This window comes from Ursus arctos, unplaced genomic scaffold, assembly GCF_023065955.2.
Source record: "Ursus arctos isolate Adak ecotype North America unplaced genomic scaffold, UrsArc2.0 scaffold_21, whole genome shotgun sequence".
NCBI lineage: Eukaryota > Metazoa > Chordata > Mammalia > Carnivora > Ursidae > Ursus > Ursus arctos.
The window spans coordinates 35,001,037-35,289,394 of NW_026622886.1; the positions used below are offsets into that span (position 1 = coordinate 35,001,037).

Below are 288,358 nucleotides of genomic sequence, written 5' to 3' on the forward strand. Positions count from 1 at the left end.
GAAGCATGTTGCAGAGATGGGAGGGAGTGAGGAGCAGCAGATTGGCCGGATCCATTCCATGACGTCCTCTGACATGGTAACAATCTCTATATCCACATTTTATGTCAGTTATTTCCTTTATTGCTCACAAAAACACTACAGGCAGGTACTAACACTAATATTTAACTCACTTAACAGATGGAGAGATTAATAGAGCGGTCAACTGACTTTCCCAAGGCTATACAAATAATGAAAGAGATGAGATTGAAACAAGTATATATGAATCGAAACATGTTTGAATCACAAGGCTACATTTTCTTTAATATTTTAATTTAATTTAAATAAAATTGCTTTTATTTTTCCACCTGTGGTTTGTTTCTTTATTTTTATCCCTGGCTTCATTAATCAAGTATTTAAATTTTTTCCCCTATTTTTCCTTTTATTAACTTTCAGCTAAAAATCACTTTACTGTTAAATGTAGTGGTTACCTAGGAGATTACAATATACATCTCTGATGTATTTTAGTATAAATTAGTAACTTTTTAAAAGATCTTATCTATTTGGGAGAGAGAGCACAAGCAGGGGGAGGGGCAGGAGGAGAGCAGGGGCTCGATCCCAGTCCCCTGAGATCATGACCTGAGCCAAAGACAGCCACCTAACCAACTGAGCCACCCAGGTGCCCCATAAATTAGTAACTTTTTAACCATATACCAAACAACCAAAAGACATTAAAACATGTAAATTCTATATATTTCTATGTTTTATAGTATTTTTATTTTGTTTTTAATTTTATATACATTTTAGACAGCACATGATATTATTATTAGTTTATAAAGTCAACATTCATTTGGATTTAATTACATATTTATCTTTCTCTTTGCTCTATAGTTACTTCTTTCTTTCCATTTTTCCATCTGGGATCCATTTACTTATGCCCAAATAACTTCCTTTATTATTTCTTTTAGGTGGATCTGCGATTGACAAATTCTCTCAGTTGTGTATGTACCTATGTGTGAAAACATATTTGTTTCATCTTCATTTTTGAAGAATATTTTCGCTGTATATAGAATTCTAGGTTGGCAGTTATTTTCTTTCAGTACTTTGAAGTTGCTATATTTTATTTTTATAACATTCATTGCTTCTGTTTATAACTCAGATTTTGGTCTTATAATGACTCATTCAAAGAGATTTGTGTCTCTTTTTGGCTACATTTAAATATTTTCTTTGTCTCTACTCTTTAGCAGTTTTACTTTGATGTGCCGAGGTGTGTGTGTGTGTATAGTGAACAAGTAGATGTATAAATGAAATTAAAAATATATATTTAATTAGTGAGTTAAATTTACCAATAATCAAATGAGTATAAAGTAAAACAGCAATCATAGAGTATTTTCCTTCTATCTTAACAGAGAGGAGAAATTATGCTTCTTACACACCACTTTCTAAGGCAGAAAATGTGAGATACCTTCTACATAGCTTTTCATAAAATATTGAAAAGTAAATATTTGAAATAAAAGAATGACTGGTACATATCTTGAAAATGTGAGCAACCAGAACATAAGCCAGCTAGTCTACATATTAGAAAAAAATCTTAATGCTTTTATATGCTAAATAAGAGCTGCTACTTTTTTCTGGAAGTTAAATGTCCAGCCCTGTGGGGTCCTCTTATCTCTTCCAGGGGAGCATATGTGTAGTGGACATGTTGTGGTATCATTCAGCAAATTTTGTTTCCAGCTGTCTTTTATGGCCAGAGTTTCTTCATTCCATTTTCATTGCAAGTATTTTTGCTCCAATATAGTAATTTTATCTTCACAGGAAGAGATTCAAGACTTTTATTTTGTTAGCCTGAGAATGGGGCTTCTGGGTACTCTTCCTTAATGAGTTGTGCAAGTTACCAGCCTTGCCTATGCTTTTTTAGTCCAGCAGTGGCACAAAGATATTTCTGTATTGCTTTTTTTCACTGCATAATAGATTCTAGTAAGATTCCCATGAGTTAGATTCCGTGGAAACATTTTCCTTACTAAGAAAAAATGCATGTGAAATTAACTTGCTTCTAAATCCTACTGGAAGTGATGAAACTTGATGTTCCCTTGCGATTTGGCCTGCACATTTCTAAGACTGGGACAAGACTACAATTGAATTTCTAGTTTCCCTTATTGCCTAGAGGGAGAGTTCATCCAAGCCAACCCAGGCATTGCTTTCTAATAATTTCTTTTGCATCTGCTATGACAGCACAACACATTTTGCTCTCTTATAACCATTGAAGTCAGAACTTCCTCCCTTTGTCTGACAAAAATTCTTAAGCTTTTGGTATTTGGTATTCTACTGTTCAGATGAGAAAAGAGAGTTTGAGATACATTTTGAATGAATAAAAAATGAAGAAGCATTTGTTTTATACTGGACATTTTCTCTGTCCTCCATTTAGTGCTGCGGTTACTCAGGGCATAGAAGTAAAACATGGGATGATGGGTTGGGGATGATTGACACAGGTAATGGGAGAAGGGGTGAGGGATTCTAAGGCTCGTGATTCTGCTCTCTGGCCTTAAGTTTTAAAGCCTGGATCCTAACGTATTTCTTCTGTTTAAAATTATACATTCTTCAGACCTATAGGTGAAAAACAAGAAAAAAGATAGAAATGAATTAGACCATGAATAACTTTGCTTTTCATAAAATCACAAAGATTCAAGAGAGAAAAAAATGTCAGGAAAAAAAATTGAGCCGTAAGTAGTTGCAAGTTCTCAGCATATGCCAAGGAGGGTTCTCTGTTTCCTTTTGATCTCTCCACTGCACATCCTCCATTTCATTAAGAAAAGTGGCATGCCTCCCTGGATTCGGGGTGACTGATGCAGGAGATAACTGTCAGGACAGTCATTATGCAATGATGAGTCTGAGCAGAGGCTTGAATGACATAAAGAGTGATCCAGGTAAAGATCCAGAAGAACAGCAAGTCAGGCAAAAGTAAGAGTAAATGAAATGGTCCCAAAGCAGAAGCTAGTTTAATACATTAGGGACTAGAAATAAAACCACTGGTTGGAGCTTAAGGTTATATTTGCAACATCATAGGAATCCTTGTAGTTTCTACCATGATCTATAGGATCTATCGCTTTTGAAGCCCGGAGCTTCAGTAGAAGGTGATTTCCCTGGCCTGCCCTACTGGGGAAACTATGTGGAAACATCATATGGAAAAACCGTGAAACTGTGCAGATGGCGCATTATCAATCAGCCTCAGCTGATCTAGCCTACAGCCATCTCAGTCTTTCCATCTAAGGCCACAGAGATCATGGAGTTGTGGATGAGCCATCTTTGGCATGTTCTGCCTAAGTACCCGAACAACAGAACTGTTAGAGATAATCATAATATGGTTCTGGTTTTAAGCCATAAAGTTTTGGAGTAGTTTGTGAGACTGCTATACTCAGAGCAGAATGTGGTTCTAGGAGTAGAGTGCCGCCATAATGAAAACGCAGGGCATTTGCCATTGGCTTTGGAACCCAGTGCTGAAAGAATCTCAAGTAGACTGTTAGTAAGAAGCTGGAAATACCTTGGGGAAAACTGTTTGCAAATGCTTGGAGGAAAGTGAGGAAAATATTCCTGGAAGATAAATAGAGAATATTGTTATGTAGTGGCAGAAAGTTTAACAATACTATTGTCTACAGCCATGTGAAAAATACAAAGGGAACCCAACAAACTCATGAATCTGGCAGAGGAGCTTTTCAGGCGGAATGTACAAAGAACAACTAGCTTCTTTTTGCTGCCTGTAATAAAATATGAGAAGAGATTCTCCGAAGAAGAAATCTCTTTTAAGTTTTTGAACAGAGTTTAGAGAAATTTTATAAGCCAGAATTTGCTGGATTTGAAAATAAAACTCTTTCTCAATCTCTTCTAGCAGAAGAATATCAAAGTATGAAGAAATCAAATTCAGATGGAGCTATAAAATTCTTTGTTAAAATCCCCCAAAAAGGTGTAGTTGGTGTGTTTCACAGACACTTTCAGTTAGACAAAAGGCATCTAAAAAATGTAAAGGCATGCCTCATCGACATTCCCTGTTAAAACAGTGGATCTCCTCAGTCCACTAAGGGTTCAGTATCACAGCAGCCTCACAGAAGACCCGAGGTCTAGAGGGACTTTGAGAAAAGATTTGGGAATGTATCTTTTGTTTAATGGAGTATATTATTTGATACACGAAGATATAAAAGGAATTATATTAGCTTGGACTGAAAGAGGCAGAGAAAGTACAAAATGAAACGAGGCTTTTGGACTCTACCTACTTCAGATAAGAAGCAGACTGAGAAGCTTCCTTATATTTAGGAAGACGTTTCTTATTTTTAAAATATAGATGACTAATATTAGAACAGGGTATTAACTGAAAAATAGTGTCACTAAATTAATTTAAAAATTAGGAGGACATTCATCTATAACCCCCGAATACCCCTTAAAAACCTTTTAGCTTTTCAAACTTATTGTATATTATGGGTTTTGTAATTATCCAAGGAAATACCACATTTAGAATTCTTAAGAAAAGGAAGCAGAGATGAAAGCATTAGAATTACACTGTGAATGAATAAGATTGAAACCTCAGAAATCCAATAAAATAAGAATTCAATAGCTAAAATTCTAGTTATAGGAACTCAGACTCATAAAGAACAATTTCTTCCACCTTGCCTGCGATATTCAGCAAAATTCAGTACAAATATTATTGAAAAAGACAACCTTTGCAAGCAAAACACCTGGATTCAAGTCTTATTTACTCCAATTACTAGGGTCTTGATTTCAGGCAATTTCAGTAACTTCTCTATATGTACAGGCCCCTATCTATAAAATGTGAGTGCTCATAGTACATATACTAAAGCATAGTCGTGAGAATGAAATGGAAGAATACATGGAAATCATTTAGCACAGAACCTGGAAGATAGTAGGTACAAATAATGATAGCTAGGATCGTCATTTTCAATATAATCACCACTGCAATTATTTTATCATCGTCATCATCTTCTTTATTATCATCATCACTGATCATTGGAAACTAGACACTAAACTGGACATTGAGGGATATACTTGTGGCCAAATAAACTTGATTCTAGTTCTTGCAGTCTAGATGGGAGACAATTAAACAAGTGATTGTGATTCTGGTTTCCCAGTGTCCTGACGGTGGAGATAAGGGACGCTATGTGCATACACACCATACTGAATGCATGGAGTACAATGTATTTTAGGGCATGAAGGAAGCTTTTGAGGAGGTAATCATGTTTAGATTGAAATTTTTTTTAAATTTTAATTTTAATTTATTTTTTTATAATAATTTTTATTTTGTTATATTAGTCACCATACAGATTTGAAGTTGACTAGCAGTTTACATGTGACGAATGGTCAGAGGGTTCCAGAAAAGAGAACAGCATGTGGGAATGTCCCCAGGTGGTTTAAGGAAGAAGAAAGCATCAGGAAGAAATGACCCAGGTGAGATGAACAGGGACATTTCAAAGAATTTAGATTTCCTATGAGTGCAAGAGATAGCCATTGATAGGTAATCAATCAAAACAGCAAGGACACCTTAAATATCTTTATTCTCTGAAAGACCATTTTGACCGTGGCTTGCAGAATAGATTTTGTGGTATCATATTGAAGGCAGAGAGCTCTGTTATGGATCTGTGGATAGATACCTTGCAGGTGAGAGATGTTGACTGCCTGGACAATTAAGAATGGAAAAAAAAGTGACAAGACTTGAAAGATGCTCAGGAGAATGAACTTTCTGAACTTAGTAACAGAGTTGACTTCGGATGGGAAGTAGAAAAAGGATTGAGTTATGAAAGTTTCCCAAATTTTTAGCTTGAGCATTTTGTTGCCACTCAACAGATTTCAGGAAGAGTTGGAGAAGGCTGAACTGGAGATTGAGCGATGGATGATGAGCTTAGTTCTAGGCATTCTGTTTGCTCTGCCTTTGAAACAATTTAGTTACAGTGCTCAATTATGCTTTTTAACTTGCCTCTACTACCTAATACATATGTTTGGTCATTGCCTAAAAGGGGACAAAACAATCTATTGAAATGATTACTAGTAAAAGAAGGAAGTATTATGTTTAGGATTAGGGAGGAATGTGTATTGTGAGTATTCTTTTGACTTGTATTTCATTAATAGATTGTATCGCCCATCATGGTAATGAAATGAAATCTACCAATGCTGCTCATAAAGCAGTTTAACTAAATGTTCAATTTTAATTATGGCAATAAAAAGATTCAAGACATTCAGAGAATACTGGATTCTTTTTAAGATTATGTATCTAAAGATGGCATTGAAATGGATATTTTTCCCCTAACAGAAATTCAAATAATGTTTTATCTCTTGAAAACAATGACTTGTGTGTCTTGGTGTGTGGTATAATATTTTCTTTGAGAGGCTGGTTTTGTCATGTTAATCTGTGCTATAGTTTTATATTGTTTTTCACTTCCATCCCCCAAATTGCATGATATTCTGTGCTATCTCATAGTTCTAGTTCTTTAAAAAATAAATAAAAATAAAATTGAGAAGTAGGTTTCCATGGTCTGGTTAAAGGAGAAGAAATTCAATGTTTTCCTCTGTCTGTATCCTCTTTAGAACTGCTCCTTTGCCCTGACTGTTATTTTTACTTGCCTCAATTCCGTTTGAAACCTGCATACGGTAGCTTTTCAGAAGCCTGCTTTTCCACCCATCTAGATGTTTTTCTAATAATGAAGCTAAACTGGTGTGCCTATATCTGCTTTAGTTTTATTGCAAGTCTCTTTCAGCTTCCTTATTCCTTGAGCTCTTACTTTTATTTCCTGGAGAAACCAACCTGATTATTTCCAACCTTTTACAGAAAAATATTTGTGACTCATGGTTTCCATTCTTCTCCTTTTGTATCAAACAAACATAAACAGAGTCATTTGAAAATATCTGCTTTACTTACCTATTTCGAGTGTACTTTTATCATATGCTGTTTATTTAACAGAAGGAGGAGATATAGTTCTGAGATATTTTGATAATGGGGTTTCAATTCACTAAACAATTGGTATCTTTCAAGTTTGTTTATTTTTTTGTCATGTCTGTAATCTATTTCCTATTCAAATCATGGTTCTACATATATTCAAATCATGGCTCTACCATTTACTCTCTGGGACAGAGGCACTGGAATTAAACACCTGTGGGTTTGAATGTTACCAGCTGTCTCTTATTAGCTGTGTGATATTGGGCGAGTTATTGTAACATTTCAGAGTCTCAGTCTCCTCATTAGTATAATGCTGGTAAAACCATAGGCTGAGAATCAATTGAGTTATATCTAAAGCTCCTGGCATTTTATTTTGTGCCTAAGTACTTAAGAAAATTTTGACTACTGCAATTACTAATAATTCTTTTCCTTAATCACTCTAACAATGTCTTGCCTAATATGAAGAAAATGAGTATTTCAACAGTTGCGTGTTAGACTTATTGTAATGAATAATGAAATTATATATAAGTATACTTATCGTTTATCTTTAATAAATGTTAATTCTCTTCCTGCCCCATCCCTCCTTGAAATATTCTGCAGATGCAATGTTCAGCTTATTTCTTGTTATATTTTTATAAAAAGTCACTTTAATATAGCTTCCGATGGACATTTCATAAGGCGTAAGATGTTTCTTAAAAACACTGATTTCCAATTGCAGAAACTGGTGCAGAACAAACCAATTGAATCAGAATCTCTGGATGGAGACTTTTGCATTTTAAAATGCTTCTCAAGGGAGTCTGATGCACTTCAAAGCCTAGAACTCTCCCAAGGCTGGGAAGTTACAAAGAAAATATAAAGAGAGGAAATCTATGAATGTATATAATGTGATAGAGTAAGTCATACAAGTATGAAATAATTAGAAACAGAAGGCAGGAAAGTACTAAAAATACAGATTATGAAATTTTAATGAAATGTCTTATCTAGCATCCATGACCTATTGAGGAACAAGAACATTAGAAAGTAAAGTGCACTTTATTGATATCTGCCAATAATTTAACCCTGAGTGGTAGAGCAGTTATGTAAGTTACAATGACTTCGAGTAGTATGGTGGATAATGGACTGCTCCATTTACAGAGGTTATCTATCTATTCATCTATCTATCTAATCTATCATTATCATCCATCTATCATCATCATCTATTGAAATGAATGGCTGGTGCAGAGGACTATGACCCAGAGTTTTTCATAACAAGAAGGCTATTTTCAACTCTTGCTTTTAATGCTCATCAGTCAACATCATCCTATATTCTTGGAAAAATTTCCTCTTCCTTCAATCTAAGATGCCTTTTCTCAGGACTCTTGCACATTAATTTTCTAAGTATACAGTAAGCTCAAATTGGCTATGTTGTCATGCTGGGTATTTATGCAGAGACTCTGGCTCTCAACAAGCAATGCAAGTATATATTTCTGGCAAATCAAATGACCAAGTTGTAAAATTAGTAATCCATGAATTCGTCATGTGTACATCTATTATCATAATTGTCATAAGTAACTACACTGGGTAGTTAAAAAAAGTGTATTGACTAAAGTAGGTCATTAAAAGTTGGTTAATACATACATTTTCAAGTTAAAATACTTTGAGAAGGATGCAGACTTATTGCAAGGATTCCACAGTTTGGGCTTCATTACATCTCTATGGAATATCCAGTATTTGACCTAGTTTTGAGCTCTGTATGAAGCAGGATGGTACAATAGATAGGACTCAGGATTGCTATCAGAGGATATGGTTATGGCCCTGCTTCTGTCAATTATTAACTATGTTATTTTGGTGTGAGACTTCTTCATTTGGCAATAAAAGTACCTATTAGTAGATGCCTAAAATGTTCCAGAAATTTTCTTATGTGTTTATTGGCCTTATGTCATTTAATCCTCATATTTAGTGTCATCCTCCCCATTCTAGAGAAGAACAAATTGAGGTTCAAGGAGTTGTGCAGTTTTCTTGAGGTCAGACATCTAGTGGGTAACACTCAGAAGATGAACTCCAGTTTACCTGTCTCCGTGGCCCGTGGAATTCACCACCGTAAAATACTGCCTCTCAAAAATGTATGGAATGAGGAAAATATGTATCATATATTTTCTTTTAGAATTTGCAGTACCTGATATGTTATTGTTAAGAGGGTAGGTAAGTAAAATAAATTTTAAAAAAAACTTTCAGATGAAGGAAACTTAGAGGATGAATCAGATTGGTAACAAACAACTCCCAAACTTAATAACCTAGGTATAGTCTTTTCTTAGCTCATAACTTTGTGGGTCAGTGCAGTTGGGCTAGGCTCAGCTGGCCAGTTCTTCTGGACACATGTGTAAGAGCAAGACAGTTCTGCTTCTGGGTATCATCTAGGGGCAGGGATAAGAAGTTTTAGCTGTCTGGTGCACTCTGTTTCTTTTAGGTATTTATTTCTTTTAAATCCTTGCTCTATTATATCCTCTGACTTTTTTCCTAATACTGGTTATCTTTGTATCAAAGGTGTGTGTGCACCTGTGTGTGTGTGTGTGTGTGTGTGTGTGTGTGTGTGTGTGTGAGAGAGAGAGAGAGAGAGAGAGAGGGAGAGAGAGGGAGAGACTGAGAGAGACTGGCTGGCATATACGTCTCTCATCATCAAGCAGGCCAGCTAAGGCTTAGTCTCATAGCACCAGGGTGGGTTCCAAAAAAGAGAGAGGGCAGAAGGATGCAAGACCTTTTGAAGCCAAGGCTTTAAGCTGCTACAACATCACTTCCACCTCATTCTGTTGTCCAAGGCAAGTTGCAAAGCCAGTGCAGAGTGAGAAGCTGCAGAAACAGACTTGATGGGAGAAGATGCGAAGTCACATTATAAAGGGGGCATATCTACAGGGTGGGATGGGAAATTGTGGCCATTTTTTAATCTGCAAAGGAATTTTGTCCATGAATATATTGCTCTTTGAAGGTGCATAATATTGAAAAAATCCTTATACTTAACTTTAAAAGAGTTAATTTGTTCAACTGTTAAACTTTCACAAGTATGTCATTCTGACAGTCACAATGGGGCTTAATGAGATCAATGCACATTTCTGGTGGTGATGTAGCGCTCTGTGTCTGTAGCCCTTCTGTGATGCCGACTGGAGGATATAAAGGAAGCAGCATTTCAGTTGCTTCTCTGCCAGGGGTAATGTCCATACGGTCTTTCAAATCCTTGCTCCACACAGACCAACAAAGGAAACCACAACTGTTTTTTCCACCTCAGTTTTCCATTGCCATCTTTCAAAGATTTGCTTTCTTTTCACTTTTATCTGTCTTTTACAGAAGCATCAGGGACTTAGTTAGCTGGAGGGGTTTTCCGTTCTCTCTGGTCTTATATAATGAAGCCTGGATATTCGTCTTAGGATTTTCCTCTCTTATACTGACCAGGGAAAAAAAAAAGAGAGAGAGAGAGACAGAGACTGTATTTCGTTCAATGCTTTATCAGTTCTCCACTGGTATGCATATCTCTTCCTTTTATCTTTCCATCTTCTTATTTTCAAACTTATCTGAAATGTTCTCTAGTTTCACATCTAATCCTTTATGAATCACAAGAAAAGTCTGAATTCTTCTAAAAGATGATCCTCTTGTAGATTTGATGATTTCTAGTAGCTTATATAACCTTAGACTCAAATTGATTCATTAGGCCTTTGTTTTCTCATTTCCCCTCCATGGGTCCTTTGCAGCATTTCCCCTCTTCCTTTGGTTTCTCTGTAGATCCCTCATAATACAGATTTAATATTATCAGGCTAAAGGCTTCCATTATTGATTTCTGCCATCTGTATGAGTTATCTTTCTGGAAGTCTTGTAATTTAATGTGAATATTTCCTCCATTTAAATTAAAAAGGGTAATTTATGTAAAACATTTTGCACATAGTAAGATCTCAGTAAATGTTATCTATTATTATAAATGCTTCTGCTACTACATTTACTATTGCTAATTTATTTTAAAACAAACCATATGCCTTTTTCTCCCTATTGAATTTACATTAAGCTATATAAGGAACCATCTAGATAATATGAGAATGCATGTTATAATTTGAATGTAATTTTTCTTTGGAAATTTTCTGGCAGTTGAAATTTACTATCACTTATTTTAAGAAATGCCTCAGTGATTGATAATAGTGCTAAACTAGAATCACTCCCTCAGCAGTTAAGCTTTACACTTGTGTGTGTGTGTGTGTGTGTGTGTGTGTGTGTGTTAGTAAAAGCAAATTTCTGTTGTCACAGGCTGGGCCCATATAGCAGTTCCTGAGGTTACTACTGCACATGTACTGACATACTATTAGTAAATTTCTTATGAATGGGTGCATATCATATTTTCTTACATTAGTTTCCTAGATATCAATAACCTTCCAGACATTTTTAGTTCTTTATTTTGTTTCATTATCTACTGTCATAACAGATAGGGGTTCTCTTAAGGAACTATTTGTATTTAACTGCCCACCCTGCAGTCCTGTATATTTCAAAAACTTTCTTATATAGTAATTCATAACTCTCGTACTTTCTAAATCGCAGTGTCAATATCGGTATCTGTTTTTCAAAGAGACTTCCTCCCACATTCAACCTGGGGTTTTACTTGCTCCATGGATTTCAATCCTTTCAAGTTATACCTGTGGAATGGAGTCCCTCTCCATCTGTCTCTCTCTCTCAATATACACACAGACACAGAAACACACACTCTGTTTGGTGGCATGAACTGATACAGGTTGAATTGTGTTCCAACAGCCCTGCCCCTCCCCCCACCAAAAGAGAAAGGTGTTGGAGTCCTAGCCTCCAGTGCCTCAGGAGGTGACCTTATTTTGGAGATAGGGTCTTTACAGAGGTGATCCAGTCAAAATGAAGTCATTAAGGTGGGCCCTAATCTGTTATGACAAGTGTTCTTATATAAAAAGGGATACTTGGACAGACGCAGACATAAAAGGAAAATGATGTGAAGAGACACAGGGATAAGAGAGCCATCTGCAAGCCCAGGAGAGAGGCCTGGAATAGGTCCAATTCTCGCAGCCCTCAGAAGGAACCAACCCAGACTGCACCTTAATTTCTACCTTCTACCTCCAGAACCGTGAGATCATACATTTCTGCTGTTTAAACAGACCAGCGTGTGGTACTTTGTTATGACAGCCCTAGCAAACTAATACGAGGCCCAACAAAAATTGGAAAGGGAGAGATTGGCTAATCAGATAATTGCTTTGGTACTTGGGTATCTGTAGCCTGCCTCTGTCGCTTCTGATAAAGAAACCTGAATTTTCACTTGCTAGAGCATTATGTTCCTGGAATAAACTTTTTAAACTTGTTTTGTTTTATATAACCATGATGTGGTGACTGGAGACCTACATTTGACTGGAAAGAGCAAGCCAGAGCCATGTGTAAGACGCGAGAAACAAGACTCACTTGTCACCTGTAAGTACACTTCTCTCTCCCATCCGCTGTCATTAAGAAAGGGGAAAAAAAAATGGAATTGGTCTTAGGGATGCTCTCTCACTTGTTGGGAGGGGTGGGGCAGTGGGAAGAGAAAGGGTATGGAGAGTCGGGTGTAAATAAGGCAGGCAGAAGCTCCAGAGAGGGTGGGGATAGAGCTTCACGGAAGAAAAATATATGAACCTGGTTGGTACAAGAGAGCTTCCCCAGACCCACCCACCCACCCACCCTTTCCTGAGCTCTGTGCTCCGGCGCTGGTGGTTGACGGCGAGTGGTGCGGAAGGGACAGCTCTAGCAGCGACCGCTTTCGGGGGAGAAACAAAACCTGCAGGTCCAGGTCGGAGCCCGGTGACTTCCCCTTCAAGTGCGTGAGCTCTCCTGACCTCGGGTCAGCTCCGCCGTGGTCGCGGCCCGCCGCTGTGCCCGCTCCCGGCGGGGTCGCGGAGCGCCGGCTGGACCCGCCCCGAGCTCCATGGTTTGCCCAGCCCTGCGCGATGGTGACTCTGGGCGCGGAGGTGGGCGCGGGGCGAGCCCGCAGCTCGCAGAATGAAGGCGGGGAGCGCGGCCGGCGGCCAGCGGGGGCTGGCTCCGCGACCCCAGCGCCGGGAGAAGCGGCCCAACCACCTGAACCCGGAAAACGCCAACAAGTAGTTTCTCGTTGGAGAAGGGCGGCTCGGCTGGGTGTCAGGACTCAGTCCGGCTGCCCGGAGAACCTCGTCCACTCGGAAACCAAAGCAGAACCACTTTTCTGTCGGTCTCGTTAAGGTATCTGGGGGCGGGAGGGAAAGGGGTGATTTGCCGGGAAGGGCGTGCTGACCCTGCAGGCAGGCATCCCCCCCACCGTTCCGCAATAGGAATGTGGAGGTGAAGCCCTGGGGAGAGGTGGCTGGGAGACTGGAAACGGGGACACTGTCAGCTCAGGGATCCAGGGGGTGTGCCTCCAGCGGCTTTTCCCAGGGCCTCGCCCCTCCTAGAAAGCAGCCCCCCCCTACTCTGCATCCCCCAGGCGTTTGTTTTTCTTGGGAAGGGGGATGGGGTGGGATGCGTTGATCATTCGTATTCTCAAAAATGGAACCTAGTTAGTGGTTTCCTTTCCCAAGTAATAATAATATTAACAACAACAACAACAACAACAACAACAACAGTAATAATGTGAAAAGGAAATTGGATCAGGAAATTAGTCACAGGTCTCCTTGGTGAAAGGCAACAGCAGGGAGATTTTTTTTTGCTTTGACTTCGGCGTTCAGTCTTTTTGCCTGGTCCGTGAGGGAGAGTGGAAGTGAACCGAGAACAGGGCACTCAGAGGGCACTCCCTGAGTGCCGGGGCGCCGCGAGCCTCCCAGAGTACCGAGGGTACGCGTGGAATGGGGTCTCTCCGCCGCGTCTGGGGGCTCTCACCCAACACTGCCAAGTTCCTTCAGTGGAGAAACTCCTTGCCTAAGGGAACTGCCTCCAGGCCAGGGAAGGGGGAAGAGATGGTTTAGGGGAGGGGAGGAGAGGGGCCAGGGCAGGGGGAGGGTAAGGAGCAAGAGAGGGGGAGAGAGGGTTTAGGAGGGAGATAAAGGGTTTGGAGAGAGGAGAGGAGTGGGGGTTCGGGCCTAGAAGCAGGTTTTCTGTGAGAGGGGAGAGAGGGGAGGGAGGGTGAAGGGTGAAAAGATGAAGTAGGAGAGACCAGAGCAAGGGGAGAAAGGTGTGAGGCAGGAAAGAAGGTGTCCTGAAAGGTCAGGGAGGCTGAGACCACCTCCTTGGTTTTCTGGAAGCCTGGGGAAGGTGTGCTGTTTGAGGCGGGGACAGGGCTGGCGCGCAAATCCTCCTGGGAGGGTCAGTTGCCCCTCGCCTGTCTCCAACTCTACATCCTGGGACTCGGGATCGGCGTGGGGGTGGGGGTCATGGTGCGGCTCTGACGGCCGAGATCTTTAACTTGGCGCTGTGTTCGCCTTCCCCCCAGTCATGTCTGAGCCACAGAGATGGGCAAGATCGAGAACAACGAGAGGGTGATCCTCAATGTCGGGGGCACCCGGCACGAAACCTACCGCAGCACCCTCAAGACCCTGCCTGGGACGCGCCTGGCCCTTCTCGCCGCCTCCGAGCCCCAGGGCGACTGCCTGACGGCGGCGGGCGACAAGCTGCAGCCATCGCCCCCTTCGCTCTCGCCGCCGCCACGACCGCCCCCACTGTCCCCCGGGCCGGGCGGCTGCTTTGAGGGCGGCGCGGGCAACTGCAGTCCCCGAGGCGGCGGCGGCGGCGGCGGCGACCACCCCGGGGGCGGCCGCGAGTTCTTCTTCGACCGGCACCCGGGCGTCTTCGCCTATGTGCTCAACTACTACCGCACGGGCAAGCTGCACTGCCCCGCCGACGTGTGCGGGCCGCTCTTCGAGGAGGAGCTGGCCTTCTGGGGCATCGACGAGACGGACGTGGAGCCCTGCTGCTGGATGACCTACCGGCAGCACCGCGACGCCGAGGAGGCGCTCGACATCTTCGAGACCCCCGACCTCATCGGTGGCGACCCTGGCGACGACGAGGACCTGGCGGCCAAAAGGTTGGGCATCGAGGACGCCGCGGGCCTGGGGGGCCCCGACGGCAAGTCTGGCCGCTGGAGGAAGCTGCAGCCCCGCATGTGGGCCCTCTTCGAGGACCCCTACTCGTCCAGAGCCGCCAGGGTAAGGCCAGAACCGCCCCCTTCCCTGCTGCTCCAGCTCCTCCAACTCCTTCCCCAACTTTCTGTTCTTTTCCACCAAGGGCCTCTGGGACGCAGGGGGGTGGGAGGGAGAAGAGAACAGGGCCTTAAGGATGAGATTAGAAACCCATCTGGTGCCAGGTTAGCTCAGGGACCCTGGCCGCCATCCGCCCTGTCCTCCCCTTCATCCTCCACTTCTCCTCCTCAACTCAAACTGAGATTTACTTTAGCAGATGGGAGCTAGAGGGCAAATGTCCACCTCTCTGTGCAAGTCTGTCTGGAACCTTGTCCTGAGACTGGTATCGTGCTTGTCTTGATTCTTTTTTTTCCTGACTCTTTTGTTCCAACTTTTCCTTTAGTATGGATGTTTCTTCAGGCCTCTGGTCATCACGATTTGACATTTTCAGTGAGGCCTGACACTCCTTCACATCTGACTCAAAGCAGTGGCTTCAATTAGGGATCTAATCTGAAGAAAGAGATGGAGAAATAGAATCTAGTAGGTGGCTGGCTGGGGACAGGGTGTGGGGGGGGCGCGGGGGGGTTCATTTTGTGAAGAGAATCTCCTGAATGCTGTTTGGGCCTGTCTCCTTCCTAAGGAGGAGAATGCTGAATTGCTTGTCCCAGGGAGTTGACCAGAGAGCCCACCTGCACATTGACTTGTGGAGTCTGGTCCTTTTCCCCTTGGGCTGTATCCATGTTTCTTACAGGTTGAATGTGAATTGGTCACTTTGGTGATGCTAGTTTAGTCTGATTATCTAAATCTGGGTAATTTAGATTGTTGCAAACTTCATTTTACTCTTTAGATTGTGACTCCATCCTCAATTTTTCTTTTCAGGTTCTAGCTTGAACGACCGTTTAAATTTAGTCCTTGGCACTCCCAATTAATTCTTTAGGATCCCATGAAGGGACTGTAAAAGTTACCAATAATAGTTTCTCCAGTTTAAAGGAAATAAAAGAAATATAAATAACCAAAAATTATACAGTATGTGAATGGTTTTTAATTATAGACGAGAAGGGAGTAGTGTATTTAGTTAAATCTTTGCAACTGCATGTGTCTGGTGAGCTTTTGACACCCAGAAAAAATACCCCCTAAGCAGCCTCCCTTTGGCTCCATCCTCATTACTGTCTTCTTCTGTATGTCAGAAGTCTCTGCATCCGAGATACTGTGCAGCTGTCAGTCTAATAACCTGTCAGAAGATGTGTTTCTGATGCCACTTTCAAAGTCTGAGGATATGTTTTGTTTTCAGTTTGAAATAGAATATGAAAGAGACAATTTCAAGCATTGCTCCTCTATTGGACCCGGCATTTAAATGCATACATAAATTTCGGTAGGTCCACAGTATCATATTTGAATATAGAATCAATAACTTCAACTTTGGTATCTTCCTTTTAAGACCATTCTATAAATTCAACAGCAGTTGGATTTAAAACAAAAACAAGTGCGTATTTACTTAAGTTAAATCACAGACTCATGACCATTACATCTGTGTTTTTTTCAATTCCAGCTGGGTGCCACAGTGTTCTTTCCACTTGGTGGCTAAAAAGATAATCGGAATTTGTTTTCAGGCTCATCATCTGATTTTTTTTTTTTCCAGATCGCGTGCTATAAAAGAGACAGAATGTGTTATTCTCTTTTCTCATGACAATATAATGTCTTTTATTGTAGGCTAGATTGCATAGCAAAAACTTGAAGATGGTATTCAATTTTTATTATTGCTATGGAAATTGATTTCATTGATTATTGGTCAAAGGGTAGACTATCGACTTGAAAATAGTTTAAAAAAAATCTTACTAGGATTACATTGTGACAATATTAAGGGTTTGATGTGCATCCATTTCAGGTGAGGAAAGAGCACAGATGTATTAGAGATTAACACAAGGTCAAAGAGCCATTAGAAGCAGAATCAGCGGAGAATCACAGACCTGGAAAATTTCCTTGAGGTCACTTCATGAAGACCCTTTATTTTATAGATGAGGAAAATGAGGACTGCAAATGCTAAGTGATGGCCAAGGTCATACAGCAAGTTAATAGCAGATCCAAAATTATGCTGGAGGTCTCATGACATCCTCCCCAGGCCCTTTTGTACCACAACCATGCATTATAACTGACTGGCTTATGAAATCTCCGCAGATCATGTTGCTCTTGAGATTTAATGCAGCATAAGATGCTTTCTAGAATCTACCTTTGAAAGGTCATCAACGACTTTTTAAAACATATATGAGTTCCAGGACTTTGACTTATAGAATTTTTACCCTGCACCACCCAACATTAGAGTGAAAATATGAAATTCAAATTGACTTCTTTTTTTTTTTTTTAAGATTTTATTTATTTATTTGACAGAGAGAGAGACAGCCAGCGAGAGAGGGAACACAAGCAGGGGGAGTGGGAGAGGAAGAAGCAGGCTCCCAGTGGTGGAGCCTGATGTGGGGCTCGATCCCACAACGTCGGGATCACGCCCTGAGCCGAAGGCAGATGCTGAACGACTGAGCCACCCAGGCGCCCCTCAGATTGACTTCTTGAACCCTGTTTGAACTTCGCATTTTTATTGCCCAGTCTGTATGTAGTGATTTTCTTTCATTCAGACTGGCCAACATCTGTGGGACTTGTCTTCAGGGAAAACCCTTTTCAAATTAATAGGGGTTGCCTAAAAAAGAGTAATTAGAAGTTGCCATTCTACTTAAATGTGATTTAATATTTTTATATGAACCTTTTAGTTCAGATGATGGCTTGACTTAATGTTATCTGACTAGTTTGATAAATAGAAGTACATTGGGAGGTCACAGGATGAAATTATATTTTGCATGGACATGATTCTAGAAGACATAAATCAATTATCAAGTGGTTTGCTTCAGCTGTGGTCTTACTGCCACAAGTCTCATTCTTTTTTTTTTCTTTACAAGTCTCATTCTTAATAGAAGTCAAGTATTTAACTTTTATAAACCCTCTTTACTCCTTTTTTACATTAGTTCATCTTTTATTGATCTACATGAGATGAACATTTTTAACTGTCTGAATTCCTCTTTCAATTTGTTAAACCTGTCATCATCATCTTTATCTTTTCCCAATATTGAGGAGATTGACTCAATTATACAGTAGAAGTGTTTTATTTCTAACTTTTATGATCTTAAGTGCCACACTGAAACAACCGTGATAAGAACTGGATGATTAATTTAATTTTATAACATTGTATTTTTGCTTTCTGTTTTGGTTGGCATATCCCTCTTCTAGTGCTTTAAATTTATGATATAAATATGTATTTTAAAGGTCAAAATTGTTCAGGTTAACTTGGTAAGTAAGTTTATATTTATATTTAAATGAATTCTTATCCTTAAGAATAGTATTCCAAAATAGAAATTTATAAAAAATCAAATATAAGTTGTCATGGAAACCTGTTCTGGAGAAAATGAGATCAGGAAAGAAAAGGAGAAATTATACTGTTGATGCCATTGAGTGATATTTACAAATAGCAAAAATCAAGGATGCATAGATGTATTTGTGAAAGTGTTATGCATTGGATCTTTCCAATTTAATATCTAAGTTTAAGAGGGAAATGAAGCTTGTGTGTGCTTTCTTCTGAAAACATTAGATCATAGGTAGGCAGACAGGTGCCAGGCAGAAATTCTTTGATAGAACTTCTAGATTATTTAGAAGTTAAAAAACTGGAATAAAAGCAAAACACTTGAACCAAAATATTTTAAATAATTTGTTCCCAGTATTAAAGAGCTGAGAGCTGTCGTAAGTTTCTCCTTATCTCTGTTCTTTTCACTTATTTTTTGGGGGGAATAAAGGTGATTGAATTAGGTTCCACTTTACAGGGTGGCTCTTCCTTGGTAACTCGTATATCTTTGGTTAGCTGATAAGACTTTTTTTTTTTAATTTAAAAGAGCATTTTATTTTATTATTTATTTATTTATTACAGATTTTATTTATTTGAGAGAGAGGGAGAGAATGAGTGGGAGGGCGGGAGAGAGAATCTGAGGTACACTCCCTGTTGAGCACAGAGCCCTGCACTGGGGCTTGATCAGATCATGACCTCAGCTGAAACCAAGAGTCAAATCCTCAATCGACGGAGCCACTCAGGTACACCAAAACAGTAAAAAGAATAACTGCTATGGAACCACATGTAAGATGTTGGCTTTTCGGTCTTTGGGTCTAGATCATTTTATATACGTTCTCTGGATCTTTATCTAATATATCGTTATGTGCAGATCATCCTAAATCAGACATGGGTTGTCGTAGTGAATCCATCATTTTTTGAATCTTGAAAATATTCACTTTATTAGCATTTTAAATTGGTTTACTTCCACAGTATTATTAAAATATACTCCTCAAAACTATTAAAATTCAAATTTCAACATATAGAATTGGATTCAGAATTGCACATACTTAATTTACTTTTTATGGACCATTTTTTCCTCTTCCTCGAGCCTCAAAACGAAATAGTAAAAGAATGATCTAAATGACTGTTTGCTAGCTTTCAGTGTAACATTTAATTTTAAAAAAATTATTATAAAGTAGGACAATTGAGTCATATTTTAAGATTAAAGAAAAAATTTTTAATTTTTCTTTTGTAAGTATTGCTCCAATTCAAAGAATTATTGTCTAAATACAGCTTGCTCATATAATATTACTATCAATTATTAGAATTTTTGGAATATTTACTTAGCTAGGAAATATTGGTTATGCAGTCATTCAACTATGGAAGTTACTGGAAGTGCATGGACAAGATACAGTCCTTTGCCCTCAATAAACTCACCATCCTATTTAAAATAAAACATTTCCTAAAAATACTATTAAATTAAGAAATGCAAAAAAATTCCAGAGATGTTAAAGATAAATTTTCCTCAAAAAACAAACAAACAAAACAACTCAAATGGAAATATTGCCTGACACATTCAGGAAAACATTCTATTTAGAAATGATGCTGTTAAGATATTGTTAATCTTTGTTTTATTATGAAAGTGTTAGGCCGTTTTAATCTTGATTTTTCTGTTTTTAAGGTGATTTATAGGCTCTGTCTTTTCGATATTATTGGAGAATGTGATGAAGGCTGTACTTAGACAAAACAACCAAATTATTTAGGGTGTGGTCAAGTGTCTTAGTATCTTCCATTTTAATTAAAAGTCATGGCCAATTATGTGGCAGTGCACATCCAAACTTTGGACCCCTGAAAAAAGTTTGCTATAAATAGTCTGGTGTTTTTGCATTTGCCCTTATAAACATCTAAGTATCTTTTGACCCTTTCCAGACCCCTAATTGTACAGATCACAGATTAATTTAATTTAATGCTTATATTCTGAGTGTTGGATAGGTTCAGAGAGTACCTAATTCAATAATATATCATCAAAAGAATCAAGGAAGTTCATTAGAAGATTGTATTTTCAGTTGTGTAATTGATCCCAAAGTAGGTGATTTGATCCATTGCTGGGCATTAGGTATGCCAAAGGTGAATGTGGTTGGACAGATCAGGTATGACTTTTCTCTGTGATATTTTGTTAAGTGCTCATTTGTAGACTTGAGTCGACAAAACTAATGAGAGCCAAGGAAATTCTCTGTCAAGAAGCTTATTTTCAAAGCAACTGAAAACAAGGAACGTGTAGGCTTATATACAAATGCAGGTCAACCCTCCCCATTTGAAAACGTAGATCATTATCATTTATTTTTACTACTACTACTACAAAAAAAAGTAAATGCAGTTCTCAGGTCTCATATTTTTTGAACTTCTGAGTCATATTCTTTTATTATGGAAACCTTTAAAAATATGTCTAAATGAAATGGTAAGGGCACTAAAGGACTAATAAAAGATAGACACAGATCTCCAGAAGGAAATATATAGTGGCAACATAGTCTAAACAATAACCGCCAATATATTATACAAACTTAATTCAATTCTTTTTGAAATATGAAGGGTTTTTTTTTAGAAAAGCAGGCTCTCCTCCAATTATATATACATACGTATATATATATATATATATATACATATATATACATATATATATATACGTATATATATATATATATGCAGTGCTATCTATTCTGTTGTGTGTATATATGTATATATAGCACTGCTTTTTATTTTTCTTATAGGTTGAAGGGTGGTGATTAATTTTAATATTATGTAGTCAATAGTTTCACAGAAAGTGACTAGAATATGGGTGTTTGGGAGGAGGAGAGAGCAGGAGTTGAGATTATATGGAAGTAGCATTGGAAAACTGACTGGGGTGGGATATATGAGACCTGTGCACTAACCCAGATTTCACAGCCAGCTGTGTGATCTTGGAGAATTTACTTCATTTCCTTGAGTCTTGGTTTCCTTTGAATTTTCTGAAAAAAAGAAAATGAGGATGACACATTGGACTAGCTAGTATCCAAACTTCTTTCCAGCTCTTAGATTTTGAGGTTTGGAGGAAAAATAAGGATACTAACTGCTAAAACCCCCTGGGAGTGGGTTGGGGGTGGAACAAAATGTCTGCCCTCATTGTGATTGTACTCTAAGGACCATTACACTAATGAGGTAAACCAGTATTGATTTTTTTTGTGTTTGGTTTTTTTTTGTTTTTTTTTTTTTTTACATTTATAACTTTCTGCCCTTTTATCCCTACAGCTGTTGGGTAGCTGCTGCTCTGGTTACCATAGAAACAGGTTAGCTCCTAGCTTCCTGTTTCCATTGAAAACAGCTTTCCCTCAACCACATATTGATCTCAGGAAATCATTTTGCTGTGGCTCTGTCATGAAACCCATAAAGATGATTGGCTCTGTCATTTCCTAAATCTAAGTTTCGGTGCAGGTGTATATCCATCCACCACAAAGATAACTGATTAGATAATCTCAGTTTTATTTCCAAATGAAAAGTGCCTTGTCAAAGACACCATCCTTTTCCCTTTCCTGTATCTTCTACAGAAGGGAAAGTCTTATTCACTTGAGGATTTACAGATATGCCTAACACATCTAAATGTTTACAAAATAATGTCAAATTATTTAGTTCTAACCTCTTTCATAACTCATTCTATCAGAATGAGCATAGAGAATAGTATGCTGTCTAGCACACTTCAAATAAATTTATATTTTAATGTACTCATTAATGAAGAATATTTCAAGGTAAATGTATATATATATTATAGTGTTCCATATTTTTCTTTTGGGAAGATAGTTTGTCTATTTCAAGAAATACATATTTACATAAAAGAGGATATATTCACTGTCATTAGCATAGATACATTCTCAAACAATATGTAAAATTTTTATATGATTAAGCAATGGAAGAGATTTGTAGGAATATGGCTTAAAATTTTGATTTGAGAATATTAGTGTGTTTGTGCATGTGTGTGTGTATTAGTCATACCCATCCAAAATATATGCTCTTTGAATGAGATTGATTACTGGCATATATGACACACTTCCGGTATTCACGAGGCATAGAATTGGGAGGAAACTGGTGATTACCTGGCACAACTGCATCAATTCACTGATGAGGCAGCTGACTTATTCGTAGCTATGGCTAGCTGGTGACGGTAGCAGGGCTAGAATTTAGACCTTCTATTCTTTCCATTCAATCTCAGTTGCTTTGTCTGGACTGTGTTTAACATCAGATGCACGAGTTTTAGGTCTTAGGAAGCAGCAGGCATGTTAGCAATAGTATGGGGTGCTCTACCCTCTTCCCTGTCCTATTGTTCAGTAATAGCAGGGAAATCGTTACTGTTTTATGTATTCACTTTATTTCCAGATCCCCCGCCAGATGCAGCCTTCTCTACCAGGTCTACATCTCACTGTTCTACTATCTTTAAAGCCTCATAACTAACCTGCTTATGCATTTACCTCCTATTATTTCTCTTTATCCCTTTGTGTGTCTGTTTGTGTGTGTCTTTTATAATATGTCTTTTATAATATGCTTCCTACTCTCATTTGATTTATCACCTTTGGAATTTGTCAGTGCAAACCTAGTTCAGTCTATTGGTAGTGGTTAATGTATTTTATAGAGCATTGTCTTCTCACATGTAATTAACCAGGTTATAATGGTTTCAACGCAGGGTAACTGGTGAATCAGTGGAGTGAAAGATATTTGGAGCTGTTAAGATCTGCAAATGGAATTGAATGTTGTTATGAGGTCAGTAAATACAGAGCAGAAGAACTTTTCCTGTAGCCTTTCTTCAGTGGATACTTAGTCATTGGTGGTGCTTACTGGACTGTGATGAAATGTAAAGCAACAGTAAAATTTTGGGAGTGTTCGAGAGGGAATGAATTTTACAGGAATCATAATGAAGGACTTGGGCCCAAATGCCACTGGTAGTATGGGGAAAAAGACACTCCATAATTTCTTAGTCACTTGACTGACCTTTTCTTTTGAAAGTTCATAATAAAAGGACATCTTTGTAATCTGACATTTCCTTTGTATTCCACGTATTAAGAAAATTCTATGCAGACACCTCGTAATGTCTTCCTTGCTGTTTGTTTGAAGACCCTGGTGATTTGCTATCAGATCGTAGAGCTTTGCCATTCATTATGTATCTTACAACATTGCTGTCATCTTTGAAAATTGAAGCAAAGGTCAGTTTAGCCTTTCTTGGCTGTTGTTCTGTGATTTCATCTGATCAATGGAAGGTGTTCTCTCCTTTTAGGTGTCTCTGTGGGGAGAGTCCCAGAGATGAAAATATGCCACCTTTTGGCCACAGACATTCTTTTACTTTACACCAATACTTTGTCCAGAATTTTTAAGTCGTTCACTAAATGATAAAATACAGGCACATTTTAAAATAAAATAAAGTGATTCTAAGTAGTTTTGTCAATATAGCCAAATAATATTATTAACTCTAAATTTAAGACAACATGTTTAAACAAAAACTATTTAGACCAATAGAAAAAAAATTTTTTTGAGTAGTTTGTCAGATTGGGTTCAATGAAAACACAGAAACTATTCAGAATTTATGTAAAAGTTGTGTCTGTGTTTGCAAATTATACAACAGCAAATCAGATATAGGGTTGCTTAATTTGGTACTTTTATGTTTATTGATAAAAAGCTATTTGCTTAAAGTGAATATTGCGTAATAATTGTATTGGAAACAATAGCAGAGAAATCATAGCAAGAGTAAACTTCGGTACTGTTTTGATGTGTTAATGTGGATAAAATTAATAAAATTTATATTTAGGAAAACAGAACAATACAGTTATTATAGTTTGATTTATCATTTAAATTATCACGCTTCTCTCTTGAGATAAGCATTGAGAGGGCCATTATGAAGTTATTAAAATATCTTTAATGAGACCTGGTTTCATATAAATTGAGTAGCAAGTGGACAGAGTAGAACCTTAGCTGGCCCTTTGTGTGTGTGTGTGTGTGTGTGTGTGTGTGTGTGTGTGTGTGTGTAAACAGAATGTAAAGTAGTAAGCACCCTTTTTTTTTTTTTTTAAGCTATTGGAACTTTGTTATCAGACCTGAGCAAACCTATCACAGTCATATAAAATGATTAGTGGATGCATGAAAGTTGGAAAACTATTATAGTTGTATCATGATTGGTAAACATTTGTGAGCTTATGCTTAGTTTCCAGGTTGGTAATGGTGTTGATTGTGCTTTGATATTTAGAGTACAATGCTAGAGGTATAAAATTCAAGAAAATTAATGAAATCAAGCATATTTTAATGCACTAGAAGGCTTCCATGACATTCAAAATTGATTGGTCTCAATGCAAAACAGGGTTCTTTAACTGAGTGCCTCAATTTCTTCTGTGAGTGTGCTGTTCAATTTTTAGTCATGATGTGTCTAGTCTCAGTTCCTTAGTTTTTTTTTAACTTAGTGGTTGTTTTCAAAATCTGTTGATTCTTCTATTTATATATCAATCATTGATTTAACTCATCTCTGATTTCTCTGTCTTAGGTGGTTTCTTGGTAGCATTAGTTTTGAGTAGTTGACTTCAGGCTTCAGTGCTGGGTTGTTACCTTTTGTGTTTCCTCTACTTTGTATTATATTGATTGGTGGATGAAACAGCATGTTGTTACCAGGTGTTATTACATTTCTCTTTTAGCTAAACAGACTGGAAGAGAACCAAGCACCAAAGATGAAAGCTTTAAAATGCTTTTGAATTTCTCAGCTGACAATTATTGAGCTTCAGCTGTTGGCCAGGACTAACTGATATTGAAAAATTTGACATTTATCTTTAAGACGGTTGCATTCTGTTGAAAAAGAAGACCATACATCCATAGTTATAATATAATATATTAAGCACTATAATAGAGATACTAGTATAGTGTGAACACACAGACTGGGGAGAGATTCGCTTTCTTATGCGGAGGAGATGACATTTTAGTTAACTTCCAAAAGATTAGTGTTTTCCAGCAATCAGGGGGAAGGTCAACAGAGCAGTTTGCAAACATGGAGGAATACCATGCCATGTGATACGAGGTAATAGAAAGACCACAGGGTAGGAGAAGAGGCTTGAGAGGGAGGGAAGGCTGAGACTGGGAGTGACAGGACCTCTGGGCTTACAAAGGAGATTTCCTTGATGAGCTGTAAGATGCTCAGTCCGGGGCAAGACTGAACACTTTTATTTCAGTTCATTCCAAAACAGTGGTTCTAAGACTTAGATGTGCCTAGAAATAATAGAAGTTGACGGTTACAGTTTTGCTTCTTGGGTCTCACTCTAGAGCTTCGAATTTAGTAGGACTTGGAAAAGATTCGGATCAGGTGAATATCTTCGGGACTGTAAATGGCTCCTGGCGAACTTTGATGTGACTGCTGCAAAAGCAAATATAATTTAACGGTGAATTAGGAGAATCATCATGCTTAGACCGGTATTTCCCAAAGTGCATTTTATAAATCTGTAGTTCTTCAGAATGTTAATGGGGGTTGCTCCTCAAGAGAGTTCCATGGACAGATGAATTTGGGAACCCGTTTGTTTGTTGTTTGTCTATTAAAAGATTTTATTTTTAAGTAATCTCTTCACCCAACGTGGGGCTTGAATTTACAGCCCTGAGATCGATCAAGAATCTCATGCTCTACTGACTGAGCCAGGCAGGTGCCCCTGGAAACCAGTTTAAAACAAAGTTAACTAGACTTTTATTTTTGAATCTAATCTATTACTATATTATTATTATTGTTATTATTATTATTATTATTTTACTACAGATCTTTTTAGGGTCAGAGCATTGAGAGACTGCCTGAGTGCCTGACATTTGGTTTTGAGGTGGGAATGAATGCTAAGGGCTAGACTCAGTTGGCTGAGTTTGAGTCTTGACTCCATCACTTGCCTGCTGTATAACTTTCACCAAGTTTCTTCTCTAAGCCTTCTTCTTTTCATCTGGACTGGGAAATAATCATAGCATCTGACTCAAAGAATTGTTATGAGAGTGAACTGAGTATATTCACATTAAGAATCCAGCGTAGTGCCTGGTTCTATAAATGTCAGTTCTATCATCATCATCATCATCTATTATCATAGGGCAAGCATTAGTTCTTTTTTTGGGGGGTATGGTGTGGTTGCATAGCACAATTTAAGGAAGCTTTCTGGCATTTAGAAAGTCCATGAAAATATAAGTTATCTGTTCCTGAGATTTTTCTCTTCTTTTTTTAAGATTTTATTTATTTATTTGGGAGAGAGAGCGAGCCAGAGAGAGATTGAGAAAGTAGGTGGGGGGATGAGCAGAGGGAGAAGCAGACTCCCTGCTGAGCAGGGAGCCTGACTTGGGACTTGATCCCAGGACCCCAGGATCATGACCTGAGCCAAAGGCAGATGCTTAACCAACTGAGCCACCCAGCTGTCCAGTTCCTGAGATTTTTTTCATGTGGATACTGGATTACTATCTGGGAAATTGTAGGTACTTAGTTTTATCCCTCATAAGTAGGTAGTGATTAATTAGAACAATATCTAAAACATATCTATTATATACTAGGCATTTTGTGACTGGTAAGGTGAAGTATATTTCCTGCCTTTAAGAAGTTTGTAGTCTCTTGGAAGAGAACAACAAAAGGGAAGGGACAGTGCAAGTCATGAGATCTCCAGGAGAAGCATGCATGGGGTACTTTGGAGATTAACAGTCTTGCTAAGGTTGGAAAAAACTTCCTGGGGGAAATATGTCTCTCTTGGTTCCAGAGGGTGAAGAGGAGATAGCCAGAATTTTCAGATAGAGAGAAAGCCTTCATGAAGTTCATAAAGTTGCACATGGTCTGTGCAAGATACTATGACTAACTCCGTACAGCTGCAGCACTGTGTAAGGGATGGGGAGATGTGGCAGGAGAAACTGAGATCAGATGAAAGGTTCGGTAAGCTCTGTGGAGAAGGTCTGGTCTTCCTCAGGTGGTAATGGGGGAGCTTTTGAAGGATTTTTAGCAAAGCAATGGCATGCAGATTTGTAACTGGGAATATCATTCTGATACCTCTTTTCCTAAAAGGGGGATTGGACTGGCAAAGACGAGTGCAAGTTTGTCAGGAGGGCTATAGTTTAGCATGTTATTGTAATAACCCAGGTAAGAGATAATGGTGACCTGAGTTAAGACAGTGGCCAGGTGGATGAAGGAAAAGCAACATAGTGAAGTGACATTGTTGATTGATTAGGTGCAGTGAATGAGGCAGAGAGAGAAATCAAGAATGTCTTCCTAGTTTCTGTCTGCACAATGAGATAAGAAAACCTTTATGACTTTTGTCTAATTCAAGCTTCTGTGGTTATATGATTTCAGAATCTGGTTTATCAGTAGTTATTCTTTCATGAGATTTAACAGTATAATATTTTGTATCATGTTTTGTGAGTTCCCTTTTATATTTCAGTACCAATTACCCAATTACAGACAGCCATTTCATGGATTTTATGGTTGTGAGGGTATGTCCCTTAAAATTTCTGGTTACAGTAATTCATCATCATAAAAAGGAGGTGAGGAATAAAAAGTCCTCCACAAGATATGTTAGCTTTGCATTGTTATTATTTTGTTTGAAGCCCAAGAAAATATTAATTTTTGCATAATTTCTATGAAATAGAACAAGACTATCCAATGTAGACTCCAAAGCTAGAAGCTTAAATTGAACTGGGGATTAAAAAAATACTAAGGAAATTCTGTGGCTCTAAATACTCCTTGGAAAATTGCTTCAGATAACTATTTCCTTTAGAAAAAAAGTCCAAGAAGGAGCAAATGCAGTGAGGAAACAAAACAAAAATGAAAGCAGGGAAGAAGGAAGATGCCTTCAGACCCAAGGCAGAGTAATTCCTTCTAAAGCATAATACACCATGCCACTTTCTTGCTTAAAATCCTTTTATTTCTTTGACTACCATATTATGATATCCTTTGTTTTGCCTGGCTCTTCAGAATCTGTCCACCACCTATGCTTCTGATAATACCTCTTACAACCACGGTAAAATGCCACTTAAGTGAGGCCACATGCTTTGCCGTTCCTGGATATAAGAGATGTGTTCTGAATATAAGAGTTGTGTTGTGAGTTTGCATACACTCTTCTCACCACCTAGAATGCTTTCTCCTCCTGGCTTTAATAGGTTGATTCAATTATCTTTCAATATCCTATATGATTACCAAGTCTTACTTGACCCCTTCTAAGCTCTCTCAAAAGCAGTTCGTTTCTTCTTCCAAGTTTCCATATCACTTTGCAGACGCAATAGTATAGCACTTAACTGACTGGATTAATTTCCCAGAGTTACTATAGCAAATTACCACAAGCTTGATGTCTTGAAACAACGGGAAAATTATTCTCTTACAGTTCTGGAGGCCAGAAATCTGAAATTCAGGTGTCAGCAGGATTGATTTCTTCTGGAGTTTCTGGGGGGAAATTCTGTTCCTTGGCTCTCTCCTAGCTTCTGGTGGTTGCTGGCAATTTGGGGGGTCCCTTGGCTTGTAGACACATCAATCTGTTTCTGTTTTCACATGCCCATCTTCCCTTTGTGTTGCTCTTCCTCATTTTTCTCTTCTTATAGAGACACCAGTCATTGGATTATAGCTCATAATAATCCAACATGACCGCATCTTAACTTAGCTAATTACCTCTGCAAAGATGTTATTTCAAAATAAAGGCATGTTTTGAGGTTTGGGGCCGACATGAATTTTGGGGAGGTACTATTCAAACTGGCACATGGCCTTCAACATTTTGGCAACTCATTGGTAATGCCCAATTATTTTTTTATTTTCTGATTTCTCCTTTTCCATATCAGTGTGCTCTCATTTAATGAATATAATATATACAACGTCTTTCTGAATCTTTCTGAAGATACTAGTTAGACAATTTTTAAAGTTCTATTACATTTTTAGTGTTAACTCTGGTCCCCAATGGATTTTTTTTTCTATTCTTTCATCTTTGATCTTTTTTATACTATTGATTTTCTTCACATATATTTTTCTTTGAAAGAGGGTGGGGGTACTATAGTGTTATGTGGGTATATAGGCAGGATCATGTAGAAACATAGGATTCCCTTCAGAAGTGTGGGTAGGAGCTGGTAGGCAAACTAGGAACCGTCTCAAGGTCTGAGGAAGGAAGCTCTATTTGGAGACAGGGCTTTACTGTATTTCAGTTAATGGGAAGTGATCTTTCCCTCTCTTTTTCTCCATGCACTTTGCAGAAATCTGAGGTACTTTGAAGTTTGCTTTTCTCTATCACATCAACACATCAACACACCTAATTAGGAACATCTTCTTTGTTGATTCTCTGCTTAATTTAGAGAGCTGCTCTTGCTGGCTATATTCTGTGGGCAATTCTGTAGCCAGTCAATGAAAGGAAGTGGGAGACCTCCAGGTTGCTCCACAGTCAGCTCCTTGTTCGAGTGCCTGTTGCCTCTGACTTTGAAGTTCTTCTGGATTCTGGATTTCCTTGTGAAGAATTGGACCAACCCCAAGAAATGCTCTCTCTTGCATTTATTTGAATTCCGTTCTCCTCCTCTCCTCAACCTGCATTTCCATTATTCCAACGTTGTTTGCTTTATATTGTAGTATTTCTGGTTCAAGAATAGCAAGGCTTCCTGTTTTCCATTCCTGTGATTTTTTTCCATCATTTTAAAAAAGACTTGGCTAAGGAGGTGAGGTGTACTGTCTTCTACTAGAATTTGATTATATGTGTGTAGGCTTCTTTTCCATACTAGTAATGAACTTATGCCATTTCTTCTTGTTGTTGTCCAGAGTTATGAACAGTGTCTGGTAGTTTTCTCAGTGAATTTTTATCACCATCTAAATAATTCATAAGTTTCCTTGTCTACAAGGATGCATTTCTGTATGATTCTTCCCTACAAAGTCAATGTTTCTTCTTATCTTCTTTGAGCCCACCTTCTTTATCTACTTTTTATCTATTATGGTGCCTGAATATTTAACTTAGTAAAGAAATTCAAAGCCTAAATGCAGTGTATGGCTTTTACCATTGCTCTAAGAAGCTTATTACACTAACATTAATACAAAATCCTAGAAAATTATCACTTGGAGAACAGTGATACTTTAATTTGTCATCTGCCCACTGAGAATACATTTGTAAGAAAGTGAACATTGATGGTTTAACAGATGTTTGTGGTATGTAAAGTCCCCAAATAAAGTAACAGCATTTAGCTGAAATAATGTTTACATATTAGGGTGCTTTAATTTTTTACACAGAGCCTTTGCCAGTGGGACCAAATGCCTGGCCCCTATTATGTAGAGAAGCATCTGACTGATGATAATAGATGGCACTGATTGTCCCACTAATTACATGGAAATGGGGCCTTCACTGAAGGATGCTGTGTCCTAAGAAAAGATACTGAAGAATGGATGTTGTGGCAGCAAGGAAATTAGCCAAGAAGAGGAGGGAAAAAAAAAAAGATTCCTGTTCATCGCAGTATTGTTATCTCATTTCATTTAATAAAATAGAAATGTCCAAAGGTGAAATTTCCCATATCGTATCTAGAATACACTTTATCAAACTAAGTGAGGACCATTATATCTAAACCTAATTTTGTCCAGATATTTCCTCTGAGTTGTGGCAAATAGAAGGACTGAGAAAGACATTTCAAGAAACATATATACACTCTAATGATCATGCAAATAGAAGGAACAGAAAAGCCTTCATTTATACAAATATACTCTATATATTATAGAGATCAGGTAAAACTGTATTGTTTTTTAGGAAAAGCCATTGTGAGATAATATAGTAAAAATTATAAAATACGTTAATAATATTCAAAACACAGCAATATTAGAACAAGTTTATATTTTTAAGATGAGGGGTCATTGTAGTTTATTTATTATTATTTTTCCCTTTTTTTTCTTTCAAGTTCATTTAAATTCCACTTAGTTAACATACAATGTAGTATTGGTCTCAGGTGTAGCATTTGGTGATTCATCACTTAGATACAACACCCAGGGCTCATCCCAACAAGTGCCCTCCTTAATGCCCATCACCTATTTAACCCATCCCCATACACACCTCCCCTCTCATAACCAAGGGTTTGTTTTCTATAGGTAAGAGTCTGTTTCTTGGTTTGCCTCTCTCTACTTCCCCCTATGTTCATTTGTTTTGTTTCTTAAGTTTCACATATTAGTGAAATCATATGGTATTTATCTTTCTCTGACTGACTTATTTCACTTAGTGTAATACCCTCTAGTTCCATCCATGTTGTTGCCAATGGCAAGATTTCAATCTTCTTAATGGTTGAGTAATATTCCTATTCATAAAATGGGTATATGAGGATTAAATGATATGAGAACTAAATAAAATAATGCATTTAATCTGTGTAGCCAAATGCGTAACATAAAGTAAGCCTCCTATAAATGGTAGTTACTATTATATGAAGCTTAAAGGACAGGCTGATGTGCAAAATCTTTAGTCTAATGATTGGTGGCATCTATCAAATGCTTATTGTATGTCTAGGTCAGGGGACAGGAGAGCCTCTTTCCATTGGATCATAGGTAGAAAATCCAGGAGGCTGTGGTAGAGAGCTTTAAAGATGATTTGCATTTTTGTCAATAGATTGTGGAAAGCCCAGCTGACAACTTTCTATCATCGCCTTGACCATAATGCACTAGGTCTGGGCTGTGTTTGAAATGAAATAAGATAGCTTTCCTCATACCATTGCCTGCTTCTCTGAATGAGGTGAAGGAAGTGAATGATCAAGAGGCACAGGGGAGACTGAGACCACTTTTGTTTAATGAATTACCAATGCTCAGGACAGACTGGCACCTGGTAGGTGCTCAAAAAAGTGTTCCCTGACAGACTGGCTGACTAATGATTTCGTAAGTGGAGAGATATCCATCCCAGCATGCAGCACTCCAAAAGCAGCCTACATGTGTCTCTGAGGGAAACAATTGTAAGCCTCTTTCTTCCTTCAGCTTCGTCGCTCCCTGGAATGGTTGTTAGATGATAAAGAACAAGGAGCAGGAGTACCCCTGGCTCGTTGGCACACTGCTGGTACTGGAGAGCATGACCACACCCGCAACTCTGTCCGCTTCCCGAGCTACAACTAAGGACAAGTATTGTTGCAGAAGGAGTGTTCTCCCCTCTTATTAAGTAGTTCCCATTCTTTGAAAGATTATTGGTGGGATGATTCCTGTATAATGTGGTTTTCCTAGTCAGAAGTAAGAACTGCACCAACTATAACTTCTAAGCTCAAGAGAGTTTTCAGATTTCCCTAATCCTGGTCAACATTCACCCCCTCTCAACAACCATTTCAAAAGTTGGACCACATGTTGCTCTGAACATCAGTTCTTAACTATTCTCATCAATAGGTATTTTAATTAGTATAAACTCTTACTGGCTTCTGGCATGTGGTTCATTTTTGTTCTCAATCTCCTGGGCTATAGTAATGTGGTATCATTATTATATGTTTTTATGGCTATAGTGTTGCTAGATAAAATACGACACCTAGCTAACTTTGAATTCCAGATAAACAACAAATAGGTGTTTTTAGTGTAAATACGTCTACCAAAACATGGGTCATTATACTAAGAAATGTGTTTTTTACCTGACATTATTAAAGCTAGGTAGGTATCCTGTTTTGATTTGCTAAATTTAGAAAATTTACATTGTGTTTTAAAGAGAATGCAGAAAGAAATCTTTGGTTTCCTCATTTTGTAGTCTTTCTCACTGTTTTAGCATAGTCTCTACCCACATTTTCTGACTCAACATATTCATGGTGCTGTACAGTGTCTACTATAGCTCTTGTTCTAATTTTTTTTAGAGATTTTATTTATTTATTTGACACAGAGAGACAGCCAGCAAGAGAGGGAACACAAGCAGGGGGAGTGGGAGAAGAAGAAGCAGGCTCCTAGTGGAGGAGCCTGATGTGGGGCTCGATCCCAGGACTCTGGGATCACGCCCTGAGCAGAAGGCAGACACTTAACGACTGAGCCACCCAGGCGCCCCTCTCGTTCTAATTTTTGAAGCAGTTAGTGCTCAAACAGAGATAAATAACTTCTCAAGCCATCCCGTGACCCCACTGCCAGAACAATAGCAAAGATAGTTGAGTCCTTGGTAGAGGCGATTTCTTTGGTCCCCGACCTGGAGGAAGGGTAAAATTTAATATCATTTTCATTCAGATGTTATTGAACCAAAATACTTTAAATGACTCTGTATTTTTTTTTCTCTTCTTGTTGGCTTTTATATGACTTCTGTTTGACTTCTGTTTGCCTGTTGATGGCCTCTTCCTAATATATTTTACTCAAAAGAGGCATGACTTGCAAAAAAGAGGGCTTTTCTTATTATTAAATAATTGCACACAAAGGCTATGTTCTTTGAGGAAAATTCAGGAACTGTTAATGTGCTAGATAGAGACCCATTTTGTTATTACAGGTGTGTTTTTAAATATATGGGTATATGAATTCGTAACTTGTGACAATTTTATTTCTCATAATTTTCATTTATATTCCTTTGGCTATTATATTTATGTTATTGCTTGTGGTGTTTTCAGACAGACAATAGTCAGTGGGCAATTAAATTAAGCAGTCTGCTCCGTGATATACTCCGAGCAAGACTGCTTCTTGCCTCTGCCTTCAATTTGGTTCCACAGTCATTCCCTTTGGCCTTCACCGTGTCTCTTCCGCAAATAGCTGTCTTCATAAGCACGGCCAGCGTGCCCCACTGTGAGCTCCCCATGATTCAGTAGCTGAGGAACAAGCAGGTGAAGGAAGGCCGCTGAGAAAATAAGGACAAAGAAGGAGGTTGGAACAAAAGAGTATATCCTATAACTATTATTCAGTAAGACTGATTTTCTAGTGTTTGGTAAATTGTCTCTTGAGTCACTTCCAACAGAGGACTTCTAAAAAATGTTTAAAACAGTGTCAATGTCATACTAAGGGCATAATCTTTCCAAACAGAAGTGTGTTCTTCAGTACACAAGTCCTTTGAGATGCTGCATCATAAAAAACAAATTCTGTTTGAGAAATGAGTCACACCCTACCTTCACTTGTTGATTCAACATGCACATTGTGTATTAAACCTCTGAGAAATCCCAGTTAAAATAAAAAGGGAAATGGCCTATTTTTTAATATCTCCCCCCAGAAATATCCAGTCTTATGAAATATGATTTGTAAAGTACTGTCTGTCTGTCAGGTACTTTTTAAAAGGAGGTGATTGTATCATTATTTATCTCAGTTTCGATTTGTGTTTTTAAAGCCATTGCCGTAGAGTCAAGTATTGGAGTAAAAGCGTTAAAATGGCAAATGAAAAGAAGATGACACCTGTGACTCATGTATTTAAGTAAAACTGCAGGCCTGGGAAAGGAAGACACCAATTTTGTGAAATGAGGATTTAGCTCTAATCTGTGAGCCTTTGAGTTTGGCTGCCATTCAAGACATTTGAAGGTTTTGATCACATGATTCCATAATAGAGGAAGGAATCAAGAACTAAAAAAGAAATAGGCAAAATTTGTTTCTCAATCTGATACTCTTACTTTTATGAATTAATTATAAAAAAGTGTACTAGATATGAGGAAACTAATTTTTCCATGAAAGTATTTCATGAATAATATTTTATTGTTATAAAAACTTTAAAATAACTTTAATTCCCAGCAAAGGGAGATAAGAGATATATGTAAGTTAGGACGATCCATATGATGGAATACTTTTCTACTGTGAAAAATAATAATTATAAAAAATCTTAGTGTATTGGAAAATATGTATCTTAAAATATTTTCATTGCAGGTTTAAATTTTACTTATTTGGTATATTATTAATAATTTAAAGGAGTATTTAGTAAATAAATATTCTAAGAATTAGTAAAAAGTTATAATTTATATAACTGAATTATATAGATTTAAAACCCATATGTTTTTTCATCCTAAAATATTATATATTTCTAAATTTTGTCCAGGGGTCACTTATTAATTTTATTAAAAATATGAATGTAACAGCTTTAAAAAGCATCCTTCTAAGGTGCAGCAGGATGTGCTAATGAAGCTCCTAACACTGAAAACGTATCAGGTTGGTTTTTCTGTTTTAAAGAATTTGTGAAGGGGTGCATGGGTGGCTCAGTCATTAAGTGTCTGCCTTCGGCTCAGGGCATGATCCCAGTGTTCTGGGATCGAGCCCCGCATCGGCTCCTCCGCTGGGAGCCTGCTTCTTCCTCTCCCACTCCCCCTGCTTGTGTTCCCTCTCTCACTGGCTGTCTCTCTCTCTCTGTCAAATAAATAAATAAAATCTTAAAAAAAAAATAAAGGATTTGTGAAATTACAAAAAAATATCATCTTTAATATCAGCTCTAATGCACACCACAGAGAGAAATTATCAGTGAGACAGATTAAGTACCCCAATCAATTTTCATTATTCATTTCTTAGATGTTTATTGAGCTTTGTGCCTACTAAGTGCTATTGGTGCTGGAAACTATCTGCAGCCTGAAGAATCATACAGTGTAACTGGAGCCTGGGGGTGCAGCAGAGAGGTAAGCAGACAATTAGATAGTTTGATAAATTCATGAGAGAGATACACAGAATGTCTTAAGAACCCTCGGGATGAGCATCTAACCCAGACCTAGGAAACAGAATAGATTTCCTTGAGGAGGCAACACCCAAACTGAGCCTTAAATGACAGGTTCAATATAGGCAGAAGTGTAAGAAGAAAGATGTTCTAGTAAGGGGAGCAACACTGGGAATGTTTGAAGTTTGAGAGCACCCCACAAGTTAATCATTTTGGCTTAAGTAGTGTGCAGAGGCACAGAAGTGGTGAGGGAGAGTGCAATGTTTTTTTTCAAAGTGCACTAGATAGTTCTAGAACCCTAAGAAACCTAAAGAAAATTTCTGAAAATTAAGGATTTGTACTTTGGTACTGAGATTCCATGGAAGGTATACCTCTATTTTCTTTACTGGTGTTACAATGAAATTGGAATCAATAACCAAGGTAATGTTTATAGGACACTATGCATTTAATAGACTGCAGATTTTACAGTATTCTGTTTTTAGAAATACATAAAATTGAATAAGTGTGAAAACTAATAAATAGCATAAATGTAGTTGCACGTGTTACCATTGTGCCAGTCCAAAGATGTCTTTCATAATTTTATCCCTCAGTATCTGATTAAGTATGATATCTATTACCATTTGTATAAAGAGTTATGTATTAAGTCCTTCTTGTAACTCTCAATTCTGTTTCTTCTATGAGAAAATCTAACAGATCTTAAATCATTTCAGATGTAGAATCTACTCATATGTTTCCATATTTGTTCTTTGCATCTTTCCAGCTTTACATCTCTGCTCCCTTCAGGTAGAGTCTGCATTCATGTGTCCATTAATGTATACCTACATAGTAAAAATTTCCCATGAGCCATTGCTCATCCTTCATCCTGAAGAGGGAGAACTGGGCATATAACCACCACAAGCATTTAAACTCTGTTCTATCTCTGTGGATTCACAGATCATTTCACAAGCAGGCACTTAGGTACACGAATGGCTCTTTAATCAATGGCATCATACAGTACTGGATGAATATTTTGAATATAATCTTTCCCATACGCTGTGAGATAATTAAAAAAGATCACTGTGCTTGGTGGCCCTTATCTTTCTTTAATTCAAGAAAGAAATACTGCGTGGCAACTCATACTATCAGGCAATGCAAGGTAGCAAAAAGAAGTGCCTCATGGAATTTGGGGTTCACATACCAGCTGTGCCAATTAAGTTATTGACTTCCAGGAAATTACTTCCCTTTCTTTGCTGAATATGGAGATGTAGTAAGGGTTAAGTGAGAAAAATGTATAAATTGCCTTCACATAGAAGGTACTCATCCAATGGTTGATATTAATGATTAAATCCAGTGCTGTTAATCCAGGTTTCCTTAGCTTAGCCAATCAGCACCTATATGGAGATTCTCAACGAGATGATTAAGTTAGTATAATTGGTATCTGTTCTTGAATAATACAAAAAACGTCCAGATCCTACAAGACATATACCATTTTTAGAATTATTCATTCTTTGTGTTTCTACAAAAATGGAATACTCTGTGTTAGTTAATAAGGCTATGCAAGATAATACACACATCTTTATAAAATTTATATCTAGAAAACCTGAACCAGTCATAGGATCAAATATGGTAAGTGTTTTAATGGGGGATATCCAGGGAACATATAGAAAGTGGATCTAACCAACACAAGGTGATCAGAGAAAACCTATAGGAATGGACATTTATATAGTATCTTGAAGGAAAGTGTGGGTTAGAAGTGGGTATGAAGAAGGATGTGTCTGAGCTATGACATGAAGGGTTTCAGGTGCTCCAGTGATGAGAAAGAGAATGAAGTTGAGTACGGCTGGAACTCTGAGCATCTGAGGGGGAGATGGGCAGAGAGGGTGGTGATTTTGCAAAGGCAGGTGGGGATTTTGGAGAGCCTGGTAAGCCATCTCAAGAAATTTGGACTTTATCCTAAGAGTGATGAGAATTTAGTGAAGGATTTGCAGGAAGTTGAGTGACAACATCCATTTTAAATTAAAAAAATATCATTCCTACCATTTGGAGATTGATGGATAGGAGAAGAGCAAGAATGGAAGGAGAGCAACCAAAGAGGCATTGCACTAACCTAGGCGATTTTTCTATTTTAGTATTTTATTGTCACCTGATTGTTATACAGTTTTTGCCTGTATAGAAGTGCACACAAACTTGAACAATTGCAGGTTCCTTGAAAACAAAACAACTATTTATGGTTTTACTGGATGATCTAGCCTTTTTTTTTTTAACTGGGAAAAATAGTAGCACCTTCACTTTTCTTTGATCAATAAAATATTTTAAGACAAAAATGTTGCTCAATTTACTTTCTAATTCCAGGGTAAAACAGACTTCTGTTATTAAAGTTGTGAGGCCATCCCAAGGGGAACTGACATTCCATATTTTTACATCCCCATTATGCTGAAAAGACAGAGATATTCAGTTGGACTTGAAAAGTAACATAGTGATTAATGTTAAAATTCCTAACACATGTAGATAATATTTCAAAGACACATCAAACCCTTACAGAAATTTCAAATGTAGTTTGCTTTTATCTCTGGGACCTTGTCATTTCCAGGTCTTTCCAGTAACTGATTATTTCCTTCCTGAATATGGCTGATAATTTTGATGGGTTAGGCACAGTGGTTTTTATATTTTTGGATTGGACACTGAAAAGAAAGCTTAATATTTTTATTATGGTGAGTATCTCTTATAATAGACTAGAATTTGTTTTACAAATGATCATAGTTATGGAAGCTCCTACTTGTTTAGCATAAAGGATTTATCAAATTGAGGTTTGAGGTCCCTGTGTAGATAGTCCATTGTGGAGAATATTTGAGTTGAGGGACACCAAACTCTCCGTACCTTGTTACTTTGCTACAGTGTTTAAAAACTTCCAGTGGTAGGGTCACTTCTTTCAATTAATGCAGTGTGATTTTTTTCAGTGACTCTGTTAACATGAAGTATGTTTACTGAGAGTGTAACCCATGGGGCTCTTCTCAGCCACAAACACTACCGTGAATTAACAATCTGATTGCTAACTGTGCCATTAATGGTCTGGAAAAAGTAAGGAGCAGAGAACAATCTGTTTTGAGATAGAAGGTTGGGATGATAATATATTTATTCTTTCTCTCCTGCTCTGCTATTAGATATCTTGAGTCCCTAGCACCCAGGAGAGTGCCTGGCATAAAATAGCTGACAATCTCTGGTCCTCAATTCTCAGATCCCCGAATCTCTGGAAACAACATTTTTTAGTAACTGATTTGCAGTAAAGCTTGTCCTGAAGTGAGGTGAGGCTATTTATAGTCTTCTTTATTTATCTCACTTAGTGTGCATGTTCTGATTGCTGTAGAAATATTAATGCGCTTGATTATGGGGTGCTGCCCCAGACCCTGCTGGCGGTTTCACATAACATGTGTTCAAGGTACCATATTGCCTTTCTAAAATCTGAATTGAATTCTGAAATACATCTAACCCTCAGGGTTTTGAGTAAGAGACTGAAGATCTTAGAAAATACTACATATTCAGTACTTCCCATGAGTCAGGCAAGCATTGTGAATTTATACACATCACCTTGTTAAAGCATGCAGGAGAGGCGCTGTTGCACACTGGAGAGAGCGGGAGTTTGGAAGTCAGACTGCCCTGGTTGAAATTCTAACTCTACAAGTTAACTACCCGTAATGCCTTTGGGTATGGTCCTTTTCCTCCTTTTACCTCTATTTTCTAAAACCGATATAATAACATTTCTTTCATAGACTTGTAATTGGGATTAAATGATGTAGGAGATTTAGAACTACGTTTTCACAGAATTATTATTGTTAATCATTTTGATAAAACTGTGGTATTGGCACAATGATACCCATTTTATAGACGAAGAAATTGAGATCTGATGAGGTTAAATAACTTGTTCATGTTCACATAGTGGGAAAATCATTGAGGAGGGTTTGAATCCATATCTATGAGGTCACCAAATCTGCACTTTTTGCCATTGTACTTCTATTGCTTCTCTGTAAAAGGAGTTTTAGTGAGTGGGTTGGAACGTAAAGGTTGAGAGAATGAGAGGCTGCTTGGGGACGTTCAGGTGGCAGGCATCCTGGTGGGGAGCTCTCAGCAGCTGTGAAAGGGATCATGCACAGACTTGGTGAGAGGAAGGAGAAATCAAAGGCTCAGATGAAAGTATTAAATATAATTCTGCTACTCTACAGTGCTGTTTGGGATTGGTCATATCTGCATTGCTATAGATATGCAGATGTGTTCTGTATAGTCAGAAAAGTGACCTAAAAAAGGATAATTTAAATATTGAAAAAAATGAAAAAATAATTTTGTTAGACGTCAGGAAGCAGTTTACTTTGTGATCAGCATTAAGTATTCTTAAAATAAGAATGAGGAATTATTGGTATTTTCTTCTTCTTATTATTTTTTAAGATTTCAATGAAATTCTCAATTCTTATATCTGGGATCATAACTCAGTTGCTTTAACAGAAAATAACTCATTTGTTTTTTAATCGAATTGACCTTTGAGCTTTGCCTTCCGTTTCCATGGGGATCCTAGAAACTAAATTGTCAAGTTCCTCACTTTACCTGGGCATCATTATCTTTAGTTTGATGGTTGTCCACTAAGGCTGTCTTCTAAATTATATTTTGAAGTATTGTACTCAACATGTTAGAAGAATAAAAGGTATGAGAACAGTTCTACTTACAAATATGTGTGAGTTAATCAGGAAATTGCGAAGAATTTGATGGTTTTGGAAAGGCATGAGTTATCAAAAACCATTAACTATGGAAGACATTAAAAATTACGAAAGTTATATCAAGAAGACTTTGAACCTGTCTAGGCTTGTGGCGAGTAAATTGCACATACTGAACTCATTAGTTTTCTGTATACCAGGAATAATTTGTGATGAAACAGAACTAGTCTATACAGAGGCCTAATATGTAATAAAAGAGGCTTCACATGGTTAGAAATTAATAGCACCCATTCAACAAACATTTTGAGGTCCCAGTATGTGATAAGGATTTTATTTATACGGTAATTAACAGAAGAGATGTGGTCTTCTCATGGAACTTGTAATGTTAGAAGCAGAAAAGGAGTGTGATAGTAACTATATCATGTAATTATTGTTAAAAATAGTACAGATATGTGCCAAAAATATTAATATAGAAAACTTTGAGTATTTAACATTTTATATGTCTATATTTAAACTTACTATATTGAGCATGTATTCCTTTGATAATGAAGAAAAAAGTAAGAAAGAAAAACAGTAAAATTTTGGAGTTTTTAATTTAATGCCTTAATACCATTTTCTATTCTTGGTGGTTAGCACAAAGTCTAGAAATAGATAACTTTTTGTTGATGATGATTAAGATACAATGCAATTTAGAGTTTGTATGGAATGCTAAATTATAGAGACTGTGTGTTAGTGAAATAGTAGCAGAAATATCCTTTGAAAAATCAAGTTCGCATATTTTTCGATGACAGTAGTAAAAACTATCATTTATAAAATACATATAGACATATTTACTCTCTACATTTGTTTTTATTAAAACACGGAGACTTACACATGCTTAAATTAGTGAAAATATATCAGTAAGTCTAGAGGAAAAAACATGCTTACTTTAAAACCTTTTTCTTATATAATTGGAGTTGATATCCAGTCATGTGGGACTTTTTTTTGAGGTTTTGGAAGCTCCTTCTTTTTACTTGATTTAAGGAACATTTCTTTAGATGTCTCTCAGATTCACTCCTTATATATTTTAACCAAAGTGAAAAAAATTGAAAGAAATAATAAACAGTCTTTTTCAAAGTGTAAGTGATTTGCACTTTTTAAAAAGTATTTGTCCTCTTCATGTTTATAGACAAGTAAAATACCGTATCATTTCCAACAAAAGCCCTAGGTTTTAATTGTACTCTGATTCAACCTCAGAATCAAACTGTTTAATTATGTAGTAGTATGTATGTCAAATACTGTTGGAACATGTGGATGAAATTTTTAGACTGATGAAATTTACTTCGTATTCTTTCATTGCCTTCTTTTCTTTAGTATATTTCTGTTTTTCGTACTTAATCTTTTTTTTTTTTTAAGATTTATTTAACCCATTTTAGAAAGAGAGAGAGAGAGACTAGTGGGAGCGGCAGAGGGAGAAGGAGAGAGAATCCCAAGCAGACTGCACGCTGAGTGTGGAGCCTGACATTGGGCTCAATCCCAAGACCCCGAGGTCATGGCCCTGAGATCACAACTCTGAGATCAGGACCTGAGCCTAAACCAAGAGGTGGCTGCCCGACCGACTGGGCCACCCAGGTGCCGCTCATACTTAATCTTGAAGTGAGAGTTCTATAGGGATGATTTCTATAGGGATGAAACATTCACGCCCAAAGATAGAATAGCAATGCACTGGGTAGCCATTGCCTGATCTACTAGCTCATTGGTCATAGAAATTTTCTATGCGTGATTTGTTTTTTCTCTTATCTGAGGAAGGAGGGCTGAAATGCTTGCACCATTACTAAATGGCAGTCTTAATTTGTGTTACTTGCTTCATGCTGGCAGTTTGGATCCTTCTGTATCAAAGGCTAAAGTGTCTCCTTTGTGCAATTCTGTATTTTAAATGCTTTCATAGATATATTATCTCCTTTCACTGCAGTTCTGTGACTGTTTTTGAGGGTGTATTTTTGTTATTGCTATTGTTTTGTTTGATTAAATTCCCATTTGAGGGTTACCAGGGTCTGAAAGTTTCCGTGTTTGCAAAATGGTAAGCTGCAAAGCTAACTTCTGAACTTGGGATTTTTTTTACTCCAAATCTAGAGTACTTTTCACTCCGCAATAAGGTCTTTGAAAAGATTTTTAGCAGTCAACAAACATACTTTCAAGAAAGAAACTTTTCACACTGCCTTCACCAACAGTGACTCTGCAGAAAAACTTGACATGCATTCCATTAAGAGCTTCAAGAATCATTTTGCCATCTCTTTAGATATATTTTCCAGTTTAATTCTTACCTACCGTCTGATTTCTTTTTGAAAAGGCCTGGTTTCTACTGACTATGCATCTATGCTAATCTGTGTGATTCATAGAACTGCGTCATTAAGCATAGATATACATAGTGATGAAAGTAGAAGAGTCAATTTAATATTTCATGTTTGATCCATGCCTTCATTGTGTTTTTGCAGTTAAGTTATATCACGAAAGTGAGAGGATTACCAGTGTTCTCACTGGTTACTGCACATTCAAAAAGACATAAGCATCAGTGGTAGGCCTCATCACTCAATTCTTGGACAAGGTATTTATTTATTTGTTTGTTTGTTTGTTTATTTATTTTTATTCTTTAAAATTTTTATTTGTTTATTTTTGTGAGAGAGTGGGGGAGAGAGAGTGAGAGAAAGCAGTCGCAAGGTGGGAGGGGCATAGGGAGAGAATCTTCAAGCAGACTCCCCACTGAGCATGGAGCCTGACTTGGGGCTCAATCTCATGACCCATGAGATCATGACTGGAGCCAAAATCGAGAGTTGGACACTTAACTGACTGAGCCACCCAGGTACCCCAATTCTTGGACAAGGTATTTAATCTGTCTGGATTTTACCTTTAGTGTGTTAATATATAAGATAAAGACATTATTGTTTACCTCTGTTTCCCACTTTCCTTCTTCATAAGAGAATCCCAACTTTGTTGGGCTAGCCACAATTCTCTGTAGATAGCTATACGTCTCAGATGACACTGACCCCAACCCAGATACAGTGGTGGGACTGACTGGTCCAAGGACAATCCTACTCATTTATCGGTAAGTCATTCAATAAAACAATGAAATTTTAGGCCACATTCCCAAGAAAAGTTATGGAGAGAGCATCCTCTTTCCAAACAATATTCAGGAAGAGAACTTAGTTTTCCTTTTTTGTATGACATTGTATCTGGATGGGATGACTAAAACTTTTGTTTGATGATGAAATGAACACAAAGGATGTTAGAGCAGACTATTTGAATGAACCTGACCACTTGATGACCTAGCTGAGCTGATGAGACAACCAACCTTGAAGCCTCTCCTTTCTCTAGTTTTCGTAAAATTTAAAATCAAAGTTCCCTATATTTTAAGCTAGCTTGATTCCTTGATGATTGCAGCTGAAAGCATCTTAGTTTATATAATTCCCATATTTCCTTTCAACTCAACAATTCTTTAAAAATATTTTACATGTAATAATTATATATAAATATAATAAGTAAATATATAATATACAAACATAGAAAATAATCATTGAGATTCCACAGTAAGTTTATAAGGTTGTAGGCACATTTCCTGAACCCTGTGTCTATTCATGGAATAACATTACCTCTTCCTGATATTCCTTCATTGTTCTTTTTGCCAGGAAGTGGGGGAATAGATCAGATTCTATTCAATTTCCTAGTGTAAGTTTATTAAATCTTCCCTTTAATTTTTACTTCATTTCATAAAAACTTTTCTTGGGAATTAGCTCTTAGTTTTTACGTTTTCATGTTAAAACTTGATTATAATTTTAACAGGATTTGATGATAAAATGATAAAAACATTTCACTTATAATTCTATTACCCTATGTAATAGGCTGAATTGTATCATCCCCAAATTAATATATTGAAGCCCTAAGCCCAGTACCTTAGAATATGATTATACTGGAGATAGGACCAGTAAAGAGTTAATTAAGTTAAAATGGGGTCATAAAGGGGGGGTCTTCACCCACCAATATGACTGGTGTCCTTACAAGAAGATTAGGACACAGACAACATGGAATGAGGGATGACCATGTGAAGACAGGGAGAAGATAGCCATCTGCAAACCAAGATGATAGGCTTTAGGAGAAACTAAATCTGCTGACAACTTGACCTTGGGGTTTTATCCTTCAGAACTGTGAGATAATAAATTTCTGTTTAAATCACCCAGTCTTTGGCATTTTGTTATGGCAGCCCTAGCAAACTAATACACTCTAAAACAATTGCTTTCATTTCTTCCTGTTTTCCAAAGTACAAAGCTGAAGCATGGTGCATAATAATTTGGAGCATTGTCGTAACTGTCTCAACACATTCATGTTGGTACAGTCTCCTTCTTCACACTTTTTAATGGGACACAATATTCAATTAATATATTTCTTTTTTCACTATTATAAATTATTATTGAGGCCTTAGTGGTAAGAACATATTTGAAAATATACATTTTCTTTTCTGTATATTTTTTTCTTGGACACATTCTTGGGACTTGGATTCCTGTAAGAGGTCACAAATGTTACAATGGCCTTTAATAAGAATTGCTAAATTTATCTTCAAAGAAATTGTAAAAATCTACAATATCATTTGAAATGAATCATTCTGTTTCAAAGTTGAGGTGGTAGTATTCATTGTTAACTAAAGCAGGGGAAAGACACAGTTCAATCGGATCAATAGATCACTCTTAATGTAGTAAGGAAATGGGTTTATATAAATTAAGGCAAGAATGGTGGTACGGAGTTAGGAAGCTCCATCAGTGATTTACAGAGCTATGATGATTTCAATCACGGCAATGCTAGTAAATAGGGAAAAGGGATTTGTATTTGAAATGTGTTTAAGATGTACTCTTAACACAATGTTGAAGTGATTATATGTAGAAAATGAGGGAGTCAAATGACTCCTCGCTTTTGGTCTGAGTGAAGATTGCCCTTAGCTGAGTTTAGCATTATAAGAGAAAGATGATAAATGCAATTTAGGCATGTTGAATTTGGGGTGTTTGTGGGACATGCAGATACATGCATTTATCAGGCATATAACTATAGAAGCTCAGATGAGAGAAAAGGCTAGAGTAGATTAGAGGAACTAACACAAACATGTAGAGTAATGAGAATAGTACCCAGGTATAGAAGTCTCTGACATAGCAAAATGCAAAGAGTGGGCAGGAGTCCAAAATAGCTTGAGAAATAATGGCTATGGAGGTAAGATATGGTCATACAAGATATGGTCAACCATCAAACTCTGTGAATAAAATATTTATAAAGGATCCAAACAAAGGCCAACATGCCGTGGATAGTCTGGAAGTCCAATAATATAAGGTCTAAAAAGTACCTACCCAATTTATCAACATGGTGATCAATAACTTTTGGGATGAGCAGTTTCTACATAGGAAGATTCCATATTTCAGTAAGCTGAAGTGTCAGTGGGATGAGAGAAAAATAGAAAAGTATAGTATAAAATACTCTTTCAAGAAAATTGACTAAGAAGGGAAAGTGAAAGTGTTTTAATAAGAAATACTTGCAGATTCAGAGAATTGTGCATTTAGATTCAAGGGAGGCTATTGTTTGAGTTTGGATATGATTTGAATGTACTCAGCCAGCAGAGAGCAAGGCATTGAAAAAAAAGGAAAATAAATAGTTTTTGAAATGAGTCATAGAAAAGGCAGAAAATGAAATAATTCACAGTAGACACTCATTTAATATTTCCTAAATGAATGAATAAATGGATATAGACAAAAGGATTAATGAATGGCATAAGAATCACATATCCTCTGAGAATAAAAATAATTAGATGGTATTAAGATTAAATGTAGATAAGATTCTAAATGGACCGGTAGATGAGCTGGTTCATGTGTGAGGCCTTGATTTTTACAAAGAAATAGGAGGTGAGAAGATGCACAGGACATTTGAGAGGGATTAAAAGCTTGTTATATATATATATATGAATATATATATACATATATATATTCATATATATATGTATATATATATTCATATATATGTGTATATATATATATAATAATTACTTAGAAAAAGAGAACTTATCAGAAAGAAAGATTGCTACACAATTCTTATAATATTGTCTGGGCTTGGTGAGTTTTCTCAGTGAACAGACGTGTGGACAGGGGTGGGGAGGGAGAGTAGGGCCCATCTCCTGATTCTCATCTTTCTCACCAGGATGGGAACTAATGGGTATTACCATGGAATATGATATGTTGTGTTCTTTTTCTTCAATGTATAGAGTTGCTACCAATTTTTTTATGAGGGGATTTTAGTTGGAATCTGCAAAGAATGTGAATCAGTTTGTCTTTTTTATAGTGGTAAGATATACATACTATACAAATTTAACATTTTAATAATTTTTAAACTTACAGTTTATGGCATTAAATACATTCACATTGTTGTGCAACCATCACCACCATTCATCTCCAGAACATTTTCATCTTTCCCAACTGGAAATTTGTACCCATTAAACACTAACCCCCATTCCCCTCTTCCTCCAGCCCCTGGACACTGCCATTCTACTTTCTCTATTTTTGGCTACTCTAAAAATCTCAATATGTGTCCTTTTATGACTGGCTTATTTCATTTAACATAATACTCTGAAATCTCCTTCATGTTATGCATATGTCAACGTTTTCTTCCCTTTTTAGAAAAGGCAGAATAATATTCCGTTGCTTGTATGCAGCACATTTTGTTTTTCCATTCATCTGTTGTTGGGCACTTGAATTGCTTCTGTATTTGGCTGTTGTGATTAATCCTGCTATGAACATGGCTATACAAATATCTGTTCAAGTCCTTGCTTTCTGTTTTTTTGGATCTATACCTGGAAGCAGAATTTTTGGATCATATAAGAATTCTGTGTTTAATTTTTTGAGGAATCACCTTACCATTTTCTGCAGTGGCTGCATCATTTTACATTCCCACCAGCAATGCATAAGATTTCCAGTTTCTCCACATTCTTGCCAAAATTTGTTAATTTTATTTTTTTTTCATAATAGCCATTTAAATGGGTGTGAAGTGGTATCTCATTGTGGTTCTAATTTGCATTTTTCTAATGACTAGTGATATTGAACATCTTTTTTATGTGCTTCCTGGCCGTTGTATATCTTCTGTGGAGAAATGTCTGTGCAAGTCCTTTGCTAATTTTTTGATCAGGTTATTTGTGTTTTTGTTGTTGGCATGTAGAAGTTGTTTATATATTCTGGATCTCCTGTTCATATCAGATATAAGATTTCAAAATATTTTCTTTCATTCTATATGTTGCCTTTTTTTATTCTGTAAATGATGTACTTTGACACACAGAAGTTTTCAAATTTGATGAAGTCCAACTTACCTATTTTTTCTTTTGTTTCCTGTGCTTTTAGTGTTATATCTAAGAAATGATTACCATATCCAACATCATGAAAGCTTTCTCCTATATTTTCTTCTCAGACTTTTTATAGTATTTTTATCTGTTTTAATGTCAGTGATCACATGGATTACTTTTTAATAGTATGAATAAGAAAATGTAGTGCTTAAAATGAATCTATAATAACTAGCTGGTGAAAAACTAAACTATAAAATTGAAAGTAGCATATTTTATGAATGAACGTTTCTAGTTATTAAAAATTAAGATATAATAAAACTGCTCTTATGTTCTTGAGATAATGCAAAGAGTTTGCTAAACATTGAGGCGTGATAGGGATGAGCAAAACTGATGGAAACATGTAACAGATAGTAGATAAAGGAGTTTAAAAGGTGATTAAAATAATGTAGAAACAACCCATAAGGATTAAAAATTCCAACTCCATAAAATGTTTTGTTGATTTTGCATCACAATCATATGCGTCTCAAACCCTAGTTATCTTGAAAAATTTTCTACATTTTTCTCCTTATCCAATTGATTGCTTAATTCTAAAATTTTTGTCTTATTATATTATCTCTCACATACATATTCTGTGTGTGTGAGTGTTTTGCATTTGTTTTTCTTGAGAGAAAGAGAGAGAGAGAGAGCATGAATGGGGCTCAGCATGGAGCTCAACTCAGGGCTCCCTCACATGACCCAGAAATCATGAGCTGAGCTGAAATCCGCCACTTAACCAACTGAACCATCAGGCCCCCCTCTCATATACATTTTCTTCCCATTCTCACAACTGCCACCCTTTTATTGTTATAGAAATAACTTCCACAATGAACTTATCTCCCCACATTATTTATGGGTTTACTCATGGGAAGATTATGGCACTGGGAAAGTAGGAGCACATATTTTTCTTAAAAAGTTTGGTATTAGATGTTTAAAAATACATTGAAAGAGACATTTTAGGAAAAAAATCATAACTTTATTGGACTTACCTACACTTGTGTAATGGTTTAGTTTAGTTTTTTTTTTTTTTGAATTAGGGGTATCGCAATTCCTCTCACGTTGTTGTTAAAGTAATCTTGCTAAAGCAGAACTCAGATGATATGCTTACTAACTTCAAACCATCAAAGGCTGTTCTTGTCTTCTGCAATATTTATGCAGTTATTCATTTAAAAATATTCATTGAGCATCTTCTGTGTGCAGGTTGCTGTTTTAGGCACTAGCGATGCAACAATGAACAAAACAAAAGCGTTTTACCTTGTAGAGTTTACATTTTGTTGGAGGAGTAGACAGTAAATAAATAATTAAATATATCATATATTATGTGGTGATACAAGAATGGAGAAAATATTTGATTAAAGATGAGGGCTGCAATGTCATAGCCTCCAGGAAAGGCTTCATTGGAAAGGTAATATTGAGCAGAAGCCTGAAAGAAGTAAGGCAGCAAGCTATGCAAAGAATAGGGGAAAAGTGTTTTCAGGGAGAGTCAAGAGCAAGTACAAAGGTTCCATGCTGCGAGTGTGCCTGGTGCTTTTGAGGAATATCGAGGAGGCCATTTGGCTGGTGCAGGGTGAGAAGAGAGCTTAGTAATTGAAATCAGAGAGTTTGCAGAGCACAAGATCTTGTAGGGCCTGTAGGCAATTGTAAGGACTTCAACTTTTACTCTGAGTCAGATAGAAGCCATTGAAACATTTTGAACAGAAGACTGACATGACCTGGCTTCTGTTTTAAAATGATTACTGTGGTCACTGTTGAAACACGTCTTGGGGTAGGAGCAAGGGCTGCATCAGGGTTAGGTGGCTATTGTAAGAACATCAGCAAGCGATGGTGGCTGTCACTGGGGAGGAGGTTACAGAAGTGAGTTATTACCCAGTCTACCTTTCTAGTCACATTCCAGTTCAGATGAGAGGAAGGGCTCGAGTGGATGATAGTACTTAGGGCAAAAATAGAAAAATGAGAGTAGGATCACAGATGAAACCCTAGGAAATAAAATGTAGGGGTGCCTGCCATTCCAGGTACATGGTGTTTCAGCTAAGTTAGACTTCCTGATCTTTGAATATTCTGTATTTTTGGCCTTTGGCCCTTTGCCTGAGCTTTTGCTTATCTTTTTTACATGCCAAAAGTCTATTAATTATTTAGAATCCGTCTTGGATACTACTGCCTTCATAAATAGGGTCGCCAGATTGAGCAAGTAAAAATATAGAAGGCCCAATTAAATTTGAATTTCAAATAAACGATGAATAATTTTTTTAGTATAAGTATCTCCCAAATACCGCATGGAACATAGTTATACTAATTTTTTTCATTGCTTATTGAAATTCAAATTCAATTGGGCATCCTGAATTTTATATGGCAAACCTACTCATAAACTATTCTTGGACACTGAAATTAGATGTCATTTTGGTCAGGATAGATTATGTTATTCCACAGTAAAAGAGAACCCCAAAGTCTTAGAGGCTTTAGACAACAAAGTTTTATTTCCTGATCATACTACATGTACTTAATGGGGCAGCAGAGAAGTCCTATTAATTGTAGTTCTTCAGAGACTATCATTTCAAAGTGGTACTATGCCAGAGGGGGAAAAAAAAGAGTTTTGCAGAGTCTCACATTAGCAATTAAATGCTCTGGGCTGGAAGTCACAAACACCACTGCCACTCGCAACTCATTGGCCAGAAATAATCCCTTGGGCCTGTCAACCAAAGAGGAACCAGATGTTCAGTCCTACTGTGTTCTGGGAAAGGAGGGGAGGTGGGAATGGAGCTATGCAGAGAATAGCACCCATGATGTAATTCCTAGATATCACCATAGGTGTAATCTCCCTTTTCTTGAGCCTGATGGGAATTTATTTATAATTCTCTAATGATATTTATCTTATTTTAACTTATAGCTTAACCATCTTTCACTTATTTAATTCTTTTGGGCTAAGAAATTGTTTGAAAGGTAGATCCCAGAATTATACTGACAAAGAGTAGAACTTCAATACATGTATGTTAAGTACTGACATTTTGTGCTGAAGGTCAGTGCCTTGCTCACTTTACTATTGTCCCAACTCTTTATGAAGATATGATTTCATCTTAAGCTGAGATGTCCGTTGTTGTATCTGTCATTGGTCCTTCAGGTACACAGGCTCTTCTCTTCTTCTTTGCCTGATGGTCTCCTCTTGCTGTTATTTCCTTGAGGTTTTATATGGCAGGCAGAAAGCAGATTCCTTTGCCCCTGAACACTATAACTTCTCTGCTCTTTGCACCTCTTTATTACTGCTGGGTGGGAAGAATTTACATGGTATTACTTTCTTTTTCTTAACCTTTTTGTTCTCTGCTATCCTTTCAACCAGACCAAATAAATAAATGTTCATACAGATAAATGTACAAAACTACAGATAATTAATACATAGGGAAATATATTGACTACTCAAATGAGAGACTTCTTTTTGAATCTATTTGGAATAAATAACCAAATTTTGGTGGGTTTCTGCCAGGAATAGACTTCATTTTCCAACAAACAAGAAGACACATTCCAGTAACTGCCAAGAAGTGGGAAAAGGAAGGAATTTGACGGATTCAAACTCCAAGTGAAGGCTGAATTTAAATGACCACATTTGTATCTGAAAAAGGAATGGATTAGAGCCACTGATCTTTACTATGTCAAGAAAAATCTATTTGTGTCACTTTCAGACTATACAACAGTGCTGCAAAGTTTCCATCTCTCTTGTGGTGAGGGTGAGGCAAGATAAGATAGGATTTTGCTGCTATTTTATCTTCACTGGGGGAATCCATCCATCATTGAGAGCATCAAGAGTGATTAAGATGGTCATCCAATTATTATATTCTGTAACATTTGAAAAATTAGTTTTCATATCAGCACCCATTTTATGACACTTTAGCCATGCATTTAATAATATTTAAGAATTCTGATCAAGTTTAATTAATGATCTAGAATATTCAAGTTTGCCATTGTTTCAATAACTTGATTAAATTAAAGAACCAGGTTGGAAAAATGTTACAGCTATGAGGAAGAAGAGTATTTAATCCAAACTCAATCAAAACCTGTATTAAAAAAATTACCGTCTTTTGGGGCGCCTGGGTGGCACAGCAGTTAAGCGTCTGCCTTCGGCTCAGGGCGTGATCCCGACGTTATGGGATCGAGCCCCACATCAGGCTCCTCTGCTATGAGCCTGCTTCTTCCTCTCCCACTCCCCCTACTTGTGTTCCCTCTCTCACTGGCTGTCTCTATCTCTGTCAAATAAATAAAATCTTTAAAAAAAAAATTATCGTCTTTAAAACGACTTTGTTGTTGTGAAGGATTAAGTATATACTAAAGATTAAAGAAATGGATTCAGGGGCGCCTGGGTGGCTCAGTCGTTAAGCATCTGCCTTTGGCTCAGGGTGTGATCCTGGCGTTCTGGGATTGAGCCCCATATCGAGCCCCACATCAGGCTTCTCCACTATGAGCCTGCTTCTTCCTCTCCCACTCCCCCTGCTTGTGTTCCCTCTCTCGCTGGCTGTGTCTCTCTCTCTCTGTCAAATAAATAAATAAAATCTTAAAAAAAAAAGAAATGGATTCAGAAAAGAAATGAAATTACCCTGAAATGCATTATACTTCAAAACTTTTTTTTTTTAAAGATTTTTTATTTATTTATTTGACAGAGAGACAACCAGCGAGAGAGGGAACACAAATGGGGGGAGTGGGAGAGGAAGAAGCAGGTTCCCAGTGGAGGAGCCTGATGTGGGGCTAGATCCCAGAACACCGGGATCACGCCCTGAGCCGAAGGCAGACACTTAACAACTGTGCTACCCAGGTGCCCCTCCAAACTGTTTTTTTACCTTGATGCTCAGTGAAGAGAAAGTACAAATGAAGTTTGGTTGATTAAGAAAATTATATATCTATTTCTGTATCTTTTGATTTTATGAATTTCAAGAGTATTTTTATTTTGCACTCTAAATGAAATTATCTTTATCACTAGAAATGGAACATCATTGAAATTCTTTTTATAAATCTTGAATAATTTATACCAGTTCATTGATTATTATTTTTTTTTTAAGATTTTATTTATTTATTTGACAGAGAGAGAGAGACAGCCAGCAAGAGAGGGAACACAAGCAGGGGGAGTGGGAGAGGAAGAAGCAGGCTCATAGCAGAAGAGCCTGATGTGGGGCTCGATCCCATAACGCCGGGATCACGCCCTGAGCCGAAGGCAGACGCTTAACTGCTGTGCCACCCAGGCGCCCCTCATTGATTATTATTAATTCAACTAATTTTTCAGAGTTTAGTTTTATATCTATTTTTTGCTAGTCAATGATTCATCTATTTATTCAAATAATATTTTTGATCAGTGCTCACTACATGCCAGGCACTGTGCTGGGTGCTGGAATAGAAATTTACCTGGCAAACACTCAGGGCTTCAGACAAATGCAATCCCAACTAGCTTTATGCTTGAAAGAAATTAATTACTATGATTTATTTATGATTGCATTGCATTCTGGGTTTCAGGAAGGGAGGCTACATGTTAAATTAATCCTGGTAGAAAGATGACTTTGACGAAAAGTGTTTGCTCTTTTTTTTTGGCACCTTTCTCAACGGAATATTGATAATTAAAAACAACATCAACCTGACTTCTACAAAGGGAAGTCTTTCTGTTAGTCATTATTTATATTATATTTTGAAGCAAATCTTTACAAATAGTTATAGGTATAGCTATGGCCTAAATCAAGTAAGAGAACCTTTAAATAAAAATTGTATAAACTTTGCTTCCAAAAGTACTGAAACAGATTTTTAATATTTATTTTGGCTGATTAATTACCTTTGAACAGATTTTAGCCAATCATAGACTGATACATTATTTACAACTCCTACTGATTACAACATTATTCAGGGATTAGTTGGCTGAAGGAGTGTATATATACACACACCTATATTTGAGCAATTCCCCTTCTTTTTCCAATATGGTTTTAGTCAGAAACAAAATGCAGTTATCAAAATAAAAGAAAAACAAAAGATTATGTTTTTCATTTGTGAGTCTCAAAACAATTGTGTTTCGTTTGATTTTTAGTTAATTATATTTTTCCTAGTAAATTTATGTGAAACTTATTGGTGTATGGAAACCATGTAATTGATAATTATTGTAGCACAGTAATTAGACAAACACTCTGGGTCTGCAGCTTGGCACCCACACTTTTCAGCTCCTTTATGACAGTGGGCAATCAGCTTTTCTGACTCAGTTCTCTATTTTGCAAAACAGGGCTGACGATACATGTTTGCTCTTATTCTGCGTTTAGTAAAGGACTAAACACAATACCTGGCAATAGATAAGTGCTTAATAAATAATCCATTATTGTTATAATCTATAGTATTTATTTGCTATGTTCACCTACTAGTTGACACATTAAATACTCAGAAAAGAGATTTTAAAGTCATTATAAAATTTTGTTTTCAGTGATTGATTGATTTTTCCCAACATAGTCATGGTTTTCATTTTTTCTTAAATCACTCATTAAAAAAAAAGCAGCGCTCATTTTGGCAGTTATGGGAGGGTGAATGATGAATAGCAAGGAGAGATTAGATTTTTAGAGAGAGGAATTCCAAATTACTTGGCTATGGAGCTCATTTTGGTCTTTGGCAATCTCATATTATACCTTTTTAACAAAGAGTTGTCATTCGAATATGGAAGATAAAATGCAGAGATTAAAGCAAAATTGGAAATGATGATTGAGGATTTAAGATAACTTTTTTATGCATTATAGATTTAAGGCCATCAGGGTGTCAGAAAATCTTAAGATACTGTCACATATGCAACTATGATTAACTTCTATTATAAAATAGGAGTTATGTGAAAAGTGAGAGGATTTTAAAAATGAAAATAATAAAACAATTTATCCAATAGGATGTATGATTTAATAACTCAATCTTTCTCAGTGGTACTTTTGAGAAAACAGTAGAGCTGAAAGCATAGAGCTATAAACACAATTCATCAATTACAACTCAAATTGGTGAAAGAGCTCTCTGCTAAGACAACTCTAGTTATCAACCTTTATTTATTTATTTTTAATTTCATGCATCTTTACATATGTTAACCTCAAGGTTATTTTCTTTGTGCAATTTCCTCATTATGTCATTCCGCTATTGACCTATGATTCCCCCCTTTTTTTGACCTATGATTTTCTTCTCATGTGTTATATTTGTGAATGATTTTTAGCTTATAATTATCACTACTTCTAAAGAGAAAAATGTGACCTATAAAGAGCTTGTACTTTATATTTTTGGGAAAAATTCTCAATTTTTTTAAAGGTTTTATTTTTAAGTAAACTCTACACCCAATGTGGGGGCTTGAATTTATAACCCCGAGATCAAGAGTCACGTGCTTTACCAACTGAGCCAGCCAGGTACCTCTAGATTATTTTTAATCCTTCAAGTTACTTTTTGCAGGATTTATTAAATGAATTTTATCTTACAAATGAAAACATTAAATAAGTATTCCATGCTTGTTAAATGGAAACAAAAGGAGAAAATAAAAATACAGATAATAGAGTAAAAATTCACTCAGAACCCCTATGCCTGCTGATAACCACCATTACTATATGGATGGATATTGTTCTATATTTTTCACATGTTCACACATCTTTACCATATGTGTACGGAAATACCTACATGTTATATTTTACAAAAATTAAATCATAATAAATCTTTGTTCTCTTTTTTACTTAACAATATGCGTATGTTGTCATTTCGTATGCCTGAATATATGTAGATCTATATAGTAATTTTAGTGGTTACATAATATTCCATAGAAAGCTGCATCAACTGATTCCCATTTTGAACATTTAGAATATCTATGAAAGGCAGTAATGAATGTATAATGGTTTAGAGCATGGTTCCTGGCTCTAGACTTCCTTGGTTCAAATGTCAGCTGTGACTAATTAATAAATGATCTTGGGAGAGTTTCTTAATCAGTCTATTGCTCAGTTTCCTCACAGGTAAAACAGAAATTGTAATAGTAGTGATCTCAGGGTTGTTGTGAGAATTTAATGAATTGATGATGAAAATTGTAACATTTGTGAAGTTAAGATTAATCTTGGGTTGCAGAAGCAGAGTGAAATCTCATATGCTCTCTCATTGCTGATGTAGCAAAATCCGGCTAATGGGAGAAGCCCAAAACAAGCATTCTGCAGGTCTTACCCTTAGACGCTGAAAACTGGAGATGCACTGAATCGTATAGAAAATGCAGAGTATTCCAGATCTACCTTATGTCCTTATTGGATTAAGTATTTAGCCCCTCAAACTATCTAACTAACAATGGAAAGGATGAATCTGTTCTGGGGAAGATTTTCAACTTCAGCAATTATGTTGTTGTTGTTGTTGTTTTAAATACGCAATGTTTGGTATATAAATGGAAACTTAAAATGCAAGGGAAGAGATAAAAAAATGAAGGGAAAATAGACAATAGGAGCAGGCACTCAGATATTCCAGATGGTAGTGTTAGCAGACAAGAACTTTAACTACAAATGCTGTATTAAAGATAATGAAGAAAAGATGAATTCAATAAATAGAAAACATGGAGAATTTCTTATAGACTTTCAAAGTATAAGAGAGATTTAAATGGATACTCTACTAATACTGAAGTTAAGAACTTGTTAGGTTGGATTGACAATAGACTACAGGCATCAGAACACAGGTTTAATAAAATCAATTGAGAGATGAATAGAAAACACAAACTAAAACACATGGGGAAAAAAAGAACAGGAAAAATCTTGAGATATTTAGGGCGTAATCAAATGGTGTAATCATTGGAAAACTATAGTACTAGAAAGAGGACAATAAATGAAGGAAACAGTATAGTGATAGTGATAAATAGTGATATAGTAAAGTGATAGTGGCTGAGGATTTTCTAAAGCTGATAAAATTCAGGTTCAAAAAGTTTAGAGAACCCTAGATGGGAAAATGAAACACATGTAGGCACATAAATTCAAATTACGGAAAATTACAGATACAGAGAAACTCTTAAAAGCATCCAGAGAAAAGAGACATTGCCTTGAAGGAGTAACAGGAATTGCTCACATTTTAACAGATTACAGAAGATAGAAGACAATAAAATGACATCTTCAGAGAATGGTGGAAGACAAAAACCCACTGACTTAGAATTCTATTTTCAGTGAAACTATTCTTCAAAAGTTCAAGGAAATAAATACATTTCTAGATAAAAAAAGCTGAACATATTCATTATTAGCATACTAAAGGAGTTCTTTACGATGAAGGAAAATATTCCAGAAAGTAAGCATTGAACTGCGAGAAGGAATGAGAACTAGAAGTGGGTAAATATAAAGGAATATTGACTGGAGCCACAATGATAAATATGTATTATAGGGCTCTACCCTATGTAAAAGTAAAATATAGGACAATAATACCACAAAGGACAGGAGGAGGGAAATGGTACTATTCAGTTTTTGAATTTCTTGAATTATTTGGAAAGAGGTAAAAGTAATGCATTTAAGATAACTTTAAAAAGTAAATGAGGCATATTGCAATTCCAAAGGTTACCATTAATACATACAAAAATGCCTAACTAAAACATTAATAACTACATCCAGAACAATTTAAAAAATCTTGATTAATTCAAAAAGTGAGCAGAAAAGAAGAACTAAGGGACAAAGAGGGAATAAGAAAAAGAGAAAGAAAATAGTGAGATGGTAGACCTAAAAGAAATTATATCAATAGACACATTATTCATATAATATACTGCAATTAATATATTATTTAATTAGATTTAAAAAATACAGAAACAAGACCTAACTATATGCTAGACACTGTTACTTGTATAGCATCTAAGAAGCCATTACTTAACCCAAGATCACAAAGATTTACTCCTGTTTTAAGAATTTTACAGTTTAACTCTTCCACTTAGGACTGTTTTCTGTTTGGAGTTAATTATGGTGTACAGTCCGAGTTAATTATGGTATACAGTCCAAGTTAAAGGACCAACTTCCTTCTTTCAAATGTGGATATCCCAGCACCACATGCTGAAAAGACAATTATTTCCCCCCATTGCATTATCTTAGCACCCTTGTTAGAATCAACTGACCATAAATTTAAGGGTTTGTTTCTAGAATTACAGTCCTATTCCATTGATCTATACATCTATTCTTATGCTACTACTATACTGTCTTGATTACTATACTTTTGTCATTGAGAAATGTGAATCCTCCAACTTTGTTTTTTCTCAGAATTATTTTGGCTATCCTAAACTCCTTGAATTTCCAAATGAATTTGAGTATCAGCTTGTCAATGTCTGCAAAAAAAGCAGCTGGCATTTTGATAGAGATTTTGTTGAGTGTAAATCGACTGGGAAGTATTGTCATCTTAACAGTGTTAAGTCTTCTAATTCATGAACATGGATTTATTTATTACATTTGGTTAGAGATCTTTTGCTTAAAAATATTTGTAATTATTAATGTACAAATCTTGCACTTCTCTTATTAAATTTATTCTTAAATATTTTAGATGCTATTTTAAATGGAATTGTTTCTTTACTTCATTTTCTGAATTGTGCATTGCTAGTGTATAGCAATACAGTCGATTGCTGCATATTTATCTCGCATCCTGCAAACTTGCTAAACTTGTTTATGAGTTATAATTTTTTGAAGTGGATTCCTTACCATCATAATCATATCATATGCAAATAGATACTTCTTCCTTTCTGATGCTTTTTATTTCTTTTTCTTGCATAATTTTCCTAGTTAGAACTTCCAGTGCAGAGTTGAATGAAAGTGACAAGAGTGGACATCCTTATCTTGCTCTTGGTATTAGATTTTGTTACTGATCTTAGGCTTCTGCCATTAAGTATGATGTTAGCTGTGGGGTTTTTATACTTTTCCCTTTAAGAGAAGGAGGAAGTTTCCTTCTATTCTTAGATTATTTCAGTGTTTTTATTATGAAGGAGTGTTCAGTTTTGTCAAATGCCTTTTCTGCATTAGTTAAAATGATAATGTGGTTTTTGTCCTATATTTTATTAATAGAATATATTACAGTGATTAATTTTCAGATTTAATTTAGCCTTCTGTTGCTGAGCTAAATCCAGTTGGTTATGATATATAATCCTTTTTATATTCTGTTTAATTTAGTTTACTAGTATTTTGTTGATGATTTTTTTCTGTATTCATAAGGAATATTTTGTAGATTTTTTTAATACTGTCTTTTTCTTGTTTTGTTATCAGTGTAATAATGGTCTCACAGAATAAATTGGAAAGTGTTCCTTCCTCTTCTGTTTTTTTTGGGAATATTTTGTGAAGAATTGGTATTCTTTAAATGTTTGGTGGAATTCACTAGTGAAACTGTGTAGATTGTTTTTGGGGGGATAGTTTTAAAAATTACTAGTTCAATCTCTTCACTTATTATAGGTCTATTGAGTTTTTTTATTTAGGCCATTGATAACATACAGGAACAGAATCATTAAAGGGTAGATATTCTAAATACTTCTAGTCAGACTCAGAGATAACAATACAGACCTCCTTTTATCAGTTTTCCTTAGAATTTTTCATGAATGAGTTCCATGGTTTTGTGAAATTGGTCTCAACGAGTTGGAATCACTGAGAAATGAAATAGAAATGGAAACATGTAGCAGCCATGACTTGGCCTAAGCACAATGGTTATAACTGCAGTAGGTTGATAGATCATTTGGTGGTAAATTTTGGGAAGGACAAACTTGAAAAACTGACAGATTTTGTTAAATGAGCTTTTGAGGTATTAATAAATATCCAAAAAATATTCTATTTTGAATAGTTCATGCAAATGAACTTTTATTTCAACCATTTTTGACCTATGAACGATACGTAGAAAACTCCAGGCACTGTTCCATTGGCAATTTTCATAGATCAAGAATAGATTTTGGAGGGGAAATAAAACTGCCATGTTACAGGTTAGTGTTTAAAGGACTGTAATCTGCTTACCCAGAGAACATTCATGTCTTTCTTGCGGATACCTAGTGAGCCTGTTACCAAATCCTACCTGGCAGCAGTTTAATCCAGAGGAATGTATTCCGGTTAAGGATCAATAGTTTTGCCCAAACACAGTTAGAGAGAGCCTGCATGGACAGTGGCTACCGACAAAGGATCAGAAATCTGAATGGTTTCTATGAACTGGTATTTTCTAGTTAGTGCACACTGTGAAATGTATTCAAATATGTGTGGGGCTAAGGGTAAAATTTGACCTGTGATCCCTCAGATATTTATATGATAATATAACCTCCAAATATCATCCTCAAAACGGATGCTGATTTATTGTGAACAAAACGAAGTGAGTCAAATTCAGTTTTAGATGGTGTGTTGGACTGGGCTGAATGCACATAGGTGGGACCAGCACATACATGTGTTGAGAATCACATAAAGTTCAGATCAATTTCCCCACAGAAAATATATAGGAAAAAAAAACAAAACAAAAAATATCAGGCTAATAATGTTCTGATGCTGGGCCTGTATTCTCCTCAAATGACCAAAGAGAAGCTGGTCATATAACAGGGAACTTAAGTCATGTATTAAAGGTAACTCTTCAAAGAGGTATTTTTGAGAATTCCTGAATCCAGGTACCATTCTGTTGTTCTTGTTTCATACTGTTCTTTAAAATTCTAATGAAGAGGAAATACCTTTTCCCAGGGTAGTTTGGGAACAACACCTGGGGTCTGTCTCACAGTAGCAGCAACAATCTTTGCAGCAGGGGTGCCTGGGTGGCTCAGTTGGTTAAGTGCCTGCCTTCTGCTCAGGTCATGATCTCAGGATCCTGGGATCGGGCCCCAAGTTGGGCTCCCAGCTCAGCGGGAACCTGCTTCTCCCTCTGCTCCTCCCCCTGCTTGTGATCTCTCTCTCTCTCAAATAAGAAAAATCTTAAAAAACAAAAAACAAAACCCCCTCAATCTTTGCAGCAAATCTCATGGCAGTTTTGAAATGGGGTCATAGGAAAAGCTTAGTTAACAGAAGGTCTAGCAAAACTATGAGTGTTTTTAACATAAACACTTAGCATTTCAAATTTTTAGGTTTCAGCAAACGAACTCCTCTTTTGCTTTACATAATTTAATCTATATTTTTTTTAAGTCATTGAAGTTATAGTCTCCAAGTATGGTGGTGAGATTTTCTAAATTGCACTCAAGATTGTGTCACCAGCTTCTTTAAAAACAAATGGAACAAAAATGGTTGGAATGAGTAAGTAGCAATAGATATTTTCTACATGGGTTATGTATCTCATATTTTTGAAGTTTAACAATCCATAGAAATATGTGCATGCTTGATGCTATATTTACTGCTCATTATTCTCCAACTGTAAGTGGCTGGTATTAAAACAAATTATTAATTTGCAGAAACTTAAATGCATTTGTTCCAAATGAGAAGTGTTCTTTTTCACCATCTGGTTGACTTTAAGCTTAGGAATCCCATTTGAAAAATAGGTTTCTTTCAAGAACTCTTTGTTTATTCCTCATAATAATTTTACAATAATATCTCTCTTACCCGGATGACCTATCAATCCTTTTCCCTTTGGGGGTTTTGGTCAAGGGAGATGGAACAACAGACAAAAAGGAAATAAGACATCAGCTTTATTAATTAATGGGAAAGCACATGAAAACATCAACACCTGCTTTTCTTCTTCCATCTCTTCCCCTCTTTATCATCCCTCTCTCCCCCCGATGGGCTTCTCCAAGAAGCTGTCGTACTAGCCTGAGGCTTTGGGGCTAATGGAGCATACCATCCTCCTCTAGCTGAACATTAACTACATGCTCAGGCTTGCCTGCATGAAGAAAGAAAGACAAATCTGGATCTGTAGATCCACTTTTACAACTAGTCAAATAAGTCTGCTCTGTGAGGACAAATTAAAGGAGGAAAGATCCTCCCACTCTTCAGCACAGGAAATAAAGAGGAAGTAAGTCATGCCCTTAGCCTTTTCAATCTCTAGTAAAATACATCTCCCATGTGAATGTCCCTGAGGGGGACTGCTCAAAGGAGCTGAAAATATTCCCTTCCACTAATCTGCAAAGAGGGAGAAGGGGTGAAGTTACCTCTTCGAAAAAATGAAGCCAAAACAAAAGGAGAAAGAGAGGTTTCTGATGATGAGTAGGCAACACAGATGTCATTAAGTCTGTTCTCTCTAATCCAACTCCAACATTTCACAGGCAAGCCTCTTTCTTTTTTTTTTATAGGGTTTTAGCAGGCTTGATTGTCTGATTTTAAGTCTGCATGCAACTTAAGGTGGGAAATCAGTCAGAACAAAGGGATGTAATGATGTTCAGCATAGCAAGACATAGCCTCTGACAGTGTGAGCGCAAGAGAAGAGAGAACGAAAGTATGTGAGTAATCAAAAATTCCAAAGGCATAGCCATTAGGCGCCATTTTGTGTGCTTAAAGGAGTTCCATAAACCTCAGCAGACCCTTTGCTGATGGTCTCAGTATGTTGCGAAAAAAAGTAATCATTTAGGTTGAAAGCAACAACTTTGATTATTTGGCAAAACTCAGTAAGCAGATCTTGGAGTCCATATAGTCAAATCTTTTATAAATGATGAAACTCAGATCAACTATTCTGTCAAAGAAGATGAGAAGGGTATTTAATATATTTTAGAATGATGTTTATACGACATGTTTTTTTTAACGAAAAGCTTATTTTTGAGACAAGGTAAACTGGCTCAATGGAAAACTTAGCCATACTGAAAGAAAATGAGAGAGATAGATGGACAGAGAGAGAATGTTTTAGTCTGTTCAGGCTGCTATAACAAAACTATCATATACTTGGTGGCTTACAGATGACAGCAATTTATTTCTCACAGCTCTGGAGGCTGGGAAGTCCAAGATTACTGTGTTGGCAGATAGAGGTGTCTGGTGAGAGCCTGTTTTCCAGCTCATGGATGGCCGTCTTCTCACTGTGTCATCACATGGCAGAAGGAGTGAGAGAGCTCTCTGGGGTTTCTTTTATAAGGGCACTAATCCCAGTCATGAGCGCTCCACCTTCATGACCTAAGCACTTCCCAAGGGCCTTACCTCTAGATACCATTGCGTTGGGGATTAGGTTTCACTGTATGAATTTGGCAGGAACACAGACATTCAGGTCTGCAGTTGAGAATGAGAACATGACTATAATGTCTTCGTGTGTTTTTTATAATACCAAATAGTACCTCACATAGCATTCTGCCCATGGTGGGTCCAATTACTGTTCGCTGATTGAATGAATGGCATACATGGTGGGATATTATAAGCACAGAATTCAAAACTTTGAAGGAATTTACGTTACTGTAAGTTTTCAGTGCTATCAATGGTATCATCTCACTCTTTAGCATGTTTTCATACTTCTACCTCCCTACTGCTTCTTAATCGCCACTGCCTTCCCCGGCCCCATGGGAATACACCATGGAGAGGGGAATAAGGCTGTTTTTTCCTAGTAAGAAAATTTAGGGCAAAAATGTATTCCCTAGTCAGAAACAGTATTGCATGACTCCAGGGGGATTCAAGTCACATTCAAGTCCATGTGAATGACACTCTAGAATTGGGTAGTGGCCAATCTGTGTGACTTTACGTGGCAGCTCTAAATTGTAAAACTTGCCAGACCATAAATTTTACCAAGGTGATCAGAGTAATTTTTCTTCCTTTATAATGCTGGAGGAGAAGATGGCAATAAAGGTCTCTACTAATCAGAAATTGAGACGCCTCAACTTCATGCTGTGAACTTTGCAGAACTTCATTCTTTAAAAGACCCTGATTCTGGATAAAGTGAATTTTTCATGTAAAACTGTCAGAGTGCTCCATTTGACAGACTGTTTTCAAGTCTTTGAACTCTTCATTTCTGCACTAGTATTTGAAAATAGTTTCCCATATGGTTTTGGGTAAAATTAATTTGTACTCGCGTAGGTGTCATTTGTGTTTTGAAAGTGTGTTTGTAGGAATAAAGCCATAGATGTTTACAAAAATATTTTAGATTTAATACACTGGTATAATTTGGAAAATATAAAGTTTTATATAATATTTATTATTGTTGCCATCATGGCTCTTTTTGAAAGCAAAAGCAAACCTGAGTTTAAATGAACACTGTCCAATGCTGTGGTATAGTGCATAAATCGGTTGATATAATTACATAACCTGCTATACCTGTACTCAAACCCTGGCCTTGGAACTTACTTGGATCCCCAGGCATGTGAACTTAAGCAAGGTAGTAAATTCTTCAGCTTGTGCCGAAATGATTAATGTAATTAATAAATGTAAAATATCCTTTGTCAGTTTATAGCAAATTCGGATGCTGCTTTAATTTTGTCTGTGTGTAATAAATGTATTAGTTTTCTAGGATTCCCATAACAGAATACCACAGACTGGGTGGTTTAAACAACAGAAATTTATTTTTTTACAGTTCTGGAAGCTAGAAATCTAAGATCAAAATACCAGCACTTCTGGTTTCTTCTGAGGCCTCTCTCTTTGCCTTGCAGAGACCACTTTTGTGATGAGTCCTCACACATCTCTCTTGTGTGCCGGTGCCTTGCGGTATCTCTCTGTGTGTCCAAACTTTCACTTCTTTTAAGGACATCAGTAACATTGGACTAGATCCCACTCTACAATTCCATTTACATTTAAATGATAGATTACCTTTTAAAAGGGCTCTATCTGCAAATAGAGTCACTTTCTGAAGTACTGTGGGGTTAGGACCTCAGCATATGAATTTATGTGTATGAGGGGAAACAATTCATCCCATACAGTAACTAAGGATGTTTTTTTATCATCTCTTCATTCATTTATATATTTTTCATTTAGCTGTCACTTAGAAAGAACTTATTTTGGGTCAGACCCCTGTGGTAGGTGCAGGGGATTAAAGGTCATCAAACACTTTCCCTGCCCTCAGTTAACTCATAGTATAGTTACAGTGAGTTGCAAACTTGACTGTGTAATAGAATAACCCAAAGGACTTTAAATATGCAGGTTCCTGTGTATGTGGGCATCTCCAGAAGTGGGCTTTGAATATGTAGTTCTAAAAAAGCTCTGGGAGATGTAGGGGTTTGGTTACCTTGGATCAAATGGAAAATGGTAAATATAAATATAAATATAAATATAAATATAAATATATATATATATATATAGCTTTGTAGTTGATTGAGCCCTTTTATGATCATTATGCCTTCTAGTTCTAATAATAGTCCATGAGGTTAGAAATTGAGCCTAAGAGAGTCTCAAGTGCTTTGCCTAAGATTACATATCTGGTTGGAGTAGGGTGTTGGACTGGTCCTTCCCACTGCATTTTCCCCAACACAAATCTTTAATGATTTCAGGAGATAACCTTAAACCTCTTGACTTAAGTCCACTAGGGTTCTGTATACAACTACCAGTCATGCTAGTATTCCCAAAGCCACCAGTGGACTATTTCTTAAGATTTACTGGAACTTAAGGAATTTTTTATTGGGAGAAAAACAAAAACCAAAGCAACACCCACACTGTTTTGCAACTTAGAGTTCAGTTATACAAATGACATTTCCAGCCCATACTGCCAGGCCTTTTAAAAGGGAAGTTTTGTCATTCCTCTTGCATCTCTTGGGTCTGATGAGGACAAGACCAGATTAAATTTTGCTCAGTATTGACTCTATACCTTGATTATATTCAAAGTCTCAGGGGACTAAAATTAAACCGGTAGAAGAAGATAACCCTGCTGTTAATAAAAAGCCTCTTAGATGGCCTTTGCCTTTGAAGTGTTACTAGATCCATTTTCAGATAAAGCTTCTCAGAAGGTTTTTGGGCAAAAAAAAAAAAAAAAAAAAAATCAAAGTAACTTTTTTGGCTGACGCCTTGTTATGGTTTCCTTGTTTCACAAGACTCTGTTTCTAGTGCTTGAAAAGCCAGATTGATTTTTTGAGTAAATGCCATGGGAAATGTCATAACCATGAAGAAACCTTGTTTTAGATTTCAAAGCACCAGGCCCTCTTGGTAGGGAAAAACCAAGGTTACCCAATGTAAAGTTAAGGGATATAGGTTGTTACTTTGTTTTTGCTATTAATTAAAACTGTGTGGCCCCTTTATCTTTCCCTTTGAGGCCTATCTAAAAATACCATCTTCAGTGATTTAATGAATGATTTCCCAATATATGTATGGTTTCATTCTTTTTAAAAGTAGTCAGTAAAACTGTGCAGATAACTTCTCCCCACTTTCAATTAAGATGAAGTTAGATTCCATTAGTTAAGAAAATGAGAATGGCATTTTTTGGTTTACAAAGCAACGTTACTGATTTTTATTACTGTTTCATTTCACAGCTTGAGTTTTGGTGGATGACAGCCTTATTCAGAGAACGAATTAATAAACTAAAAGATTGGTAAAGTTTATGAATCCATTACTGAACACTGAGAAATGTAAATAAGTCTCCTACTGACTTCTATTGACTTCAAATATAAATAGTGTAAATAAGGTCCATAGGATTCAGTTAATGACAGAGATAGGGCCAAATACACACGCAACTTAAATAAGTGACCTGTCTGAGCAAGTTATGACTTAAATGGTCTTGACATTAATAAAGACTCCCTGCCACTTAATCTAATCTTTGTAAGAGAAAAAGTTTCCAGAGGGAGTGGGTGAACCACAGGTTTATGAAGTTTGAAGTTTCTACTTAATGTCTTTAAGTGATCATGTAATTGCATTGCTGATTTGCACCACAGAGTTCAAGCTCTGAAATCAGAGATGCTGTCAGTTAAGATCACCACTGTCAGTAGTCAACGGGCAGGATGTCTCACTCAAAGTTCAGCAGCTCAAATTCCTTTTCCCCAAGGAGTGACACACCTTATTTCTCTTTTTCTAGCGTTTTTGGCGATTGGTGCCAGCTGAGTACATAATGTTACTCAGGCACAAATGATAAGCTGAGTAAGATGGGTAAACTGTAGTCTTGATGCATGGGTACCTGAGCCCAGAGAAGTACTCTACATGGATCAAAGAACTCCTCGAGGGTGGATATATTGGTTAAGATTGGATTTGGCTACAAGAAACAGAAACCAAAAGAGAAATTAAAGACTTAATTTTCAATTCATAAAGAAGTCTTGAAGTAGACAGCTGCCAGTTTAGCTGTTCGTGGATGTCAAAATCTAGGTTTCTGCAATTTTTTAAGAAGATTTTATTTATTTATTTGACAGAGAGCACAAGCAGAGGGAGCAGCAGGCAGAGGGAGAGGGAGAAGCAGGCTTCTCGCTGAGCAGGGAGCCCAATGGGGCTCCATCCCAGACCCTGGGATCATGACCTGAGCTGAAGGCAGACGCTTAACTGACTGAGCTACCCAGGTGCCCTGGTTTCTGCAATTTTTTGCTTTTCCCTTATAACCAGAGCTCTAGCCATTATGTACATAGTAATGGAATGGCATGGACTAAGGACAAAAAGTAGAAAAGGCAATCCAGCCAAAATGGAAGACTCTCACCCAGTGACTCCCACTTACTTCTCATTACCGCTATCATCCCTACCTTTAAGGTAAGTAAGAAAATGTAGCATTTTATTTTAGCTGGGCACATTGCTACTTCTCACAATACGGAGCTTCTGTTAGTGAGGAAGAGGGAGGATACAACCATCATATTCTGTCCAGGGAGGAACCAGGGCAGCACTTACCATTGTCCCTAGACCATGGTGGACTCTCAATAAAAATTCCTTGAACTAAATTGATTTCTATGGCATAGTTGATACCTTACAGAGCTTTAGTTTTGGCTAATCTACTCACTGGTTCATAAACACATTAGCCACTTTACTGGAAAACGAAAAGATAAGGGACTTATTTGGGTATGATAATGATATTGAAAAATTCTAAACGGGCCTATGGAGCCCATGATATATAAAATCGTAAGCTGTAAAAGAGTTATCTGGGCAGCGTATCTGTAGCTATAATTTCTTTTGACTTTCTATATGTGCAAGACACTAGGTTAAATGCTATAGATAGTTTATCATTTTGTTTCACAATAAACTTTCAAGGTAGGTATCATTTAAAGATGAGGACATTGAGGTTTAAAGAAATTAAATGACTTTCTTAACATCACATAGCTAGACAAAAAAATCAGGATTCGAATCAAGACTCACTGACTTTATTTTATTTATTTATTTTTTAAAAAGATTTTATTTATCTATTTGAGAGAGAGAGAGAGAGAGAGGAGAGCCCACCTGAGTGGGGGGAGGAGGAGTAGACGGAGAGGGAGAAGTAGACTCCCCACTGAGCAGGGAGCCCGAGGACGTGGGGCTTGATCTCAGGACCCTGGGATCACGACCTGAGCCTAAAGCAGACTCTTAACCAACTGAGCCACCCAGGTGACCCAAGACCCACTGACTTTAGAGCAGGGTTGGCAAAAATTTTTGCAAAGGGTGAGATAATATTTTAGTTTGTGGCGACCATAATTCAACTCAGTCATTTAGCATGTTAGCAGCCATGGACATTATGTAAAAGAATAAGTGTGGATGTGTTCTAATAAAAATTTATTTATGGGCATTGAAACTTGAACTTCCTATAATTTTTGTGTAGATGAAATATTATCTTTCTTTTTATATTTTTCAACCATTTAAAAATGTGTAAATCGTTCTTAGCCTGTGGATTGTACAATAATGGGCATGGAGTCAGATTTGGCCCATGGATCATAGTTTACCAACTACCACTCTAAATCTTGTGCATTTGACTTCAGTGCATCATCTAACTACTATAGATACATCCAACCAGCATTTCCTACATGTCTGTACTCTCTGTGACTTCTCCACCCTCACAAACTACAAGGAAGAGATACACAACCATCTCCTTTGATGACTTGAGATTAGACAATTAGAACATCCTTTCTAAACACTGAAGCTCAACTCCAACTCCTTTAAGGAAATAGTGCTGTGACGTAAGTACTTGTTTATGTTCTCTGCTGACAACATCTTCACCTCTTTTAGATGTAAGTGGTCCTATTTCTTTGGGATTTCCCATTGTCCTCACTGGTAAATGATTCCTGCCTCAAAGCTTTATTGTGAGAGAAAATGATAAACTGTATCAAAAGCCCTTGGCCCAGTGACTCGAGCCTCCCTAACCCCATCATTATGGAACCATGCTTGGCTTTTCTTCAACTGCTCAGGCAATGTCTAACACCAGTTCTTCTCTTGTCCTCTCCCTGGCCAAGTACCCTCTCAAGTTAGGTCACTGGAAGACTTAACAAGCCTTCCCATTTTCTATCATCCTTGGCTAAACACAGCACATGAACTCATACATCATACTATATAAATCCTTGCCAACATAAAGACAATTTATAGTCATTTCCCCCTATCCCAGCCACAAACTCTGACGTTGAAGGAAATCTACAGTAATTGATCGGTACTGCATCTTTGTGCAATCATGATGGTACTGCCTTCATTCTCTTGAACGATTGTGAGTCTACTCTTCTTGGTCTTACTTTTCCCTGACATTTGATTAAAGCCTGGATTTGAGTCCAGCTTTTGGAGGGAAAATACTGCTATTCTTAGTGCTCTGTTTCCACTTTGTTCTACTGCCTCCAAATCAACTGTTAAATAGGAGAGTACGTGAGATAAACTGACGTAATTATAGGCACCGTAGAACATAATTTCCTCAGTTTATATAATTAGGCTCTAATTCAATTTGTACACTGATAGTTGTTGCTGCAGTATTTGAGCCAGAGACTTTTGCAGACATGACAACAAGCGGCAGTTTTCTTGGGACAGAGGGTTAGAAGACAGGATTGAATCTAGCATCTTTCAATTTTCCTGAACCTGTGTGGGCTTCAAACTGTTTAATGGTGGTTATGGAACTCTCTTTATACTTAGCATACCGCACAGTGTATCAGTAAAAAAGTGTGTTGAAACTTGAAAGGTACTTCTTGATAGAGTCAATAAAGACAGGAAAGCTGACAGAAACAAATTTTAGTTTTCCAAATGCTTAAAATGTGAAAGAAATTTCACAGAACAGTTGCCATGTTGCAACTATTGTAGAAAGCCACAGGCTTTTCTATTATCTATTTATATACTATGTATTTAGTTTTATAGCACCAGTACCATATGATTTATGAAATGACATCAAATGAAAATAGCTCAGAATTATAGAAGCTTTAAGTGATTTTTCCTCTCCTGCTTATTTGGGTGACCAGCTCACACATTTCATGACTCAAGACACACCATTGCCAGTCAGAGTTCTTTTTAAAAACATGATGGCATCTATCTAGGCAGCAGCAGCACCAGATGGGCTTGGGAAATTTAGTCAGTCTGATTTATTGTAGCTTATCTTCCACACGCCATAAATGCCAGAGATGAAGAGTCCTACATGCCTCACATTTGCCAGGCGTAAAGGCTGCATAAAATGAGAGCCCCTGACCCTCCATGAGAGCATCAGGCTGGGAGTCTGGAAATAGACAATGACAAGGACAGGTGTGATAATCCCTGGAAGGGAGATCCTGACTAAGACATCCCAATCTCAGCTGCTCCTGCTGGAACAGCCAGTTTTGTCTAAAGAGTATGGCTTGAGACACCAGTCTTTCAGATGCTGCCATCTAAATCTTCCACAAGTATTTCTCCTGATACAACAAATGTAGATATTTCTCCTGATACAACAAACGTAGTAGTTGTATGTTTGCTAAATAATTAAATATCAGGGACAGGAGGGGCCCTGGGACCCATCTGCTTCAATGTGCTCCAGCCAGTTCTATCATGAAAACTACTCAATGGAATTAAAGTAAGTTTCCTTTATAAAGAGTCCTGATAGTAAAATTAAACTTTTTTGTGAGATACACCACAGTATACATACATACATATATATATATATATATATATATACACCGTGCGTGTGTGTGTGTGTGTGTGTGTGTGTGTATAATATTGCAAGCATACTTTAAGAAATATGATAAAATAAACATCATTGCTACATCACTGAGACTGAGAAATGAACATTACTTAACTTTTGGGAACCGTCCACATCCCCCTAGCTGATCACACGTCACCATCTCTCCCTCCCAACAGCTATTATTCCAAATAATTGTTCTTTTAGATACATCCCTATGGTTGAGAGTTGACCTTTTGTGGACTTTAAACATATAAAATCATACCATATTTATTTTTTTCCTTTACTTCAGTATATTATTTTGAAACTCATTCGTGTTTTTAAAAAAGATTTATTTATTTACTTGAGAGAGATTGAGCATGGGGGGAGAAGTAGGGGGAGGAGAGAAAATCTCAAGCAGACTCCCTGCTGAGTGTGGAGCCCCAAAGTGCACTCGATCTCACAGCCCTGAGATCATTACTCGAGCCGAAATCAAGAGTTGGATGTTTAACCGACTGAGCTACCCAGGCACCTTTCATTTGTATGTATTGTTGCTATTTTTTCCACTGTCCTCTCTCCCCAATCTTTTGGGATAAATTGAGTTTTCAAATGTTTCCTTCTTATCATATCTTTCTCCTATAATTTTTGGAAGTTATGTGCCTTATGACCAGTTTCCTAGTGGTTCCCTCAGCACACATAACGTGCATACTTTACTTGAGGCCTCTATTATTAGTCCATGTCTTTACTCTTCTCCGCAACAAATCAGATACCTTAGAATTCCTTAACTTGTACATCAACTTACATATTATGTATTATGTAATAATACTTATGTATTATTGTATTATTATGCAGTATTTTAACTCTAGCTTATTCACTCCCTCGTCTCACACAAATACACAGTCAAGGTTTTTGTTGCTAATTTATACAATCAATATTTGCTTAGATTTGCTCACACATTTATCAGTACGTTATCTTGCCATTCTTTTTTACATCTCAAATCTTACATCTGGAATAATTTTCCTTTGGCCTGAAGGATATAAATGAAAATTTGCTTTAGTGAGATTCTTTTGGCAATAAACTTTCTCAATTATTGCTTGTTTGAAAATGACTTGAAATCTACAATACTGGAAATAGAATTGTGTTGACAGCTATTTGCTCTCAGTAACCCAGGGGAACCATTCTTTTCTGGCTTCTGTTGTTGTCCAGAAACCAGCAATTATTTTAATAACCATTCTTTTGAAGATTATCTGTATTTTTTCTCCCTGGAAGATATTACGATCTTCCCATTCATTTTGGTAATTTTTATTTTACTGTGATGTGTTCAAGAGTATATTTGTTTTTGTGCTTAGGATTCATATAGCTTCCTGGATCTGAGGATTGAGTCTTTCAACCGTTGTCTTAAAATTGTCTTCAGCATTGTCTCTACAATGAATACTTGCTCCATTTTCTCTTTATTGGCTGTTTTTTTTTTTAAACCTACAATTGTACATGCATTAGACTTTCTTCCACTACCTCCATGTCTCGTATCCTCTTTTTTCATTTACCTTCTCTTTGACCATTTGCACCATTTTGAGTAACAACTCAGACATGTATTACAGCTCACTAATTTCCTCTTAAACTAATGCTTTTAGTTGGTCTGTCAGAAAAGTTTTATTTCATTATTATATTTTGCCTTTCTGTATGTCCTGTTTGCTCTTTTTCCCAAATCTGCTTGATTTCTGGTCATATTATCAAACCTCGCTTTCTTAGGGATTGAATTGCTTTCAATGTGTTTTACAAGTCTATGATAATTCCAGAATCAGTTGTCTGTTTTAAGTTTTGTTCTGTCTGTCTATCTATCTATCATCTATCATCATCATCTATTTATCTATCTCTATTCATTCCTTTTTCTACTCCCTCTCTCCCTTCCTCCCTCTCCTATTTGCTTACCTATATGTATTACACTCTAATGGTTCTTATTGATTGTGGTTTAGTTTCTGTGCAGGTTGTGAATTTTGATTGTGAGCTATTCATTTCTCTTGGAATTTTATCTGTGGGAATTCTTTGAGGTGTGGTTTGAAGTTGAGCTCTTCCAGAGAGGGTTTACATTTGTTTCTGCCAGTTGTCTGGCATTTCACCAACCCAGAACACCTTTAAATTCTCCACCTGAGGACTTTGGGCTGAACAGGTGGTATGAATTCTAACTGCAAACTTGTGTGAAAGCTATTCTGTGGTTATAGATTTTCAAGGGAAATTGTATTTTTCTCTTCACCCACATTCAGGGTCTAGACAGTTATGTTTGTCTGATGTCTTCAAATAGAAGGGTTTATTCCTCCTATATTTAGTTTTCTGTGCAAGGTTTTCCTATTAGTGTCCCTGCATTGTGAGGACCTTGGGCTTTACCAATCTTGTCTTTTTATCCAGTTACCAAAATGGACACTCAAAGTCTTTTGGCTTCAGGGAACACTGAGTAAAATTATCTTTGGTATTTACTCACCTCCCAGAGTTCTTGCTTCCTTTTTCAAATGAGCTCAGTGATGTGTTCAAAATAATATATATATGCATGTTGTAATTTTAATTCTTCAGCAAAAAGGCACATGCAGGGTATATAATCCACTGTGCTGAAGGAAATAGATATCCTGAGTGTTAATTTAAGAACTGCAAGTGCATAAAAGACTGAATCTACCTCTACATTTTACTGTAGGGATTTGAAGATTATCCTTTACATAGCTCAGTTTTCATTATAACATGCATTTTATTCTTGTAACCATACAAAGACAAATTTAGTGAATGAAGCATTGTTGATATTCAGGAGGGCATTATTTATTAAAAGTGAATGTGTTAAATGTTGATGTATTATTTACATTAAGCATAACCACAAAATCCTGATTAGAATAATATGCTGATATAATATTTTCTTCCTGAAAACTGTATTTCATATGTATATGCAAAGATACACGTGGCCAGTAACTCTTTCCAAGATTTAAAATAAATCTTAAAATGCAAAAGGTTGTGACGATTACACAGTCTCTTTTGTTTTCCTTTATGGACATATGTTTGTGGTGCCCATTAAAAGACATTATTTCTATGGTTACATTCAGTAATAAAAATAGCTAACGTTTTTTAGCACTTTTATGTGCTAGGGTTATTGTAAGTTTTTATTTTTATTTTTTTTTTAAAGATTTTATTTATTTATTCAACAGGGATAGAGACAGCCAGTGAGAGAGGGAACACAAGCAGGGGGAGTGGGAGAGGAAGAAGCAGGCTCATAGCAGAGGAGCCTGATGTGGGGCTCGATCCCATAACGCTGGGATCACGCCCTGAGCCGAAGGCAGACGCTTAACCGCTGTGCCACCCAGGTGCCCCTATTGTAAGTTTTTAAAATGTATTTACTAAGTTAGTTCTCATCATGATCCTTTAAGGAGTTACTTTTTTATACCTGTTTTACAGATAAGAGAACTGAAGTCAGAGTCTAAGTAATTCACCCATGTTTACACAGCTAGTTGTAGCCAAGTCCACATTAGCACACAGGCAATTTGGTTTCAGAATCCAATTTTCTTAAATGTGTTATTACACTGATTCTCAAAGTGACTTGGAAAATTGATGATGTTATTTATGCAACAATTTTTTTCCTTTGAAAAATATTTATTGAATACTTACTATGTCTCAAGTATTTCCCAAGGCACTTGGGATATTCTTGCTTTGATGGAGCTCATAGTTTAATAAATGGATGGTCATGCATTTAAATAGCTACAATATAACCACAAAAAGTTATGTGTATATTAATGGTGCTTAGAGGAAGGATCAGCTCAGTCTTCCTATGAGTTAAAGCATTCCTAAAAGTGGCCTTGACATATGTGTATTAATAGGCATCTAGCAGATGAATAAATTGGAGATGGTGGTGGTGATGGTTCTAGTCTAGAGACTAGACATGGTAAAGACATGGCAATAAGATATATTTCATGGAACGATAAGCTCACTATTACTAGGGAGTATAACATGGATCAGTGTGGATGATGAGGGTGTAGTAAAAAATGAAGTAAACTTTCAAGCAGAGGAAATTGACGTTATTTTATTTTTCTGAATCATCCAAATGAGTGAGGCTGAGGGGTTTTCTGAAATTTTAGAAGTAATATAGTGAATAACGTAAAACCTAAATATAGCAATATATATTTAGCAGAAGCTATCCCTAGTAGACTCTGGATAGAGGTGCAGAATATTGCTTTAGATTTGAGGTTGTGCAATCATATGCCTTCAGGGGTTGGGCAGGTAACAGATAGTGGTTTAGAGTAAGATACCAGGAAGTATTGGGCACTGTGGCAAATTCTAATGTTTATGCCCAACCTGAAGGTGTCCAAAGTTAGTGTTTTAAGAGCACTGAGACACCCGGTTGAATAAAACAGGGATTCTTACTGAATTTGTTGCTATAATCCTTGGTAGCAGCTCTTAATTAAGATACCCAAAATTTGAATAAGAAGTGTTGAGCTTTTTTCTGTCCAAATTTAATAACCATATATATGTATTTTGATGTATTAGTCTCCTTTTAATATTATTAGATAATTATACTAGACTTCTTGTTTCTAGGCAGATAATTAAAATGCCTTACAATGAGTAATTTAAATTCTGGGACACGGGTCAAAACCTAAATGAAAACAAACACTAGCTATTTAATTTATAAATATGAAGCCCTAATGAAGATTAAAGATGCCTAATATGAGATTTGAACTAGAATGTGGGTGGAAATACATGTCACATCTAGTGATTGTTGTTTTGTTTAAAGATTTTATTTATTTATTTGACAGAGAGAGAGCACAAGTAGGGGGAGCAGCAGAGGAAGAGGGAGAAGCAGGATCTCTGCTGAGCAGGGATCCCAATATGGGTCTCTATCCCAGGACCCTGAGATTATCACCTGAGCTGAAGGCAGATGCTTAACCGACTGAGCCACCCAGGTGCCCCTAGTGATTGTTTTTTTCATTAGTATAGTTTCTTAGAAGACCAGCAAAGAAAACCATCTTCCACAAATGAAGGTTCCAGCTGAACTGGAAACTTTGTTCTCATTTACAATAATATGCATTTTCTTGGTTTTCTCTATGTTACTGAACATGTTTTGAGGGAGAGGAGAATATGTGGTTTTCAGAAGACTAAAAGATAATGAGAAATATATTGTATATAGTCTTGATTTGTGAATGGAAGTTTGTGGACCCAGGATTCACTTACTTTTTCACATTAATATTACTAATACAAGGAGTAGAGTAAGTAGAAAATCATAAAATAAAATGCATACTTCACACACACAGACACACATACACAGAGTTCATCCAACTTTTTCCCGCCATTTCATTTTTATGGCTATAAAGGTTTCTTTAAATTTTGCATCCTTAATTCATTAAGTTACTGGGAATTGGCCATTCATCCCTTGTATCTCACATTCTAATATTTCGGTAGACAGTGATTAATATGATATCAATTTTCAGTTCTCACCAAGTTTTTTTTTTTTTAGTTCATCAGTCATCAAAAGATGTATGTAAAGTGCTGAAATAAGCCCAGGGCTCCTGTCCCTGCCTTTTCCTTCAAGTCCCAGGTTTGTGGTCTTGGCCAAGACAAATTTAATGTCCATGCTGTGTTCAGGTCACTTCACCTTTCAGGAAGGACCCTTTTCCCTTTTGTCATCTCTCCAAATTTTATCCAAATTCCAGGCCCAAGTTTAATCCATATAAACATCTTTTCTGACCACTTTACATGCAAGTTCTTTCCTAGAATTATTACCTTCATTTTTGGTACTATTCTTTTAAAACTGACCACTTCTTTAATTGTGTCCTTTTATTTTCATGTGCAAATGATTTTAAATAAATTAGAAACATGGGTTGATTTAGTGTAAGGCCTTAATCTTCCATATGAATATGATGATAAGACAGTAAAATTTTATGAATAGCCCATTTAGATAGGCATATGAGCAGCATTGAAATGATAGATTAAGGATTAAATGATAGATTAAGGTTTGTCTTTTTTCCCATGAGAAAAGCCATTGCAGGATTCTCTGATTTTACAGTTACCAAAAAAACTTAGAACACGTATATTGCACTATTTGCCAAAATATATGGCAAGCAGGACTCTGGAAATTATCTACTATCTTTGACACTGATGAAATCCTTTAAATCTGAATATTGTTTTGGTCTCAGATTTCATAAATTAAAAAAAATAAGGTCATCAAAGAAGTATCAAAACTGTGTATTAGTTTAGTCATATGAAGTAAGATTAATGATTTAGGAAAGACTTAGGATGTGATCAATTTCTTATACAACTCTTAAAAGGATCATACTTGTCATTTTGTTTTTCTACAAGAGAAAGGAAAATAAGTTAGGTACTTAGTGAAATTGGCTTAGACCCCCTATGTAAATAAGCAGTAGCCAACATAAAACTTAGAGAATCTATGTATACTGTGTTATAAATCATTGTCCAGACCTTTTAACCTGGGACTTTTGCGTATCCTAAGGAGAATATAGGGAAGTGCTAATAAAACATTAAGATGCTAGTAGATACTGTACCAATTCACTGGTTATATCTGCTCTATCACATATGAATACATGATGACTCTACCATGTTGCATTTTAAGGATATTTGGGGATAATACCCATGTGTTTCAGTAACTTGAATTTCAAAATATTTGGTGCCCTGTGGATATTATGACATACTAATTGAAAGCACAGATGTTAATTAAAAAAAATAAGTAATGGTTATACTCATCAGGCAATACATTTGATGAATCTTTTTACAGTAAAGTTAGTATTCTGCTTTTTTCCCCTTCTGGTGACAAGTAAAACTATTATCATTATTAACACAATGTCAGTCATATAAAAATGGGCATACACCATGAATTGCAATGTTTTCTTAGGCAATCTTTACTCCTACACAGTAATTCTTTACCTTCTATGTGTCATTTTTATTATCAGATGAAGAGTATGTCTACATGCGTATTAGAAAAAATACTGCTGACACTTACATTAGTTTTATATGTCTAATTAACACTCCCATCAAAACATATCATACATAATAGGAGTTTTCAAGTTGAATTACAGAAGATTTTGTAGAAAGGTTTTCTACTATTTTGCAGAAAGAAGCAAAAATCAGGGTGAAAAATATCAGAGCTCACTGGGTACTTTTGTGAAAGGCAGTTATAAAAAGAGAAAGGCATGCAGAATAAACATGAGAACCCAGGATCAGATGGCAGTGGGGATTCTAAACCAGAAAACCAGAGATTCTACTAGAACTTCTTTGATCAGGTGAAGGTCAAGGAGAGTGGGGGATCAAGGACAGGGTCTGTTATTCTAGGAAAAAGTATGCAGGGCCTGAGTCTGAAGATAAATCTCTTAACGAGTCAGTCTCCAGGAGAGACAAACAGCTACAACTTCATCTGGATTAGTTACCAAACACATCTACCTTCCTAGTCTAGAGGGATGGCTGAGTGACAGAGGTACTTGTAACACAAATCCTGGGAGGCAGGTTGTCCTCTGAGAAAGTTATAGGAGCAGGTACTAGGAGCTCTGTCACAGAGCTGGATTTTTAAAGACAGAAAAATGGTGCATCTGGATGGGCACTAGGGCATGAGTTACGAGATGTAATTGTGGGAGAACAGGTGGATAGAGTGTTACTTTGATCATAAATTTCAGAGGCCTTGGAGGTCATCTAGACCAACCCCCTTATTTTACAGGTAAGAGAACAGAGGCCTGTTGGGCTTTAAACATATATCTTAGTTGGTAGAACCTCCTGGAATTAGGTCTTAGAGCCCCTAACTTCCAGAAGGAGTGTTCTTTGAGCAGCATCATTATTTCTATAGGCCTGCAAGACTGACTCATCATGAAGCTGCCAAACTGCTTAAACAGGGACTTGTACATCCTACCTGTTAGAAACAGAGTTGGTTTCATAACTGGGTGTGGGACTAAGGTTATTAATGAGCGCTAAAGGACCATAGCATTTAAAAGAAGTGCAAGGGTATAATTACTTCATTGCTTTGCCACTTCTCCCATCAAGAGATAGGTGTCTGTGTTCCCTTCCTTTGAATATGGCAGACTGACCTATGCCTACAGCAAAGGGTCACTCTGTGACTTCCCAAGCTAGATCACAAAAGATAATGCAGTTTCTATGTAGTTGTCTCAGGATTCTCACTTTTGGAATCCAGCTAACATGCCAGGAAAAAGCCCAAGCTGACTGCTCAGCTGACAGTCTGCACCTATCTTCAATCTATATGACCATCTTGAAAGTGGACCGTGTCCCTCTTTATTCGAACCTCCAACAGGTGATGTCATGTGGAGCAGGACTAGCCTGTTCATCTCAAAACTGCAGATCCATGAGCAAAATAAATGACTTGTTTTAAGACACTAAGTTTTGGGGGTAGTTTGTCTTGTAAAGTGAGGTGTGCTTGCATACTTGAGTAGTAGTGATAAGTTGAAATCATATATTAAAAAGAGCTTTAAAAACTATTTATCATACAGATTTCACTATTTCAATTACTTTTCTCTTCAAAAACTTAATTTTAGCTTTGCGAATGACAAGTCCATCTAAATAGCTTAACAAGAAATTCACATTTGCAGATTTGTACTTTCCAGGACCACAATTGTCTTATGATTTTTTTTTTTATCCTGAACTCAGACTGTCTTGGGTTCAAATCCTAGATATGCCAATTATGGTGGAGTCTTGGACAAGTTATTTAAACTTCCCTACCTCAATTTCTTCACCTCCAAAATGCAGCCAATAACTCTCACAGGATTATTTTATGACAGTTGTACAGGACATTTATCTAAGGATTAGGCATTCAGATTCTAGATTCTGAGCTGGACTTGAATTCAAACATCGACAATTATAAGAAGTGTAGCCTAAAGCAAGTCACTCAATCTCTCTAGGACTGAACTTCCTCATTTGTAAAATAAGCACAGAGTACCTACTATAGCATTACATTTTTGTGAGGATAAAAGAAATAATTCATGTAAATTACATCGCACAGTATGGTGCATAGTAAATGCTCGATACATGTTGGTATTATTTATTACTTATTGTTATTATTGGAATTAAATCAGATAATCCTTCAAAGCACAAAGCTATTTCCTACTCTGGTACATAGTAATACTCACTAAGGAGTACTGCCCTTATCCCAACTCCTTCTTGACTTCATGGCTCACTCAATCCACTGTAATAAACGTATGTTAGCTACAACCTTACCCAAACATGCAAACATTGCTTTGAAAGTGAGAGAATAGATTCAAATTCTGAATAACTTTGAAAGTTGAATAAATTTTATAAATAAAAAACCTACTACTTGCTAACCATATTTTATATTAGTTATTTTAAGCTTATTCCAGGAGAATTTATCAATTTTTTAAATCCTCAAGACAATCTAATGGAGAGGTTAACTGCATTGTAGTTGTCTGTGGTTAATCAAAACCTTCTAGGATGAAGGAGCCTTATTCCCTGGAGATAAGTGTTGAAATTTTGGAGAGGATTTAGGAGTGTAGTGAAAGTGGTTCAAGTGTTTGAAAACAAAACATTTTGAGAAACAGTTTAGAAAACTGAAATTTAACCCAAAGAAGAGAAACGTAAGAGATGTCATAAGAACAGCCCTCAAGTATAGGGAGGGTTATGTGATTGTGTAAAGGAGGTAACTAGTTTTCATGCAGGTTGCCCAAGGACAGGAAAAGACAATAAGCTCAAGTTTTGCAATGAAGAACATAGGTTAGACACAAGAAGGGTCTTTCCCTCAGCGACAGTTACTAACTACTGAGTGCAGCTAAGGGAAGAAATGAATGATTTTATTTCTCTTCGCTTCTTTTTAAAGCATAGGTGTATTTTTTTTATTTTTTGGAATGACATTAAGTAGTGTTCTGGAAGAGATAGACAATCTCTCATTTTTTTTTCATCTTTCTGAGTCTATGACCCCTCATTCCATTTAAAAAATGATAAATTATATATCTGTACTTCTAACTGTGATTTCACTGAGTCTGTGATTACTCGTTTGCCTAACTTTTTTTTTTTTCTTTTTTTGCCCACTAAGTGTCAGATATTCTTTTCTATCTTCCTGCCTCTTGGTCTTTCCATTTACTCTTGAGAAGACATGTATCCCAAATGTGTCTCCATTGATACGTACTTGAAAGGACATTTTAAAAAAGTGATGAAATTGAAATCAATCAGATTTTCTACATGGTAGCAAATAAGGTCAATGGTCAAGGGGGGAAGGCATTGACAAGCTTATTTTAAATTTATCACTTTTATTATTTTTATTATTACTTTTACTATTTCACTACTTTTAATATTACAGTTCTTATATTTGTCTGATTCTTTACAGTTTACAAAATAATTATAATACACATTTGGTAGATTGTGATAATAATGGTCCTTGATGAATCATATCTCTGGCATCTGCATCTTTGTATAATCTCCTCCCACAGTGGCTTTAGGCTTGACCATGTGACTTGCTTGGGCCAATTGGGTATTAATAAATGTGATGCAAGCAAAGGCTTGATAGGTGCTTGCGTATTGTGACTTAACTCTCTTGGAACATGCTGGAGAAATCATGTGGAGAAGAACAGAAATGCCCAGGACAAAATTCTTAGCAAAACACCAAACCTGTGCGTGAGACCATTATAAACTATCCAAGTCCAAAATATCCCTCTCATGAATGCCTATGGGGGACAGCATTAGTAGGCCCCTCACCTAAACCCAGTCCAGGAAAATTCCTAAGCTAATATGTGGTTTTTGTTTAGATTCCTAAATTGTAGGGTGACTTGTTATACAACAGTAGGTAGCTGATAGACATTTTGCCATTTGGAACATATGGACACATCAACCCTGTGAAACAGTTAGGGAAGATATTGTCTTAGTGTTGCATATAAGGAATCTATGGCTCAAATATGGGTTGCTGTTAGGTTTTCTTCTGATACTTTATGAATTCCTTCAGCAGGTTTAAAAGAAAAATGAAGTCTAATAGCTATGTTGTCACGGGTTCTTTAGAAATTAAAAAAAAAACCTCTAAGACAAAGTAGTCATATTTCCAAAGTCAAAATTATTTCATTTTATAGTTTAAGAAATAGCATTACCATATTTCTGCTTAGACATCTCCTCCTTGGTGCTGGAAAGGAGTTATATTAGCCACTACCAGAAAATGCATTTAGAGAAAAAGATAGAAAGCCTGAAAAAGGGTAGTATTTATGGATGTGGAATAGCAGTTAGAGCTGAACTAAATTCACACGAAAATTCTTGTCCACATATGACAATTTCACCCTCAATCGTGATCTCTTTTTAAAGAGAATTTTATGTTCTTCCTCCTGGTTGCCAAATGGTATTTCGCTTGCTGCTGTTTTTAAAGCAGAGCGTAGCTTACAGTTTTATCAGCTTATTTCTAACCATAATTCACAGCTTCCTTTGAGAAAGAGGTAAAATTTTGGTTCATGTTTTATTCTTTTTCATTTCCTTTCCAAGACTTGGCCTTATTATTATATCTGGGCCAACTTGGATGCTTGAAGCGACTGCTTTTTGTATGGCAGAATGAAGTGAAGTGAATTGGTTATTTTAACTCTAAAGAGAGCAAAGGCATTCGAGCTGATCTTAAGGATGTAGACAGTAAATAATGTGATTTATTAGGTCCCCGAGGTCTCTAAAACGTCATGCTGGAATGCCTTCATTGCTTTGGCATTTTCTCAGGTGAGTAGCACTGGCATGCATCTCCTTGAACCTTTTCTAAATAAGATCCCATTTTTTTTTTTTTTTAAGTAAAGTATCTTTGACAACCTCCTCTGCTTTCAATCCCTCTTTCTTACTTCTTGTTCAAAGTTCAAAGTCTTGGTCAACTCAGCAAAAGCAATAAAAATGTGTCTTGTTGTCAAATTAATGTTTATAAGGATCACCTTGAAAGTCTACTAAAACATAGACTTGCTCTACTGAAAATGTTCTGATTCAGTGGGTTTTCTGGGTGGTTCGGGAATCTGGTTTTTGTTTATTTTGTTTTGTTCTGGTTTTAAGCAGGCACCCAAGTAATTCTGAAACAAGTGGCCTACCAACATGGTTTCCCAATTCCAGGCATACTGATATTGTTATTCTCTTCTTCCAGTTGGTACTGGCAATTCACACATCTGTATAAAAAGATATTTTAAGACCTCTGACAATGAGAGTGAGAATAAGGAGTGGTAAACTTTTTTTGCAGTGGGCATAAGACAAGTAAATGACTAAACAATGGATTATTTCCCTTGGCAAAACCAAAATGCAACAGCAAAGAATTCAGATGGTTGCTGTGCTCTAATGTCAGGAAATATTCCAGATATGCAATCCTCCTAAAATAAACATTGCTTTTGAAAATGGAATTAGCAGAATTCTGTTTGTGTCCATCACAGTAAGTCTGTCCATGTGAGGTCACAGCATAGGTGATCGTTGATTAATGACAACCCATTTTAAGCAGCCACTACATTTCCTGTGAGCTTCCAGTGAGGCTCACAGGCTTGAATTAGAATTTTCTCTTCAAGAAATGAACTTAACACTGTATTTTCATTTTGGTGGCTCTTAAAATAAATGTGAACTGCTAATAGGCACACTTTTGTGTATCAAGGTTAAATCAGAGGTATTGGTGTTCTGTTCCTTCCCAGGCTGAAGAGTTGAGAATATTCGATGGTGATGAATATTTGTTAATGGGAATGTGAACTGAGCAAGAGAATTTAAGTTGGCTTTATGTCTTCTTTATATCTTTGTTTCCCCCACCAAAGGTCATAAAGACTTTAAAGCTTTCTTCATTCAGAAATGGACGTGATCTATACAGAAACGTTTTAGCATATTGGGACAAAACATTAATTATAATCCTGCTATTTTTAATGAATGTGATTGTGACATCATTTCTTTTAGCCATCTTACTTTTTTAGAAAACTGATTAGTCCTTTTTCTTTCTGATAAAGAGTTTGGTTATGACAAATAAATAAAATATATTATATAGATCATGTGCAGCTATACATAGGATCCTGGGACTCTGCAAAGAAGCCAGGAACACAGATGCAGTTGTAAAAAGTATTTATTATTTAGGTGGTAGATAAAACTAGAAGATTATGTGAGACTTTCCAGGAGGTGTGCACAGAATGTAAAAAAAGTCAAGGACAGGATCCTTGAGTAATTAGTATTTATAAGATAAAAAGGGAAAACACCTACTGTTGGAGACTTAAAAGGAATGTTCAGTGGAGTAGAGCAGAACTAAGTGAAACAGTATCTTGAGGGTCAAAGAAAACAGAAAAGAAATGCCCTAAAAGTATCCATTAGATTTAGCAATTAGGTGGTCACTGGTGGTCTTGGCAAAGGCATTTTCAGGAGAAACTGATTACAGTGAGTTGAATTAAAAAAAAAAAAAAGGAAGACAGGTAGAGTAGGCTATTACTGTAAATTTGATTGAGAGGGGAAGAGGGGAGAAGACTGCAGTGTATTGGGAGGGTTGTAGTAGGAGCATACCAAGTAAAGCAAAAGTTGTTTTAAAGACTGGGAGGGACTTGGTTCATTGTAGGTATTTCACTGAAGGTGACAATGAAGAGAAAGGTCACATTTACAAAAGAGACAAAGGATAATAGATGGAACTGAGACCCAGTTGTAATGGAGAGATTTGAGTGTTTAAATTGACAGATTAGTCTTAACTGGGAGGGCATCTTTCCTCTGAGATTAGAGAAAAGGAGATGAAGGTAAATTTAACATATATAATGGAAAGTTCTTAGTTCTTTCTCAAATGATTATAAATTTGTCAAAGGAAGAAAACATATTAAATTAGTATATCATCATGCTTCACATGCCTGTAGGGTGCTATTATCCATAGTATGTAATCAATAATAGAAAATGTGGACTTACAATGAACCTGCATTATTCCAAAGAGCTAAGATAGGTCATTGGCATGAGGAAATGAGTGGGCAGAGGTAATGTCTACTGTGATAGCCATAATTCTGTGAGGTGAGGGGAGGGGAAGTCATTTGTCACAAAACCAACGTTGAGTGCTGCAATTACAAGACTGTCCTATAACTTCAATATTATATCCTAGCTTGTCAGTTCTCTCTTAGGCTAAAAATATTTATTTCCAAAGCAGAGTCTGAAGCTTGTGCATATGTATGTATTCATTATTATTTTCTTATCTAGCTATTTTTAAATTCTCTCTTGTTTTCTCTAAAGAACTTAAGGACATTAATATTAGGAAAGTTAGACATTGAATCTACACACAGTAAATGTTTGAGTACATGATTGAAATAACACAGATCTGTCCTATAGCAAAGAGGGACACATTAATTTAACCACCATCATTATCACATTCACACAGAGTGTGAGTACATAATTGTTAGGAATTCAGTGGCATATGTTTTTCATCTTACATTTTTGCAACACTTGGAGTTGCAAGAAACAAACACTTGGAATGTTGCCTAATGAACCTAGCTATTCTCCATCTGTTTGGTCCTGAATTTATTCCCATTTGCTTTGTAACTGTGGACAGGGAATCTAAGGAGAACAGGTATCTGTAACCTTAGGTCATAAGAATCAGTAAAATCTTGGCTTAGCGACTTGGGCTATATAACATTTGAGATTGCAAATAGGAAAATATTCTATTTAAGGCAAGAACTGTGTCTGATTGGTTCATTACTCTGGCACTGCTGTCTAGCCCAGTTTCTTGCATAGGGCACATTGTTGGGTGAATGAATTCCCATTTTATCAAAGAATGAATTACAAAAGAAGTTGAAATGTTTGCTTCTGTCTATCTAGAAACATAACCAAAATCTATTTCTTTATTTGTGGGTCTCATTTCTCCCCTCCCCCATTGGACCATTTCGATACTGTTTAGCCTTCTATCGGAGTGCCCAAAATGGTAACCAAATTTATATGCAGCACTTAGTGACTGACACCTAATTGTTGAAGAACTCGCACAGAGAAAATAATCTTATTAGTCATCTCAGCTGAGTGAAAATTAAGGGAAATGTTTCCATTCTAGCATTAGAAATATGAGGGAATACATAAGATTTTCCTGGAAGTGTCTTATCATACACTTTAGAACTGGTTAAGTAGCTTCTTGTAAACTTTCATTTTATGAAAATCATTGCAAATGCAGTAGATATTCATCTGTCCTAAATGATGGGTAAGTAATGCCATTGAGCTTCTGAATTTAGCTACAAATCCTTCTTAACAAACAATGATCAATCAATATCAAATGCTGGTTTACAAATCATTCTGTTACACATTTCTTAATTTCTATGATACCTGATAGCCAGATCTTGAAGTTTCGTGATTTTTTTTTAAAGATTTATTTATTTATTTTAGAAAGACAGTACAAGTGGGAGTGGCAGAGGGAGAGGGAGAGAGAATCTCAAGCAGACTTTGCACTGAGCACGGAGCCCAGCACAGGGCTTGATCTCATGACCCTGAGATCATGACCTGGGCTGAAACCAAGAGTAGGATGCTTAACCAACGTGCCACCCAGGCACCCTTCAAGTATTTTTTATTTTTTTTAAATATGAAAGATAATTACTAGACAAAAATCCTTTCCTCCTCTGTAATTTGCATTGGTTACTTGATTTCAGGTTATTGAGTCTTGTACATCTTTTAAAAAGGAAAATATTAATTTAATAATTTTTATCACTGAAGTCAAATCTGAATAGATATTTCTGTGGTAATGGATGAAGTCAGGAAGTCATTTATAACTTTGAACAAATGTTCATATTTCTTCAGCTAGCGGGAGTTCTTGGGAGAATAAAATCCAGTCAAACAGAAAATTCACTGTTGGAAGTCTGTAATGCAGTGTTGCTGAAATTCTCATCATTTGTTTAAAAGATCATGATGTGTAGATGATGCCTCCATGGGCCTTAGACAGGTTGAAAATCTCTGAACGAGTCTTGCAGCCAGAAGTGAGCAGTTGATTAATCAGGAAAAAGTTTTGGCACTCCAGTCTAAATGTAAGTTGAACTCATTTTCCTTTGATAAGGAATAAGAACTTAGATTGGGGCAATTTTGATGAATTACAATCTTCATCTGAAACGGGAACTAACTTACAGTGCTGGTTGCATTTGGAGAAGAAAGTTTGAGGAATTATTCACCCCCTGGCACATACTCTTTCTTTCCTTATTTTGTTTTGTCCAAAATATCTTTGAAAAGTCTTTTCCTATTATCAGTACAGAAAAGAAGATGTTATTTTAAAATTCTGTCTCAACTTTGCTCTAAATATATGCTTAAGTGAGAGTCATCTTTTAATTTAGTTTGTTCAAAGATTTCAACTCTCTTTAGGCATTTTGACTCTTCTGCCAAAACCTCACAGATGACCTCAAGGTAGAAGACAGTAGATCTGCACTGGTTTCAAAGCAGACATTTGGTGTATCCAAAATTGAATCATGCTACAATTTAAGTAGGAAGACCAAAAATTGGGTAATTATTATGACTAAGGAATTACTAATGAATGGGGATTTAGACAAAGTTTTTAAGGGATGAAAAAAATCATTGGCTTACCAAATTCCAACTTCTTTCCACTATATCAATATAGGATTACCAAATAAAATATAATGTTTACAAATATCAACAAGGAATATTTTGAGGTCTTAATGAATTTGGCTGTGTATCTCATGGAATGCCTAATAGTGTATATTCTAGATTTTAACTACTTAGCTTCCTCCCCCATTTAAAAAAAAAAACAACAAAAAACAACTCCTCCTCCTTTTGTATTTTTTAATCTTTTCCCTAGAAAAATCACTGACTTTCTTGAGCCATAAAACGTAACATCATCATGGACTCTTTTCTTTGTGTCATTCTCTAGATTTAATGGTATACCCATCAGAGAAATTTATTTCTATAGTCATTTTTAAATTCAACCTTTCACCCTGTCAAAAATTTCCACCTGTTTTAGGCCTCCATCATAATTTTTGTCCTGTAATCCTTCTTTCACACTGTTATTTGGTGATTTTTCTAATTACCTATACCTTTTGGGGGGGGGGAAGCACAAAAACAATTTAAAAATAATAGGGATAAATTTCTTGGAATGGAATTTATGATTTCTGACTTACTAAACTTATTTTCCAAACTCTTGATTTTCTTTTAACTATATCCAGGCCACAGGGTAATGGTCCCTGAGAGAAGGATAACAAGAAAGGTGAATTCTGCCAATGTCCCAGAGGACTCCCTAAAGATAGCTTCCAGGCTATCGGGCAGGGAGAGAGAATCTTAAAGAACCCAATAATGCCTTTCAGTAGAGGAGACAAGAGTCTAGTGTGTGGGGAGGTCAGGGGTGCTGTAATTTGCAGGCTAAAATATGAAAGAAGATGAAACTGTCCATATTGTTATAGATATATGCAAATGAGTTCTTTTCAATTTTTGATTGAGTACTATGTGCCTATGCAGGGAAGGAACTATGGAAAGTGGAATGTGAAACAATCCCAGAGGTCACATAGGACTGGGAATAGTTCATGGTCCAACAGGGAACTGTAGAAATATCTAAGACTTGGGAATTCAGTGAAATCATCAGAAGTCATGCAAAGAAGCAGAAAAATATAGTACAATTATCAGGAGAAAAATCAATGACACAGCGAAATAAATATAGTGAAAACTAAGCTATAATACTATTAAGAAAGATGAAAGGATAACCCATATATTAAATACATATTTATAAATTGTATATCTGATAATGGACTGGGATCCATTATACATAAAGAACTCTTACAACTCAATAATAAAAAAGAGCTCAATTTAAAATTGGACAAAGGATCTGAGTAGACGTTTCCCCAAAGAAGATATACAAATGGCCAATAAACATATCAAAAGATTCTCAATGTTGTTAATCTTAAGGAAATGCAAATTAAAACAACAGTGAGATAACCCCTGAATATCTAGGAGGATGACTATAATAAACAAGATGGACAGTAGCATGTATTGATAAGGATGTGGAGAAATCAAAACACTCATTCACTGTTGGTGAAAATAAAATATGTAGCCACTTCGGAAAAGAGCTTGGTACTTCCTCAACTAGTTAAACACAGAGTTACCATAGAACCTAGCAATTCCACTCCTAGCTATAGGCCCAAGAAAATTTGAAAACATATGTCCATACAAAAACTTGTACATGAATGTTCATGTTCACTCCTTTAGAGTTCAGTCAATTGGAGGGACTGGCAAGAGACCAGAAGGAGAAGAGCAGAAATCTCTATATTTATTCCTCTATCTCCCTCCCTGCTGGAGCTTAAATTGGCAATAGCTGTGTTCCTTCACCCCTAAAGGGGCAGCTCTTCCTGATACTGTCCCTTCTTTTGTCTCTTTCTGCTATTGCCAAATGTGGTTGATTCACCATCCCTCATGTATTTCCTTAACTTTTTCCACACCTTTATAAATAGATCCTCAATTATCCATTTTGATTGGGCCATCTCACTGATACAGAGAGAAATTAAGATATCGTCTAGTTCAAATGAAGGATTTAATTCAGAAGGATGAATTAAAATTCAAATACATCTGGCTCTGATGTTAATTTTGCTACTGTTCATGTGAAAATGTGATTGAAGAGACCAAGATATCACTAGTATGTTTATTCCATGAGGCTTCCCCTGACTCACTCACTAAGGGTGTTTCTGGGGTCAGTACCCTCTTGGGGCTCTACTTCTCCCCTTGCCCTCCTTACTTATTTCCTACTCACATAATTAGTACTGCTGAGCCAGGGAATACAGCTGATTTGCTGTATGATGATATGCATCATCTTTCTACATACAGAATGTTTAGTGACTTGGTCTTAATGATCCCTGTGCAAGTGAAATGTGGTTGATACTGGGAGCAATTTGAAACATTTTAGAGCATCTACATTCAGTTTTAGTAGCTAGGCTATTTCTGCTCATTATGATCAACTTGAACTTTGTAGAATCAGTGAGTTTCCTCAGCACTTCTTTAATTATGATGAAATATATCGTTCTTGGGGTTAAAATTTTTCTTTACATTTTAGCTGTTTATGGGAATGCATATTTTAAAGAAAATCTGATGAATAATCAGTCATAATCACTGTAATATAAACACTGGAAATATCATTTTCCCCACTCATATGGGAGAGCAAGTAATTTATTATAAATGAGTTAGAGAAATGTCAATTTAAATTAGTTTTCTCCCCATGTATCTTTAAAAGAGTACACAAAATTTTTTTCTTGCTAGGTTACACTAGAACTAGGTCTATTGAGTGTCACTCTGAGGGTTATTGATGGGAACCAGGTGCACATCAAATCCGGTGCTTACACGTTTTCCTTTGGACTTGCTTGTGCAGTCTTGGTGTTCTACTCACTTATTTATTAATTCTTTTAGCATCCAGAACATACATTACAAAGATTGAATTTTATAATTATCATCTGATTATTAAAACCTATAAACATTTTCCTAACTTCCATTTTTAGTATATATTGCACCTGCATATAAGGCCTAGACTCTATATTTTTAGGTACTAAATTTCAAAATTACATCAGATTTAGTAAAGTCCGAAAGTAAAATTTTGACATGTTATGTAAGAATACTCATATCAAATGCAACTGCTAAATCATAGAAATTTTATATATATTCTAGACTTGATAAGACATTTACAATTTCACAATCCTTAACCATCTATAATAAGTGTAAATTAAAATTCTTGGCTATAAGTAATTATTAAAAGAAGGATTGCTAAACTTTTTGATATCAATAATTGTATAGTGTATACTACATTTGGTAAAGTCTATAGTCAATCTTTGTAGTAACTTTATTAATCTTTCTTTAATAATTTAGCATTTATAGTGTTTCAAAATTCAAAGCAACCTCATATGCTAGTTAATCAACTAGAGGATGCGGATGTCAAGGTAAGAGGGAGTCAGTGAGGAATTAATGGAAGCAATACTGAACAGCGGTGATAATGCAGTGACAGGTAGGAGGCGTGGATTAGCAGGGGAGCTGTCATTAAATTTATGTTACATTTCTTCAGCAGTGTTGTGGGATCATTTAACTTGATTTAATGAGTCTTTTAAAACATACCAATGTACCACTTTGTCTTCACAAAATTATTATTAATTGTATAATAAAAATATACCATATAACAGTTCATTTTGCACTGAGATTTTTCATTCTTTATATATTTGATTCCCTTAACACCTCAGCAACAGGGCAGAGAGAAAGAGCAAATGCTAAAAGCAAGGTTTCTTTTCAAAATTTGTAATTTTGCTAATGATAACTATCTGTTTCATCCTAACATAAGGTGTTTTCTTACTGAAAAGCTGCTGGCATGAGTTTTGCTTTGTTCCAATATTTTTATAATAAAAATTATCAAGCAGACAAAAAGTTGAAGGGATTTTACTATAAGCATCCATATATCCACCACTTCCATTCTACCATTAACACTATAGTATACGTGCTCTATCATATATCTATCTATCCATTTATCCAACACTTTCTCTACTTTCTCTATCCATCAATCCACTTATTTTTGATATATTTCAAGGTGAATTGCAGACAAACACACATCTAGTTAAATATGTCAACAAATGTATTTGATTTTAAATAGCAATAGCTAATATTTGTTGAGCCCATACTATATACCAAGCACTAAGCTAAATATAATACTTTCAGTAAACAAGCTATGAGAGGAAGGTATTGTTTTTATTAAATCTACTTTCCAAGTGAAAATACAGAGCCTTGGAATGGAGACATAACTTTCCCAAGGTTATGCTTAGCTGTAGTGGTTGATCACTTGCAAAATTGATTGGAAAACTTGTACAGGTCAATTAGTAAACTTCCTGAAATTATGTCTTTGTGGTAGGGCTGGGATTTGAACCTAGAAAGTCTGATTCCCAAGCCAGGGCTGCTTCTTCTTCTTCTTTTTTTTTTTTTTAAGATTTTATTTATTTATGTGACAGAGACAGCCAGCGAGAGAGGGAACACAGCAGGGGGAGCGGAAGAGGAAGAAGCAGGCTCCCAGGGGAGGAGCCCGATGTGGGACTCGATCCCGGAATTCCGGGATCACGCCCTGAGCTGAAGGCAGACGCTTAATGACTGAGCCACCCAGGTGCCCCAAGCCAGGGCTTCTGTATTAGTTTTCTATTGCTATTGTAATAAATGACCACAATTTTGGTAGCTTGACACAACATCCCCTTATTATCTCACAACTTCATGAGTCAGAAGTCCATACAAAGCATGGCTCAGCTGGGTCCTTTGTTCAAGATCTCACAAGACTGAAATCAAAGTGTCATCTGGACTGAACATTTATCTAGAGGCTCTGTGGAAGAATCTGCTTCTTTCAGGCATTGGCTAAATTCAGTTCTATGTGGTTGTAGAACAATCTCCTTGGCTTTACTGGCTGTCAGTCAGGGAACCATCTTTGCTTCGAGAGGCTGCGTGGTTTCCTTCTCTGCTTGCCATGCACCCCCACTCCAGCAATGATGAGGTGAGTTTCTCTCACACTTTGAATCTAACTTTTCCTTCTGCTTCATCTCTCTGCTTTTAAGGGCTCATGTGATTAGATTAGTCCCACTAAGATAATCCGGGATATGCTACCTATTTTAAGGTCCCTACCCTTAATTACATTTGCAGAGTCCCTGTTGCCATGTAATATAACCTATACACAGAAGTCAGAAGACATTGCAGGGGAGGGGAGTTGTCATTCTGCCTACTACAACCACAATTATACGCCACTGCTTTCAGCAGTCCTCTGTTTTAAAAAAGGGCTCCCGATCATCCAACAATTTTTAAAAAACATAATTTACTAAGAGTAAAGCATAAAGAATATAATTAATACTTGAAGATAAGATCTATAAGAAATTATTATAATGTTTATATTTACCTTTTGATTTCTGGGTAGATTTTGAAAGCCAAATGTATTAAGATATCTATAAAAATTGTGGTCATCTAAATATTCCCTTCTTCGTTCTATGAATCATTTTATATTTATTTGAGGCATTCAAGCTGGCTTTGTTCCATCACATGTCTGAAAATTTATAATTATCTAGTCTTGTTTATTTTGGTGGAGAATTTACAAAGTACCACAACTACTCTCGAGCCTTAGGCCTTTTCTCAACATATGTATTCCAGTTATATCCTGAAGAGGACTCTACACATCATTGCACTGATACATCCAAACAGTGATAATTCGGAAGGCACAACAGATGGGATTGATTTTATCCGTGAATGGGAAATGTTGGTCATTCATTCAGAATTGCGAGTGAGTTGATAATGGATTTCAGAGTGGACTAAATCTGAACTTCCCTAACTGACTTTCCTGCCTCGCATTACCATCCCCAGCATAGGCACCGTTTTTTAATGACTATGAGACCTTTCACTAGATATGAAAATCCCTATATGATTTTAACAGAAGTATCAAAGTCAAATAAAAGGTCCTTGCCCTCACAAACGTGGAAAGGATATACTTTTAACACCCACACAAAGGCAGATGAATTAGTTCTTAACCACACAGCCACAATAATTTCTTGTTGGTGGTTTTATCACTTTCTATGTTGTAATATTTTCTGTAACCTCATTCAGGTCATGACATACATGTGATTCAACTTTATAGCCCCAACATTTCATAATAGTGATTCTAGCACAAAACAAACGCTCATGTTTTTGTCTACTTAATTAGTCCCATCATTTATTCATTCATTTGTTTTGCACTGGGCTATTAAGAGCTATGTTATATTAGTTATGGTTAAGTCCTGGGATGAGAGAGAGAAATAGGAAACAGATTCTCAACAAAGTGTATGGAATATTGAAAAAGAACAACATGTAAAGAAGTTATTATCATATAATCATGAGTGCTATGATCAAGTGTATTAAGAGAACGTAGAGGAGATGAACCTAATTGAGGCTAAAACTTGAAAGATATAAATATTTGTTCATACAATTAAATTAACTAAGACTGAAAATGTTTTATAAGGAATTAGATTTCTACCTGCCTTGGGAAATATATTATAGCATATTTTAGAGTGGTGTGTACAACCACTCTAGCACCTCAGAACTGATTAAGAGACTTTCCACTTTTAAAAATTAAGGCTACCGACATATCATGGATATGACACAGAATTTAAATAGTTTTATATGGAATTAATGATTTTAGGACACCATGTATAAGATTTATTTCTGCATATGTCTTTATTTACCCTGTCAGCAAATACATAACTAAATTACCATTCTGTCATAAATTTTTCAGTTTTCTACAATGTATTAAAGTGCAGTAAGTTCTTAGGCACCATACCATTCTACAAACATTTTGTTAGTATACTGATTATTGTGACCGTTGAGATTGTTCTGTCTCTAGTGAATACTTCCCATCTTCTCCATTTTTCTGCATGATTTCCATGTTATGGTACAGATTCAAGAAAACCACTTTATTTCTTCTCCTGGGCCATTTTCTGCTTTCTTTTCTGACTTCCCTCTATTTCAAGGCATATATGTGGAAACTTCTTATGCATCAAGCACTGTGGTATGCACTGGAAAGGGAACCAAAAGGCTAAGGACACACAATCTTGCCCTGAAGGAAATTAGAATGTAAGTAAAAGAACAATTATAAATTCCAATGAAAGCAAAATGATCTCTGCTATTTAATACCTAACACTTGCTAACCTGAGCTGTAAGTGAGCTCAATACAAGCCACTTTATCCATGAAAAATATCACTAGATATTTGTCCTGATTTATTATCAGGCTAACTGGCAATCAATGCAGTGCTCTAGGGGGAGCATTTCCTAGAATGTTGGTGTCCTGACCGCCAGGCGGGGCCTGTGCTTGAGGAGTTGTTCATCTAGTGGTGGCAATGTGCTGGTTTGTGCTGATCTGCCACTGTGTCCATTCCCCCTTGAGCCCCATGGCCTGCCTTTATAAGACAGGAGTTTGGGGTAAAGCATACAACCATGGGAGAGAGCAAGCATAAACAGCTTATGAGGATTTCAATTTGGCACTTTGGCAACCTTAGTATGATCCACGCTTTAAGGTTATTCTGCTTGCTTTTCTTACCTGAAAATAACTTGGCTTGTAAAAGTCAGTGAAGGTTTTCATATTGGGTGACAATTTGACCTGAGTTTCATAAATCAATATTAATTGAAATGCTAAGAGGCATGAAGCCATGCATCTGATTAACAGATGAGAGGCTAATTGCAACTTCTCTGGAGAAAACATGGGAATAAATAAAGCATGAATCAATAGCTACTGGGACTCACCACTGGTGACCATCTGACTGTATGCATTCCCCATACCTCCTATATGAAATTAATGATTTTAAAGCTTAATCTTCTTTTTGAATAACATAACCAGGCACTGAAAATCCTCTTGAGGCTTGAGTATCTTTTTTTTTTTTTCTTCTTGTAGGACTTGAAGGACAAAATGCTAGATATGATTTTCTCTTCCTCTTATGAACAATGGAGATTGGTATTGGGTATGATAAATGTAAAAGTCTAAAATTCCTGACATGCAGATATGAACTTCTCTTTTTGGTAACAAAGAATGTGTTCTGTGAGTCTCTAAATGGGTAAAGTAGGTTCTTACACTTAAAACTGCAAGGGACTTTCATTCTTTAAGTATTCAGTTGTTTTAAACAAAACCTATTTAATAGTGGAGTTTGTTGATTTGCTATTTTAACTCAGTTTGTAAGTTAGGTGTTGAATTCATGGATTTATGAAGACCTTTAAGAGATCCCCCCATATACCAATCTAATTTTCTTTACCCTGATATGTTTTAAAACACACTGGGTATGAAGCTGGCTTGTTAGAATTTCTTTACACCTTTCAATCTTCACTTTGCTTTAGTCATTGGCAGTGTTCTGCAGAAATAAAGCTATTAGATATTTATATGCATATCTTTTATGTTAAGTATATTTCTACTTTGGAATGAGTATAATAAAGAGAAAAGATTTCCAATGTTGGCTTCAGAGAATGAAACATAATTTGAGATATTTTCTTCGTTGGCCAATTTTGTGATGATTGTACCAAAGATTTTCTTTCAGCATTCCAATGCTCATTAAAAAAGTCTATGTTATAAATATTTTCAGGTTAAAGATATCATAATAAGAAAAGTAGGTTAATCAGGAGAAAAAGTTATAGAAAATAGATTGCAGAAGGTAGTCCGTAACAAGGATTTTCTATGATGTGGTGTTTGAAGCCTGCAGATCCTATTAACATTACTAGTTATTTTCCTTGCTAAACCACTTTAATATTAAAAGGATATTAATCACCATGACCTTTCTTAATGGTTTTGGCTTGATATGTTTCTTTCTTAGTTTGGAGAAAAGTCATATCCATACATTTTTATGATTACAGTGTGTTCCTCTATAGGTAAAGACCATGAAAAATCTTTAATATTTTACTTAAAGATGAGAGGGGAATTCCATTAGCAATTCCGTAATTAATAACTTATTTGAAAAGCTACATTTTGAATTGTGAGACAGAAATATTTCCTTGTGATTTTTTAATGGGTTCAACCATCTTCTCATTACATGTATCTTCCAAACATGCTCACATATACATCTTTATTTTGAATGTTAAATTCTATCTTTTTTACTTACCTCCTCTTTTTAGATAAATACTGTTTGCCACCTTTTTTTCTTTTTTCTTTTTTTAACTTTTTCATCATTCTTAGTTTTTATTATTTTCATTCTTAAGGGCAATGTGTTACTTGCCTCATTATCCTTTTTGATGCTTTCCAGTTTGGGGATGAGAATTTAGTGTTTTGATTACCTTGTAAAAGATTAGTTTCTTTCCCATCCTTTTTCTTTATGTTTTCCATTGACATATCTAATTATTACTTCCAAACCATCGCTAGAATTAAATAAAACAGACCACTGAGACTGCCAGTTTTCTCCATAGTTCCATAAAATCGTAGGCAATTTTCCTTAAATATCAAGCTCCTTTTTCTCTTCTTGTCAACAGTTGGAGAACTGACCTTTTTCTCTGAAAGCAAGTGAGGGATCCTATAATTTTCAATATTGCTTGAATTTAATTTGAGCTGCATTTTCAGCTAGTGCTGCCATGTAGCTACTAATTCTCCCTTTGTTAAAATGTGGCTTTCACCAGAGCACAGATCGTTACTACCTGTCTTCTGTAATTTCCACAGTGAGTTCTCATTCATAAAATCTTTGAGGCAAGTGCCAAACCCAAAACGTTAACTGAGACAAACTAGAAAGCAGAATTCTTTAACAGTATGTAGTGCATTAACTAGAGTAGGAAATGTTTAACACAGCACTGTTTAAGTAGGCATGATGGAAAACTTTTTGAAAAGGTTAGTTATTATACATGAGCTTTTCTTTTAATATGTCAGGGTCATGTAGAAGAGTTGGCTCTCTACCATGTGATTTAAGAATATTGGGAAGTCCTTCCTGCCCAAATGCTTCTCCAAAGCCATGCTTCTAGTTCTCCTTACTGCTAGAGTAACCTTTTGGTAACAAAAATCTTATCCTGAACATCTTTGCTTATAATCCTTTGATGGCTCCCCTTAGGATTCAAGATAAAGTTCAGAATTTTAAGCTCAGGCTATGACTGTTCATTCTCAGCCTCCTCTCTGTGCCATGCACATTGTCCAGAGCCATTCTGAATGACTTGGAGTTCTTGCCTATCTCATGCTTTTTCACACTTCTTCATGCATTTAGGCTTTCTTCATGTAGTCCTGAATGTCAGCAACATCCTCCCTTTCTTATCACCAACTTCTTCATTCTACAAAACTCAGCTCACTTGTCACATTACACATGAAGCCTTCACAGAATGCTTTTTTCAAACTCCTTTTGTGTCCCTGGCCTCCTGTGTAAACCTCTCTTTTATTATTTATCACTTCACTGTAATCAGTGCTGTTTAATTGCCTACCTCTCCTGACCAAAATTCTTAGAGGCATAAAAATGCCTTATACAAGCTGCAGTTTTAGCATCTTAGACGGTGCCTGGCACATTATAGGTGTTCAGTAAGGGTTTGTTGAGTGAATGTGTGAATGCATACATTAATGCTTGATATTTCAAAACTGGAAGTTCTTCTTTTTTATTGTTGTTTTAAAGACCTAACTTACCAAGCTATTCTCTTTTAAAATGCACATATTATAAGTGAGATAGCACATTAATTCACTGGTAATTTTATCCCCTTCAGTGCAGCAAATTTCCACTTAAAACTAGTTCATGTAGCCCTGGGCTAGTCTATAAAGATGCATTTCTTTGCTATGTTGTGAAGTAGAAGGCCATGAGATTGAGACAAGAGGGAATTGGCTTTTATTCTTAGCTCCACAACCCACTAGATAACCATCTTGGGCTTAGTTCCCTTATCTCTTAGAAAATAATATCCATGAGGTTATTATAAAGAGCAAATTAAGATCTATCTATGTATCTATCTATGCATGTATCTATCTATCTGCTTTACCTGACTAAATAATCATATTCAAGAAGAATTTATATTTGAAAACTTGATTTTCCAATGGATGAGTCTAGGCAAGGGAGAGCCCAGAATTCTGATAAGGAATGAGAAAAAGAAATGAATTTAGTTTAAATGTCCTGGCCAGTAACATGAATATATGTGAGTTTGATAGCAGTGCATTTTGTAAAAGGGTAAAAGGAGTACAAAAAGAGTGTGTAACACATAAAATGGCAATGACATAAACCTACTTCACAATTCTTTCCATGACTGACCCTAAACATTCTAATAGTCTTGGCTAAATGCCTTACGAAAAGTGATATTAAAATAGAAGTCATAGAGCCATGACTCCTGTTCAGAATGATTACTTTCTGAAGTAGAAAGAGCCAAACATGAAAGATTCTGTCATTCCATAAAGATATGCAAATGGTGCAGTTAGGAAACCCATCTGCTCCTTTGTTTCTTTACTTGGTTTGGCTTTTGTGTTGAGAAACACAGTTGTTTACATTTTATTGTAAGTGTATGGAAAAGTTTCTATTAAGATGAATAACAGTATAATCATGTGGCCCTGAATTCTTCGTCCATTGGCTAAGATAGGTTGGTCTGATTTTGGCTCAAGTCAAACATATAGAGATTATTTTCCAAATACTCAATTTAGATGTGTACTTTTGTATGCTTTGTTAATCCATTTATTCCATTTATCACCCACACTATGTACAAATTGCTGCAGGAGAATGTAGCCTCATGAGTCTGCCAATTGACATAATTATTCCCCACCATGGGGGAATATGCACCAATCACATGAACCCATTTGATGTTCTTTGCCACCTTGGTCATCATTTTTGGCCACATCCATTCATGCACTTTGATTAAGGTCTAATAGGAATAGTAATAAAGATATCAAGGATGGTAAATTTCAGTGAGAGGATTATAAACATTTTTGCAGAAGATTATAATCACTAATGAGAAAGCAAAATATTTTATATTTTTAAGTTTTATGAGCCTGCTAGGAGGTAGAGATTTAATCACAATAAATGCAAATTCAACATTTTTAATCCTTCTTCAATACGTTGAAAACATCTTTATCTTCAAAGACACCTGTGTCATGGCCTATTTCTACAGAATCATAGGTCTGCAAGTGATCCCCAAAGCTCATTTTTTGTCTCTGTTTGTGGTTAAATATTTAAACCATCTCTTATAGTTAATCCTTAATAACCTGTTAAAGCATCTTGAAAGCCCCCCAATAATTTATATTTATATCTCATAAAATTCCTCTCATCGCAACCTAAATTCTTGGTCAGGCCTCAGTGAAGGTATACGATAGCTGGTCTTGTTCTGTATAATAAATCTTCATAAAGCTGAAGATTATGATCAAGTAAACCCATAGCCTTTTAACTTGAAAAAATATGGTGTGAAAGGATTTCAGGGTGTATAAAACCCCTTGATAAGTTTTGTGAAATGAGAATAATCATATCTGTGGGGCTTTTATTATTTTATTTTATTTTAATTTATTTTTTTTAGCATAAAAATTGATCAGTAGAGGAGAGATTGTGTTTTTCCTCTGGCCTTCTATATGATGTGAAAATTGATTTGGGATGAGCTTGATTTAAGTTCATATGGAACTAAACCTGGTAGACAGAAAACAAATTTCATGTAGCAAGATTAGAAAGGTTTGGGCTCTTACAGAATTTTGTATTATCTTCCTTTAGCAATCTTAGGTGAATTTTTTTTCTAGACCAGATGAAGGGGGAAGGTATAAGGCTTTAGAAAAGGTAGTGTTTAGTAAAGAATGGCTCCATTGTGTTGCGAAAGTGGTATTTGATTTTGGTTTTTGACAAATAACCTTTGGACCTTCTCAAGTCAGCTTCCTTTGTTTTTTAACCAATGTAGTAGGGCTGGCTAATTTGGAACTTGATCCTGATTTCTGTGTGATTCTGAGAGACGTTCGCTGATGCAAGGGGGTCCCTAAGAGAATCAAGCCCCTAAGTGTTCCGCCATGGTAGGAAAGAGCTGAAGGGAGAAAGGAGTTGGAACGGCGCACACCTGGAGGTAGAGCTATGTTCAGACTGTTGGGCTGACATGCAGGTTAGGGAGCCTGGTGCTTTTCATCCATGGACTCTATCTGTCTAGACTCAAGACCGTAAAGCTCGTCCTCAGATATAATTGGGATCTTCCCAAATGAGAGGAAAGATGGATGCTGCCATATCCTGCTACGCAGGATAAAGAATTTGGGAAGAGAACCTCAGGCAGAACTAAGGATTACAAATTCACTGCCTCTTCAGTCCTAAAGGAGGCATGGTAGTTACTTAAGATGGTGGGTAGACACTAAGCAGTTCGTTTTGCTCTTCTCTTTAAGTGTGTTTTTAAAACATTTAATTAGAAGAGAAGTATTTCATTGTATCTATTTTTGTACTATTAAGAGTAGAATTGGTTTCCAGCGATAACCTACTAAGATTTACATATCATTGATTCTAAATTAATTAAAATAATCTTAGTGTTTAGCCTTAATCTGTGCAGTAAAAATAGCCTTGAAAAACTGAATGTTTTGTCATGAATGTCTCTTCTGTACCCAAATTTGAAGCTGAAATCTTATGAAACTGCTTTTACCTTTGTCCTTTTTGCACCTGAAATTCATATAATGATGTTAGAGAAACATCTATTCTTTAAAAATGAGCAAGGTCTCTCTGCCAATCTTCAGTTATTTCTCTACAAAATTTGTATTTACTCTTTGAAGGAGTATTTAATTCAATTGTAAGCATTTGATTTTCTTAGATTGGGATTTTGTTTCCTCTAAAATTTGCTAAACACTCAATTTTTAAAAATATAACACTTGATTAAATATCCTTATAAATTATCAAGGCAGATTGGCCTAAGACCTGAATTAAAATATCCTCTGATTAAAATAAATCCGAGTTCCAAAAAATAAATTTCTTTTAGTAAAACCAGGACCTCCAACACTACCTGATATTTTCCCAGCTTTCTGGTTTTAACTAGTATCTGATGTTTCATTACATAATCTAAGCAAATGTGAGATGATAATGAATAGTCTACAGATGAACACAAAATGTTGTGCTTGCTGCTTTGCTTCGATGTCTTTTAATTGTATTAATCCTATTTGCCCTAACAGATCAAGTAAGACAATTCTTGAATTTTTTTTTTTTTACTAAGAAAACATACTTATTAGATTTTTATATGCTTTGACATGATCTACTTTGATACTGAAGCCACATATTTTCTTTATGTTAAATGGAGGATTACTCATCAGTTCATTAGAATTCAGTGGATGTCTAACCATGGATGGGAGTTAAGACTTGAACCTTGCTGTTTGGATCCTGAATTCTGTGGTCTTTTTATTACATGGTCATTCTTATGGTTTGCTTCAAGGATGTGTGAGCTAGGTTCTCTAGAAGGTTGATACTTAAGCAATGGAATATAAAGTTTAAAGACCCTTAGGATCTGTGCTATGGATCTGAGCTTTGATTAAAAATGTGTCATCATGTGTACTCATTCAGCTTAGCTTTTTCAGTTACCTAACACAGCGTCAACAAGCAATTCCTTTCATGTGAATGTAGATTATAAAAAGATAGCTACCATTTACTGACTATGTATCAGACATTGAGTTAAGCAATAAGCCTGCATTATTCAGTACAATACTGGAAAAATTCCTAATGGGGGTATACTGTTATTAACCAGACTTTTCAGGTGAGAAAAAGTCAGGAAGATAGTAAAGGCAGTCAACAGCAGCAACAGAATGAAAACCCAAGGGGTGCCTGGGTGGATGTCTGTTAAGCATCTGACTCTTCATTTAGACTCAGGTCATGACCTCATGGTTGTGAGATCAAGCCCTGTGTCAGTCTCGCGCTGGGCGTGGAGCCTGCTTCCCGGCACCGAGCCTGCTTTAGATTCCCTCTTCTTCGGCACACGCCCTCTCTCTAATAAAAAAAAAAATTATGAAAACCCAAGGATGTTGGACTTCAGAGCCCTCAACTTTGAACTATTTTTCTCTGCTCTTCAGATTTTTTAAAAATAAAATTTCTGTTGATAAATCATTATACAAAAAAGGACATTCCTCAAGGAAATTTAAGGGAAAATGTTACATATATTAGAACAAACTTAACTCTTTTATTTATTTATTTATTTATTTATTTATTTATTTATTTATTTGACACACATGTGAGCGATGGGAGGGGCCAAGGGATAGGGAGAGAGAATCTGAAGCAGACTCTGTGCAGAGAGCAGATCCTGACACAGAGCTCGATTCCACAACTGCAAGATCATGACCTGAGCAGAAGCCAAAAGTTGATACTTTACAAAGAGTTGGACACTCAACCCGCTGAGCCACCTAGGCACCCCAGTGTTTTATACTTTTTTTTTTTTTTAATGATTTTTTATTATATTATGTTAGTCACCATACAGTACATCCCCGGTTTCCGATGTAAGGCTCGATGATTCATTAGTTGTGTATAACACCCAGTGCACCATGCAATACGTGCCCTCCTTACTACCCATCACCGGTCTATCCCATTCCCCCACCTCCCCTCCCCTCTGAAGTCCTCAGTTTGTTTCTCATAGTCCATAGTCTCTCATGCTTCATTCCCCCTTCTGATTACCCCCCCTTTCTTTATCCCTTTCTTTCCCTACCGATCATCCTAGTTCTTATGTTCCATAGATGAGAGAAATCATATGATAGTTGTCTTTCTCTGCTTGACTTATTTCACTTAGCATTATCTCCTCCAGTGCCATCCATGTTGTAGCAAATGTTGAGAACTCGTTCTTTCTGATAGCTGAGTAATATTCCATTGTATATATGGACCACAACTTCTTAATCCAGTCATCTGTTCAAGGGCATCTCGGCTCCTTCCACGATTTAGCTATTGTGGACATTGCTGCTATGAACATTGGGGTGCATATGGCCCTTCTCTTCACTACGTCTGTATCTTTGGGGTAAATACCCAGTAGTGCAATGGCTGGATCATAGGGTAGCTCAATTTTTAACTTTTTAAGGGACCTCCACACTGTTTTCCAGAGTGGCTGTACCAACTTGCATTCCCACCAACAATGTAGGAGGGATCCCCTTTCTCCACATCCTCTCCAACAATTGTTGTTTCTTGCCTTGTCTATTTTTGCCATTCTAACTGGCGTAAGGTGGTATCTCAGTGTGGTTTTGATTTGAATTTCCTTGATGGCTAATGATTTTGAACATTTTTTCATGTGTCTGTTAGCCATTTGTATGTCTTCATTGGAAAAGTGTCTGTTCATATCTTCTGCCCATTTTTTGATTTGTTTATTTGTTTCTCGTGTATTGAGTTTGAGAAGTTCTTTGTAGATCTTGGATACCAGTCCTTTATCTGTAGTGTCATTTGCAAATATATTCTCCCATTCCGTGGGCTGCCTCTTAGTTTTTCTGACTGTTTCCTTGGATGTGCAGAAACTTTTAATCTTGATGAAGTCCCATAAATTCATTTTATCTTTTGTTTCTCTTGCCTTTGGGGATGTGTCATGAAAAAGGTTGCTTTGGCCGATGTCGTAGAGGTTGTTGCCTAAGAACAAACTTAACTCTTAATTCATGTTCTAAAATGGGCTCTGTCTCTTTTCACCATATAAATGGCTCTGGAACTCAGTTTCTGCGTCTGTAGGACAAGATCCTGTGCCCATCCTATAGGGTTGTTGTAAGATTTGGATGGCAGATTTTGTAGGGTGCCCCTGTTCCATGATTGTATAAGACAACTCTTGTTTCTCTTCTCCTTCACACTAACAAATGAACTTTATTGAAGTCTATCCCTGAATCTAGGAGGGCAGAAATGGCTCCATTCTTCTAATGTTCTTGCCTTGGTGGTGGTGGAATGTGGCTTTTGATTCCCCCAGTGGTCTTTCTGTTTCGCGCATCCTCCTCCTAAGTACTTTGGATGGGTCACTCAGGGTACAGCCTTGAGCAGTGTCCGCAGCAGCCTGCCTGTGAGAATGCAGGTCACTCATCGGAGATGCTGAGTCAGTGTTTAAGAACTAATAACGCGGAGCTCCGTGTTCTGACTTTTCTCTACCATGAACCTGTAGAGGCCTTGGGTGAGATCAGTTAAACACGAAGGACCTCACCTCTCTCTGCTATAAAGCGGATGTAGCCAAGGATCCCAGGGAATACCAGAAGCGGAGTGGAGAGTTTTGCTCTCACATTACGACTGAGCCGACAAATGAGTAGCACTTATTTTAATCCATCAAATATGGCCATGGGAAATGAATGCTTCTTCTCCATAGGAAATTCCAAAAGAAACAGGACCAAGCTCTCTAGCCACAGCTGCAGAGAGTATCTGAATCACGTTCTGAATATTAACCAAACTAATACGACGTTCTGCTTTAAATAACTAATCAAAAAGCACAATTAAACAAAGAGTGATTATGGCCCTGTGACAAAGGCAATCACTTCCTCAGGGGCCTTCCTTGACACCCTCCCGCCCCCGTATTTTTTCCTAGCACATATCACAGCTTTCATTTTCTAGTTATATGTGTGATTACTTGTTTAGCATCTGCTCCTTCCCGAGGGTATGGATCATGTCTATTTTTTCACTGCTGTGTCCTTAGTAACTCTCCCTACACCTGGCCCTGTGCTCAGGAACTAATTGTAGAGTGAAAAAGGAGACTTGTTAGCAAATTGTCCTAATGCAGCTGACTTGGTAGAGACAATTCTTGGCTTCTCTAAGACTCCCAAAAGGGAAAATTTTGGAAACAAAGCAAGTGCGATGAATAGGAAATCCATCGAAATCAGGTATATATTTAAGAGCCAAATGGGGAAGTCAATAGTACTGGTCATAGAGGTCTGTAGTGTTGGGAACTAGGGGTAGATGTATTAAGAACTAGAACCATTATCAGGGCTAGGAATGGAAAAACAGAAGGTATCAAGGCCAATCTTGGCATGGTGGATCATGTGGCCAGAAAGAAGTGTACACAGAGGTCTAGAGCAGATAGAAGAGAGACTCTGTCCAGAGGCTGGTGTTGGCCAATTGCTCATATTAGCTGCAGAGATGAGTAGAAGGGGATTAAAATCCAGCATCACCTACTGTTAAAAAATTAACAACTTTTTTGGATTCATACCTAGCACTAGTATTTAGAAAATGTTGCAATGATTAAAAGGAAATGAAAAGATGTATGCTGCTAAGAAATGGGAGTGTAATCTCAAAGCCTCTGAAAAACATGTAGTGGAGCACCTCTCAAGTCATTCCCACATCTCCCCTCAACGACATGCTTTCTGAGGACCAGCGACTGTCTATCCTGCAGGATAAGTAATAGCCACGTGCCGAGCAGTGTTTTGTAAGAGACTCTCCTTGTTGCCAGAATCTTTCAACAAATTTAGCACTTTTGTGTTGGGGTAAGAAGAATACCCTTTGGTGGCTTTGGCCTCATTTGTGGCCTCAGTCCAAGCAGCTTTAGAATCTCAAAAGGGTGCCATTCCCTTGGATTTAGGAGATAGCATACAGATTTGTTCCAGCTGTGAAAAGAACTGGCTGGGCTGAAGGAATGGCATCATAAGGAAGTGCTGCCACATGCAATCCCAGCTGTACGTCCTGCTCGATTTAGAATATGGGGTTGAAGGAGGCTAGCAGGGGGAGGCCACAGCTCCTGGTGGAAGGCCAGGGCAGACACTGAGTATGACAGACCTCTCTGCCAGGATGCCCAGGAATCTGTGGTCTGTGCTCCAACATAAACCAATCCTGAATATCGATGAGACACCAGGGCCGTATTATGGAATCTCTGAAACTATTGAAATGATAAAGTATTTGGGGTTAACGGGAAGTGAGTTGTTTTGAACACCCATCAAATGCAGACAACTAGACATATTAAACCGAAGCTCATAAAGGACCTAACTTTCTGTTTTATTCGTTCTGTATTTACTACATTTAAATCCCCGGCCTTCTGTTAATTAAAAGTGAGATAGAGAGGATGGGCTGGGAATCCTCCTTGAAGGCTTTATGCAGAGTATAACTGTCTGAGTCACTTTATCCCTGATTTGGTTTTACAGTGGTATCTTAAAGACTATTAGAGTATATTCTTCATTTAGTTGTGACAGTCATTCATTTCTCAAACTGTCATTTATAGAGCTAGTCTTGTTGCTTAAGACATCGTGATCAACTCTTTCCATACATTGTGTTAATCCTCAGAAAAATCTTTGAGGTAAAATTCATTATCCCCATTTTACATGTAAGGAAACTGAAAATGTTCAGATGCAGAGAGATGCCAATGAAGTGGGAGCGTCGGTGCACGGATCAACTGATAGAGCTACATCCCACCCCAAGGTCTGTGCTCTTAACCCTAGCGTGACACGGCTTTCCTGGGCCAGACAGCCTTCATTCAATGCAAGCAGCGTAGAGTGATGGAACCAGCATATCCTTGAATGTCAGAAGAACTGGTTTCAAGTTCTGGCCCAGTTGGCCAGTTACTTGGCTGGGTTTTCTTGGTTAATTTACTAACTTGCCTGAACTTGTTTATTCATCTCTATGTTGGAGATTATTATTATTATCCTACATCATAGGGTTAGTTTGAGGATCATAAGAGGCATTGTATGTGAAAGTACTTTGCAAGTAATAAGGTAGTATGTAATCTTAGTTATTTTTAACCAAAGCCTTGTCATTATCTCCACTAGATATAGAAAATATACACCTTCTTGCTGCGGTTAGGTTTGGTAAAAGCTATTTTTTAAAGAAAACTTAAATTTTGAAGTTTCAGGTGAAATGGCTGTTTGGCATTCTGTCCATGGGGCTTTTGTTGTATTCCTGGAAACAACAGTGGGCAACCTCAGATCCCAGAATTACAGTTATCAAGTTGTGCACTGAATCTTAATCTGTTCAACAGGGCCATTGGGTGAGAAGGAAATGCCCAAAAGGATGCAGTGGGAGGAGCAGCCAAGCAGACATAGTCTGTGTAACATTTCAATATTGTTTTATTCTTTGTCATTTCAGTGTCTCGCTGTGATTTAGGCGGACTCTCACCAGGCCTGCTAACTTACAGTAAAGTGAATCCAAAGTAAGGTACAGGTACAACATTTGGCCTACAAGCAAATTCCCTTTTCCTGTGCTTGGAAATCAGGAAAGCATAAAATTCAGGGAGATCATATTCGCTTCTTCCTTAGATGGTTCTCTCTCTGACAGGGGTTGAAAGGGATGTAATGCATCATACAGTCTCTTTCCTGGGTTATTGCACTGGGCACTGAATATAACTTCTGCCCCTTTCTTACCTTATTTTCTACATATTGGCTGGAGTAAGTTTTTCTAAAGTTTAAGCCAAATCCCACTGCTTCACAGCTTCAAGCCAGTTTCCAGTGTAGCGAAAATAAAATCTATCCTCGTCACTTGTAATGCCCAGCCTTTCCTTCTCACCTAAAATCCCCTGCTTACTTACAGCATTTTAGCCACTCTGGGCTTCCTTCTGCTCTTCACCAGCTTGTTTGGAGACTTGATCTTTGATTTTCTTCTGCTTGGGCTGCTATTTCTCCCGATTCTTACAAGGCAGCTTTCTCAGCATTGAGGTTGAAATTCAAAGGTCACCTCTTCAGAGAGGACTTCCCGAAGTATGTTGCCTAAGCCTGCCACCCAAGCCACTCTAGACCCTTCCACCCCACCTTGTTGCCTTCATTTTGCTCATCAGTAGTATCTGAAGTTATTTTATTTATTTGCTTATGTGCTCATTATCTATTTCTCCTCATTGGTTTGTTAGACACTCCACAATAGTGATTGTGCGTCGTCCTCAGCTGTACCCTCCGGGCCCGGTACATTGATGGTAGTTATTCAGTAATGGTTCTCAGTAAATGACCCCTGATCACTTAACTGAGAGTTCTTGGTTTAGTCATTTACACGCTCTGAGGTTTGTCTTGTTTCGTTTTATGTGTCTAAAAGGGATAATAACATCCGTTGCATCTAATTCCTAGGATTTTGTGTAGCTCTCTACAAATATTCACATTGACCTTTTAAGGCCTTGTGTTAGGCCTGAGGTACAAAGATGAACAAGAGGTCCTGTGTTGAGGAGAGTACAGTGTAGTGAGGTGGGCAAGAACATCGAGAAATAACTTCGGTCCCTGTTGATTACAATGCAGGATCACCGTGGTGCACCGCTCCAGGGGTGCCGTTCGATTTGTAGTATACAGTGCTTAGACTTCATGGCCCTAAAGTTCAGATTACCTTCATTAAAAAAATGACAAAGGTACTATAATTTCCATATATTTAGTTCATTATAATGTGGAATATATTATATCTCTTTTACTATATATGCTATTATTTTTGTATTTTATGAATTTAAACTTGAATCATTGTCCTCTCTATCCCATCCTTCCAAACCTAGGAGTGCTCATTTTTAGTTTATTCTCATATATTGCTGATTTCTTCCTTTCCTTTTTTATATTCTCTGAACGTTCTTCAGCATTAGCATTGTTAAGGAGCAATGATGAAAATTGTAGTGAAGCGGTGGGAGATGTAGAAAAATAACATTTGACTGGAAGAGTCATTTGGACTTTCCAAGACTACTCATGGTCCTAACAATTCCCATAAAAGAAAGACAGCATTACAGTCTTTTTTGGGACAGTTGTTGTAAGTAATTTATGTAAATTGTCTGCTGTCTTATTGGTGGCTATAGTCAAGATAATAAAAGCAATGCAGGGCCAGCCTGTTGACAGTGCAGCTTGTATCTTCCCCATTTTTCCTCCTTTGTGTATTTTGAAAGGAACAGGCAAAATGAATTCAAAACAAAACCTTCTCAGTGCATCAGAAAGAACAAAAAACATTAAGCCTTTAAACCCAGAAAGTTCTTAAAGTATGATGACAAATGTGTAATTAAATCTGGAAGTTATTTTTTTCTTTTTGTCTTCTCTTTCTTTCTTTTTTCTTTTCCTTCTTTTCTTTTAAACTGCAATGGAAAAAAAAAAAAAGCCCAATTACCAGTGATAATGAGAGTCATGGAGTAACTGTGTCCAAAACAGAAGAAAAAATGTGTTGCTATGTGAATGGAATCTTAGGGAGACAATTGTAGAGGAAAGCTTTCTTATGCTGGGCTGGAAATTATAGCTGGAACAAGTGAGATGCCATCCTTTAAAGCTAGAAAGTTCAGATAAGGCTGTTTCTTTGGAGGTGGGTGGGCTGCAGGGAACAAGTTGTATCAACCATGAGTTGCAGGTGTGTGCATGGGGACTCAGCTTGTGGGCTCCACTGAGAGTGGGTCCAGGTATAGGCTGAAGTTGCCAGAAAAGACAGTGTTAGGAATAGGGCACCTTGCAGGCCAGCTTTTCCTCCATTACTGTTTTGTTCCATTCATAGGTATCCTCTTGTTACCTACGGATCTAAATTTCAGGATGAAATATGGAGTTTTGTCTTCATTCCCACTGTTTCTACTTGGCTATTTTAAAATGCTATTTGCTTTTACAGGATTTTCCTCTATTGGAATGTGTATTTTCAGCCAGTTCCTTTAGAATATTCATTTTATTTGAATCTGAATAAAAAAATGATATTATATGAATTAGAAGAATGCATAGCAGTGATTTTTAGTAGCTGCTTTTATAGTCTTCTTTTTAAAATCTAGTAATATTTACTTTTACTTTATGATTATGATGATTATTATTACTTTATAATGAGCAATTCCAATAATATCTCCAGGGGAAAATATTCTTTTGATCTCTTTGAGGCAGGGAGCATGAAGTCCTCCTTGAGCCCAGCTATCCCTCCACTTCCCTTTGGATACTCCTCTTAAACATGTAAATCCAGCTTCAGAATTCACAGCTCAATAACCCCAAAACAGTGGGATTGAGCCACATTATGCTCCCTTTCTAAAGTTATAATCCCTGACCTTTGGGTTCTGAAAAATGCATCCATTTTTTTACTCTGCAAAATGGAATTAGATGGGTTTATGCTAAAAACCTATCACTTTGCGTAATCTAAAGCATAGGTTCTTTGACAGGCTAGTCACTTAATATTTGTTCAGCACTGTGCTAGGCACTGCAGGGAGCTCAAGAGGAAATAAATTATAGTGGCTGTTCTCAAGGAGCATGTAGTTTTCTTGGGGAGTTTAAATAAATGTATTCAAAGAATCAAGTCCAGGGAAGAGTTTCCGGTATGCAATATTCATTATTTTTCTGGGGAGGGTATCTAGAGCTCTCATTAGATCCATAAATAATTATGCTTAGAAAAAAATTTAGAATCACAGAAATAGAGAAATCAGTAGGTGCCAATCTTTGTATTTCTGATTCTAAATGTACCAGGAGTTCGGAAAAGACACATTAGTGTGGCTTTCACTAATTTAGAAAAGCATTACAGCATGCTGGGCCCTGGAGAATCTTATATGCAGAGGAGAAGGTGAACAGAATTCCAAGCAAAAGCACTGAAAAACATCTATCTGCTAAACTTGGAAACAAGACATGAGACACATTGTATTTTTGATATAGAAACATGAATAAATAAATAAATAAATCAGTTAAAAAATGAAATATATGAAGTTATATGAAACTGGGTATGAATTTTGGATTTGCCATTTACTATCTGTGTGGTCAGAATCTCTCAGAAGCTCAATTCTCTCACCTGTGAAATCGAATAGCAATACCTAACCTCATAGAACTCTCATAAATATTAAATGAGATAATATATAAAAGGCCACTGGCAGAGATCCCGGTTCATATTAGAAATTCTATAGGTATCAGTCCTCTTCTCTTTTAGATTGTAAGTGTGATGATATTTGGCATAAATCACAATAAGTGGTCATGAAAGGCAGCAGTGAAGTGTTGACAGGTTTTTAGAGAAGAGGTCATGGAAACGTGCAAAGAATTGATTGGATTCCAAAAGACAATAAAATTGGAGGGCATTTTAGGGAGAGAATGATACAAGTAAAAGTATAGATAAAGGAAATAGTATGATGTCAGTAACTCTTGGAATAGGGAAGACTCCACGTCCTTTGCACAAGACTGGAAGAATGCTCAGTTCCTCGCATCACTTAGGTTTTGATCAAATGTTGACTCTTTGGGATGTAATCCCCTGCCTGAAATATTATCTTCTAACATTTTCCTTGTCATGATTTATTTTGCTTATAAGCATTTGTAGCAGCAGTACATTCTAGAAAACCGGCTCAAGAGGGAAGTTTTTGCCTATTTTGCTCACTACTAGGTTCCTGCTGCCAGAGCAGTGCCTGGCATTTATTAAATATTCCCTATTCATTCGTTGAATAAATGAAGGATCCCTGTAAGATACAGTATTTAGGAATAAGAATCTATGATATATGCTGGGGCGCCTGGGTAGCGCAGTCGTTAAGTGTCTGCCTTCGGCTCAGGGCGTGATCCCAACATTCCGGGATCGAGTCCCACATCGGACTCCTCCGCTGGGAGCCTGCTTCTTCCTCTCCCACTCCCTTGCTGTGTTCCCTCTCTCGCTGGTTGTCTCTCTGTCAAATAAATAAATAAAATCTTAAAAAAAAAAAAAGAATCTATGATATATGCTGACAAAAAAAGGAAGGGGCCAATTTGGCAACCATCCACAATTTTATTTTTTGATTTTGAGTTTTTTTTTGTTTAGTGCTATCTTTTATTAGAATACATCTATATCCATAATTGGTTTTGAGTCTCTAAGCCAAAATGTCAGAAGAACTCTCACTTTGGTTGAGTATTTTATATATTATTCCATTAGATTTTGAGTCTTTCATTCCGCTTCAAATTAAATACTTAACTGAGTTCAAATATAAATTAGATTAACTAAACTTTCTGATTTCTCTATTGTTTTAAGCATAAGCCATGGTCTATGGAATTAAACTTTCATAAACAATGTGTGTGGGGAGGTTACTTTGAGTAAGGAAAAAATAGATTTACAAATAAATAAGCCATAATTAAGTTGGATTCTGTTGATTAAAAAAAGAAAAGCTCTCTTTCCTAGAGGAGATGTTGAATGGCTGGATGCCCCATGTCTTATGATCCAAGGTAGAAGAAAGACTACATGCTATGTACCATGTGCTGGACATGTACAAGACTAACTTCAGGATCAAGACACAAATGTATTGTGAATTTACAAAAATGGGTTTCTGAGATTTAGGTGACAGTTTCTTATAAATAGTGAAGCAGCCCATGTATTCTTAGTTACTCTAAACTCCATTGGAAGAGAAGGTTGGTATGACCTTTCACAGAGTTTGGGGTCAGTGTGGGAAAGTTAACAGGCCAGAATTTCTGGCATAGGATGGTGTTATTCCTTTATAAATACAAACCCTAAATTTGAGAGTATTTTGGGAGATTATGCTGATCTAAATTCTCCATCTTTTTTTATTTTTCTTTGGAAAATTAGAGGGGAAATAGTGGTTTCAAAGTTTGGGTGGTCAGAGGCTGCATATTCAGAGACAAATACATTTGGGTCAAAGTTGGGAATTCAACATTCAAGAAATAATGCTCTTTTATTATGAAGACATAGTACATTCACCTTACTGGTCCAAACTCTTGATACAAAAATTGTGATTGATGTCAGTACATTAATTTTAAAGCATTTAAATTTGTCAAATGGTTTACCACCATGCGTATATATATATATTCACCTTGAACACCCAGATGTTCAAATGTTGGGAGATCTATGTAAGTGTAATTTTCTATCATATAAAGTGCTTCTCACTTTTGGTGTCTTCTGAACTATGTTTGGTTGCTTATGCTTATCCTTTAAAGTAAATTGTAAATTGAATTCTCGTTTCCTAGTTAAGCTACATTGATTCTGCTTTGTTTAGATTTGGGAATTTTTTAATGGAATTTCAGTTTCAATTAGGATATCAAGGCAATGCTGATTGTCAAGGAAAAGACTTGATAAGTGTGTACCCTAAGCCACATTTGCTAGCAGTATCTCCCACATTTTCAAGTTGGTGGTTTTTTTTAATCAGTATTTGTCCTTCGCATGGTTACAATTTATCAAAAGTAATGTACTCACGATTTCTGTTAGGCTGTTGATCACTTTATGCTCAAAACTGGATCAGTGATAAATAAACAAGGAGAAAATGGGGAAAGGAGGAACATAATAGAATTTTTAGATGAGGTCAAATAAACATGGGATGACCAGACTTGAGATAGTAATAGAGCACAGGGACAGGGCAATTGCAGAAAGGATTGAACACACACACACACACAAAAAAAAGCACAAAAATTTTTTAGTATTTAAAAAATCTAGTTCTTAGAAGTCCTATTAAACTAAATGTAATATGCAGGAGTCTTCACTATCAAGGAGGAATTATTAGTATGCTTAACTCAGAACTTTTCTTCAGTTGAAATATTTTTCCTTTCTTAATATTTGATCATTGGAGAATAATTTGTGGATTATGGAAAATGTTTCATAAACATAGAGTAGAATTAGATACTCTTCTTTAAGATATTAGTAATCTTTTGTGGTAGGTTTTTTTTTTCACATTACATAAAGTGATAAATTAAATTTAACCAAAAAGAAATCATAACAGTTTCTATTTTAATAGAAAATCTTTCTAAAAATTACTTAAAGATACAAGATCTAGTCTGAATTGGATGGAGTATAGTCAATATTTTCATAATTTTTTTAAATCTTATCTATAGAAAGTCTGTTTTTTTAAACAACAAGAGTATTTAAAAGTGGTCTAATTTTCCACACAATACATATCGGATACCTTTTTGAGGAAACTTTAAAAATGAAATCACTTTGTTTGCTCTTCATGGTTTTTTTTTTTTTAAATATTTATTTATTTGAGAGAGACAGAGATAGTGAGAAAGAGCACGAGTGGGAAGGAGGGGGAGAAGCAGGCTTCCCGCTGAGCAGGGAGCTCCATCCCAAGACCCCAGGATCATGACCCGAGCCCCCAAGGCAGATGCTTAACCGACTGAGCCACCCAGCCGCCCCTTTATGGTTGTTAAATACTCTTTGGAGCACTGAATTTTAGGTTTAAGGCAGAGGGTGAAAACAAGTGGCTCATGGGCCAAGGTTAACTGTAGATTTGCTTTATTTGGCCCATGAACTTGAGTTAATACAGCATAGTTCCTCACTGTATTTAAAAATTTTGAAGTGAGTTGCCAACAAATTTCACATCAAAGCAAAACGAAATAAAACAGAAGTGACTTAATAACTTTTGAAAAGCTAGAAGATGTGGCTGCACTGGGCCCACACTCCCACATGGCAGTGTTTGCCCAAAGCTGGTTGCGGACCCATTGAGATCAGCCTGTATGTTCTGGTTCACAGGAGTGCACAGCCTTCCCCACTGTACCCCTGTCTGTCTTGCTGCACTTTTGTCACGTACCTGATCTCTTCAGGCATTTGAGTTTGTGACCTGTTTGAATAAGCTAAAGTAACAATGAATTCATTATGACCATCCTTATTTCTAAAAACCCCAAACCCTTTATTATTATGAATATGTTATCATAGTTAATTATAAAATATAATTAATGAACACTTTGATGATAAACGTAGCTAGAAAAGAAGATCAAAAGATATTTTGGCAAGTAGAAGTTCTTTTTTTATCTGTATTTCTTTTATTGTAGTATTTAATCGTTATTATATCTTTCCTAGTCTATTCATTTATTTGTTTTTTTGTCTTCCTATTTCTTAAGCTAAGTACTTAAGTTACTTTTTTCAGTTCTTAGTTTTTGGTAATGATACTCAGATCTATACAATTTCCTTTGGAGCAGATCTTTAGCTATTTCTAAAATAAATCTTTTTATTTTTAAAATACATTTTGTAAATTTAGTTTTGATTACTTTTTTTGGCAAGGGTTAAGAAAAACAATTAGGAAATACCATTGTAGTAAGCTTGTCAGTTATCTTTTTGTCATTTCCAAATTTATTTATTGATAGCGTGTAAGATTTCTTAATTTTTAAATTTTAAAAATATATTGTAAATTTTTGATTGCCAAGAACATGGTTCATTTTTATAGATATACTTGGTCATAAGACATGAATAGAAATTCCGTACTAATAGTAGAAAACATTATTAGACAGGTACAAAGGTGGGTAGAAAATACAGATCAACATAGCTAAGCTTTTTCGTTGTATTTTTCAGACCCCTCACTCCTTAAAAAATCTTTTTGCTCTGTATTCTGTCCTATTCAGAAAGATGTAAATTAGCATATCACACTATAGTTGTGTATTTATCAAGGTTACCTGGCACTTTTATTAAATTTAACTTTTTATATTAAACTGCAAATCTTATAGAAGATCTTTGTAAATTATGTCTTTTACAATTACATGTTGTGCCTCTTGTCCTATTTAATACTTGGACTTTAAAGTCTACTCTACTGATTTTTGCTTCTGTGTGTTTTAGTAACTGACCATCATTCTATGTTTAACTCTGCTTTATGTGTGCTATTAAAGAAAAAAAAAAGAGTGGGGTTTTGGTTTGATGGAGTTTTTTGTTTTGTTTTGTTTTTGTTGTTGTTGTTGTTGTTTTAGTGGCCTCTTTTCCGTAAATAGGGGAAATTAGCCAAGTCAGTCACAGTCACGTTGTGTGCATGAAGTGTAGCTGATGATAGCCTTATTGCATGATTTTTATTTCTACTTTCTGGATTTTTCTAGTTACTTTTCATTCTTATTTCTTCTCTTATAAATTGATTTTCTTCCCTTTAAACTGATAAATTTAGAGCTTTTAGTTCATCTTTCTATTTTGCTTGTGCTTACTTTCCTATTTGCATTGTTTTCAAATTCATATTTTGTGATTATTATTTTAAAAAAGAAACAAGTATCATGTTCCTCCATCCACAAAAGAAAATAACTGCTTAGAGTGCATGTATTTCTCACCTTTTCCTAACTCTCTTTTGGTCTCTAGAGATTGAGGAGATAGCTTAATATTCTTAATTCCAGACTTATTAAGCTTTTTCCTTTAATGTATCACGTTAGATTTTAAAAATAGGAGATAGGTTTTAAGGAGTGCACTTGCTGTGATGGGCACTGGGTGTTGCATGAAAGTGTTGAGTCACTAGACTGTACACCCTGAAACTAATATTACACTCTATGTTAACTAACTGGAATTTAAATAAAAACTTTAAAAAAATCTCCTTACTTAGTGACAATACCAAATTTTTGCAACTTTCAAGGAAAACTCATATCCTACTTGTGATAATGAAAATTGGCATTACCTTGTAGAATGGATATTTATTATTATACTATAAATTGATACACGTACCTAAGTATATTCCCTAGAGAAAGTATTGCACCAGGAAATACGGAAAAATTTTTCATAGCAAATACTGTTTGTAATTGTTAACCACCAGGATTATCCAACAGGAAAATGGACAAACTTTGCAGTGGGTTCATGCAATGGATTGTTTTCCTGCATGAAACAAGATCATCTATAGAAAAGCATGCATGAATATAAGGAGCACATTTTTGCATAAAAAAATAAGTTCTAGAAAAATCATATGTAATTTAATACTAGTTTCTATAAATCTTAAAAAATAAGAAAAGCAGAGAGTATATCATATAGAGATCTATATGTTTTAAGAAAAAACGTTAATTCAGAAAAAGCAAAAACATGATAGTGGTCACTGCTGATAAGTGAAGCAAAGGTACTGTAACCTAGAGTCAAGGTGTGGGTGGGGGTGGTCGGATGGTTGTTCACGAATCTTCATTTTCTTATTGTGCTTTATAACTTTTATGTATGTAACATACTTCAGAAGTAAAAACATTACATTAAAAGATTTCAGAAAAGGAATGTGTGTTTATAACATAGCATACCAATTGTCAGCGTCTTCGCGGAGATCATTCATGTAGATTTATCTATGTGCTTTACAAAGCTTACGGTTTGCCATTCTTTCTTCTCTTCTTTCCCTATCCCAGAGTCTCCGGTCTTGCTTAATTGATTTTTGGTAACTTATCACATATTTTCCTCAGATGGGAATATGTAGGTGACCTATTCTCAGAATCTCTGCATATCCAGAGATATACTTTTATTTTCCCAGGTGATAGATGTCGCGTCTGGGTATGAGTTCTTGATCACAGTCCTTTTCTCGGTGGTCTGTGATTATTAGCTTCTTCTCCCTTCTGGAATGTCAGGTAAGTTCGAAGGCTAGTCTGATTCTTTTTATTGCAAATTACTTTGTATGGAAACTTGAAAGAGTTTACCTCATTTTAGAAAATCAGAACAACTTACAGGAATACATATAAAAATAAGGTTTTGGATTTTTTTCCCATTAGTCCTTTCTGGGATGTGGTGAATTTTTCAATCTGCAGCTCAAATGTTTCTTCAGTTCAGAAAACATTTTGTCTATTGTTGGCTTGATTATTCTCTCTCCTCCATCTGTTCCTTTTCCTTCATCTGAAACTCTTATTATTTGCATATCAAATCTCCTGTATTTTTCCTTCAGACTCTTTTCCACCATGATTTGTTATATTCTTGTATTTCTTTTTCTGTTTTGAGATATTCCTGTTCATTCATCTTTGCCAATTCTTAAATGTTGTCATCTTCTCTTTTATTTCCTATACTGGTTTCTTTTTAATTCTAAATTACTTTTTAAGACCTAAGGGATTCCCTTCTATGGTCTTATTGCCTTTTATTAGCTTCATGTTATCATCAGATTCTTTTTAGTGAACTATTAAAAATAAAAGCCTTCAGTTTGGGATCTTCTGCTTAATGTCCTCCCGGGCTTCTGGGCTCCATTGCCTGTTGGTGGCCATCAGTTCAGGTTTTGAGGCCCCACAGGTGCTGGCCAACCAGGGAAGGATAGATGCCCAAAAGAGTTTTGTTCCTTTGGGTCTTCAGTGGATGGACATGGAATGGAAATCTGATGAAGCACCATGAAGGAGCTTCTCAGATGCTTCCAGACCTGCTGGAGGGCAATGCAAGCCTTCATACTCAACCTCAAAGCTGGTTAGCAACATGGCCTTGATTATGTCTCCCCTACAGGTTCTCAGACCCCACAGAAGCATGACATCCCTAAAACAACTCAGATCTTCTCAGAAGTTATCTCTGGGTGCACCAGGGTCCACATAAGAGCCTCAGGCCATTGGTTTCTGGACTCTCATAAGACACAGGAGAGTGAGCAGTTTGTCTTCAGTGGCTGCTGTCTTGAATCATAGAACACAAGGCAGCATGGTGGGAACATTAAGGTTTATTTTTTATTTATTTATTTTTTATAATGATTTTTTATTATATTATGTTAGTCACCATACAGTACATCCCCGGTTTCCGATGTAAGGCTCGATGATTCATTAGTTGTGTATAACACCCAGTGCACCATGCAATACGTGCCCTCCTTACTACCCATCACCGGCCTATCCCATTCCCCCACCCCCCTCCCCTCTGTGGCCCTCAGTTTGTTTCTCATAGTCCATAGTCCCTCATGTTTCATTCCCCCTTCTGATTACCCCCCCTTTCTTTATCCCTTTCTTCCCCTACTGATCATCCTGGTTCTTATGTTCCATAGATGAGAGAAATCATATGATAGTTGTCTTTCTCTGCTTGACTTATTTCACTTAGCATTATCTCCTCCAGTGCCGTCCATGTTGTAGCAAATGTTGAGAACTCGTTCTTTCTGATAGCTGAGTAATATTCCATTGTATATATGGACCACAACTTCTTAATCCAGTCATCTGTTGAAGGGCATCTCGGTTCCTTCCACGATTTAGCTATTGTGGACATTGCTGCTATGAACATTGGTGTGCATATGGCCCTTCTCTTTACTATGTCTGTATCTTTGGGGTAAACACCCAGTAGTGCAATGGCTGGGTCATAGGGTAGCTCAATTTTTAACTTGTTAAGGGACCTCCACACTGTTTTTCAGAGTGGCTGTACCAACTTGCATTCCCACCAACAATGTAGGAGGGATCCCCTTTCTCCACATCCTCCGCAACAATTGTTGCTTCTTGCCTTGTCAATTTTTGCCATTCTAACTGGCGTAAGGTGGTATCTCAGTGTGGTTTTGATTTGAATTTCCTTGATGGCTAATGATTTTGAACATTTTTTCATGTGTCTGTTAGCCATTTGTATGTCTTCATTGGAAAAGTGTCTGTTCATATCTTCTGCCCATTTTTTGATTTGTTTATTTGCTTCTCGTGTATTGAGTTTGAGAAGTTCTTTGTAGATCTTGGATACCAGTCCTTTATCTGTAGTGTCATTTGCAAATATATTCTCCCATTCCGTGGGCTGCCTCTTAGTTTTTCTGACTGTTTCCTTGACTGTGCAGAAACTTTTAATCTTGATGAAGTCCCATAAATTCATTTTATCTTTTGTTTCTCTTGCCTTTGGGGATGTATCATGAAAAAGGTTGCTTTGGCCGATGTCGTAGAGGTTGCTGCCTATGTTCTCCTCTAGAATTTTGATTGATTCCTGTCTCACATCGAGGTCTTTCATCCATTTGGAGTTTATTTTTGTGTATGGTGTGAGATAGTGGTCAAGTTTCATTCTTTTGCATGTAGCTGTCCAATTTTCCCAGCACCATTTATTGAAGAGACTGTCTTTTTCCCACCGGATGTTTTTTCCTGCATTATCAAATATTAGTTGCCCAAAGAGCTGAGGGTCCATTTCTGGGCTCTCTATTCTGTTCCATTGGTCTATGTGTCTGTTTTTGTGCCAGTACCATGCTGTCTTTGTGATCACAGCTTTGTAGTACAGCTCGAAATCCGGCATTGTGATGCCCCCAGCTTTGTTTTTCCTTTTCAACAGTTCCTTGGAGATTCGGGGCCTTTTCTGGTTCCATACAAATTTAAGGACTATTTGGAACATTAAGGTTTAAGTTCAGGATATGCTGTCTCTCCAGAATCTCCCAGGTCTTTCGATTAGACTGATAAGTTATGCATAAAAGATAATACCGTTTAGCGGCGCCTGGGTGGCTCAGCCAGTGAAGTGTCTGCCTTTGGGCTCAGGTCATGACCTCACGGTCCTGGGATGGAGCCCTGCATCAGGCTCCCTGCTTGTGGGGAGCCTGCTTCTCCCTCTCCTCCCACTCCTGCTCTCTCTCGTTATCACTCTTTCTCTCAAATAAATAATAAATCTTTTAAAAAAGATAATACCATTTATGAGGTTTACTATGTGTCAAGTGCTATCTGCTTTTAAATCATCACATCAGTCTCTCCAGATATATAATAATTGCCCCGTTTTAAGAGAAGAAACTGAGGTTTAGATCAATAAGTAACCTACCGATAGTTACATTAGGAAGTGCCTAAGATTTCAGCTCCAATTTGTCTGGACTCTAAATTTGTACTATTTCCAACAGATAAATCTTTCCAAATTACCTTAAACTTGATTGCAGAGATTTGTGAAAGTCCCTCTTTTCTTTCTAGCACATATATGAAAATACTACTTTGGAATGATATTTACTGTAAAATTTAATGGCTGTATCTAATAGTTTGAATTTCAGCTGAACTGCTTTAGGGAAAAAATGCTTGAATCTCCATGCCCAACAAAACTATCTCAGCCTTGAAACTACCACATTGGATTCGTGAACACACCACTTCCTATTTGGTTTAGAATGGATTTAAGGAAAGAATCCATTTACAAGAAGCTATGAGGGCTTGTGGGGGCAAGTTGTAATTGCTGGGTTTGTGAAATTCAGCATCTGTTTTGGAATGGATAAGGGGAGTTAAAAGTTCAGTCGTGGTAAATAGTAGTCCCAGTTCTGAGCTTATTTTCAAAATAATTGTTTCTAAGGTGAATGGTTAAACAGTATTAGAGAAATTGTTCTAGGGGGTTTGGAGGGCTAAAAGGAATGAGATGGCAGGGCTTCCTGCCCCTAAACAGTCTGCAGTTCAGTGAACATAGAAAAGACAGAATAAACACAAGTATGCAAATATACATATTTACATAGCTAAAATCAGAACCAAATATTTGTCACTCTATCTTTTCTTCCTCTGATTTTTTTTTTTAAAGATTTATTTATTTATTTATTCGACAGAGATAGAGACAGCCAGCGAGAGAGGGAACACAAGCAGGGGGAGTGGGAGAGGAAGAAGGAGGCTCATAGCGGAGGAGCCTGATGTGGGGCTCGATCCCACAACGGCGGGATCACGCCCTGAGCCGAAGGCAGATGCTTAACCGCTGTGCCACCCAGGCGCCCCTATCTTTTCTTCCTCTGATTTTTAATTAAAAGTTGCTCTCAAACTCACTGCTGTAAGATAAAATATTAAGGAACTAAGCAGATGGGGAGGTAGAAATGGACATGGATGTTTCCAAACGTATTAAAACTTATGCAGCAGGAGGGAGAAATGCATCATGACATGATGGTTAGGAAAGACGAGACAGGCAAAGGTATAATCACAACAGCAGGTATCTCTTTCTGTGTTGTTCCAGACCCCTTTCTACTTTATTCATATTATCTTAAGTTATCCTTAATAACTCATTAAATTTCAAACAAATTTTTCCTGTTTGGTGGATGTGGAAACTAAAGATCAGAGAAGTTCAGTAGCTTGCCCAAGGACACATGGTCTATTGCATATCTGTTTTTAAAACACTGGTAATTCTGAGTCAAAATCCAGACTGTTAATTAATTTTCTTGGATATATTCAGTTAGCTACGGAGAGGTCATTTTACAGAGAGGTGGGTGGTAAATAACTCAAAATACTGTACCAAATATCTGCTTGACATTTATTTATTAATTTATTCAGCAAACATTCTTACTATTGATTAAAATAATGTGTCAGCTTCCAGAGGTCATAGGCCTAAGGACGGTTCAAGTGACTTTCTTTTCTTCTCTGCAATTGTTTTCTTTCTCATCCTTGTCCTTTTTTAGTTTTTTATCTTTGTGATGTGAATACAGGATTTAAAAGTAAATTAGGTTTATATGCAGGATCTGCTTGCTACGTTCAGAAAATAAGAGTGTCTGGAGAGCTCTATGCTTTAATATGCATTAGGTAAAAGTAATTCTCTTGTGGCTTTTCCTGAATATTTTAGAAAAGGTAAAAATCAATGACTTAGGCCTATTTTTCTCTGTTTGCTCTTCAGCTTACTTTAAAATTTATATTCTTTATGGTTGCCATCATCACATTCCTTTTACTTTTCTGATTTTTACCCTTAAAAATTATAGCTATGTTATACATGAAAGGTATTTGAAGGAAACATTTTCAAATAAACAGGTGCATTTTGTTTTCCTTCCACTCTTCAGTTGAAACCATAAATCTAGAAGAGATTTGAGAAGATTGACTGGCCATGCCATTAATAAGAGATTAGTTTAGAGAAATCTTTCTTTTTCTGACAGAGGTTGGTAAAATAGACTAAACACTTTGTATAATACATAAAAGATGGAAAACATTATTTTACTTCTGTATGTATTTAATTTTATAATAAATTTCATATTAAAAACTTTTTATAATGACCGATTATCCCCACTCTTTCAACTCTTATCATATCCTCATGTTATATTATTTTTTGTTTTATCTTGTTAACATAAAAGAAAAAAATTACCTTTAAATTTGCTGACAGAAAATGAACTTGATTCTAAAAACTATTATTCATTAATATATATTGGTATTTGCTTAATATTGGTTTTCCCTAAATAGTAACATGTGATGTATCTTTGAAATTGAATATATGAATTGTTTTATTGCCGATATCAACTTTCTCCGTAGTAATGTAGGGATACTATGTAAATTATGAGGTACTAAAAGACATAATTAATGGACTCAGCCCTGTGCCTACTACATAGTTGATACTCAATCAGTATTAGTGGTGGTGATGGTGATTTTATTACTTCATGTTTCATTGTAAAAATAGCAGCAATCTGAAAGAAACCTGTGTGTTTCTACCCACCTATCTGCATGGATTACGCATCTCCTCATCCTTTGCTTTCCCTCCTGTTCCTATGAACGAAATTTTCCTCTTACCTGATAACATTTCCCCTCCTGTTCAGTACATCCGTTTATCTCATCTTCTCAATGACAATCTGTCTAGCAATTCTCCCTTCTCTCTTGCTCTCCTCTCTCACGCTTTCTCTCTTACCTCTGCAATAATTCTTATCAGCATAGAAACGTACTATAATTTGTTTCAGCTACCACCTTATGTCTCTGCTCTATTTTATAGTAAAATTTCTCAAGGGTTGTCCATATTTCCTCTTACGTTCCCTGTCTGATCAGTCTTGCTTGAACCTACCACACTCAGCCTTTCAGCCCTCAGTTTCACAGACATTACTCTTTTTAAGATCAGTGCCCTCTACCCGCTGAAACTAAGGTGACATCATCAATCCTTGACAATGTCAACATTTGTCAACAGCATTCGGTACAATTGATCATTCCATCCTGCTTGAAGCATTTGTTCTACAGATCATCTGGTTTCCCTTCTACCTTCTGCCTGCTCCTTCTACTCTCTCTTGCTGTTTTCTCCTGTGCCCAATGTCCTAATGATTGAGTTCTCTAGGAGCTCAGTCCTTAAAATGTCACTCTGTTTCCCTCTGTAGGTCCTTTCTTCCAGACCTATATGCTGATGCATAGGCCTCTTCTCCAAACTGTAGATTCTTGTATTTAATTGGCATCTCTTCCTAGTTGCCTTATAGCCATCATGGCAGACTTAACATGCCCTGGGATTGGTGATCTCTAAACCTGTTTCTCGAAAAGTCTTCCCCATCTCAAGATATGGAAACTTTATCCTATGATTTGCATGGGCTGAAAACACTGGAGTCAAGTTTAACCTCTGCCTCTTTTTTATTGCCTATATCCTATTTCTTAGTAAATCCTATTTGCTGTGCCTTCAAGATTTATCTAGAATTTGATACTTCTTTCTATCTCCACCACCACTACCCAAGTCTCAGTCCACATCATCTCACTTTTATTTGTATAATACCCTTCTATCGGGCCTCCCCGCCTTGACGTCTTTCCTCTTAGTCTGTTCTTAACCAAAATACCCTTCAGCTCAAAATCCAAAATGGCATCTCAGTATTCTCTAAGTAAAATCCAAGTCCTTCTAAGGCTCTATGGACCTAGGTTTTCATTTAACTTTGATTTCACTTCTGTTTGTCTATCCTTTTGTTTATACTGCTTCTGCCACACTGGTCTTCTTGATGCTACTCATAGAGGTTAAGCATTCTTTAGCCTCAGGGCCCTTGTACTTGCTGGTAGAATGCTCTTCCCCCAGATATCTATATGTTTCACATACTCATTTCCTTCAGTCCTCTCTTATTAAATGTCATCGCTGCAGTAAGGAGATATAAAATAGTAAATATCAGTCCCTATAAGCCTAGACTTTCTTACTTCCCTGATTTGCCTTATTTTTCTCCAAAAGACTGACATGCTATATATTTATTTGTTGATAAAGCCTGTTTTCTGACTTGCCCACTAGAATACAACTTCCCTAGGCAGGGACTTTGATACATTTTGATCCAAGCTTCATCTCAAGCACCTAATCAGGGCCTGACATAAGGTAGGTACTCAAAAATATTTGTTGAATTAATTGATTATAATAATTGTCATTAATATTGAGAACATGCTTTTATTATTTAAAGGGCAATACAACCTAGTGGTAAGATTTTTGAGTTTGGAGCCATACCTTCTAGGTTTGAATTCTGGCTCTATCATTTACTTTGTCTGATCTTGGTCAAGTTATTTAACTATTCTGTATGTCAGTCTCTTTAGGTACATGTACTGCACAAGGATGTTATAAAGGTAAATAGCTGATGCGGGAAAGCATTTAGATATTTGGAGAGCATTTAGAACAGGACCTGGCACATGTTAAACCAAGGTAAAAGTTTATTATTATTAAATTCATATATAAACTGGACATATTTCAAAACTATGCTCAAAAATAAAATATATTTGCCCTCCTTACATATTGCATGGTGCGCTGGGTATTATATGCAAATAATGAATCATGGAACATTGCATCAAACTGGGGATGTACTGTATGGTGACTAATATAACAAAATAAAAATTATAAAAAAATAAATAAAATATATTGCTATGTTTGGATTACATTTTATATATTGATGTATTTGATTATATTATATATATTTTGATAGTTTGATTATACTCAATCACTAATATTGGTTCTCTCAGGCTATGTTTTGGAAGGGAAAATGCTGTACCAATCCCTACATATAAGTATTATATTGTTCAATAAACGTGGGGTTTTAGAATCAGATTTTTGGTCCCAGTTCTTCCACTAGCTATGTGGCTTTAGGTTACTAATGTTAAACTTCGTGCACCTCATTTTGAAATGGGATATTTGTGCATCATAAAGGTCTGGCATAATAAGCAAATGAGATAACAAATATAGAGTGCTCTGTAGAATTATTGATATTAAGTAAATCAGTAACTCAATAACACTGGCAGTGAAGAATAAGAATCAGTCCCCAGGGCATATAACTATTGCTTCAATAGCTTATAGAAAGTTACTGGTGGAATTTTATGAATGGCTATATTTTCGGGTTTCAAGCCAATGGAGAAGGACATATCATAGCCTTTCCTTAACAATTCTACTCAACCACAAATAGGAAAGGAGGAGAAAAACAAAAACAAAAAAAACACCTCACACATTTGGGAACCATAATAGTGGATATAGAACCCATACATCTAGTCTGACTCACATTTGGAAATTTCCAGTATCATTCATTGGCTTGTTTGTTTTCCATGGAATTAGATTTAACTCTTTTAATTGTCTTCATTTAAAGAGCCTCTGATTTGTCCTTGGAGATTATTTTTGAAGCAATTCAGTACCCTCTTAGGGAAAGCTGGAACATGTCTTCAACATTCTCAATCTCCCATCCTGGCATCCCGACTGTGTTTGTCATTTTAGCACTCACTGATGCATCTCATGTCCCAGGGCTCTTCTTCCAACTAGGAAGCCCTGCTTTCAGAAAAGTATTAGTCACAATTTTTTATATTATATGTGAGGTTCAAATCAAAACATTCCATTCCATATTGTACTGTTTGAAACAAAATATCTTGTAAAATTGAAGGCATTGCTCTCTGCTAAAAGATCTATTGTCAGTAAATGTATAGGAAGAGGATGTGTTCCATAGACAGTGTTCCCTTTCTAAAACCTTCTGAAACTCACCATGTTAGTGAGAACCTAATTTTTTCTGCACTGCCCCCAATTAGCTCCATTAAGATACAACTCTTTGATCTTAAAAATAAAAAAACTATTCACACACAAATATATTTAATTAGAAATGTGTTTGTACATATACAGCAGCATACATAATTAGAAATTCTACTTTTCTTTGGCTATTGGCAATAAATATTATGGAGGGAGTTCTAAAAAACCCTAAGGAAACATCCAGACAACGTATAGTTTTTACTGAGGGCCATTTTGGCCGCTGGCGTGTTTTCTTCCTGGGCTAGCAACTGGGGCTCTCCAAAATTAGAGGTATGTAACCAGTGCAGATGTCACTTTAGTCATCTAATTAGCATGTAATGATTATATTTGAAAAACTATTCCAAGTGATGGAATTTTCCTCTGGAAAAGAAAAAAGAGTCAAATCTGCCCCACTGCATAATTCTCTTTTTTGTCCCTACTCACTTTTGGAAAATAGCTTATTTTCCTTCTCTCTTGATTCCTTTGAATACACAGAAATATGGCTGTTTGGAAAAAGCTGCTACCACTACCTCTTAGAAAAGAGCTGCTTGTTTTAGGAAAATAACCTGATTTCTTCTTCCCACATAAAGAGGCTGGGTGAGAATAAAGATCCGGTCTCATTGCCTAAGAGCTTCATATATTCTCTATTGATGAAATCACCCTGTGAAAGCACAGCATGAGAGAAATGCATGTGAAGAAATTATTCTTGACATATCTTTTGGGCCATTGACTTTCTTGTGCTGGGCAGTCTATCGAGATGTACTATTATTATTTCCCATTTGATTATGTGTGTGCATATGCTGTCAGTTTGCATTGCTAGAATAAGCAGTTTGAACTTGATGATTTGGTGTTTTAAATGCCATCTCTTCCTCTTAAATGAAATCTCATTTTCTAGCAATTTCAAGGCTTGTTAAATTTGGCCACGGAGGAATATATATGCAATTTTTATTTTCCTTTCCTGCCCATACTCTCATCCTTTTCTCCTGGTGCTGAAAATAAGGAAAAACTCCACAGAATTGCTAGTACTACACCTGAAGTTTTGAAAAATTTGTATTAAAGTGGACAACATGGAACCTTTATTTTTGGTCCTTTTGATTCCCTAAGGAAGAAGTGTATTTATATTAGTTAGCTCTTAGGAAGAAGAGGTGATCTTAGGGACTAGCTAAGTTTTCTCATTTTTTTTAGAGATGTTCTTTTTGTGGAAGCCAAGGTTTTTTATACTCACACACTTAGTCAGCTAATTCTTTTTCTTTTACTGTTGTTATTATATTAAATTCAGAGCTGCACCTCAAAGGGTGTAACAGACCAAATGGCCAACTCTGAACCAAGGTGTGGCTTCTTTGCAGATCACATCAAAACTTCCTTTAGGTATTCACAGTATAATTCCAGCCTGTGATACTGTTCCAGAAGGAAATAGCAAGTCTCTGAACACTGTGTGACCTGGAGTTTAACTATTCTCATCAAGGTAAAGAAAAAAGAATTAATTATAATAGCCATATTTTATCAAGTAAGACAGGATAAAACTGCTGTCCTATCTGTGTTGGACTGAATTTTTGAGTAGGTATTTGGCACATGGGTTATAAGTCTTCTTAATTAGGAAGCTTATCTTACCGGTTTTATAGATGTGTAAGGTTTGCAATCCCCACACAAGGGGCCTAAAAGTATGTGGATAAGTCTCATGTCCAAAATGACAAATGAGTCCACCACTAAAATAACAATTCAGAGTTGAAACATTGATTTAAAATTATCAATATTCTTGTAATAGGGAAGAGGAAACATTCTCCTTTTAAATGTAGTTTCTTTCCCTAAAGCAAATTATCATACCTAATTCAGTGTTATAATTTACAAACATGCCGGAATGTGATTGAAGATGGCCTTTCTGCCAACCAGCTCCGCTCTGGAGGACAAGGCTGATTTCCTTGTCCAACACAACAGAAAACTGTGTAGGGTATATGTAGGTGAAACTGGCTGAATATTCTTCCAAAGCAGAGATACAACTACGGTTGTCCAGAAAAATCAGGAATCATCAAAAATGATACTATATTGACAACATACAGGATATGTTTATTCTTTAAGCTATTAGGTAGTGGGTTCTCACTAGTGAGTTACATTGGTAAATATATGGTAAATATATATTCTATATATGATAAATATATGTAATTCTAAATATATATATAGCTTTTAAAATACTTGTTCTTACTAATACATGATTAATATATGAAATCAGAAACAATTTTTACAAAAAAATATAAAACAGTAACTTTGTGGACTAAAAATGAAGTGATGTATGTGAAGTTACTTTGAAAAGTTAAAGATTTTTATGATTTTAAGATTTTATAAATAATATAATTTGAATTCAGTGTCATGACATAGTGGCTTAGAAAACTACATTTTCTTCCTTTTCCTTTGTCATCCAATAGAATTAGGTATTTTAACATTTAAAGAGCCCTTAAAAAGAAATCGAGTGCCATTGAGGTTAATTGATTTGGTCAGATTTGCAGAGGTTATAAGGACTTAAGTCTTCTGACCCCAATTTAGCAATATTTCCATATAATTTTCACTTGTGACCAGACCCAAGGTTAGAAATCCCATATGTAGGAGAAGGATAGGAATTTGATGCAATGTGTTAAATACCTAAAACTTCAGGAAAAAATTCTTTTTTTTTTTTTTAAGATTTTACTTATTTATTTGAGAGAGAGAGCACAAGCAGAGGTGGCGGTTGAGGGGAGGGGCAAAGGGAGAGGGAAGGGCAGACTCCGGAGTGATCAGGAAGCCTTAGACAGGGCTGTCGGACCCATGAGTTCCAGGACCCATAAGATCGTGACTTGAGCGGAAGGCAGACGCTTAATGGACTGAGCCACCTTAGGCATCCCAGAAAAAAATTCTTAATGCAGATGGCCAACTATGTGAGTTAAATAAATTAATCCAATCTTTAGCAATTGCCACTTAAGCATTGATCTTTTTGTGGATACACACTAGTACGATCTTGCAGTTTCAGAGTGATCATACCTTCTAGAACAAACACTCCCCTTTTGTTCAAATCGTTTGGAAAGAATGTGTTTTCATGACCAATACCAAACTGTCCATATGATCCCACCCCAAAAATATAGTATCATGTTTATATGTGAGTGGATGCCAAGAGAAACTGAAAAGCTATGCACCTTTTTTTTTCTTGTATTTTTATTGGAGACATCTGTTTAGCCACTCCAGGCATTTTGAGCTTTATACTGAAGGGCAGGAATAGAAGCTTCTTCATAAGATTTTCATTATGCTCCACCCAATCCTGTCTTTCCAAGGACTTCTCAAAGCACCATGTCAGCAGTAATTTTATAAGGAACAAACTGCATGATCTGTGCCCTCCCCTTCTCCCCCACAACCAACCAATAAAGAAATGAGCAAAGAAATTAGTAGAAGAGTCCGTCAAATCTATGACCTTCTAATTAGCCAATCTAGATTGCTTACTCTTGGAACTCTGGTCTGAGTTGGAAGGCCCCCTGTGCTATTAAGAACTGTGGGATGAGGGGATTAGCAAATCCCATGAGAAGATGACCTTCTATTCTCAGCAGCCAGGTAGGCCACAGAAAGAGAAGTGTGGTGTAAGGGACACCCCAGAGTTAATCAAGTTAAGTCCTGAGAATTAGGGCTGTCTAAAGCCATATTGCTCTTTTAATATGCATTATATGTTCCAACATTTATTGCTTTATGGTTTCTAAGTGTCTTCCCTATCAGATTTTCTTGTTTGACAATATTCTTTTCCTTTTTTCTTGTTTTAGTACCCTATAGGTTTTCCCAAGTTCATATCATACTGGTTCTCTAAAGCGATACTGAAAAGCTCTGATTAACAATTTGAATTATTCCATGAATCTTATATTTATGCACATCTTTCTATAATGCATTTTTAAAAAACTAGCCCTCTATTGTTGAATTACAGACCTATTTTTTTAAAATATATGTTTATTGAAGTACAATTTTCATTTTTAAAAAAGCATCCTTTTAAGGTCATAATTTGATGAGTTCTGATGAATATATGCAGTTGGAAGCAACACCTTATTCAAGATATGGAAGATTGCTATCATTACAAATATAATACCCCTTTATATTCAGCTTTTTCCCCACTTAGCCATCTCAGCCCTTGGAAATCACTGATCTATTCTAGATGTCATATAAATGGCATTATACAATGTGTACCTTTTTGTGTCTGGTTTCTTTCAATTAGCACGATGCTTTTGAGATTCATCAGTGTTGTTGCTCTTTATTGCTATACAGGTTTCTACTGTATGGATCTGTCACAATTTGTTTATTCATTCATCTGTTGATGGAAATTTGAGTTCTTTCCAGTTTTGGGAAATTGTGAATGAAGAATTTGTGTATAGGCCATTGACACAAGTTTTCAATTCTCTTGGGTGATTACCCTGTGGATGGAATTATTGGGTCATATTAGATATGTTTATAATTTTGTAAGAAATTGTCAAACTGATTTCCAAAGTAGTTGTACCATTTTGCATTCTCACCAGAAAATGTAGAGTTCCAGTTTCAAGGCATCTTTGTCAGTGCTTTGTATTGTACGCTTTTTCCCCCTTAATTTTAGCCATTCTAGTAGTTTTATAATAATATCTCATTGTGGTTTAATTTGCATTTTTCTATATGACTAATGATATTGAACATCTTTCCATGTGCAAATTCATTGTCTTTATCTCTTGTTAGATGTAGTATCTGTTCAAATATTTTGTCCTTTTTTAAATCGGGTTGTTGATTTTCATACTATTGAGCTATAACAGTTCTTTATGTATTATGGATACAAGTCCATTATCAGATATGTATATATATTGCTTTTGTGACTCCTGAGTTTTGTGTCCTATCTAAGGAAAAGGTGTCTACCCAATTTCCCACGGATTTTTTTTTTCCATATTTTCTTCTAGACGTTGTATAGCATTGCTCTTACATTTAGGTCTATCATCCAAATCGAGTTGATAATTCTATCTGAAGTTTGGGAATCTGCTTTATTTAAACACCGTTACTGCTTCCTAATTCCCCCTATTTTCTCTGCTATGTTTCTTTTAATATCTGGTTTAACTTCTAATTTCACCTTGATCGCTAACAGAGCTCATAATTTATAATCTAAGAAGACTAAACAATATTGTTTTATATTGAAATTTATCAGGTTTGTTTCTAAGACAAAAATGTTTAAAAATGTGCAGTCAAGTATTTGTGCTATAATTCTGGACTTGTTATAATCATTGTCAGGTATTACATTAAGACTTTCTAAAAGCATGGTAACACTATTCACTAGAGAAGGGAAGCAAAATAGTAGTAGCAATATGATCCATGAAGAAAAAGTAAGAGTACTTAATGACATCTAAAAATGTGGGTGTTGTTTTACATAAATATTATTTCCACATAAAATTCCATTTCATACTCACTATGTAAAATTATATACCCAACTCGTAATGTCTTTAGGAAACTTTATTTACTTATATATTTTTACTTTTTCTTATGGGCTTTGTCAGTTGGTTTGGACTGTCAGGATGTTTTGCTGTATGAACACACTGCAATTTGTAAAGTAACTAGATTATTACATAACAACGACAAATAAACCAATGGAGAAGTGAGCCTCTGATGTAGAACTGCTTGCGGAACAGACTTTGTTTCATCTTCAACTCATCAATTTTTTTCTCTTTTATCTCTTAGATCTGCAGAAGACTATAGAAATCACACAATTATTTAAAGTGTGTGTAGAAAAAGAAATACTTTTATTAAATGAAATCTTTTGATGAACCTCAAGAATAAGAAAGTTAATATGCAGAGTGGTTCTAACAGGAAGGGGAGTGAACACTTTCAATTTTTATGTGTAAATGGAGGCCCAGATAGTTTTCCAAGGTCATGCCATCATTTGGTGTCAGAGAAAGCTCTTCTGACTCTGCTGTCCTACTCTGGTCCACAGCTCAAATGTTACAAGTCCTAGAAACGTGGCATTTTTTTTCCCCCGTGGTATGTTTAATTCGTTTATTCATTTGAAGTTATTCAATAGGAACTTGAGATTGAAATGTGAATAATAGTAATCTAGTACTTAAGCAAAAGTGAAGTTCTTTCTCTTGAAATAATTAATCATTCAATAGCCATCTAATGAAGCCATAATAACTCAATCAGGGTTGAATTCTTATAAATGCCTTACGTTTGTATAAGAATCTCTAAGTAATGTCTCCTTTATAATCTTCATGTTCATAGAGTCAGAAGCAATATATATGTCCAACCATTTTTTGTTCCGAAGGAAATATCATGAGTACAGAATTCCACTAATAAAGCTATGATCCAGAATGACTGATAAGACAGCTGGCCAAACAGCTGGGCCTTTCAGGGACAAAACAAAGCAAAAGTGTGTGAAAAACTGAACTTTCTTTGAACTTGAACTAAATTAAAGCCCCAAATCTCTGAATGCCTGGTACAGTTTTGGGTTTGTGTGCACAATATTTAATTTCTTTCTCTCATTTGAGTCTTAGAAATAGAAAGTAAATTTATTTCAGAACAAATGGCACCTTGCATTTGTGCCAGCCTTCTAGATACTACTCATAATTTTTTTCAAATTAATACATTCCAGGTTTCCCATCATGTTTTGCATAAATTATAGTGATGCTTTGCATTTCTTAGCAGTTCTTTTTTTAAGTTTTGATCTTAAGATAAGGTTATTAACTCATAAGATGTCATTAAAGAATGTAGAATGTAAAGAATGTAGAATGTAAAGAATGCTCATTTGCTACATGCAATGAGAGAGAGAGTCCTTGATCAAGGTCAAACAGTGAATCAGCAGGACAATGAGAAGAGAACCTTTCCAAGTTCTGTGAGGGCACACCCCCACTTTGGGTTGCAGCAGCTCTCCCAAACCTTTCTCAGACCATACTTGGCTTATGCTTTTCAGAATTCCTCCAGTATGATTGCTGAGAAATAATTCTTCATACCAGATCAACACAATTTAAGAATTCCACAGAGAAAAGGGATTTAAGATTGGCTTAGGATGTTTGAAAAGCTTCTCTGCAGTTCTCCATGGAAATAAAACCTGAATCAACCCACCAGAGTAATGCGAAATAAATATTTTACAAATAGCAACAGATTGCACAGTAATAAAAGTGCCCAGTAAAACTTGTAAGTACTTAAAGAGCTGCTCATGCTCCTTATTAGGAAGAACAGAAGCAAAATTCTCTTCTATTAAATGTTGGCAATGTGTTTTAACATAAAATATTCAGCAAGCTAATTCTTAAATTGCCCTTATCTAGATAAGAATGGCATAACTTATGAAGTTCAGATTGGAGTCTCATTGCTCTTAATTCACCACCTCTTTCAGACTTGAAAATGAGCAAGACTTCTTAATTATACATATTTATAATAACGTAAATAATAAACTTTATTATTTCAGAACTCTAGTAGGTAGAAGGTAGTAAATTTATACTAGTGGTTCAAACTAAACCCCCTCATAACTTGACACTGTTCTTATTTCTATAAGAACAAATAAAAGGATATCATTAATTTTTAATACTTCATATGAAAAAAAACAAACACAGGGATATAGGTGCAAGTATTATCTCTATTTTTAAATAATGAAACTTAGGTTTTGAGAGGTGAAAAAGTTCTGTTTTCAAGGTCAGGTGCTAAAGGGCAAGGCTTACATTGAAATGCTGGTCTGTCTTCAAAGTCCTTGTTAAAAACCATGTTATCTGGCTTCTGATGCTTTTTTATAAGGTAGAATTACTTCATTAAGTATACTTTTGTTTTCTATTCTCATTTCTTGAGCCCTGGACAGACTGAGTTTATTTCCTGTTCATTTGGTTTTTTTAAAATTTTTTATTATGTAATGTTTGTCACCATACAGTACATCATTAGTTTTTGATGTAGTGTTCCATGATTCATTGTTTGCATACAACACCCAGTGCTCTATGCAATACGTGCCCTCTTTTTTTTTTATTTTAATGTTTTTTTATTATATTATGTTAGTCACCATACAGTACATCCCTGGTTTCCGATGTGAAGTTCGATGATTCATTAGTTGCGTATAACACCCAGTGCACCATACAATACGTGCCCTCCTTACTACCCATCACCAGCTTATCCCATTCCCCCACCCCCCTCCCCTCTGAAGGCCTCAGTTTGTTTCTCATAGTCCATAGTCTCTCATGCTTCATTCCCCCTTCTGATTACCCCCCCTTTCTTTATCCCTTTCTTTCCCTACCGATCTTCCTAGTTCTTATGTTCCATAGATGAGAGAAATCATATGATAATTGTCTTTCTCTGCTTGACTTATTTCACTTAGCATTATCTCCTCCAGTGCCATCCATGTTGCAGCAAATGTTGAGAACTCGTTCTTTCTGATAGCTGAGTAATATTCCATTGTATATATGGACCACAACTTCTTAATCCAGTCATCTGTTGAAGGGCATCTCGGTTCCTTCCATGCTTTGGCTATTGTGGACAATGCTGCTATGAATATTGGGGTGCATATGGCCCTTCTCTTCACTACGTCTGTATCTTTGGGGTAAATACCCAGTAGTGCAATGGCTGGGTCATAGGGTAGCTCAATTTTTAACTTTTGAAGGGACCTCCACACTGTTTTCCAGAGTGGCTGTACCAACTTGCATTCCCACCAACAATGTAGGAGGGATCCCCTTTCTCCACATCCTCTCCAGCAATTGTTGTTTCTTGCCTTGTCAATTTTTGCCATTCTAACTGGCATAAGGTGGTATCTTAGTGTGGTTTTGATTTGACTTTCCCTGATGGCTAATGATTTTGAACATTTTTTCATGTGTCTGTTAGCCATTTGTATGTCATCATTGGAAAAGTGTCTGTTCATATCTTCTGCCCATTTTTTGATTTGTTTATTTGTTTCTCGTGTATTGAGTTTGAGAAGTTCTTTGTAGATCTTGGATACCAGTCTTTTATCTGTAGTGTCATTTGCAAATATCTTCTCCCATTCCGTGGGCTGCCTCTTAGTTTTTTTGACTGTTTCCTTGGCTGTGCAGAAGCTTTTTATCTTGATGACGTCCCACAAGTTCATTTTATCTTTTCTTTCTCTTGCCTTTGGAGATGTGTCATGAAAAAGGTTGCTTTGGCCGATGTCCTAGAGGTTGCTGCCTGTGTTCTCCTCTAGGATTTTGATGGATTCCTGTCTCACATCGAGGTCTTTCATCCATTTGGAGTTTATTTCTGTGTATGGTGTGAGAGAGTGGTCAAGTTTCATTCTTTTGCATGTAGCTGTCCAATTTTCCCAGCACCATTTATTGAAGAGACTGTCTTTTTCCCACCATATATTTTTTCCAGGTTTATCAAAGATTAGTTGCCCAAAGAGCCGAGGGTCCATTTCTGGGTTCTCTATTCTGTTCCATTGGTCTATGTGTCTGTTTTTGTGCCAGTACCATGCTGTCTTTGTGATCACAGCTTTGTAGTACAGCTCGAAATCCGGCATTGTGATGCCCACAGCTTTGTTTTTCCTTTTCAACAGTTCCTTGGAGATTCAGGGCCTTTTCTGGTTCCATACAAATTTAAGGACTATTTGTTCCAGTTCTCTGAAAAATGTCGTCGGTATTTTGATCGGGATAGCATTGAAAGTGTAGATTGCTCTGGGTAGCATGGACATTTTAACTATGTTAATTCTTCCGATCCATGAGCATGGAATACTTTTCCATCTTTTTAGTCTTCCTCAATGTCTTTCAAGAGCGATTTATAGTTTCTAGAATATAGGTCCTTTACGTCTCTGGTTAAGTTAATTCCAAGTAGGTTAAGTTAATTCCAAGTTCCAAAAACGTATGGTTTTTCGTGCTATTGTAAATGGGATGGATTCCCTAATTTCTCTTTCTTCAGTCTCTTTATTCATATATAGAAATGAACTGATTTCTGAGCATTGATTTTGTATCCCGCCACATTACTGAATTGCTCTATAACTTCTAATAGTTTGGGAGTGGATTCTTTTGGGTTTTCCATATAGAGTATCATGTCATCTGTGAAGAGAGACATTTTGACTTCTTCTTTGCCGATTTGGATACCTTTTATCCCTGTTTGTTGTCTGATTGCTGTTGCAAGGACTTCTAGTACTATGTTGAATAATAGTGGCGAGAGTGGGCATCCTTGTCGTGTTCCTGATCTTAAGGGAAAGGCTTCCACCTTTTCCCCATTGAGAATAATATTTGCTGTAGGCTTTTCATTATGGCTTTTATGAGATTGAGAAATGTACCCTCTGTTCCTACACTCTGAAGGGTTTTAATCAGGAAAGGATGTTGTATTTTGTCAAATGCTTTTTCTGCATCAATTGAGAGGATCATATGGTTCCTGAGTCTTTTCTTGTTGATATGATGTATCACGCTGATTTATTTGCGAATGTTGAACCACGCTTGTATCCCAGGTATGAATCCCACTTGGTCATGATGGATAATCCTTTTAATGTACTGTTGGATTCTATTAGCCAGGATCTTGTTGAGGATTTTGGCGTCCATATTCATTAGGGAGATTGGTCTGTAATTCTCCTTTTTTGATGGGGTCTTTGCCTGGTTTGGGGATCAAGGTAATATTGGCCTCATAGAATGAGTTTGGTAGCTTTCCTTCTGTTTCTATTTTTGAAATAGCTTTAGGAGAATAGGTATTATTTCTTCTTTGAATGTTTGGTAGAATTCCCCAGGAAAACTGTCCGGGCCGGGAGTTTTGTTATTTGGAAGGTTGTTTATCACTGACTCAATCTCTTAATAATTAATTGGTCTGTTTAAAAAATCAATTTCTGGGGCGCCTGGGTGGCACAGCGGTTAAGCGTCTTCCTTCAGCTCAGGGCGTGATCCCGGCGTTCTGGGATCGAGCCCCACATCAGGCTCCTCTGCTGAGAGCCTGCTTCTTCCTCTCCCACTCCCCCTGCTTGTGTTCCCTCTCTTGCTGGCTGTCTCTATCTCTGTCGAATAAATAAATAAAATCTTTTAAAAAAAATCAATTTCTTCCTGTTTCAGTCTTGGTAGTTTATAGGTTTCCAGGAAGGCCTCCATCTCTTCCAGATTGCTTAATTTATTGGCATATAGCTGTTGATAAAAGTTTCTAATAATCCTTCCAATTTCATTGGTGTTGGTCGTGACCTCTCCTTTTTCATTCATAATTTTATTAATTTGGGTCCTTTCTCTATTCTTTTGGATAAGTCTTGCCAGTGGTCTGTCAATTTTATTGATTCTCTCAAAGAACCAGCTTCTAGTTCTGTTGACCTGCTCTACTGTACTTCTGGTTTCTAATTCATTGATTTCTGCTCTAATCTTGGTCAACTGCTTCCTCGTGCGTGGATTAGGCCTGTCCCTCTGTTGCTGTTCCAGCTTCTTGAGGTGAGAATATAAAAACTGCATTTTAGATTTTTCTATTCTTTTGAGTGAGGCTTGGATGGCTATGTATTTCCCCCTTAGGACTGCCTTTGCAGTATCCCATAGGTTTTGGACTGTTGTGTTTTCATTCTCATTGGTCTCCATAAATTGTTTAAATTGATTTTTGATTTCCTGGTTTATCGAGTCATTCCTGAGCAGGATGGTTCTTAGTCTCCAAGTGTTTGAGTTTCTTCCAAATTTTTCCTTGTGGTTGAGTTCCAATTTCAGAGCGTTGTGGTCTGAGAATATGCAGGGGATAATTTCAATCTTTTGGTATCGGTTGAGACCTGTTTTGTGTCCCAGAACATGGTCTATTCTTGAGAATGTTCCATGGGCATTAGAATAGAATGAGTATTCTTTGGTTCTGGGGTGTAGTGTTCTATATATATCTATGAGGTCCAACTCGTCGAGTGTGGCATTCAAAGCTCTTGTTTCTATGTTGGTTTTCTGCTCCGGTGCTCTGTCTATTGCCGATAGTGAAGTGTTGAGGTCCCCTACTATTAACGTATTTTTATCTATATGTCTCTTTATTCTGGTTAAGAGTTGGCTTGTGTATCTTGCTGCTCCCCTGGTGGGGGCATATATATTTATAATTGTCATATCCACTTGTTGGATACATCCTTTAAGAATAATATAGTGCCCTTCTAGCTTAAAATCCAATATGTCTGATATGAGAATTGCTACCCCAGCTTTCTTTTGAGGTCCATTGGCGTGAAAGATGGTATTCCATCCCTTTACTTTCAGTCTGAATGTATCTTTAGGTTCAAAATGAGTCTCTTGTAGACAGCAAATGGATGGGTCATGTCTTTTTATCCAGTCTGCAACCCTGTGGCGTTATGGGAGCATTTAGTCCATTTACATTGAGACTGATTATTGAGACATATGATTTTAATGATGCCATGTTGCCAGTAAAGTCTTTGTTTCTATAGATTGTGACTTTCTGTTCTGTACCACTTTTGGGACCTTTTTACTTTTATAGAAACCCCCTTAATATCTCCTGTAGGGCTGGTTTCGTGGTTACAAAATTGGTCAATGACTGGCGATTCTGGAAGGTCTTTATTTCTCCATCCGTTCTGAATGACAGCCTTGCTGGATAGAGGATCCTCGCTACATGTTTTTCTCTGAAAGAGCTTTAAAAATGCCCCCCGCAACCCTTTTTCTTATTCCAGGTCTGTGTAGACAGGTCTGACGTAATTCTGATACATTTGCCTTGGTATGTGAGAAATTTCTTTGCCCTGGCCGCTTTCAATACTGTATCCTTGGATCTAATATTTGTGAAATGCCCTATGACGTGACGTGGTGTAGGTTTGTCGTGATTGAGCTTGGGAGGGGTCCTCTCTGCCTCTTGGACACAAATGTTTGTTTCCCTTGTTAGATTAGGGAAGTTTTCAGCTACAATTTGTTCAAATATCTCTTCTAGACCTCTGTTTTTCTCCACCCCCTTGGGGGTGCCGATGATTCTGATATTGGAACGTTTCATTGAGTCAGTAATCTCCCATAACCTACATTCCTGTGCGTGGATTTTTTTGAGTCCAGATTCTGTTTTAGTTTTTTCTTCTACTAACCCATCCTCCAATTCGCTGATTCGTCTTCTGCCTCTTTCACCCTGGCCATCAGAGCCTCTAGTTTTGACTGCATTTGGCTCATAGAATTTTTAATTTCTGCAAATTCGCTCTCATTTCCCCCCTTAGAGATTCTATATTCTCATTAACATTTTCGTTAATACATTTTTCAAGTCTACACATCATCTTGACAATTGTTACTCTGAATTCCATTTCTGATAATTTGGTTATATCCATATCCATTAGTTCTGTGGCAGAGGCCACAGACTCATTGTCTTTTCTTTGCTGGGGGGGACTTCTCCTTCTCGTCATTCTGATGAGGAGAGGTTGCGGGGTTGTCCAGAGCCCAAATTATTGACCGGGACCCAGGCCGTGTGCCCTTATTTTATAGGGATCTTAGGGATGTGGGCTTCTTGATTTTTCAGCCTGCCTTCTGGGGGAAGGGCATGCTGCGCCAATACTCAGGCAACCCTGTTTGGGTAGAGTCTCCGTGTCCCCTGCAAGGGGGATGGGGATGGGCACACTGTGAGCCAATATTTCCAGGCTTTTGTTCTCTGGCGGCTTTCCCTGGCTGTTTGCTGTGCCTCTTCTGAGAGTCAGAGCAGCAGTAGCCGAATCTCAGCCTCTGTCTCAGAACAGAGGGATCGCGGCCCGTTCTCCACTGATGTTCTGGCCACTTTAACTCTGTTTCTGTTGGTGCTGCTCAACCCTGCAGCGTCCCGGGATGTGCGCCCCACACCCGGTGTCCCAGCCCTCACTTCCAGGGCCGGCGCGTCTCTGTCCTTTGTGTTTCTAACACCGCCAGCCGCCCTGCGCGCTCCCGGATCTCCGGGTCTCAGTCTATGCCCAGTGAGCACACCGGGATTCCGGAATTCCGTGAGAAGCCTGGTGGCGCGCACTCCCGGTTCAGGGTCTCAGTCTGCTCTTTCGCGGGTGCCTACCGCGAGTCCGCCCGCTCCCCCGTGCAGGTGGCCCGCCAGCCGCCAGCCGCCCCGCACGCACTCCGGGAGTTCCCGGTCTCAGTCTGGATCCAGTGAGCGCACTGGGATTCCAGTGTTCTGCAAGATGCCTGGTGGCGCGAGCTCCCGGCTCACCGGTCGCAGTCCGCTCTCTCGCGGGTGCCGTCCGTGAGTCCGCCCCGCTCCCCCGTGCAGGTGGCTACCGCTTCCCGGTGCCCGAACGCGGCTGCTCCCTCCCCCTTCCGTTTATCTTCCGATATCTGTGCGCGGTTTCACGGCTCCCCGCTTCGTACCTCAATACTCAGCGCTGGAGATGTTCATTTGTAGAGATCCAGATGTATCTTCCTGCGTCTCATGCTGATTCCGTGGATGTTCAGGATGGTCTGGTACCTATCCAACTCGACTCAGGGGACCGGCTGGAAAAGGGGTCCCCTACTCCTCCGCCATCTTAACTCCAACCCTCAATACATGCCCTCCTTAATACCCATCACCAGGCTAGCCCAATCCCCCACCACTCTCTCTGAAGCCCTCAGTTTGTTTGTTTTTGAGCAGTTCCGGTTTACAGAAAAATTAAGCCAAAAGTATAGAGCTCCCATATATGCCCTCATTCCCCTCCTTCAATTCATTGTTTATTACTCAGCTCTTTGTTCCTGTTCTTCTGTATAATCACTTGCTTTTTACTATTACTCAGTCCTTCTTCTGAAGAACAATACCATTTCTTTCTTTGATATAGATCCTTTGAGTAACAAATTGACCATAAGATTTTTCCTATACGCAACAAAAATATTGTATTTAAGCATTTAGAACTGTAAGGGAGCTTATACAGTTTTTAGCAGAAGAATATCTTAAACAAATGTTATGAGAAAATTCAATGAATAAGGAAAGTAAATGCAGATTTGTTTTGGTAGAACTTGGGGAATCCACTGTAATTCCTTCCTACTTTCCACCACTTCCCCCAAACTGTTCCTAAAATATTTTTGTGAAATCAACACTATTAGAAAGCATTCATCTAGTTCATTCTTCTCAGTTTTCATGCGTCCATTGAATCTTCTACAAGCACAGGGAACTTGAACTGTATTTTTATTTCTAAAGGGAAATAAGATTGAGCTGAGCTGTTTGCAAATGACTCTCTTGGAAGTGGTGTAATGGAAGTACAAATTGTGGGATTTATCCATTGTGGTATGTGGAAAAAATTAGGGACTTCAATCAAGCAGTAAATGTTCTGGGGGAGGGAAAGGGTAAAACCTGAATTCTGTAGAGTCATACATGGCTTTACTGTTTTACCAAAAGCCATTCTAAATTACTTTCTCAAGTAAATTGAGTCTTTGACCACCACCATCTTACCTGGAATAGCTTCCTATAGTTGGTACAATCATAGATAAAGTACCCACCCACATTCTGTTCTAATGGAATAAGAATAAAGTATCATAATTATGTAGGGAAGTCAAGATTAGGAAAATTTTTAATTGTTTTAAAAAATGCTTAGCCTTATTCACTCATTCTCTCAACAAATATTTATTAACTGATTGCTGTTAAGGTCTTAGAGACTTCTAAAAATAACATTTTTTTTTTCTGAAAAATAAGGCAAAGAATGACTATACGGAGATCCAAAAATATTGCCTCTAGTACTAATAAAGGTGGGAATGGGGAATGTGGCTCAGGTGCAAGGGCAAAATGGGTTTCCTAACACTGTATCCTAGAATTAGGCAGATTTAGTGATCTGTCACAGGGCGAAATAGACCAAGCAATGGGTTGAATTCATGTTCCCTTGGGGTTAGGAGCGGCGTTAGATAAAAGCAAGAAACATTCACCAATTTAACAGGAGACCCAAGTTTATACAGGTATAGATATAGAAAGGTTGTTGAACATAGTTGTAGGAGCAGGTAAAAAATTGCCTTTTGGTTGTTTCCATTTTCTTGACAGTAAAATAAGACATCTAAACCATCAAACCCAGAGCAAGAAAGAGGGAGAGAACACTGGAGGAATACAAGAAATTAATGTGGGGACTACTCATTTGGGAGAGTGGAAGAGTATAAAAGTGATTTGACTAGGAATAGCACTGGCAACGTAAATTGCAGGGTCTGAAGAAAAATGCAAAATGTGAGAGTTCTGTTAACAAATTATTTAAAAATTCAAAATAACGACAGCTGAGCATTAAACCAGGCATGGGCGTTCTAAGTGTGGGCCCTGTGCAGCTACACCCCTGCACCTCACCTGATTAAGGATGATAATGTATATTATAATGCCATAGAATAGAATTGCCTGCCAGCACTAAAGGGCCGCTTAAGGATTAAGATCGTAAATTGGTTTTGTCATTTTCTTGATAAACGATTAGCTATAAGCCATTCTCCATGCTTACACTTCTCTATCATTGTACTTCTGTTGTCTGTAAAATATACTTGAATGTGCTGATGATGTATATAATCCACTCTGTGTGAAGCATGATGACTTTAAGCCTCTTGTTTTCAATCAATGGGACGGTAGGTGTTGTTAATTTCTGGTTTTACCAATTGCTAAACTTTAAAAAGAGCTAGGTGTTCTTAAACTTCATTGGTGTGTTTCCAAGCACAGTGGGTCATGTGTTCTCTATCCCATCATAACGGCACTTTCTATAATGTCTTTGCAGTGGGGGTTCCCATTTGAGAAAGAGATGCGGTAAGTCTGATGTCTTTTTCACTGTCTGTTGACAGAACTTTCATTTGATTAGTGTTCCCAAATCAGGACTCATGAGGACAGATGTAGCTAATTAATCCTTTTCAGTTCTGATTCAATTTAAAAATTCTTGGAAACTTCTCAGTGTCTGCTGGTATTGTCCTTACGAAGACCTTGCTGTTAGAGGGGGGACGTTCTTGTTAGATATAAATAAGGACTTTGTAAGCCAGACGTTTCCCTGGGCTGAGAAGGGGTTGTGTTCACAACTGATTTAAATGAGAAGACAAAATACTACTGTATATAATTTTGAGGGATTGGGGGAGAATTTTGCTATTCAGGTTCAGTTTTTAAGCTAGGAGAATATGAGAATTGGTGTATTTATTTATAAGCATACGAGAGAATAATTTTAGCCATATTGCTATATCACCTTTAACAAATCAGGCTATTACTTTCCTCAACTTGAAAATAACTCATTCAACTATGTATTTTCTTGGTAGAGCAATGTTTTATTGTGGTCCATTTATAAAATGTTAGTTGATGGAATATTTGAAGTTAGTGTAGGAGGAACAGATAACTTTTTATTTTTGATATGTACTTTATGTACATTTAAATTTTATGTAATTGAAAATTTGAAAGACAACTTTAAAAAAGAAATCATATTTAACGTTACTTCTAACAAACAGAAAGTTGTACCCACCCAAACTGTGAACAGTAACTAAATGTGCAGCACTGATATTCTGAATCTCATCCCAAAAGAGAGGCAAAGTGTTTTTTGTTAACTGGAAAATAACCAAAATTGTAAAGGGGGGACGTAGTAAAGTACTACACTGAGGCTAAGCATTGTTATAAATTCCAAATACATTAAACTAAGCTCTTTAAGTAGAACCTTTTAGTAAAGCAGTCTCACATTACCTCAGTTTTCTTTTCTTTCTTTCTTTTATTTTACTTTTTAAAAAGATTTATTTATTTATTCCAGAGAGAGAGAGAATACAAGTGGGGAGAGGGGCAGAGGGAAAGAAGCAGACTCCCTGCTGAGCATGGAACCCTACGTGGGGCTTGATTTCAGGAAACTCAGATCATGACCCGAGACGAAATCAAGGGTTAGATGCTTCAGGTTTACTTTTTTTTTTTTTTTTGGTAACGTTACTTCAGTTTTCCTGCTGGTGAATAAATATATACTTACTACTGGAAGTCATAAGGATGTTAAACTCAATTTTTCTGAAAATCCTGACTATTTTGTGAGAAACCATGGGTCTTAGTTGCCTTTTCCCATTTAAATTGAAGCCAAATTAGAGCCCTAAGCTCTAGGCAGTGTCAGGGTGTGCTCGCATCTCCCTACCCGAGTACAGCCCCAGCTGTAGTGAAAACATTTTCGACAGCTTCGTTAACTCTTCAACTGAGGAATAACTTAGTTTGTCATGGGTTGTTATCCATACTTCTAGGTGATATTAGCACTTCCCTCCCTGAATAAACTGGAAAAAGGCTTCAGGGCCTGTAAAACCCCACTGATGCACGAGTGACCAACCCGTGGTGAATAGTCAGTCTGATTTTCCATGAGGGTGGATGTTGCGTCTGAAGAAATCAGCTTTCTGGGCCATTAGATTCTTTTCAAAGATTGATTTTCCACAAGCACATAAGGGAAGGAGCATGTCTTAACAAAATTTTTTCCATTTGTGGACATAAACTGATCTTGTAAAATATGCAGAGTTGACACTGCGGAGACCATTGACATGTGAAAAAAGAGAACAGATTTTAAAAGAAGACTTTCCTAGGGACACCTGGGTGGCACAGTGGTTAAGCGTCTGCCTTCAGCTCAGGGCATGATCCCGCTGTTCTGGGATCGAGCCCCACATCAGGCTTCTCTGCTGGGAGTCTGGTTCTTCCTCTCCCACTCCCCCTGCTTGTGTTCCCTCTCTCACTGGCTGTCTCTCTGTCAAATAAATAAATAAATAAATAAAATCTTAAAAAATAAGAAAAATAAAAATAAAAGAAGACTTTCCTGAATTTTACTTAATTTATGAATTGCTGTCACTCTGTCTGAATAGGCACACTTCTTTTTATGTTTATGGTTGACAGGGTGTTTTGGTTCTATGAATTAACGAAATGATAAAAAGGTACATTTCAGTTGCTGCCCTGGTTTCTTCCCACCGTCCACCTTCCTTTCCTTGAGAGGATTTAAATAAAAGAGGAAGGAATAGATAGCTATTCAACCAATTAAAAAAATCTGAAGGTCAAATTACAATCACAAACTGGATTCCTGACCTTTTAAAGTCAGAATATTTTGTGATAAAAATTGGTGATGAACTGATTGAACCACACAGACAAGAATGACTTTTACTAGAATATGATAAGCTTATGCTCATATTCGATTTAATTTCAAACAAAGCTATTAACTTGTGCCTCTTAGTCAAAGAATGTTGCTTTCAGAACTAAAATGTAATACTTAGTATGTGTTTCATTTAGAGATTGTGACAAAAGTATGAAGAGGTGGGGGAAGGGAAGATTGACAATTACTCATTTATTTCCTTAAGTGTAGTGTTTTAATTTTTTTTATCATTGTTGTTTAGAGTTTTATGCAATTGATTACCATAATCATCACTTACCCAAGGGAGAGTCTCATTCTTTAGGAATAGTTGTCTTTATTTAATTTGCCTTGAAGATATTTATACAAGTTGTCATCGATGAATTTTAATGCAAGCTTGAGTAAAATATATTTGAATATATTTGCAAGGCAATGAAAAATAAGCTTTTTTCCCCCAGAGAAATGTTACATTGATTAAGATATTTTTACAAATAAATTTATGTTGGCTATATAAGCATTAATTTATTTTACTATTTAAACTACTGAAACTTACTCAGGAAAATTTGAAACCCAGATCCGTTGTTCTAAAGAGTAATTATACAGACTGACTGTACCCTGTATCTAAAGTAAAGACTTCAGTTGTTCAGTATGGCTTTGGGGAGAGAGATGAAGTTCCACATTAAGTGGCCATTCATCTGCCTTTGGGTTTGTCATTCAGTTGCTTTCATTCTAAATAATACAGTGCAGTGTTTTAAAATTTTGAGTTATCTAGGGAGGTTGTTAAAATGCAGCTCAGCCCCCACCTCCAAAATTCAGAGTCTTCAAGGCAAACAAGCATTTTTAGGTAGATCTGATACTGTTGATTCAAAGAACACATTCTGAGATACATGATTATAACAGAATGCTAGTATTTGAGGGAAATCATATAGAAATGCAACATGGATATTATTCCCTTCTATCAACTAATAACCACAATTGAGTTGGTGAACATTTGCCATAAATGATAAAATAACTGATATCTTATAAGTTTTGGCTTACAACCAAAATGGATAGTGTTTGCATATATCTTAAAGGACATAATTTTATATTTGCTTACAGTCTTTATGGCATTCTGTTTTCTGAATGCAACATATTTTTTATGCCTGAGCACTATATAGGGACCCACTCACTTGTGGGTTATTTTTAAGAACCATAAATATTTTTACCACCAGTGAGAGAGAATTCTCCACATATTCTAACAACTTCTAAACTATGTTTAGAAAATAAAGCAAAACACAACAAAAATACCGTTTGTATCATAGAAACTGAAGACTTTCTAATTAGAGCAACTTAATACTTGACTTTCCACCTGTTTTTCATGAGGATAAAAGTACTATTTTTTTAAGACCTCTCATTTTATAAATTGTTTTTCCAGCATTATCTTACTCTTTCCCAAAAGAGAACTGTGTGTGAGGAAAGATGAGATTCCAAAAGATTAACTTGCTTGGATGACCTCACACAGATGTATGGTCATTCAGCAAATGCTCTGCTTTTGCTAATAACAAGTGCATTTATTACATCAAAAGGCAGCTATTTTCATTTAAGACTGTTCCTAAATTGTTGCTGCATGAAGAGCTGAAAAAAACAAACTCAAAGGATTAAAAGGCTCAAATGAAAGTTGAGAATGAAAATTGAGATAAGCCTTATAGTGATAATACTCCAGTAATTTTTACTTACTGGTAGTGGAATAATATTACCCACTGAATAGGTTTGTTATTGTAATGCATCCAGGCAATAAGTCATGCAGACTACGGATGGGAGCTTTGCATTAGGACATAGAAGAGGTACAATGAAAATCTTTGCACTAAACTCAGAAATCTTATAAAAACTATTTACGTTCATTTATAGCACTGGATTTCAACAGCCTTTGAGTACCTTTAGTGGTAATGAGAAAGTCATTGGTATCCTGAGGCTACTCCTCAATGATATGATTGGTCATGGCAAGTAGATGGTGCCTTGTCTGACCCATTTTCCTTCACCAGTGAAAATGAAACTTAGGGGTCTTTACCAATTTGTCTGTGCAGACTTCTTTGAGAATGCAGCTAAAGATTTGCAGGCCAGAGAGCCAAATTAATAATAATGTTGAAGAAGATGATGATGATAATGTTATTAACAGTAACAATTACAGGCTTTAACTTTAATCTATAAATTATCTCTGAAAGTAAATATTCTTTATGATGGAGGAACCGAAGGTCACAAAAATTAAAGGCTTTGAAATTATTTTTAGGTATTTGGAATAGGCTTCCAAAAAATCCCAGGAGTAGTTCCCAAGGCATTGTGAAGGCATGGGCAGCATGTGTGAGGGGTTATGAAGTCCCCTGATGCTCTGCTAAGGAGTTTGCCCTTTATTCTGTAGTTGGATGTGTCATTGTATCTGTGCTTTAGAGAGGCTGCTATGGCTTTTCTTTGCAAGACAGATTGAAGTAAGAAAACGATTGATAAGAGTGGCAGTGAGGGTGGTGAGGGGAACAAGACAAAAAAAACTATGTAGAAGAAACGGCATGATGACAATTTAGAGGTAATTCCAAAGGTAATGAGTTTGAGGGTATATAGAAACTTCTGGTAGAGATGTCACTTAGACTCCTGGAATGTGATTGGTGCTCCTTATAAGATAGCATCCAAAACTCAACTGGTTGATTAATAATAATAAGATATTATTTAAAAACGTCCCAATTCAACTTATTGGGAATTCTTAAACTGGGTCATTATGTATGGAAAAAAAAATCAAAGATAAGAATAGTTGCTACTAAAGCTTGCTTCACGGTTGTCCAATAGAACTTTCTGGGATGATGGAGCTGTTCCATATTTGCATTACCCCATATGGTAGCCATTAGCCACATGTGTTTATTAAGCACTTGAAATGTGGCTAGAGAAGCTGAAGAACTGAATTTTAAATTTTATTTGGTTTTGATTACCTTCAAGTTAAACAGTCAAATATAGTGCGTAGCTATCAAGATAGATAACACAGGTCTACCAGATCTTAATCTGAAATATAGCACATTATTAACAATTTGGAGGCAATAACTGCATTTGTAATAATCCTACGAACTTCATCTCTGATAAAGAACATGGAAAATAAGTGCCCAATTAAGTATAAAATTGTTAAATGTTGCATGTCCTCTTAACTTTACATCTCCTATTGATATTAATAAAGCATAGGCAAAACCATGTTCAATATTTAAAAATTCATAAATCATATTTTAAATCTAATTAGGTTGCATTTTTATTTTCCTGGTTTCACTATAATTAAGAAACTCTTCCAAATAGCCCAACTCAATCACTGATGGAATTGGAATCTATATTATTTTTTTAAAAGATTTTTATTTATTTATTTGACAGAGAGAGACAGCCAGTGAGAGAGGGAACACAAGCAGGGCGAGTGGGAGAGGAAGAGGCAGGCTCCCAGCAGAGGAGCCTGATGTGGGGCTTGATCCCAAAGCACCGGGATCACGCCTGAGCTGAAGGCACACGCTTAACGACTGAGCCACCCAGGCGCCCCTGGAATTTATATTATTGAGAACATGCCATATATTTTTAATCATATCATTTTAACCTCAAAGTAGTCCTTTTGGTAGGTTTTATCAATCCTATCTTGCAGACTCAGAAGTTGAAACTTGCCCAAAATCACACAAGGATTTGAACCTAGAGCTTTCCTGACTCCTGAAAGTCTATACTCTTTCTAGCACTCTGAGCCAAGGGAGCCAGCTGGAGTCTATTATATAGTTACATTACACAGCATTCTAATAAAGGGTATTAACTTAAGAGTATTACATAGTGAATGCTCAGGATGCATGACAGTTTCTTACTTAACATAAAAGCCTGTATGCATTGATTGAGGATTATATTTCTTTAGTGTGTTACAGCAGAACTATGTAGACACTTAATTTTCGGTAGAATGTTAACAGAGAAAATAAATCACCAGGATGTACCCAATCTCTGTTCACTTTTTTCTTAGTAATTAAAAATATATATACATGTACACATATATATGTATATTATATATCGATGGAATGCTGACATAGAACATAGTGATTTAACTTTAATTTATGATGCTGTTTTGTTATAAACATTTGTAATCAGTCTTCCAGAATTAACCAGTTAAGACTTTTGGGCTTAAAATCTAATGGTGGTATTATATTTTCTTGCTGAATCTGTCCTTTACATATTGTCTTTTCATTGTGGGGATGAGTAGCCTGTTATCTAGTAACTGTAGTGAGAACTTCTGTTTCAGACACATTGGCGTTCGTGATTCTGTGCAGTTGTTTATCAGATGGGTGGACTTGGACACATTATTTCCTTGCAAGGTTACATTGAGGTTTAAAGATAAAATATGTATGTGAGTATGCATCTACTGAAAATTTCACGTTTTCATTTTTGCATTCTCTCCAAATTTTGCTTAGAGATTCTCTGAATTAAGGCAAGAAGTTAGAGAAATTTTGGGAAGTAATGTGTACAGAAACTTTTACATTTTCAAAATCTCTCTAACCCGTCTCTTAGTCTTTTAAAGTTTTCTCTCTCGGGTACAATACCATACAGTTTTTCATTAGTTTATGTAGATACTTAATGAAGTTATATGTAATTCCATAAGATTTAAATCAGTTCATATAAATTTTAACTGAATTATTAAGTTACAATAATAAAACTTGCAAAAATAGTAATAATACAACTGGCAGAGACAGCATTGGGAACTAAGAGAGGGGAGGCTTGGTAAGCATACAAATCTTCTGGCAGGGATGGGGGGCATAAGTGTATTCACAGGTGATATGTCTTCTTTCTGAAGCTCCAAGTTCCATAAGCCCATGTCCATACCTCCAGTACATAGCAAAGTACTCGGTACATAGAAAGTATTTTGATCATTTCGTTGGTGTTGTTGAATGACTACATGAATGAAATAAAATGAATTGACAGTGCTTTTGAACATTAAAAAACATTGTAAGATATATCTTATAGCTATGCAATTATTATTATTATTCAGTTCCATTTTACTAGTTGAGCCAATTACAAAGTAAGCCCATTCTCTTAGAATGTAATATAATGTCTAATGTGTCTATACTCTTTCTAGCACTCGTGTCCTCATGCCTAATGTGAGGAATTTTAAAGTTCATTTTTCCTTCATTTCTTGACCTATGTCTTTATTATCTATCTCAAGTTGTATTGTTTTGTTAAATGAATCTGCTTTTTAAGGGACTATATTCTACTTGTTTGAAGGTGAACTAAAAATACCTCTTAGCCTTGAACTAGTGCTGACTCACTGAGCTTGTCTACTGTATGAACAAATGTAGGTTGAAAACGAATTGGAAAAATCTCACTTACTCATATGCATTTTAGTACTTCAAGACATCACCAAGGAGGTAAAATATACCTAGCAAATTAAAGTAGAAAAATGCATCTTATTTCTCATCACAGCTAAATTCTTTTTATCATTTTGTTACACATGTTCTTCCAATTTACCTAAACTGCACAACTGACGTATGATAGGGATGGCAGATGGCTCAACAGCCACACATTTGGCACAAAGTCTTGCCTTCCAATGGCCAGATTTCTCATCCATTGACCTTTCCAATCTTGTCTCCATCCCACCCAACACACACGCCAAGAAAAAGCCTTTCCAGGTAGTTTTACAGCAAAATGGTGTCTTCTCAGATTATGAGGTAGAGAAATTTTAAAATCACTATTGATACTTCCTGCATCCTAAATCTTCCTTAGAATATGAATGGAACATACTAAAGGGGAAAATATGTTTATCTATAAAAGCTAAATTATATTAAAATTATACCTTTTAGAACTGGTGTGGGCATGGGTCAGGTTCAGGCTCAGGCTCCTACCTCCAGCAGAAAAGAAATTTCACCAAGAGAGGTTTAGAGGGTGGGAAATCAGGTCTTCTGAATCTTAATGTAATGTTTTTCCATCACAACCATTGCCTTAATGACACAGCTCTAAAATCATATTTAATTTTCTAATTTTCTTGTTCTTTATATTTCAAGACATGAGTCTTTATTTGCAAAGTTACTAGATAAGTGATCATAATCAGATAAGTGGAATCTGTCGTTGGAAGTACTACTGTGAAAGACTGGTGATAAAGACCCTTTATCAGGCCAGTAAACTCCCTTGGGACACTTACATGCCATTTGAGAAATGACTACTTAAGCACACTGAGATATATATGACCTAAGAGGATTAATGGAGTTTTCCAGTGTTAGCCCCTCTGTAGTGGTTAAGAACATAGGCTCTGAAATCAAATGACAGAGATTTGAATCTGCCACTTCCTAAATGTAGGAGCCTAAGAGTGGTACTTAATCACTTAAAAATAGTGGGACTGGGATGATGTCCTGTGTTTATAAATTCCTATGGCATTTTGTTTTTTTAAATTCTTTTTTGTTTCGCATTAAGTATATATTAATATATATACTATATATATATATAGTATATATAGTATATTATACTATATATATAATACTATATAATACTATATATATAATAATATATACTTAATAACATATATATTAATATATATGTTATTCTGTGTATATTTTATTACGTATTATATATATGATATATAATCAACTTGATTATGAGCCCATTGAGAGCAAAGTTTCCATTTTATTTATTTATTTATTTATTTATTTATTTAAAGATTTTATTTATTTATTCGACAGAGATAGAGACAGCCAGCAAGAGAGGGAACACAAGCAGGGGGAGTGGGAGAGGAAGAAGCAGGCTCATAGCGGAGGAGCCTGATGTGGGGCTCGATCCCATAACGCCAGGATCACGCCCTGAGCTGAAGGCAGACGCTTAACCGCTGTGCCACCCAGGCACCCCCAAAGTTTCCATTTTATATTATCTTCTACTGGTAGAGGAGATGCTCCTTAGATACTTTTGGGTAAATTACTTTCTTTGACATCACATTTTCCAATTTTCTTTGTGAATACACTTGAAGTGGTTTAATTCTTGGATACTTCAAGAGAAGTGTGGGGTTCTCGAATCAAAAATTAAACAGAAGATTCTAATTAAAGAGATCCATCCAATTTAGGAACCTCACTTCTTACACATATTCCACTAGGTTCAAGAATATAGTATGGAGGGAATGGAAGTGAATATATTTATTCTTTGAGTTTAACTAAATGTCATTTTATTTTATATATCTTGATATTTCTGAGTTTTTACTAATTATATAGTACAGTGTGTTCTAGTCTATTAAAAAAAGAGAAGTAAGAAAACATTAAAAAACTATGTGTTTATTATAATAAAATACCTTCCTAAAGGCTTAAAAATGTTAGGTTTAAATATTTTGTACTGATATAAAAACATAATAATTAACTCAAGTTAATTTCCTGATATATTTTTTAAATAACAATAATCTCAACGATTGTAATGCTTATATAAACTTTTATAGATTTTATGCATATTACCCAAGTCAGTAATCACATATCTCTGTTAAGGTTTATTTTTAGCCCAACTTTATAAATAAAAAAAATGAGTTCTGGAAGAAGTTTTTGGAAACATTTCAAGGTCTCATACCCAGTAAATAGCAGAATTTAGAATTGGAGCTCTTATTTTCATGACTGCTAAATTATTATCCTCTTTTGGCTTTAACATGTACCCTCACTGATTTTATCTAATTAGCTAAAAAACTCCATTCTCTGCACATTCATATTTATAAATTAATCTTCTGAAATGTTGTACCAATATATACTCCAACCAGAAAAATGCACCTAAAGTGGTTGTCTGTAAGGATTTTTCTTTAAACCTGGAAAATATCAAATATGATGACAATTAATTACCAATGCAATTAACAAACAGAAATTAGATTGTTATTGGAGAAAACTAAAAGGGTCTTGATTCTTCTTGCTATGAATTGAAACAGCTAATAGAAAACAGCAGTGACACTGTACTTGGTAAGATGATGCTGGCTTTTGTTTATGACTTTTTTTTTTAAGTAGGTTCCATGCCGAGCATGGAGCCCAATGCAGGGCTTGAACTCACAACCCTGAGATTAAGGCCTGAGCTGAAACCAAGCGTTGGATGCTTAATTGACTGAGCCAACCAGGCGCCCCTGTTTATGTGACATTTTTGTCTTTACAAATTATTTTTTAAAAAATGATTACATATTTACATTAGAAAATGTCTAAGTTTTCTAAATTTCTAAATAAAATAAGACAAACAAAATAGAAAACCTCCAGTCCTCACTACCTATAGATAACCACTTCTAAACTTTGGCTGAATATATGCATATATATGCATATCTATATCTATATATATATCTGAATCTGTAATTCTATATTTATAGATATATTTCTATTGCTCTATGTAGATATCTCTATCTCTATTTTTATCTCCAAGTCTATCTCTGTGGGATATCTGTCTGTGTCTCTCACAACCTATCTCTAGTTCTTTTTCTGGTCAGATCTGTTTCTATCTCTCTATGTAGGTATCTCTATCTCTGGATTCAAAAATGAAATGTATGCTGCCTGTATGTAAACAAAAGTAGAATGACTCTCAGTATTCTTTTATAACCTGATTTTTTTCAGTTAACTTGTGAGTATCTTCCTATACCATTAAGTATTTTTCCAGAATATTATTTTAATTGGTTACAAAGCAGTTCAATATATGAATGCACCAAAAAAAATTTACCCAAACTATTCTTTATTACTAGGTATTGAGGTTACTTCCATATTTTTACCATGAAAAGCATCATAGCTTAATTTTTTTAACACATTGATGCTTAATTCCCTCAGGTGATTCTCTGAAAGAATTTTTGGATCAAATAGAATTTAAATTTTCAAGATTTGGGGTTCATATTTATAAATTAATCTTTGGAATATTGTACCAACTTATACTTTAATCAGAAAAATAAATATCCCTAAGTTTTATTGACACTGGTTCAAATGTGCATTTGAGGGGTGCCTGGATGGCACAGCGGCGTCTGCCTTCGGCTTAGGGCGTGATCCTAGCGTTATGGGATCGAGCCCCACATCAGGCTCCTCCGCTATGAGCCTGCTTCTTCCTCTCCCACTCCCCCTGCTTGTGTTCCCTCTCTTGTCTCTATCTCTGTCAAATAAATAAATAAAATCTTTGGAAAAAAAAACCAAATACGCATTTGATTGACAACAAATACCTTATTGTTTGGAATTGAATTTTTTTATTACTCGTGAAACTAAACATTAAAAACACATAATGGACATTTGTATTTCTTTTCTGTGAATTCACTGCTTGTGTTCTTTGACTTGTATCTCACCTTCTAAAAAATTGTGTAGTTATTTTTTCAAAAGAGTTCTTTACATGTTAAGGATACTAATCCAGGTCACATAGATTGCAAGTGTCATTTTCTTCCAAGACTGTTTTCATTTTTCTTGTGTTAACAATCTGAACTGCCATTCTTCACAGTGGCAGCTACAAATACATTTCTATGTTCCTACACATAGGGCAGTATCCACCTACGCACAGGTAATGTCCACTTCCACACGGGGAAGTATTTACTCTTATATACAGCAATCTCTCTCATTTTAGGAAGTTCAAATTTTCATTAAATAGGAGAAATAGTCATCATATTTTGGTCAATGACCATTAAAATAAATATTCACAGCATGTTGAAGCACAAAGAGCAGAAGACAGGATGAAAATCCTAGCTCTGGTGGTTAGAAGCTGTTTGATTTAACACATTGTTAAATATGTGTGAAACTGTTTCATCATTTCTAGAATAATTAAAATTATATCCATATACCTTAAAGATTGTTGTAAGATTTAAATGAGATCATTGTGTAAAAGCAACTGGCAAAGAATCTGGCATATATTATAGTAGATAAATAATACTGTCTGCCCTTCCTTCATATGTGTATCAAGGTTGCTTTCAGTTGGTGTATTTTTACAGTGGTCATTATCTTTCAAAAATTTGCCTTTTACTACCAAAAGTTGGTGCTGGTTGTGCTAACAGCATCAGGTATAGAAATCTCACTTCCACTATAATTTTAGCTATATTATTATAATTATTCTATAATTTTATTCTATAAAATTCTATAATTTTCTATATTATTCTATAATTCTATAATTTTAGCTATATTATATTATTCATTCATGGATTTTATAGATGATTCCAATAGCTTCTGATGCATCTTTAATTCCAGGATCTAAAAATTCTTGAGATAACTCTTTTTCCTCAAAATTGCATTACCTTGTGTTTATATAGCACTTTTCAAAGTTGTCAGCAAACAGTGCTTTAATTGATCTTCACACCATTCTTGTGAGGTAATCGTAAGAAATAATACCATTGTGCCTCTTTTACACATTCTGAAAATACTTATCAGAAAGGCAACGTGTTCAAGCTTAAGCAGAAATTAAGTGGTTCTCAAGAGATTAAATGAAAATGCACACATCTAGGATACAAGAAATATCATTTAGTTTTATAAACATAATAATTTCGAAAACATTTGGTATGAGTAGATATCAGTAGAAAGGTCCATACAGGATTGGCTTTGGGTTCAGCACAGACTTCCAGGTGCCAATCATCTGTATGAGAGAATATTTGTTAATATGGGTTATGTTTGTTTTCTAAACATAGCAAATGTGCATCATGATTTCTAACTTCTGTGTGTTTTCACTGAAACATTTTTGCTTCTCTTTTCTGAGGTATAAATAGTTATTATATTCTTCTTATATTTTCAAACTGTCATATAGGCATGACTCCATTACCTGCAGTGGAAATTTTTATTGCTAGCATTTTCCAGAGTAGCTAAGAAAATTTATTACAAGAAGTGAATCAGCCTGTTTGTGGATAAAATATTTAGCAAACTATCCCCAGCAACCAAATTATTATGTTAAGAAAGAGCTGTAAATCTGTAGAACAAAGGTATTTTGAGGTTGGTCACGTCAGTCTTAGGTCTTGTTATTAAACTTTATTGTCTCTATAAAGCTAGTCTTCAGCCAAAGGTGCTTCTAAGGTCAAAATGAATGTTTAAAAAGTAGCACTTTGGAAAAGAAAAAAGAATAGGTAGTTTTAGATTGTACTTCTACATTATTCCAATAGGAACATATTGATATTAAACAAAATATAAATTGCCCAGGAATTGAATGTGAAAAAATACATTGATAATTAAAATGTATTGATATACCAGAGCTCTGATATTTAAAAAAAAAAAAAATTGCCTAGTCTGGGATTTTCTTCAGTTTGAATGTTTTTCCAAGAAGTTTAATGACTGCCGAGAAAAACTTGTTAAAGATACACTTCGAATAGGATGGATACTGAGGTTATAGTTAGTGTGTGGAGTTACAGGGATGCCATAGAATATAATTACAGAAAATACGCTAGCATATACTATTTCCAGAAGGAATCTGCCGTGAGATTAGGAAATCATAATTAAATCCACCAATCCCTGTCAATTAATATATGTAACTTCCGATCCATGCTCAGCCCTGCGCTGTGTGCTGAGGGTTATGCCGTCATGGGGTGGTCACATACAAACTCGAGCAACTATCTGAGAAGGAGATTCTGGTGCAGGTAAGACACGGTGCTGTGAGCGCGCACCAGAGCGGGAGCGAGCACTCCATAACTGGCACACGGCTTGAGGATACAGAAAGACGTGGGTGAGAGGGGCCAGGGGCCAGCTCTTCAGTGCAGAACTGGTCCTTGAAGAATAAACAGATTTTGAAAAGGGGTCTGTTATGTGTCATTTGGTAGAACTCTAGCCTGGTACACCATTTCCATTATGGAGATGTCACCTATATTCAGTAAGGCCTTATTTTTGTTGTAAAGCTAAATCGCTAGTGTTAGATTGAACTCCGCGATCTCTTTATGCGTGGCCAGCTGGTTTGTACCAAGAGACAACGTGAGTAGTTTCTTGGTTTTTCTTTTCTTCCGTATTGCTACTCCAAGTAGGGCTTATGTATGATCGCGACTACACACCTTCACTCTCTCACATATTCAAGATCAAACGGTTTCTAAGCCTCACTCTTGGTGTACAAACGTGCCAGAAAAAGGGTTATTTGCACAGTGCATCTGCTTCAGCCTTTGCTAGTTATTTAATTATTTTTAATGCATTTGTGATTTCAAAAATTATTTTCAATGAAATTCTTTATTTTGGAAGAACAATTCATTGTCAGCAGAACTGATCATGAGGTTGAGCAAAGAAATAGGAAGAACAAAGACAATATATTTTGAAGTTAAAAAAAAGAAAAGAAAAAGTTTCCGTAAAATTAAATTGTGTGGAAGAAAGTCTTTACTGAAGGACTGTGAAATCATAGATCCGGATTCCTTCTCCTGCAGTCACTGCCAAATCTAGCATCTCTTTTATTCCTCCTTATTCTCACTGCTGATGAAATGTGGAAAGGCTCGGAGACAAGAACAGGAAAACACATTATGCCTACCTCCCCCCTTCCAACGAACTGAATCCATAAAGGAAATGCTGTGTACCACAGACAGATGTTATATATTTTTTCTCTATCTCTAAAATGCTAAAAAAATGTCCTTTTAAAAAAGTTTTTATTTAAATTCCAGTTAGTTAACATACAGTGTAAATTAGTTTCAGGTGTACAATATAGTGATTCGACAGTTCCATCACCTCTTTCACCCATTCCCCACCCACCTTCCCTCGGTAACCATCAGTTTGTTCTCTATAGTTACGAGTCTGTTTCTTGGTTTGCCTCTCTTTTTCTTTTTTTCCCCTTTGCTCATTTGTTTTGTTTCTTAAGTTCCACATATGAGAGAAATCATAATGGTATTTCTCTTTCTCTGACTTATTTTGCTTAGCATAATACTCTCTAGTTCCATCCACGTCATTGCAAATAGCATGATTTCATTCCAGTGTGTTTGTGTGTGTGTGTGTGTGTGTGTGTGTGTGTGTATATATACCATATCTTCATTCATCAGTCTGTGGACACTTGGGCTGCTCCCATAATTTGGCTATTGTAGATAATGCTGCAATAAACATTGGGGTGCATGTATCCCTGTGAATTAATATTTTTGTATTCCCCATAGGGTTTCCCTGAAAACTACAGGATTTGACACACGTACAGAATTTAGAACAATGCTGGTTTTGTAGTGAGGGTTCTCAATAAGTGTTGACTTGTATGATGGTGAAGACCAAGCATCCTGAAGGAAATTGCTATTACTATTCGACAGCTCTTTCTGTATTCTCTACTCTGGTATCACATTGTCTTGAAAGTCATTACAATTATATAAGGTAGGTTTATGTGAAAATATTGAACTGAATGTTCACATACATGAGTTTGAGCAAGGGGGTGAAGTTAAATTTCTTTATACTGATGTATCCTGATAACCTGAACTGTAACGCAGTGCCCTCCTACCAGGGTTGCTCGAGCTTTCTGTGCCACTGGCCTCCTGTCCCCTTGAAGGAACACACCCAGCATTTTCGAGTCTTCATTCAGACTACTTTCTCCTGGCACTTATTCAAGCTTACGGTTTCTTACTTTTGACCAATCTCCTTAATGAATATTATCTACAAGACACCTAAGATGGGCTGAATGTACTATCTTTTTTAAAAGCTATTCACACAAAAATAGAAGTATAAGAATAACCACACAGCATGAAAACAAGGGACAGAAACAATACAGAAAGAGCTTGAGCCCTAAGGTAGAAAGGGGGACGTCATAATAATGATAATTAAGGATCTCCTCTTACAGCTCAGACAGTAACTGAATATGCAATATTTAGTCTTTTTTTCAACACCAGTCTCCTACTGGGAGGCATGCATGCTATGTACTTCTGCTTCTAAATGTGCTACTGTCCCTCCTCCTTTCCTGTCAGAATTACCAAAGGAAATGGGGGGTTAGCTTATTTGCTAATTTTATTTGTATTTTTGTATTATATACTTTGGCAGCTTTAGCCTATCATTACTAAGATATCCTAACGAAGGACATTACCCATTGAATGGGTCCTAAATTACCTAAACTCCCTTCTAAGATTCTAATAGTTATTGTGTTTAAGATTGTTGAGAGATGCCTAGTTGCAAATTAAGGTATATTGTGGAATCCTTCAGAAGAGAGGAAATTTTTGTCCTTTAAAGTTATCATGGACTAAACAAAGAAAGAACAAATGAGTAATGCCAAGAAGTTGGTTCGGATCAGGAACTTTACCTTGTTTTCTCAATTATAGTTACTGGGAGCCTTGGAATATCCCATTAGGAAACAAACTTAAATTTGCTCGGACAGCATGTGATAAGATATTACCAAAATGACCATGTGTGGAAAGTAATTATTGTATGAGTCATTCAGATCCATAAAAACAAGAGTTTATTAAGGCTTAGAAAATTACTGATTTTAATGGGGTTTACCATATAGAAGATATATGGTTGCATTCTTGTTTAAATAATGATGCCAAGAGTGATTTTTTCCCCCAGCAAATAATAATGAAACTAGCTCTAGAGATACCATGGTGTATTAGTGATATAATAAGTCTATTTTTAAAAGTTGATGAAACTAAAATTTTATAAACTGATGTATGTTTTTCCCATTGACTATATTAAATTAGAAATATTTCCAAACACAAAAAACCCTTATTCTTAAGCTTTATTAAAACCTAATTAATAATGCTTAGAGTATATTTTTATAAGTAGAGAGAAATAGATACACTTAACTGGAAAATAAGATATTAAAATAAAGCAACTCAACAACTTCCCTGCTAAAAATTCAGTAATGTGCTTTGGGGTTATTAAGATGAGTGAAGATCAAGTGTCTCACATTCTAGAGGTTAATCATAACATATGTAAAAAATCCTATTGACAATACCCAATAATAATATTGCCATTTATTATACAGAAGGATAAATTAATTGAAAACTGAGCATATAAAGAGGCTTTGGCACTATTCTAGAACTCTGTATCAAGAAACAATTCTGGCATTGGTTATTCATTTTGATACTCTTAAGTCTTCTAGGTAGGTAGGAGCCAAATTGTTTGAATGTATATTAGGCCTTAGTATAGCATGTCCATGTAAAAGCTTTTAAACCAGTAAGTTGATCGTTAGGAATTTGCCATTGTTTTTATAGTTAGAGTAGGTCATTTGCAAATGTTAAATAGAAAGGTTATCTTTGTTAAGCCAGGTTTAAATAGGAAGTAATTAATTTATTCAACTCCATTCTAAAGGAGGCTTGTAGAAGGGTATTGACAAAAAGATCCTGTACTTTGCCTTACTGAGGAGCTAACATGAGAACTGGTACACAGTTTCTTTTATTTGGAGCATGACTATAAATATAATTGCATTTATTTTCTAAAACTATAACACCAGAAGTTTCAACATTTAGGTTAGAAATTAACAATACCATCACAGCTGTCATCTACCTTCCATGCAGCCCCAACAGATTTAGAACTTCCAGACTGGTATGCGGCTTTCTTTTACAGAGGCTTCCCTTACCTCCTTTTCAGTCTCCAGATTAGAAGGTTTGCGTGCTGTAGCACTTTCGTGGTTTGCTCTCCTGAAAAGTTACTTTAATTTTTGAAGATACTCAACTTTTCTCCAAAGAGATTAAAGAGATTATACAGATCCCAAAGGGGTGCTCTCTTTCGAAGGGATAATGGGATAAAGAATCATTAACATTTCTTGACTGGAGCAAAGTGTAGCTACCAACGTTGGCTTAGTGTGATGGGAGTTGGGATAAATGAATAAAACAAGACTAAAAACACATGAAAAATCATGACATACGGCTATTTCATGTTTTAGTAGAATTCTAAAGTGTAGATCTCATTCTGTCACTCCCTTGCATGGATCTTCAGTATTGTTTTGGGATTAAAGTTCAAAGTTCATAGATCAACATTCAGATTCCTTAAATGATTTCTTTTTGTCTAATCTTTCTGGACTCATATTCTTCTGCTCTTTCACATGAAACTTTCATCCAACAATACAACACATCTTGCTATTTAACATTTCTTTTTTTTTTTACTGTTTTTTTTATTATATTATGTTAGTCACCATACAGTACATCCCTGGTTTCTGATGTAAAGTTCGATGATTCATTAGTTGCGTATAACACCCAGTGCACCATGCAATACATGCCCTCCTTACTACCCATCACCAGCCTATCCCATTCCCCCAGCCCCCTCCCCTCTGAAGCCCTCAGTTTATTTCTCAGAGTCCGTAGTCTCTCATGCTTCATTCCCCCTTCTGATCACCTCCCTTTCCCTATCACCCCCTCCCCTACCGATCTTCCTAGTTCTTATGTTCCATAGATGAGAGAAATCATATGATAATTGTCTTTCTCTGCTTGACTTATTTCACTTAGCATTATCTCCTCCAGTGCCGTCCATGTTGCAGCAAATGTTGAGAATTCATTCTTTCTGATAGCTGAGTAATATTCCATTGTATATATGGACCACAACGTCTTAATCCAGTCATCTGTTGAAGGGCATCTCGGTTCCTTCCACGCTTTGGCTATTGTGGACAATGCTGCTATGAACATTGGGGTGCATATGGCCCTTCTCTTCACTATGTCTGTATCTTTGGGGTAAATACCCAGTAGTGCAATGGCTGGGTCATAGGGTAGCTCAATTTTTAACTTTTGAAGGGACCTCCACACTGTTTTCCAGAGTGGCTGTACCAACTTGCATTCCCACCAACAATGTAGGAGGGATCCCCTTTCTCCACATCCTCTCCAGCAATTGTTGTTTCTTGCCTTGTCAATTTTTGCCATTCTAACTGGCGTAAGGTGGTATCTCAGTGTGGTTTTGATTTGACTTTCCCTGATGGCTAATGATTTTGAACATTTTTTCATGTGTCTGTTAGCCATTTGTATGTCATCATTGGAAAAGTGTCTGTTCATATCTTCTGCCCATTTTATGATTTATTTGTTTCTCGCATATTGAGTTTGAGAAGTTCTTTTAACATTTCTATTCCTTCTTCTTTTCCTTGATCCAGAAACACCCTTCCCTCCTTTAGTGATCTAGAAATTGATTCCACTGAGATCTTCTCTGTCCTCCTGAGTTAGATACGCCCTCTCTGTGCTTCCGTAGGCACACTGTTTCTCTAACACAACACTCATTACATCTTATACTAAGTATTAATTTCCCCATCTCTCTTGTTTAACACTTGTTTTGTACTTCAATCTCTTTGAGGGTAGGTGATGTATAAAATACATCTTTGCAGTGTTAATATCTCACAACTAATGTTTGGAACATGATAGGTGTATAATTAATGTTTGTGAAATGAATAAAACCCGAGCAAAGCTTAGTTCTTAGGCCAGGCTTATGATTTTAAACTTGAAAGTGGTCTCCAAAATCATATCCAAATTCAGAATTACACATATGACCCAAGAGGCCAGAACTACAGTGACAGACCAAAACCAAAATTGTAAATAAAGCTGAAACCATAAGGGTTAATGCAGTTATTGCCTTGAGGCAACTTAATTTGATGCTAAATTTTCAGAAGGGCGAGGAAAGCAGAATTAATCAAATAGCAAAAGCTTCATAAAGGTTTGGATATCAGACCCTCCCTGCCTCCTCTCCTCCCTGTGTTGGCCTCAAAACTACTTATGGGATTCTTCTACACTTTCTACCCGGGAACAGGCCACTGATGAGTTTTGTCCAATTTCAACATCAACTTTTACCCAAAGAACAAAAAAATATTCATGAGCCAGCCTTGGTTAGATTCTTTTTCCTAGCTTGCTGATTTCCTCATTTCTCATATAACTAGTATTGTAATGGATTATTTTCTTTCTTATTTCAATAGATTCTTTCAACAATCCTAACACCAAATCACCATTTTAAACTCTGAATCTATTTTTTGTTGACGACTCTTTTTTCTGACACCATCTTTCCTCCACTGGGAGGAATGCTTACAATTTCAGAGGCAGACAACTTGAAGAGCTATAGCAGAGAACGGATGATCCACTGCTACTGCATGTGCAACTGACACAGGGAGAGGTCAATTATCCAGAATATTTAGGAAAAACTTAAGCGCAAAGTAACAACTCTACCTATGTTAAGTATATCTAGTTTATTTGGATTCATTGAGTCAAAAAAATCATAAATTGAGAGACATAGCAATATCTTAAGAATAATTACTACCTAGATCTAGGTAGCCCATACATTTATATGCTCTCTGGAATTTCAAATTGTTTCTATGGTTTATTCAATAAGGGCATTAGAAAATCAGCTATCTCCGTACTTGCGGTGTTTTACATTCTTTTTCCTCTAAATCGATATCCTAATTACACATAGTTTAGATGAATAATTCACACTCTCCAAATTTAGGTGCAACCTTGCTAATTGTTCAGAGTATTTTAAGCAAGGAAACAAAATGCTCAAAATAAGATCATCTGTATCTATGGAAAACAATGTAATATTGCAACTATAGAGAGAAAGTCTTTATTAAATGTGTTGACACGCCTCTGTTCTTTCTTAAGTTTACTTTTCTGAAAACCTTACCTACCTAAAGAAGTGAGAAGACACGCAAAATTACAAAGAAAATGAGTTCCAGAAGTTGGCACAGAGAATTTGCTTTAAGTTTTGACAGCCTTTTAAATGAATTTCCTACTTATAATCAAAAGTTCTTGTCAGCAGAATTTAGACAGCCCAGAACTTATTTTAGAATTATGTTTATTTTTTAAAATAACAGTATTATTGTTGTTGTTGCTGTATGGTGACACTTGTTTCAGAGCGGCTTAGAGAGTCATGCAGATTTGGATGCTTAGACTGAATAGTCGAAGAAATGGCAGTAGCTCTTTTTTGATAGAATATTAGTTCTGCACACATAAACAGCCTGTGCAGAATTATGAAGCCAGGGAATGAGCTTTACAATCTCAGTTCAGTTGCTACAATTTATATGATACTCATTTTTCTATGACATAGACATTTTTGTAACAAGGGATATATTTCTATACCTTTGAATGGGCGCCATTCTCCCCACTGTCTGGTTGAGAGATCCTAAATCCCTAACAGTCTGCAGGTTATATTCATTTGGCGATTTTGACAGATTTGTGTCTTAAAATCATGTCAGATCAAAGCTATTTCAAGATCTTTAGTTCAAAACCTTTACTGATTGATATACCATAAAAGGCCTGTTTTAAACTGACAAGAGAAAGACAATTGCAAGTTAAAGTTATCATCCCCAGGCACTCCCAGGCAAATTCCAGATAAATTTTTGAGTTCCATGGAAGAATTCCTGAAAAGCTAAACATAAAATGACTTTTTTGTATGTAGGAATTAATTGATTTTTCTATTGGTTTTCCCTTCAGAATATCCTAACATTTCTGATCTTTGCATTTCCCAGATGTTACCTCTTATCAAGACTTTAGCTGTATAGAAAGTTTAAGCATCTGTAATGCACATATTTAAAATAACAGAACTTCCTGAAGGATCTCAGATACATTTTTGAAGTATCATTTTTTTTTGTAATTATAGAAGACTGAATTCCTTTCCTTTTACCATCATATCTTTTTATTTCCTTAAACATCAGTTTGAATTACCTATGTTGGATCTACTTATCATTGATTAGCATCATTTAAAATCTTTTAAATTTAATCAAATTAGATATCACGTTAGTCTTCCAATAGTGTTCACAAATGTCAAGGTCACTTTAATTCTCCCTTTTGATTACATGATCCTTAGTAATAGCTGTGAACAAAGGCTAGGCAACAAAGGCATCAACAGAAAGACAAAGAGAGCTGTATGTAACTTCACAACTAGCTCCATGACCTCTTAACTCTGTATCATCCAAGTTACATATATCAAATTAACATTATATTAAAGAATACTGCTATTTGAGCTTTCACACCAAGACATTTATAGAAACAGAATCTCTGTATCTGGCCTCCTATTATCCAACACCTTAACTAACTCACATTTGTTTGGAGAGTTAATTGTTCTTCATGATGATAGCCATGAGGAATTATTCTGAAGTGTCTGCTGAATCACAAAAGAGTTGTATTGGGAAGGGTACAGTTTTAGTAAGAAGAATTGTTCATTGCTTTCTGCTTCTTTGAAAACTTAATAATATGCATAAGATATGTGGAATAATCTCAGTAGGACCAAACCATAAGTGATGGACCAAACCATTGAAGATAACAAAGAATGGGTAGGGTTTCCTTCTGAATTGTTTCTATGGAAAAAAAGACAAATTTATGAAAAAGCGTGTACCAATATTTTTAGGATACTTCTTTACTTCTAACCCGGGTATGTCTAAGAAGGGGAGATGACACTATCTATTGAGTTCCTCGTCAGTAAGTGTGAGGGGCTGTGATGTAGGTTTTGCAGGCTGTGCCCTATGCGGTGGCTCCTGTCGTCAAGTGCACGTGGGGGATCTAAATCTCCTCTCTCAGTTCCATAAACACAAGACCTGGTGAGGCATGGGAGCATTGTTACAAATTAGTCTACTCAGAGCAAATGTTTATTTAAATTGCTTCCAAGATGTCTCTTATACTAGAGACTGTGGCATTATATACTGCCTTTTACATAGATAACATCATTTGGAGGATCAAATAGTAACTATATAAAGAGTTTTATTATCTCTGTCATTAGGGTGGGACACAAATACAGCCCGAGTAAATAACACAGATAGTAGATATTGAAGATATGGTTCAATTCTAGTTCAGTAAAATTTACTTTCTACTATACCATGATAATGTAAATAGCTACAGGAAATTAACAAGAAAGATGAAAATAAAAAAACTAAGCATAATAAATTTAAGAATTAATATGAAAATATGTCTTTTGCTAAGAAAATGGACAACTAATTTTAAAGCATGTATTTTTAATATGTAATTTTCTGCCTCTGCATGTATATGTCCTCTGGGTATATTTAGTGCCTTAGTCTGAAAAAAATTAATTTTTCAAGATATTTGTACTCTCCATTTATTTCCCAAAATGCTGATTTAATCAACATTTACAATTTATAAAGTTATTTTCTTTTAAATTAAATTAATCTGATAAAGGGTGCATATAAATTAAATGTCTTATAAATGTGTTTACACATTTATATATTATCATTTTATAGGATGAATTTGACAATATATAAAGCTTTTTTTAAAAGGTCTATTTGTGAATATCTCACCTTGAGGATTGAGATGAAGTGGCATTGTAGGTAACAGACTGTGGGAATTTTCCTCTGAAAATATTTAGTTCTCCTTGAAAGAATTTGCCTTTGATTTTTTAATATTATGAAGTTAAAGAGTGACTATCTTTTGCCTAAAAATGTTTCCAAAAAATTTTTTGTACTAAGCAGAATATTCTTATTTATTAATATTTTATTGATTCAGTAACTTTTCTTAAGTTAATTCATACAATTTAGCTAATGATTATGAAAAGCTACATTTCTATGCATGAGTGAAGGAGCCAGAGAGAGGAATCTCTCACCTCTCATGAAATTTGTTGCCGGGAAGTCAGTTAGATCCTGCTTACTGTTTTCTGGATAAATAATAAGGCTACTGAACATGACTTCACAGCCTCAGAAATTGACCTCCTGAGAGCCAGCCTTTCTCTTCTGGGTCTCCCTAAATAGGAAAGATGCAGACAGTCTAGATGAGGCATAGAGGAGATATTAACTCCCTATCAGCTTGAAGCTTTATTTATCCCCAAAGTTTGTACATTTAGATCTGCAAGAAGCTTCTATCCAGAGGCCGGAGGTGTGGGAGGGCATGCTTTCTTTTTCTTGATATACCCAGTAAAGGGACTTTTCTTCCTCCATTTAAGTGTTTGGTAATAAAGAATGATTAATTGAGCCCAGTTATGCTTAGATGGGAAGAACTGAAATAAGACCTCTGTAAACCACTAAAACTTGTTCATGGTAGTCATTGTGCAACACCCAAACTGTATAATGAAATCTTAGGCCATTGGAGTCATTCAATGGAAATGATATACTAAGCATGAGATGAAAATTGTTTTAGTTTATTGACTGTATACAACTGAAGCTATGTTTTAATTCTTTTGACATGTTTCAGTGGTTCTTTAATTTTAGTTCTCTGTTAAGAAAGTTTCCCAGGTAAATGTGTTTCCTCCTATATATTCAAACTCTTTCCATTAATGTCTTTCTTTTTGCCTTTGAATATACTCAAAATATCTTCTGAAGAAGAGTAAAACCAAGCAAAGACCAATAGACCTTCCTTTAACTGTTGTTCTTCTTCAGGACTTTGCTTTGAATTTCTCTTTTATGGTATGGGGAGTTGTATGAAGAACAGGTAGCCCTTCTTTCCTCCATCTGTCATTCCTGAACCTGTTACAGTTTGCTTCTGGGCCCAGCCCTCCCATAAAAGAACTCTCATTCTGGTGTTCGATTACTTCCCATTTTCCAAGTCCAAACACCAATTTTAAGTTCTTTTTGATTTCTCCCTCATCTTTGTAACTGTCAATTACACTCTACTTCTCAAATCTTTTTTTCTTTCTTTGGCCTTTTGGAAATCAAACTTGTCAGTACAAATATAATCTTTTTTTTGTCAGTAATTAATTCCCATAGGAATAAGGCACACTTTGTCTATTATGGCTTCATCATCTCTTGTCATTTCTAACTTTCGCTTTTTTACACATTATTAACCTCATTAAATAATTCTCTTTTTTAAAAAGATTTTATTTATTTATTTTAGAGATAGAGTGGGGAGAGGGACAGAGGTGCAGAGGGAGAGAGAAACCCAAGCAGACTCCATGCTGAATGCAGAGCCCAATTCAGGACTCAATCTCATGACCCTGAGATCAGACCTGAGCTGAAACCAAGAGGTGATAATCAATGGACCACAAAACCCAGGCACCCCCCTCATTAAATAATCTTTAACAAAATATTTCCATAAATGCTTGTTTTACCTTGGAAATATATCTGGAACCTGTTTTCTTTCTCCATCCTATGCCCTCATCTTCTCTTGTTTAGTTGATTGGAATACACCCCTATTTAGTCATTTCTCTCAGAAGTCCTTCTTTCTCATTAATTAAACTTCATAAAATTCAAAAATAAAGACTGATTATATCATTACCATGCTTAAAACATCCCTGGGTACCTGTGGTGAACAGAGAATGACATAGTGGTAATTATTGCTTCTAAAGTCTCTCCCAATTTAGATCCAATTCATTACCCATCATTTACTCTATAAGCAACTTGCCCTCACTTTCCATACCATGGTCTACCCCTCCAGGTGTGCAGACTTTGCCAAACTCTACCCCAGACTCAGTAGAGTCTTTTAAAACTCTGTGCTTTTTACATTTTTTTCCCTTTCCTGGAAAGTCATTTTTCCCACCTCCTTTGCTTAAGAGGTAAATCCATGATTATTCCATTGGATCCAGTTTATTTTATTTAGATCCAGAAGTGTTACTGGGCACCCTCCATATGCATAAGACTGAGAACATAAATTATTTTCTCTGCTGTAAAAGAGTTTACAGTCTGTTAGGAGTGGGGCAGGGAAGATGTGAGAGACACTGACGAATTGGTAAGAGAGTATGGGAACCCAGGAAGGGGGAAGCTACTGCTCTTGAACACATTCTCCATATGATGATTTTTCAGATGTTTATATACTAAGAACAGATAAGTTAAAGGTGGAATCTATTTTCAGTTCTGCCTTAGTAGGTTTGGGATATGATTCTTCTAACACAACTAGCCATCCAGAAGAGTCATATAAGGCTTTCTAAAGGGATAAGTTGAGTTCAATATCTCCTTAGTGAGGACTCTCCATATTCTCTGGAAAGAATTCATGTTTTCTGTCTCTCCATTCCATAGGATTCTGTTTATATTTGTCCTGTTTGCTGCTCTATCATGGGTCTTACATATTGTCAGTATTCAGTGTTAGTGAAATGCAGGTATAAGGAATTTCTTGAAGAGGATTTAATATACTATAATGTTTTATAATTTATCTGCTTACTTGTTGTGAAAGTTTAAATAGAACGACATATAAATATCGCAGTGGATGAGAGAATTTGCCACAAACTATCTATGTGACTATAGACATGTGACCCAACTTCTTAGACTTTTTTTTGTCATCCATAAATTGCAGAGATTAGACAAAATAATGTTAAAGATTTTTACAGGTCTAAAATTCCCTTTTCTATTAATTTATAATAGATAAAATTGGAATACATTTATTTGGTGTATTTAAGATAACAATATCACTTTTAAGCCACACCCTGTTAAATTTGAAAATCTTTATCTATATGCAATTAACTAGTAAAAATAGGAATACATAGAGCAAATCCAGATTCCAAATATATTGGATTTATTAAAATTAACATTTTAATTTCATTTATTAAATGGTGAGTGGACAAAGAACACATGGCTTAAATTCAGGTCCATGTAATATATCATTTTAATGGTAATAAAGTGTTATTAATTCTAGTAAAATTAATTGAAGTGAGTTATTTGATTTGGTTATTATCCAAATCTTTCATTTTTATATGCAAATAAATTATTTCAACTGAGTACCAATTATAGCCCAAAGTCTTAAATTATCTAAGAACCTTTAATTTATTCACTGGTTGTGACATCCATATAATCCAAATTTATAAGTGATTTTGCTCTATCGGAAAAAAAGCTTACTATTACTCCCATTGGTATGAGGAGCATATTGTAGTTCAAGCTTTGTTTTTGTAGGAAAATATTAATCTTAACTGTATTAGAATTTATATAACAACAAAATTTTGTAGCAGAACTTAATGATGCTGAGAACAGATTTTATTGTGACACTTTATACGTTGGCTAACCATAAAAAGTAGGCCAAACAACTGTTGAAGAAATCAAAAAATAATAAAGAAGGCTGAAATGAAAATATTACCATCATAAAGTTAGGTCATTTTTCTATAAATGAAGAGTAAGGCCTTACTTTTAATAGATATTTGATTTTAAGTATTTCAAGATAAAGTTTTGATATATTTCACATTTTTCTTTGTTGGTGCAAATGGGATTGTAGCAAATTGAAGATGAATATAATTTTACTTAAGAAAGTAAAGCAATGCCTGATCATATCAAATGCTTTTTTGAACATTTACACAATTAAAATTTTATAGAAAGCTAATAATTGGTAATATAAATATTTACATTATAATATTTTTCAAAACTATAAATATTTAACTCTAGGTAAAAATCACATGTTCATCAATTTCAAAAGTGTTAGAATTAGATCAACATAGGACTTCACCTGAGGCACCCCGATATGTTGAATTATTACATTCTCACTGCTCTTGGGGTCTTTTGAAAAAACTGAACCAATAGTTGACTGTTACTGTTTGAATCCCCACTAGGGGTTCATTGAATTCCTGTGGTTAAATCTTGTTACCATTGAAATTATTTTTCAAAGACTAATAATCACATTTAATTTTCATTTAATTTTGTATTTGTTTTTGTCATCTAAATGTGAGCTTATAAGAAAATCAATTAATGAATAAAGATTATTGGATGCTCAAATACTAAAGCACTTCATTGGTATTCGTTTCTCTTTTCCACCTACCTAGATGTCCATGTTATTGGGACAAATAAACTCACAGTTTAATAAATTTTATATAATTTTTATATAACATTTGTTGGTGCTATGCCACACACCATGGATATACAGTGGAGTATGCACAACCTAAATAACATACACAAAATATTTTCACCTAAAGTTGTAAAAGGCATATTTTAGTGGAGAGTTAAGTCCACAACATTCAAGCATGAAACTTCAAAATAAAAAAAATTAAAAAAAAAAAAGGAGAACACTTTCTGATTAGTCAAGTTCAAAGTTAAAAGGCAATATACCCTGTCACAAGGAATAAACTTGGAAATGACATTTTTGAGTATAATTTCTTTTATCATTCCAAAATCCACTTTGAAATCCTCCATCCTATTGAAAACAATTGGCATTGCTGACAACAGCAGAGCAAAAATTCAATGGGAAGAAATTTTAAAGTATCTCCTAGTAACAGCAGTAGTAAAAAAAAAAATCTAAATGTCATTTCTATATCATTTCTATAACACATATGATTTAGAGAAAAATTAATTTTGTCTTCCTACTACAATTACATGGAATACTTAATATACTTCTTTTTTTTTTAAAGATTTTATTTATTCATTTGACAGAGATAGAGACAGCCAGCGAGAGAGGGAACACAAGCAGGGGGAGTGGGAGAGAAGCAGGCTCCCAGTGGAGGAGCCTGATGTGGGGCTCGATCCGAGAACGCGGGGATCACGCCCTGAGCCAAAGGCAGACGCCCAACAACTGAGCCACCCAGGCACCCCTTAATATACTTCTTGATCAGAAGAACTGAGTATACTGAAGCTTTTTTCCCCTGGAAGTGAAATGTTATAATTATTTCAAGAAAAATTGGGACATCTTATTAAAATAGTTGTATCCATAACATGAAGCTGCATCATGAAAGATAAGAGTTATTATGGGGCAGTGATATTGTCCATCCAATATTTGGCTTTTTTTTTTTTTTGGCTTTAGAATCTTTAAGAATCTAATAAGAGATTGCATTTTATAGCATCTTAGAGTAATGTAGTAATGGAATAAAGGAATAAAGGAGCTAATGAAAGGTATTTTGAAATAGAATTTAATATGGATTAAGCAACATATGTATTGATTTTGCTTCTGAGTATTTATCTGGAAATCAGTTTTAGAAACAATGAATATTTCAAACTGGATGGGAAGGTTTTTTTTTATTGTATTCCACTTTTAGTTTAAGAAATCATTTTAGTAACTTATAGTTAAGTCATTTTTGTAACACCAAGTAAGTGAAAATTATCTAATCTCTTGTTGTAAAGTTTCAACATTCATCCAAATTGTCATGAGTCATTTGTTGGGGGAAAATCATAATTGATCGTGATAATTAACATATTGGCAAGCTAAGGAAGTATGGGCATACTTGACTGATCTTGCCTTTGCATTTAATTTTTCTCATCTGCTTCTCACCTGCCTAGACATGTTCATCATAAACTATGAAAGGATAATGTCCCATCTCTGGTCCATATGCATGTTCTGCTGCCAGTAGATATAATAAGAAACTCGAGGATAGGAGCCATTTTATTGAATTTACCACCTACATTGTCAATGATTATGTATTGAATGAAGTATTTCAGGTGATTTAGTACATGAAATGACAACCCACTGCTTCTTCAGCTCTGCTTCCACTCCCACCCTCAGCCTGCCACTAACACACACCTATCACAGTCCTCCTCTCATTCTTGGTGTTGAAGGTCATTGTTGTACATAGAAAATTGCCCTTCTGGTATCAGACAGGCAGATAGGTACTCTGGGAAAGCTAATAATTTGAACTCATTTGAACCAGGTTTCTTAATATATAACTTGAACATTTGATGACTTCTAATGTCCAACTTCTTTTTTTTTTTTTTAAGATTTTATTTATTTATTTGATAGAGTGCGAGACAGCCAGTGAGAGAGGGAACACAAGCAGGGGGAGTGGGAGAGGAAGAAGCAGGCTCCCAGCGGAGGAGCCTGATGTGGGGCTTGATCCCAGAATGCCGGGATCATGCCCTGAGCCGAAGGCAGATGCTTAACGACTGAGCCACCCAGGCGCCCCTAATGTCCAACTTCTCCTAACACACACTCCATACAGTTTTCTCTTATTCCATTGCACGACCTACAATTTTTCTTGCTTGTAGACCTCAGCTACTCTGTCCTGAATCTGACACTGTGTCCTTCCTTTCAGATCTCCTTCCCCAATCTATGTTCCCACCCTTCTAATACCTATCCTGACTCTTTCCTCTGCTTCCAGTAGCCTGGGCCATGATGCTCTTCTCTTCTTTCACCTGGTGCTGTGAAACCCACAATCCGTTTTTATTATGAATTCACCAGTTCAGTTCTGTGGACTGAATTATGTCTCCCCTTCACCTCCCAAGTTCATATATTGATGTCTCTAACTGCCAGTGTGACTGCATTGGAAGAAAGGGCCTTTGCAGAGGTCATTAAAGTTAAATGAGGCCATAAGGGTGAGGCCCTACTCCAATGCAACTGGTATCCTTATGAGAAGAGGAAGAGATACTAGGAATGATCACACAGAGAAGAAAGGCCGTGTGAGGACACACAAAGAAGGAAGCCATCTGAAAGCCAGGAAGACAGGTTGTACAAAAAAAAAACCCTGCGGGTACCTTGCTCTTGGACTTCCAGCTTACAGGGCTGTGAGAAAATAAATGCCTGTTGTTTTAAGGCACCTAGCCTGTGATATTCTGTTAGGGCAGTTTGAGCAGACCAACACATTCAGGTTATGGTTCACTTTCCTGTCAATTCTCCACCTCCTTGCCTAAGTGAGACCTAACTTTTCCTGAGATTGCTTTCAATTAGCAATGCCTCCTTTTGGCATTTCTTGAAAAGAAGTACTTTTCATTTTCCTCTCTGCTGCTATGTTCATACCACTGTTTGGAAGCTTTCCTCACTGGAAGTAATTTGTCTCTATAGTTTATGCATCCCGATAATTTCTTCTCATTGAAAATACCCACAGAATTTCTCAGTCTCCTCTGATCTTTCATGTTAGCATTAGACTTTTTCACCTAAATTTTTTTTAGATGTTAGTCTCTCCGTCTGTATCCACACAAACTCACAATTCTTGAACTTACTTATTCGCTCAATCCTTTCTTTCCATTTTACCACATATCACAATGGTCATGGAGTTGTTTTAGGTAAAGGTCCTGCATTTTGGGCAAAGGAAGACAGTGGTGGTTTTAAAATACTTCCCTGTTTCTTGATATTTCCTCCCTTCAAGAGGTAGAGTTTAATTTCCTGCTTTTGAATGCGGGCTGGCCTTAGTGATTTGTTTCTAACAAATAGAATATGAAGAAGTACATAAAGTAACTTCTGAGACTAAGTCATAACAGGCATGACATTTTCTTCCTTGTTTTCTCTTACTGTCTTGAATCCCTCACCCTGGGAAGGGCAGCTGATGTGTTATGATGTTGTGAAGACATTCCTGGAGCCCTATGAGAGGCCCACATGGGAAGAAACTGAGGCCTTCTTTCAACAGACACTAAGGGATTAAGGTCTCCTATCAATGGCCCATGAGTGAGCTACTTTGGATGCAGATGTGCCAGCCCCGGTTAAACATTAAGATGACCACAGTTGCTGGGCAGAATCTTAACTGTGATCTCATTAGAGGCTGCGAGCCAGACCTACCCAGATCCACCCTGACCAGTATGAAATTGGGAGAATAAGTATTTGTTGTTTTAAGTTGCTAAGTTTTGGGGTGATGTTTACACAGCAATAGATAACTCCAGCAATATCCAGAAGCATGGGGACAAGAGAATTAATTAGAAGTCTATGGCAATTTCTCAAGAAATGATTGTTATTTGGCCTCCGGTAAATTAGTGAATTAGACACTGAAGTGAGGAGGGAAAGGGAAGCACCAAGATAACCCCTCAGTTTTGACTTGAATAACAGTGTTGTATTTACTGAGATAAAGAAGATGAGGGGAAGAACAGATCTGAGAGAAAAGAAATAAAAAAACAATTGGTAAATTTATTTGACATCATGTCCTGTGACAATTATAAGCAATTGATCAAGAAAGCAGTCTAGAGCTCAATGAGGGCTGGCGGTATAAATTTGGAATCACAAGCAAATGTATGTAGGTTTTTAAAAAGATTTTATTTATTTATTTATTTGAGAGAGCGAGAGAGAGCACACGTGTGCACGAGTAGGGTAGAGGGGCAGAAGGAGAAGAAACAGACTCCCCGCCAAGCAGTGATCCTGATGAAGGACTTGATCCCAGGGCCCCAGGATCATGGCCCAAGCTGAAGGCAGATGCTTAACAAACAGCCATCTGAGTGCCTCAATGTATGTAGGTTTTAATAACTGGACCATATGAGGTCACATAGAAATAGAAAGCATTCTGGAGCCAAGTTCTATGCCACTCTAACATTTGGAGGTCAGATGAAAGAGAGGACCTAGCAAAGAAAGCTGAAACATATTATCCAGAGAATTGGGAAGAAAATAAGAACATGCTATCCTGGAAGTGGCTTAGTGAGAGTGTCTCAAAGGGAGACAACCTTTAGTGACCTTCAGGGCTTACTGCTTTTTGAGAACGAGAACATAAAAATATCTATTGGAATTGGCAACAGGTTTTCAAATGATGACCTCCCTAAGAGCTAGCTGCTCTCATTGGAGAAGTATGAATGGAAGGCAGGCCAAGGTGGGTTGATGGCTGACTCTTAAACATTTGTTTCTTTCTGATTGAATGGATTATATTTTACCTTTATTTGAGGCATTTATTTTCTTATAGAAATATAGAGTACACACTCCTTTACACAAGAACTTGTCTTGGTTTCTCTAGAATCACACAGCAAAGGGCCTTCAACTTAATAGTTGGACAAGAAATATTTATTGAATTGAATTACAGACTCTTGAACAGCCCATAAAGAAATTGCAGAACAGAAAAAGCCAAACTCCAGGGCATTTTTCAAAAATCCTGGAAGGGTTATAACCATTTGAAAAGGACTTTGAGGTATGGGGGTTCCTTTTCCAGTCCTTGTTCTTAAAAATTTTACCCTATCTAGAGGAATTTTCCCATTTGTCAAATCAAAATCAAGGCATATTGGATCTGCAAAAACTGTTCAATGGTAGTTGGTGTCTGATTTGCTTAGTTTTCCTAAAATTTGTGCCTTATTCGAACAAACAAACAAAACCCCAAAATGACAAAACAAAGAAAATGAAGTTTAAAATTCTGGCTGTTGCCAAATTGTTCAGGTTTTAAGAAGAAGAAATAAGGTGATAAAAATAGAACACGTATGAAACCCTAAAGTACAGTTCACACTTATTTCTTCCCAGTTAAAGAGCTTTCAGCACATAGTTTAAGGGACATGTTTTACCTTTAAGAATGGAACCATTCAAGTTGTGGGTGTCATTCTAGAGAATGCTTTACTGACTGCGTTTTTAAGATTCTGTGTGTGGAAAAGAGACACTTTAGGTTTCCTTCTAAGTCAGCACTGTGCAAGCTCAAGAGAATATTAAATGTAGTATTTTCTAGCTCTATTAAATATTCAGAAGCTTTCCTTCTGTTGTCTCTATATCAAGGACAAGTCCTGTAAACCTTGCTCTAAAAGCCCTGGAATGAGCTAAATAATCTATGAAAACAACCTTTTCTTTCTTTAGCTAGAAAATAAAGATTAAAAAAAAAGTGTATCAAGAAGGAGAAAGCCCAGCTCACACGTGTCCATTCATGCAAATTGAGAATTTTTTAAAGATACTTTAGGCCCAAAACATATAGTTAACTTTATCCAAACAATGAACACACAATTGCTTTCTAGCCTGATACCCTTTCATTTAGTTATCCTTGCCTGTGTAGTAGAATCAGACTTTGGTTATTATACCATTTATTTTATAAGGACCTTGAAAGTACTATATAATATAAAGATCCACAAGACAAATCAGGAATAAAGCTCAGAAATTTTATTCTCCTAGCTTTATTGCTTTTGTACTATTGATGACCAAAGTTTAGCATTCACGCATGTGTATTTCCATGTATGTATGTGTATAAAACACAATTTATAGGAATGTTGTAATATTTTTTTAATATTTGTGCTCAGTAGAGTTGAAGATTCTTGTTTTAAAAAAAGGTGAATTCAGACGCAATATATGCTACAAAACAGCTTTGACCTTAGTCTCTATGCCTTAGTTTGCTTTTCTGTAAAATGGGATAATAGAATCTGCTATGTAATATGTTTGTGGGACTAAATGAGATGAAAATTATTTTTTTAGGACAGATATGCTTGCTAAATATTACCTCCTAGTATTATTATTATTTTTAGGTTTTTAGATTTTTATTTTTATTATTTTTAGTTGCTACTTTTTAAATGGCAAAGGCCATGTTGCTCCTGCCATATGAAAGCTATTACTAATTTTTCTATGATCACTTATTAATCCTTTAGAACTTTATCAGTGTCATGGTCATGAACTTCTTACTTTCTTGATGCTTCCTAAGGGCAACAGATACAGAGTTAGATTCTGAGGGTAGAACTAGTTTAAAACAATACAAAACAATCATATAGCTACCATAGATTGCTGATTTGTTATGGATTGAAAATGTTTGGTACTATATTCGTTGAGTAGCTTTTTATATTTTCTGAAACTAGCACATTTCACTTATTTTTAAAGCAGACCAATTTTTTTCTGATTTGTAATAATCTCTGAACAAAATGGATTTAAGCCCTTGAGAATGCAGTAGTGTGTGTGTGTGTGTGTGTGTGTGTGTGTGTGTGTGTGTGTGCCTGGATGTGCATGTGTGTGTGTTTACTTGCCATTCACACTTCTCAGCACCCACTAGTTTGTTAATCCCTTGAAACTGGATTCTTTCCTATTTCTTTACTGAAACTGCTTCATCAAGGAAAACTAATGTTGACCTAATTATCTCATCCAGCAGACCTTTCTCCCTTTTTATCTTCTTTGAACTCTGCAAAAATTGACATTGTTAATCCCTCTTGCTTGAAGCCTTCCTTTCTTTTCTATGTCTCACATTGCCCTGCTCTTGTCACTCAAACTGACAGTCTGCTTCCCTATTAGTCTTCCTTTATACTTTTCTTCCTATTCTATTTGTTGTTTTCATAAGTCTTCTTAAAATTCCATTTGGAGGAAGTCATTGGGTGTAAATAAGTGAAACAAAATTGAGTTAAACCTTACTTTTGGTGTGGCCATAGCCTTTGTTAATACTTCTTGTCAATATTATTTAGCACTAACTTAATGTCATTGACATAAAGTGCAAATAAAAATTCCTGCTTGTGTCACAAGCTTGTGCTTTACCAAAGGAGCAGAAAATAAAATATTACAGAAACGAGGTAAGCACTATAGTAGAAATATAAGCAGGAAACTAACAAGAAAGTGTTTAATTTTGCCTCCGATTTCAGGAATTTCAAAGACCAACTGATTTCTGAGTCGAGTCTTAAATACCAAGAAGTTCTTTGCCAGCCATACAAAGGAAAAAGGTATATTTGGCAAAGGAACTTCATGAGGATTAGAGCTTCTGGTACATCAGGCAAGATGGTGATATTCACAGTAGGAAGGTATGAAAGGTCTACATAAAGCAATTTCTTGAATGACGTATTAAGAACATTGCGTATCTTGTGATGGGAGCCATTAAACTATTTTAAGCAGATGAGTGATACCAGCACATTTGTTCCCTTGAAAGAGTGCTTATTCCTAGTAATCCAGGAAAAGCTAATTAAAGGCAAAATAAAAGCTAGGCCACTGGCACTGGGAATGTAGAGAAGGGACAAAAATACTAGAGATATTTCAAGTCTGAGAATCTATAGGATTCAGTGATACAACAGATGAAGGTGTTGGAGAAGGAAAAAAAAAAGGAATCTAAATACTAAGCTGGTTAACTGATAAATGATGGTTCAGAATAAAGAAATATATAATAGATTAGCAAGATCAGATTTGAGTGATATATTGGGCAAGTAGAGCTTGAAGTGCCTTCTTAAACCTTCACTAATAAAATGTATGGTAGTCACTGTGATGGTTAATTTCATGTGTCAGCTTGATTGGACTAACAGATGCCACAAAGCTGGTAAACATTTCTGGATGTGTCTGTGAGGGTGTTTCTGGAAGAGATTAGCATTTAAGTCAGTAGACCGAGTGAAGAAGGTCCCCTCACCAGTCGGGGTGAGCATCATTCAATCCGTCAAGGGCCCAAATAGAACAAAGAGGGCGAATTTGCTCTCTCTGCTTCAGTGGGAATATCCATATTCTCCTGACTTTGAACACTGGAGCTCCTGGTTCTTGGGTCACCAGACTCAGACTGGGACTTAGCACCATTGGCTACTCTGGTTCTGAGGTCTTCAAACTGGGACGAGTACTACCCCACCAGTTTTCCTAAGCCTTCATCTGGCAGACAGCAGATGGTGGGACCTCTCAACCTGTGAGCCAATTCATAATCATGTGAGCCAATTCCTCATGATAAATCTCTTTCTATATACTTTTATATATCCTGTTGGCTCTGTTTCTCTGGAGAACCCAGACTAATAGAGTTATTATTTTGATTGACATTATGTCATTTGTTATTTAATTGAGACTGAAGAACTTTGTGGACTTGGGGGATTTATGATAAATCACACACAAAAAAGGTATAAACTGCAGATGACATTTGAGCTATCACTGTTTCATTGATGGGAGTTGGAATCATGGAAGTAGATGAGATTACTAAATTTCAAGAGATTCTAGTATTTAAGCAGTTGATGCAGATATTTCTGATTATTCCAGATTTCTGTAACTACTGAGAATTCCTTAGGTTAGTGTTCATTTCATTCATGACAGTTTTAAAATTATTAACATAATAAATGCATGTTTTAATTTATTTACTTTTAATCTAATAAAGCAGCTGATTGTATTGAAGATTGCCTTGGAGACCTTGTGATCTTTGTATAGAGTTACTGATGGGCCCTATTAATATTTATAGAAGGGCTAGGAGATACTTATTTTCCTGGATTAGGGCATAACCCAGTGATGTGAGCAAACATATTTTTAATGAAAATAATTTTTAACTGAAGTATAATTGGCGTACAATATCCTATTAGTTTCAGGTACACATAATAGTAATTTGATATTTGTATACATTATGAAATGATCCCCACAATAAGTCTAGTTGCCTTCTGTCACCATATAGTTATTACAATATCATCAACTATATTCCCTATGCTGTACATCTCCATGACTTAGAAAAATAAATTTTTTAAAAGAATAAAATTTCTGGGGCGCCTGGGTGGCTCAGTCGTTAAGCATCTGCCTTTGGCTCAGGGAGTGATCCTGGAGTTCCGGGATCGAGCCCCACGTCAGGCTCTTCTGCTGGGAGCCTGCTTCTTTCTCTCCCACTCCTCCTCTTGTGTTCCCTCTCTCACTGGCTGTCTCTCTCTCTGTCAAATGAATAAATAAAATCTTAAAAAAAAATAAAAAAAAAAAGAATAAAATTTCTAAAAGAGGAAAAGTGAAGTGAGAAAAGTGGCACTGTTTTGCATTTTTGCCGATCCTTTTCATGTCTGACATAATAGAAAGTGGGCTGGATTCTCATGTCTCCTTGGTGCATTCAATCTGTTGTAATACCACATCATGTAGCCTCTGGAAAAAATCTTCTGCAAACTAGTAAGACAATGAGAATGAAAAAGTAAAAAATATTTTGATATCATTTCAAACTAATTTTGATTTTATAGACCCAAGAAAAGGGTCTCTGGACCACTAGAAGTTCCAGGCCACACTCTGATAGCTGTTGATATAGTTAAATTGCTTAGGCAAACATTAAGGTTGACCCTATTGAATTTCCAATTACATAGCCAATCAATTCCTCCTCCCTATTTTAAATATGACTTTGTTGCTTCTTGTAATGAAATTACCAGTTACACAGGGGCTTTTGTTTTGTGGAATATAGAATTTGATTCTGGGAAGAATCTGCAGCTCTTTGTAAGAGCACCCAAGATCTTCAGGCAGAAGAGGAACTGAGACTCCAGTATCCTCTCTCCACATAGGCATACCTGCTGAAGTAGACTAGGGTGGATTGGAGGTGTCCTGACCCAGGCTTAGTAGCAAGGAAGAACAAATATCCACCAAACAAAATGATCTTGAGGAAAAAGGAATGCTTACTATAGCCTTAATTTAAATATGTAAACGTGGGGAAGGAGGGGGAAAGGCCCTCTCCATTGGAGATATGGCTGGTCTTGGAAGACTCTCAGGACTTGGCTATCTGTGCATTTGTTTACATTTCAGAAAGGATTACTGAGCAAGCAGATATGGAAAAAGAGAATGATAACATTTGAGACTGAAGCTTGGAATCCCTGTGTTGTACAGGGATCTGGACGAGCAGAGGTGCCCCAGCAGGCTAGACAGGCATACATGGCAGTCTGTAGGTAGGTTTTAACCACAGTGCCATTGTGTTGAAAGAAACAGACTCAACAGAGTCAATAAATCCTTAGCAAATGTTTTTCAACTAGTCACCTCCCTTCACCTTCAACTAATGTTCTCTTTACCTCCCTCACTTGCAACTAAGTTAAACCAAGGATTCTTCAGTAATTTAATTTGGGAAGTGATTGTTAGCCTCAAGAAAGATAGCCTACGACTTATAGTAGATAGGGTTTTAAACTGTGACCTGCTAGGTATTCCTAGATCATGGTGGTATAGGTCATACCATCCCAAGACAAATTGAATAATTTAAAAATAAGTTTAGGACAAATTAATATATGTTAAATATGGAAATTTTGGAGGGAGTTTTCAATAATTGGAATTAAGGAATTACAGTTCATGGTTACATTATGAAATAACTATATATAATTGGTTATTCTTGTGACTAAAAGTGTAAAATTCTTCTTCACTCTAATAAACAATTGTAAAAATTATTTTCATGCAATAAATTAATTATACTTTATTTTATTTTATTTTTAGAGAAAGAACATGCGTGCAAGCTTGAAGGGGAGAGGGGTAGGAAGAGGGAGAGAGAAAATCTTAAGTAGCTCCATGCCCAGTGTAGAGCCCAACAGGGAGCCCAATGCAGAACTCAACCTCACAACCCTGAGATCATGACCTGAGCCAAAATAGTTAGATGCTTAACCGACTGAGCCACCCAGGTGCCCCTATATTTGATGACTTTTAAATCTAGTTACCTAACTTTGAACACCAATAATTCATTGTGGTAATACTAACGTTATGTATAGGCCTCGCTTGCCCGAAAAATTACATTTGGATGGAAGTGGATAGGCCAAATAAAAATTTCAGGGAAATCAGTGTGTGGCATAGAAAAAAGAATGTAGAGAAAATGATGTGCATTTATGTTGGATAAGATATCAAAAAACATGGTGGAAGATATTTTTCAGGGGTCATATAAGTTTCAGTGGCCAAAAGTAATATTTGGGTACATTTCTTTATTTGAGAAATCTAAATCTCATATTGTTTTATATCTGTTTTATACCTATGTATATAATATATTCATATCTATATATAATCTATGCCTATGTATATCATACATATCTATCCATACATATAAACACATTTTATAAATAGATATAAAAGATAAAATGTGTTATAAACACACATATGATTATATACAGTTACCTTAGCTTAATCTTCTTCACCTTCTTCACTGATTTGTGCATTTCATAATCATGTGTGTGTATGGTATCCCCATTGAGGAAAGATCTAATTCAACATCATAAATGCCATAAAGTTTGTGAAACTGCTTTGAAACAGTAAAACTTAAATGAAGAGAAGCTGATTTTACCAGTTTCAAAAGAGGCTCGGAAGTAATTGTCAACTCTGCATGGAACCAGCAGACACTGGGCTCTAGTTGTCCCTACTTGGTGGGCCCTTGAGGATAGTCTTACTAATGAAAGAGACTATTTTCTTTCTCTAGAGACCACAGTTCTGTGAACAACACCACATTCTTGTTAATTACGGCAAAGCTAATATGTGAGACTTGAATACATACATAATTAAGAGCATTTGCTAAATTGAAGGTGCTGTAGAAAAGAAGAAAAATGGCAATCTGCCAATGAATAATTTCTATGGAGTCATAAAATCAGCTTAATGGTCATCGAGAATGAAGATCCAAGTTTAATCCTCTCTTGGTTAGTATTTTTTTTTTTGAATGAATTTTTTAAAAAATAAAACGTAATACATGATTAAAAATTTTGTAAAAATTTTAAACTTTAAAGATATTTATAGAATCACTTCTAATTCTCCATTAGCAACACATTTGTACAATGCCACGCTTACACTCCAACATAACCCCTGCTAAGAGCATAGAGCTGCTGTTTATTTGCATGCATTAGTTGTACACAGAGAAAGAAATGGTATTAGACTCTGCATGTTATGCCACAGCCACCTTTTTGTTTAATACTTTTCACTGGATATCATTTCGTACATATTTACCTGCCTCATTCTTTGTAATCCTATATTATGGACATAACACTGACTGGTGGACATTTACTGTTTTGTTTTGTTTTGTTTTGTTTTGTTTTTTCACAAATAATGCTTCAGTGAATGTCCTTCTACATATATCCTTGTACTTTTCTATACACATTTTATCAGAGTGAATTTCTAAAAGTGAAATTTTTGGATAGGGAGGCACTATGGGCTCTGATTCCTTATTATTGGAAGTCCTTGTTCATGTCTCTATTTAATTATTTAAGAGAGAAAAGCAGAATGGGCATAATAGGAGTGAGGCATTTCTGTTTGGAAAATCCATAATGTCCTTAAAATTCAAGCAAAAGGTAGATATACCTCATGTGGAATTGTTAAAGCTGAAATTCCTTAGTGTATGTGTATATAGACATACGTACATATATATATATATGGGTTTTTTGGGAAACTAAATGTTACAATTCATTCCATCGTTATGATTACAGACATTACAGGGCAGGGTGGGTACATAAGACAAATAAAGCAAACTCTTCTCCCGTTTAACCAGATGTAGCATTTTAGCAGTTTGATGATAATATATGTTGTCTTCATTGACTTGGGTTGAAAGCTGGTAACAGCCAATCTCAGCAATTTTCGATCTTCCTCCAAAGTTGCTCCAAGGATCTTCATTCCTACACTACACTATGAGTTCTGAAATGGTGTTTACTGCAACATTCTTCAAGCTTCCATATCTTAGTCTGAAATCTGACACCTCTTCTTAAGGCAGGCAGCTGTCTCTTAAAGCTGTCTTCCTCTTGGCTAACCCAGTCCACCAGCAATCTTAACAGTTATTATATAAAAATAAAACCGTCCTCCCAAGCATTGATTAAAACTATTGTGCTAGGATCCCTTTTCAGTGCATTAGCTCCCTGAGAGAAAAGAGAGATCCTAACCAATTGCTTCCATGAATCATAACTCCAGTACAATGTACCTAATGTCCTTCACAGGAAAACTCAAGAGGTCAGGCTACCCTGCTCAACAGCCTGACAAGTTTATCAGTATTTACATACAAATGATATTTCAAGCTGATCCCAGACCAAGTACTGCAACCATAATCCTAAGAAATCATTCAGTTTTAGCACATGGAGTTCCTGCAAGATGCCAGAGTAAGTGAGAAATCATCTCAAAGCAAAGAGTGATGTTTCATCATCTTTTACAAGTGAGAGGAAATCAAGGAGGAAAGAAAACTCCTCCCTTCTAAACTTCTCATCAAATCGATGGCTATTTTCACAGCCTTAATTGACGAAATCCAGTGTCCTCAATTTCCTGATGTGAGGAGTCCATTTTCAAGGTGACTGTCAAGGTCAAGAAGAGCTTTCAGGCTTTTCTTTGCCATGATCCATGAATTCCAGTCCTTCAATGGAAATTTCTTTGAAGGATTGGAATTCATGGGCCATGGCAAAAATCCATGTTTTAGGTAACTTGCCTTAAAAAATGTTTATTTCTAACCATTAAATCATCTCATTGACTTATTTTCAAATAGAGGTAAGTTTAATTTTTCTTCAAGGTTTTTTCCCCTTTTAAGATACAGGTTGAGGTTTTTACTTGTGAAATAATAGGATGAGGTGACTTTTATTTTTTATTATTTTTAATTTATAACTAATTAATTATTAGAGAGAGTGAGTGCGCGCATGTGCAAGAGAGGCAAGGGACGGAGAGGGAGGAAAAATCTTAAACAGGCTCCAAGCTCAGCACAGAGTCCTTCAAAGGCCTGATCGAACGACCCTGAGATCATGACCTGAGCCAAAATCAAGAGTCAGGTGCTTAACCAACTGCGTCACCTAGGCTTCCTCCCTCATCCCCCCTTTTTTTTCTTTTTTGAGGTGACTTTTAAAGGACAGATTCTGTGTTGGAGCCAGTGGGATTTTTACATACCAAGTAAACATATTTCAAAAACGTGTTCCTTCACCAATTTCACAAGAACTGAGCACCTACTTCTTGCCATCAGTGAAGCCCTGTCTTTGGCTCTAGGGATAGGTGTTAAGTTCTTTTCTTTGAGCAATTTGTGGACATGCAGAATCAGTAACAAAAGTGTGTGCAAATTGCTACATCCGTGACCTTGGGCTATGGGAGCACAGAGAAAGGCCACTTAATCAGTCTGGTCCTCATTATGTTTGGCACTTTTGAGCTAGTTGTAGATAGAGTTCAGTTTTATCAGTTTTAATGCTAAGACCAAAGAGAAAAGGATGAAACAACGATATGGCCTGCTTTTCCCCTCTTTCAGCCTGTTATATGTACTTGGAGACCTACTTAAATCTTTGCACTGACGTAGATGGACGTAATATCTTCTGTGTAGAACTGCACCCTGAGGGCTTTCTTTCCATGGTTGCTAATTAGAAACAAAACAAAACTAAACTAAAACAGAGTATTGGGGACTTCAGCCTATCATGGACACTGGGGTTATGGAGAAAAAAGTGGCTATTTGCTGGATTCACAAGCCACTATCTTAGCAGGACATATCCCTTCTGAAACTGTCTGAGATGATACATCAGTTCTGTGAATTCATTCAGCGTGATAACACCTTCTAGAAAGCTTTCTAATATTTTAATTATTTAACATGCTTTATCTTATTTTCATTTAATGCCTGTAAGAGTTTTTGGTCTTATCACAGGGGAAGAGGAAAGAGATGGCAATGTGATTTTCTTCCCCAACCCCTTGATAAGACTCCATTAACAGAATTAATGGAAGCTACTAATGGCAACATTCAGACCTATGGACCAGTTCAATTTGCTTCTGCTGCAAATTTGGCACTTTTTTGCCTCAATATCCATATTTTATTGTTTCATTTCTGTCATTTCCTTTTTCTCAAATCATTTAGATTCCCACTAGAATGTGGTCTACCTTATTATTTTGTTAATTTATTTATTCTTTCATTAATTCTTTCATCCTTCTATCCAGCCAGCCAGTCAGACTAAATACTAACCACTGTGCCAAAAGTAGGAAGTACAACCATGAGTATGACATCATTCCAGTCTTTAAACAGCTCCCTGTTCAATGAAGGAGGAAAGCAAATAAAACCTCCCCCCCCCATTTCTTTCCTTTTCAATTTCTTTTTCTTAATATTCAGCCTAACCTTATATTTACCCCTTTCAGCTTAACTTACTGAGTCAGAAAAAAAGAAGACATTTTCTGTATCCAAGTCTCCAAGAATTAAGTTCAACTGAAATGTACAAATTCCTTGATGATGGAGTCCAAGTGTTGCCTCTGGATAATTCTAGGTCTTCAAGGCTTCTGGGGTCACCTTTTCATCTGATCCTCAAACTAAGTTCCTAATAAACTGAGCTCCTATTCTTCATTCTGTTGGAAGATCTGTCTCCCCTAATGTCTCCAAATACTTTCGCCAGGGCTACATTTCTCCCGATTTCCTTTTATTCTTACTTATTACTCTCCTATGTTTTTGAGCCTCACTGTGTATCTCGCCTCTATGGTTGACCGCTCCCCTCTTTTTGTCCTCCCATGGGCCAATACCTTCATCACTCAAAGCACCATCTATGCCAGGCTCTTGTACAACCACCTTTTTGCTGAAGGCATAACAGAGGAAGCATCATCTTAAAATTTGATATACTCCATCCATATCCCAAAGTTCCTTTGCTGCACCTGAACAGGGGTTTCTCACTTGCTTGCCCCCTCCCACTATGGGCCTTTCATCCTCCTTAGGGACCTTTCTCATCTCTTTCTCTCCAGATTTCAACTTTCTTCCAACTTCCCCACTTTTAAGCTAACAGAAGACAACTTCTGATTTCCTACCACGTTATTATGAAGAATACTTTGGTTCTCTGTTACAGCCCTCTCATTCTAAACCATACCTAGTAGTGTCTTTAGACTTTATAAATAAAAAAGTGGCCTATCTAGCTTGTTTTTTTAAAGCAAAATAATTATGTACTTCTGAGATGAATGTCTCTCTCCCAGAATGACAGTTTGTTTCTTTTTTTACACTCTTTTTATTTTCCTATTATACTATTATCACACTCTGGCAGATTTACAAAGTCCTTAAAAGCTAAATATGTATGAAACTATAAAAATTACAATGAAGAATAATACAAATACAAAACCATGATGTGGTTCTTTAAATAATGCTAATAAAAATATTGATACATTCAAATTCTAAGTGACTTGTAAAAACAGACTTTTGGTTTTCAAAGTTTTGTGTCTTAGAATTGCATACATTTAGAGGCTGAATTGCTTTGTTTACTCACCAATATTTGTGTAGAAGCCAGAATTATGTCACAACACACACACACACACAAAGAAACACACACAGACACAGGCACAAACATCTAAGATATAAGATACAGTGAACTACTCTTCTTAAGTCTTAGGAAGATTCAACAAATGCTTGTAATTTAGAAACTTCTCCAATTCATTTAATAATGAATTATCGACCTTGTATTATCAAGTTGAAAACACACCGAAACAGTGTTTTTCAAACTTTAGTATGCATATGCAATCACTGTGAACGCTTGTTAAACGCAAATTGCTTCTCCCCAAACAAAAGAATCTGTGTCTGATGTCTGGTGTGGAGAGTGAGGAATTCACATTTGTGTAAGCTCTCCAGGTATGTTCTAGAAAATAGGACCAAACTCCTTTTCTAGGAATAGGGGTAGGCAAAATGGATAATTTAACAAGATGATACATGTTACTTAAATTCCAACCACCAGGTGTGGTGGTACCTTCTGACTCTGTTGACCTTTTTCTGACAACGTAATAACTCATTGAATGAACATAAACATCAGGTTCTGGTAGTTCTCATTGAGATACTAGTTACATATTTTTAAAGTATACTAAATACATATAATAATGATTTCTTATATTTACATAGTGCTTTATAGTAAAAACCACTTTAATCTATATCTTTTATTTTTACTGGATCCCAAACAATGGAGCTGATAGAGTAATTTAAGATAAGTGAATGCTGTAGCTCTCCAAATAAGCCAACAAGTCTAAAGGAATAGCACCAGCAACCAAACTGCTCTAAAGTCACCCTACAGCCTCAATTTAAAACCCAGGTAATATTTCTGGTTTATTTAAAGCTCTTCAGAAAAAGAGGTTAGCCTTGAAAAAGTCAGGGTCTGTGCTAGGTTGGGCTTTAATCATGACAATTCGTGCAAAAGAGGCAGATTTGGAAGACCTGCTGCTCCCGTGGTGTTCCAGTAAAGGCCTCACTTGAGAAAGTGAGATTGAAAAAGTCCAGACTTTTTGTTAAAACTTCCTACTGTGCTATAGACAAGTATCCCCTTTCCATCAGGTCAACCTTCATTTATCCCTCAAATTTCAGTCTGTAGATATTTTGTCAGAGGTTTCTATGACCCCTCAGTCTTAAAATAAAGCCCCCCTTTTATTTTGATCCTTTCTATCCTTCATTGCATTTATTGCAATTATAATTATATAATTTTTGTGTGGTTAATTATTTAATGCCTGTGTCCCTAATAGATTGCGAATTACTCAAACCAGGCATTGTGTTTTGTTAACTACTGTTACATTAAGGCCCTCGTCCTGTGGCCTGGCATAGAGAGCCATCTAATTCATACTTGTTGAATGAATGAATGAATGAATGAATGAATGAAAAGTAGAAAAATGTCCTATTGGAAAAGATCCTAGTGTTTTGTATTAACTAGCATCAAAGTACACTAGAAAATTGTCTTTGTTGTATGAGAGGTAGGCTGAGAAGCTAGAATAGATTTCGAAAGAGCAATGTTGGGAAGTCCCAATCAATTCCCTACATGAATGTAGATGGACAGAGTTTGAAGACTGCAAAGTTAGCTGGAAAAAATGCTGACGAAGGAACACTAGAAACATAAAATAAAATTGCAGTTTACTTTAACTGCCTTGTATTCTGTACCTGCCTCATAGGTAGAAAGTGTGCACTAAAACTTCTGACACTTAGTCTGAAATGCTGGAGACTAGAGTGTGGGGAGTGGCTTGGTGGGGGAGTCAATATGTGCACACCAGCAGGGCTCTAATGACAAAAGGAGATTTCAGGAGGAATAAGAAATGAAGGTGACTCTCAAATCTAGAGATAAAATTGTGATTAGATTAAGAAGTAATGTATGAATCAAGGATAATTAATTCTTCCTCCAAAAGATACCATCTTTTAAAGTATCTAGAAGGTCTTAGTGATACTGTTAAAACAAGTAGTTGATTTTAAAAGAACCGTATATTTATTTGTACAAAGAGAAAGCTGAGTGAAAACATATTAACATCTTGCATTACATCTGGGAAAGATATTTGTGAAATCGTAATGTCAAAACCAGGGGAAATGGGACGATATGCATGAGGAAATAAAGCCATGAAAATGGCGTGCTTTATAATACTATATGAATGATGTATTAACTGCTACTCTGCATAGGAACAATTTTAGAATTTGAGGTGGTTCTTTAAGGCAGATAGTCATCATCCTAAGATTTTTTTCCTCCTTTTGTAAATCGCTTACACTGAAACTCTACCAGGAAAAAAAGGAGGTAGTTTCAATCTCTTCTTGAAACTTTGATCTTTTCAATGGCATGGGTGAGGAATAGGCATTAGGGGACAGGTTTGGGATTTGGATATACCCTATTATTTCTGAATAAGGACTACCCTGCACTTGACTGATGACCTCTTGCTCCTAAATGATTAATTAATTTGGATATTCAAGGGGCAATCTCTTGGTGCTCAGTACGCATGCTAATCTGAGAGCATTAGCAGAGAGCACTAGGAATCTGCTGGCTTCTTTGGAAACCTCTGGTACTGTCTGCAACAGTACCATTCACTCAAACTGGGTGTTAAGTTTTCAGATCTTGACTATTAAGAAGTATGTGACCTCATGTAAATAAATTTTTCAACATATTTGTGTTGAACATGTGAGAGTTTGGTAGTTAACGAAACGATTGGGGGCGAGACTTGTCAGGTTAGTGTCTTAGGTCTATCATTTCGTGTCTTACGACTTGGAAAAGTAGCTTAAATTCGTGTTAATATTGCAGAACTGTTAAATATGGTAGTAGTAGTGTTGTTATGAGTAGTGATATGAGTTAATTATGTAATTTGCTTTTATGAGTGTCTGGCACTAATAAGAACTATGAAAGTAAGAGCTTCTATTATCATTATTCTGTATTAGTAGGTGTGTGTATTCACATATTGACTGAAGAAATGAAATAAAAAGTTGAATTTTTAAAAACCCCACAATTTTATAGCATGCTCCTCTAACACTTGGAGTTCTTTTTCAGGTGAGAAAGAAAATTGTCTTTTAGTTTGTTCCTTAACTCTGTTTCTCTCTCTTCAGTCTTGTTGCCTACTCTTCATCTCTAGATCTGTTCTTTTGGACAAGTCTGTACCTTAAGTTGATACAATTTAACTGTAACATAGCTTAAAAAACTTTTTTTTTTCACGTCCATACCTCATGACAACTTGAACATTTTATTTATGGTTAAAAACCTACAGTTAAATTCAGGTGGTTTCCAAATTCTCATGTGTGGAATGCATCTTTTATTTATAGATGTAAAACTTGACGTAATACATGAAGATTTCTAGGATCAGAAACAATATCTTGAGCTGCTGTGTACATTTATTATTTTTTTTCAGTCTGTTGCCCTTTAACATTATTTTGGATTGATTTTTATGCTTTCTTAACAGGTATATTTTCTTATACAAAAGAGTCAAGAAATTACTTTCCAACATAAAGCGAACGTTTTTACCTATGTAAGCAGAAAACAGAACTCGAAACACATCTCTTTTTTCACTTGAGTGACATCCCCAGCAAAATCTCCAAATATGCTTTTATTTTTTTTCATCTGCAGGGATCGATGCTCTTAGATTTGGATCAAAGTATACTATAGTTCAGATCACTCTCTGTTTCTTTTTTTATTTCCTTTTTTCCCCCTACAGTTTATTGCTTTTGCTTCTTTATTCTTCATCCTGGTTTCAATCACGACCTTTTGCCTGGAGACACATGAAGCTTTCAATATTGTTAAAAACAAGACAGAACCAGTCATCAATGGCACAAGCGTTGTTCTACAATATGAAATCGAAACGGATCCTGCCTTGACGTACGTAGAAGGAGTGTGTGTGGTGTGGTTTACTTTTGAATTTTTAGTCCGTATCATTTTTTCCCCTAATAAACTTGAATTCATCAAAAATCTCTTGAATATCATTGACTTTGTGGCCATCCTACCCTTCTACTTAGAGGTGGGACTCAGTGGGCTGTCATCCAAAGCTGCTAAAGATGTACTTGGCTTCCTCAGGGTGGTAAGATTTGTGAGGATCCTGAGAATCTTCAAGCTCACCCGCCATTTTGTAGGTCTGAGGGTGCTTGGACACACTCTTCGAGCTAGTACTAATGAATTTTTGCTGCTGATAATCTTCCTGGCTCTAGGAGTTTTGATATTTGCTACTATGATCTACTATGCCGAGAGAGTAGGAGCTCAACCTAACGACCCTTCAGCTAGTGAGCACACACAGTTTAAAAACATTCCAATTGGCTTCTGGTGGGCTGTAGTGACCATGACTACCTTGGGCTATGGGGATATGTACCCCCAGACATGGTCAGGGATGCTGGTGGGAGCCCTGTGTGCTCTGGCTGGAGTGCTGACAATAGCTATGCCAGTGCCTGTCATTGTCAACAACTTTGGAATGTACTACTCCTTGGCAATGGCGAAGCAGAAACTTCCAAGGAAAAGAAAGAAGCACATCCCTCCTGCCCCTCAGGCAAGCTCACCTACTTTTTGCAAGACAGAATTAAATATGGCCTGCAATAGCACACAAGGTGACGCGTGTCTGGGCAAAGACAATCGGCTTCTGGACCATAACAGATCAGGTAAGGCACAATTTCAAATGCATGCCACTAAACACTTTATAGACCAGTATGTCCCTCAGGTAGAAGGCAACCATTTTCATTGTCTGCAATGAATGTCCTGAGTTTTCAGTTTTACCCCTTCACAGTACATGTGTTTGTGTCAGGCTTGTAGACAGCTAGACTGTAGCTTTTCTCAGTAGATTCCAAGTAGAAGTAGAAGCCGGCATAGCTGGTCTATAGAGTTTTCCTGCTTTAGTGGGAATGCCCTTTGCTGATGGTGCCAATATTTTCTTTTGCCTGTTTGTTGCTTTTGTGCCAATGTTTCTTCGTTCCCCTGCACGATGTGATGGTATGATACTGGCCATTTTCCATCTTTCATTCTCAAAATGTTGATTTCCTTATCATTTGGCTTGGTGTGTTTGTCTCAGTTTTATCTCTGCCACATGGGGCCATGCATCTCAACCTATTTCACAAGAAGCAGTTACTTAAAAAGAATGGATGCTTATATTTCAATAGCCTGAACACCAAAAAGGTGATATGGAAGATAGCCTTTTTGATAATAAAAGTCGTCCCTAGCAATATTCTAGAGGATTGATTAAATTTTCATTTTTGTTAACTTAGGTAGGATATTCAGTATAATCCCTTTAGATTGGGTAAGATGCTATGTAATATAATAAATTCACCATTATCCTGGAGGTAGATGATCTGCTTTGTCTAATCAATGGCAAAGTTGAATTTCCCTGTGGATTTCCTTTTTTATGCACTATGCATTGGGCTCTGTTCCCCTCCTGAACTAAATTTTGGGTGATTTACTGCTGAATCCCTACCCCTCTCCATTGCCATAGATAATCTAGAGGACATTGACCGTAAATTAATATTCATTTTGCAAAATGGTAGTCAGTAATGTGCTCTCTACTGTGTCTGGTACAGATGAAATATTTTATAGATTGAACAATTTAATTACCTTTCAGCCCACTCTGAAAATTTAAGATATGTTCATTCCCTATAACTTAGATATATTTAATCTTTTTCTTGTAGAAAAATGATTTATGATAGTCCCATGTGAATACTTTCACATAATTTAGAAATAACCCCAATTACACAAAGCAAGCAAACAAGCAAACAAAGGCAGGTAACATTTTCATAGGTTCCTTCATTAGCTTCCAGAAGTTTACACGAAGTAAATAGAAAAAAAATGTGGCTGGAACTAAACTGCTTTTTAAAGATTTTACTCATAAAGATCCTTATGCTTATTTAGTACATTGTTTTGCAAATTCTGTCAATCTATCTGAAAACTATCAGGCAAGGAATGTCTTTATGAAAGGTGGAGTTTAGTTGGTGTGGCTAGTCTCATCGGACTGTTCTCAGAGTACCCGTACAGAGTCCTTATGAAGGGCATGCGAACCAGGACACACTCTCAGCCTGGGTAAATATTGTTATAATAAGCTAACATCCAGGCCAATAGGATGCAAACGTCTTTGGCAAAAGCATATAGAAGTAAACACTTGTTTCAAGGGCATTTGGAGAAGTTAATCTAATCCATCGTTATGCTCCAAAACATTTTTTCACTTAACAATGGAGAACCTGGACACAAAGTGAGTTTTGGGATTATTTTTATGAAGATTTTTTTGGAAAATTACTTCTGCAAATATTATAAGCATGTGTCTCAAAGAGCTCCAAAACCAAATATGTACCTAGGAGTTTTTCCTTAAATAGGTTCCACTTTTAAAGATCTTTATTCACAGTAACTAGGTAGCATGTCAAAAATCATAAGATATTAATGTGTGTGCTACATCATTATCACACTTATTTTGAATTCATATTAGTTCTGTGAAAGTCCATTTCCTATTAGATAGACTCCAAAGTGGAAGTAAAACTTCCCAAAGAACATATCTCTCCTTTTCAATACATTTCCATTTTACTCCATGTAAATTTTTGTAATGAGTGATGAAGACCCTCTTTCTTATCATGATGTGATTATTGTGTTTTGTATATCGAGTGACTGTACTATGGACATTCAGTGTAAACTCTTTGTACTGTCTCATTTCCTCATCCATCACTGTCTGTCAATGGGCATGGTGCTGTGACCAGTGTTATCAGGTGACGACAGTACAGGAAGTGAGCCGCCATTATCACCCCCAGAAAGGCTCCCCATCAGACGCTCTAGTACCAGAGACAAAAACAGAAGAGGGGAAACATGTTTCCTACTGACGACAGGTGATTACACGTGTGCTTCTGATGGAGGGATCAGGAAAGGTAGGCATTCATTTAATCAGATCCTAACAGGTGACTTAGAAATTAAGTGCTACAAATATATGGAGTGATATGAATGCTCTTTCGTCATTTTCTAGGAAAGACTGCTCGCAGTGTTCTCTTGCATTCCTCATCACCTCTTTGCTCATTATAAACATTAAAGTGCATATTGTAAGAACCTACTTGATTGTCCTATCTCAAAGACATTTCACCCTTCCTTCTTTCTTTATATTTTTGGTTTCCATTCATCTATGGGAAGAATTGTAATGGGGTATTTAAAAATTAAGTCACTCAGCTAATTATTTTAATATAATGTATTCAACAGTCCTTAAAAGTTATCTTATTAACTACAGGTAATAAAACTCACTATTGACTCTATGCATATATTTGATAAGTAAATGATAAAACAATAAGGCTTTTTCCCCCCCAAAGAAAAGCTTTAAACACACTGTAATTAAGTCTCTTATCCAGTATTTGGGCAGTTTTTGCCATGATTTATTTGAATGTCAGAAGACCAAAAAGGTCCAACATTCTTGGCTATATAGAATACTATACCCCATTTCTTGAAAGGCTACTTACGTACTTATAAATTGTGTTATAGAATTTCTTTTTGAGGCATAATAATACTTTTAAGTTTATTACTACTTTCAACCCATACTAAACTGTGCCTGGCACACAGAAGACACTCAATAAATACTTGTCAAATGAATTAATTTTGTTGGACATGCATATTGGTTAAGAAATATAACAGAACATTGAAGCTCCACTCTATCATGTCCTTCCAATTTTCTAGATGATGCCACTGCCTCTGACTATTACCTAGATACTGTTTTTTGTTTTTGTTTTGCATAAACTTGATAGATGTCAGGACAGTTGGACCCTTTTCTTCCTCCTTAAGAAATAGTTTTGTGATGTCTATTACCCACCCTTGTCCAAGGGCGGATATGCTCTTTGATTACCTCCTACTATGATAATTCCAGTTGCTTCATTGCCATGATTCCCTTTCTCTGCTTTTGACCAAATAGAGAAAGAACTATGACAATTTCTTATGCAGTGGACTGAATTTTAATGAAAAGCCACTCCAAAACTTTCATATTAGTGCAACTGCATTTTAAAAATACTGCACTTTTTTGCTATTCATTGAAGTTTCTCCCTATTGAAAACTTTTAACATTTTAAGCCTTACATATTTATTTTGTGATGTCTACTCTCTTTGAAATGTCTCATTACCCATATTGTACTTCTCTTTCATTGCTTCTGAGCACTTTGTATCGTCCCTTCTGTCTCCATGCCTTTGAATCTCAAAAGAGAAGACAGAGTCTTCTTTTATTTCTTCAGTGCGTAGTATTTTACATACTTCTTCATTGCAATTACTTCCATTCCTCTGCATCTATTATTTGCACCAAAATGTATTTCAATGATCTGAATAGGTTTATTTGGTTGTTTGCTATTTTACATTTAAATATTAAGTGCTAGAACAATTTTTTAAATATTTTATGAAGAACGTTAATGTCCTATCATAGTACTTAAGCAAAATATATATACATACATTAAATAATGATTATAATACGTAACTAATAATTTCTTGTATAGAACATTATATTTTAAGTACATTACATATGCTTACTCACTACATGTACATATATGCATATGTGTATATATGTATATATGTATTTATATGTAATATGTGGTTACTTTCACATACATTTTTGAGCATCACTTAATAAATTATCACATGCAATATTTATACTAGCGTTGCATGTTTCAGAACTTAGCTAAAATTTTTTCCTTCCACTGTTAGACAATACTTTGGATTTTAAACTGTCAAAGGAGATTGCATAAGAAAAAATACTTTGCAAATTATAAAGCGCTATGTAAATATAGAATTCTTCTGTAAAATGGCAATGTTTCATGAGCAAAGCAATTAATAAGATATTTAGTTTGTATGGAAAAGTTATACATGAAATGTTATTTCACAAATGCAAGATTCTCTTTATCAATGAACACATCTTTGAAAATTCATCTTTGGGCTTTTATTCTTTGTCATTTCTCACCATAATCAACTTCCTTTTTCATTCTTGCTTAGTTTCTTTACACTTTGTGTTTTTTCTCCCAGGGCTTATAACATTTTTTGTTAATTTCACTAAATTTTATTAGTGTGTTGTCTTGTTATGTTTATCAGGAATCCATTCATTTCTTCTCTTGTTCCTTTTTATGTAGATTATAGTTTTCTCCTATTATTCTTATTCAGACATTCATTTCCTATATGATCCCTTTTTTATCTTTCAAGTTGGTCTCTCTACTGGTTTGATTTTTAGAGTTCTGAAAATTCTCTCTTGTATAGATGAAAAGAAATTACCAGATTCCCACTGAATTCTTTTTCTGTCAACAGATAGGAGTATAGTTGGGCATACATTAAGAAAATTTATGGATTCCTTATAAGAATGAACTCCCAATACTTAGAATCTATGCTTTTATTTATGTAGTAGTTTTTAAAAAATCATCTTTCATACACAAAAACATACCCATTGATAGTGCATGGATAAGCAGTTTCAGTATTGGCCCAAATAAACACATTCTCTTAAGAACTATATAAAATGCATACCATGTACTTAGATGCCAATTCCAACTAGGTTAAATATTGTTTATTCTCATGAATTATATTTTTATCCAGTCCACTCAGTAAAAGTTTGCTTACGCAAAAAACTTATTAAATTTTCTATCACAAATGAACCTACAAAATAAAAAATACATACTTAAAAGAATAACTTGTAATTTTATTAAATACTTGTTATTAAATTAGAATGGAAGTCTTTTCAAATGAACACTGAAATTATAGTTATGAAAAACTAAAAGGACTTATAAACAGAATGGGTAATATTTATGTTGAAAACTGTATTTCAGAAAAATAATTGAATATTTAGCATGGCAACCAAGATTTACATACAAATAGTGTAATTAATTGAAAACTGTCAAGCAAATTTTTACCTTTTTGGAGGCCCTGTCAGGAGCTTGGAGGCTATGGGAGACAAGATGTAAATTTTTATAAGGATGAATGATTTATAGGTATTAACAACCTCTCTGGTTCATGCATATTCACCGGTTTGCTTTTAATCAAACCAAATCAATGTTTATAGTGTAGTTTGCATTTTTAGATTACATGGTCAACTAGGATAAATTATTCTTCCTATAATTCCCCAAGTTGTATTTCCAATCACTTCAGAGAAGAGCAGTAGCAATGAGCTCTCCAGGCACACGGAGGTCCCTATGTAAGGATAAATTATCTACGATTCTTTTTTTAATTATTTAAGACACCCTCTTATTAAGTATGCCATCATCCACTGGAATAGGATGAAATATATATCACCTCCTGTGTTTTATATCTCCGAATGCTAACAAAACATATTGGCAGATAATTCTCTCGTTAGCAGAAATTATGTCCTAGAGAACTTCACCATAGTTAATGGATGGCATAAATTTCCACCAACAAAATCTCAGAGAAGACATCTAGTGTGCTGGAAGTTGATGTGTGCTGGTGGTGGGGGGGGAGAGATGTTCCTGTCCAGTGCAACTTTACCCCCAGTAGAGCAGTTATTGTAATCCATGTCCGTACTTGTCCTGGGCACTGATAAATCAAGTAATCACTAACTCGCTTAATTTCTCCTTTTCTAGTGAAAGGAGGAGAGATAGTATTAGCTTCTTCCCCGGAAGACCATGAAAATGAGAAGTAGTTGAGAGGAACATGGGGAAGCACAAAAGGCCCATTTTCTTTCTCAAATAGTCGTCATGCACACTGAGGGCCCATCAGAGCCCAAGGAATGTGCCCTAAGTCTAAGCGATAACAAAGCTCACTGAAAATGGATGTACTTGCTCCGCTTTGACTGCCCAGCAGAGAATTTCATTTCCTTGTTCTACAGCACTCTTTTTCAGGGGACTTGTCAGAACATTTATTTCCTGACTACTTTCTCAGTCAGTGGTTGTCCTGCTCTTAAGACAGTTCACTTCTAACTTTACGGTGTGCCACCCACCCCACTTAACCACCTCTAATCCTTTCTAATAAATGGTACTACAATATATGAGTCCTTCCCAAGGTGACCGTGATGAAGATGAAGATGTTGCTTGAGTGGCTAAGGAAAACCACTGGGTTAAAGCTTGTGAGATGGATCTTTTATTCTGTGAGTCCATGACTGTCGCACACTAGTGATTAGAATGTGAGATGATAGAAAAATGAATCAAGATCAAATGGTTCTCAGTTCCTGGCAGTGAAGAGCCAACTGAAAACATCAGATAACCAAGTGCAGATTGTAACTCACTGAAATTATGACTCAGCTTATATTTCATTTCATTTCTTTTTTTTCCTTTCCTTTTTTTTTTTCTTATCCAAGGAACTAGAAATGGGCATTCATTCCACATCACCTAGATAATGGCATCCAATGCCATTATTTGAGAATCATCCTTTTAACACTATAAAGCTGCAAGATTAAATATGCTGAGAAAAAAAGCCGTCCACTTGAAGTTAATCCTGCTTGTTAGCTTAGTAAATAATAAAAAATGAAAGGAAAAAATAGCCCACTTGTTTTTACTCAGAAGCGTATTCTGAAATGTAAAAATAGTAGCCAAATTTATATCTTACTTAAGTTGCTTTGCCTAATTCTTAAAAGATTTCTAGTATTTTATATGCCAAAATTACATCAATGCAAAATATAATCTGGAAAGAATAAATTTTGAAGTATTACAACTATAATTTGTGATAGCTAGTTTCATCTTTTGGGAATGACAGCTCTAGTGAGCTTTATTTATTTATTTTTTTAGTTACAAATGGTCTCGATATTGAATTCTTTGTAAAAAAAAAAAAAAAGATTCTTCCTTGAACTCAAAATAGCACTTTTGATTATACTGCATGGTATTGTTTGTGTCTGTTTTCTGGTTGAATTCAACTGATGTCTGTGCATTTTTTCATAAAAGGATATGAAAAATCCCGAAGCTTAAACAACATAGCGGGCTTGGCAGGCAATGCTCTGAGGCTCTCTCCAGTAACATCACCCTACAACTCTCCTTGTCCTCTGAGGCGCTCTCGATCTCCCATCCCATCTATTTTGTAAACCAAACTGCATCAGTCGGCTAAATTGTATGAATTCAAGTACTGTCTACCCCGTAATGGAGATAATTAAATGTAGAGTTACTCCAGGCTCCATTAAATACAATTTAAATCCTGCATGATACTACTATTTGAAGTCAGAAATGCCCCTTGGGTAGCTAACAAATCTTACCCTGGCTTTAAAGATTACCTAAAGTAGTGCTACTTCTCCATATTAATTGCCCTGGTCTCCTTTTGCAATAAGATGACAGGTAGTGTCAGCTATTGGCCAGTACATTAATACATAAACAGATCTTCAGGGAGATATCTTTAAAACAGTGTGCTTCCAAATGCCAATCACTTCATTGGACCTTCATTTCTCGTGACTCTAACCCATTTTGAAGATGTTTGGGATCCTATCTTGATTGCACACAACACGACTCTGGTCAGCTCATTTGCATGGACCATCTTGTCTCTATCACCTGAAAGCAGTGTCGCAGAGTTCGGGGACTGCGGATGGCTCAGGATATGTGTACTTGCATCGAACCATCCTGCTCATAATGAAAGCACTGGTCAACCGTTCTGCATGTTGAATTGTGGGGTAGGGAGGGCGAGTTTCTCCTTGGCATTTTTTTTTTCCTTGTTCTTTGAAAGAAATATTTGTTTTAACTGGTTTAATTTCTTGATTGATTTACTTTTCTTCAAAAATGCTGTATTGGAGTTCTGAATGTCTCTGGTTGTTTGCACACAGATAACTGCAAAGAGGTTGTCATTACTGGTTACACGCAAGCTGAGGCCAGATCTCTTACTTAATGGCTTGGGGAAGGCACAAAACATGAGAGAAAGGTAACTGCCGGCCAGGCTTGCATTGTTTAGCCAGGAATTGCTGCTTGGTACTAGAGTCATATATATATATTTTTAATCCCAGGATTTGTCATCATTTTCAGAGGCCAAGTGCCAAATACCACCCAAAGCTCTTGTGTCTTTTTTTTTATCCCTTTCATTTTTATTTATTGATTTTTGTGCAAACATCAAAGATTATTGTGGTTCACAGGAGGCTTTTTTGACCAGCCTTAAATTTCTGACTCGCAGGATTGATCAGATTTTCAGGCAGTGTTTACCCGCGTGCTTTGTCCTGTATATTGTTCTGTCTGTCTGTCTCAGCTCCCTGTCTTAAATGTATATGCCATCTGTCTTCATGAAGCACAGAAATGCCTTGGTAAGACGTTCATGATTTTAGTACTGGGCCCTCTCCCCTGCCCCCTGCCTTCTCTGCTCTTTGGAACAGCCTCTCTGCTTTGTGTACAAATGAATGATGCCCTGTAGACTACCCAAGTTCATCGGTACTGTGAACCTTTTTTGATAAGCAGGATTTAAGCAGCAGTATCACCATTACATTGGTTGCTTGCTGCCCTGTCAGTTTCTACTACCTAGCAACCAGCATTCATCACTACACTCCAGCAAAACCCCGAGGGAGTTTTATTCAGTCCAAGTGGAAGAAATTCTGTTTACAACGTCCTGTGAATGCACTAGCGATAACGTGTCTGGTGTATTCGGCATGTGAGGGAAGAAAAATGCCATAATATAAATTGAGGGATAAACAATATTTCTAAGGCATTCAGGATCCTTGAGACTGTTGATTAACTCTTAATTCTCATGTTTATTTTTTTTTTGTTAGGAAGACAAATGTCATTTTTATTATTGGCCACATAACATCTATTACTCTATATCCCCAAGTCCTAACGCATGAACTGCATGTCAGAGATCTTGTACAGCAATGTATTTACCCAGACGTGCACATTGATATTTAGAGATTCAGTGATCCTTTTAATAACACCACACTTAGAAAGTCATAATGACATATAGCATTGTGGTAAAGGAATTAATGTACTGTCTGGTGCTGCTGTTATTGACTGCAGTGTTGGACAGAATTTATCATGGATTTTTGACTGCTGAAAAAGGGACAATGGAATTTAGCCATACCAAGGACTGTACGGGAAACAGACTTCTGCTGCTGAATGTGCCCTGACGTGACCAGGTAGCACTTGGAAGAGGTCTCTGCGTCTTCGCGAGGCATTTAAAGCTTAGAAAAGAACTGTGGCTGGAACTCGCTTGGTGCTCCCCATATGAGTGGTCTGCTGTGGACTGGCCGGTAGCCGGGAACCAATTGTAAATACCAACACGTGTGCATGGGTCAACAGCTTCAGCCATCTCACATCCAAGGAAGCCAAGTCCATGACCAACATCTCGGAAGCTTTGAGTAAGGCCCATACCTCTGTGAATTGTCCCTCTTGGGCCTGCAGGAGATCGTGCTGTGAATCATACAAGGCAGTGATATTGGTGTAGTATAGATGTGTCTTAATTTCCCTTATTTCTCCTTTGTTGTTTGAATCCATGAACATTGACCGTATCATTTTTTTTATAAACCACTTATGGTATCAGCTTGTCTTTGTTGTGAAATTTTCAGTGCCTGTTTATCAAGACTAACCTATTGTTTGTCACATGTATGTTTAGTTCTGGAAAATCATTATGACTTAAAAAAAAAACCTCACCAACATTATTCATGGTTTAAGTCTTTTGTCATTGTTACCTCAATTATAAATATTACAGAAAATAAAATTCTGGCAATGAGAGTATTTTTTTATTAAATGATCAAGGAGTAATGTCAGTATATAGTAGAGTATTAATCAAATTATATCCTAAAATGTATATTTTGCATAAAAGAGATATTCTTCAATCAATTACTTTTTTGTGAATTTTGTGGCAAACGAAGCTTGTACTTGTCTTTAAAATTGTTGTAGTCGAAACTGTGTAAGAATTCTTCACCTTGCTTACTCAATATTTCCAAAATCAATTAGTTCCCCTGGGATTCTGAATATAACATATAACCTAATTATGAACCCCTGTATTGTGGACCTTTTGTGAACATTTCAAGGTGCATGCACAACCTTGGCGATAACGGATGGATATGTAACTAACTGAAATGAAGAATAAAAGGCAAATAATCTGGGGATAAACTTGAATCCTATCTGATTAAATTATTCATATTCTTTTCTTGGCTCTTTGTTTTGGAATTTTCAACAGGCTGTACTATTTTTATGCTTCACGCGACCAAACTAGCCAGGCACACATAATACAAGGAATTCGGGATGAAAGGATTTATACACATACATAAGTCTCACTTTCATTCAAGTCTTGGGCATGTAGCCAGTGTTTTCTTCTTCTAAGTGCTTTGTGTGCCTAAATCTCTCTTTTAATTCTGAGATGGCAAATTATTAATCACGATGCTCTCCAATATTTGTACGGCAATTTATGACCGATTCTGTATTTTCCCTTATACTTTCTGACTTCATCACAGCAGTCCTGGAAGTAACTATGTTTTGTTTTCATTTTATTGACGGTGAAGTGAAGGATCAGAGAGGCAGAACTGTTTACTTATATTTTTGCCACAGATAATCTTCTCTGCCATAATTTCTTGTGGTTTTAATATTTACCAAGCTTCTTGTTGTAAATGCTTTATCTTCTAAAGATTGCTTCAGTCTCATTTTTGGGTAATGGGTCTCTGTTTTGGCAGCACACCACACATAGCTAACATTCCATTATATTCTGGGGTTACGTGTAAATTTGCCCTGTAAAATCTATGAAACTATCAGGATTAGGGGAAGGGTAAAATGAAAAAGAGAAACGAGGTTGGCAAATCCGCACCTTCCTATTATGCACCAATACAATCTTTCCTACGTCTAAAAATGCTCAGTGTTGATTAAGTGTCTATTAAGAAACTGAGTTCATAAAAGGGAATATGTCTAGATATAATTACTGATAAAATGTTTTTAATGATGGTGTCAGAATGTAAGATTTACTGTAAAAAGGAAAAATGCACAAGATAGGGGAAAGAATGCATTTTAATAGATGATAATTACCATCAAATTTTGATTTAAAAATCAAGATTAAATAGTCATGAATGAATAGCGAAGATACTCATTTTATCTTTGAAATAAATCACAAAACAGACTAATGGAATAGCAATAGTGAGCTTATCTTGGAAAGAGACAATGAATATGTTAAAAGGCTATATTACAAAGCAGGGACTCTGGAGGATTTATAGCGTGCTTGAAGACATTTAGAGCTAAATGAATCTATTAAAATATTGAAATCCCTAGCAGTTTATGATGATTAAAATATGCGACTTTAAATTTTTCCTTACTGACTAAAATTGTCTCCCCTCCAATTTCCCCTGCCAAAATTCAATTAATTGTTTAAATTCTTGAATATTATTAAACTATAGATACATATTAATTTTCTCTAACATAGATTCAGTATCATTAATGTTGATCCAAATTTAATAATTTCCTCTTCTCCCCTAAACTGTTTCAAAAATAAATTTTTATTATTATCTAAAAATCAAATACTTGTATTGAATAAGTATTAGTGATTTTTTTCTTTATTTATCATACAGTCATTCAAAGTGATGGACCACTGAATATGCATTTTTTTAAAGATTATTTATTTGAGAGAGAGAAAGAGAGACTGCGTGTGCATGAAAGAGCGGGGCGGAGGGTGGGGGCTGCGCAGCAGGAGAGGGAGAGAGAGAATCTTTAGCCGACTCCCCGCTGAGCACAGAGCCCGATATGGGGCTTGTTGGGGGGGCTCCATCCCATGACCACCAGATCATGACCAGAGCAGAAGTAAAGAGTTAGAGGCTTAACTCACTGAGCCACCCAGGCGCCCCTGAATATGCATGTTGAACAGTGAGATCTTCAAAGACAATGGCGACCTCATCTAGAATCCCACATAAACTAATACTAATTTTATAAAAAAAATAGATTATTATTTAGAGCAGTTTGAGGTCCACAGCAAAATTGAGCAGAGAGTAGAGAGAGTTTCCATTTTCCCCTTGCCCCCACACATGCGCAACCTCCCCTCCTGTCTGCATCCCACACCATAGTCATATATTCGTTACAGTCTATAAACCTATGAAGACATTTATCATTATCACCCAAAGTCCCTAGTTTACATAAGGGTTCACTCTTGGTGTTGTACATTCTATAGATCTGTTAAACGTGTAACACATGTATCCACAACTGCAGTATCATAAAGAGTAGTTTCACTGCCCTAAAAATCCTCTGTGCTCATCCCTTCTTTCCCCTTAACCCTTGGCAGCCACTGAGCTTTTACTGTCTCCATAGTTTTGCTTTCCCAGAATGCCATGGAGTTGGGCTCATACTATAGGTAGTCTTTTCAGATTGACTTGTTTCACTTAGTAATATGCATTTAAGGTTTCTCCTTGCCTTTTCGTGGCCTGGTAGCTCATTTCTTTTTAGTGCTGAATAATATTTCATTTTTTTAAATGTATCCCAGTTTATCCAGTCGCCTACTGAAAGACATCTTGGTTGCTTCCAAAATTTTACAATCATAAATAAAGCTGCTATAAACATCTGTGTGAGGTTTTTTGTGTAGATAGAAGTTTGTGATTCATTGACTAAATACCTAGAGCACAACTGCTGGGACGTATGGTAACAGCATGTTAGCTCACACTCATGTTTTCATTTGGTCCTCTTACATCATCAGCTAAACAACAGTTCTAATCCATCTTTTCAATGCCAATCATGTGCAACATACAGATTACTTATGAATTTGCTGTTTCATTTCCAGATGTAAATATATTGTTTGATTATTCACCAGCAGATTCTTTCTCTTTAAAAATACAGTGGGGAGGGGGTGCACCTGGGTGGCTCAGTTGGTTAAGCATCTGCCTTCAGCTCAGGTCATGATCCCAGGGTCCTGGGATCCAGCCGGGCTGGCCGGGCTCCCTGCTCAGCAGAGCGCCCGCTTTTCCCTTTCCCTTCCTCCCTCCTCCCTCCCTGCTCCTGCTCCCTCTCTCTCTCCAGCTCACTCTCCGTCTCTCTCAAATAAGTAAATGAAATCTTTAAAAATACAACTTTTAAATAAAATACAGGAAAAATTTCTATAAGATTAAAAAAAAGAAAAAAAGTTAACTACAATTTCATAATTTTCTACTCCACAAACCAAATAGTTTCATTTTGTCGGTTTGCCTTTTTTCATTTTGCTATTCTCATTTTATAATGTTAGCATACTGTGCGAGTGTGTGTATATATGTGTGTATTTAACCTACCGTTTCAGTCATGCTTCAGTTTGGCCTTTTGCCTTTCTTGCCTCAGTTCATTCCTCCTGGTAGACGGTATTCTAACTGCGCATGCTCAGGGAAGCATCTCAAGGCCGCACGATGAACACATTATCTCTGCCATTGAAGAACTCCCATCTAGTGTGTTGGTCCCTTTCTGGCTCTGCATCAGAAAAACTATTGGTGCCCTTTAAAAATACACATGGCTGTGCTCAGTTCTAAACCTTTTGAAATTATCTCTGGGGATGAGGCCTGGATATAATATATTATTTTTAAAAAGTGAAGTCTTACGCATATGTATTATTAACAAATAAAATAAAACAAAAAGCAAACACCCCACAGGTGTTTCTTCTGTATAACATGGCCTAATGTAAGATAGACATATGAAATTACTATAATAGAAGAGCCTTTTTTCCTAAACCTTTTTCACATAGGTATATTGTTTTAGCAATTAAGATGTGAAAACGATACATAATATCCCATTAGGTTAATGTTCTAAATATATTCATTCCCCTGAGCTATTCAGGATTTCTATTTCTTTTTCCTATTTTCTATTAAAAATCAAGGATCATTGACCATTTTGTGTATATATTTTATTTTATTTTATTTTTTGACAGGGAGTGTTTTTCTCAAAAATTATTCTCAAATTGGAATTATTGGCTTAAAGAGTATGAAAAATTTTATGATCGTACTGTAAAAAGTACTTTCCCATAGTCATATAATGTTACATTTGATCAACAAATAAAACTGACATTATCAGGATAACTTTCGTAGCTACATTACAGTTTGAAAAAATATTCTTTTGCTGAGAGTAATTTTATGTATATGATTAAATTATCATGAGTTGAACCATTATGAAGTTTATAAATATCATGTCTCTACTTACCTTCCAGTGTAGCTAGTCAATTACTAGCAGGCCAGCCAAGTATCTTCATTAGGAAATTCTTTTTTTTTTTTTTTTTCATTTTGGAGCCAGATTTCAAATTTGGAATAAAATTTGATGTATTATGGTTTGTAAAATTGTGCACATGTATTGTAAACACATAGAACTTACAACTTCATTTTTCAATATATTTCTCATAGTGAAAAAAAAGAGATAAGGACATTCCATGTAACTCAAAATCAAGTAACTTTTTTTTTTTTTTGGCAGGGGGGATAAATTTTCCTATAAGCCAGGAAGAGTTGTCACAGCAAGATGGTTTAAATACTTTGGAATTAAGTGAAATTTTCACATTTTTGTTAGGAGTCAATGACATGAAATGCTAAAAATAACCACCATATGAGAAGGATTCTTAATTTAATTGGAATGTGGAAGTTCCTGAAACCTTTCTTTAGCCAATAGGCTCAGGGTTACATAACTAAAAGCTTACATAAAACCAATTCTTTCTTAATGGCCCAAAGAAGCTAAATTAAGATGTGCTTAATTTGCTGATCCAAACCAAACCAAACCAAACCAAACCTGTAACTTCATTGCAAAGGATTCAGCATGAAGTCGGTAGCTAAGGAATTACTGTGTATGTATTTTCCTCAAGAGCTTACGTTTGTCGGTAACGGTTTCTCTGGGAACAAGGGCACTAGTTTAAAAGTTCTATGTGATCTTCCCTCTTGTTGCAGTCACTGTTCCTTCTCACTTTGGGAGCTGGCAAGGAGCTTACAAAAATTATAGGAATTCTGGAAAGATGCTGGTAGAAATTTCCAGAATCTAAGACAGTAATGATTAAAAAACACACTCATACACACAGCTGGATATACAAAGAGAAAGAAAAAGCATAAGATGAAGTAGCCAATACTGAATACGGCCCGAAGCCCAGGTCATTTGGTGTGAAATAAGTGAAAAGACAAGTCAAAGATAAAGAAGTAATTCTATAATTCTGCTTCATAAATCATGTTGGAATAAGTTCGTCACAAAAAAGTCAGACGTTCTTTTCAATGGAGACCTTGAAAGGTTTGCATTGCATAACAAGGAGTTAGAAGTGACCACCCATTTTCACATTCCCTAGCAAAGAATGAAGTTAGCAACTTTCTCTTAGATGCCCTGTTTTTATTTTCTTCTTTCAGTTTTAACAACAACCAAAAATTCTAACAACAACAAAAAATATTTACATAAAATATTAATGTAAATTAATATTAAGGTTAAATGCTTTCAGAATCAACTAATGACTGTCAAAATATAAAATATTACTGGCTTTATTTTGTTTTTATTTGTGTAATAAATATTTGTACAGGCTTTTGGTCTTATTTATTGCAGAGCAAAATATAATGACAAAATACCACTGAGAACATATTGCTTTTTAATGTGCAACTTCTTAATGATACAAATGAGATTCCTGGGGCAAATGTCATTATAAGGTTTATTTTCCAAAATTGAAGTTCTTAAGGTTTAGATCTATCTATTTATATCTTTGGAAGCGATAATTCTATGCAGGAAAATGATTACGTTAAGTGTCAAAATATTAAGGTAGAAGAAGACAGTTTGCCTTTAATAACAGCTTTTCTTGGTCCCAGATGCCCATGTATTGACATGTGGTTTATTGGACATATAGAAAAGGACACACAGAATTAATACTTACAAAGCATTCTCTGACATATGTGGTCCATTTGAGAGCCAGAGGCAGAGATTTCTGTTGCCTCACACCATCAAAAAATCCTTTACATAACAATGCCTCATTAAATATGAGATTGTTTCTCATGTTAAATATCAGGTTACATATTACCTAAAAAACATTGAATTACTAACTGGTAGTTATGACCAAGATGCCTTAACATCCTTCTCAGCTTGACCAAACTTTAGACTTATTTTTTCTTGACTGAGGCCCCTGACCTCACTTTTCTTAGAACATTTACTTTAGAAAACTTAATGTTGTAAGTTCTTCCTCTGTCCCTTGGAAGTATAAATTTTCTTCCAGCTCTAGCCAGTTACAACCCAAGTTTGTCTTGTCTCAAGTGCCTGGGAGCCATTCCTTTAAAATATAATAATTACGAAAGTGCCCCCATCCACCAGGGTCTGTGGGCGGATAGGAGCCTAACTTCCATAAATGCCGGTCAGCGAGGGCAGATGGCCCAACCACACTGACCGACCTCTCCCCAAATGTCCTCCAGTATTTTTCCTCTCACTCACCCCAGTGCTTAAAACTCTTGCTTTTGTTTTAGCAGAGTTGAATTCAATCTCTCCTCCTTATTGCAATAGTCCGGAGTCCTATTGCCCTAAGCTTCATCCTCCTTGCCTGTTTAACTGGCATGACACAATTTGTTTTCAACAGTTCCTTATTAGATGTTGTATGCTGTGAATCACAATGAAACAACTTTGAGGACTTACAGGAAATGGGTAGGGGTAGGGGGGAATTTCAATGACTCTGTGTAACTTACTTTAATTTTGAAATAGATCTTTAGAAGATTTTCATAATATTAAAAATATTATTTAAAAAATATTAAAACTCAATTGCTTGCTTTCCTTTTGTGAAACAGTTAAGCCCCCTCTTTCTCAGATGGTTGAATTGACTGTAAGCCAATTGGCTGTAAGTCAACCGAGAAGTTGCTGCCACTCCTCTCTTCTCGTTTTACTGTCAAGGAACATGATAAAATGAGTTAGACTTGCTCCTTTTCTGGACCCTGACCCTTAGGGTCCCCAGCAGGCATTCATCACCCCATTTCTACTGCCTGGCACATTACTGGGCTCATAAAAGAATTTTAACACATGTTTTTTAAATTGAACTGTTATTTAGACTGATTTTTCTGGAATTCATTTTTTACTGTATTCTATCAATGTCGGAATAAAACACAAAATTTCAAGCTTGCCATTCGAGACATTTTACCATTTGGCTCCTTTGACCTGCCTAGGGTTAACTATTTATTCTTTTTACTTGGTTCCTTTGTTCAGTGTCTCCAGAGCCTCACAGGTATCTGGGGTATCATAGACGCGGTGTTTATCACTGTCCCTGAATCCCTTGCTGTTCTGTCTCACCATTGGACTGGACCTTCTCAGACACTGACACCAGTCTAGATTCAACTTCAATTTGCCACAGACTCTAGGTATTTTAAACCTCTTCTATATTTCTTTAAACCTTTTCAACAGCAAATGTCAGAGTTAATTCCCAGGACCAGGAATTCACTTTACAAATCTCCTCTGGGGCCCCATCTCCAAATTAGCACAAGTAATTAGGTCCTATTGTGCTGTGATAAACCCCATGAAGATAGATCTACCTGACCTATGGTAAAGAAAGTGGGGTTTAGAGGCAAAGTAAATTTGAGTTGGAATGTTGTTCTTATCCTTTATTAGCTATATGTCTTCCAGCAAGTAATTTAAACACTAAGTTTTACTGAAAGTTGCCAACTGGTAGCAATAATAACACCTACAGCATAATTTTGTCACGAGTTCTAACGGAGAAGATGAATGTAATATGCTTAGGACAGTACTGTGTGCAAAGATTCTGCTCAGTAAATGTGAACTGCTATTATGATTGTAATTATTATTAGATTTTCATTATTATTATTATTTTTTACAAAGAGTGTAGCACCTTTGATTTTTGTTCTCTAGGATTGATTTTCTTTGTGGTGGGGCTTATTCAACAAAATGTTGGCAACAGTTTCTAGACCCATTTCCAACTGCCTTTAAAGATAATGAAATCTCCCTTTCATATTTATCCTAGCATCAACACGAACAGACTTTCAAAGGATTTTCTTATTTACAGACTGTCTCCAGAGATCAAGGTATTTACATTTTATAACAAGAAATAGAAATTAGCAGAATATCTTTGGTAATTTAAAGGTTCAATATGACTGGAAATTTTTAACATGGTTCCTGAAGTATATAGAAATATAATATACGTTATTTCTATTCTATCCTGTAGAATAAGCTAAAGAGATTCCAAGATTACCCGAGGGTCACACTACTATCACCCAAAATTAACTATACTCTTTGTGCTATTGGTATCACTAGTCTATTGAGGATTCTTCAGAAAATTAACCAAATCCACAAAAGTGCTTCATCTAGTCCTTTCACATTGGGAGTAGCTTCTACTCTAAACTGGTAAAAAATAGTGCCAATGATCACATGATTATTTGCTGAGCCATTTCTCACAATCTTATGAAAATGGAAAAGGTGTCTGTGTTCAGCATGAGAAGGGGGGAAGCAGTGATCAATGTTGTTAACAATGGGGAGTAACACAAGACTTTGGGATTGCTCTTTTTTGAGATGAAAATGAACAAAGGATAACTCTTCTTTAGGAAAATAACTTGGCATATTTTTCTTTGAATTGAGGAGAATAGAGTTGGGAAAAGAGAAAACTTTGTTTAATGCTTCTGAAACACATTGTTTTGTAATTCAGAAGTTACATTTGGAAAATTTATAACATTGTTTCTAAAATCTGCGTATAATCTGAAAGATTCAATTATTGAAAAACTGGCTAGGCACAAAAGGTAGATATTATATTTATCTATTTGCTGATTTCTTTCTTAGAAAATAAACTGATGAACTCTATTTTTCATTCCTAGGCAAAAGGAATTTTTAATTCTTTTAGTTCTATGTGTGCTGTTACATATGAGATCTCCATTGAATACCCAAGTGGATATTTCAAGTAGGCAGGGGGATGTATAAGCCTGGAGATGAGGTAAGCTGTCTGGGCTGAAGATTTCTATTTGGCAGGTGCTAGTATAAAGACAGCATTTAAAGCCATCATAGTAGGTGAGTAGGTGTGTGTAGGCAGAAGAGAGAAGAGATCTAAGGACAGCTTCTTAGGGCACTTCCACATTAATAGGTAAGGAGAGATTGTTAGGACCAACATATGAGATTGAGAATGAGAAAACATTGAGTTAGGAGGAAAACTAAGAGAATGCAGGGAACTGAAATCTTAGAAATGAATGATAGAGAAGGGGATAATCAACTGTGAGAACTGGCTGTTGGATTTAGCAATGAAGCCATTGGCAACCTTGACAAGATCAGCTTTATTGATGCTATTGGAGATAAAAACCTGGTTAGAATAGGTTTAGAGGCATGGAAGAGAAGAACCGGACACAAGAAATGTAGAAACTCCTTTGAGGAGATTTGTTGCAAAAAGGAACAAAGAAATAGGGCAACTGCAGATGGGAAAATGTGGAGTTGAATGATTTTTTTTTTCTAAGATGGAAGAAATAACAGCATATTTCTCTATAACCAGAAAAAAATAAGGCAATGCTTTTAACTACTTTGCAAGCAAATTCTGCATAATATTTCTAGTCAAAGAGAAATATTTTTAAATAATATTGATATGAACATAATACGTGGGCTCAGGATTGAAGGTGATTTCAGGTAGCTAAGAAAGCTGAAATGGGACTTTTATTTTCTTTTATTCCTAGTAACAAAATCTGCTTTCAAATTAAATTTGGTTGTGTTTTTAACTGTTTTTCATAGGAGAGATTGAAATGTGGAAGTCTGTCCTTTGGTATCTTAACCAAAAAATGTATTGGGTATGTCCATCCTTCAGCTGATTGATTATTGGTAGCTGAGACAAGTCCTGGGATTTAAAACTGATCTTTTGGATGACTAAATTAAATATTTACCCCCAGAGACAATAGGTTATAAGAGTATAACTGAGAAAATTAATAGGAAAAAAGTACCTCACATTAGCATCTTCTTTCCTTAGTCCATTCCTTCCTCTAGTTCATCCTTGAGAAGAGATGCTAACTAATATATGGGTATAAAGTCCCATTCTCGGGGCGCCTGGGTGGCACAGCGGTTAAGCGTCTGCCTTCGGCTCAGGGCGTGATCCTGGAGTTATGGGATCGAGCCCCACATCAGGCTCCTCTGCTATGAGCCTGCTTCTTCCCCTCCCACTCCCCCTGCTTGTGTTCCCTCTCTCACTGGCTGTCTCTATCTCTGTCGAATAAATAAATAAAATCTTAAAAAAAAAAAAAGAGGAAAAAAATAAATAAAGTACTTACAGAGAAAAGGCTAGAACTGCTCACTCTGGGGAAAGGCAAAATTCCCCACGACCAAGAAAGAGGCAGGATTTTGAAGTGTTACCAGGAATAATGGGTAACTGTACCCACTCTCTCACAATAACCTGGATAGACAGCACCAGCTGTGGAAAACGATATACCTAGAGATGTGGAATCCTCAGCTGCATGGCTGCTGTGATAGACAAAGATCTCTTTAACCAAAGTTGGTATTTCAGTTAGAGATGTTTTCAGCTATAAGAAAGAGAATTTTTAATATCTTAAAACAAATAGGTGTGTGTTTTTTTAGATGTAAAATTTAATTCATAGGTAGTTGGTTCTTGGCATTAGCTCAGCTGTTCAGCAACGTCATTTGGCTCTTGCTGTCTCCCCATTCTGCCAACCTCAGCATGCTGGCTTTTATCCTTTTGCTTTTCATATGGCATCTGTACTGGCAGCCTCATGTCACTGTTTCAGGAAGCAGACTGGGGAACAGCCATTGCTTAGACTCTATACCATGGCTTCCAAGCTTCCACAGAGCTTGGTAAATTGAGTCTTTAGTGTTTATAGTTTCTTTTGTTCAAAGAAGGCTAAAAGGAATAGGCTGAAGTGGAAGATGAGTCAGGGAGACTATAGCCTCTGTTGCACTTGGCATGTTACCTTCCCCAAGGGAAAATGCCAACTTGAAATACAAGCATGTCTTCAGCCCTTAGTGAGAATGAAAGACCAGGGACCCTCCATTTTCTAGACAGCGTAAAACCCTCAGATCTTCATAGAAACTTGAAGACAAAAAAGAAGAAATGCCTCAGTAACAACTGTCGTTGAATTTTTTTGCTATAGTGGTGAAGAAAGGCGTAGAGATAGAGTTAACCTGATTGCCAAAATATAGTCATGCGATGTTTCTTGTGCCTGATTTATGTGGTAGAATGAAAACTACATATGCCATCCAGCTTTATGATGTGGTTCTAATAATGACTCTGATGACTTGAAGTCTCAATCACAAAGCATAATCAATTACTGATCTTTCAATTGATAATATAGAAATAAATACCTAAAAACTTGCACATAGGTACTTCAATGCTTGTTGGTTTTATTGGCATGCTTTTAGCTCCAAGTATTTTAAATTAAACAAAATTCAGATGATTAAAAACTCAGTCTTCATTTGGCTATTAATGCAGTCATTAAGAATAATTTGAAATGTTAAAAGGCAGAAAAAGTTTTAATAATGTCTTTTATTTTATATAAAACATTATGCCCTTTCAGGCGTTTGCAGAAACATTATGCCATTTTCATTCATATGGCATTACTTCAGAAATGCATGGTCCTTAAATTCTCTTTTTAAAATTTTTTATTTTATAGATTGGAATTTATTTTTATTTTGTATCTCGTAAGGATCTCCTCCAAACCTTTGCAGTATCTAGGACCTCTGAAGTTTTGTTTTTTTTTTTAAACTGAATAAATTTGACGTGTAATATTGTGTAAATTTAAGATATACAGCGTATTACTTAGATATATTCGTATATTATAATATGGCTGTTGTTATGACATTTATCAAGTTATATACTTATAGTACAGTATTATTGTCTACATTCAATATCCTGTACATTAGATCTCTATGGCTTATTTCGTACTTGCTACAAGTTTGTACCCTTAAACACCATCAATCTTATCCCTATCTCCCCATCCGTGGTAAGGAATGTTTTACTTTGTCTTTTTTTTTTTTAAGGTTTGACTTTTTTTATATTCCACAAATAAGTGATATCGTACTTCACTCATCTTTCTCTGATTTATCTCAACATAATGTTCTCAAGGTCCATCCATGCTGTTGCAAATGGCAGGATGTCCTCCTTTCTCATGCTAAATAATATCCCATCATGTATTTTTCCACATCTCTTTTATCCATTCATCTGTTGATGGGCATTTGGGCTGTTTCCATATCTTATCTGTTGTGAATAATGCTATGATAAACATGGTGAAGTTCTAAATTCTCTTTTGGTTTATGCATTAACAAATAATTATTGAATTTCCAATCTTTTGCCTGGGCACAGTCGTGCAACAAACCAAGGTCGTTGCTGCCATGGAATTTAAATTCTAGTAGGGAAAGAAAGCAAATACATAAATAAATACTGTTTATCATCTAACAGATGGAGATAATGGGAATACCACAAATAGGGATGTAGAGATAGGGAGTGGATGGTGTGGTGCCATGCGTATAGGGTAGTGAAGGAACGCCTGGCACCAGAAGAAATTTGGGACAAGGACAGAACACAAAAGTGTTATTGGTAGGCTCAAGGAGTAACAAGGAGCCAGTGGGGCTGGAGCTGAGCAAGAGAAAGAATGTGGGGAAGGAGCTGGGGCATAAATCACATAGGGGCATTTTAGGCCATGGTAAGCACTTTGTTGAAAAAATAAACAAAAACTCAAAGTTATGACTTTAACTGATATAATTAGTTGACCTTATTCTTTTCATGTGATAGGAGCACATAGTACAGAGTGAAAGTTTCATCATAATCTGTTAAATAACGTATGTAACGTAAGTAATATGTGTACAAATGTACATGGTTTTCAATGGCTCTAAAAGTGTTGACATTTTTCATCTTTTGAAGTTGAGTCTTGAGCCTCTCCATACCTATAAGTTTAGGTTAACTCATGTAAGTTTAGGCTAACCGACTGTGTGGGTATTGTGAGCAGAGCTGCCTACACAGCGTGATTCAGCTCATGTCAAGCCCGATTCTTGCTACTCCCACACCCCAAGTTTCAAAAACATTTCTTCCACTAGCCCTGCCAGAGAGCTGGAAATTACCACATTATTCATTCCCTTGAGTTGAGGCATTGGAGGCTGCTGATAATTATTTAAATACCCTTTGAGAGGGAGGCAAATTAATCCACTATCTACTTAAAAATCCCATCAAATCCAATGAGCTGGGTAATCATCTAGTAAGACAGTGTGGGAATGGGACAGTGTGGGATGTGAGGTTTTATAAGACTGTGGATGTCAAAGTTTGTGAACATGTCGTTTCCATGCAAGTTGTGCCAAAAAGGGATCCCTGGGCAGCTGGAAGCTGAGTAAGGATGCTGGAAGTAGAGAGAAAATTGGTTAACTTGTATTATTAATTATACTCAGAATTATGTCATGTATCATAATTATGTCATTATGTCACATGTATAGTCTAGGGGAAAGTGTTGAGACTCTGGAAGCAGAAGACCTGAGCTTTAGGGAGGTTATTCACCTTTTGTGAGGCTGAGGGATCATACAAGACAATGTATATGAAAGCACTTTCCTAAGTGATAAGCAGAAGCATGTTGCAGTGTTTGGCTGACAGCAGACAATAATCAGAGACACATCAACATATAAGTTAGGATAAGGACATTTTTATGCAACTTTGACTCAGTCTCATGAAAGCCGTAATGTCAAAATATTTTCAAAGTTTTTATGTTATACATACAAAAACTATCCTTGAAAATTATTTATCTTTGAGCATCATCCTATTCCTGACATTTACCGTCTTCACTTCTAAATAATTATTAAGTGATATATAACATCCATCTGACCTTAATCACATTTCTGAGCGTCGACCCATGCTATCTGCTATTTTTCTGAAAATTTTAAAGAAATAGCGACTATTTAAAAATAGAATTGGAAGTATGTAAACCTCTTTTACTCCCTGTAAGGAGAACTGATGAAAATGAATTAAGAGAAAGAGAGACTCAGAGAAATTAAGTCTCACTCCGGGTTCTGAGGAAATAGTGAAAACCATAGTCTTTCCCAAACCCAACTCCAGAGATGCCATAGAAACAAAGGGAAGAGTTATTAGGTCTTGTACTTGATACAGACCATTTGAAACTCCTGAACCTCCTATGGAGACAGAAGCTATTTGAGTCATGGTGTGAAGAGAAATTGACAACCAAGTAGGCCATGGATGAAAGGTCTGCTGAGAAGAAAGCTTTTACTGGATGTTTTTTTCCTCCCCTTGGGAAAATCCTTGCCTGCCCCATTGCAACTGAGAGGCAGAAACCAGCAGAGCCCATTGGCGCTGGCGTGTGAATAAGGAACAACTGTGGGGTAGAAGACTTGGTGGAGTAGTAAAAATTTAAAAACAAATAAAAGCATGCCCACCAGCCCCTGAATGGTTTCCTCCCTCAACTCTTGTCCATTGACACTCAAGAGCTGGATGATAATCACCATGGAAGAATGCTGGAAAAAGAGCAAAGCCTGCAGTATAAGTGAAGAATAATTCTCAGCCAACCCCGAATCCCATGGGGTGCCCAACCACTATTGCAGTACTAGTTGTCATGTATCATAGACACACAGTCTCACGAGAGACTCGGCATAGGACAAGTGTAAAAGGTGGAACGGGGGCTCAAAACATTGTGTGTAGCAAAATGAATGGTACCAAAATAGTAATACTCTGGAAGATGAAGTGTGATAATTTTCGTAGGTAGTATCAACAATAATGAGGAAATGGAAAACATAAATGAAAAATATATTTCAAGAATAAAAGTAGAATTTCCAATATTTGTCGGACTCTCCCTGGGAGAAAAATACTGAGAGATGGAAATATTTATAGAAGTAATGATGCTCAGAAATACAAGTAAATGAAATATCTCAGACTGAAATGCCCTAGAGAATTCCGAAGTAAAAAACAGAGGAAAAAACCTACTGAAAACCTCCATAAAGAGAGAGAAGGATCTGCTAATGAACAATAATCAAAATGACATTGGATTTTTCAGCAGTATGTTAATGCAAGAAATTGATGCAGTAATATTTTTAAGATTTTGAAGGAAAGGAACTGAGAACCGATATTAGCTATTCAACTAATCTATCACTTAAATGTAGAAGTGAAATTATGAACATTCTTTGGTATAAATCCTCAAAGAGTTTATCATCCAAAGGCTCTCTTCTATATCATTCTTAGAGGAAGTATTCAAACAAACAAGCCTTAGAAAATGAATTCAGGGATATTGAATATGACATTGAAAGTAACATTGAGTGAATGACTAAGAAAATTATCTTTGTATACAAATAGAGGGATTAAATGCATTTTACCAATCTGTATGTTGGTATATCTCCCTATAGCTATCTGTCTATTTATAGTCTATCTACATATCTACATATCTACCTATATACATACCTACCTACTTACTACCTAATTTTCTATATAAAACAATCCAAGACTCAACTTATAGATGATAATGATGTGATGAGGCGGTGGGTGTTGGGGGCTGCAAGGAGACTAAAAAGGTGCTGAGTAGTAGCAGAAAGTTAAGAGTAGACACTGGATGCATAAAATTAATATGTTTAACTTTCAAAGCAGGAGATTAGTTATGTAATAACAGGCATAAAGGAAGACGAAGAGCTAAAAGGGGTGACAGACAGAAATAAAAAATAAGATGACAAAAATAAGCCCTAGGAGAACAATAATTAACATAAAAGAAAATTCTTTATACATCAATCAAAAGTTCTAGACTCACTTGAAACAAAAGAACAACAGAAGTTTGAATATAATGATATAGAAAAGAAGATATTCTTAACCAAAAGGAAACTGGTTTAACAATTTTAATAACAGATAAATAAATTTAATATGACTTTAAAACCTCCATAAGAGAAAAATAGATATGTTAGCTCTTATTTAAAAAGATAGATCTAGAACACAAGAGCTGGAATGAACATATAACTTCCTACTTTTTTCAAGCCCACTCACAGAAACCAACATTGTTTTAGACCTCAAGGGAAACTTCATAAAATCAAAGAATCGGCATCTCAAAAACTATCTTCTTTGATCATAATACAATAAAGTGAAATTGATAACAAGGGAATAGCTTAAAATTCAATACATCTAGAAACTAAAACATAAATCTTACATGAAGGAGGATCTCATAAGACAATTCAGAAAAATACTTAAAAGTGCATGACAATGAAAATATAACATGCCAAAGCATATGACACAGAAAAATTCTGCTTGGCAAAAGATTTCTAGTTTTAAGTACATTTACCAAAGAGCAAGAAAGAAGTAAGAGAAACACTCAAGACAAACATCCATTTCAGGAAGTTAGTAGAACAGTCACAGAATGATAAAGACGACCAGACAAGCAAGGAGGAGGTAAGGAAGAGATCACTGAAATCGAAAACAATCAAATAAAAAAAGTTCAACCAAGCAAAACCTGGTTCTTTGAAAAGATTAATAAATAAACAATCATCAGGTGATCAAGAAAAACAGAAGCAATTTAAATGAGATGAAATCCGAATGAAAAAGAAATGTCTAACTATAGACACAACAGTGATTGCAAGATAGCAAAGGAATATTATGAACAATTATATGATTACAGATTTTCAATATTAAACAGGAATGTTTGGAAAATATATTAAATACCAAAATTGGTGCAAAACAAGATAGAAAACTTCAGTAGATCATTATCTACTAAAGAAATTCAGGTAATGATTAGAGCCCACCCCATATCCATCAATAAGTCACAGATCAAATGACTTCAAACATTCAATAGAACAGGTTAACTTTATACATATTATTGCAGAAGATGGAAATTTAAGAGTTCTCCACTTAGTTTCATGAGGGTAATATAACCTTGATTCCAAACTGGAAAATGAAAAAACAAGAAAAGAAAGAATTATAGACTCATTTAAGTTATGACATATGCAAAAGTCAAAAAAGTATTTAAAATATTTTATAATGATCAATTAGAGTTTAGTCCAAGAATACAAATGTTATTCCACATCAGAAATTTATCAACTTACCACATTAATTGAAGGAAATAATTATCTCAATAGAATCGGAAAAAGAAATTGATATTATTGAAAATTATGTTTTTTTTAAAAAAAAAACCTCTCAGGAGACCAGAGATAGACTCTTCCGTAGCTTATAGAAAGCTGTATACCAAACCCTTACAGGAAATTTAGAGAGAAATATTTGCTTTTTGTTTTAAGATCAGCATGACCACAGATATATCTTAGCACTGTTATGTTACATTTCACTAAATTCCTTGGCCAATTTTGTAAGAAATGAAAAAGCAATAAAATGTATAGGGATTAGAAGGGAGAAAAATACTGTCATTTTTTGCAGAGTACTTGATAAACAAACAGAATCACTCGGAACACTATGGAACTAATGAAACAATTTTTAAAGCTTCTGGATAAGAATAAATTTGGCATAATTAACCCATAAAAATCAATAATGTCCTTTTATACTGCAAATAACCAGCTCGATATTATAATAGGAAAAAAGTATCATTCATAAATAATAAAAAAATGATTTAGGTATTAGCCCAAGAAAAGATGTAGATATAGAAAAGCTCTATGGAAAACATTAAAACTCTATTAAAAAACATAAACAACACATAAATTTATGTCTGCATAAATACAGATCTCTCTGTGCCCAAAGACGAAATTTCACTATGGTTGAAATAACTTACTATAAACACGTTAATTCTCAACAAATTAGTATTTGAATTAAATCTGATCTCTACAGAATTTTTAAAGAATTTGAAGAGCATATGCTAAAGTTTATAAAAAAGCACAAAATGTACTTGAATAACTGTCCATTTTGAAAAAAAAAGAGCAAAGAAGGGGACTCACTCTACAAAAATTAGAATATAGTCTGAAGATACAATGTCGTATTTGTGAAAAAGCAGACATAAAGCCCAAGGGAACAGAATAAAGAACATAGCAATTGACCCTGTGTGCTGAAAAGATAGGCTATTTAATAGGAAACAGTATTGAAAAATTGATTCATTACATGGAGAAAATTGTTGGACCACTGTTGAATTTCAACTGGATTAAAAACAGTTTGATAGGGATAATTCTGAACTAATAAAAGAAAAAGTTGACAACTGTAATGCAAATATATAATAGATTTTGCTACATTTAAAGAAAACAATTTCAGTACCAGAAATGACAATTTCTCCAAAGTCCAACAAATGGATTATTTCTTGAAATGTCACTTTTAAATTCTAAAACATAGTTCTCAAGAAAATATGCAAATATGTATATACACACACACACCAGGGACTTCTATTGAAAAGTAGGTAAAAGTGGTATCTCATGGAAAGAGAAACACTAATGTCTAAAAAGCACATGAAGAGATGTTCATTACCTCATCAGATGACAGTGCAATGCTATTTCTTTCTGAGCAGTTGGTAAATTTAACAAGTCAGATTATTTCCAAGCATTGGCGAAGTGTGGAAGGCCTGCATTTCTAGTAGAAGTGCAAACGGATACGGCTGTTCCATAGGACAGTCTTGCCCTACTTAGTGATAGTAAGTGTGCACGTACTGTGCAATCACATGCAGCTATAGATCCCCCAAAATTCTCACAAAAGTAGGTCAGAGGACAAGGATGAGGACTGTCATTATAATACTAATTTTGCTGGCAGACAATGGAAAGTAACCTAGGCTTATATTTCTAGGGCAATGGAAAAGCAAAATATGGATTATTATAAAGTAGTTGGAGCAGTAAACAGGATACCATGCAGCAACATGAATAGATCTTAAAAATAAAAACATAATGTTGGGGGAAATTGTAAGGAAGAATGAGATCTACAACACCACTTACACACACACACACACACACACACACACGACAATGTCATATATTTTTCACGTATGCACCATTTTTAAGGTCGCAAATTAAATATTTGACAAAGACTATGTGGGACACTGACCACGTGTAGATGCTAATAAATAGACAAAGTAAAATGAAATAAAATAGAAAGAGAACTGCAGACTGTTGAGAGTGACTAACTCAATTCTTTTTGTCCAAGAACCAAAGGAAAAAAATAAATTCAGATAATACTTATTTGCAAAATAATACCCAAAATAACTTTTTTTCAGGAACAATAAACTGATAAAATTTGAGATGATGGAATTAGCAGGACCGCATATATTTGTTTGAAGATCCACTGGTACACAAATTAAAACCAGTAGCAGTTTTCCTGGAATGTGGTCTGATAGTTTCTTTTCTGGACCTACTACTTGGACGTTTACAAGCGATTTAGCCATTTGAAGTAACCCCAGAGACTGGTGGCAGGAATGGGGTCAGAATTAGGGATGAGGGCAAAATCAAGGAAGAGAGAGATTTTTTGTTTCCAATGGTCTCAAAGTATAGCTGTAAAAAACTGGTATCAAAATGTCTTCTTTGAAATTGTCTCAGTATTAAATAACTTAATTAAGAGAGCAAATGATAATTTGTCAAGAGAGCGGAATAAGAAAAAACAGCCCATGTCATAAAATAATTGGCATAAAAACGTTACATCGCTTTAAAAAATATTATGTTGCTGTGTGAGGCATATATGTCTCATTTTTGACAATATCAGTCCAACAGATGTGAATAATCATCATATCCTACAAGGAAACCACATACTAGGTAAGTGAACTTTCACATTTGTGACTAAACAAGCTTACATGAAATACGTTTCTTTAGCATTTTTTTTCTGACATATTCACACATATAAGCTATTAGAAAAACTTGACACTATTTAAAAAATTAGTTGTACTGGAGGAATGAAATATTCTGTGAGTTTAATTATGTGGTTTCTCAAATCAGATTTTCCATATAAGTAATAAGATACACACCCACTCTCTTTTATCTAGAACTCTCCTGCGGTGGTAGAATTATGTTATAAATACTAATATGAATAAACTTTGGATTTATAAGTAAAGTATAGAGTTTCTACATTAAATATCAATGATAAAAAGGTATAATTTTTAGGCGTGCATTTTTCAAAGGACTATTGTAGCTTTCAACTAGAGGTTTACTCTCAAGTCCTAATATCTTTCTTTATTCTGAAACAGAACAAAACGTGAAGGAACCAGATGTCTTAGTTTAAGTGTCATTTACTTTGGGAAAACAATATTCAATAACCAACCAGAGCAGAGCTCGCATTCTCTTGACCTTAGAGGGAGAATGGCAGGTGTAAACCTAAGCAAAAAGCAAAATCTCCCCAATATTCACTGGGTGTTTAGTCTAAGTGATGAATTACTAAATTCTATTCCTGAAACTAATATTACACTATATGATAACTAAATGGAATTTAAATAAAAATTTGAAACAAACAACCAAAGTGTGCTAAATTAAAAGTTCAGGTATGTTGCTGTTAAAGATGGAAGTGCCCTCAAGGTAAACTCTAAAAGTCTTTATCTTTTGAAATTTCAACTTTAGAAAACTCTTTCTCTTGATGTGAACTGCTTAGGTAACTACAAATCTATTGCTTTTTAAGATTTTTATTTTAGATTTTATTTATTTATTTGAGAGAGCTAGAGCGTGCGCAAGGGCGGATGGGGCCCAGAGGGAGAGCAAGAAGCAGGCTCCCTGCTGAGCTGGGAGCCTTTTGAGGGACTGGATCCCAGGACCCTGGGATCATGACCTGAGCCAAAGGCAGCTGCTTAACCAACTGAGCCACCCAGGCGCCCCAAATCTATTGCTTTTTAAGATACATCACTTGAACTTAAAGAAAAGATAGTTGAGCAGTAATTGGAAAGTAATATTGAATGCATACTGTAGTATTATATTTTAAATCTCTGATAAATCACATCAAAAAGAAAAGAGAAAAATTCAAAATTAATTATTCCAAAATGTGTATTATTTTTTATTAAATAAAATTAATTTTATTTACATAAATTTGAGCAGAATGAATAAACATTGGTATAGTGATGTTGGAAGATCAGAGAGATGAATGACTTCGCTGAAAATTTTGTTGAATATGTAGTGGCTTCGATTCAGAGCATGGTAAAAAATATATATGGTTTGCTTACGATTTCACAGGCACCCTTCAAAGTGCTTTGGTTATATCAGTACTCAAGACACATAAAGACTGTTTCCTTCAGGAAGCCGATGTTCTAGATTAGCTAAATCTTTTAAAACTTTAATAAAATTTAAGTAAAACTCTAATATAGTTTAAAAATAAATGAAAAAAATCTTAAATTGGCTCTATTAAAAACTCAACAAAAATCAACAACTACTTGATCTTCTCCCAAAACACTGATTTTTGTATTACAATTAATTGACAAAACAATCAAACTAACAGCTAATGTTCTAACCTGTTTAGGCAAAGAATATAACATAAAGCTAATATGAAATATTAATGATCGTATTCTAGACCTTTTTTCGCTTTAAGAAGATTTATAATGTTGGAGCATAATTGAAAAAAAATGAATCTTTTTTATTCCATGATTTAGTGATGAGATTTTTAGGTACAAATTACTCTTGTTTTTCTTCTTTCTGCTTAAATCCTTCTCTGGGTTGGAGACTATGGGAATGTATGGTAGTAGTCAAAAAGGAAATTTCCCCAAATTTATAGTTGATTATGTAACTCAGAAGTAAATATATATTATAATCTTGTGGGCAATATACCATATTTGACATGAGCAGTCTTTTTCCTCAAGAGCATGAGTTCTCAAAAATAAAATTAGTATTTTAGCTCTTGAAGTTCTGTAAACTTTGAAGGATTTGGGGGCTGTTAAATTCTGTAAATGAAAATGTAAAAAGTTGCATTTGTCTTTAAGGTGGACAGAAATAATAATTTTATTTCTATGACCAATCCAAATTACAGTAAAAAACTTCAGAAGGGACACCTGGGTGGCTCAGTCCATTGTGTCTGACTTGTGATTTCAGCTCAGGTCATGATCTCAGGGTCATAAGATTGAGCCCCGCGTTGGGCTCCGTGCTGGGCATGGAGCCTGCTCAAGATTCTCTCTCCCTTTACCCCTCCTTGCCTCCCTCTTCCTGCTCGTGCATGTTGTCTCTCTAAAAATAAGTAAATAAATAAAACTGTCTTTTAAAAAAAAACTTCAGATAGTAACAACCCATTACTTACGTTGTGTGACTTACATGAAGCTTCTTTAAAAAATTAAGGAATCTTGACTACTGAAATATAGTATAAAAACGTAATATGTTATTTTCTAAAAACTCTTCATCTCAAGTGATATAAACTGTTCAATGACTCAGTGGCAAAACTGTGAACCTTACATATGAACTCCATTTTTACAAACAGAACATAAAGGACTTTGTTTTATGTAACAGTTCAGTTGAGGTAATTGGGCACCAAATATTCCTGTTGAAAAGTTTAATGAGGCACCAATGGGGATATCTGTATATAGGTAAAAAGGCCTAACTTTGCGGTACTTATATATTTATTTATCTATTTGAATCATCAAACCCACTTCCATACTTTCACAGCATTCACATGTGTTGTGCGTTCTTCTCTTTCATGTTTGGCCATAGGGTTAAGGCTATTAACAAAATAGCACAATGTTAAAAATACTTAAAAACAAGTCATCTTGTTTTTCAATATATTTCATTGTCTAACTATTGTAAGTGAATAGCTGTTTTCCACAAGTAGAATAAAGCTAAGATATTTGCTTGAACTTTCCAGAAGAAAGAGTAAGAAATGGAGATTGAGAATATTTTTGCTAGGCTCTGTTGTTTTTTGATTTGATCTGAGTTTATTTCATCCTGGCTTACCAACCTGTGAGATTCCTTCAAAGGCTACCGGCCCAGAAGAAAATATCCCTTAAAATATTGTGATATTGTATTCTCTGAAAGACCTATTTAAAAAAAAAAAAACACCTTTTTTTGGTTCAACATCAATCTAAGGAATATATTCCATCCTTTGTGGCAGGAATTAATTAATTATTATTTTGGTATTGGTGTCTATTCCTCACGTTTTTTACAGACTATAGCACGGCATTTTTCCCCCACAGGAAAATAACTGGATTATCTAGATGTTAATTATCCCAAATAGGTTGAAATTATTCTCTGAATTATACAATGAGGGTAATACTTTTTTCGATAGTCCATTTATTTCATCCTTGTTTTCTAATTAAAACATTCTGCCCGACAACTTAGGGCTTGTGAGTTTAAAGATGAAAAAATTGAAAACTAGAAGGATTACCATTGCTAATTTGAATAGGGTGCTTCTGTCAAACCCTCATCCATGTTTCATAACGCAGGGCTTCTGCCTGTAGACACTGCAGCTTAGTGTCAATACTTCATATGTGGACAAACATACCGTTCATCAGTTTCATAAATAATAACCCAATCAACTGGTTGCTCATTAACTTAGAAGCTACCATTTCTGGGCACACAAACTGAATTTTCTACTTGCTGAGAAAGAAAAAAAATGATGAGAAAATTGAGTAACATTCTAGAGGGAGATATAATTTTTCTTTTTAGGAAAACAAGCTATTTTCTCACACTCTGGAAGCATCTTTAAGCATACATCAATAGGTAGTCATAACCGTGATGTTATTTCAAGGAAAACAGCTCAATATTTGACAACTGCAAATCATATTAGGTTGAACGATATGAATTTAAAACTTGATGCTTCATAATCTGATAATTCAGATTTTCTCTTTTTCAGATGGGTCTTCATCTTTTTAGCAGTACTAATATGAAAGGTTTTATAACAATTTAAGTTATTAGTATTAGAAATTATTAAAAGTCATATGCATTTGGAAATTGTTTATTAATTTAGACAAATTAGATGATGAACATGCCTTTTCCAATTCGTTGTGTAAAACCTAAGGAGAAGAGATACTTCATGAGCTGATTTAATACGCAACGACAATAAGGGTGTTACAGCCCTTGGATGTATCGTAGATACAGATCTAGGGTGACAAATGTATGTACCTTCAAACGGGCTTGAATCTAGATCTTATAAGCAATAAGAGAGAGAATCTGGGGATGAGGGAAAAGCAGCCCCACAGATGAGAGAGCCTGGTGAATGGCATGAGCAGCAATTGAGGAAAGTGATAATTTTCTGCAGCGTTACTGGAAGCCTCCATCATTTCTAAAGCTGGGCTTTCTAATGGTTCTTTATAGGAACACTTTTTAGTTTTTCAAAATTATGATACTGCTTCTGAGTGATGGGAAACCCAGACAACCGTGCAGCAAACTAACCGACTTTGATAACAGTGTGCTAGTCACTGATGTGGAGAGAGAATCGGTCCAAGTTATTGATGATGAAAATTCGGAGGCAGAAAGTTGCTAAAAGACACATAAGCAAAAGCTTGTGTATTAGTTTGCTATCACTATGACAAGTTTTCACAAACATAATGGCTTAAAACAATGCAAGTTTATGTTACAGTTCTGGAGGTCAGAAGTCCAAAGTGGGTCGTGTGGAGCTAAAATCAAGGTATTGGCAGGGCTGTGTTCCTTGTAGGGTGTCTAGGAGAGAATCTGTTTTTATTTTGGTTTGGTTTGTTTTTCTTGCTTTTTTTTTTTTTTTAACTTCTAGAAGCCATTTGCATTCCTTGGCTCAAAGCCCCTTCCTTCGTCCTCAAACCAAGTAGAGTAGCACCATCAAATACCTCTGATTCTGACCTCTCTTCTGCCTCCTTCCACTTTTAAGAACCTTGCAATTACACTGGGACAGTCCAGAATAATCTCTCTATTTTAAGATCAGCTCCTTAGCAAAGTAATTTCATTTCCAACCTTCTTTCCCCTTTATCAAGTAACATAACACATTTATGGGTTCCTGGGATTATCACATAGACATCTGGGGGGGAACATTATTCTGCCTCCCATAGCTTGGAAATCCATGGTGGGGTGCTGAGATCAATCATTGTATTTTACTTCACTTTGGGGAAAGAGAGCATTCACAGAATTGAGGCATTTTGGAGAATTTCAGAGGTACAGTCTGCATAAGGACAGTGGTATAGCCAGGAGACAAAGAAACAAAGCTGAGAGTACACACAGTATGGGATTGAATGTGGATTATAGTGTAAAGCCAGGGACAAACGAACCATGAGAGACTGTGGACTCTGGGAAACAAACAGGGCTTCAGAGGGGAGGGGGTGGGGGATGGGATAGGCCGGGGATGAGTGTTAAGAAGGGCACGTATTGCATGGTGCACTGGGTGTTATACGCAAGTAATGAATCATGGAACACGACATCAAAAACTAGGGATGTACTGTATGGTGATTAACATAACATAATAAAAATAATTATTAAAAAAGTGTGTATATAGCATTAGGTAAAAAGAATTTGGCAAATTTGTTGAAATAACATTAAATAAAATTATAAGTTAATTAATAGAACTCTTCCAATTAGAGTTTTGAGTATAAAAATTTTAATTCCTACTTATTCTATAGCTACATTATTCCAGATTCTGCCAATAGCACATTTTATGACGACATAGTCTTTATTAGAGATTCTTACCTAGCTCATTTTGTGCATCTAACCAGCATTTTAATATGGGACCTGAAAATTTAGCATTTGAGTTTTCACAGGCCGAGTCTTGGTAACCAGTGCCTTAAAAAAACCTGATTACATTATTCTTAAGCATTTCCCTTGGCTTGCCCTCCATAATTCTTGAAAGCAGTTGATACAGCAGCTCTAGTTCTCTCAAGTACATTTCAGGTAGAGGGAAAAGCCCTAGTTTCCATTTTAGAGCTGGATCTCTGCGAATGATTAAGGTTTCAAGTGAATATCACAACTCATAAAAAAATCGCTGGCTGGAAAATAGGGTCTGGAAATAGCAACAGCAGTGAAAGTAGATACGCTCTAGAGAATGTATGTCATTAAATTATTCAACATCTTAATTACATTTCCTCTCTCTGTCCAAGAGCCTACTAGGAAATATCTTGTGACTGTCTTCACTGCTTCCTAATGATCAAAACTGTCAAAATAGATATTTTTCTGTGTTATATTTTCTGTTGTTTTGTGTATGTGCGGGATAACAGGAAGCATGGGTGTAATAATAGCTGGAACGTGAAATATACAAAAGCACTCGGTTCGATGTACAAATATTTGGCCCTGAGAGACCCCAAAGTGTTTATTGTCATAATTGTTTTAAAGCTCCTGGAATAGCATCTGCTCTCATTTCTTTGATATTCTTAAGCAAGGAAATATTATGTGAGACTTTGTGATTTTATTACATAATCCTTCACCCTTCTGCTTTGTTATTGCTTTGGGGGCAATGCAGCGCTCACCATGCAGCTCCGCAGAAACTGGACGTCACCGCCAGTGAATTTCTTTTCTGATCCACCACCCATTCATTCTTGGAGTGTCTTACAGCCACCTGTAACTATTTCACCTTCAATCAAAATTAAAGCACAACGTGCTCTCAAATTTCTCCCATTCCAGCTGCTTTTATCTATGACTTCATTGGGGTCTCAAGTCCACTGACCACCTTTCCTTCTTCACTGCCTGAAAGGTCTCTAATTTCATTACAGTCTACAGTCCATATTTAAAAACACTCTCAGTAATACTCTCAATTCTCTGGCCTCTTTTGCTATTTTGTCACATCCATCCAGCAAAGCCCCAACTGTGAGTAAGTCCAACCACTTGCTCTTTCAGTGAATGCACTTGATTAATCATGTGCCGTTGAGAAAACTCTCACAATACGGCACAGTGATTGCCAAATTAAAATAGGTCTGAATGCTATTCAACAATTCTAGTATGGAATATATGCAAATCAGCCACAAACTTATATTTATAGTCCTGAAATTTCTGGACTCTAGACTCATATTCCCAATGAGAGCTACACTATCCAGTGCCAACATCTCTAAGGCACCTACAAGTCAACATGTGTGAACTCATTATTGTGCCCCCCAGATCGGACCTCTTCCAGTGTGTCCTGAATCAACGTCCGTTGCCCTCTCTTTCCTTCCATCACAGTGCTCAGCACTATGAATAGATTTTACATCCTAAATACTTCTCAGATGAATCTCTCCATCTCACTGTCATGTACCAGTCCATGTACTGTTGTCTCCTTCCCACGCAGTAGTCCCCAACTATTCTCCCCATAGCCAATGGGGCACCCTTAAATCCCTTCATACTGAAGTCACAATGTTCTGTGAAATGCAAATTCAGACTTGTTCCTTCAAAACCTTCAAAGGTTTCATTTCTAATAGGGCCAAACTATTTGTCAAGGCCCACAAACAAGGCTTTTACGACCTGACCTGACTGACCTTCGCAGTTTCATTTTTCTCCATTCTCCCCCTGCTCTTAGTACTCTAGCTGTACTTACCCTTCAAAGAGTCTAGACTATTCCTCTGCCTGAATGCTTCCTCCCTATTTCATCTTCCCCACCACATGACTTCTTTATTCCTCATATTTCAACTCAGTTATTACTTCCTTGGGGAAATTTCCCTGACACACATAAATAAGTAAATGCCCAATTTAGAAGGTTAAGAGTATCACTAGCTTTTTGACAGAACACATCACAATTTTAATTGTACAACTTTGTATGCTTCTTAAATTAATTTCTCAATGCATAGTAAGCTCACTAAAGACAAGAAATGCTATGCAATTGAATGAAGCTCTTCTAAAACGAGTAGATTAACCTATTAATGCCATCTTTGGTCTCATCCTGAAATATATACGAGTACCAGCCTACATGTTGAGAGTGTGGTTGATAAGGAGTCAAAGGATTCTTTTCAACATTGTAGTAAGACCAAATATCAAATCTTCTCTATGATTTCTCCAGCAGAGATTTTTTACTATATTCTTTAACCACTGTACTATATTTCTTTAAAACAAAACAAAACTACTTTTGAATTTTTTTTCTCATTAGCTAGTTATTCTATTAATTGGAGCTTTTTCAAATGTTATGACCAGACTGAAATTTTACTGTGAGGTTCCATGAATGTTGGCTGCCCATATGCCTTGACTGCTACCAGTTACATAGCTCTTAGCTCTTTCCTGATTTTTGCTCCATTTCTACCTGGATAAACTCCCTGAATTTTGGACACTGACTGAATATTTAGGTTACAATCATAACAACCACTATCATATGATTTCTTATTTCAAATATCACCTATTCCTTTCTTCACATGGAATTTCCTGGTTTTAAACTTATTTTCAAACTTATTTTGTTCTTATATATTCATCATTCCAAATATCTGGCCTCTTTCTTACATATTCAAACCTGTATTTTGGCTCTGCATAATCCCATAAGTCAGTCAGTATACTAGGCTTTTATTCTATGTTTCTTTTCCTATGGATATTCAAGGCTAGTGCCAATTATAAGGCTTTGGTCATCATTATTCATGTTTAGCAATTATACTATGGACATCTGTATAATGTTTAAAAGCTTGCAAATCTCTTCACTTTAAGTATTTCATTTGATCCTCCCAATTACCCTTAGAAGGTGGTGACTACTCCTGTTGCCTCACCCCTTAAAGATATGCTCATCTAAGAGGACAGTCAAAAAGTTTCAGGAGTTCAGAAATCCGCCAAGATTGGAGGTGAGACTGTTTTAGGGTAAAGCAACCTCTTTTGTGTCTCATTTTTTTCAAGGAGCATTTACGGACTTAAGCACTATCCATTTGCAGAAATATATTGCCTTTCTCCTTCAAATTTATGATCTATGTCCTCCAAGAATTCAGATCAATATGATGACCAAGTGATTTATCTCCCTATGTCTTACTCGCTTATAACTGTCACTTTGAGAAACACTTACCTCATTCCACCTTCCTGATATAGCCTGGACGCCCTGTGGTACAGATACGGCCAAAAATTCTTTAAAATATCTTTAAATAGAAGAGTATAAGCCTATGTAGGTCGGGTCTGTCAGATTTTCCAAATGCCTTGTTTTAATCTACCTAAATACTAACAATTTATAACAAGAGACCAAAGTGAGCACAACTCTAAAAGAGAGCAGGATTAAAACATCATTTGTATGTTTTCTGTTATGAATTTTGGGAGAGGTCCTTTAAAAGTCATGCCATTTTCAGAATTCATTAACTACAATTAAAATTTTTCTTGGTGTGATTGCACCAGAAGTTGGAGAGTCACGAATAGTCAGAGTAGAGCCAAATTCAGAGGAGAATGGCAAAAACCTTTGCTTTGTTGTATGGACTTACTCAATGGGTACTAAATAAATGATAAAAATAACAACAATAAAAGCAACCACATAGAAATGAAATAAAGGAAAATATTTCTAACACGACAGCTTGAATATTTTATTAGAAGTAAAAGCTTTAAAACACCATTCGAGAAGTTGATGAAGACCTTGGATAGATGACATTTATTATGCTAAATTTATTTGGAGCAAGTTGTATTAATGAAGCGTAAGAAAAATTCATATGACAATTATTCAGCAAATAGTCTTCTTAAGTGATAATTTTTCTTACAACTCATGAAAATCATAACCAAGTTCTGCCAAGAATTTTTTTTTTCTAGTTAAGAGCCGTTATAAAAAAGAAAACTGAATAGAAAAGCAACAATCATCACAGTAAATAGCTTTGTCACCTAGCAGGGGTTATCTAACATCTAGACAACATGTCTAAGTTTTTTCAACATATTCATTTAATACTCATAGTACAACAGGATGTATAGTATTCACATTGCACCATCATGATTTTCGTCTCTTTTCTTTAGGACCACTTTTCAGGTTGCCATATCAGGGAGTCCATTTTTAATGATCAATGTGAAGCAACCAAGAAATTGAGAACTGCTGATGGATTTAGCATCATCACTGGAAATGTGCCTTCAGAAACCTTCCCCTCCATCCTGTTTGTAGACAGAAAAATGTTTTGAAACCAATCAAGGGCCTGTGGCATTATGTACATTGATTGCAGCTGGGGAAGATGCCAGCTTGAACATCTGCCTCTGATATAAAACGAAGAGGGCAGTTGGTAAATGAAATGATACCAATAAATCTCAATGATAAGGTGATGATAGGGGATGTCTCTGAGGAACTCCAGGAAAGGTAGAAATGGACTCCCATTGTAAGTAGAGATTTAAGGTGTAAATAATAAAACTAGATATCTAAGATATTTACTGAATTTCTGTGCCTGTCAGAAGATAAATAATACATGTGCTGGAATTTTTAGCCGGTGGGAGATAAAGTTAGAGAAATAGGATTAAACAATAAGAGAAGCAGCTGGAACCCAGTGGAAAGATGGTTGGATTTGTTGTTAGTAGATTTGGAAGCGTTTTGATTCAGTCTGTTACTGAGAGCCTGGTGGTCCAAGAAGGCCGTGCTGTTTCTCTTCTCTATTCTTACTCCTCACCACACTTTATCTCTGATGTTTCAGGCTTGGGAAGGTATGTTCCAATCAAGAGACAGAAAGTACTCATGACTATAACAAGTATGTATAAAAATGTATCAAAATAAGAAGAACTTCATGTTCCTGGATGCTAAATATTTTTAAAATTAAGAAACTTTTACTCTACATCTATTGGGTGATGGGTAATGTATCATTCCAGAAGGGCATTTAAAAAGGCAAAGCTAGATTCTCAAGTAACACAAAGCCCAGTAGGAGAAAGAGACAGACAGACCATTGCCAAACAATGAGTAACTATTAGAAGAACATACTTCATGTTCGGAAGTACAGAGGGGGAACACACAAATATGCCTTGAGACCAGTCAAAGAGGAAACTCAGGAGAAGATGAGAGGAGTTGAAAAACAAAAGGATATCTGAATTGAATCTTAGAAGACAGGCAGCCTTGGTCAGATAGACCAGATGGAAGGATTATTCCCTAAAAAGGGAATGATACTTACAAAGAAAAAAGTCCCACCTTAGACATAGCAAATAGGTCAGTGAGGCTGGAAGGGACTATTTGCTATGATTTTAAAAGATAAATAGATACATCTATTATGATAGGTCCAGTATATTTTTATTGTGAATTACGATTTTATGTTCTAAGACAGGTAACATGTATAACCGAAGCAGCTTTGTGAATTGCGGCTACTCTCATTCCATCTCAGTCTGGGGTGTACTGGTAAATGCTTCAACAACTGGTCTCTGAGGCTGGGTGGTGAATCTGAATGATAACATTTGCAGGCTTCTGTTGTGTAAATATTCCACCATGGCCAATTTCAAGCTACCAGCATGATGACCTGAACTTGAAAATGGGAAGAGATGTGCAAATTATTTCTTTTGGGCCAGTGTCGGTGGCCTCCAGCATACTACTGCCTTAATTTACCACTATTATTTGTATCCCCGAAAAGAAACCTGACATGACAGCTGTTTGATCATTCAGGAGTGACCTGAATTGTTATAGATGGGAGAATATCTCCTTTGTCTAAAGACAGTGGCTATTACCAAGCCTGAACCATAATCACTCAGTGTTGCCAGAACCTCCAAGTTTTCAAAAGTATAGAACTACTTTTGAAATAGAATTGAATAGAGTTACATATTTTGTTTGAATAGAATTTTGAATAGAATTACATATTTTGTTTATGAAGTGTCTCAAATAGTAATTGGTGATCAATTAATTTTTAAAATACTCTGGAAGCTAATAGGATAGACCTAACAAAACATGTCTAACGGATATATCCAGTCTATATATAGGTATATATGCAAGCTTCTCCAGATTTTAACCTGAGAAGTTACACAATTAGTTACACTGAGTACAATTACCAACCAGAATCCCCAGGGCTGGCCATCTTTGCTCCCTGTGGCTTTTCCTTTTAGTTTGACCTGGTTCTAGGCAGTTAGGTTCTTTGATTCCATGTTTTCCATATGCTTTTGTTCATCAGTCTTTTTTAGAAAGCTGACTCAGCTTTATCTCTTCAACTGAGTGTGGTAGAGAGGAGGGTAGACTTGATTGAATAAGGCAAATGGAGAACACTGCCATGGATATGCTCCTAGGAGGAAAACCAAATAACCCATAACTAGTCATACACCATACAATGAAACTGAATTAAATAACCAAGAATTAATTCTACCTGAGCTAGAAAATAAATTCTGTGCTGCAGTGGTTTAGGATCCTTTCTTCAGGTCTGTCTTGGAAAGCTTCTCCTATTAGTGGTAAGCAGTTGCTAGGCAACCGTCCCAAGTCTATGCCCCTTCTGCCTCCTACATACAAGCCAGTGAAATGAATTATATTCCATTTTAAAGGCCAAGATTTTGTCTTCTTCAACGAGGTGTTTAAGTATGTTAGCTAAAACTAATGTAACTATTGTTTTCTTTACTTTTTCTGTCTTAGGAATAGCGTTCATTCATTCAAGTATGCATGTGTTGATGCAAAATCATGCATTTTTTAATTGCCTATTCTATGTCAGGCTCTAGAACATAAATATAGTTAAAAACTATATCCTTACTCTGAAGAATCTCACAATATAATGGGAGAGATGCTGAGAAAACACACATACAACACGCACACACACACACAACACACACACACACACACACACACACCCCCATATATGCATACAAGTGTAACAAGTGAATGGAAAAGATTACAACAGATGCATCTATATTATATTTACTCAGTCCCTATGGTCACTAAGGTCTTTTCTAACTGCTCCAGTGATGAGAAATAAGAGCAGTTTTGTACATTAAATGGGTAGCTCCACCAGTCTCACTCCAGAAATTTCAGATGTGTCTAAGCTAAATCTATGGTCTTCAAATATCCTTTATCTAAAAATAATTCATATTTTCTGCTAACCTCTTTACTACTCTGCTCTCTTTGATACTTCAAAGCCTGAATCCTTTCTCTTTAAGAAGCTGAAAATTGGTATGCAACTTAAAAACTCTAAGAAAACCCCGTCTTCCTTTCTCTGTCCCATCTGAGTTAAGACAGGGGTTTTTAATGCTAGTGATGTCAGGTGCTAGGGGACATTATTCCCTGAGTCCAAATCTAGGGCACACACACTTCAACAACGAGACAGAAATTTTTAACGTGGTACTGACTCAGAAAATCCAGGGCTAAGTGGCTGCTCTGACGATGTCTTCATAGCTGGTATTGTATATATCAATAACTCATAGGATGGAGCAAGGAAACTGACTCTCTGATAGCAAGGTTATATTTTTTTTATGCAAAGACTCAAGTCACCCAGAGGATCTGAATCATCCTCGGAACCTTTGGCAATAGGCTGGTTCCCCGTAAGTGGAGATGGTGACTCTCCACTTGAAGATTTACTGTTCCCTGGCTAGAGCTGAGGAACCTGGGCTGCTCCCTACTGGGTGCTTTCTTTAATCAGCCTTCCTTTCCATTAACTCCGAGAAAACTGTGTTCTTTATACACTTCCCTTATTCATAGGGAGAAGGAGACAAGATTCAACACATAGCTCAGCCCTGACATTTCTAATCCAGGAATAGAAAACCAGAACGCCAACTGGAGTCTATCCCAGTAATTTTATATCACATGACCTGGAATATTGATTTAAAAAGAAAGAAATCTCAAGGATTTTTGTATATATTTTAGATAATATTTTAAATATTTCTTCATTCAATCTTGGCACCTACTATACCACTTGTAGACCTTCACATGTCATTGAACTATTCAGAAATATCGAACCATACTGAAGCTCTGGAACCAAGCTCCATAGAACTTACCATGTTCATCCTGGACTTTATCATGTTTTTTTTTTAAGTTTTTATTTAAATTCCAGTTAGTTAACACACAGTGTAATGTTAGTTTCAGGTGTCCAATATTGTGATTCAACAATTCTATACAACACCCAGTGCTCATCACAAATGCCCTCCTTGATCCGCATCACCTGTTTAACTTATCCCCGCCCCCCACCCCCACTTCCCCTCTGGTAACTGTCAGTTTGTTCTCTATAGTTAAGAGTCTGTATCTTGGTTTCCCCCTCTCTCTCTCTTTTTTCCTTTTGCTCATTTGTTTTGTTTCTTAAATTCCACACATTTTACACATATGAGCTGGAGCTAAATAGTTAAAAGATATCAAATTAAGTTACCTTTTTAATTTTACCCCAGCCTCCCCTCCTGCATCTATAGTCATTACATCTCTTGGCCTGTCCATTAACTTCTCATTCTCAATAATAAAATGTCTTTACCCTCTTATCTTATTTTGGGTCTGTTCTTTCTTTCTTTCTTTTTTTTTTTTTTTTTAGGGCCAGATCTTCCTTTCTCAGACCTTTTTCCTACTCTTTTTAGAAGAGACTTTTAATCCCGTAATCACTGACAGTATTCACCTCTTGCCTATTTATCACATACAAGGAGCTGGTAGCGCTGATAGTCATTTCCCATGAAATCTTGAGCAAGCACCCGAGGGCTGGAGGTGAGGCACTGATAAGACGTATTGTAATATAAGAAATCTGCGGCTTTAATGTCAGGGGACTCAGGATTCCAGCTAGAGCATGATAGTCACTAAGACTGTCAGAATGAACTGGAAGAAGTTCCTGCCCTTCTGCCACCCTCTACAACACAAACCTCTTTGATGGGTTGGACAGCTTTGCTGTTCGAATTGCTCTGTTGACTCAGGAATTTAAATTTCGTAATAAGAACTCCCAAGATGGCTATGCCGTAAGTGGGAACAAAAATTAAGGTTATAGAGATAGTTAAACTGGAGTCTGAAGTACTGTTTTCATTTGTTTTCCTGGAACTCATAAAACTTGACTGTGCAGTGCCACAGTGAAACACCGAAAGGAACACTTGAACCCATATGTTAAGCTTTCCAGTTCCCTCTGGGCCACATGTTGTTTGGTGAAATGACGTTAAAAAAAAAAAAAGTAATCTGCCAGGCACATAATTAGCAATTTATCAATCTTTTTGCCTTGGAAAATGTCCTTGTAACACATGGACTCAGAAAAGCACAGAGAAAAGATTGAAAGTGCATCCCATATATAGAAAAGGAGTAAATATGGATCTTCCCGTTGGAAAGGTGATTCTCAGAAGAGATTTTTCATCTTCCAGTGCACTCATTCAACAGATAATTATTGAACACCTACAATGTGAGAGAGTTACACCTGTGGATGTAGTGGTAAGCAAAGTCACTGAGCTCATGGAGTTTAAACATTAGGTAATATTTGTGGCATGATGCAAACTGGGTCAATTAACATTATGAGTCATAATTCGACTTTGCATCTGTATTTCTTATCTATTTACCTGATTGATGTCTGTCTCCAGAAATATTTATTGAGTCTTTTGTGATGCTTAAGAGATTTTCTCAATTATTTTGAAAGGTGTTCCACTTATTTGTCTTAGCGAATATACTTGTTTGTTTTGAATTGATTTGCAACTGACAATATTAATTAACCAGGTTGCCGTGAAATAAGCATTTTTAGTAGGGAAATTGTTCATTTGATTACCACTATTATTCAGTCCCTATAATTTTGCCTTTGCTATTAGCTGCTTGAAGTTGTCTTCTACAGATTATTACCACAATAATTGCTTCCTATTATTAAAGATCATCATTATTTTAAATTTTAATTATTGTTATTATGAACCACTTTGTAGTGTATGTTGAAATGAAAGTCTTAGTAAATACATTTTTAAAAAATGGTTCAATATCCCAAAATCACATATTGGAAAAACTCTGTTAATGCCCTTCAGGAATATATTTTAACGTGTATTTTCATAAGATGTCTACATCTTTTAGATATTAATTCCATATACTTCAACAGTTATCATGTCATGTTCACATTGTGTATCTTTGTCTTAAGGCGACCAAAATGAAAGTGACACCTGACTATTCTACTTTTTGAAGTATGCTAATAAATTATATAACTATTTTTATCAGACTATGATATATATCCATCAGGATAACATATATATAGGTATGACCCCCAATATTTTTATATTGTTCTGTCACAAGACTCAAAGGTATTTGTAATTAGATGTATCCTATATTTATGTTTATATGTATGTATTTGTATATGTATATATATGTGTGTGTGTGTGTGTGTATACTCATGCACAGATATAGACATATATATACACAAACGATATTTGTGAATATTTTAATGACTTATGTGACACTTGCTCCAAATCATATTTTCAAAGAACCAAGTAAAGGCCATGACTTTATTATCTCAAAAAATCACTGTCATTGAGCAATATTCTTTGAGGCTTCATAGCACAAAAGTGTTCCTGACACTTTTTTTATTTTAGTTCAGAGGTTAGCAGCTTGATTGATTGATTGATTGATTGATGTATAGTTGACATAAAATGTTATATTTCGGGTGTACAGTATAGCTGACGTTTTTGGAGTAACTGAGGCATTCACTAATGTGCTTTTTGACTTTGATATCCAAAATAAAAGCTGTCTCATTATCATTTTAATTCCTAGGATATAGATCTCTTTAATTACATACGTATGCAACGTCCATTGAAGAAACTTGATCTACTTGAAAGAAATATATTTCCTCTTTCAGGCATTCATAAGACTCCTTTTGGAGTTGCCAACAGCAATTCAATGCATCTTTTATTTGGGTTACTTCCTCTAAGAAATCCAAATCAATAGGAATTCTCTCTTTAAAAATAATCATTTTTAATAGTAGCTGTGCTTTTTTTCCCCTAAAGGATATCCATCGTGTACTGAGCTGAAAGTTACTTTGATTTATTCTTCTGTACTCCATGGATGTTCTATATGAAATGTTCCAAACCAAAATGCTTGAAATTTCTGCTTCAAATAGTTGTTAGCATCTTCCTGTCCTTCCGCCATTTTCCTCCCTTCCTCCCTCCCTCCCTTCCTCCTTCCTCCTTCCTTTCTTTCTTCTTTGAAATACTTAATATTTTAACAACTTATCCATATAAACTGTTCAGTTTATTTTTGCCAATTAATTACAGACAATATTTAGTGGAACAAATATATGCTTTGGCTTCATAAAATCATGGGTTATTCTTCTGGCTTTTGGCTTTTTCCTTCGTATTTTTGTGATTCTGAACAAGTTACACGGGTTTTATTTCATCAGGTGTACAATGGGAACAATAATATCTGTTTCTTTGGGTTGTGGTGAAGATGAGTATTTTTCAAATGATTAGTTCCATTAAGATACATAGTAGGAACTCAGTAGATGTTAATTCCCTTCTTTTTATATTGCAGGAGAAAGATGATACTGTAGTAAGCTAGGTGCAGTCTTTGCTTGTAGCTAACCAATAAAGTTGCACTAAGTACCTAAGTAATATAAACACAGATCATTTGTATAAAGAGAGTTTCTTATGACATACTGTAAGGTTCAAAGAAAGAAGCTATTAATTTTGTCAAAGAGAATTAAGAAAGGCTCCATGGAAGAAGTCAATTTTGAGATAACCTCAAATAATGGGTAGGGTTGGGCTAAGAAGAAGTAATTAAGGGATGCTGAGTTAGTGATTTTTTCACTTTATGTAGTGAGAACATTGAGAAGTGCTAAGAAAGTATAATCAATAAAAAATAATACAAAAGACAATCCAGTGTTCTTGAAGTCTCTGTAACATGTTGGCAAATAGTGAGGAATGATTTGAGAAAGCTAGTTTGAAGTCATGTTGTAGAAGTTTAAATTTTGGGGAGCGCCTGGGTGGCTCAGTCGTTGTGTCTGCCTTTGGCTCAGGGCGTGATCCCGGGGTCCTGGGATCGAGCCCCACATCAGGCTCCTCCGCTGGGAGCCTGCTTCTTCCTCTCCCACTCCCCCTGCTTGTGTTCCCTCTCTGCTGGCTGTTTCTCTCTCTGTCAAATAAATAAATAAAATCTTTAAAAAAAAAAAAAAAGAAGTTTAAATTTTGGTTTTCCAAATTTGCAAATTAGTTCAGTGTCTTAATTTTTCCTTTTCCTCCGATTAAAATTCCTCTGAGCAAGCCCATGAAATCGGCTTTTGCTTGGTGCTTCTGAAACTGAGGATTGCATACTCCTAACTAAACACCCTCTTTACAATTTCTACTTAATGATAAACTTTCATGAAGAATATGCAAAATAATAAGTATTCTTTATCTTTTAAATAAATTTGAAAATAGGGAACAAAAGTCTTACCTTTAATTTACCTACTGTTTTTCCATTTTGGGCACTCTTCATTCTTTTGTGTAGATGTGATTTTCTTTCCTTTTATTTTCCTCTCTTTTCTTTCTGTTTTTTTAAGAGAGAGAGTGCATGTGTGCACGCGAGTAGGGGAGGGGCAGAGAGAGAGGAAGAGAGAATCTTAAGCAGGCTCCATGCCCAGCGTGGAGCCCAACTCGGGGATCGATCTCAGGACCCCAAGATCATGATCTAAGCCAAAATTAAGTGTTGGAAGCCCAACCGACTGAGCTACCCAGGAGCACTTAGATCTGATTTTCTATGTGGAATTAGTTTCCAGCAAGAAGACTTCCTTTAGCACATCTTGTAGTGCAAGTCTGCTAGCAATGAACTTTCTCACCTTTTGCTTTTCTGAAAATTTACTTTTCTGAGAATTTCTAGCAGAAATATTTCTGCTAGATATTAAATTTTAATTTAACAGGCTGTTTGAGCACTATAACTATATTCCATTTTCTTCTGGTTTGCACTGTTTCTGAAAAGAAGGCAGTATAATTGCAATCCTTATACCTCTGAATGTAAAATTTTCATTATTTCTTCAAAAGTTTTCACTCCCTCTTCTGTCCTCTGTAATTCCAACCATATGTATTTTAGACTGCTTGATATTGTGCCACATATCACTTAAGGTCTATCCATTTTTTTAAGCTTTTTTCTCTATGTTTCAGTTTGGATAGTCATTTATTTTTTTCTATAACATCTAATCTGAAACTAAATCATCCAGTATATTTTTTTTTGGATATTACATTTTTCATCTCTAGAAGTTCCATTTGGTTCTTTTTTTAAAAAAAGATTTTATTTATTTATTTGAGAGAGGGAGAGAGACAGAGACAGAGAGAAAGAGCACAAGTGGTGGGGAGGGTCAGAGGGAGAGGGAGAAGCAGACTCCCGGCTAAGCTGGATGTGAGGCTCGATCCCAGGACCCTGAGATCACTACCTGAGCTGAAGGCAAATGCTTAACTGATTGAGCCACCCAGGTGCCTCTGGTTCTTTTTAATATACTTTGCATTTCATTATATTTATATTTTTCTTTAAGTTCTTAAGCATATTTATAATAGTTGTTTCTGTTTGCTCATTTTTTAAGTCCTGTTCTATTATTTCTACGAGCTTTGTCACTTTGGGTCTGTTTTATTGATTGTTTTCCCAGTTATTTATCACATTTTCCTGCTCTTTGGCATGTCTAGTAAGGTTCTGTGGATGCCGGGTATTATAAATATTAATTTGTCTAATGTCTGGATTTGGTTGTCTTTCTTTAAGTATTTTGGGCATTTTGTTTTGTTTTGCAATAATTTAGGTTACTTGTGGATCAACTTGCTGTTTTAAGGATTTTAACTTTGTTATGTTGCATATAGAATAGCTGTAACCCCTAACACCACATTAGCCCTTTTACTAGCGTATGGTCTTCTTGGGTCTCTAATGAATGCTGGGATACTCAATACAGTTCCTTCACTCTAGCTGGTTGGAGTCTGAGCATCTCTCTGTCCTGTGAGAGCTTTGGGAATTATACAGTTTACAACCCCATGATATCTCATTGCTGAGCCTTGATGAGCTTAACCTTGGGCATGTAGTTTAGTGTCTATCCAAAGACTCAAGGCAACCCCTATTCAAATTTCTGTAATTCTTTCCCTGTGTATATCCCTCTTCTCCATTACTTTGTTCAGCATAATAGTTGCCTCAGTCTCCCCAAATTTGATTCTCTATCTCCTAATGTCAGTAATAATGCTATGTTCTGCTTGGACTTGCTCCGCCTTCATTGTGGTCTGAGAACGTGTTTCTAGGCAGAAAGATGGGATGATCATAATGGTCACCTCACTTGTTTTTCTTATGTCAAGGATCAGAGTCCTGAGCTGCATTTTGTCCAGTGTCTGAAAAGAGTTGTTTCATGTATTTTTGTCCAGTTTTCCAGTTGTTAATGTCAAGGGCACAGTTTTATCATCATGTTTGTAATTGTAAGATCCTTGTTTTATTTTTTTATTTAAAATTTTTTCCATATTATTGTCTTTCTGTATGTAGTTAGATGAAAAAAGTGAAACTTTATTCTCTTTGGAGGGTTGTTGATTTTGAAGCAGATCAGACCTTAGTGTATACTACTGCTTGGCACAAAATGTTTTGGAATCAAGATGTAATTTGACCTCTTCAATGCTATTAATGAGAAAACCGTTGTATCCATTGAAACTGTTGCCCTGACTAAGGACAGTATTTATGTCATGAACTTCAGGATACCACCAGGTGAAAGTCATTATCTTGAAACCAAGAGTTGAATGGAGAATACTGGGTTAGCAGGACTGGAAGATGAGAACTATTTTTGTTATTTCATATTTGTTCATACAATTACACACTAATGGCTACCCTTTAAACACCACAGTTTAAAGTTGGTTTATTTTGACTGAAACGCACTTTTCTACTGGAGGGTTTTGGAATTGGATGATTACAAAATCTTCAAGTTGCCCCATAGAAACCATTCTATAGCACTAGGCACGGAAAAGAGATTCATCTTTCTTGGTAGCCTGAGGGGAATCATGTCCCGGCATATATTTCCTAGAAGGGATATAAAAATTGTGAAAGTCGATTAGAATGTTTAATAAGTCAATGATGATTAATTACACAAAGATGAAAAACTTTTGGCAATTTTCACAAATAGTTAATAAAAATTCTTTGGGAAATTTTGTGGGTTTTTTTACACTTTGCACAAACAAATTATAAAGAACTTTTAAATGATACCATAACAAGTTTACATAAAATTTTATGTAAAGGTGAAAGTTTAATCTACAGGCTTAACACACAGGTTCTTCTGTTAGACTGTCTCAGGTAAAACCTACACTCCTTCATTAATTTATTAGATTTTTTCCTAGTTTGAATATTAGCTTTATACTGGGATCTTTCTTGTTGATGTAATCAAACATCTAAAAAATGTCTCTTATTTGGCTTCAACACTTAATACAGCACAATTATTCTAAACTAACGAATGAAGAGATATAGATTGTTCTTCCAACTAATGATAGACTTTATGTGACATTTCCATTTAGAATCTAAAGATTACCAAATCAATAAATATAAAACAAAGAGTAACATTAGTGTCACATCTATTGTGGCTGAGATTTTGTCAAATAAAACTGTGCCAGGATTTTAGAATTAGGGCTGGTTAAACTTTAAAGAAAAGCGTTATATAATATAACACGGTTTTCTATTAATAGTGACAGTTTTAGGTTTGCTGGAAAATAAAACCAATTCATAAAAAACCTAAGACTATTACTGGTGCTTAGAACTCAGCTTTTGGATGAACTGCTTTTTGCATTCCTGTATTAGGTAACTGTATCATTTTTATTTTTGCAAGAATCTTTGGAAGGTGGGCCTGAATTAAGAGCCACTGCTGTAAGGTTCAGAATGGCTATAATTTATAAGGTACTTGCAAAGCTTCATGTCTATGGCCTGGATCTGTCATAAAATGAGTGCATGACAAAATCTGACTGCTTCTGACACGTCCAGCATACATTTTAATAAAAACCTTACTCAGTTTGTTCTGAATAAAGACCAAACCATCCTTAAATAATATAATGGGACATTTGCATTGTAAGAGTCAGAGATGGGCAGCAGGCCCTGGACCCCGATCCAAATATATTTAAGATTTGTCTTAGAAGAATTCCCATTAAGAATAGCTCTTTTGCTTAAGACTTTTCATAAATACATATGGCATTAACCTCTGTATGCTATACTCAGTGTGGAATTCAGCCTAAAATTCTGCACTACTTAGAAAAAATATTTTAGTCTGGAGTTCTTGGAAAATGTTCTCTTCAAAATGAGCACTTTGATCTTAGAGCAAAAAAAAGTGATTAATATTTTATGAATTTACACAGAATTATAGTCACTCTATATATACCTATAGAAAATACATTCTGCCTCTTTCTCCTAGACAGTAAGACTCTTGAAGAAAAGGATCATTTCTTATTTTTTTAGAATTCTAGTACCCAGTCATGTCTGGTAAATGCTTCAGTGGTTTTTTTAAATAAATAAATAAATAAATAAATAAATAAATAAATAAATAAATAAAACATGAAGAAAAGTCTGAATCCTTCCTGGTTCTAAGAACCGTGGCTGTTTTCACCATGAGTTGAGAGTCCTGGGATCACTATCAGATGATTATTGTTTTTATGCTTTATCTGAAGGTTCCATAATAACTTCTGTTTGGAACCCTGATCAAAGATGCTTATATCCCATTCTTATAAGGTGGTTCTTTTACCCTTCTGAAACCTCCTCCTGTATTCTCATCCCTTCCAAGTCTCCCTAAAGTGCCTCAGGCACCTCTGTTTCCCTTCAGTGTTCAGTATTATCACACTCCACTACTTCTTGCTATAAACAAAATGTGCTTGTTCCCAGAATACATCGCCCCTATGACCATGTCAAATTGAAGCTACTAGCTTTACTAACATCCACTTAATATAGAAATGGTCGGTGAGGTGGTATTTTTCCAGCTCACATTTCAGATTTCCAATTGATCACCCATCCACCTTCACCATCGTGTAGCGAACCCCTATCTTAATTATCTACGGCACTACTCTATTTCCCCCTCTGATTATCATCTGTTGTTACCACGTCACTCAGACCTGCTTCTCCTCCTTTCTCCTCTCCTAGACCTGATATCATCTCTTACTTCAATGTCATTTTGTATGTCCCATCAAATTTCCTCGACCCCCTCAAATACAGTGAATTCCACCTCAACTTTACTTCAAGTAGCTACACCATGGACACACTCTAAACCTGTCAAAGCATTTGGAATAATCTTGTATTCTTAACTTTCCGTATTTATTTTGTCCACCAGATCTGTTACTTCATCAAGGCTTCTAATCACTTTATTCCCTTCTCTAACAATTTATCAGTTATTTTCTTAGCACTTCCCTACTCAGAATTATCAAATAGCTTCTACTATACTTGGAATAAAAATCCAGCTTCTTACATTGGCCTACAAGACCCTGCTCGATCAGGTCACTTCCTAACTTTCTGATTTCACTCCCCTGCATTCCCAACCTTGTTTTTCATATTTCTAGCCTCATTGGTTGTGTTTCTAATCCTCCAGGACAGAAAGTTCACTAGTATCTCAGAACCTTTTGTAATTGTTTTTCCATCAAGCTAGAAGACCTTCCAGTTAGATTTTAACATGATTAGTTTCCTTTTATCACTAACATCTCAACTTAGGTACTGTCTCATTATAGCCCTCTAAAGAAAGCAGAATTCCCCTTCCAAACCCCACTGTTCCTGATTATCCTCTACCATATTACTCTAGTTTCGTCCAAGAATTAATATCTGAAAAAAATATATTAACTCTCTATGTTCAATATCTTTCTCTTCCCTCCTCAGGGCAATGAACTTTTCTGACTTGTTCATTGTTAAATACTCAAAACTTTGAAGACTTTCAGTAAAGATGTGTTTAACAATTGACAGACACACGCACAAGTTAAATTCCTCAAGGATAGTAATCTTGTATCACTCAGGACCCTTTGATGTTTCTGGCACAGGTGGACAATAACTAATATTGGTTGGAAGAATAAATCTTCAAATGAAGAAAAGCACATGGCAAACACATAAAATTTAAACTTTCAGTCAAATAAATATAGCTTTAAAAGATGGAATGGCAAAATTAAAACAAAAATATCCCATACTGTTCCAAAGTTATGTAGAAAACCCTAAGAATATTAGTCCTATGTATTCTACTTCTAGGAATTATCTTTAGCATTCAAAGATTTGTGTCTAAATATTCATTATAACATTATTTGGTGTGGTGATTGGAAACAACCTCTGTGTCAACAACAGGAAATTGGTTAATGCGTTTCTTAGATGGAATGATAAGAGTCATTTCAAGTAACCGAAATATATACATCGAGATATTTCCTCTTGTCTAGAAGTGAGAAAAAGATTCTTATTTATCCTGTTAAATATATTCTATTCAACAAGATCTTATTTTTAGTTCAAATAAAAATCCTACCTCTTCACACTGAGAAAGCTTTTACTAAGCTCCTGGTAGCCCGTGGTTCTGTGTTAGAAGGCACAGAAAGAGATATTATAGATTCTCATAACAAAGAATCTAGGATAAGAGAGTTTTAAAGATTTTTGGACGTCATGAAACATTTAAATTACAACAGCCAAATCAACCTCTAAAAATATAGCAGACCTATCATGGGATTTTGATAAAGCAGCAATGGTATACTCACTGTACACCATTCAAGGATAAAGATGGGGAAGATAGAAGAAAGCAGAACTAAATTAAGATCTATTGTCCTCACAGGAAATAATCAGCAACTCCACTGATTACCGGTCCACAGTATCCTACGCAGCTGTGCTTTTCTTCCGCCATGTTTTCTAATTGTGAAAGTCAAGTTTCTAAAGAGGTTTCTGCAGACTTAGTCAAGAATTTACTTCTAAAAATGAAGTCTTAGCTGTGGCAGAGATCCCTTCCAGGTCTTGGTGTACAAGAATCTGAAGGGAACACCTTTCTTCCCAAGGAAAAGCTCAAGGATTTTGCAGATGATACTTGTTAAATTATGGATCTGAGTATAAGAAATCTTTGTATAAGAAATGTTTAACTGCTCACCTACAACAGGTGAACTAAGGTGAACCAAAGCCTGTGGGCCAAATCCATATGGTTTACCACTTGCTTTTGTAAATACGGTTTTATTGTAACATTGCTACACCCATTCATCTAGGAATTTTCTGTAGTAACTATGGTTTAATTCAGTAGTTGCATCAGAGACCATCTGCCCCACAGAGCCTAAAATATTTACCATCTGGCCCTGTAAAGAAAAAAGTTCATAGACCCCTGGACTAGAGCATTCTTTTCACATGTATTTCAAATTAACTTAACAAAGGTATTGCTTAAAACATTTTCCATGGTATATTACTGTTATTAATCAATTGACACCCTAATAAAACAAAATAAGGTTTTATTTGCAAAACTTTCTTTCATAAGTAGAAAACAGTGAATTAAGTCTTCATGTCTCCCAACTGCAGTTTCTTCTATTTGTATTAATTTTTTAATATTCTATTGAATATGATCGCCTCCATTAGACATTCTCAATGAATCCCCAACTGACATAGAATTCTGGAGTTATAACTGAAGTCATGTCCTATTTGGAAACAGGTTATAGCTATTTTTTACAGGTGTCATAAAACTAAAACCAAATAGGCTAAATTCATTAAAATAAATATAAATATTTGGTGCCCTAGTTTTTTCCATAAGGATACATGTGAAATATATTCATTAGTTCAATTTGTGAATAGGTCTATTAATTATTTTATTTAGTTGAGAAAAGGCTTTCATCATATTTGGACCTTTTTAATTAGATTATGATTTTTACCCTAGACTAAGTTGTCTCTGAAAGGAACCCAGAAGAACATTTTCAACATTATGAAAATGAATCTGGATAAAAGCTAAATGGAAAAATGTAGCTAGTGCTTAATGCATAACTGGACCATTTTTCTCTAAAAATGTAGGTTTGACCTCATTCAGATAATATTCCTTAGTAACCCCCCCAACACATGTGCACGCACACACGCACACACACCCCACAGAAGTTCAGCAAAATAAATGCTATAACTTTCGGAGGCAATTTATAATAAGAAGAAACATTGTTTTGTCACTATAAGCCAGAGTTTAAAAATGTCTCCTATTCTTAAGAAACCTCAAACTGATCCATAATAGAACTATATTAACTTGAAGAATGCAAGATTAAAGAAAAAGCCTGTAGGAATCAATCAATCCAACTTCCAGCCAATACTGAAATTGCTTCACACATCTATCTAATAAGGAACCAAATGGCTTTTGTCACTTCTAGTAACAGAAAACTCAGCTACCTCCCAGAAAACATTTATTTTCTTGGTTACTCTATGTGGCACCTAGTTAACACTTGTTGCTCATAAAAAGCTGGTTCTTAACTACAGAACTCTTTTTAAGCCAGATTTTTTAGGTTCTTAGAATTGAATGTCTCGGGCATAATATTAACCCTTTGCATATATTATCACCTTAAATTTTTATAATTTTATAAATTTATTGTTCCCTTTTTATTGATTTAAAAAAAAAACAAGGCATTGTACATATGTAGAAATTAATTGCCTCTTTTCATTTTTCTGCCATAGACTCTTTCTAACCCAGAAGATACACAAAAACATCTCTTAACTCTCTTTTTTTTTTCTTTTTCAAATTCTAGTCATCCTTTGAGGCTCAAAGTTCAAGCCTCTGAAGTCTTGAAAAATCATGTTACGCACACTAATCCTTTCTTTCTTTGAACTCCTTGAGACCTATAGTTTGCACTACACAATTCAGTACCAAATCACAAACTGTGCTACATTTTCTAATTGCTTCATGTATATGAGTCTGGTTTTTCCAAACATTTTCCTTACTAATATCTTACTTCATTCTAATGTTGCTTTCAAAGCCTTTTGCAATTTTATAGAGCATTTGGCTGAATTTTAAGAACATATATTTCAAATGGTTTAGCTACCAATTGGAGAGCTGCCTATGGTTTACTCTCCCTATGTTGCAGTACCTGTGTTTATATATCCTTGGTTTTCAGTTTTGTTTTCAATCAGGTAATTGGTCTTCCTCTTGCTTTTCAGGGATCAGTTATAGGAACACATCATTTTTCTTCTTGGTGCCAGGTGGAGAGTATCATGGTTGAGTTTTTCTTATTTTGCCAAGAGAAACTGGTGCAATGTGAGAAAGAGACACTTTCTCTGTACTAGCAAATAGAGCTGACATTTAATAATTAATCATAGTACTATATTTGTGACATCTCGTGGTCACAGAAGATATTTCATATATTTTTCTTGTGGTTATAATTGGCTGTAGCTTAACATCACTAACATTCGGAGGAAAGCAAATCAAAACAACGAGAGATCGCCTCACACCTATTATTGAAAAAACAAAAGCTAACAAGTACTGGAGAAGATGTAGAAAAATGGGAACACTTGTGCACTGTTGGTGGGAATGTAAAATGATGCCGTCACCACAGAATATGGTGCAGAGCTTCCTCAGGAAGATTAAAAATAGAACTCAGGTGATCCGGCAATCTCCCTCCCCAGATATTTATCCATAAGAATTGGCATCAGGATCTCTAAGAGAAATCTGCACTGACTTGTTCTTTGTAGCATTATGCATGATAGCTAAGGTATGGAAACAATCTAAACATCTATCAACAGATGCATGGACAAAGAAAATGTGGGGTACACATACAATGGGATATTTATAATTCAGCTTTAGAAAAGAAGGAAATCTTACCATTTGTGAGAACATGGGTGGACCTGGAAGACATTATGCTAAGTGAAATCCCAGTCACAGAAGACCGATTCTGTGTAATTTCACTTATATGAGGTCTATAAAATAAATAAAGTCATAGAAATAGAGAATAGCGTAGTTGTTGACAGGAGGTGGGTGGAGGGGGAAATAGGGAGTTGTTCAGTGGGTATGAAGCTACAGTTACACAGGATGACAAGTTCTAGAGATCTGCTAGGAAACAGCGCCTGTGCTTAACAACATGTTGTGCACTCTAAAATTTAAGAGGATATACGCAAATAATGAATCATGGAACATTACCTCGAAAACTAAGGATATACTGTATGGTGACTAACATAGCATAATAAAAAAATTATTATAAAAAAAGAGGATTGATCTCATGCTAACTGTTCTTAGTCTTTTGGAGGTAATGGATGTATTTATTACATTGGCTTTGGCAATGGTATTACAGGGTATACGTATGCGCAAACTCATCAGAATGTATACATTAAGTATTGCAATTTTTAAATATTTGGTATATCTTAAGAAAGCTGGAAAAAGAAGGTATAGATGAATTCATTGTTTAGGATTACAGATACTTCTGTTTTTAAACTCTCAATTTGAGTAGCTCTGGCAGTATTTGAATAGTTTATCTAAAGGTGAGTGAGCAGCAGGAATGAGGGGACTGTTACAGGCACATTTTTCACTTATGAAAACTAACAATGACAGACTTGGCTAAAATAAGTCCTTTTGGACTCAACAGAAAAGCTACTAGGTACAGGTGACCTGATTTCTAAAAATTTGGATTTAAATAAAAAACATTTTGATTATGTGCAATTCTATTTGTATTTCAGACTCATACTCACATTTTTACAATTGTAACACAGCCATTTGAAGGCTAGTAACAATTTCTTCTACATTCACCATCTTGTTTCTGGCATACCAACTAGGTTTCAGTTAAATAAAAGGATGACTTTTCTTTTTTCTTTTTTTTTTTAAGGATTTTATTTATTTGGCACAGAGATAAAGAGAGAAAGAGAGACAGTGCACAAGAAGGAGGAGGAGCAGGCAGAGGGAGAAGCAGGCTGGGAGCCCAGGGAGGGACTTGATCCCAGGACCCTGGGATCATGACTTGAGCTGAAGGCAGACACTTAACTGACTGAGCCACCCAGGCATCCTTAAAAGGATGACTTTTCATGTAAATTATTTTAGAAATTTACTGGACAGGAAGTTTGTTTAAATTCCATAGAGTGCCTAGCAATTAGTGAATTGTGAATGTTACATAGAATTGGAGCGAACACGTGTCTAGTAATGGGAGGGGCTTCCTCATGATATTATTGACATGTTATCATCTGACTTCTGTCTGACAATGTCCATGTTCAATTTCGTGTTTTCTATTAAAAATTTTATTCCATAATTTAAGCTTTTAAAATGTAAATTAAAAGGACTGCATTGATATTACTAATTTTCAATAGGACAAGCATTCTAATTGACAGATACTACAGGTGGAAAACTTTTATACTGTTAGTCCATTTTCATTGTTTAGCCTTTTATTTGTCAGATAGCAGATTCCTCTATTTCAATACTCTGATGACAGCTGAGTTTTCCATATACCCCGTATAGAACTGGACTAACTAAAAAAGTCCAAAATGTTTTGCAGAGAGATAGTGAGTCACAGCCTAATCATATATAAGAACATTTGATAATATCAATTTTATTTTCATGTTCTTTATACTTAAACTAAAATTTTCTATTTTCTGCTGCACCCTGATTTTTTTTTTTTTTTCTGGTTATGGAAGGCTACGAACACATGCTAAATATATTCTTGAAATACAAAAATTAGGTTATTTTAATGGCTCTTTCATGGTTTGGCTCTTTCATCATATATATATAAATGATATATATCATTCCTAAAATCTACATCTTATGATTAAATTTTCAATAAAAAATAAGAAATTGTCAACTGAGTTCTATTATGATGCAAAATGTACGTATTAAATTTATAAGATAACAGGAATTTCATTGGAAAGTTACATTCTTTTTGGCAATTCCTCTTTAGCTATAAATTATACAAACCAATAAACATCCACAGTATGAATTTGAAAGTAAAAAGCAAGGAAACAGTTCAGGCTTGTTTACATATGATGAAATTACCTTTTTGTAAAGCTGAATACATAGTAGTGGAAGAATACTACAATTTTTCAATATCAATCCAGTGGAAATTGTAGGGTTTTAACTTGTACCTATGAAACTATGTTCCTTGTCATCAAGAAATGTGTTAGTTTCTGCAAAGTGATGTGGTGTCTAGATTAATGTTATTCATGTCTTACTGCCATTTACCAAAAAGTAAAAAGGCTTAGGAGTTTGATCATTTCATGACTGAGTACTTACTATGTAGAAAGTACCATAAATACTGTAAATATAAAATAAAATGAATTTATAGGAATTCTATTCTTTAAATCTAGGTACTAAGGTGCAAAAAATATTTGTACTCGTATGCACCCCCAAATCACTCTAATTTAAGAAGACTGTAATAAAGGAGAAAAGAACTGTGCATAAGCCAACACATTGTATCAGACTGAATAATTATCAGAATTTGAGTGTTTTCACAAGTTCCTTGTCACTTGCCCCTATTAAATGATAGTAGACTTGAGACTTCTCAATATCCCCAAGTAAACGCATTCATTACTCCTCCATATTCCCTAGAAATGAGTGTGAAGGATTCTATTTCTATTATGATACTGGCATTGACAAAGTAAAATGTTACTCTCCCTTTTTCTCCATCCCCAAATCACACATATGATACTCAAACTACACACATTAACCACAGTTATCTCTAATTTAGGGAAGGGAAAGTTGACCGTTTAGTCTAGCATGTTCCAGATACCATGTTAGACAATTTACCTGTTTTATCTTTTTTAATTGTCAAAACATCTCAGTGAGGTAAATTCACTACAGATGACAAAACTGGATCAGGGAAGAAGTGAATTGCTTAGCTAGCAGATTTGTTACACAGATAGTAAGCTAGTAATGGGTAGAACCATCTGCGTGTATGGTACTTACTTCCTTATCATGTTAACATAGCGAGTAGTACACAAGGGGTTCTTATTTTAAAAAGAAGTTTGAAAATCTTCATTAAATCAGAAAACCATACTAATAGTGAAATAAGCAGAAGGGAAGGGAAGCTTCAGGAGATTAGATAGGGTAGATTGAAGGTAGATGCACTTTTTTATACTCTTCGCATTGAAAGGTATAGTCTATATCACCATCCCTTGAATTTGAGTGAGTTCTAGGACTTTTTTAAGAATCTTTTTAAAGAATAAACTTTAAATTTTGGAACAATTTTAGATTTACAGAAAAGTTGTGAAGATATATTGCTATGGTACATTTGTCAAAACTAACAAGCCAACATTGGCACATAACTCCTTTTTTAAAATTGAGATACAATTAACATGTAACATTATATTAGTTTCAGGTGTACACATTAATGATTCATATTTGCATATATTGTGAGATGATCACCCTAATAAGTCTAGTTAACATCATCACCATACATAGGTACAAATTTCGTGACATCTTGCCTTTTGTGACAACACAGGGATCTAGAGGGTATTAGGCTAAATGAGTTAAATCATACAGAGAAAGACAAATATCATATTATTTCACTTACAGGGGAATTTAAAAATCAAAACAAAGAAAACCAAAGTAGAAACCAATCTATAAATATAGAGAACAAACTGGTTGGTTGCCAGAGGGGGAAGAGGTAGGGAGATGGGTAAAATGGGTGAAGGGGAGTGGGAGGTATAGGATTCTGGCTATGGAATGACTAAGGTACAGGGATAAAATGTACAGAGTGGGGAATACAGCCGATGATATTGTGACAGCGTTGTGCGGTAACAAATGGCGGCTCCATGTGTGGCGAACATAGCATGATGTATGGAGTTGCCAAATCAGTATGTTGTACACCTGAAACTAATGTAACATTGTGTGTCAAATAAAGCTCAATTAAAAAAAAAAAACCACAATGAGACATCACCTCACATCAATTATAATGGCTATTATCAAAGACAAGAAATAACAAGTGTTTGCAAGGATATGGAATAAAAGGGATCCCTTTTTCTATGACTTTTTTCGACCACTTCAAGCCTTACCTGTTTCTTTACTTAGACCTTAAGAATCTGCTGTGTTTTTCTTTTTGTTCCTTAAAATGCTCTCTTTAGGGCAGACTGGAGACTACATCAGAAGTCTGACAACCCTGAGGCCTCCATTTTGGTGAGGAATTGCAAGATAGTCATGTGAAGAGGGTACACACACACACACACACACACACACACACACACACTACAATACTAATTAACTGCCAGTTGTTCTGCCATCCAAGTCCAGATAGCAGTTATGAGGGTAAGGAAGTCATCCTGGGCATTCTAGGCTCAGGAGATACGACATGGAAATAAACTGAAGTCTAAGACATGTGGCTGTCTCAGCTATATCTTGACATTTGAGCTACCCCAGATGAAACCAGACGTTAAGGCATAGAGACAAACCATCCTCACAATACCCTGCCCAAATTTTTGACCCACAGAATTGGGACCCAGAACACACAATTTTAAGGAACAGGTTTAGTGTCTCCCCTCCCTCACCAACACAGGGCAAGATTGAGTGTCTCCCCTCCCCCACCAACATAGGGACACTGTTAATGTAAAATGGGAAAAGTGGAAGAGGAAAAACTATCCTATTTCCTTTTTCCTCTCTTCAGGGAAGGAAGAGAAGGGCTGGATGTTGAGGGAGTAAGATAAATTTTTTAACTTGTGACTGGCCATTACCCAAATGTATTTGACTTGTTTTTGTTTTTGTTTTTGTTTTTGTTTTTTTTAAAGATTATATTTATTTATTCGACAGAGATAGAGACAGCCAGCAAGAGAGGGAACACAAGCAGGGGGAGTGGGAGAGGAAGAAGCAGGCTCATAGCAGAGGAGCCTGATGTGGGGCTCGATCCCATAACGCCGGGATCACGCCCTGAGCCGAAGGCAGACGCTTAACCGCTGCGCCACCCAGGTGCCCCTGACTTGTTTTAAATAATTAGTCTTAGCTTCTTAGATGAAGATTTCTATAGATAAGTTAATGAATTGCTCCAAAAGAGTGTATCTAGGACAGCTAACTATTCTCTGGTCTCTTCTCAAACAATTCCATCTTCAGTATCATGGTTGTCCCAACTGCAGTGCCCTTTGTGCCTAGTGTTTTGGGGTAAAAAGAGTCAGTTTGGGGCTAATCAAAGCATGAAAAATGGAAAATCTGCCCATGGGTTTGGATGGCAGCATGAGACAGGTAAATTGAAGCTAGACAGATTTGAGTTCAAATCCCAATGGTGTGAATTTCTGATGTCATTCTTTTTATCTGTAGAGAAAAGATAACCTAAAACATGGAGATACTGTAAGAATTAAATAAAAAGGTCAGTGGAAAGGCCCAGCATATAATACAATAGAAATACAATACAAAGCATCTGGAGTGGGTCTGGGTCTGTACTTATGTGAGGAACTCAATGAGGATTTCAGAATGTCTGGGGAAAAGATGCACTCTGTGGTCACTCAACCGTGATAATTGATATTATCATGCAGATCGGCCAGACCCACCGCCCAGCCATTTTCTGAAGGGCTGTGTAGCGGTTTCAACTAGTGAGCAAGGATACAGTGTAGACACGTGGCTTCCCCATTCCCACTTAAATGTCAGTGAGTGCAGCAGAATATTAGCAAGAGATACATTTTATCTTCTTCCTTTTTATAAATAGGATTGAATACAGTATATAATATCACTTAGTCTGATTTATGCAATCTTGCCTCACATTTCACTGTTTTAAGCTTTCTCTTTTTTTCCCCTTTTCCTTTCCTTAAAAAGTGTTCTCACTAGTGTAATTTTTAAATGATTTTGGAATCTTAAAATATATTTCTGTAGATTATAATGGGGACTGATTACTTCTGTTGCAGTTAGACCCATTTGGCTCCAAGGGACAGAAACTCATATATCTTGAATAAAGGAAAATTATTTCAATGATCAGTATAGGAGGAAGGGAATTTAGGAAACGTGAGGGAGAGTCATAGTGAGTGAGTCATATGCAGACTGAAACTAGACCCAAAGCTGAGTTTCTTTTCTTTTTTTTTTAAATTTTTCAATTTATTTTTATTTTTATTTTTTTGATATAAAGCTCGATGATTCATTAGTTGCGTATAACACCCAGCGCACCATGCAATACGTGCCCTCCTTACTGCCCATCACCGGTCTATCCCAATCCCCCACCCCCCTCCCCTCTGAAGCCCTCAGTTTGTTTCTCAGAGTCCATAGTCTCTCATGCTTCATTCCCCCTTCTGATTACCCCCCCTTTCTTTATCCCTTTCTTCTCCTACCGATCTTCCTAGTTCTTTCTTGTACCTTCCACTTAGGAATTACTTTTTCCAGTGCTGCTTCACGTATCCTACTATCGAAGGCCTCACCCTCGGTCTCTCCGCAGAGATCCTACTGGCTGCATTTCCTGCCGATTTCCTTATAACCTCACGTTACTTATATCTTCAATTCTATCTCTTGGGCTTTCTCTAAGCAGCCTTTCAACTCAGCGATTGGCTTCTCTTACTGCCAGTGTAGAGGTCACCCTGCCAGGCCAAAGCAGAGGCCACAGCAGCAGAAATGGTTGCACTTGGGCTAGAGCGGTAGCTTAGAAAGGCGGACTGGGGCAATTTCTCTTAAAAGAAGCTGTACTTATTACAGGCATCGTAAGTGGCATATTTAACACATCTTGAAATTTTTAGTGATATTCTTATCTATTTATTAACCAGAATTATAATTAGCTTCTTATTTGCTGTGATTCATCTAGTTACCGCAGACACCAAGAAGGCTTTCCTCACTCTCTCATTCTAAGACTTAGTTTTTATCAAGTGGTTTTATAGTTTTTATCAAGTGCCTGGATGTCTCTTCCTTTGGACTATAAATTAATTGAGGACAGAGATGATAATTATTGTTAAATCCCCATTATATTCTGCCGTATGGGCAGTAGAAAAAATATATATATTTTTTTCTACTGCATATGTGTGTATATATATATATATATATATAACTTGAATGAGTATAGAGGGTAAAACTTACTTGATTTGTTCATGTCCACAAAGTAACAATTTAAGAGATACAATAAAATTCCTATGCAATTTCATGTTTTAAAACCTCAACTTACTATCTGCCACAGAGGGTAAGAAACAATATTAAACATTATCACTAAGGCACATATCCGTTTTGATTTGTAATGAGTGACTCTAAGATGAATGACCAATTTTTAAGTGATTATTTAAAGATAATTGATGTTATGCAACCCTCCCCTATACACTTGTATATGCTCAGAACATTTTCTCTATTATTTAAAAACATGAAGCTTTTTATTATTGGCTGGTTCTGTCATTTCTCCTAACCAAATATTTGACAGAAAAAAAAAAACCTTCCTCAGGTTGGCATATTTTTCCCAGTTCAAAAATGTGCTAGTGACATTCTGGGCTAATTTTATTTTTACCAGTCAAAAAATTGTCCTTTTCACTAAGCAAGTTTTATTGCCATGGAAGATTAACTGGGGATGTCAAGAATAAGAAAACATGTCAGACATTTTGTACTCCTTCTGTCAATGGGTCATTCATTTATTCAGTCATTCATAAGGTTAGTTCATTCCTTTAGAAGCAAGAGTCCTAATTTCCATTTTTCATATATTTAAATGAACTAATTACTGAGAGAACAGCCAAAAATATAAAACTCAGCCTGGTGTAATAGCAAATGTGAAGGCAAAACATGACGGTTCTTCCCTCTTTAAAACTGTCTGGGGTTCTTGATATGAATACCCAAGATGCACTGGAACTATTTGTGCAAAAAGAAGTTTTTCCTGCTGCCAACGCCAGATATTTGTTGCTTTACTCTACTCAGGTATTGCTATTTGTGAGGACCCTCGGCTATGGCTGACATCTTCGACCTGATTAGAATATTCATGAAAGGAAACTCTGCTATTCAGAGTGCAGAATATGAAGAAATAAGATCTGCCAGAAAACATAAATAACACTTTTATTTCTGTCTAAATTCTTACGGATAATATATTTTCCTGTTGGAGCTGTTGGAAAATAATATCTTATTGACATTACACTAAGTATTCTCGTCAGGCCGATAATTATGTCATAAATACAGAGAGCCTGTTTTCCCCAGAGGCGAGGGCCTGAGTTCGGCTTCCTCCACAGAGGCTCAGCCAGACTCTCCCATCCCTGAGCCAGGATTGCTCGGGGGCAGGAAGAGGTAGCTGGTACATAGAAGCCCTAGATGCTATCTTCTTCTAGTGTTTCGTTTTCTTGCTTTCATACTTCCGTCTCTAATATTTTTACATCATAGTATTAATAATTATTGCATCAATATATAATTTAAAAATATTAAAAAGACACCTGTTTGAAGAATGTTCTCAGAAGGAGAGGTTGATTCCCCTGCTTCCCTCTTAGCTTTGTTGTACTTCTCCCAGTAAATTCTCAGGATCTATAACCAGAAACTTTTATGAAAATCCAGTATCTTACAATCTGTTTCTTAGGCATAATAAGGACAAACCAAGAATGGGTGTATTTTCTCTCTACAATTAGTATAATCCTAATCTTTGCTCCAAGGTCAGTTCTACCTTGAGTCATATTTCCAGTGGCTGCAGAACCACAGAAAGATGTTAACTTAGAAAAATCAAGTTTTCTAAAAATGATATTAGATATATTAATAAAAAAGTAAATGGCAATAATAATATAATAATAACATTTTATGTACTTACTATGTGCTGGCAGATGGTATTCTAAGAGCTTTATGAGGAATAACTCATTTTTAGGTAGAGAGGATAAAGCAGAGTGGGCAAGTAACTTGCCTAAGTAGGAACAAGAAGAGAGTGAGTCAAATGAGAACTTGACTCTAGTGCAAAATCTAAGGATGCCAAAAACCTAGTAATCAAGGTTAGTAATAAAGAACAAAATGAATTAAATTTCAAAATCAAATAAATCCATAATAAGCAAAATAACAAAATTTTAAGTAAAGACAGATTACTCTTTTGTCTTATGATCCAGTGTTATTACTCAACTGGAGAAGTTGTTTCCAATCATTTCACTGTTCCTGGTATGCATGGTTGTCAGGACCCTTTGCTGGTCCATTTGTGAGGGTTGACAGTGGTGTACAAACAGATTTGGCAATTCGGGGATATCTATCTATCCAGCTATCACCTATCTGTTATCTATACATACACATACATGCAGATATATATATAGAGAGATTTACCTATATATATATTTACAAGAGCTCATGTATATAGAATATATATGTAACACATATATACCTACAAAAGTTTGTATTAACTTTCTCTACTTGATTCAAAATACAGGCGAATATTTAGAAAAGTGTGCATAGAAACACAGGTTTCTCCTTTTGACTCAGACTCCAATATGACCTGGCAGGGCACTGCCTAAGGCTACCCAGCCAGGAACTGGCAGAGCCAGGATTTAAACCCAGGTGGTCAAGCATCAGAGTATTCATTTCAACCCAGAGATGGTCTCTCTATTGATAAGAAATGTGTACAATTTGCATGAAAACACAGGTTTTAATCCCATATCTTTTAATCTTCAAGTTAAGAAAACAATGAATTGGTTGATAGTTGACAGGCTTACTGATAATTTACAACTTCTTTGCAGATAGTTGCTACTTTGATATCCTTTATTGAAACATGGCAGCTTATGTAGTTTCCCATCTCTCCTGGGACTGGTACATCTCCCCAAATTCAATTTCATTAATTAAAACATTATTTCAAGAAAAGAAAATATGTAATTTTAAATATTGAAAGTGTGACTATCATCTGGACGTTTTTAAAGATTTTATTTTTATTTATTTGACAGAGACAGCCAGAGAGAGAGGGAACCCAAGCAGGGGGGGGGTGGGAGAGGAGGAAGCAGGCTCCCAGCGGAGGAGCCTAATGTGGGGCTCGATCCAAGAACGCTGGGATCACGCCCTGAGCCGAAGGCAGACGCTTAATGACTGCGCCACCCAGGCGCCCTGATCTGGACATTTTTAATGTTTAACTCATGAAATCAATAATATACAACCTTAAATAATGTAGTAATCATGCTACTGTTATCTATAACAATTTCCCAAAGCAACACAACTCTGTGTAATATGTGAAATATACAGGTTGATGCTCATTTTAATGACTTTCTTAAACAATATTGAATAATATTTAATAAAAACATATATTAGCAATGTGTGGCTATCACATGACATGATTAATTTACATTGATGTGGCCATTTATAGCAACATCTCCAAAAAGAAGAGTAGTTGGAAAATTTGTTTCTTCTAAAATTATACGATTTGGAGTTATTTCTATTCATGGTAATGTTTCATTTTCTTCTCTTTTCTTTAATTAATGAAGGTTTGCCACATTAATATTTTAGCAGTTTATAGATATGCTCCCTTGTTAGCATAACTTGCAAATTAAATACTGCTTCAGCTAAACAAGTTCATGCAAGTTAGGTGGTTGTTTCTTTTCTACTTTTCATTGTGTTTTTTTGGTAAGCCCTTACCAGGAACTTTACATTTGTACTTAATCAAACACATCTTTACATATGTGTTATACTTAATTTTCATTTTCTCTTGATTGAACATTTGGTAGTATGGGTACTCCCAGAACTTTTTCTGAATGGGGGGGTTCTAAGACTTTTTCTTTCTTTTGGCATCTTCTTTTAAGCTGAGAATACTTTTACATTAATTGAAGTGGTGATGGTGTGGGGATGGTCCTCTCTAACTCTGGAGCACTCCCTTATCTGACCTGAGTCAGGCATCATCATTATGAATACAGTACTGCTGTGTGAATTGGGGCCTCAGCCTTAAGTCAGCTTAGTCCTGAACCACACAGTACCTATAGTTCTAACCAACAGAAGCTTCAGGGAAGTTGTACCTCCCCCCGTTTAATCAGTTGAGAGCTACACTTGGCAGTTTTCACTAGCAACAATACAGACTACCAAAAAAAGAGCAAGAATATCACACCCTCTTCCTGGATGGTAAACAAATTTCCCTTGTCTCTTTCACTAGATGTTTTGATTCATCTAAGTAATCTGATTGTACTAGATGGTTGAATGTGTGCAGAATTGATGCAGTACTTGAGAATATCCAGTTTTTCCTTTTCTTCTCTTTTTCCTACATTTGCATACAGTGCTTTGCTCTCTCTGGCGAAGCACCAGGCTACTTTCAGACCTTTCAGTTTCCTTTGTTGCATCTTACCTTTTCTCTTGCTTCAGACAGAATGAGAACTTTCCAAAATAGGCTTATGAACCACAGTTTTTCCAAATACTGTGTAATCAGCTGACCTATTTCAGATGCAGCCTTTTTTTTTTCCTCTCCACAACATTTCCTGCACTAACATGCGGATATATTTTCACACAGAGATATTTGTATGCTATGCCCAAACGGTTATTTTTACCTCCTGACTTATGGCATATATTTTTGGATGTTGTTAGTTACTTCATTTTTCAACTTCTTGTGTGCTATGTTTTTCTTTAAGTTGGGCGGCTTGTTAATTTTCTGATTGTGGTTCGTGATTCTTTCACACCTCTGTGATTTTATTTGCACCAGCCCCTTCTCCTAAACATGCGCTTCTTCTGACACGTTGACCACCATGTCCGATAATCATGTCGCAGGCCATTCTTCATCTCTAGGCTCAAGATGTCTTACCATTAGATGCATCCTGCCCTCTGGACTCCATGGCATTTTGTTGGCATTCTCTATATTCCATAGTACATAAATATTCTTTCTTTACATGGCCTCTCTCTTTATAGGTTATCACCTAAGGGAAGATACCATGCCATCTGTGTATTCCTTATAATATGTAACGCAGTTTTTATTTAATGATACAACTTGTCCATATCAGGAGGAAAGATGAAGACCTTATAAACCGTTCACTAAATGGTTGAGAAGACCACATCTGAAGATGTTGTCATTCAGAGAGTTAGTGAAGACAATTCCTTCCTAAAAGTGGGGCTTGAAACCTGGCTGACTCTATGTGGCACACATCTCATGCGAGGTTCTGAAAATTGTAAAGCGACCCTTCCATTTGCTGGCCATGCTTCAAACAGCTCCTTCTGAGAGGTACACGTTTCCTGTTTCATAGAGTGTGTAAGACATCATGTCAGCCAAATTTACATACCTTCTGTCATTTAAGATATGATTGAATAAATGCAAAGATTTCTAAGGGCTAAGGAACAGAATATGTATCTTACCTGTTCTTACTTTATATATAAATTTAGTTTCTATTTTTAAAATATTCATTTTATATCTAGGCCTTTTGCAAATGGAATACTAATATTATGGACAAGCCCTCATCCTGAATACTTCACAGCAAGAAAATGTCTCTGACTCACCTACTTGCATGCCATCGAGTGGAAAAATTTTACCAAAATTGCCTAGGAAAAAGATTTTGAACAAAGTACTCAAAGAGGATTTTTAAAATAGGTCAATCCTGAGAGTTGAACTGTACTGCTTCAGAAGAATTTATTAAAACCATGCAAATTTATGAGTAATATGATTAATTCATAAAACCAATATTACCAGTGGAATGGCCAGTGAATACAGCTGAGCTGGTACAACCTAAGAGAAAACTTGAGTAAAAAATTACAATAAAAAATGTGAGCATCTCTTGGTGAAAAGCTAAGCATATAGGATATCTTTAAGCCAAGCTCACCCAAATGGAAAATACATATATTGAATTTGAATAGTGTGTAGTATCCCTGAGAGTACAAAAGGCACTACTAGATTTTTCAGCTCGAATGCACTGTGATAAATTCATTTATTGAGCAAGTGCCAGGCACTGTTCTAGGCACAGGGAATATAGCTGGGACTGTTCATATCTTTTGTTTTGTGGACCTCTAATGATTCTTGCATATGGGGTCATTAGTGCTACTGAGAGTCATGCATTCCAATATGAAGAGGGATAAATGCATAGCCTTGCAAGAAAATGAAATATGAGATACATCTGAAAAGGATTTTTTTAAAGCCCTTAATTTTCAAAAAAACATTAATGTAGCATTCAAGAAACTTTCTATAAACAATAAAATGTTTATAGAATACCATAAAATGAACAAGTAAAATTGGGTTGTACTTAAAAGTTTTCATTTGCACTTTTATTTCCTTAAGTCACTTGAAGTCGCTTTATGCTCAAATACCTAAGTAATAGATCATTAACTGTAACTATGTTTGTTCCTTTTCATTGCACTTCTATTTTAAGCATGACAGAGAATTGAACGGCACATTACCAAAGGGTAAAAATTAGTGCAGGTGAAGGATTTCAGGGCAGTGTGAAAAGCTACTTTGCATCATTAAGATTCTGCTAAATATTTAAGAGATGGGGGAGGGGGACACTCCACCATTTTCCCCTAGAGAAATCTAACATTTATCACATTTATATCATATTAGGAATGTGATCCTAATCAGAAAGATCTCTTCAAAAGATGGAAGGAATATTTACTTAGGTGATTGAATTGATTTAAGTCTGTATAGACATCAAGAAACATGGCAACCCAGCTTTCAATCTTTGTCAACCGATGGGAATCTAATAAAGCACTGCTGGAAAGTGCCTCTAGGGAACACGGCTTACGGACCATCTAGAAGGCATCTTAGGGCTTTTAGCACCTTCAAATGCCTCCTTTGGCACAGCTCCCGTCTGCATAAGGGATTTAGTTTGAGTCTCAGACCAGTTAAGTGTAGAAGCTAAATTAAACCTAACACAGCCAAGAGCTATTTATATCTCCAGAAAGGTGAATAATGGGACAGAGAATAAGCTCTGAAATTTTATGAAGCACGAAATCAATACCGATAGACTACCAGGAAAAAGGAAATCTTCAGGATGTTTTCTTGTTAACTAGATGACGAGATCTGTTTTATAGATCTGTGATTTGTTAATGGCAGTAACCTCATATCCTGTTCCTCTTTATTCTCACACTTAGTACTCTAGTTCCTGTGGATGCAAACGCATGTTGTTGACCAATTAATAATTAGGGAAATAAAAAGTATACAATCAGAAAGCATGACATTTTTGCTATAGATTATGAAAGCTGAAGTAGACACAAGATTAAGAAAGACATTATGGGTATAAACAGTAAAATCAAGCTGAATTTAAGATATTTTGGCCATTCGATGTTCTGAGGACCAAACTCTGAAAACATTTTTCCTAAGTATTTATAAAACCAGAGCTTTTTCCATAATACTTCCACGTTTACTTGGAATTGAACCCATAAAAGCTAAACAAACGGCACAGCTCTCCTGGCCCCCATCAGTAGCACTAAGCAACATGGCTGCGAAAGCATGTGAGAGCTTTCTTTTAAGACAACGATTTCAAAGAATATACTTGAAATTTCTGCACATTTTTCCCTTGTTAACCTGATACTGTATAAAATGTCTAAATTGATCTCATTTTTGTTTTAAAACTGCATAGCTCTATGAGATAATTATTCACTCACATATTAAAATATAGAAAAATATAGAAATGTTAGGAAAATACTTTTTGGATACATACTTAGGATTTTTTTTTTAAATAAAGGAATACATTTATACCTTATAGGAAACATTATTTTCCACTAGGATTTAACTAAAAAAAAAAAATTTTTTTTAAGGCATGGAGCCCAATGAGGGGCTTAAACGCACGACCCTGAGATCAAGACCTGAGCTGAGATCAAGAGTCAGATGGTTAACCCATTGAGCCACCCAGGTAACCCTAACTAACCCTAAAAACATTTTATACAAAGTTTTCTGTATTTTAACGTAGTCTTTAACTTTTTTCTTTCTAAAATACAAACCAGCCAGAAGTAAGCTTAAAATCTTAATATAAGAAAATTTAATCCAGTTTAAAAATCACAAAATAATATTTATTTCAAAACAATGTTAGGTATTATATAGCAGTTGAGCTTTCAAAGTATCTTTGAATATATAATCTCATTTCAAAATTCCCAGAAACCATATGAGACATTTTCATTTCCATTCTGCAAATGAGAAATCTAAGGCTCATGATGACTGAAAACCTTTTTACATAGTAAGAACTAGAGTGAGAATTTGAATCAAAGTCATCCGCTTGAATGTCCAGTGCACTTGGATGACCCCACATGGCTGTGACATGAGCCATGCAAATATTCTGAACCTAGTAGTTTTTATCATTTGATTAGTTGAATAATTTTCATTATTTCATATAAAACTATATATGAATTATAGACATTTAAAAATAGTGAAACAAAATGAAGTTAGAAAATTCTCCAGTTATATCACACCACCCAGAAATGACGTGCTAACACTAGGTGAATTTTCTTACAGACTCAGTAACAAACTTATTAAGTAACAAACTTATTAAAGACAGGATCACAATTTACATACTGCTTAATAATCTGCTTATTTTTTTCCACTTAGTAATGTCATAACCTCCTTTCCATATTATCACATATACTACAAAATCATTTATAGAATCTTTTCCCTGTTATTTTTTTCTCATTGTGCTTAATAATGTCAGGTAAACAAAGAGATCTTCTGTATCCTGTGGTGAGAAGTAATCTATAGGAAAAAAAATCTCTCCGTTGCCTAAATCAAAATTAAAGTTCCAGAAGTCATGGATTTCCACTTCATGCTGAGTTTTCCAGGAGCCTTAAGAATCAACATACTGTTTAGTTGTTTCTCACAGAAGGTGGGAGGAGGTGAACAAGATGGAAAATTTCACAAAACAAAGTCAGTAGGGTTTAATGAAGCTCATTTCTCAATGAGATGTGATAAATGGCAGATACATTTGTCTCAATGCCAGCCATTCCTTTGATAACCTATATAGATATTTTTAGGACAGTGCACATGCACAGATTTTGTGAAAACACATCTAAATTTCCTAGGTTACCAGGCAAAGGATTCACTGAATATCTGAGATTTATATAATTAGATGTTGCAATATACCAAATTACAAAAGGAGATCTCTAAAAAGTAAATAACCTGATTTGAAAAGAGAAAACAGGTAAGATCGATGAATGGTATTGCATATTCATTATACTTTAAAATATTAGCATTAGCATTTATAGAAATATTTAATGTAATTTTTTGTAACAGGAACCATATTTTCTTAAAATACATGTCATCCTACTTAAGGATGACCAGAGTCCCAGTTAATGTGGGACTGAGGGTTTTTCAAGATGTGGGACTACAAGGGCTAAAAATAGGGAATGTCTGGAACAAACCAGATGGCTGGTATCCTTACCTGCTTTGGTCTCACTGTCTAGTCAACAGAGAAATAACTGGCATACAGTTGGAAGTGTGAGAATAAAGTTCTGTAAGCAAATTAAAATAAAAACTGACAAAGTATTAAGATAACAAGGTTCACACGCAAAGGTGGGCTGCTGGTCAGTGTAGGAAATAATTTTTGAGATAGTTTGGTTACCTAGTGTTTCATGGAGGCTCATCCCTTGAGTCATAAAGGCACAGCCCTTTACACTTAGCATTTTATGTTTGTGGCAAATTAAATACTCTAGGGAATCCCTAAAAGATACTTTTAGTTTCTTTTAATCTAATTCTGAGAATAACCCATTCAAACCTTCAATAAAAATTATGTGTTTTTTTTTTCAGGGATTCATTGAAATGAATTATAACATAAGAAATAAATCTGTCTCTGTTCATAGATGACATGATTATCTACTTAGAAAAGCCTAAAGAATCTACAAGAAAATCTCCTGGAATTAGTGAGTTTAGCTAGGTCACAAGATACAAGGTCAATATACAAAAATCAATTGCCTATCTATATATTAGCAATGAATAACTGGAATTCAAAATTTTAATAATAATAATAATAATAATGCCATTTATGACACCAAAAAAAGAAAAACCTAATACTATGCTCAGAATGTTTGTAATATCCCCCTTGCCCCCATCCCACCCCTTTAATATGTTGAAATCCTAACCCCCAAGTGATGGCACTAGCAGGTAAGAACTTTAGGAGGTCACGAAGGTGGAGCCCTCACAAATGGCATTAGTGTTCTTATAAAAAAGCACTTTTTTTTTCCTGAGAGCTTGTTTGCCCTTTTCTACCACGTGAGGACACAGCAAAAAGGTACTGGCTAAGAACCAGGAAGAGAGCTCCCACCAGAATATGACCATGCTGACAACGTGATCTTGGACTTCCAGCCTCTAGAATTATGAGAAATAAATTTTTGTTGTTTATAAGCTGCCCAGTCTGTAACATTTTGTTATTGTGTAGCTGGGGCACTGGGGTGCAAGAGCACCTGGCTCTGGGGGTTCCAAGCAGACCAGGTTCAGCCACTCACTACTAACAAAATCCAAAGGCAGAGAAATGAATGGTGGTGAAACAAGAAAGGGATTTATTTCAGTGAGGCCAATACTGGGAAGATGGTAGACTAGCGTCTACTAAAATGTCAAAAATACAGGCTTATGTAAGGAAAATGTGGAGCAAAGGGGGGCAGCTACGTGCGGGGTAGGCAGTGAAGGTCAAATCCGTCATCGTCTTGAAGTCAATCATGGGCGGGATCTTGCTGGCTCAGGGCAGTCCTTGCTTGAAGTTTAGCCACCTGTCAGGGGATGCTTTGCTCTTAGCTAGAGACGAGCTGGAAAGAACTCAACTAGGTGTGAGGTCGAAGTGGAGGAAAAGTCCTCTTTCAATCGCAGCCTCAATGGACTAAGAAATCTAGGTACAAATCTAACAAAATATAATCTGTGTAGTGAAAATGTAAAACACCGATTAAAGAAATCAAAGATGACCTAAATAAATAAAGAGATGTACTGTGTTCATGGATTGGGAGACTTAGTATTGTTAAAATGTCACTTCTTCTCAGACTGATCTATAAATTCAGTGCAAACCTAATCAAAATCACTGCAGCATATTTTGTAAATATCGACAAGCTGATTTTTAAAATTTAAAAGTGGTTCAGATGTAAATGACAATGTATACCCTTGACAGGAACATTTGCATTTTTTATTTTTTCATTGGATGTAGTATTTCAAACACGCAGTTTAACATAGTCAATCCGACACAGTTTAACAAAGTCAATACTATTGTAACTAATACTCAGATAATAAATTGAGCATTACAAGCACCACCAAAGTTATCTTTGTCATAAATCCTGTCCATGTGTGCCTGGTTTTATTTCAGGAACTTCTTTATAATCCTTTGGATTATTTGTCAGCCCCATCACCATAGAATCCTAATCAGTAAACTTAATACTAACTCTTGATAGCCGGTAGAAGTTCTCCCACTTCATTGTACTGTATTTCTCCTATATGCTACTTTGGATTCTATCAGTCACACCGTCTGTCTCCTGGCCCTTGAGATGCTTGCTCCAACCTGACTGCAACACAAACGACTGTGTGTAATCATCACCACTGATGTCAACACTTGGATTCCCTGGCTTCTCCCACTTTTCCAGTTTCTGATGCAATTACCATGTGGCAGGACGTGGGACAAAGCTTTTCCATCCACTGCCAAAGGGATGGACTATCTCCACATGATGCCAAATTTGAGATAAAAGATGGGATAGAGCTGATAAATAAATTTCTTTTCTATTCCTCTCCTGCATGGACTTCTGAGACATGGTGTTTTTGTGCAGACTGTTCAGGGATTGCCTGTGTGGCCAAGTGAGTATCTGTGTTTCCTTAGGAAGCAGTGGCCAGTTTCAAAATGCATTATATTTGCTTCCCATGTTTTTCCCTGCTTCAAATAGTTTTATCCTTATTTTCTTCTCTGATACTCAAACTCAAAATAAGGAAGTAGTATTTATATTTTTTTCATCACACTCCTTTCTAGGAAAACTTGACTAAGACCACTATTTAAGCTATTTTTGCCTTTTGCATGTCCTACAAATTTATAGATTTCTTCACACAGTTGCCAAGTTTCATCACAAATTCTATTACTATCCTATACTGTACTATTCTATTACTATCACTGAATTGGAGTACTTCAGTTAATTGATACAATACAATGCTCCCTTTATTGAAGTTTTCTTCAGTGTCAATAACTACATATTTCATAATCTTTTGATAGATTTACTCGTAGCTCCATGACATTTTTATACTATTTTAAAAGGTGACTTTATTTCTCACTCATTGAGCTTATGTATAGAATACAGTTAATTTTTAGATATTGATTTTAAATCCTGTATACTTTCTAAACTTGATAATGTGTGTCCATACAAGCATGAGAGTGCACGTGTACACACCCACCCACACACACACTTCTTTTTCTGTCGTATTAGACTACCTAGACTCTCCAGTAACATATTAAATAGAAATGGTGAAAATGGGAATCCCTGACTTACGCCTACTCTCTAAGAAAAATAAAACAATTCAACATTTGGGGCGCCTGGGTGGCACAGCGGTTAAGTGTCTGCCTTCAGCTCAGGGCGTGATCCCGGCGTTCTGGGATCGAGTCCCACATCAGGCTCTTCCGTTGTGAGCCTGCTTCTTCCTCTCCCACTCCCCCTGCTTGTGTTCCCTCTCTCGCTGGCTGTCTCTCTGTCACATAAATAAATAAAATCTTTAAAAAAAAATAAAACGATTCAACATTTAATTGCTGGTTTTGCTCTAAGTTTCTTGTATATAACTTTTGTCAGGTTGAAGAAGTTACATGGCATTTTTGGCTTACCAGGAATTTTATCAGGAATGGATTATAAACTTCATCGTATGCCTTTTCTACATAATATAATAATTTCATTGATTGAATTTAAAGCAAAACTAACCTTGAATTCCTATGATAAACACAATGTAATATCTGCTGATGCTGATGCTGCTGCATTTCTTTTGCTTATACTTTCTTTAGTTTTCATGGGACAATACTGGTTTGGAATGTTCTTACATGTTCTTATCAGATTTTGACTCAAGATTAGACTAGGTTCGTATATTGAATTATAAAATGTTCATACTGTTTCTATTCCCTGATAGACCTTTACATATGATGAGCAGTCTTTCTACCTTGAGTGTTTGGTGGGACTTAACTGATGAAACCAGCTAGTCATCTGTGAAAAGTTTCGCTTATTTGTTTGATCACACGCACTAACTTTATTTAATAGTTCTAGAATTATTCATTTGTTTAAATTTCTTCCTGTGTCAGTTCAGGCGATTATATCTCTTGTTCATCCATTTAATTTCCATTTTCTAATTTGGGGCATAAATTGGTTCATAATCCCCTTTGGTTGGTTCATTGGTTGAACACCTCTAGCAATGCTGCCTTTGTCTCTTCTGACTGGTTATTAGAGTGTTCTCTCACATTTTTACTGTTCAATCACACCAGGATTACCTCTTTTTAATTAGACATTTCAAAACAGGAATTTTTTATCCTTACCATTTCTCATCTTCTACTGTATTAATAAGTGTTTTCTCTATGATTGTCCCCCATCAACATTCTCCAGGTTTATAGTGCTATTTTCCTAAATTTAACTTTTAATTTTTTCTTTTTCTAATATGCACATTTATCTATTTTAAATTCATCCCATTATTTTATTATATATTATTTTAATTAACACTCCATTGAAATTAGTGAACTTTCAATGTTTTGTCCTTTTTTCTTTGCTTTCAGATTGATTGTATACACCCCACTTCTCCACAGACTAATTTAGAAGTCATATAGTGTTTTAATCCTTGTAAATGTTACCCTAGTAATTACAGCATGCAGAACCCTTCCTGTATACTTCTGTTCGTTCTGATTACACCACTAATCCTCTTACACGCTCTCAACTGTGCCCTGATATTTACCAAATAAATCTAGAACCATTTGCTTGATCTTAAGCTTCTGCTCTGGCTTTGACTTTTTCAGTCTTATCTAGAGCAACTTTCTTAAATATTCCATAATTCATTCTAGACCAAACTCTTCACTATTCCTCCCTCTTTACCCTGTTTCCCACTCTTCATCCTTCCTGGAATATGCTTCTTGAATATCAAAAAAAAAAATGGAGTGATCTTACAGTCTTCAGTCCCTAGTTCACATGATGTCAATTTCTCATAGGCTTCCTTGGCCTCTCCAATCAAAAACTCAGCTTTCATTCCTGTCAACTTCTTGGCTCTACATCTATAATCCAATTTCAATCTTAAATTCCCTTTCTTTGAGTGCATGTCATTTTTACTCTCCTAAAGAATATGCATGAGCCACCTTTGGATTTCCCATCATGCTTGGTGGATCACCTTGCACGTAGTAAGTGCAATAGAAATGTGGAAGGATTGATTGAATAAATGAATAAATAAATGAATGAATCAGTTGGCATAGGACGATGCCACATTGTCCTTGGCTGATTAGAAGTTGGCATCCATTCAGTGAACACTCTAAATTGTTTCCACAACAAAGTAACATGCTTCATGTAGTAGAGAGTCAGAGATTGATCCTATTAAATTGAAACAGCACCTGTTCCTCTTTTAATGTATTTTCAGTGCGTATCAACCATGCTTGATAATGCAGGCTTTAATTGTTCTAAATTGGTTTGAGTCTACCGAAATAATAAATGAGGTAATTTTGTCTTCAAAGACAATGGACTTTAATGAGAATATTTCTGTATCTGGCAATTTGCAGTCATAATTTATTTATAGCAAGGCTTATGATTCATCATTACAATTTCTTTCAAATTCTGTGAGAAAAATCATCTCTATGAGTACAAGAGTCTTATTCTGGCAGCTGTTCTTCACTAGCTGATATTTTCTGCAAGCTCTAAACTTAACATTAGCAGCTTTCAGCTTATTTTTTCTTTGTTTACATTTGAAATATGTTCACCCTGTAAAAACAGTCTCGTTATAAGGATGCAAGAAAGATATATATGCAGTTGAAACAGGGCCTGTTAGCAAACTCGAGTCTTCTCTTACCCTAGGTGAGTATGTTGGTAGGTTTCCTGTCCCTTTGGTAAGACTCTATAAAAAGAAACTGAATCAAATTATTTTCTTCCCAAAGGCTCATTGTGCCCAAAGGGTTTCTGTAGAAACATTTGCTTTGCAAAGATTTAGCCACTTCCCAAAGGTTCTGAAGAATGACATTTATTTTTTATTGTTTTTTCAAGTAATTATAATGTCTGGTTGCTGGAGAAGGAATGGGGTGACATTATTGCAGCACAATAGTAGTATATTTAACCAATTTCAATCTCTGTTTATTACTTTCATTCTATCTGTGTTCATTTTGTGACAGATCCATCATGTATCTATAAGGCAATTCAGAGGCTGGGGAATACCTACGTAATGGCTGACTGCCTGAAACTTTATACTGTATAAAAAAAATCACTTGGGAGACAATAAAACCCCCTGGTATAACAGAAGGAGATGGAAGAAGAGGGTGGTTGCTCAACTGGCTCCCTCTTCATGCAAAAGTACTTAGCTAAACTGATGCCCAGTATTGTCGGGTCTTCTTAATTGCCACATCGGTTTGTTTTAACAATAACGATTTCCATTCACACACACATACACGTTCACACACGCACTCATTTGTCTCATCTATATTGGAATTAATTCCTGTAAATGTTAAACAGAAAAGGCAGGACTTTCCTTAGGAGATGAGTCCAGCAGTATTAGACACCCTACAGCACCGTGGAATGTGGAGAACATGCAGAATGGATGTGGAGGGAGGCCTTCCAAACCAAAGATCCAGAGGTTGGAGTTCTAGCCTCAAATTAAAACCATCAAACAAACACATAAACGTGCAACCAGGAGACATGAAGCAACCATGGTTTGTGTGAGCGTATGTCTGCCTCACTGAAGTGGGAGAGCGAGGTTCTTGCCTCACAGAGTGGAAAAATGAGTCTCGCGGACAAAGGAGAGTAAGTAAAGCGATAGAAGTTTATGAAGGAAGGATACAGGAAAAAAAAACCTCTCAAGAGTGAGAGGGGTCCTCACAGGGTTGCCACTGATGGCCTTTAGAGTTGGTCTTTAATAGGAAGCTAATCAGGGAGCTTAAATCCTTGAACTTGTCTATAGCACCGTTGAGCAAGGACCAGTGATAACACCTTCAATGACTTACTTCTTTTTTAGGGTCTGGTTATTCCTTGTTGGTCACAGGTGATTATCATTAAAAAAGACACTCACATGGTCCAGTTTGTTCCCTTATCTCTGGTTTCCCTACACTTCACCACTTTTGGGATTTCTGTGAACTGATCACATAGCCCCACTGTATCTATTGATCCCTACCTAGCCCCACCTGTCCCTTACTCATAACCATAAACAGAAGATAAATGTACCTTATCCCTTCAGATGATGTTCTTCATAGATAGACAACACAGAATAAAATGTATTTTGGAATTGGACAAAATTTCCCATTGCAGAGACGTTATTTATTAGTGTTGACAAATCACTCCACCTCTCTGAATCTCATATGTTAGAAATAAACATATACCATAAACTAATGAGAGAAATAATAGAAATAAACGTATGTCATAAACTAATGAGAGAATTAATGGAAATGACACGTAGAAAGTGTTTGGCACATAGGAGGCATTCAGTTACATGTGTTCCGTGTCTCCCAATTGTAACTGTTTAGTTTCCCATTAGAAAATGAAGAACTCAGTTGCACTGAGAAATGCTTGAATATGGGACGGTGTCAGTCCTCAATACGGACTATCTTGAACTTAAAAGTTTTAGGACCTTACCACCATTGTACTATAGTCCTTCCATACAAGACTCATTCTGAGCTGTTTTGTGTCTGCATCCTTAGTTTTAATAATCCACTGACCCCTTAAAACTGGTTACATTGTTAACCTTCACCTTCCTGGCCCTGTCTCTAAAGTTCAAGCTTATATTGGGTTCTAAACTTTAATCTGTTAATAGTGTTTTCATTTTCTCACTGGCTTCTGGTTGAGATATGCCTGTTTCTACTTTCATCACTGCCAGCCCTTCAAGGATTTCTTGATTTCTCCAGCTTAAGATGTATTTCTATAATCAGATATGGCAAATTTGAATACCCTTGGTGGTAGACAGTGTGCATAGATTCAATTTGGAGATTATAATTCTTACATGTTATTAAATTTATCATTAGGTTAAACACAATTGAGAGTCAAGGAATTAATGAGTATTGTGGAGGATATGAAAGAAAAGATGATGCTGTTATGGAATTCATTTTCTAGTTTGTCAGGTAGAACTTTCAAAGACTGTTAAAATAAAGTGAATATTTTAAAAATATGAATGCAACTTGTAGCCAGAGTCATTGGGAGAGGAGAGCCAGAGTGGGTCCTAGAAGAAAGGCAAGAATCAGCAGTCATGAATGAGAAGTATCCAGGAAGATGGAATAATTGTGAGCAGCTGACACATCATAGTCCAAGTATCAAAATGGGAATTGCTATTGCATGGTATGTACTGGGAAGACAACTAATTTTGGGGCACATTTCCTCCTGAGACTAGCTCACAAAGGGCCATGATTCTTAAGATAGTTTCTTTGACATCTATATTTTGCTGGCATATTTGGCAATAGATTAATAATCCAAATTATTAAAATTTCAGGTTAAAAAATTACCAAATAAATGTGCCAAACAAACATAGGCATGTCATTCTTTCTGGGATGTGAATTAAGACATATAAAGATGATTTAAGAGGCAAATGTCATCAATGTCTATGCAAATTAAAGTAACTTTAATTTTTTTTAAAGATTTATTTATTTATTTGAGAGAGAGAAACCATGAGCAGGGGGAGGGACAGTGGGAGAAAGAATCTCAAGCAGAATCCCCACTGAGCATGGAACCTGACCCGGGACTCAATTTCATGACCCTGAGATCATGACTTAAGCCAAAATCAGGAGTTGGGTGCTTAACTGACTGGGCTACCCAGGCACCCCAGTGACTTTACTTTTTTATAGAGTCAATGGTGCAACCTGGAACTGATCTTATTTAAATAAGTTTACTGTGCATATCCAGTTTTTCAATGCCATTTGTTGAAGAGACTCTCATTTCCCCGTTGTATATTCTTGGTACCCATGTTAAAGATCAATTGACAGTATATCCATAGGTTTATTTCTGAGTTCTCTACTCTCTTCTATTGGCCTAGGTGTCTGTTTCCATGCCAGTAACATGCTGCTAAAATTACTATAACTTTGTGGCACATTTTAAAATCAGGATATATGATGACTCAGCTTTGGTTCCTCATGAATTTTAGGCTTTTTTTCTATTTTTTGCAAAAAAAATTCATTGATATTTTGATAGAGATTATATTGAATTTATAGATAGGTTTAAGTAGTATGGACATTTTAACTATACTAAGTCTTCAAACCTATGAACACAAGGTATCTTTCCATTTACTTGTGTCTTCTTTAATTTCTTTCATCAATGTTTTGTACTTTTTTTTTTTTAGTGTACAGTTGTTTCACCTCCTTCGTTAAGTTTATTCCTCAATATTTGATTCTTTTTTAATATTATTGTAAATGCGATCTTTTTTTTCCCTTAGTTTCCTTTTTGGATAGTTAATTGTTGGTGTATAGAAATACAACTAGTTTTTGTGTGTTGATTTTACTTACTGAATTTTTTATTAATTCTAAAAGTTTTTTGGGGGAGTCTTTAGGGTTTTCAATATCTAAGATCCTGTCACCTGGAAACAGATAATTTTACTTCTTCCTTACTAATTTGGATGCCTTTTATTATTTCTTTTTCTTGCCTAATTGCTCTGTCTAGGACTTCTAGTACAATGTTTAATAGAAGTGGTGAAAATGGGGACGCCTGGGTGGCGCAGTCATTGGGCGTTTGCTTTGGTTCAGGGCGTGATCCCGGCGTTCTGGGATCAAGCCCCACATCGGGCTCCTCCGCCAGGAGCCTGCTTCTTCCTCTCCCACTCCCCCTGCTTGTGTTCCCTCTCTCGCTGGCTGTCTATCTCTGTCAAATAAATAAATAAAAAATCTTAAAAAAAAAAAAAAAGAAGTGGTGAATGGGCATCCTTGCCTTGTTCCTAATCTTAGAAGAAAGTTTTCAGCTTTTCCTATTGATTAAGATGTTAGCTGTGGGCTTTTCATATATGGCTTTTATCATGTTGAGGTAAATTCTTTCCGTTCCTAGTTTGTTAAGAGTCTTTATTAGTGAAAGGGTGTTATATTTTGTTAAACTCTTTTTTGTATCTGTTGAGATGATCGTAGGATTTTTATCCTTCATTCTGTTAATATGGTGTATTACATTAATTGACTTTTGTATATTGAACCATTATTGCATCCCAGGGATAAATCCTACATGGTCTTGGTGCATAATCCTCTTCAACAAATGTTGCTGGCAAAACTGGATATCCAAATGCAAAAGGATGAAATTGTATCCTTACCTTATTCCATACACAAAAATCAACTCAAATTTGATTAAATTAAGATCTTTTGTAAAGAAAACACAGGAGAAAAGCTTCGCCACATTGGTTTTGGCAACAATTTCTTGGACATGACACCAAAAGCACAAACAACAACAGCAAAAACAGACGAGTGGTATTCCATTGAAGAGAAAGCTTTTGTACAACAAAGGTAACAATGAATGGAGTGAAAAGGCAACCTAAAAATGGGAGAAAATACTTGCACACCTTTATTTTATTAAGGGTTTAATATCAAAAATATACAAGAAATTCCTACAATTCAAAATTTTAAAAATAACATAACTGGATGAAAAATGTGTAAAAGACTTGAATAGACTCTTCTCCAAAGAATATATACAAATTACCAACTTGTATATGAAAAGATACTTAATATCAATGATCACCATGGAAATGCAAATTAGAAAATTTATGAAGTATTACATTATATCTACATGTATCTACATATAAGCTATTGAATTGGTGACCATGTGTATTTATATTTCATCTAATGGATTCCTCAGTTCTGTTTTAGCAAAATAATAATGATAAATATTGGTAGAGGAGTTAAAGTGATTAATTGCCCACTTCAGCAACCACTGCTGACAGATAAATCCTTAGTAAAGAAATGATTGCAGTCAAGAGCATAATCACCATGCCCCAGGGACCTCTAAAGTCTTAATCAAAATTCTTTTTAAGTCACTTTTAACAACCACCTTGACAATTTGAAAAGTAGTGATCATACCTACTAAAGAGATATTTTATTTTTAATATTTTAGGTGTAAAACAGTGTGTCCCAGCTGCTCTTTTGTTCATTTTCAAATATTAGCTCCTTTAATTCACACAAAATTTCCTGTGATGGGTGCTACACTTTTCCCCACTTTTTGGAAGAGGATACTGAGAAACCAGTGTAGCTAAGTAATTTTTCAAAATAATGCAGCTATTTGCAGCACCTAGATGGCTGAGTCAGTAGCGCATGTGACTCTTGATCTCAGGCTTGTGAGTTTGAGCCTCACATTGGGTGTAGAGATTACTTTAAAAAATTTTTAAATTGAAATCAAAATAATACGACTAAGTTGCAGATCCAGATATGCACTAGTGCCTTCCGACCCCTTAGTCTGTATTCCCAAATGCTCCCTGCCCCCAAATCCCAGTTAAACAGCATTATTTGTCCACTTATTTGTATGTATTTTTGTTGTTATTATATTTTAAGAAAAATTAATTTCAGACATTTTAATGACACAATTTTTGATAATTGGAGGGGACATGAGATTGGTCTTCTTTAGTTTTAAGGTAGATAAAATCTCCAGCAGCCATTTTCAAGCTAGTTAATGAGAAAGTGTGTTTCTCAATATTTTGTTTTACCTTCTTTCGGTAAATTCTTATTTACCTTCTTATATTAACTTGCATTATGCTCACAGGAAATTTGTATTCCCTTAAAATAAGCACAGGTTAACAGCTCAGGATTTTGATGATAAAGATCCCTGTTTCCTGCCAGGTCTTTGAGTTACTGCTCTTGTTAATAGCCCCAGCAGCCCTATAGCTATTAAGGTTTTGGAGATGGGGAAATAATGGATACCATGAAATTCTAGAGCCATGTGTAAGTTGGTAGTGGATATAAAAACTCAAAACGTTCGAGAGCAGGCAGATCTGCAGAAAGGAAATAGTTACATTCTTGAGGAAAACTCTACTGAGGAACTGGGACACTCTTCTCACCACTCGAATGATTGAAATACAATCTAGATATATTCTTGAATCCTAAGATTAAATAAATGTGTGATATTTGGCTTCCTTCCAAGGCACTAGCATCTAGTGATTTATAAATGACCTGGAAATACATACATAAATGAGCATCCAGAGATGAACATAAATCTGCAAAGGATTGTGTCAGAGGAACTAAGGGAAAAGAATGTTTCAAGGAGGGTTAGTTTACATTATAAAATGTTCCTCAGAGATAGAGGGGAAAATGTCCATTGGATTTTATACGTATGTAGTGAGTTTTTTATTTCTCATATTTTTTTATTCATTAAAAATTGTTTTTGCAACATTAACAGATTCTATAATTGGTGCAAATGTAAAAATTCCTATTTGTAGGGAAATTGGCTAACATTATTATACCCTCATTTGAAAGTTTGCTTATAAGAACAGGCAGGGGTATTAGGACTGCTGATGGCACTTAGTTTCTATAAACACTTTGAATTTGTAGGGGAGTAATATGTGATTATTGCCAATTTCCCTGAGAACCTGCGTTTGGATAGCATCAGTTTTGAGCAAAGGGTTCTACAGAGTAACCTTGTAGAAAACCTCCTAAGATGCAGGAGAGCTCACCATGAACCAAGGACCAGTGAACAGAAGAAAACTAATAATACCTAGTAATATCTTTTTACTGTAGAGCACTTTGTGCATATGCTGGAACAAATGTGTTATGCTGCAGCATCTTCTAAAGGGCTCAGCGTGGACACTATTAGGAACGCACAGTGTAATGTACTGGCCTGTGTCATGCCCTAGTACATTTGAATATCTATTTTCCTCCTCTTGATATGCAGCTTCTTTTATGTGTCGAAAATTAACCCAATTTCCTCCACTGGGAAGATTTTCCTGATCTCACAGACTGGATTAGGAATCTCTTTATTTTCCCATATAGTAGCTTGTGCATGCTAGGACTAGACCCATTGATTTCCAAAATAGATTATGAATTCTTTTAAGGCAGAAACATTATATTATCCATCATTTTATCTTAGTCTACTGCCTGGCATATTATGCACCTTAGTAACTACTGCTTAACTGAACTAACCTCCTAAAGTTGTGTTAAGAGAATATCAGTGTTGTGGGCAGCTTCTGAAATGGTTCCCAGCGACTCCCACCTTCTCAGATTCCTACCCTTGTGTGGGCTGGACCAAGTGACTTGCCTTTGCAAAATAGAATATGGCAAAATAAATGGGATGTCACTTTTCATATTAGCTTTAAAAGAATCTTGAATTCTATATTGCTCATTATTTCTCTCTTGCCCTCTTGTTTGCAAGCTCTGATGAAGTAAGCTCTAATGTTGAGAGCTACACTATGGAAAGGACCATGTAGAAAGGTATTAAGGGTGTTCTCCAGTCACTATCTAGTGAAGGACTGAGACCCTCAGTCTACTGACCCATGAGGATATGCATCCTGTCAACAACTTGTAAATGATCTTGAAAGAGTATCCACCCCACTCAAGCCTTAAGATGGCTGCCACACAGGATGACAGGTGATTACAACCTTGTGAAAGACACATAGCCAGAAGATCTATAGATAATAAATGTTGGTTTAAGCCACTCCAGTTCAGACTATTTGTTATATAGCAAAAGCTAAATTACATAACTATCAAGCCCAAGCCTGAGATAGACTCCCCAAATTATTCATTTGGTTAAACAAGAGATCTCAATCACCTTGATGTGTTACATTTAGGACCTGGAAAGTGAAACTTTGCAGAAAGAAGGACACTTCAAAGGCACCCAGATACAATAGTGAACTATAGCAAAAGAAGGTCTATGTATCCTAGCATTTGCATTTTAAGCTTTTGAGAATTATTAGAGGATGTGCCACAAGAGTAAAGATTAATACTTTCTTACCAGATATGATCAAAGTTTGGGATCTTTTTATGGTTACGTGTTAAGAGGGACAGAAAGCCTGAACAGTTCTGAGATTATATGACAAAAGAACTGTATATCAAGAAATAGAACATATCTCTGTATGATTCTCAAACTAGAACCTTTCCACTGTACTACGCTATCTAGCCATACACCAAATACCAGTTCTCCAAGAAAGAAAAATATGTGTATAGCCTAAATTTATCTATAAATGATTCAACTAGAATTCTGTGAAACTACCATTAATATCTGAGTTTCTACTTCTTCTAGAATTGAGCAAGGAAAAAGACTGAACAATAAGACTTGATTGTAGAGATGGAGAAAAAATTGCACGCAGAGGAAATTGTTCTGTTGGTTATGATGTAGCTGGAAAGCAACTTTGAGTTTCAGCTTGATGGCCTTTCTATCATATTTCTTTGGTACACTGCCGAGAGAGAAGAGGAACAAAGCTCCAAATAGAGCCAAATAGTTCCCTTAAAGGTAGAGAACACAAAATTGGACATGGAAAGTGATAGTGATGAATCATTGAATCTATTCCATAAAAAATACACTGTAAACACAGCAAAAATATTCAATGGTCTACATTACATGTGTTGAAGTAGGACATACAATCCAAAATACAAATAATGATGCAAGGTTAATGTTATGACAAAAAAAATTATGTCAACATAGAACTTACTATATTTATACATCTATAAAGCTTTTTAAAATTTTTACAAGAACCCTGTGAAAAATGTCTTTTTATTTCCATTTTGCAGGGGAGGGAACTGAAGCTTAGAGCATTCTCATAAATTACAAAATTATCTATGCAAAACCCAATTAAGTGATATAGCTAAAAGGGGTAGAGGACTTTAGGGCTAGAGTGATGGATGAAAATTTATTAGAGAATAGGAGCACCTGGCTCAGTCAATTAAGAATCTGACTTTGGTTTTGGCTCAGATCATGATCTCAGGGTTGTGAGATGGAGCCCTGCGTGGGGCTCCACGCTCAGCATGGAGTCTGCTTGTCCCATTCCCTCTGCTCCTCCCTCCACACACTCTCTCTCTGTCTCTCTCTCTCTGAAATAAATAAATAAAATCTTAAAACACTTAAAAATGTATTAGAGGAGTTGGGGCATGAGTTGGAATTTGAAACGCAGGATTTAAAGAAACAAGGTGTTTAGCCCAGAGAGAAAGCATAGCAGTGATTTTTTTCAGCAGCAAGAATGTGCAGACCCTTTAGAGAACAATGAAGAGCCTGTGTCGAATAAGAGAATAATGTCCCTGGGGGCACCTTGGTGGATCAGTCGTTAAGCGTCTGCCTTTGGCTCAGGGTGTGATCCCAGAACGCTGGGATGGAGCCCCACATCAGTCTTCTCCAACGGGAGCCTGCTTCTTCCTCTCCCACTCCCCCTGCTTGTGTTCCCTATCTCACTGGCTGTCTCTCTCTCTCTGTCAAATAAATAAATAAAATATTTGTAAAAAAAAAAAAAGAGAGAGAGAGAGAGAGAGAAAGAATAATGTCCCTGGAATGGCAAATCTAGACTTTGATTTTGTCCATTTTGTTTTGAATTAATAGAAGAGATAAAAATTGAAGGATGAAAGGAATCCACAAAATACTGGTTTCCTCACCAAATTCATCTCCTCTTACTTATTACTACAGTGCTTCTTATTCTATTTTGTTCATATCATTTAAAAAAAATTCTTATCTAGTTTTTTAATTTCTCTTATTTTATCAATGAATCATTTGATTTTTCCTACCATAGTATTTTTAATTTTCAGTACTATGCCCTTCAGATTTCACTTTCTTTAGGTCCATAAGCCCCAATTAAATCTTTAAATATTTTCCTTGCAGAGAAGCTAGTGAAAAAACATGTATAAGGAGGATAAAGTAAGGAAAAATAAATGCTTATTATTATTATTCTCTTTTTTCAAGTTCCCTACCTGCATTTGTTTCATGAGTTTGTCCCTCGTTAATTATAGTTGGCAATGGATTCATTGTAAGATTAACTAAGCAAAGCCAAGACCATTAATTTATGAGTAGCTTCTACTCATTCTTCATTTATACTGCTGCATATAAGGTCATGTTTTTATGCCAAACTAAATGCAACTGTAAAAAGCAGGAAGACATTTATTAGCAAAACACTCATAAAACTCTTTGACCTGTGTGGTCAGAGACTGTACACTATGAGGAGCAAAGCCGCAAATTAACTAAACCCTAAACTATTATAAATTTCACAAATCAGGATGATGGAGGAACTGGGAAAGAGTAAAAGTAATTCCTTTTATATAATTGATACTTTTACCTTGGTATACCCAAGCCTGGAATAAGTAATATATTTGAATTTTTCTGCTGAGCTTATTTTATATTGCTACATTTGAATATATATTAAAGGAAAAGAAAACAAAGGCTTTTTATAACTAAAAAATTATATATCCACCATTTTTATTTTTATTTATCTTTCATAAATGTCAGCCTGAAGAACATTCTTTGGTAATGAATGTGGTTTTAGCTCTTGACAAAAACATAAAATTTTTATTTGTTTCTTGAAATAATATGTCTATTTCTATATATTTAATTTAAATGAAATTCTCATTTGAAAGGGACTAAGTCTTAAAAGTGTGAAAAAAATACAGGTAGTTATTATTTTCAGTAATCTAATATAAAATGTAAAACTTTTAAAGCTTAATTTAAGTACAGCTGGTCAAATTTGTTCTTTTCTCTTCAGAATCATGTAAGTCTGGTTTTGAGGTACCTTTGATACAAGTAAGAAGATATAAGATGGTATTTGATATTTCAGATACAAGACATTTCAGCAGAATATGTAATGAAAAGTTGAATTGGTTCATTTCATGAAACCATTTGCCATGTGTCTGATTATTGCTAAGTAACAAATCACCTTTTAGGACTATTTTAAAACTTTATTATTTATTTTGTTCACAAATCTGTGGGTTGACTGGGCTGTAGGCATTTCTCATTTGGGGCCTTTATTGGGGGGTGGAAAGTCTTTCTCATGTGATTGCAGTCAGATGGGTGGTCGGGGCTAGGGTCATTTCAAAGTTTTCTTCATTCACATGTTTGACATCTAGACTGGAAAGATACAAGCAGTGAAGACTCCTCAAGCCATAGTCTCACTCGTTCTCTCTCCCTTTGTAGCCGTACTTCTTAGAAGAAGGCTGAAGTCTCCCAGAGTGAGTATCCCAAGAGAAATTGGTTGAAACTGCTGGCTTTTTCAACCCATCCTTGGAAGTCACACAGCATCTCTTACAATATTCTAGTCCTTGAGACAATCACAAAGATCAGTCTGTTCAAAGAGAGGGGAGATTGACTCCATCTTGCAATGGAGGGTGAATCAAAGAATGCAAAAACATGTTTGAAAACTACCACATCATGTGTGCAAACTATTGCCTAATTTTCTTTCTTCTCTTTCTACGGAAAAAGTCCATTTTTACTTAATAATGACTAATTTATGAGGTACTGAAAACCAATACCTCACTGTATTTCATCAATTATGATTACCATAGATAACTGAAAGCACTTGTTGCTCTGTGGACCAATATTTCCACAAAACAATAGGAAAAAAGTTAAAGTCAACAAAATGTGACCTTCAGTTAACCGATGTAATCAGTAAGTAGGATAATTGATTTCTAGTGTTTGTTCAATAAATGTTTGTTCAGCACCAGCACATGCTCACTGATCAAATGAATTAAACCATCAAAGAAAAACAAGAAAAGTAAAAGTACACCTAAAACAACAGTGGTTGTTTTTTTTTTAGGAAAACAACTAAAAACTACATGAATTGTTAACCTAAGTGTCCATTTTAAAACCTAAGTATTATTGCTAAACTAAAAAAATAATAATAAGAAGAAGAACCATAGAATTAAGTAAATAAATTAATAAAGAAAAGACAAGTATACTTTTGAGAACATGTGTGAAAGACATGAAAGGTCTTTTACAGAGTAGGAATACAAATGACCAATAAACAGATTGGTTAATAAGACATGAGCTCAGATAAGATAAGTGGGGAGACCTAATCAAGATTGATTTCAAATAAGAAATTGGAGTTAATTTTACAAAGAAGAATGGACAAGATTTGGATAGGCTGAGGAGATAAGACAAATCAAAATCAGTGTAATAAATCTAACACAGTCTCCATTGTGGCCCTTGGTTAATTCTTATAATTCCATTTCACATCAATCTTCCTCTTTTCTGAATTGTTAGCACATTTATACTAAGTCCCAAATCCTTGAGCATGTGTTTTTTCAATATTTTTTGTTTCTTGCTTCCCCAGTGAAATGGTTAGCCCTCTAAAGACAAAAGCAATGTTTTCTTTGGTATTTTCCATTGCACAGTATTGTGTGCATGGGACCTATTTAATATATATCATTTAAGAGTTTGTTGATTGAGCAAACACCAAGCAAGGTACAATAGATGAAATACTCCATTCTGAATATAGGCAGGACATCCACAGGAAAAAAATTTTTATCTCACGACTGCAAAATTGTCTACCTTTTTGCTCTTACTTTTTATTTTGCTTTTAATATTGTGATTAATATAAATTAAATTCAGTTCATAAAAGAGCATGTAATAAAAATAAGCATTATTGCCTAAAAATGCGTATTTTCCAATTTCCAGCATGGAACTGGGAAGACATCAATTTAACATTCTAATATTATGTATTTGTAAAACACTTCAAAAATGAAAATTATTAAAACATTATTTTGTCTCAATAATATTTCCTTTCATAGTCACACATATAAGATATATAGAGAAGTCCTATTATTTACCAATCCATTTCCATGTTATATTTAGAATGATACTATATGATTCATTGCACTATTAATGTTCAGAAATAACTTATTTTTCACATTTCCGGATGTGAGAAGATACCAAAAAATCCCTATTTTTTTTTATTTTATAAACTGTCCAGAATAATTTATGAACAAAGGAATCATAGTTATAACAAACAGTTGATTAGAGTGAATCATTTATCCATATTGTTTATTTCCTTCATATATCTGAACGTCATTGCCTTTTACTTTTGCAGTATATATAAGCTTATGATACAAAACAGAATACACTAAGCAAGAAGGCAAGAACATTTGCTTTATAATGGAAAAGATTTACATTTTGTGGAAGGCAATAGTGGGGAAAAATGTGTATACCAATTATATCAAAGAAAACAGAATATGGAACAGGTTTATGTACATATTTAATGCACCATGGAAAAAGCTACATATCCATATATTTGCTTATTTAATAATTTGTATCCCATATTACGTTAGGAAACAGTGTGGATTCAGTTCTAATCTGAGGAAGGACATTTTCCTACCACTTTGTATAGAGAAAGATGATGAGTTCAATTAAAAGTTGATAGTGAAATGAAATTGTTATTTCTGAATGGGAAACAAGCATTTGACACGTGTTTACATCCTGGGTTTTTTGTTTGTTTGTAATGAAATACAAAAACACTACAATGAGATGTAAGATAAATTAGAAACGAGTTTGGAGGAAAAAAATACTGCCACGATTTTTCTGAATCGTCCAATAATTAAACATACCCAATAGTTTGTCAGTAACATGGAAAGCAAAATAATCCAAAACACAAAATTCCATCTCATGGGAAATCTTCCTTCAACCTGAAGGAATAATCAGTTTTTCTTCTTGAACACTAACAGAAAAATAGTTTTCTCTACTGAACTCCATCCGTGGAGTAAATGAGTGCAGAGAAAAATAAGAAAGCCTAAACGCGTGAATTAACAACTTCTAAAGCCAACAGGGGTGAGCCAGTCTCTCATTCTGGTTTTCATTTGCTTTTCTCTAGTGATTAGTGATGTTGAGCACTCACTTCCACTTGGCCAGTTGGCCATTGGTATGTCTTCTTTGGAGAAATGTCTTTTCAAGTCCTTACCTATTTTTTACTGGGATAGAAGTGTGGGATTTATCAAGACTTTAAAATATTTGTTTAAAAAATGAGTGACTGGTTGCTACAGGAAGCTTTCAAAAGGTATGTTTTATAATATACTATTTTTATTGCTGCTTATATTATAATTAAGATACAGTGAAAGTTGCAGATATCCAAGTAGTTATTTAATGATCAAACAAAAAAAATATACATAAGCATAAGTATATGGCATTTATAGGAAGAAATAGGTGAATCAGGAATTGTAACAAAAGATACAGTCTTAGAAAAATCCTTTAATGTCTTACTACGGTGATTTGCTCCTAGATCATTGCTTGAAAAATATTGCTCATACATTTAGTGATTTCCAGGCATTTGGGGAAATGTAGGTGGAAATAATAGGTTCTCCAGCTTTTTGAGTGATAGGGGAAAAAAAGAATATAAACAAGAGCAAAATAGAGAAACACATTAGACACATACTCCTACAACAATCTCTTAGGTATACTTGTCATATTTGCTGACTTGATATTCAAAGGTATATGCTAGACTAAACCTACTAGGACATTCATTTATTTATTCTTTCATTCATTCAATGAACTTATATTTAGTAGTTACTATGTGTAGGCATATATGGGAGACAGTATGTTACAGAGATTAAGATAGGGAGAGCATCATTTAAGCAAGTTATGACGATACAACACTGAATGTTCTACTGGTGTTGATAAACACAGTGGTGAAAACATAGACTAGGCTGTCCTTGACTTTGCCTGAGGATGCTGGAGGACGATTTATAAGAGAGTGTTCTAAGGTGCTTCTTAAAGTAGGAGAACATTTTCAGCTCTGGGCAGAGGGAAAAATAGAAAAAAATGTGAAAAATAGAGATTAGTCCAAGGCCATTGTTGCTTTGGGCATGAAAAAGTCCAGAAAAACTGTGGCCCAAGGGCTAAGAGCCATAGGATAAGAGAAGCAAATGTAAGAATACTTTATGTATGATGGGATAGAAGTTTGTGTTTTAAAATGTACATAATTAGAGCCAAGAAAGTTATTTAAATAAATCATATTTGTGATTCTGAAAAAAATTCTGTCAGTTGTGTGTTCTGGAATGAGTGGGTTAACTCGTGGCCAGAAGGGGTTAGAAAGAGGTACAGAGAGTTTGTTACTTCATGTAGGGTTTGGTCAGTTAAAAAGATAGCATATAAGGTGGGAAGGAAACAGTGAGTCATTCTTCAGAAAACTGAATAGTCCTTGCTAGGATAAGCAGCCCAGCTCATTCCTCCAGCTACTGGTAACATGACTACCTCCTTCCATTGACAAGAGGAGCTTCTTCATACAAAATTACACACCCTTAGTGGGGGCGACTGGGTCGTCCACATTAAATGACTAGTCTGTTCAAGGTTACAGAGACCCAGTCCTCTTCCTCAATTCAAGACAACTTATAAGGGCCATCCCAGCTCTAGATCTCCTTATGGAATTGTCCGAAGTCTGTTACAACTACATTGTAGTTCAGCTTCTGCCTCCCACTTATCCTGCTTTCCTCCTTTTACAGGTACTAATGTTAAGAGTATTCTCCAATAAGCACTTGCATAAAAATAACTGGCTCCTAGAGAACTAAACCTGACAGTATGTTAGATGACATTAATATAGGAATAAAGGGTACAGATAAAATATAGAGAGAATAACTCATAAGGACATTATTAAATGTGACATTTGCCATTGACAAACAATGTCTCCTGTTTGTGCCTTTCCTTGAAACAGGAAAAAGTCCCTTGGCCTCTATTCTTTATGTGTGCATCTTTTGTTCACTCTCATATTCTTTCAGCAAATATTTACCAAGTTTTCTGTGCACAAGAGACTATGCCTGACACTGGAGATACACATATGGAATAGAATATGGCCTTCTCCCATCAGAGATCGCGATTAATTTAGAATGGCTAAGGATCAGGGGATCAGGGAAATAATAAGACCAAATGATCTGTAGTATTTAATTCAGGAGACAGCTTCATGTGTTCCATAAATGACTGGAGTCATTGGCGGCTTTTGGGTTCTGAATGGTATTGGTCATATTTGTATTTGTAAAGAAAAAAAATCACTTCAGGAAAAGTATGGAGAATATAATGGAGGAGAATGAGACTGAAGGTAGGAGCCCAAGTAAAAGGTAAATTTAATATAATAGGATATCTATGTAGGGCAGAAGCAAGGTGATGAATAAAGAAATTCAGATGGGAGAATACATTCGAGTTATAATTAGGAGCAAAGAAGTTATAGAACTTTGAACAACTTATGAAAAAAATGATAGATAGATATGGATTGACTATAAATCTCAGTATTTTATCTAGACCTTTAGGTTGCCTCTTGTTATCACTGAACAAATAAAGGTGAAACTAGAGAATATAATTTGGTGGATGAAAGAGGAGGTAATTCGCTCAATTGGTTTTGGACTATTGAAGATATTAGAGTGTATGAGTGAGATCCCCAAAGGAGAAAATCATGAAAGAAAAAAATGGCTGATGAGAGAGTAACACAGAGTAAGACCTAAAAGAGGACTCGTAAATGAGAATGCAAAGAAGCTGGGGGATGGGGGTGAGGGGGAGCTAGGTGAGGATGCAAAGATGATACTGTGGATGCCAAGGGATGAGCCAGATTTAAGAAAGGGCACTGACCATTATTGAAAGCTACAGTCAAGTAAGAAGAGGATATAAAAATGACTTGGGTCTAGCAATGAAGCATTACTGCAAGACTTAATTAATACAATTTTAGTGGAATGAGGAGACAAAGGTAAGAATTCAAGCATTGTGGACTGGCAAATGATAGGTGGTGTGTAGAGGGTATGATGAGTTTAGACTCATTTCCAGTCACCTTAGAAATGAAAGAAGAAATAATAGGTAGAGAAATTCAAAGGTAAAGTTTCTAAGGCTTATATTTTATATTTGAATTTTTAAGATAAAAGGACTAAGAATATTTATAAGCAGAGGGGAAGAAACTAGCAGTGGAGAGAAAAGCTGTCAATATACACTAAAAAGATTTATGGCTGGAGAAAATTCCTAAGGTCAGTAAGTGGTGGTGAACGTAGAATCCGGAGTGAAGATGTCATACTTTAGATGTCGATAGGTTTATGTCTTCTGAGATAAGAGGAAAAGAATTATTGATATACAGAAGTTTGTAAGTTGGATAGGTGGAAGAAACTGATGATGGACCCCATACCCTGGTGACATCCATTTCTCATGTGAAATAGAAAAGATTTTTTTATACTAAAGGAGAAGGGTTGGAAAGCTAGAGGGGGATGTGAAAGATTTTGAATACTTACTCTGAGTAATATGGAAGATCATAAATGGCTATAAATAGAGGAATTTCTAAGAGTCACTGAGAAGTCATATGTGCTTATAAACCGTAATTTTGTAGAGTTACCAAATTGCACAGATGAATGACATTGACCAGCAATTTTGTGCAAAAAATAAATGAGGCATTTGGGCAATGAACAGGATTATTTGGAAACCTGAAACGGAAAGGTCTGCCGTCATCTTTTAGGCCACTACACTGGCCAAAAACTGGTTTTCACATTCTTTCTGGCCATTACATTGGGTGAGTCAAGGGAAAAAATCCAGTGTCTGTGTGTGTGTGTGTGTGTGTGTGTGTGTGTGTGTGTGTGTGTTTGGAGGAATCTCTTATGATTAGAATAATTGGGCATTTTTTTCTCTAGAGGATGAAATGTCTATAGAGGAAATAGACACAGGTTGACTCAGTTCATAGGAAGTCAAGAGAATTATCTGGTTAGAGAAGAGGGATGAGAAGGCCATGATCCACAGTACTCACTAACCAGTTAGTCTTGTAGATTCATGAGACAGCCATCATACAGCAATAGCTCAGATCGCCACTGGCAAGATAGCATCAGTAGCTCAGGAGAAACCCTAATTATTTCAGCGTATGTGTATGTATTGTGTGTCAAGACAAGGACTCTGAAAACTTGTCTCAGACTTTTTT

At 36.0% G+C, this 288,358-nt stretch overlaps 1 protein-coding gene across 1 annotated transcript; it reads left to right on the plus strand.

Moving 5' to 3' along the window:
* The first annotated feature begins 12,912 nt into the window (after nucleotides 1-12,912).
* Nucleotides 12,913-199,526, plus strand: KCNC2 (potassium voltage-gated channel subfamily C member 2). Its single transcript, XM_048218174.2, has 5 exons — nucleotides 12,913-13,129; nucleotides 14,313-15,024; nucleotides 190,400-191,327; nucleotides 193,398-193,562; nucleotides 199,387-199,526. Exons 2-5 carry the CDS (start codon nucleotides 14,332-14,334, stop codon nucleotides 199,446-199,448), a joined length of 1,848 nt encoding a protein of 615 aa, XP_048074131.1. The 5' UTR covers nucleotides 12,913-13,129; nucleotides 14,313-14,331; the 3' UTR covers nucleotides 199,449-199,526.
* Nucleotides 199,527-288,358: the final 88,832 nt, after the last annotated feature.

Bases quoted from the DNA above. Each gene is read 5' to 3' on its own strand.
- KCNC2 (XM_048218174.2), top strand. From the start codon at position 14,332: ATGGGCAAGATCGAGAACAACGAGAGGGTGATCCTCAATGTCGGGGGC. The intron at 191,328-193,397 runs GTAAGGCACAAT...TGCTGTGACCAG, and splicing joins TCTGGACCATAACAGATCAG to TGTTATCAGGTGACGACAGT. The intron at 193,563-199,386 runs GTAGGCATTCAT...GTTTGCACACAG, and splicing joins TGATGGAGGGATCAGGAAAG to ATAACTGCAAAGAGGTTGTC.